The sequence below is a fragment of the Amblyomma americanum genome, chromosome 2, assembly GCF_052857255.1.
Source record: "Amblyomma americanum isolate KBUSLIRL-KWMA chromosome 2, ASM5285725v1, whole genome shotgun sequence".
In the NCBI taxonomy this organism is placed as follows: domain Eukaryota; kingdom Metazoa; phylum Arthropoda; class Arachnida; order Ixodida; family Ixodidae; genus Amblyomma; species Amblyomma americanum.
The window spans coordinates 9063515-9336720 of record NC_135498.1 but is presented as its reverse complement, the minus strand read 5'-3'; the positions used below and the strand labels follow the sequence as shown (position 1 = coordinate 9336720).

General features: G+C 46.7%; 8 protein-coding genes across 16 annotated transcripts; 4 read left to right on the top strand and 4 right to left on the bottom strand.

Moving 5' to 3' along the window:
* Positions 1-7994: 7994 nt before the first annotated feature.
* Positions 7995-11230, top strand: LOC144119521 (uncharacterized). The gene is made up of 2 exons (XM_077652109.1): positions 7995-8613; positions 10608-11230. The coding sequence occupies exons 1-2, from the start codon at positions 7995-7997 to the stop codon at positions 11228-11230; spliced, it is 1242 nt and encodes a 413-aa protein (XP_077508235.1).
* Positions 11231-35700: 24470 nt separating this feature from the next.
* Positions 35701-73498, bottom strand: LOC144120520 (uncharacterized). The gene is made up of 5 exons (XM_077652987.1): positions 73306-73498; positions 62019-62140; positions 60334-60469; positions 47105-47249; positions 35701-44815 (listed from the first exon to the last, which is right to left on the bottom strand). Exons 1-5 carry the CDS (start codon positions 73406-73408, stop codon positions 44554-44556), a joined length of 768 nt encoding a protein of 255 aa, XP_077509113.1. The 5' UTR covers positions 73409-73498; the 3' UTR covers positions 35701-44553.
* Positions 55397-138019, top strand: mTor (serine/threonine-protein kinase Tor). Of its 4 annotated transcripts, XM_077652986.1 has the most exons (56): positions 55397-55486; positions 58556-58783; positions 74307-74546; positions 75338-76245; positions 78379-78491; positions 79740-79919; positions 80961-81086; positions 81234-81397; positions 82533-82595; positions 84975-85093; positions 87597-87690; positions 90970-91175; positions 92819-92941; positions 93026-93109; positions 94528-94620; positions 94961-95095; positions 95884-96013; positions 97642-97832; positions 100697-100750; positions 100980-101066; positions 101155-101322; positions 101805-101917; positions 103508-103622; positions 104237-104377; positions 104875-105021; positions 106131-106273; positions 108232-108394; positions 110778-110911; positions 111241-111319; positions 111557-111696; positions 112706-112806; positions 113112-113227; positions 114399-114476; positions 114649-114756; positions 115459-115584; positions 116152-116283; positions 116386-116516; positions 116987-117104; positions 118991-119167; positions 119672-119769; positions 121209-121404; positions 122259-122381; positions 122717-122899; positions 124566-124700; positions 125091-125265; positions 126506-126641; positions 127505-127652; positions 129662-129784; positions 129874-129956; positions 130219-130366; positions 131682-131817; positions 132632-132697; positions 133380-133454; positions 134594-134668; positions 135218-135323; positions 137841-138019. In XM_077652986.1, exons 3-56 carry the CDS (start codon positions 74327-74329, stop codon positions 137854-137856), a joined length of 7542 nt encoding a protein of 2513 aa, XP_077509112.1. In that variant the 5' UTR covers positions 55397-55486; positions 58556-58783; positions 74307-74326; the 3' UTR covers positions 137857-138019. The 4 variants fall into 4 exon arrangements, with proteins under 4 accessions (XP_077509112.1, XP_077509109.1, XP_077509110.1 ...); XM_077652983.1 differs by lacking the exons at positions 55397-55486; positions 58556-58783 and adding an exon at positions 73698-73850; XM_077652984.1 differs by lacking the exons at positions 55397-55486; positions 58556-58783 and adding an exon at positions 73904-74088.
* Positions 138020-139687: 1668 nt separating this feature from the next.
* LOC144120521 (cytidine deaminase-like) lies at positions 139688-147299 on the bottom strand. Of its 3 annotated transcripts, none has more exons than XM_077652988.1 (5): positions 147128-147284; positions 146511-146633; positions 145256-145367; positions 144657-144711; positions 139688-139885 (listed from the first exon to the last, which is right to left on the bottom strand). In XM_077652988.1, exons 1-5 carry the CDS (start codon positions 147198-147200, stop codon positions 139772-139774), a joined length of 477 nt encoding a protein of 158 aa, XP_077509114.1. In that variant the 5' UTR covers positions 147201-147284; the 3' UTR covers positions 139688-139771. The 3 variants fall into 3 exon arrangements, with proteins under 3 accessions (XP_077509114.1, XP_077509116.1, XP_077509117.1); XM_077652990.1 differs by lacking the exon at positions 147128-147284 and adding an exon at positions 146719-146851; XM_077652991.1 differs by lacking the exon at positions 146511-146633 and having other exon boundaries at positions 147128-147299.
* A 2099-nt stretch (positions 147300-149398) lies between these two features.
* On the bottom strand, positions 149399-155348 carry Icmt (isoprenylcysteine carboxylmethyltransferase ste14). The gene is made up of 4 exons (XM_077652982.1): positions 155124-155348; positions 154326-154587; positions 151825-152042; positions 149399-151389 (listed from the first exon to the last, which is right to left on the bottom strand). The coding sequence occupies exons 1-4, from the start codon at positions 155325-155327 to the stop codon at positions 151207-151209; spliced, it is 867 nt and encodes a 288-aa protein (XP_077509108.1). The 5' UTR covers positions 155328-155348; the 3' UTR covers positions 149399-151206.
* Positions 155349-155598: 250 nt separating this feature from the next.
* On the top strand, positions 155599-240391 carry Ack-like (activated Cdc42 kinase-like). Of its 4 annotated transcripts, none has more exons than XM_077652979.1 (17): positions 155599-155804; positions 200792-201104; positions 218747-218962; positions 220119-220268; positions 220928-221119; positions 223260-223357; positions 223509-223635; positions 224882-225031; positions 225437-225561; positions 225916-226129; positions 227983-228091; positions 228478-228579; positions 229126-229334; positions 230287-231395; positions 234220-234384; positions 234823-234892; positions 235903-240391. In XM_077652979.1, the coding sequence occupies exons 2-17, from the start codon at positions 200820-200822 to the stop codon at positions 236131-236133; spliced, it is 3552 nt and encodes a 1183-aa protein (XP_077509105.1). In that variant the 5' UTR covers positions 155599-155804; positions 200792-200819; the 3' UTR covers positions 236134-240391. The 4 variants fall into 4 exon arrangements, with proteins under 4 accessions (XP_077509105.1, XP_077509106.1, XP_077509104.1 ...); XM_077652978.1 differs by lacking the exon at positions 155599-155804 and adding an exon at positions 158018-158079; XM_077652981.1 differs by lacking the exon at positions 155599-155804 and adding an exon at positions 159067-159217.
* Positions 240392-248088: 7697 nt separating this feature from the next.
* Septin1 (Septin 1) lies at positions 248089-256436 on the bottom strand. The gene is made up of 9 exons (XM_077652977.1): positions 256254-256436; positions 255819-255924; positions 255649-255735; positions 254127-254250; positions 253743-253995; positions 253486-253587; positions 252068-252213; positions 250555-250665; positions 248089-248674 (listed from the first exon to the last, which is right to left on the bottom strand). The coding sequence occupies exons 1-9, from the start codon at positions 256272-256274 to the stop codon at positions 248521-248523; spliced, it is 1104 nt and encodes a 367-aa protein (XP_077509103.1). The 5' UTR covers positions 256275-256436; the 3' UTR covers positions 248089-248520.
* A 28-nt stretch (positions 256437-256464) lies between these two features.
* LOC144120514 (uncharacterized) lies at positions 256465-265531 on the top strand. The gene is made up of 10 exons (XM_077652976.1): positions 256465-256577; positions 256719-256863; positions 256939-257121; positions 257182-257280; positions 258249-258352; positions 258431-258509; positions 258587-260758; positions 261217-261290; positions 262646-262841; positions 265378-265531. The coding sequence occupies exons 1-10, from the start codon at positions 256552-256554 to the stop codon at positions 265495-265497; spliced, it is 3198 nt and encodes a 1065-aa protein (XP_077509102.1). The 5' UTR covers positions 256465-256551; the 3' UTR covers positions 265498-265531.
* The last annotated feature ends 7675 nt before the right edge of the window (positions 265532-273206 follow it).

Here is a 273206-nt window from a genome sequence, read left to right as displayed (position 1 = left end):
GTTCTTGGGCTTCATAATTCAAAACATGGAGCCTGTTGTGAACCAATGCCTTTCTACCTGCTGAACACGAGTCATTTTACACCGGCAAAACTTCCAACTTTGCATCCTCAGTACCATACAACGAGTTTATTATGCACCGCTCTATACAGGTCGCAACTTGAAGCATGTTTCTGGAGCAATACGAAATTTAAAATTGATCCAGTTCACTTGAGTAAAACGGTTATACCCGCATGCTTGTTCTCCGACGACGCAGAAATTTAAGAAATATTCCATCCAAGATCAATGTTGAGGCTTCGCAAGTTGCTTCGTGTGTCCCTTCACGCGTTATAACATCGCATGTCTATTCTGCCTATTTTTGAGACCCATTACTGGTGATATCCAAGCAAGCTTCAACGCGAACAAATGGACTGAATCCCAATTAAAGATTTATGTTAGATGACACAAGAAAATAATGAGATCGCTATCTCGAGGTAAATACACAAACCTGGGCCTTAAACAATCCTTGTGGGTGGTATCAGGCGGTTGGGTAGTTACAACATGGAGTGCGTTGCTCCTGACCAAAAGTGTTTGAAAAGGCAAATACTGAAGAGAAAGCGAACAAACTGATTAAGACGTCTCGCTGACGTCTATAATTGAACGGCTCGGGGAAGAGCATGCACAGCGCTGAGGCAAACTTAATGCGAACGAAATACAGACTCACTTCAGCACCCGGTTTACGGTTAGAGTGGCACCGGCGTCTCCTGCGCGTTTCCACATTCAGTGGAGTGCACAATTCAATCAGTGGCAGCGCGATCCTTTTCTCGGCTGACTATTGCAAGCGCGGCGCGCTGCTCAGCGAGGTGAGACAAGAGAGTCGCATTAAACAACCGTCACCGGTGCGGGCGCGGGGTGAAGTGGCGGCCATTAGGGAAGCCCCTACGCCCGCGGGGAAAGCGAACCGCCGTTAATGAGCGATGCGTGGATTTGCGTACACCTGCTTGTCGTGGCGCAAAGGCAGAGACCATCTTAAGCGAGAGAGAGCACTGAACCCATCCGGCAGCTCTGCTTTGCACCGTGCCAATCCTGCCGCTCCATGTGTTTGCTTCAAAACCACCGGGTGCATCTTTCAATGCTTGCCTCTATCCTCTAGAGCAGAGTGTTTTAGCAATTAAGACGGCGCTGGCCGAAAGTGATGCCTCTCCTATGATTTTGCCAAATTTGCAATTATAATCGAGGGAATTACTCGCACGCAATGCGGAGGCGAATGCCCGAGGCGGGAGCTATTAATTCAGTTAACGTCTCTGCGAGCAAGCCGCGAAGCAGTGCTCGAATATTAAAGAAAAAAAGATACATTCATCAACTACGTGTGCTTTATCTCTCATATCGAGGTAAGCAATGTACACCGTAATGCACACGGAGCGCTGAACGGAGTCTGATGCGAAATAAAAGTTCATTTTCCTCTTCGCCAAATAAACGTGTGCTACTCCGCATGGCTTGCGCAGTATCGCAAGAGGCGCAAGTGGAGACAGCTACGAGCGTTGACAGCTGGTGTTTTTGGTGTTTTCACTTGCTTATTAATTCCCGAGTCAAAAGACGAGGCCACGATTGCAAGAGCCTTACTCGAATCTTCTATACAGCGTCTCCTTCTGAAACAAGGCGTTATATTCCGATCATTATTAACGGCGTATCTCATTTCAATAAAGGTCGACACATACTGATGAATTACAATACGGAATACACCACAATATATTTTACTTTGAACAAAGTGTGAGCCTCTCCAACTAGATAGAATATGAATGTTTTCGTCACAATTATTGTCTTTTCTTTTCTTTTCATCACAAAGGCCCAGAACGCCGCGAATAAAATGAAAGTATAATTCTTTATCAAGAACTTGCGCTCAGGTGCGCACATACCTTCTGAGGAACTAACCACGGGACAGAAAAGACTCCTGCGCGCAAATCTGCCGCCGAAGACCGACTGCAATTATCCGATCGCCGCGCGCGCTCCCTTTCGGCGGGTCGCGCTTCTTGCTCCGTTTAATTCTCATTACGGCACCGCGCCATCTGTACACGCAGCTGGCGAAGCGTTGTCGGACGAGGATTATTTTACTTTCGGCCAAATCGCCGCGCGCGCGTGCGAGCCGGACTGCAATCTCGCGCCCTCTATAATTGAGACCGATCGACTGAAAATGTTGCTAATAAGTCAATTAGACGCGACGATTTCCGGCGTTATCGCTATTCCAAAACTTTTCCTTCCCTAGTCCTCTCGCTGGGCTTCCAAACGGTGGCACAAAAAAAGATCGTTTCTCAAATCCGAGCTCGGAGGAACGGGGGAACTGTGCGACGTGTGCAATAAGCCGAGTGTGTGTATGCTCTGGGCGAGCACTTCTACGGGGGCCGGTCTTCCGTTTCGTTTTTCTTCCGTTGCACACGAACCGTGGCTCCTCCTACACCCATGGGCGGAGCACCTCTCTTACAAATGCTGGAAAACTTTGTCGCTGTTAATTACTGTTGTGCATGTGAAGAGGTTACGCCACGTACTAACTTCTTTTCGCGATGTAAAAGTGGACACATGACCAGCAGAGATTGCTAATAATAACGAACAAAAATGAAAAAAACGCAGAAAACAGACAGGCAACGCCACTCCTGTCTGAATCACGTCCACCAGTAGTGTAGAAACAAGGCTTCAATCATATGCCGGGTGCTCTTTTTGTTTCCGCTACTGCATCGCTCTCTGTCCCCGCGGTGTGGGCGCTCTACGTGAGGTTCACGCATGTTGCGAGCAATGTTGGAAAGTAGAGAAGTGGGAGCGTGATTATGTCGTCACTACGTGACCAACGCCCGGCACGGCACGCCTTGGATTGCAACAGCGTTTTGTGAGTCACTGATTAGTCTGCGTTCTGGCACCAGGGGACATGCATATCTTTTACAGCAGACATACTGTGTATTACGTCGACGCGGTGGCGCTGGCTGAGTCGGGTTCGCGTGATTAGGTCAGGCATACTTGTCTTGACCATTATCAGGACACTAAATTGCAGCTGTCGAAACAGAAGACTCGCTAAAAAGGAGCGGACAAGGAATAAATTAGATATTGACGTATATGTCTGGGACTTTTGTCTCCAGTTGTTTTTTATGTCCCCTTTAGAGAGAAACTGGTAAACGTTGTTTTCAAAGCGCGTACTAGTGGTAGAGAGTGGAGGCTTTTAGGGGGTTATTCTCAGACCCTTTTATCACTTTTTTTTATTTACTTTTTCGAATGTAAAGCACTTGGCCTTTATAGATTACAGAAAGAAAATACTCAGCAAGAATAAGGACGACCTGAAAGGTAAGCAAAGAAAAATTGTCAAGACTGTTACCACCGGCTAACGCGCGGTTCAGCAACAGGCGTTAAATTATTCGTACCTTACGATATGTTGTAAAGACCATGAGAACGACCTCACATCTGTATAGTTCTAGAGCTTTTTTTAGTTTTCCCCACACAGTCGGTTTTCATTTAGGTCTGCTGTGCCGTGTTCCAAGATTTTGGTACATAATAAAGAACCACCAAGCGGTCGAAACTAATCCAGAGACCTCCTCTATGACCTGCCTGCCATATAGGCCTAAAAATCGCTTCGGCATGTTCTAATTTATAAATAAATCTACTAACTTGGTCTTTCAGCACAAGGCAACTTAGTGGTATACTGTTCACCGAAGAGGCGGCAATATAGCCTTGCTCAGAAACTTGTCGAGTTCACTCGTGCCCGCAAGTTGCTCACGTCGATGAAGCCAACGCCAGTAAAAGTAGCATGCATAAAAGTCAATATTTTCTTTCATCTCGTGATGCAAAGGAAGATAGGGGAGGGGGGGCACAATGCAAAGACCCCTGCACTCGCGAAGGCAACCACCCAAAATAAGTGCCCGGTTACCACTCGATTTTGTCCTGGTTCGCTTCACTTGGCTGCTCAGGACTTGGTAAAAAAGAAAAAAAAAGAAAAGAAGAAGAAAGGAGGGGTTGAGGAGAAGGTCTTCTAGAGTGACGACAACGAGGCGAGCTACCGTGGTGGTAATTTCATTACGAGACACGGAGTAGTTCAACTCCGCCGGTCGTTTCAGTGGAGTGCTCACGGTCCTGTAACAAAAGACGTATACTTGTATGTGCGTAACGCCCGTGCGGGTCGCTGGAAGCAAACTATTGGCGACACCAGAGAGAGGCGTTTAATTGGCGATCGATAAGCGCTAACGCGGCCGAGCTCGAACCCACTTCAGCGCCCGGTTCTTCTTTTTGTCGCGCTCCGGCCCGGGCGTCTCTCTTTTCCTGTCGTCGGCATCGTCGCCAAACTGCGTACCAAAGCACCCCACGAAGCTCCATAGGCGTGCCCTTTTCGCCCATATCCTTCCCGTTGAGTGACGCCTTGTACAAATAAATTTAATAAGGAACCGATTGATTAGAAAGTATTGCAAGTGTTGTCAATGACTTTAGTCGGCCTCTCTACGTCCTTTATTTGTGAAATGCGCGATGAATATTAAACATCAACAGCGTTGACTCAGTGGCTATACCGAGCACGAAGCTGTAGGTTCCAACCCCGGCAGCCGAGATCGCGCTTCAATGGAGAGTGGGATACAAAGACACGCATCAAGAACCGCGGTTGATCGAAATTAACCATGAGCCCATCCGCTACGGCGCACACCATAGTCACAATGCAGTTCCGGCACTTACTAAAATCCATTAATAGCCGCCGCGGTGGCTGAGTGGTTATGGCGCTCGGCTGCTGGACCGAAAGATGCGAGTTCGATCCCGGCCGCGGCGGTCGAATTTCGATGGAGGCGAAATTCTAGAGGCCCGTGTACTGTGCGATGTCAGTGCACGTTAAAAAACCACAGATGGTCGAAATTTCCGGAGCCCTTCACTGCGGCGTCCCTCATAGCCTGAGTCGCTTTCGGACGTTAAACCTCCATAAACCATAAACCTAAACCAATCCATTAATCGTATACGAGGTATTAAAGTGGAGATGAAGTGCTCATTAAAGTTGACAACTAACACAAATTCCTAACCTAAAATAATAAGGGAGTAATTACTCATTGGAATCCACCCGAGCGCAACCATACGGCTACAAAAGAAAGCTGTACAGCTTTCTCAGAAACTTCGCAGTTGAAGAAAAATTCGTGCTGGTTCGGGGTTCGAATAAGGAACCACCTCTTCACCGGAGCAGTCGCTCTACCAACTGAGCTAACCGGGACGGCAAGCTTATGGTAGGGCGAGAGCGAATTGTTCAATAACTCGAAGTGGGAAGAGTGTTCGTCACTTTGACCCTCATAGACCAGGAACGCCTGCGTTCATCTCGAAATCAGGAGCGACATGAATGCATTAAGAAGACATGCGTTACCGCTGTACCACCATTCTTGATAAGACCGGTCCGTGGTCGAAACATCGAATGAATATATCCATTAAGTTTCGTTCTCTGTTGTGTTTTTCAATTTTCGGTGATTTCTCTTTTGATTTATGAATTTATGAATCAGCTTCCGAAGAACGAAAACACACACACACGCACACGAACACACGCACTAAAAGACATGCAACACGCCATTGAAGGAAAGTTTAGGCGTGTGCACTGTGTAAGGCACAGCGCTTGCCGCTACCAATTTGTCTAGACTGACTGATTATCGGGTCCCCTTTCCGACCTCAAGACCCTACCACTCGCTACGGTTATCGATCGTTACTAGAGACTCTCGTAAGATGCAAAGAGCACGCGTGCACGGAACCGAGCAAACAGGGTCGCCGTGGCAGTCATTAGGTGGGCAATAGGCCATGTCCGCACAAAACACGTGTCTTTCCCTCCGGGCAATTCATGCACCTGAACAAAGTCAACTCTGTACCATTGCTCGTACGTACGAGCAGTTCAAGGACTACGTCTGAACCGCAGAAGAGCGACTTCTATGTGTGTTCGGGAGGAGAGTGGGAGGAATAGGAAGGAGAAAGGGGCCTGTGTGGAAGTGTGGAAGTTCCGTGCAACGCTATGAATTTACACTCGTCCTTCGTTATTCCTTTCCGTCAATTTTTTTTCCGTCATCGTCCGGTTAAACACAGGACATTTGAAAAGTACGTTTTCAAAGCCCCTTCTCGGGAAATAAAGCGCTGGGAAGCTCACAGAAATATTAGTAACAGGCATTAAGCCGAACTGTGCAGTGATTTACTAGTTTCCTCGCTTCTGCTGCAATCCGTCCTTCTGCGGAGTCTAGGTCAATAAAGACCTGCTCCCGATTTGACATAAGATATTTACTATCGCCTCAGAAGAATAGATCTAGACACTCCCCCTTTTTCTTTCTTTGAGGTATTCTTTGCCTCTGTGAGAGGCAGCGCTAATGCTCAAGGCTGGCCGTCTTTGTTTAGATTTCGTTCAACCAGAACACGTCGATGTCGTGTCAGGACAAGCCGCTGTGGACGCGTCGGACAATTTGGATCGCAGCCACGTGACCACTGAGTGTAACCAATCAGAGAGAAGGTTCGGCCGTGTTGGTGCAATTGAGACGAGTGGACGGAGGACTATCCCACAAGCGACTCCTCTCGCTTCGTGCGATGACACGTTACGAGATCGTTTTGGGATAGCTCGTGATCCGGAGTCGAGACCGCAAAAGAGGTGAGACCAGAGGCTTCTAGATGTAAAGCGGGCGCAAGCATGAAGCAGGCACGGAAACTTGGGGTCTTCTCAGTTTTGTATCGTAAACGTTAAGAGAAATATTCGCAGTTTGTCGAGTACTCGTGGCACTCTACAACGCTAGTCACCTTCTGAATCGGTAGCTATTGATAACGATAAGTAACATTACGATGGAGAAATGCGAAATCCGGACCTGAGAAGCAAGGCGTTACTGCGCACGCGCACAACCATCTCTGAGTGTTCTGCGCCTGTGAACATAGCAACTAGCCTAAGTACCGATTTGGTGCGAGGTGGCCTTGTCATAACGATCACTCTGCCTGCAAAGCTGTTAGGCGTGGCACAACCAGTCGTGGCACAACCAGTCACAAAAATATATGTGCTATCCCGAGAGTGTGTGCTGAAGTAGCATGAGTGGGAACACCTATTTAGCATGCGGTCAGCAACTACTCTTCGTGATTGAGTGAGAACCGTGCCATTTGCTTGTTTGTATTTTAAAAATAGTTTTCCTTATGATGCGTAATCTGTTTAAAATGTTTTCAAGTTTGAAGTAGAAGTAAAAATAGTTTGGAATAGACTGCGAATATTTCTTTCTATATCACTCGTATCTGAGTGTTTCACCCTAGTTTCTTGAAACACAGTGGCGCACATGAGTATATTTAAGACAGCACTGAGCCAAGGATCGTCGTCTTATTGCGGCCTTAGGCGAAGCTTAAACGACACTTGGTGCTACGGACCTGTGGGTTGGAAGACGAGCTGCACTGCTGTAAGTAAGCTGTAGAAACAGCCGAATAGGCGCGTTACGTCTGCACCGATGGTTTGAATGAGTGATTAGGGAAAGAACCACTGCTAGCGCTGTCGAGCAGTTCGCATAAGAGCGAGACAAATTTCTGAAGCGCAACAGGCTATTGTGCTTTTCAGTGAACGGGGCCTAAGCTTGCAGCGTTAGTTGAAAATCAATGTAGCAGAAAGGTGAAGGAAATAGAGCTTATAAACTACCAAGTAAACACAAAAAATGCTGCGATTAATGAAATGATGATAACCTTTCCCATGGTGATTAAGCATAGCTAAAAGAAACCAGGCCTTGCTGGGCATTCATTGGTGAAAGGATCCTGCGCCTTCTTCTTTTAGTTAATTTAGCCTAAAGAGAAAACTTGCGCTTTAAAAAAGAAACGAAACAGAACAAAATCTCGACGCTTTATACCTGCGCAGAAACATCAGTTGCATATCGTCATCAACGAGGCGTCAGGCGTGCGGGGCTCACAAATCGGGATCGGCTGAAGAAGCGGAAGGCGCTTAAGAGCCCACAAGCAAGAGCGCCAAAAGAATTTGATAGAACCCACCAGACATTCACAGCGCTGCCAGCCGACGCTGATCAGCGCGTATCATGACTACCGACCTCTTCAAGCGCACCGCCGCCAACGGCATGAACCCGCCGGCGAGGCTGCGCAACACCAGCTCCGACCCATTCCGCGTGGCGACATTCTGCCTCACCGTGTTCGGAGTGCACATCGATGACACCAGCACCTTCACTGTCTCGCTCCCTACGAGGGTGCTGCACATTTCCCTCTCGGTGCTGACCGTGCTCATGACCAACCTGTTCCTCCTGGAACACCTGGTCAGCTACCTGCACGGCCTCTCGGGATGGGTCTACACCAAATGGCTGGTGGCTGCGGTCACCGCAGCGCTCACGGCGGTCACTGTCATCGCCAGGGGGTCCAGCGTCAGGCAGATTGCGGCCTTCTACCGCACCAACTTCATACCGTGGAGGACGCGCGCCAAGACTGTGGCCCGGATCAAGTCCACGCTGGTCATCGTGGTGATCTGGGCATTCATCCTCGCCAACGCCTTCGACTTTGCTGCCAACGGCATCGAGGAGGATGAGAAGATATACGCTTTCTTCTCCGGTTCGTCTTTCGTCAATGGGACGTTCACTCCGGATCAGGACCCTGTCAGGGCTGGGTTCCTGCGCCTGGACGCCTTCATTCGCTGGTTCTTCATGCTTGGTAAATATACACGATCACCTTGGCGTTATTACGAGCCTAGGTATTATTGAATGAAATGATCCTTACTTTGCGATTTTCTTTAGCTTGTCATTCATATGGCGCGGAAAAAAAATTAACTTGATACCAAACTACCTACTTGACAAACGCTGCAGATTCGCCCATATCGCTGGCCAGCACACAAGCGAACGCAATAATGGTCCCTCAGTATTGTGGCAGTAGTACGCATTCGTGATAAACGCATCATTCAGCTTGCAAGCTTAAAACTTTCGTTACTTATTAGCCGGCACGCGACTCTGTAGTAGTGTGGCAAAATAGTAGAACTAAGTGACCTGTTCTAAGACAAGATTCATGCTCAGAACAAAAACGATTTCAACGACTGCAGTTCCTGCGATATAGCCTAAGAGCCGGAAGCTGCTCTATAACGCGTAAATGCGCAAGACAGCGTCCATACCGTTCCGCCTGGACGCCCCACAAAGCGATGTCAGTATAACCCCGCATTCAATCTCCGCTAACCCGCTGACTAGTTTCTCTTTCAACCCTCCAGCCCAAGGTGCAGAACCCAATAGTCCGGTTCTTCTCATATGAGGACAATAGAGATTTCAAAGACCTTTGTGTGGTCGTTCTGCGTTGCACAAGCAGAAATATATCCCAGAAAGAAAAGTTCCATGTTTCGGATTCGAACCCGGGAGTCTCTAGCGGGAAGCGAGTACGCAAGCTCATAGCCACGACGAGCTTTTTATCTTTATTTGCTGTTGGCGTTAAAAAAATAGCTTACAGCAGTAGCAGAGCAAAATATTACTAAGAATTGATTAATATTCAAAGTGACAGCCGCAGTTGAGGCTACGCTGTGACTCAAAACGTTTGAAGTTTGCCAGATCACTCAACACTGGCATCAATTAAGGTTACTCGCTCTGAGCATTGTACAGTTTCTTTTGATAAGCCACACTTTCGATGAAATACTCCCTCACTGAGCGAGCATCCACATAATCGAGTTTTATAGTCATTCTCGTTTTCCACAGACAGAGGAGGCACAGCAACATGAATAAGCCGTATGGCACACCCCCTTCATTATCGGCAGGTAGAAACGTTATACCGTATGGCGGGAGTGGTAAGTCCTTTTTTTTTTAATCCGCTGTTTTAAAGATCATGGTCGGTTGACTGCTTAATATGCCGTAAAGCGGAAACCACAGATCTCATAGCCGCGACGAGCGCCCTGTTACTTGGTGGATAGAGGTCAACGCAGTCTGTGCGGCAAGGCAGCAGCAGTGGCGGAGGAACTCTATGACGTCATCCTAGGTGGTATGAACTACCAGAAGGTGGATGACGTATACAAACTGCGCCTCTGTTGACGTCATGGAAAGCTACCGCACGCTCCCCTGAAAAACCTCCGCACGTCGCCCAGTCGCATCGGCCTCGCGCCGAACATGGATCAGGCAAAATGGGCAACGCCTTGGCGTGTCTTAAACACGCCACTCCTGCGAATACATGCAAGAACGCATACGACGTGCAATTTCAGCCCAGTTTAAGAAAGTGTCGAAAAGGGTGCTTTCACGTCATTGCATCTTAAAGGTGCACTAAAGAGAAATCTGAACTCGTCTTTTTTTACCGCGGGAACTTTATCTACACCTTCCGAACATTCTTAGAAACTTCGAATTATTGTCCTGTGCGGCAGATTGCCCTAATTAAATTGGATTAAACGTCCCGACTCCGCCCTTTTTTTTTAACTCAATGCGGTAGGTAGGAGGAGTCGATCAACAATTAGGTTTACTCTAATAAGATTTGCCGGGATAGTTGCGTCATACTGATGAAGGCTGTAACTGTGCGAAAGAGTTAAAACAACATGAAGCAGCACACACGACACATTGAAGGGCGTCTAAGCGTTATGTTGTGTGTTCTTTTATGTTGTTGTAGCCCTTTCGCGCAGCTATACTCTTCATAAGCTTTGCTCCGCCTTGCGTATGTCCATCGCAACCTTACAGTGTTCCTCTTCGCAGGCCCCACGTGCTTTGGAATCTTCTTGTACACCTTCATGACGGAACTGGCGGCTGGAAACATGGACCACCTGAAGAACTACATCCTCACACTCAAGCACTCGGACCACGACGACCCTGCCGAGACGGTGCGTCAGATCCGGGACCTGTACTTCCACCAGGCCAGCACGGCGCACGAGCTGGACTCGGCGTTCAGCGGCCTCGTGCTGCTCTGGTACGCCATGTGCATCGCCTTCACGCTGGCCAACATCCGGGGCGCCTACCTGGGCGCTTTCCCGCCTCAGCCCTTCGGAGGCCGCGCCGTGTTCGCCATTCTGCTCGAGGCCTTCCCCCTGTACTGCGTATTCGTGGGGCTCACGATGGCAGCCTCCGACTTCCACGACGCCACCATGGAGGTTCTCACGCAGGTCGAGGCGTTCACGGCCATCCTGGGAAAGCGCTACCAACTGCAGCAGGCCACCTTCTTCCTGGCCAACATGTGCATCGCCTCGGTGGGCCTCAATCCTCCAAGGCTCACCGTCGGCCGCCTGTTCGCCATTCGCCGGCTGCTGCTCGCCGTACTCGTCGTCTTGTTCGTCGCCGCAGCGGTAATCTCCGCAAGGATGGCGCGCGACAGGGGAGACTAGACAGGCGCGCTACCCTCTTATAGAGCCCGCGACGTCGTCGTGAAAAGAGGCTAACGACTTAGTTTCTCATCATCGCTAGGCATCCGACAAAGACAACTTTCGAAACGCTGCGCAAAGCTTGCTTTGCTGAGTGTAAGGTGATGAGTGATTTGTTTTACCAGAGTCATTCAACTCTGTCTATACTTTCTGGCTTTTAAGAGTCCAGATACCCCGTATTGAAATATGCGCGCCAACGTTAAACACTGCGAGGAATCGGCAAGACTCATGGGGCCTGTGTTCAGAGCGGATGAAAGGCAGATGGTTTGAGAGGTGACTGTATACTACAGGAGACTTCCCGGTCGTTGTAGTTAATTACTGCAGTGTTTTCGATAGCTCAACGCGTGTGACTTCACTACTAGTTGGCCAAAATGCGGAAGGTCCCTACTAACGCAGCCTGAATGCAAATTAAGAGTTCTAGCTCTTATTAGCTCGTTCCTCAATTTCGCGCCGTCTTCGGCGTCCTCAGCGCCGCATGTCAGTTAGCATATCTACCACCTTCCTGGCTTGGAAAGTGGCCAAATGTAGAAAGGAAGATCCCTTCACTGCTTTTCGAGAAGAGAAAAGAGGGAGTGCGGATGGCAGGTTACGGGTGGCAAAGTGGGGAAAAAGAAATCCCCCTCTTAACTTATAGTAAAGATGAGGGAATGCGAGACGGGAGAGGGGGGAGGTGGCGGGTGGCCAGTTGGCTTGGGCGTCCGCCTCTGCTGCGGGACGCGGTTGGTTCGAAACTCACTAGAATCCGCCACCGAAACGCACAGCGGAGTACCACTGTTGTCCTGGGCAATTCTGGATTCATCTCCGGCTGTGTGACTTTGTCAGACAAAACGGAACATGTGTGTGAAAAATTCTTTCCTCGAACCCCACATCTTACTCTCAGACATTGCGTTACGCACTCATAACTGTCATGTAATTCTTCACATTTAAAACTGTACGCATTGTCCGCAGCGAAGTCTTTGTGCTGTACCTCTCTTCGCAATCTGTGATGCGCTAGGCTGCGCTCGTTTAAAGTAACTTCGCAGATCACACTAATCGTTTAAAATATCATTCTTTTGGAATCATACTGTCTGTAAATGCAAAAACTCAACACTATTAACGTCGCCACTAGAAGTCTGCATTTCGGTGGCAGTATTTTTTTCGCCATGCCTTTTCTTACACTTAGCAGTGTTTATTTTTTCTTGAATAGTGTATACGATTTCCGTCTTTACTGTTTTTTTTTATTTCATTGAGTGCGATGAGCAAAGAAATATGCTGGAAGAACACACCAACGAGCGGTCATCAAAGCGAAAATCGTGTTTTTTTTCTGCGCGATACGTGGGCGTTTTATATAAAAGAAACTCTTCCATGCATCTCTTCCGTGCCTTCGCACAGAAGTCAAAAAATATTTCCAGACCATCACTGCGATCACGCTGCGTTGCCTCGACAGGCGACTAAAACACTCTGCACGCAACAACTTCCGCTTCTTTTTTTTTTCCTTCGGCGTCGTGCACGCTCGCTAAAATAAAGTTGTTTCCTTCGGAACATGCAGTAATTGATTTGCCTCGGGAGAAGGCTTGCTCTGAGCTGCCTGGCCTCTTCACGATGTCATTGTTGGGCCCTTTTGCCAAATGGAGGTGCCACATTATTGATTTGCAAGCACACTTGGATAGGCCCCGCATTATCGCAGAACGATCGAAACAGCCTCCAGTGCGACAAATGCGTCGTTTTCCATCTTGCAGCGATGCACACAATAATTTCAGCTTTTGATGCAGGCCGCATAGCAGGCTAGCAGATGGCGCCTGTGCACAGTAATTATACAGTGCTGCAAAACGCGACGCAAATTTTCAAATCGTCGACATTGTTTTCATTCATATATCTGTGAAAACAAGTACTGCAGAATTATTCTCTATCATCCTGGCATTACGCTCTCCGAATGTGAAAAGGCCAGATGAATAAGAACAAAATAAAATTTAACAAGGGAGTAATTACTCATTGGCATCTACTCAAGCGCTGCCATGCAGTTACGAAGGAAAGCTATAAAGCTTCCACAGAAACTTCGTAGCTAAAGAAAAATTCGTGCAGGTCCGGAGTTCAAACTCGGGACCGCCGCTTCATTAGAGCTCGACCAGTTGAGCTAACCGAGATGGCTAGCATGGGGTAGGGCGACAGCGAATTGATAAATACTGTTGAAATCGAAAAACTTCAAAATGTCTCATTTCGCCCCCACTCTTGAGGCAAAATGTGAGAGTGCACATGGCAAATGAGACGGCCTTCCAAAATAACATATTACTCGTCCATGCAGTGATGGCTTGGCTTTATGGAGTTTGACGTCCCAAAGCGACTCAGGCTATGAGGGACGCTGTAGTGTTTCGACCACTTGGGGTTCTTTAGCGTGCACTGACATCGCACAATACATGGGCCTCTAGCATTTCGCCTCGCTCGAGAAGCGACCGCCGTGGCCGGGATCGAACCCGTCTTTTTCGGGTCAGCAGCCGAGCACCATAACCACTGATCCATCGCGGCGGCGTCCATGCAATGGATGCACGCGAATTTGGCTCCACCGAGATCTTGATATCTTTGCGAGGCTCCGCAAATAGCAACCACTGTACTCAGACCTAAACCGACACTGCTTTGTTTCTTGGCCTACTACAGCCTTTTCAGTTCAAACGCCGGGCTGAGCGCACAGGTTGACTACGCGATGTTTTTGGATTTCCTGCATTCATCATAACTCTTGTGTTTCAGCGTCAGAGTTGGTCCTCCTTCGCTCAGCCTCGTTGAATACGCATGCGTTTTGGCTCGATTAGTAGCTCGTGAAAACAAGGTCTTCAATGTGATAGTAGTCCGTATAGTCCAGAGCTTGCTCCATTGTCAGAATGTGCTGTCTAATAGCTGTTTCCTCCTACCAGACAGAGTATGACGCTGAGGCTCGTAAAGCTTTTTATACAGTTTCTACCTTCATAGTCTCTCATTTTCTTTACCGTTCTACTGTGGGCGCCTTTGATAAACAAAAAATGCTTGAATTTTTTTACGTTTCTGCATTAAAAATGACCATTCCTGGTGAAATCCTGGAAGATAACTCCTATTCGACCATTTCAATTCCCGGGAATCACACTTATTAGTTCTGCAAACTAAGCTCGCTAGTTTTTCATCTTTCTTGTATTGCATCTTTGAGCTATTCAGGAAACATGGACGAGAGTGTGGTGTATTAGTGTCCTGTGTTGTTTTGCCTCTAAACCCTCTCCCTGTTTCTTGAATAGCGCAAAGATGCAAGAAAACCGACCACAATTCCGATTGGAAGCGTGGCGTCACGACTCACCACACGCCTGTATTCCGCTTACGAAACTTGCAGCGTTTGAAAGACGCGAACAGTTTCGAAGTAGACAAAACGTGCGTGTCTTCTTTGTCTTTCAGGCGCTAGAAGTTTCGTCATGACGGACCAACTGGGCCGAACGTAACCTTCATAACCAATTTCTCCAAACTTAACCAGACATGTTGTGAACATGGAATACTGTTTTGAGTTGCGCAAGAGTGTGCGTGCATGTCGGGCGTTTGAACACCACCAACGGTCGGCTGCTGGATGCTGCGCGAGTGACGAGAGGATGAAGGTAGGGGGGAACGCTCTGCGCGCGGGAAGATATGTGCCAGGAACAGAGCTGCTAGCATCGCGAAGGTAACGAAACGCGACGAGGTCCTGCGGCTTTGTGCGACGCCGCAAATGGCTGCTCTCGTAAACGAAGAAACGACGACGGCGCCTCTTCTCGTCGCCCCTGCGAGGAGTTTTCAACTCGCCCGTGCCGTGCTTCTTTTTCGTCGCGCCCCCTATGCACTGCCACAATGCATCCCCGCACCACCCACCGCCTCCCTCGCAACGGTTCCCGGGGGACCCATAACAAAGATGCGTCAGAGAGAATTCCTCCCTTTGTGAGGCGCCCGCGCAGTATAAAAGTACGCCTCTGATATTCTCTGTGGCGCCTCTTGCCTCGCGTCGCATTTCGTCCGAGATATCTTTTCGTTCGTTCTCGCCTCTGCTCTTTGTTCATATTTTTTTTCTCTTCCAGATCGGGACGCGAGGCAATCAAACTCAAGCACGCTCAGCCACACACACACGCATGCTAAGGAACCTCGAAGCGATTGTGATTTGCCCTCTGTGTACGGCAAAGGGTCATAGAAGAGGGCGATATATATATACGGCCCGATTGTCTGAGTGTCTTTCCCGGGCTCGATTTTAGCCCGAGCGCCTTCTATCGGCGATGACTGTGCAGTGCTAGATCTCTCTCTGAACGAGGTCGAGCCCTCCTGGGGAACACGTTAGTGAATCGCAGTCTTTGCCCTGCTGCCGTTGCAGTAAAAATGAGTGCGACTGATCAAAACATCCGAGGTCCGATCATTTCGAGTCTTTGCTTCAGGTTCCACGGCACCTTTTTGCATGTAAGACTTTTTCTTATTTTTGGTCAAATAGGGCGACCACGCCGTCGAAGAGAAAAGTCATGTGTGTGCAGTGTATTACCCTTTAGATGCGTTTTTATGGAGGAAAAACGCTAAGGCGCCCGTGTGTTGTGCGATGTCAGTGCACGTTAAAGATCCCCAGGTGGTCGAAATTATTCCGGAGCCCTCCACTGCGGCACCTCTTTCTTCCTTTCTTATTTCATTCGCTCCTTTATTCCTTCATTTACGGCGCGGCTCAGATGTTCAACGATATATGAGAAAGATACTGCGCCATTTCCTTTCCCCGAAAACCAATTATTATTGTTATTAGAGACCTTGTAAGTAGAAAACCCGCACTCATACTGTAAGTCACGAGCGGGTACATCGAATTTTCATCTACTCGGCTCCACAACGAGAGCAGGGGCTAGATTACGCAACTGTCAATTAGGAAAATTGTCAAAAAGGTGTCAATAAGCCTCGCTCCTATTGGTCGGTCGTGGTCGGCGGCCATTTTGCTTTTTTGCGTCATGGGTGGCTGCAGATTACGTCACGGATGTAGCAGAAGTGGTGACGTGGCACACATAATTATGCAGCCGCTAATTGACAGTTTTTTGTGACAGTTTCGAGGCGGTCAATTTGACCGTTGCGTTTGTGACAGAAAATGGCGGCGGTGTACGCGGCCGTACGACTGAGGCGGCTGCGCTGGCGCGAGCAACGGCGAAGGAGGGCACACGAAGACGCGTTTGACTAGCTGGACGAGCTGTTTCGACGCCTTTTTCGACTGGAGAAGCAGACTGTGGAGTGGCTAAGCGAAGAACTCGCCGATGAACTGGGAGGTTTGCGTGCGATCGCGTTGTCGGTGCGGCGGCAAGTGCTTTGTGCACTGCGGTTATTTGCTACCGGCGGCTTTCAAGCTGCTGTTGGTAATGAGGCGTACGTCTGCATCGCATAACCGGCGGTGAGCAAATGCGTACAGCGGGTGTTGAAGGCAATTTGTAAAGTTAGTGCGCAGAAGGGGTGGGTGCCGTCGTCACCCCTGTGACACTCAGCGACATATAAATAAGACACGCTTATGCTGGCAAAGCACTTTATTTTTTTCAGCAAATGGCACTTCGTGGTCGTCTTCTGTTTCCCAAGGGGAAAGAAACAAACAACCACTCGTCACATACGGCAACACCTCACCATTAGGCATTTTTGTCATCGATCGAAAGAGCCGAACAACACAGACTTCAACAAGTTGTCTTCGTCGATTTAGTTCCGTACGCTCCTTGCAAGTTCGCTTGGTAGTCATGTAGCCTTCACTGCATTCGTTGAAATTTTTCTGCGCACTTAGGTCAACCGCACAGTAGCTTGATTTCAGACGCCGCGTAACAAACAATAACACGGCGTGGAATCGGCTGTTTTCGGGCAAAGCGGCTTGACGTTTTACCGCCGTCAGCGCATCCCCGCGACAGCAAAATTTACCCACCAGCCAATTTGTTAGCACAACTTCGAACGCTTTTTCTTTTGCTTAATATTTTCCAACTTTAAACACAACGTTTTGGCAAAATAAAATATTAGTTATTTTGATTGCAGCATATTTTTTAAGTCTTTTTAAAAAGTTTAGCAGACGGCCCCTCGCCGTGCAAATAAATGCTCTCGGGGCGCTGCCCTGCTGTAATTGGCTGATTCCTCGTTGCGTCAAGTGGTGACGTCTCATCGTTTCGTCGTTTTGACGTCACTGCCAATAACTTTTGACAAAATTTGTGACAGTTACGTAATCCGGTCCAAGAACTCCCATACTCTTAGCGAAGAAAGACAAGGACAATAGGAAACAAAGGAGACGATACACAGCACAACTGACAACTCAGATGTTAATGAAAAATCCACTTTCTTATATACAGGATTCTTTAAAAACAAAAAAATGCACAACAAAGGCATATCGTATGTCTCCTATGCTACCTCGTCTGGCTATGGACGAAGCAGCGTTACTTGAGATAATTAATTTCTTTTTTCGACACCAATAATGAGGGCGTGCAGACGTACGGACTGCCGGAATTCACAATTTCGAGTGCTTTAGTTATTTCCTTCTCAATCTGGGCTTTACATCTGCGCAGAACTGTGGTGTTTTCAAGGGCAGGACTGAAGTTCCGTCATTATCGAGTGTGTTCGATCATACAGCTACCCGCCATCTCTTCCACGTCTTTCTCGTGCTGCTCGCACCTTTCTGTCTGACCTATGCACCGTTTACCGCAGGCGAGAGGTATGGAATAAATCGCCTCCTAGGTGCAATCCCCGAAGCGCTTCTGGTGTCGCTTTGAACAAGCCATGGTCGTGGTCTCCTCGTTTACTTCCTTGCAGATCCTGGACACTTTTTCAGGTGTGGCAAAAACACTTCCACGCCAGCTCTGTTGCCGACTTTGTTCAAGTTTTGCGAGATTCCAGGAAAATACGGGATAACCGCCACTTTCTGCCTCTCTCTATTGTCCCGTTAATTCGGCTTACGCGCTGGGCTGTTCGCCTTTTTCAGCATATATACCTTCGTCGACTGATGCCAAAAGTGAGGCGGGTATCGTGCGCTTGAAAGGCGCAGCACCTGATCGGCAAAGAAGGATGTGGGCAGGATTTGTTAAGAATTCTGGTAGAGCACGATTGTCCAGTTTATCTTTTGACCGGCTTTAAGTGCAGAGTGCGGAAAGGTAGCAGGAGATTGTTGCATCTGGGTTCGAAAGCCCAGCAGACGTGTCCTGTTGAAAAATATAGTCCTAGACCCGAAACGCCTGATGAGTTGTATCTCATGTGGCAGTACGAACGTTCAGGTTCTCGGATCTATAGGGCTGCATTTTTCAGCAGGACACGTCTGCTGGGCCTTCGAGCCCAGAGGCAACAAACCCCTGCTCCCTTTCCGCACTCTGCACTTAAAGCCGACCAAAAGATAAACCGGACAATCATGCTCTACCAGAATTCTGAACAAATCCTGCCCTCATATGCTAGGATCCTTATTTGCCAATCAGGTGCTGCGCCTTTCAAGTGCACGATACCCGCCTTCACTGTTGGTGTCAGTTAAAAAAATTCACCCACCCTCTAACCTCCAGATGGTTCCACCCACCCACTCAGAAGCGGAACGAAAAGCGGCGCCGACATCAAATTCAAAGACACATTGGGAAGGCGACCATTGTAGAATAGAAATGTGAAGGCAAGAGTGGTAACGAAGATTTGTCGGATCAGTGTTATAAATGGACTGGGAGAAAGCACTGCCGCAATAATTTCCCGAGGCATACTCGAACATCGGTCGCAAGGCTGCTAGAGCGGATACTTAACACTTGGCGCGTATGCGTAGCTTTCACAGCAAGCGCTATCCGCCACAAAAAACAAGTGAGTCAACATTAATTATTTCCTCACTCCTGACACTCGCTATATTTTTCTTCCTCAATCCCTTCCCTAGCAGCGCGGCTAGGTGTCCACCCAGAGGTAACGAGTTGCTGCGCCTTTCCTTTCCTCATAAATCCTTCTCCTTCCTTCCTCCATCGGTGAGCCTCCACAACCCTTACTTGCTGCCTTTCGCTTTTTCGAACTTGCCGGGCGGCGCCTTAACCTCGACCCGGGAAAAGTGATTTAACCTTTCGAGTCCTTCAGCGCAACACAGTAGCCACAGCCCTTAGCAGCGCTAACAAGGCGTACGCTTAACTGCTCGACATCCGTGGGGGGTTCGTGTCCCACAAGGCTGCGTAAGTCTTTGTACGCAACAACTTCCCCTTGTCCCCCAAGAAGCGAGGCTTGAAAGTTCCCGCACTCTTAATCTTTCCAAAGCCTCGCCGCGTCTTCGGAAGCCACGCCTGCAGGCCGCGTAAATGTGTAATGCGCGGTGTTGGGAAGTTTGGAGCTGAGACGACGTCGGGGTCTGGCCTACCAGCCTAAACCCCAGTGACGTGTGCTCTCTTTGTCATTACCGCAAAGCGGTGGCCGCCGCATGAGGAGAAGTCACTTTAATGGTAATTACACGCCAGTGCCACCCATTAGTAAATCTAGAAACTTTACACGCAAAAAGAAAGTCGGTGTTTTTTAATTATTAGGGGCAAAAGTTAAAAGCGTTAACTAGCTACCCAATTTTTAACTCTGTGATAAACGGCACTGAAACTTCGTGCAGTTCACTTCAGCTGTGTGGCGCAGAAAAGAGCCTGAAAAGCTAACAAGCAGCTGCTGCTCTAAGCCAAGAAGATGCGTGCAGCGCATTGTGAGGTGAAAGTAACTGTTTTGTTTAGTCCGTCAAAACTGTTAAGAAAAATGCCCCGCCGTGCCCTAAAAAAATTATTCACCCTTTTCGTCTTGCTTTAATGCTTGTTGAGTTTCACAAAGTCGCAGCTCATGAGAAGCGCCAAAACTGAAGCCTGGAAAAGACACCTCCCTCTTGTTTGCTTTTTCAGCTTATTTTTCTTTTGACGCCTTTAACAAAGCAAAGAAACAAGGTGAATAATAATAATAATAATAATAATAATAATAATAATAATAATAATAATAATAATAATAAAAAGAGTTCCTCCAGCGCACGTGCATGGCTCAGAGCGCACGTAGCCGCTTAGCTTGAATATTTATAAACTTCCTCGCGTCCTAGCAGATACGTTGTAAGAAAAGCGACGGAGAGCGTATTTTACCTCCGCGCTGAAGGTGCGTGGAGTAGAGGCGACGGAGCTAGCGCACCGACTTGTGCTGAATTATGGCTGAATCTTTAGTCTTCGAAAGAACCAGGCTCTAATGAAAAAGTCAACAGACGTTCCCGAATCATTACTTTCTCCTCCATTGTTTATTGCTTCAATTGTTTATCGCTTTAAAAATACACGGCCAAAGTACGCAGACGACGGCCGAGCAAAGACGTGCGCAGCGATGCGGATTTGCTAATTTCGATGCCGACGACGTCTAGCGGTGGGAGGCAAGAGCGAGTGAGGGGGGGCAGGCAGGGCAGCGAAAACTGCCGGGGTGTTTCTCGATGTACGGTTTGTTCTCGATCCAAAGCAGCGCAGGGGAGCAGAAGGCATTTCAAAAAGCGACGGAAGAAGGAGGGGACGTAAAGGCGAGCTTGCGAGGTCGTTTTTGAACGTTTCAACTTTTTTCGCCGAGCTTCCTGCGTGCGCTCACGCGCAGCGGCGGCCCAGAGAAAATGATAAAGGAGGGTGAGGGTGAGTTAATTAATAACTCGCCAGACGACGGTTTTCTTGATTAGCGCTGCAAGTGACGTGCTAACGAGACCTCGGCTAAGAATAATGAGATATCGATGGCGATAATGTGGCGCGGACGTTGCGCCAGATCCCGCAATTTTTTTGGTTTGTGTATGTGCGTGTGCTTATGTGAGTACGTGTCTGGAGTTCAAAAAGAAGGAAGGATAAATCAACGGGGAACGGAAAGCGAATTTTTGAGAAAAAAAGAATATGAACGCGGAGTGCGAAGATCGCGCGGCTAATGACGGAACAATAGGATTTTAAAAGTAACGAGCGCCAGCACACAAGGCTCGCTGGGAAACGATGTCAGAGCGGGGTACCGCGAGAGCCCTATGTGTTCATTCGTTTGATTCGATTCCGCCGTCTTTCCACTGCGTTCAGCGATACGCGGGGAGAGAACTGGATTCACAATGCCGAACCAACCCGCCCCCCGCTGCTTTAGTCCGCTTATAGGGAGCGTATAAATATGCTACTTGCTCGTTTTTGTTTTTCGTTCTCTCCTTCCTCCGTTTCGTCACTAATGCCCATTTCTGAGGTTTGAATGTGTTTTTCTCGCCCAGGGTTCGAACTGAGCTGGATAACAAATTGTCTTCATTGTGGCGTGAAAAGCAAAGATAAGTTTTAACCACAATCTGCTGGAGATATCGGTTTTCTTTTCTCACCACGTTCTTTTTTTTTCTTTTGCGGAGACGCATTTGTAGAACAAAGGTCCCTGGGCTCGAAGGCTAACTGCGAGTTGTTCATTATGCAGCTGTATGGCTGTACGAAAACAGATGGTTGATGAGCCGTTCAACTAAAACGCTATCAGATAATTATGCTCTTGTGTTCCTGTTTTCAAGACAGGTCACTGCGATAATTCACGACTGAGTTTTTTCACTGATATAGGAGACTAGTGATGTGTGAACATTTGAAACTTTCGATTACCGAATCGAATGCCCTGCTATTGGATTCTCTGAGCTAATCAAATATTTTCATTTCAAAATTATTCTAAACGAATCTAATACGCTTTGAAAGTTTTCGAAAATTTTTCTTTCGCGACTGTTTCAAAAGCCAGGGTCCACTTCGACGCCATACAGCGTGCTGCCGCGATTGGCTCGAATGGGAAGGATGGTTCAGGGCCATGAAGCGGTCCCTCTGTGTGGCGGTATTCATAACGTTCTAAGTTTTGGATGCGCGGCAGTGCTCAGGCAATTTTACCAAATCGTATACTTGGATGTCCGGTCTAGGAATCCATGGCTCATACGCAGCTCTCGCCCGTTTAATCTACAGAGACATGGCGGTAGTTGATTCGCTGTCGTCCCGTGTACAAAAGGTAATTTTCTTACGCGTATGACATGACGGTCATAGACTTAAGCATAGCAGAGACGTATTAGCCTAGACGTATATCGAATTACCGGACGCCTGCGGAGCACGTGCAGTGGCAGAGGTGGGGCGTTCGATAAACCCGTATACTTATCCGCTAGTATGTCTCCACTGGCTCTACGCTACACTGTTTTTTTTTTCAATATACCAGCTTCGTACAATAACAGAGAATGATTCAGGGCTTGCGCGGGTAAAATTTAAAGGTAGGCATGAAAATTAGCATAAAACTAATGTAAAGCTCAATGTTACGGCCATGGGCAGCGAACCGTAGCTACACATGAGAGAGCACACCTTTCCGGACGGAATGGATACGGCAGAAGAGGGTAGCGCGAAATAAATCAGCAAGAGAATAGGCGGGCTGCTATGTGAGGAGGTTCTAGTGATAAACGGCAGGTTGCCAGCATCCGTCTAAAGAAAGAGCAGAGAAGTAATGCCACTTCGGGATGCCGACAAAAAAAATCTTGACGTGGCACTGAAGGCAGTACGGCGAGCGATGGAAGTGGAGATACGTGCAGTGTTACAAGACAGAAAAAGAGAAGTGCGAATCAGACAGCGCAGGCACATGTTTTATACGGAGGTTTTGCTGTCCGGAGCTACTAAGTGGACAACAAGGGATGAGATGCAGTCCAGGCGCCAAAGGCCAGGGTGGCGTGATGAGGTCAGCAGATGCGCCGGGAGAGGGTGAATGGGCTTGACATTCAGTGCTTTGCACAGCAGTGGTCTTGGCTGATAATGAAGATTGCGCTCACTAATTTGGAGAAAGAGCAGTATTGACAAAATGTAACTTCGTAGCCGAAGCACGGTATTTAAAAGTTTGATATGAGCTGTACGACACGCGTCAATTCTCGGGTGTTGAAAGAAATAATATCAGGAAGCAAAATTAATTTTTTCTACTGATTTTATATTTAACTTGGCTACGCTTTGAAATTTTCGCAAAGGCCGTTAAAAGCGCATAATTACTTTCCCCAAAACTATAAGTATCTAAAAAAGCTTGTCCTCGCACTGAAAAGATTCATCTCCAGCAACGATAAATCACCGCAGTTGTGTTCTTTACGATTAGCGGATACCGCGGTGTCAGCCCCAACGGCGTCGTCATACGGCAGAACGCGCTGATAATTTGCATACCACCCTTTTGCTCCACATCGACCGCAGTGGTCGGCTCAGTCGCGTAATTAGTCGGGCAGAACGGCCAATTCCCCGATGCGTTTTCCAAGGCAGACGTTCATTTCAAGAGTTTAATACTTTTATTAGAATTTTTTTTAGAAACTACAAAAGCAAGCATGAAAATTGTAGAAATGAAGATTGTAATAAATGCGTTCTGTATGTTGAACCCCAACTATAGGTCATCTGTTTGCTTACAATATGCAGGCCACCCCTCACAAGAGGTGGTTTGCAATTTTGATGAAGAAAAACCGTGGAACAAACTTGTAAATAAACAAGGGAACAAGGCCAGCTCATCCAGACTTAAAGGTGCACTAAAGAGGAATCTGAATTCGTTTTTTTTTTTACCGCGGGAGCTTTAGCTACACTTTCCGGGCCTGGGCGGTCGATTGCCCTAATTAAATCGGATTAAACGTCCTAGATCCCGCCTTTTTTTTTTTATCTCAACGCGGTAGGTAGCCGGAGTCAACCAACGCATGGATAGTGCCTTTCAGCCAGTCCCGTGGCGGCTTCACTTTCGCTTTTATTTTGTTTTTAGGTTTTTGTGAACAAACAGTTTACGTAACAGACAATATAGCAGCAAATTAGGCCCACGGAAATAAAAATAGACGTGGACTCTGATTTTCGCATCACTCCGCCGATGGCAGAGCGACAAGCCGCCACGGGGCTGGCTGACGCGTTGGTTGACTCGTCCCACCTACCGCGTTGAGTTAAAAAAAAAGGCGAGAGCCGGGACGTTTAATCCGATTTAATTATGGCAATCGGCCGCACAGGGCAATAATTCGAGGTTTCTAAGAATGCCCGGAACGTGTAGGTAGAGTCCCCGTGGTAAAAAGACGAGTTCAGATTCCTCTTTAGTGCACCATTAAGCATGCGAAACAAATTGTCTCGACGCAAGTCGACACAGCCTTCAAGCCCACGTTCACTACCTTTCTGTGCTTCAGACCCCCGGATTCCTTTCTGCTTAGCTGGCCGTTTTCTTTTGTCAGTTTTGCAGGCCAATCGGTTAATCCTCTTTAGCAGCCATCATGCCCTGACAAGATTCACCCTTCCCACCCTCCTCACTCTCACCAGGCCTTCCTCCTCGGAGTGAAGACCCCATTTAAACCTCGCCAATGATGAACGCTTTGCCCAGACGAAGACAGGACCTCTTGTCGAAACGTTGGCAAGCACCCTGAGGCTTCCCCCTCCCTTGTTCACGCTGTGATAATCAGGAAAGATGCCAGGCAGGGAAACATGATATCTCCAGTACTATTTACCGCGCGTGCTTGCAGGAGGTATTCTGAGAACCGGATTGAGAAGAGTTGAGGACAAATAGTTAAGGGCGAATACCTTTGTCACTCCCGATTTCTTGATAAAACTGACTCACTCAGGGCACGAACTACAAAGCGTGATAGAGGACCTGGAAAGGCGAAGCATAAAGGTGGGCACAGAAATTATTATGAAGAAATACACTGTTCAGAACATTTTACGATAAGCAGCGAAGCGTTAGAAGCAACAAAGGACTACGTCTACTTAGGGCAGATAGTAACCGCAAGCCCGCACCACGAGAGTGAAATAACGACGAGAATAAGAACAGGGGGAAGGAGGGGGGGGGGGACATTTTGCGGGTACTCTTAGGCAAAGAATAGAGCAGTCTACCAGTCTCGCTCAAGAGAAAAACATATGTATAACAGCTGTATCTTAGCGGTACCCGCCTACGGGGCAGAAACATAGAGGCTTACGAAAATGCTTGAAGTGGAAGACATCGTAGCGGGCTATGAAAAGGAAATAATGGCTGTGACAGACAAGAAGAGGGCAGATTAGGTCAGGGAATGAATGCGAGATAATCGTAAAGTCAAGGGTGGCGTCAACGACCTTTCTCGATTCGCATGACGAAAAAGGCACGTCATCTCTTCAATGTAGGAACTCACTCATTCTTTAGGGTGCTGGATTTGGGACTGGAGATAAAGCTCTGATCTTTCCTTGCGAAAGATACTCACGAGCGTCTTCAGCAGCTCGTTCATGAAAATATCCCACGTCGTCAGAGATGTCTCACGATTCGTACCGTGTACTATCGCGATGGAAAGAAACGCGGACAACGTGGCGAGTACGTCCTCCGCTGTTCGAATCTTTTTTTGATCGCGCTGTTACCTGGGTGATAAAAAAAGGCATTAGAGTCGTCCTAGAATGCATCACGGACGACTCCAGCATCCTCTTGCCACCAGTGAAGTAAAAACGTGATGAAAAGAAATGCGAACAGTGGAACGCCTAGGCTCCGCTCTGTTCGCGTTTCTTTCCATCGCCTCTATACATGCTGGTACTTCTAGCGAGAAGAGTTTCTTTTTTAACTTTGTAGTTTATTGTCTCCGGAATTTAGTAAGGCCACTCGCTTGAACAGGTCCAACCACTAAAGACGTCTTTGGGTGGTAAGCCTTGGAACGTTGGCGGGTCGCGAGGCAGGCGAAGCACAAATCTCGTTGACTGTGCCCCAGACTACATCTTCAGAGGTGGATCAGGTCTGCGCTAAAGCATCTCCGCCAAATATCACGTGATGGTGACAACGCCGTGAACAGAGGAGCAGACTGATTTAGCACTGAAATAAACTCTACTGGGCTGACTTGCGCCCAAAAAGAATCGAGCAGCTCGGCGGCAGCAACAGCAGCAAGTGCACTCGGCGGCCGTCGAACAACATGATCACCGCCTCTCTCCGCCGCGCTGACGAACAAGTTTCGAAATAGGGCGAGTAAAGCCCCTGCAATAATTTCGAACAACACTGAACCAACTGCGCGTGGCTGCAGACATTCCAGATCGATCTCGTCGGGTCTCTCGTCAAAAACAGATTCGTGCAGGCGGTTTTGAGCATGGACGAACAAACAAGCATAACAAACTTTGCGGCAGCATCCTAGTCGAAATAAAGAAATAAGAGGCATGGGCATGACATGTAATGCGAAGGCAATATAACTGATGACCTTTAAAGGTGTCAGAGTGGCAAGCGCTGCAGGAGGCGACAGAGTATCAGGTGAGCGGATGAGATTTGGAAGTTCGCAGTGTATGGTGGCCGCAGCTGGCACAGGGCAGGGTTTATAGGAGGGATATAGGAAAGTCATTGGTCCTGCAGTGAACGGGGTTATAAGGAAATGATGATGATACCAGTGCTTTAGTGTTCTCATATTTGATGATGATCAATTTTTATGGCGCAAGGGCATCTGTGACCAAAGAGCGCCATGGCACAAGGTATTTTTCACCCTCTCCTTGACCCCTTTCTTCACGGCGCAGTCACGGTGCCCATCATGAACGAGACGGGTATTACGATTTTCCTTTCATCACCCCCACTCTATTCCTTCGGAACATAGTTAACTCCACGTTCAAAGGCGTAAACCGTAACGCAGTAAATTCGCGCGTTCCTGGCAGCAGTTCTTATAAATACTTTACAGCAAGAAAAAGCGCTCTTTTTATAGGCGTTTAAATCGCCAGACGCATTCAAGAAAGTGCAAACTTTCCGTTAGCATATCTAGGTCTCCGATACTTTCTTTGTTGAGTTTTCATTCCTATGCAACGTTGTGAGCAGTGGCAGTAGCTCGTCGTGAAAGCTTCCGCGTCACTTTTTTTTCGCGACCACGCGGCACGTCCAATTCCAGGCACGTACGCGAACAAATGCGCTTTCCAGTGCTCCGGACGCTGCTCAAGTCCAGGTCGGGGCAGACAAAACAGACAGGTCCGAAGGCGGCGCCAGAAGAAAAACCTTGCTCGGCTCGCATTTTACAATAGCTGCGCGGAGCTTCTCTGGGAAATGCGTCGCGATCGCCTGCAATCCGCGCTCTGCCGTACGTGCGGCGAGTGCGGCAAGTGGGCTGCCCCGCACTACCCAGAGTGCTGGGGGAAAGGCTCTGAAATGTGACCGGCAAACGGACGAAGACTGGTCAAAACAAGAACGACCCGCCACTGAGTTATTTACACGGAGACGGCCACCAATGGAGAAGAGGGGGGGGGGGGGGGGAACAAAGGCAGATCAGAAGGGCCGTTTGTTTTATCACTGCACTGCGCTGTCCCATTGAGCACAACGCTACCAGACGTCACATCACGTGGACTTCTCGCTTCTATTCATTCGTTAAAAGAGTATAAAACACAAAGCGAACGCCCTGTCTTCATAGAATTCTGGATCAACTCTTCGTTGACAGATGTGCAGCCTCTGTCAGAAATATACAGCCTGCAGTGCTTGCTACTGTAACACACCTTGGAACTCCTACGGTCGGGAAGGGTGGGGACAATACTTCTCTCATCTCAGAGAGAATTGGGGCTCTGTCAAAGCAAAGACTAGGTGGCCTGCATATTTTTTACAGAGCACGTAGCTGCGCACTGGGCGTGACACAAGCACGTGGTGATAGCTACCAAATGCAAGTGATCCGCAGTTGACCAAGCCGTGTAAGGACTCTGGACACCTAAACAGTGGTAGAAGAAGCATAGCTGTTTAAAGGCCGACAGAACGTCCTTCACGGAAGATGCACGAGGCAGAAAAGAATAACGGCATATGTACACAGAAATGCGCTCGTTCAGTATGCGTCAAATTTAGCACCACCGGCGCCAGCTTCAAACAGTTCACCTGATCCTGTCGGCCACTGCTGCCAGCATGAATATTTGTACCACGCTGTTCGCCTCCGCGCTATACGTTCCTATCGTGTTATATTTTTATTTTTTGATTGTTTGCGCAGGGGGTCTCAGAAGGCGTCCGGGACGTATTCCAAACACGCCTTCAAGCCCTCCTTCGGCTCGCACTCAAGCCGCGCGCTTTGTTCCCCGCTTCCATCCGAAACTCGGCCTGAGCTCGGAGCGGAGCTGGTGCCGGCGTGGGCTGTGGCCGCGTGTGCAGGAAGGTGCGCACGCACGACGAGCGCGCAGCGAGCTAAGTCCGCCGCTTTCTCTCTTCCTTTATTTTTCTTTTCTCCTTTGTCTAGGCTCCCTCGTTCACCGCCGCCGAAGTCCGCCAGTTTGCATCGCTATGCGCGGCATGCTAATGCTTGCGCGCCCAACCATTTGCATGAAATTCGCGTCCTGTTTGTGCACAGCCTGCAAGAGCAAGGAGGCTATTTTCCTTTGTCGTGCTTTTATTTCCTGCCTCCTCTCCTATTCGCACATTGTTTGTTCCAGGGACCATCTCGAACTGTTCTACGGGGCAGAATTTTGTTGTATAGCCACGTGCGGCGCAGCAACGTACTGCTGTCATCCAGTGCGCAACTGTTTTGAAATTGAAGGGGACCCCAGGAGAAATTTGTTTCTAAATAACGCCGATGCACTTCATTCCAGCCTCTCCTTTTCAGCTCCGTTTTGCCTGAGAATCCATGAATGTGATCTGCAGTGGTTGTAGTGGCAGCTACCCGCACTCATGATAGTTTAGCCAGGCAGCCTTTATCCAGGATAAACGCAGTGCAAAAATATGCACTGGCGCGAAAGCAGATGCAAGATGGAGGTGGAGACGCCGTCAGGCGAGAGTAATAGCTGGCCGCGCGCATTTCCATCTCTGAGGAAATGCTCCCAAGAGCGGAATAATCAGCGAGTTCTTGCTTCCACTCGAAGTGTTACTCTCTTCAGTAACTGCTTTCGCCTCCATCTTTCAATGTTGTCTTCTTCGTAAATACACACATGCAAGCGCCAAGTGCTTCACTCACCTGGATGCCATAATGTACTCTGGGCACCTCACTTACCATGCGGAAGTGAATCTTTTTTTTTCTTTTCTGGACTTTCTACACGGAAACAGGCGGAGAAAGAAAGAAAAAGAGGAAAAAATATAGACGGGGGATGGCGGATCCCATTATGATGAAATATAAGTAACCACAGACGTTGCTTCTAACTTTCGAATAACCGCCTAGCGTTATCTTTACTTTGTTTACTTCTTAAAGTCATTTATGTCTCTACTTTAGAATAAAAGAGTTCTACGTACGCTTCACCAAGAACTAATGGAGATGTAATGACCCGGCAGTGCGGTTGAGTTCATGGTCACTTGGGTCAGAGTTTTCGTCAAGATGACGCCATTATGTGAAGTATTTTTGCTCTTGGCACATTAAGGCTAATTGTCTTTTTACTCCTTCAAGAATGTTTTGAAGAACAGTTTAAAAGAGGCCCGCTGCAGGATGTACCTTCAAAGGTGATCGAACCAGTAAAGATCGTGCCACAACAGTATCAATTTTTGCTTGACTGAAATCGGAAAACAGGTTTTATATCGATGCTCTGTTTTCCCCGACATTGTAGAGTACCTGTCTAAAGGTTCGCAGCGAGATTAACGCCATTGTTATTTACTATTAAGTCGAAAGTTCTTTATTGTGAGGCTTTCAGCGAAGGAGCAATGTGTGAAACGCGTCATCACGCGTTTAGCGGCGTCACCGAGAGATGGAGGTGTGTGCACTCACGTCGCAGTGTTCCTGTATATGCTCAGAAACACTATCACGTCAGAGGCGGACACACCCAGCAATTCTAGATAAAAGCATTTTTGAGCAGGAAACCGTTTATGAAAGCAGTGTTTTCCTATAGTGGAAGAATTCACTACAACAATCAATATATCCGCAGGTCACCTGACGGCACTCTTGCATAATAGAGAGAGACGGGCTAGTTAGTGACTATTGATAGAATGCATCTTGAAACCACGCAAAAAAGACAAGGGACAAGGAATAAACTAACAGGACAGAGCGCGGAACTTCAACTGGTTTAATACAACAGTGCGTCACATTTATACAGTCATCGTAGCCACGTTGTAGCATGACAAACGATCGTCACGTAACCATTGTGCACAGGCGTAAACCTGCCTGATAAAGAGTATTCATGGCTAGATTGCATGATGTCCCGTACACGCCTGCGCACAATGGCTACAGTTTAAACATTGCATGGCGGATGGAGTCAAGCGAGATAGTGAGGAGGAGGAGGTGTACACAGGAGAGGAGGTAATGCGCTTGTTTGTTGCCCGGACTGCATTGCAAACTGCGGTGGAGGGGGTGAGGTGGTAGGAACAGCGTATGCGCTAGCGCTGTGTCTACCACTAGCTGACTGTGCACTCAGGTCTCTACGTCATTCCGATGGCGTACCTTCAAGTGGGCAGCCGCTGCGGTGGCTCAATAGTTATGGCGCTCGGCTTCTGGCCCGAAAGACGCGGGGTCGATCCCGGCCGCGGCAGCCGAATTTCGATGAAGGCGAAATTCAAGAGGCCCGTGTACTGTGCCATGTCAGTGCACGTTAAGAACCCCAGGAGGTCTAAATTTCCGGAACCCTTCACTACGGAATCCCTCATAGCCTGAGTCGCTTTGGCAGGTTAAACCCCCCTAAACCAAACCAACCTTTAAGTGGAAACCGTGTGTACAAGCGCTAACGTACGCTACCTGAGCTAAGCAGTGCGGATATGGCAAAGTAGTGACGGCACAACACGGTTATGAGAAACGGTGTGAGTCATTGTAGACACCAGGGGAAGCAGCGAGCTAGCCCTTGTTCAATATAGCGATTTACAGAGCATAGCGTGACCTTCGCGTACTTTTTTTTACTGCTCCTATTACCATGACTTAGGTACAAGCGCTTCTAATTTCCTTGGCTGCCACCACGTGATGCATGAATTTGAGCAGTGAAAAATGGCGCGCTGACATCGTCCGTGACGTAGAAAGAGAATGACCGAGTGGCTACAGAACAGAACGGGATAAGCCGTTTGGCTTAGCAGCACTGGTTGGGCACTGTCCTGGATTCGTGGTGACGCGCTAAGCCCAGGCGAAGAGCCCCTGCGCTCCCTTCACCTCAGAACGACTTGGCAGACGTTGTACAGAATATCGAGCAGGACGACTTACCTTTGTGTTCCACTGGCAGCAGCATACGTGAGGCCATCCAGAGCACGCTGCATCGTTTCCCGTGCTGTGTAACTTTCTTCGCAAACGCGGGTACAGACAACTGTTCCCAGTCTTTTACAGCTAGACTAAGCTGCATTTGCTGGCCCTGCAACAACATTGTAGATATCGCTCGGGAGAGTAAAGGTATACTGCGTCGTTTTTTGTTGCGTCGTCTGAGCCCAGAAAAGATTGTTGGCAACTTTATAATTGGCTAAGCAAGTTATTCCTTTGTTATATTCTCTGTGTTCACTTCATTTAGTTCGTTTTTTGTGTGTTCTGCAGTCCGAACTCATATACAACTGCAAGTGCATAAATATTTTACGCCTTTCGAAGCCCTTATCCTTTGAACGCTTTTTTCCCTTGCTTAAAAAAGGAGCTGTGGGGACATTTTTTTAAATTCAAACACTTGTCATATGGCACAAGTTGGAGCGCCCGAGGTACTGTAGATAGTATGATACTGTTACTTGTACACAGCTGATGCACAACAGCAAGTAAACGAATGTTTTTCCTGAATTTTGTTTTTAGTTACGAAGCGTTTTATGCGAATCACATTTGTGAAGCCTTTTTTAACACAAAGAATGCCTACAGTGACAACGCAAATATCACCCCCAATGAGGGACAGCACACAGGGAGGAGACAAGACACAAGGCTGACTAACAGCTGGTCTCTATTTTGGCGCACAAGAGAATATATAGGAAAGAAGGGAGGAGGGAGTACGAACAACTGCGCAATCGCGATGAAACCGAGGTAGTCATCGTCACCGGATAAAAACGAAGTAACAAGCAGAAAACACGTGCGAAACCGGGAGGTGTAAAGCACCGACCCAGTAGGAAGATTAGAAGCGATAAAAAGCTAAATGTAATGCATGAAAACGTGACCAAAATCAGACGAAGATTACAAGGCCAATGTAAAAGCGGTTAAAATGACGAAACTAAATACCACCCTCAGTCATGTGGTGCGTGGAGCACTGAAACTTGTAAAACTGTCCAAGGTATGTTTTTTTCGTTTTTGGTTAGGGCCACGGATGCGGTACTGATGCAGGATTCCCTCATGTCGTTGATCACCGCAGCTTCCAGCACTTCCCGTGTTAGCGGCAGCAGCTGTGCACATCCGGTGGGCTTGCAGTGCTAGCAGTAGAAAGGTAAATGTCACCTAGAGGGGTTGTTGGCGAACCTTGCGTGCTCCATTGCGCGTTCATTGAAGCACCTACCCGTTTGTCCAATATTCGCTTTTCCACATGACTCAGGGAACTTGTACACAACGCTGACGTCACAAAACGTGTGTGGTTTCTGGTGACGCGTATCAAACTTTGACTCCTTTCTTGTGCTATTCACCTTCGCGCACACGAAATAGCTTTTTTAAACGCTGTGAGCAAAGCCGACTCCGCTCTTCTTGAGGCTATTACCTGGAGGTTGCGGGAGAGCTCGTGTGTGTAAGGGACGACCACAATAGGCTTGCGTGAGCTCACGCCCATGCTAGCGCTGTCACGTAGGCCGTTGGGACTGGCTTTGCACCTCCGCATCAGCGCTTCACAGATACCAGAGATGGTCGTTGGAGGGTGAACGTCTTCTTAAAGTCTGGTGATCTGTGTGGCGACACTTTGTCGCATTTGGTGCCCACATAAACGTTCCAGAGAAAGGCTCCTCTATTTTTTTAAGGGTAGCGGAAAGTTTTGATCCAGCAGCCACGCCCTGCGATAGGCCGGTTGGCGACACCTGACCTCTTCGGCTTCGCGCTCCGCCCAAAGGCTCCAGCACTGATCGCTCTACTGACGAAACACACGGAAGTATGCGTTTGCGAGCGGCAAGTGGGCCGATAAAGTAAACAAAAAGTACTTCACGTACCTTTATTGCATGTTGTTGTAAACTAGAAGTGTATTTGTACCTTATGCTTGAGCGGACGCAGGTATTATTTTTCGTAATTAAGCGTTTGTAACGTGACAAACTAGTACTATACCGGGCTGCTGTGCGTTCGGTTGCTGCTGCAGCACGAAAGACGGAAAAATTATTTTGAAGTTTTCGCTTTTAAGATAGCATGCAACGCCTGAAAATGTGAAGTGGGTGAATTTGCAATGTCTTAAACGTAAACACTGCGATAGGCCTAAGCTCAGGCAGCCTTTCGCCTGGCTAGCGTGCTTTCGTTCGTGCATATGGTGTTGCATCAGCAATATCTCGGAAGCAATATTATTGTTTCGGCATTTTTATAACGTGGAGCTTTAGGCAATAAGCATTGTGGTTTCGCACCCTGTATTTCTCACAAATAGCTTCGGATTCTAATACAATGCGTCTGTTTTAAATGCCTGCGACACGAGTTTTGGCTGCGATAAACAGCTGGTGTGTTGTCTGAGCATTGGATCATTAGAAAATGAGGAGGACTAGACAAGTAATTTAGAGATATTCTTGGCATTTAGCTAATTTTATCCGCCTGTTTAAAGCGGCGAAGCAGGTGAATAATTTATTTTGTACATAACGCGACCGTAATGCATCGGGCCGTGTTACACTACACGATTTCAACGTGTCGGTGAGGTTGAATACGTTTTAAAATGCGATAACATATATACGCGAACTTACTTCGCGTTTGTTGTGCCTACAAGATATCCAATATCATCTGCGCATACTCACAGACGTAAATATTATACCGAACGTGCCGAACACTATTATTATTGTATGCGTGGTATTATCGCCTTGCACATGCACCATACGCCAGGCGGCCATATAGTATGCAGCTGTTTTTGGGGCGGCTTCGAACTACAAGGAAAGGACCGCTTGAGATTAGTCTTTTTGCCACAGCTTCTCGTGTTCTGCCGCAGGGCTGTGCGCGAGGTCATGGTTTAATGTTTATGGGAATTTAACGTCCCAAAGCGACTCAGGCTATGAAGGAGGCCGTTCAAAGGTGTAAAACTGCTCAGAATGGAAAGCCTAACTCACTACACTAGCACGTCATACCCTTAAGGCGGAGCTTAAGTGTCCTCTCCAATTTAATCCGGAGACGATGGCTGTCTTGGTTTCCCCGCGTGCTGCCGCCCCTCGCCTCCCCCCCCCCCCCCCCCCTTTTCGCCCGTGTATTCTTCTCTGCGCCCAAATAAAGATCGGTTGTTAGCCAGCCATGTACCGTGTCTCCTTCCCGTGTGTTGTCCCTCACCGGCTGTTGTTTTATTTGCGCTATGAACCAACTAGCTCAGATCCAGATCATACTATGACTGAACTCCTGCTGCCCGACGTGACAACCGCGAGACGCCAACAGGTTCTTGTGAAAAACCCCTGATGCGCAGGCTTAATCTAAGAAGCACAATCCTTTACAACTGCAAGGACCACAACAGCTCCGTTAGGATCCTTACATTTCACGCTGACTGCCTCTTTGAAGCAACTGAACCGTTGCAGACTATCCGCTCTCGTTCTTCGCTCTTGATAACATACTACGGATATAAACAAACTCAACCGCGTGGTACATCTGGGTGGTGAATCACAGTAACCGTCACGAATGACTGCTTGCGGCAGAATTCACTGAATGTCTTATACGCATAGTTTTATAATATCGCATAGTGCCAAAACTTTTGTAGTCGTTTTACAAATGTGTTACGGCAGATTTCAAAAATTAGAAAGGTGACCTTCCCTTTGCATACCGATAATATACGTTTGTCTCGCAAATATTTTCTAATTTATTGAACCGGCATCTGCTCTAAGGTTCCCATGGCGCTGCCCAATAAGCAGTATTTCTAGATTTTAATTATTCGCTCAGTGTTTGGTGCGGGTCGCCTGGGTTTTGCGTGCAGTCATGCCTTCGTACTTTTCTTTCACTCCTACTCTCGCGAAACTTCCCATAGTAGAACGAATGGCCTACTTGCTTTTTGAAAACTGAGAGGCAATTAGTCAAATAAGTAACGCATCAGATCGAAAATTCTATGGGATATTAGATTCCCTGAAGTCGGGAAGTAGCAGCGTCAGGGCCGTATCACCATGGCTGAGGTCTTCATTTAAAGCGCGCGTGAATTACGGCCCTTGGGAATAGCGACATCGCAAGAGCATGAAAGGCATGAAACCTCAAAACTTGCCGTATAAAAATAGGCAGCCTTCACTAGGCTTTTAGCGCCCCTCTAAGCAACGCATCCACGTGCACTGGTGGCGAGTTGTTGGGCAGCGAAACTATCTAAACAAACATTGCGGCTAGGTGCTCATTACGTGTCGTGTAAAACGTTCTGCAGGGTGGTAATTTAAGACGTCAGTATTTCCTGACACAAAAAGAAATTAGTGTTCTTGTTTAAAAGTGTTCATGTTGCTCCCCCTTACTGGTTCAAACCCATATCAGACCACAAATACAGAAATGTACGAAAGCAATATATTCTTTTATTAGAATTTTCTCAAGGATATACTCGCCACCTTAGTGCATGGATCAAGCAGGATCAGCTTAAGACCAGAAGGGAAGCGTCTCCGCCACCTCCCACACTTGATATCAGACAAGCAAGACGCGAAATACACCAGCGAAAGTGGCAAAAGCGTTTTATTAACACCACCATCGACGGAGCTCGTTGGTGGCGAAGCCTTTGAAAACAAGCAACGTGTACAAACGTGTCATATAACAGAGGCGCTCAAAAACACCGCTCGAGCAGAGATTACAAACGCCCGGCATACAAACGGCTCTGTATACACAGCAGGACTTCGCAGCTTCAGTGACACCAACCTACAGCACGTTGCACAAGGATTAGAATGAAAAAAAAATAATAAACAGCGCGACAGCCGTTGCTTCATGAAAGCATCATAACAACAAAAACAACTTGTGACCTATACTGCGAACACACTTTCGATGCGCAGAGACTAGTTACCAGTGCTACAACCGGGTTTCCACAAAGGCAGATGACATCACCAACGCAAGCTTATGTTTCTAAAACTTACAGTGCGGAATCTGAGAGGCACGTCGCACATGGCACGCGCTCCCAGTATCTCAGTAGTGCATGTTGTTGTCGTTAGAGGTCGACGTGTCATTAGAAGCTCAGCGGTTGACTTAAGTCCGTCGTCTCCCCTGCGTTCTTGCGTGTGTACCCCGCCTGTAGCACTGGCCAAACAGCGCTCTGCTGCTGAATTTACCAACTTTCTGCTCTAAAGAACTTCACAAAAATTAAGGAGCAGAAAAAATTAGGAATTAGGAGAAAATTAGGAAGTGAACGAGGACGCCACCGCAGAAAACGAGCAGGCAAGACAAGCAGGCTGACACGTAATTTGCGAGTGTTTCTAATTAACATCGCTATGCATCAACCGGCACTGCGAGACCTCACTGCTGGCATTGCAATTCTTACGCTTGCTATATCTGACCGCAGTAGCGTCAGCACACAGACGTGAATGCAACGACATTTATGCAACATTGAAAGCATCACGTTGTTCGCGCGTTGTACATCCAGCGACCTTGCAATGCATTGACCCCTCACTGACGTCAGTCATTTAGGACCCACCGAGAAAACAGTTTACACCTTGAAATGAACTCCTCTTACATGTCGTTCACACTGCTTTCGGTTTTTTCCCCTAACGCTATGAAGGAGAGAGAGAGAGAGAGAGCAGTAAAACGGAAAGCTGAGCTAGTAAGTACTTTTAGCACCATTGAATACAAAAACAGAGCTGCGACAAGGAACGAAGGAAGGAAGAACAAGTGCAACAGACAGCTGAAAGTTTATTAGATAAGAGAGAGATTATATACTCTTGTAAATGATTATATAGGACAAACCCGGAAATGCCTAAATGCGCGACTACGCCAGCACAACACGTCTTTAAAAGGTGCTCGTTCTTCCAACCTGGCTTTGCATTACAGAGACTGTGGTCTCAACAGTTTCAGTTTCTCGAATAAAATGTATGCACTCCTCTTCTTAATAAAACAAACGTACTGTATAGCCGTAAAGGTCAGTTAAGAAGAGAAACATATGAGTTATATTCACCAGAACTGCGACACGTGCGTGAGCACTTCTGTTTTTATCTATGACTGAAATTATCTGGATTCCCATCAGTGACGCATTGTGTATCTCTTTGGGGAAGCGCATGCACTCCTGGTTGTAGATCGAGAGTGTATATTGCCGATTACAAATAAACATTCAGTTGTTAGTAGCGCTTAGTAATTAAAATTCAGAGCTGACGCTTCTGTAATCGAAGAGAGAAAGAGCACTTCAAAAAGCAAAGATTTCAGCCAACTCTTTTTTTAGCCGACACGGTACTTAGAGCAGGAAGCTAGGGTTAGGGGTAAAAAGGCAGAAGAATGCAGAAAATGGTAGGGGTAAAAGAGAAAAAGTAGAAGGAATGATAAACTGAGGTCCCACCATTTTTAAAGCCATTTCAAATTGTGGCACAAAAATTATCTCAAATTTTGTAAAATGCTCGTGTCTTCCATAAGGGTAAACAAGAAATTGTATGCACGACACTGCTACCGAGGACGTGGGGAAGAGTCTTACGTAATATCCGCTTCATTGTTAGTGGCATCGGGATAGGCGCCTCTATTTTAAAATGGTCCTACTTAACGCTATCAAAAGAAAACCGCATCGAGGAAGGATATTCATATATTTGTAGACTAATTTTGTATTAAGCAGGAAGGCTATTAATCCCAGGGCGTATCATGGCGTGACAACAAAGATGCACACCAGTGTGCAAGCGAAACGATTCAAGCGCACTGAGGCCACACACACAACACCCCGGGCAAGCGACACTACAGCGACAGAGTGTTAAGCGACATGTGTTCACATTTCAGCTACCTTGGAGAACCAGACCGAAAAAAAAATGAACCGCTAAAATTAGTCGATAATCGCTTAATCCGCCTGATTTGTTTGAACAAATTCAATGATTTCACAGTTGACGACGCTGCCTAATTCTGGGTTTTTTGACAAATCTGCGGTTCCAACCGAACACGCTCAACATTTCACATTTTTCTGGCACGCTCGACGCATTCCTTCGCTTGCATTTTCGTTCGCTCGTCCCAGTAATGAGAACTACGGTATCGCACCGTGTAGCATGCTTGCACACAACGTTGCCGAAGTATCTGCACCCACATCATGGCGACAAAATGCTTGATATCGGTCTAGAGGTCTGTTTATGTGAATATAATGAAGAAAAACAAAATGCAACACCGGAACCATGCAAGCCAAAAGATTTACATAGGAAAAGTCAGAAAGCGACGTTGTGCGCCGCGTGTTCGTACACGGAGCCTAGACAGAATTTGTGTAACGGACGAACGCTTTGTTCACAAACACTGAACACGTAAGAACTGTTAATCGAAACATCGGCGCCTCATCGCAGGCTGCCACGAAACGAGTATACTACAGGCTTAGTTCGTCCGTTATGGCACACTTTCCGCACGCACAACCAGCGAAGTGGTTATGTCAAAGCCCAAAATCACGAATTTCCCGAGAACCTGAAACATTCTGGTCCCCTCGGGGCAACTGGAGATTTGTGTGCATTCAGTTTTCACGGTGTTCCATTGTTTCCATCGTCAAAGGATCGACGGGGCCTAACAAGAGCGAAGATGGGTAATTGGCACCTATTCATTGTGGCGCTAAGGACGCAAGTATTTTAAGTTTATGGCTACTCAGTGCCCGGATACGAAGCAATGGGTATACCCCACAGATGACAAAAACGAACGGCACTCGATTACCAAAAATAAGCTGCTAACCCGCACGAACCATTTGTTTATCTCTGTTGTAGAACATGCCACAGACATGGTAATCTGTATGCAGGCGAAGAACGTTATATTTTTAAACCAAAACAAAGAGAAGGAAGAACCGAATAAACAGGCACGTTGAACACATGAAAACCAAAAATTATTCATGGTATATAAACGGGCCACGCTACAGTAAGTGTGACTATACTCGTGCGGAGAACATTTGTTCGGTGAGGACCACTGGCATTAGGGAAAAAGAGACGAAGAATGTTGAAAACAGTATGACATGAGGTGAACATTGCAATAAACTAGTGCCATCGAAAATGTGACGCGAATTCGTAAATGACGACGTTCTTGCATTTTATCAATGTAACTGCCGACGGTAAACAGATGCACTGCCCGACTGCCTCGGCCACCCATCCCAGCAGCCAATCGCGTCGTGAGATTACGCGTTGTACCGGTTTTCACGAGGATTAAAAAATAATAACAACAAACTGGTACATGTTTGAAGCATCATACAAACGCAACATTCCTGGCAGACGCCTATAGAGTTGACGGGAGAGCTTAATGCCTCATTTGGTGCCAATGCGCCGTAATCAACAAATGGGGTGAACCAGCAAGGGGCGAGATGCTTCTGCAGCGAACATTTTTTATGTCTTGCACTCGGCACCCAGCTACAGCATTCTTTCAGTATGACTTTAATTTCAATCATTGTCTTACGCTCACCGAACATCCCGCATTTTTTCGCTAGTCTCTCCCTCCACTGAGCTCCTGCTTTCTGAGAGGTTTGATGAGCTGTCTCCTAATCTTGGTCTCTCACAAGTATGCAAAGCTCGGCAAACTGGAAAGCATTCACTTCCACTCCGGACGGTATAATATCACGATTCCGTTCCGATCTTATTCCTTATTGTTGTCACCTTTTCCGTTCAGCCGCTTGCCCTTATCGTGAATGGAAGTAGGATAACCGGGTGGTGATACGATCCGCGGATGCGCCACGTGTCTACGCAGGGAGCCCCGCCAGCTTATCTGGCTGTTCATGGACGTCACATAGCGATGCCACAAGACCGTTAATCAAAAACACTCTCATCTGATTAAAACGGCGACCCTCAACGCAGCGCATATACACTAGATACACTTCTGTGAGACACGAGCAGCATCTAATTCAGCGCTGGTTCATTTCTGTGAGCTGATGCGATGTGCCATGCCAAGCAGAAAATAAACAGCCGGCTGGCCAATTTGTCGCTCGAGTTATTGTTGTTTCAAGCCCTTCGAGGTCCCGCTTTAATCAGGTAATGCTATGAGCAAACGCGGTTGAGGAAGCGTCAATCAAATACCGCCGAGTGTCTTACATTACAAAATTGTATTAGTGCCCATGCACTCACGCTTTAAATGTTTGTCTAAAGAAATTTTTATGAGGATCGAAAGTAAACATTCTAGAACGCAGGCGCAGTTTCGAGACGAGAACAGCACTTGCAGAGCAGGCGTACAAAGCTAACGAAAGTAACAAAAGAACAAAAACACGCGGTTCCTCAAACAAAGGCAATAAAAAAGAAACAGGATTGACGTGTGGGTGCTTGCTATCAGCTACTACACTATGGCACTTGCGTACAGATACTAAGCGGCTAGTGTAACGAGATGCTGATCAGTTGGGCAGAATAATGACAGTGTTTTGGTATCGGCAACTATAGCCCGTTCATTGTTCGCCTTCGAACAACTTAGCCCTCACTTTCTCCTTGTATGCGCTTCGTTCTTTGTGCTGATGCTCACTCAAGCTGCAGAGCTAGCTGCTGAAGAATACAGCAGCGCATTTAAACGTTCGACCGATGTTCAGTTGACAACGTATACAGGAAGTATCGAACGTGTCGAGGCCGATCACGTTTCGACAGACACGCAACCTCACACGGAATTTTCCCCTCGTTTCTATCGGCCATTTTTCAAAGACAGCTGCCGACAGAGGGGAGCCTCGTGCGATATATAAGCGGACAAGCCCAGCGCCTACGACAGAAATTTTTACAATACGTGCGACAGAAATTTTCTGTCATTCTGTTGTAACACAAGAACTTTTTTGCTGTATTGCTGACTCTTGTGTCGTCGCGACAGAACTGGCTTTTTTGTGTCAACAAGCGGCTGCTGAATACTACAAAAGTGTTGTTGTTACTATACAAACATCCCTTTTTTTAACGACAGATCATTATCTGTCGTGTTTTCATAGGGATAACAGAAAAGGTCAGACTGAACAGCTCTTAGTTTTGCTGTGTGTCGCTTAGCTGGAAAAAAAAAAACATTGACAGGGGGAAACCAAGTTTCAGGTACGCGCGTTACATGTTCTAGTTGTTACTCTTGTCATGTTTCAGCCACAACTCCCACATTTCATGAATGCTCTTCCAGTACTTTCATGGGACATCTGAAAAATAACTCCTGAAAGCAAGGATAAAAGTCACGTACACACATTAAAAAATATATAAAAACCTTGTAAGAGAAGAGCTTGTTCGCTTATGTCATTTTGTGACGAACACTGCACGAATCCGTGTGACCGCGTCTCGAGCATCGCGGGTAAAAAAAAAACGCGAAAAAAGTGCCCAGAACAATGGCTAGATAGTGGAGCGCAAAGTGAGGAACGATGACGTTATCCGAGTTCAAAGCTGACCACACGTTCATGTTGAAATGCCGCCATGAGATCGACCTAGTACAGCGGCCTTATCGAGTGTATGCTTCTAACATAGCCCCATCGAAGCGCCTGATGAAAACGGTTGTCACAAATCCCCCATATCGTAGGTGGACTTTTGCTGAAATGTAACGTGAAGAACAGACGCAGACACATTTCTAAGTATACGCAAGTCGCTGAAGGTTCTGTAATTTCGATGATATAACGACCGCCAAAGACGCCTGAGTTACACACAAACCATTCACTTAGGTAGACCAAAATAAAATGGTAGCAGCCAATGAGTTTCCCCTATCCGAGTTCAGTTCATAACGACTTGAAGCTGAATCAGCGTATGCATTACGCTCAGATGTTTCTGGATAAGTAAAGTGCAATGCTGAAAAAAAAAGGCACGGTGTCACAACCAAAGGCAGCGCGATGATCATTATCTTATCACAAACCATCAAACAAGGCATTTTAGACGTAGATTTAGTTCACATCTATTTCTCGATTTCAAAGAGAAACCAGATGACAGGGAAACATCTGGTGAAGAGGAGCAGTTATTGCGGTCTTTTCCGCGCAGACTACCAGCTCCTGACCAGATCTGTGCCTCTTTGTATCTGCAGCACTTCTGCAATCACACCGCTAGAAAATACGGATCAGCAGTCTCACCTGACCCAGCGATAAAGGTGACGTGCACAGCTATTGTTCTTACAAGTGATTAGCCAATCAGAATGCTGCGAAAACACTTGTAAAACGCCAGCTCATGACCTGAGCCGCAACCTCGGTAACACGTCATATACCTGAAACCGAGGTTATCTTTAACCGTGCACGCAAAGATAAAACAAAAGTTAAAAAAGGGGAGTTCTGCACAGGCCACGCGACAGCTGAGAGAGGTAGCCATTCGGAAGCCACGAGAGATTCGATGGATTGAAACTAACCTATGGCGTGTATATGAGAGAAAGAATGCATTAGACGTTGATGAGCACATCTGAGAACTTTCTATGGGCTTCCAACGAAGCTACGCAGATCCAGCAGAAGGATTATACGCGAGCGTTAATAAGAAAAAGTTGCACTCCGTCGAGAAAACTTTCCAGTGATCGAAAATGCCACGCGCTATACCGAGTGTTGTTCTATTTGTTCATTCTTAAGAACGGGCAGTGGTAATCGGGAAGCGGGAAACGGGCCAATCCGCACCCATTTATTGTGACTTGCATTCGAATTCGCCGAGTGGCAAACAACGAAACCCTCGCATAACGCGACCCTGTCCGGAACGAGGCAGCGTGAACGTGTTCGTTACCCGCGAAACAATGGCGACGCCTAATGGCCCCAACATCCCAGCAGGGCCTGACAAGCCGAGACGGAGCGACCAGCGACGACACTCATGACAGAGAGAGCGAGCGACGGGTCAAGGAGAGCCCTGTTGTCCCGCACGCATTATCGTCGCCCTGAACGAAGCACTCGATCACCTGAGGGCGAGAGCTGAAGAAACTGCGAACGAGTGCTCGGCCTCTCGTTGCCGTCTCCTCACAGAAAGGTCCTCGTCCGCTGTCAGCACGATAAAAAAAAACAGTGAAAAGAAGAGGATCGTGCGCGGCTGTCAGCAATCAGGAATTAAACGAAGTGAGTTGCGAGAGAGAGAGAGCATCGAACCTCACTTTGATTTGGCCGTTGTGTACTCGCCACATTCAAAAGAGCATATTCCATGTAACGAAGTGAAATGTCAGACACTCACAGCCGGTTTTCACTGCAACAACAAAACAGACTGGCAATGATTAACTGTAAAGTTTAGACTAACATAATAAAGACGTAGAAAAACCTAAGGACATGCACGTTTCGGCATGCGCGACAGGATCACTTTCCCGCCAAAATTCTGTCGCTGGGAGTTCGGACAACGACATTTTGAAAGCTTCCAGGCCACCAGTTATGTTGCCGGGCATTTCAGCGGAGCTCCATCAGCACCCTCGGAACTCCAACCATCTCAAAACGCCGGCAAGCAAGCTGTTTTCACAATGCCGAAATCAGGAGTACTGGTGACAGGGCCACGCAGCAAACCCGGTGGCCTGGGACTCATTCTTGGACAGGATGACACACCCCGTCTAGTCCAGCTGCTCCGCTGACTGGTTTCGCGATGGCTATGAATCGCCTCAGGGGACAAACCGACCGCTTAGACGCTGAAAACCGCCAAGAAACAATTACAAAGGTACCAGGACGAACTTTAAGCGGAGTACGGGATAAAGACAGCCAAGTAACAAATGCTCGTGCCCTGCTCGGAGCCATATTCCTGACGGGGCGACGCCTCCCTTTCGTGAAGCCCCGCCTCCAGTCATGCTCCGTTCTCTGGAAGTGCAGCCAAAATCTGGAACCACATGCTTAGCTGCCGCTTTCCGCGTGGTGCCCCAGTTTATAGAGGCAATGCACGTACAGGGCGCTCATTAACATAACCACCGCGGCGCGTTGCATTGTGGGTGAAACGGCTGGTGCCATAGTGGAGGGCAGGAAGGGTGCTCGAGCACAAAGAGAGCCAACCGATGCTTCGAACTGCCGTGGTGGTCTTAAATGGGCTCACCGCACAGCGTTCACACGAGCGAGACCAGCTCGACTTCAATGAGATCCACTTCCGAAAGACAGGCACATATTTCTTCGAACCACCTCCAACGCGACGCGAACCGAGTCGTTTCCTGTCGAGTTCGCGTGAACGCAGCCCCCCGTGAGATGTGTGACGCGTGCATAAGCGGGGCGTACACCGAAAGCGAAGGCGAGATTGGTCCTGAAAACAAGCCTCGATTTGACCACGTTTAAGTTGCCTCAACCGAAACGTCACTAAGTAAGGATTTCTTGGCCGGCACATACAACGTCGTAGCGTATGTTCCCGACTGCGCGTTCTGCCGTCAAACATGTATCGCTCCTTTGGCAGTACTAAGAAACAAAAAAAGTTGCTGTTGCTGCTGCTTTCGTTAACTTTTGTTAACGATTCGCGGTTAGAAAGGGAGGCCTCCTCCTCCCCTCTCGGGTGGTGCTTGGCAGGGCGGGTAGGTGGTGGGCGACCAGGGGCATGCCCGCTGTCTAAGAGCTGTCCCGCCGGAGGAGAACGAACAGGCCGAGCAGCACGAGGACGGAGTGAGGCTGCGAGGCCGAGGTGGGGGCCCCTCCCGTGGTGGACGAGGCGACCGGGCTGCATTCGGTGTGGTTGAGGTGCTTCTCGCACGAGCTGGTGAGCAGGCTGCTGCTCAGGTAGCCCGTGTATCGCTCGAACAGCGCGTACGCCTCGGACCCGCACTGCTTCTTCGTCTCACGACGGTAGCAGTTGTAGAAGGAGTAGAAGTAGCTGCGAAGCAAAGCAGTAATTGTTAAGTAAGATATATATATATATATATATATATATATATATATATATATATATATATATATATATATATATATATATATATATATATATATATATATATATATATATATATATATATATTTCGCTGAGCGAAACGAAAATGTTTTCCGCGAAGTAGTCACACAGAAGCGTGGACCATGTGTGAGCAAGTTGCGCCAATGTAAGCCCCGCTTCCTCTATCTGAAAATTAACACTTTTCGCGAAGCAATTAGTTTTACAACTGCAGTTTAAAAGACAAACACTACCACTGTTGTCATTTAAACGACCCTTTTTTTTTTTGGCTCACCATGGCTGCCTCGCAGCTTTAAAGTACAGTGAGCGCTGCCGTTAGGTGCAATTAAGTGAGAGACCATCGCGTGAAAGGCGTTCGAGCACGATGTACTAAAAGACAGGATAAAATAACTAAGCTGCAGAGAGGGTGCAGAGGTCGCCTGAAGCAACCCCTGGCCCTGTCTGCTACGCCTTTGGCCTGTTACTCAAAACTAGGGGAAATGTGAGGGCGAAATGACAGACACTGGGAGACAGTGGCGAGGGAAGCTGATCATGCCACAATACTTTTCGCGTCAGTTGCTAGTGCGGTTCTGTTTCGTCCTGCTCTATACTCTGTGTTTCACCTTTTTCTAGGAGCGCTGTTTCACGAAGAGTCATTACCAACTGGCCCAACGTTCGACGTTACTGAATAACACTATAAACTGCACACGTAGCGCACACTACTCAGTGCGGTGATTGAATTGAAAGAGGTCCCCTGCACGCAGCTTACACGCAGACAACACACAAACGTACACATGGTGCACAAACGTAGGATGGACGGGCGTCAAGGCCGGTTTCGCTGAGCGACAGGTTCGCCGATGTCCCCGCAGACGTTCAAGGCGACCCCTCAGAGACGGGGCGGGATTCGACGCTGTTCCCACGCACATAGGACGTGTCGAGCCGTCTACGAGGTCGTCTTTCTTAGCGCACAGCTGGCCACCATGCCACTGGCAAGGTCGCGAGAGACGGAGCACAGAGCAGGACGGATGGGAAAATGCCGGCTGTCTGCACGCGCCCGCCATCTTGGCCCCTCATACGGATGATGACGGAACCTTGCCAGCGTTCTGTTTTCAAGGGGTCGCGTGCCTCTCTCGATCAGTCAGACAGTTTCGTAACTGCGGACATCGGCGGCATATTGGGCGAACCAAATCTAAAATAAATAATGCCAGACGAGACAACTAAAAAAATTTTGCACAGCCAAAAAAAAAAACGAATGAACAAAATAGAAGAAAAAGGTGGAGTGTTATAGCGCAAGTTGCCAAGCGATGGCGAGACTCGTGGTCTGTACAGCGGAATGACACTCCGCCACTGAGGCACCCATGCGCGAGCCATCCGGGCGTATATAAACTCCTTGGGTGGCAGTCGGAAGGACGCTTCAGCGCTCGTCTCGGAAAGGGGGTCAGCGAGCCTCGTCTCGTATCGCGTAAGCGCAACCGCTGACAAGTATCTCCCGCGTATTCAGCGCGAGGAATCTCCGATCTGCCTCTGCCGCTTCGTGCGCGTATATTTAGAAGCCTGCAACGGCGCGACGACATTTTTAGTACGCTCTCCGCGGCACGTGCACCACCGGCGTGTTTATGCGGCGGCACCGCGGCCGGCGAGGCTATATGAGTCCCCCGCCAGCGGAGGTAAACCCACACCACGGCTCCTCGACGCCTGTAACGAGCCCGTATTACAAAGCTGCGGGTAGCAGTAAACTCAAGCCATCGACCCAGCAAGCCCTCTGAGCAGGCCACGCAGCGAAATGGTGTACCGAGATTTCGAAGTCCTGCAAGGAGCCACAGGTGGCCGAAATTAACCTGAAACACTTCACTACTTATCGCCTCACACTCCACACACTGACGATTTTGCACGTAAAATACAATTAATCGTAATCGTACTACAAGCGACTGCAAAAGCGGTCTTCTCTTTACGCCTCACAGCGGTCCCGCCGCTGCGCCTGCAGCTGTATCGCGGTGATAACTGTTCTTCTGTCAGCGGAAATCGCCCGCAATGGTTCGATGTATCTTGGAGTCACAAATCGTCGTCATTATTTAACTGTGCCGGAAATCCGTTAAACTACGGAATTTTCGGTTACACTTCACTCCAGGGTGGAGGACCCTCTCGCCTCACCAGTTCCCAACTATTGGGCCTCAACAGATGTCTTCGCCATCACCGTAAAACTCTCCGGCAGACATGCATTCTCGGCGGTGCACTCACCAGCATAACTGGGGCAGCGTGCTGTTCTGCTGGTGGGTGAGGTCCATGTCGGTCTTCATGAGCTCCTTCAGCTTATCGAACTTGCCACTGCACGGCCCGTTCTTATGCGACATGCGCCCGAGGCAGGGCGCGTGCTTCAGGTACTCTGCGCGGTCACCAAAAGGATCAATGTTAGCAAAGAACGCCACAGCGCGCGCTCGTCTCTGCAGCTCTGAGACTGCGCTCACGGAGAAAACGCGCAGCGGGGACAGCATTTTGTAAACATTCGTTTCTTTGGTCCTCTGCCTTAGGGTCATTGCTGCCGCTGTCGTAGGCTGCGGGAGACGACGCCGGTGAACGTCGGAACACGACGACGTGTTTCACGCCTGACGAGCTTAGGAGGAGGAGAAAAAAATTTATTGAATTGGGAAAGGGAGGTGGGGATGGTTGTTGCACTGGGTGACAGTCCCTATTCCGGGAAGCCATCGGCCGCCGCTGCTGCCCGTGCTCTCTGGACAAGGGCCCGCTGGGCCTCCAGGTCCGAGATGGACAAGGCCGCCTCCCAGCCCTCCCTAGTTGACTGACTTATAACGGCTACATGTGTATTGTGCTGGCAGGCCCACACCATGTGGTATAGGTCAGCATACTGCCCGCAGAGGCACCTGCCCATGAATGTAGAGTGCACGTGTTTTAGTACGGCGGGTTTTAAGAAATACCCGGTTTGGAGCCGTCTAAGGCGGCACTCCCCGGTTCTGTCGAGACCCTTGGCGGGTCCCGGGAGTACCCCGATCTTGCAGAGGCGTACATGGTTTGTAATATCCGCGTAATAGATTAGCGCGATTGGTATGACTGCCCCGGCAGAACCGGGGCATTGAGTGGAACCCGGGGGGAAGGAACGCTCGGGCAGCCGCGCGAGAGGCCTCGTCCGCCTCAACCCCCTGGTGACCGGGCACCCATACTATCTGTTTCAAAGCGAAAAGCTTCCCTGCGCTAGTCAACACCGCGCTTCGCGCGAGCCGGCGTATGTCGGAGCAAGAGTGACGTCACGCACGGCGCAGGTGGCCGCCGCCGACTCATTCTCTCTCTCTCTCTCGCTCCCTAGTCACTACTGCGCATGCGCCGCTAGTAGCACCGAGCCACAGGTGTTCCGCCGCTACTCAGCGCCGCGCCTTTCCTCAAAATCAAACTCAAGTTTCAGTTGTCTCTTTCTTCTGTCCCTCCCTCCTTTATCCCTTCCTTTACGGCGCGGCTAGGGTGTCGACCGAGATATGTAAGACAGTTACTGTGCCATTTCCTTACCTCAAAAGCCAAACAAAAAAAACAAGTCAGTCGACGGCGTTCATAGAATTCATTGGCGGTAACTGTACAAAGGTCTTTGATTTTCACGAAAGGAAACGCGCACAACCGGCTCCAAGGGTCAGTGGAGACCTCAATCTCGCTTTCATGTACGTGGCGTGGCTTTGGTGTCCAACTGCAAAAGCCTGCTTTGCGTTCTGCACACTGGATAGGCGGCGCGCCCTCCCTGCCACCCTGGGAGGTGGCATGCAGTTACTGGTTGATCGCGAGATTGATCACCAAATGAACGCTGCGGCCTAGCTATTGCAGCAGTGTGGCATGTCAGACAAAATGCTGTCAGCGCTAATACATTCACCAGTGGTTAGGCCGTTTGGCTACTGATCCGGAGCTCCCGGGTTCGAACCCGACCACGGCGGCTGCGTTTTTATGGAGGAAAAACGCTAAGGCGCCCGTGTGCTGTGCGATGTCAGTGCACGTTAAAGATCCCCAGGTGGTCGAAATTATTCAGGAGCCCTCCACTATGGCACCTCCTTCTTTTGTTCTTTCACTCCCTCCTTTATCCCTTCCAGCCGCCGCGGTGGCTGAGTGGTTATGGCGCTCAGCTACTGGCCCGAAAGACGCGGGTTCGATCCCGGCCGCGGCGGTCGAATTTCGATGGAGGCGAAATTCTAGAGGCCCGTGTGCTGTGCGATGTCAGTGCACGTTAAAGAACCCCAGGTAGTCGAAATTTCCGGAGCCCTTCACTAAGGCGTCCCTCATAGCCCGAGTCGCTTTGGGACGTTAAACCCCTATAAACCAAACCGAAACATTTATCCCTTCCCTCACGGCGCGGTTCAGGTGTCCAAAGATATACGAGACAGATACTGCGCCATTTCCTTTCCCCCAAAACCGATTTATTATTATTATTACTAATGCATTCAGGCCACATCTCTCTGTCACCACCGCCACATGTATCAAAGCACGAGACATATACTGCGCCATTTCCATTCCCAAAAACCAATTATTATTATTATTATTATTATTATTATTATTATTATTATTATTATTATTATTATTATTATTATTATTATTATTATTATTAATGCATTCAGGCCACATCTCTCTGTCACCACCGCCACATGTATCAAAGCACGAATGAGGCGTCCGCATATCCAGGGAGCCAGTTATGCGCCCTTCCTTTCCTCTAAACCATCGCCGTCTAGAACATTGTCAACGCCGACGCCAATGAACACAGTGAACGCCGGCATCTTACGCTTTGTATATCCTGTATTAGGTGTGCTAATCCACTTTAAATTTTTTTACTAATCGCCGAATCCGAATTGCTCTCAACTGCCAATAGTATTCTGCGGGCGAGTGGCGCTATCCTACCTCGCACGTAATTTCGGCAGGCCTGCTGCGAGTCCTACATTATGGTTTGGTTTATGGGGGTTTAACGTCCCAAAGCGACTCAGGCTATGAGACGCCGTAGTGAAGGGCTCCAGAAATTTCGACCACCTGGGGTTCTTTAACGTGCACTGACATCGCACAGCACACGGGCCTCTAGAATTTCGCCTCCATCGAAATTCGACCGCCGCGGCCGGGATCGAACCCGCGTCTTTCGGGCCGGCAGCCGAGCGCCATACCCACTCAGCCACCGCGGCGGCCCTAGAGTCCGACATTATGTACGCTGCGTCGAAATGGGTGGCGGTGCAATCGCCACTTCCTCCAACATTAGGTCCGAACAAATCAGAGCTCTTACACATTGGAAAGGATAGAAACCTAGGCGCGAGCATGCAAATTTACGTTAACGACACCGAGATACCGATGGTGGAGACGCTTCGGGCATTGGGATTACAAATTAATAACCGGGGTAACGACGCCATGGCCTTGGAAAAAAATAAAGTCCACCTGCGAACGAATCAGTAGGATTATTGGCAGGATACTCGGAAAGCACGGTGGTCTTCTCGCAAAAGAAACCGTTCGCCTGGTGCAGGCGTTCATCGTCAGTCGCGTGGTGTATGGGTGCCCTGCCTCAAGCTGAGGAAGAGCGACCGCGGAAACCTCGACGCGATGATTAGAAAGGCCCTAAAACTCCCGACCAAAGCGTCGACGGAGCGCCTGCTCCAACTGGGTGTCTACAACTCGGTGGAGGAGCTGACGAGCTTAATGTGCGCTACTCCCGTCTCGGCAGAGAATGACCGATCGATAATAATAATAATAATTGGTTTTTGGGGAAAGGAAATGGCGCAGTATCTGTCTCATATATCGTTGGACACCTGAACTGCGCCGTAAGGGAAGGGATAAAGAAGGGAGTGAAAGAAGAAAGGAAGAGAGAGGTGCCGTAGTGGAGGGCTCCGGAATAATTTCGACCACCTGGGGATCTTTAACGTGGACTGACATCGCACAGCACACGTGCGCCTTAGCGTTTCGCCTCCATCGAAACACAGCCGCCGTGACTGGATACGAACCCGGGAACTCCGGATCAGTGACCGAGCACCCTAACTAACCACTGAGCCACTGCGGCGTGTACTGATCGAGCTGCACAGTTGGTAATCCATAGCAACGTTAATAATTAATAACTGGTTTTTGGGGAAAGGAAATGGCGTAGTATCTGTCTCAAATATCGTTGGACACCTGAACCGTCCTGTAAGGGAAGGGACAAGGGAGGGAGTGAAAGAAGAAAGGAAGAAGGAGGTGACGTAGTGGAGGGCTCCGGAATAATTTCGACCACCTGGGGATCTTTAACGTGCACTGACATCGCACAGCACACGGGCGCCTTAGCGTTCTTCCTCCATAAAAACGCAGCCGCCGCGGTCGGGTTCGAGCCCGGGAACTCCGGATCAGTAGCCGAGCGCCCTAACCACTGAGTCACCGCGGCGGGTGACCGATCAAGCTGAAAATTGAAAATTGGTTGTTGGGGAAATAAATGGCGCAGTATCTGTCTCACATATCGACGGACACCAGAAACGCGCCGTAAGAGAAGGGATAAAGGAGGGGACTGAGAGAAGGAAGGACGAAAGAGGTGCCGTAGTGGAGGGCTCCGGAATAATTTCGACCACCTGGGGATCTTTAACGTGCACTGACATCGCACAGCACACGTGCGCCTTAGCGTTTTTCCTCCATAAAAACGCAGCCGCCGCGGTCGGGTTCGAACCCGGGAACTCCGGATCAGTAGCCGAGCACGCTAACCACTGAGCCACCGCGGCGGGTGACCGATCGAGCTGAAAATTGAAAATTGGTTGTTGGGGAAAGAAATGGCGCAGTATCTGTCTCACATATCGACGGACACCAGAAACGCGCCGTAAGAGAAGGGATAAAGGAGGGGACTGAGAGAAGGAAGGACGAAAGAGGTGCCGTAGTGGAGGGCTCCGGAATAATTTCGACCACCTGGGGATCTTTAACGTGCACTGACATCGCACAGCACACGTGCGCCTTAGCGTTTTTCCTCCATAAAAACGCAGCCGCCGCGGTCGGGTTCGAACCCGGGAACTCCGGATCAGTAGCCGAGCACGCTGACCACTGAGCCACCGCGGCGGGTGACCGATCGAGCTGAAAATTGAAAATTGGTTGTTGGGGAAAGAAATGGCGCAGTATCTGTCTCACATATCGACGGACACCAGAAACGCGCCGTAAGAGAAGGGATAAAGGAGGGGACTGAGAGAAGGAAGGACGAAAGAGGTGCCGTAGTGGAGGGCTCCGGAATAATTTCGACCACCTGGGGATCTTTAACGTGGACTGACATCGCACAGCACACGTGCGCCTTAGCGTTTCGCCTCCATCGAAACACAGCCGCCGTGACTGGATACGAACCCGGGAACTCCGGATCAGTGACCGAGCACCCTAACTAACCACTGAGCCACTGCGGCGTGTACTGATCGAGCTGCACAGTTGGTAATTCATAGCAACGTTAATAATTAATAACTGGTTTTTGGGGAAAGGAAATGGCGTAGTATCTGTCTCAAATATCGTTGGACACCTGAACCGTCCTGTAAGGGAAGGGACAAGGGAGGGAGTGAAAGAAGAAAGGAAGAAGGAGGTGACGTAGTGGAGGGCTCCGGAATAATTTCGACCACCTGGGGATCTTTAACGTGCACTGACATCGCACAGCACACGGGCGCCTTAGCGTTTTTCCTCCATAAAAACGCAGCCGTTTGAACGGCTGCGTTTTTATGCGCCTCATTTGTGCTTTGATTTTTATGCGCCTCATTCGTGCTTTGATAGCAACGTTTGAATGGAAAAATTCTGAGGGCTTCAAAGTCTGCTTACGTGTAAGAACGCGATAGCATGTGTTTGGGGAAAGGAAACGTTTGCGACGAAGGGAAAGTGCGCAGTACCTCTGACCTCGACATCTCAGTGGACACCTCAACTCTGAGAAAGCATGTGTTTTGAGGAAAGGAAAAGTTTTTGACGAAAGGAAAGGGTGCAGTAGCTCTCAGATTCTGAGCGCTCAGATCTCGACATCCTTTACATTTTGCTTCCACATCTTGCGAACGCCTTTTCAACGACATAGCCTAGTAATGCTTTTGCATTAAGAGACGGCGCGAAACTACCAAGTTTTTCCCATTCGAATGTAGTTCGGCAAAGAAACGTCGGTTGTGCGAAGACCTGTGGGAGCGCGGTCACTGACCCAGCCGGACTGACTGGGGTGGCAGCGGCGTGGCTATAGCGCCGGCGCCGCGAGCAGACTTGCTGTGTCTGTGATTGGTCGTTTGGTTCTCTGCATTGGTTCTGTCACAATTGATGTCACGGAGAAGCGAAAATAAATATTGACAGGCGATCGGTAGACCTGTACGGCGGAAATACGTAGCGTTAGACTGATTTCTCTATGCATGACACGGTACGTCACCCGCATTTTTGTACATCTTTGCACTCGGTCTTCTAAACATATGTCTGATCCGCGTTTTGATGGAGGCGAAACGCAAAAGGCGCCTGTGTGCTGTGCGATGTCAGCGCCCAGCTGGTCGAAATTATTTCGGAGCCCTCCACTACGGCCCCTCTTTCTTCCTTTCTTCTCTCACTCCCTCCTTTGTCACTCCCATTAAGGCGTGGTTCAGGTGTCCACCGATATATGTGAGAGTTACTTCGCCATTTCCTTTCCTCAAAAACCAAAAACTAACTACTCTTTTCTCCAGTGATGATGGTGATATTGGTGGCTAGTATTTCGCAGCGGGTGACGAAGAAACCCGGATCAAGGGCCGTAATCCGAGTTTGTGTCATTATAAAAAGCGTCATAATCTGCCGCAGCGGCCACACCTGATTGGTCAAAAAGCCGGCAACGGATGTCGGTCTGGTTGCGACTGTGAGCGGCGGCAGCATGTCACTGCGTTGCGGTTGCCGCAGCGAAACGCAACGGCCTCTACAGCCGTCGATCACCGATGGTAAATAAAAGGTAGCTGGCTTGTTTCCACAACACGCCGTTTTACATTTATCTTGAGGATAAAAGGGAACGGAGAGGAAAATTTGTAGCATGCACTCACTGGCCGCACAATGCGCGTTTTGTGCCAGGCTAAACCAAGACGCCGTGACGACTTGCCGTCTGCAACATCGCTGAATGTAAATTGGTGCTGTGATCGGACGGTTGTGCAGACGGTAATTTACGTTTTTTCATTCATTTTATGCAGGCACTAAAATAAATTAAAGGGATGAGCTAAAAAAACTTCTTACTGTGTTTCTCTTGATATATGCGTTGGGAGACTTCGCAGACGAAGTTTTCATAGGTTCGCCATGGTAGGGAGCACACGCATGCCCATTGACGCCTTAAAACTAACTTGCAAGCTAACTCGCGAGCTCAATGATGCAGAGCCACACCACCGCGGCTATCGAGAACCGTAAGGGACGCCAAAAAACCACCTCTGGCATGTCAAACTCTTCGGTGTAGCAGCGCGTCGCTGGCGACTGACCATCCGTGCACGTGAACGGTTTCACGCTGGCAGACATTACACACGATCATGATGCAGGACGCTTCAACAGCTAATAGAAAGCTCTAGAATAGGAAATGCACGTTTGTGCGCAGTAAACGCGAGTATTTTGTGGGTCATTCCGCTTTATGTAACATCATTCAACATACGCAGACGAGATAACTCGGTTAGAGTTCGGTGATAGTGGCGCCATCCACTTCGAATGAAGAGAACAATTTCTTCAACAAACCGGTGCTCGTTAGGCGTAGGAGCTACCGAATCGTCCAACGAAATAAAAAACAGGCCGAATTTACCGTCCATCCAATTTGTTATAGGCAAGACAAGACGAAGCGAAAGTCCCGTACCCAGTTTACAGCCAGTTCCCGGGCCGAAAAACGCAGTAACGTCGACGAGTTCACTTCGAAGCGAGAGGCTCCACTTCGGAGCACGCCGCCATGTTGGCTGTCGAGCTTCTGCTGCGTATGCTATGTGTGTGAGGTCACCGTCCGGTTTCTTCGACACTTTTCGCTGCATCCGAACCACCACATCCGCTTCCGGCGTTTCGACCAATCAGGTGTGCCCGTTGCGGCAGATTATGACGCTTTTTATTATGACACAAACTCGGAATAGGGACTCAAGCCAACAAAATTGAAATTATATCGAGAAAAAGATAACCGTAAAGCTAACTTCTGCAGCAAGGGTGGCGTAGAATTTAACGTTAATTGCCACTTCCTAGTCTTCCTATTTTTCCTTGCTTTCTTTCGCAAAGATTATTTGCAAACGCGCGTCTCACCGCCTTCACCACTGCGAGTCGATGACGACGAAGAGCGCCAAGTGAAGACACAAACAATTATTATTTTTTTTTTGAAATCCAAACTCTCATCCTTTTTCTGTTCATGAGGTAGAATCCACCGGTTTTGCGTTCCCGCGTGCTTTTCTTTTTTATTAACTGAGTACAGGTGAACAGCCACCCGATTCTTGGCCGATCCCCCAGTGTGGGTATGTGTCATCTTTTGATAGGCTAGCAACAACAACAACAACACAAACAATTCCCCACGCACGCGGCACCCCACGCGCACATAGACGCTGCTCCAGAACGTCAGAGGCGTCCACCATGGTCGCCGTCCTCTCATCGCGGAGCAAGCAGGGGCCGCAATTCCCCTGTCCCCCCTGAAGACGGGCCGGCGCTGTCCACGCTTGTCCGCCGGGGAGGCACCAGCGTTCGAGATCGGTAAGCGCTGCTTTTTCTGTGCCGAGACAGATGTTGCCACTAAACATAGAGCTCTAGCCGTAGCAGCGGCATTCGGCGGCGGCATTACACGCAACTTTTTCATTGTGACTTCCCAGGTAGGTACGTAAAAACTTCATTGATGAACCAAGTAAGGGAAGGCGTTAAGGGAGGTTTGGTTGACCTGGTTCTTGATTCCGGGTGGCGGCCATCAGTCCATGATTTCTGGCGTCCTTATCCGCCCATTCCACCAGCCTCTTCTGTGAGGCCGGTTCTGGGCTAGCGACCGCGATCTCCCAACCTTCTAGGCCTGTGAGGTTCCAACAAGATGGTGGCAGGAGTGATCGGAATATGAATAGTATGTGTTCGAAGTTTGCTTTCGGAACCCCAAAAAGAGCATTCTGGTTTGTATTGACCCGGGTGTATTAGTGCCAGACATGCCGGTGAAGGAAACGTTCTGTTCTGGAGTTGCCTCCAAATAGTCTGTGATTCCTTCGTGACGGTGTGGTGTGGCGGCGGATATGTGAGCCTTTCCTCTCCATAGTGTTGCAGGTGATTAGTCTGTTTCTCGCGCAATCCCTCTCGACTTTTGGCCTACTCGGTTGACGAACGCTCGAGCAATAAAGTGCGCCTTCTCGTTTTCGGTGTTGCCTGCGTGAGCTGGCATCCGAACTAGTTGAATTGGTCTATGGTCGTGGGGTCTTTATTGGAGAATTTTGACTCCCCACATGCCACATGTTCTGAGTAAGATTCCGAGAATGGCACATGACCTGAAGATCTGCACGCTCGTCGCGTCACCTGGTGCAAGAATAATCAACTTCTCAGGAGTACTCAATGGCTGCAGAGCCGCCGCGGTGGCTGAGTGGTTACAGCGCTCGGCTGCTGGCCCGAAAGACGCAGGTTCGATCCCCGCCGCGGAGGTCCAATTTCGATGGAGGCGAAATTCTAGAGGCCCGCGTAGTGTGCGATGTCAGTGCACGTTAAAGAACCCCTGGTAGTCGAAATCTCCGGAGCCTTTACTTTGTTGTCCCTCATAGCCTGAGTCGCTTTGGAACGTAACACCCCCATAAACCAAACCATCAATGGCTGCAGGGCGCCCTAACCGAAGCCAGAAGTCAAAAGGGGGGCATGGAGGAGGGGGCTGGAGGGAGGAGGGAGGGAGGGAGGGAGGGAGGGAGGGAGGGAGGGAGGGAGGGAGGGAGTGGGGGGTGCGATGCAAAATATCTGGAATCGTTTACAGCAGAGCTTTTCAACTGCTTCATTTACGAAACTGCGAATCAAAAGAAAGACATATCCTCCGTTTCCAGTGTTTGAAAATTAGCAGATGGTGACGCCGCCAGTGAGCCGCGTAGTCAGCTGGCGGTAGCTTCCCAGCATATTTCCTTCTCCGCGTCTTGAGCAGTCCTTTACGGTTGATTTGGTAGCCTCTAGCAGCCAGCTATAGTCTCCAAGTGTTGGCCCAAACAAGAGTGTCGCACTTCGATACGAGGGCCCTAAGGAGCCGCCCCGAGGCCCAACAGTGCAAGCCCCTCCAATAAAGCTTTATTTCTTACAGCAACAGCTGTTAACGCTATGTTCCCCGTTTGCACGTTGTCTTCGTTCTCTACATTGTAACACGAAGGATTGCGAGGTGGAGAGGGAAAAAGACAACAGCCGCACTGACAGGTCGGAAAGCTCTCGCCCACCAGTGACTTCATAAGGAGAGGGACAAACAGGTGCAGTGCGCCGTACTCATTGGTCCTCCGTTCTCTCTTCCTCATTGCGCCTGTCACCCCGGACGGCCGCCTTGTATGGACGGACGAGAGACCGTGCGTGACGCTCGCCTTAAATACGCCCTTATCGGCCCTACTCCATTCCACACCTCTACCCAGATAGCTGGCGAGAAACGCTCTGAACTGGCAGCAGCATTTCTCACCACCCCACTGAGGGTAACCATCTGATTAATTTTTTTTCCAGCCTGCCGCGGTGGCTCAGTGGTTATGGCGTCCGGCTGCTGACCCGAATAATAATAATAATAATAATAATAATAATAATAATAATAATAATAATAATAATAATAATAATAATAATAATAATAATAATTGTTTTTTGGGGAAAGGAAATGGTGCAGTATCTGCCTCATATATCGCTGGACACCTGAAACGCGCTGTAAGGGAAGGGATAAAGGAGGGAGTGAAAGAAAGGAAGAGGTGCCGTAGTGGAGGGCTCCGGAATAATTTCGACCACCTGGGGATCTTTAACGTGCACTGACATCGCACAGCACACGGGCGCCTTAGCGTTTTGCCTCCATCGAAACACGGCCTCCGTTTTTATGGAGGCAAAACGCTAAGGCGCCCGTGTGCTGTGAGATGTCAGTGCACGTTAAAGATCCCCAGGTGGTCGAAATTATTCCGGAGCCCTCCACTACGGCACATCTTTCTTCCCTTTCTTCTTTCACTCCCTCCTTTATTCCCTTCCCTTACAGCGCCGTATGACGCGGGGTTCGATCGCGTTTTTTTTTCAGGAATATCTCAGTGGACACCCGAACCACGCCGTAAGAGAAGGAAGGAAGGTGGGACTGAAAGAAATAGAGAAAGAGGTGCCGTAATGGAGGGTTCCTGAATAATTTCGACCACCTGGGGGATCTTTACCGTGCACTGGCATCGCACAGCACGCGGGCGCCTTTGCGTTTCGCCTCCATCGAAACGCGGGCCGCCGCGGTTGGGATCGAACCCGGGTGCTTAACCACTGAGCCACCGCGGCGGGTAATGATCCTGGCCACTGTGGTCGAATTTCGATGTAGGCGAAATTCTAGAGGCTCGTGTACTGTGCGATGTCAGCGTACGTTAAAGAACACCAGGTGGTAGAAATTTACGGAGCCTTCCACTACGGCGTTCCTCATAGTCTGAGTCGCTTTGGACGTTAAACCCCTATTAAACCAAAACCATACCAAACATTTTCCTTTCCTACCTTCCTGAATACTTCATGTTTCTTCGTTTTTTTTCCCCCTTCACTGCTTTCTTCTTTTCCTCCCTGTGTCCCCCTCTAGCGGTGGCTCGCAAACTGTGCGATCAAAGGCCTTGGATTGCGCAGGGCACAGTCCCAGGCCGAAGTTCGCGGCCAGAAGAGACACTGTTCCGCAGAGGCCCGCACGGCGTCCCACCGCACGCACGAGCGCGGGGAGAAGACGTGGCTACGGCGATGAGTGGCTCGAGTTGGAGAAGCTCCTGCAGCGCCTCAGCCGGCTTCGCCAGGGCTCCCTGGGGCGGAGGGTCGACAAGCTGCTCCTCGCGCCCATTCGCTTCACCACCGCCGATATAGGTGGGAGCACGCTGAGGCCTCTTCCTATTTACGAAACTCGGACTCGACTACTCCGCAACTTTTTTTTTTTTTTAGTGTGTGTGTGTGGAGGGGGGGGACTTCGAATTTGTGTTGTTATTTATTTATTCCAAGGTTTATTTACATATCAAATTTTCTACTTTTTGTTTATATCTTTCTCAATTTGCGCAATTCAAAGTCGTATTTGTCAATGCATATAAAGCTAATTGTAATGGGCAGCTTTATACAGCTCGGGCAGCTTGGGATATACTTGATCTAGGTAACTGAAACGAAATGCCTTACGTCTGGCTACGAAGCCAACTAGCAGAGCTCCACTGTGTTTTATATCAATAACGTCTCATATTTGAAGAGGTTTTTTAGTAATCTGATATGAGTGCGAACAGTTGGAGACTGGGGGAAGGGTGGGAGGCGCTGCTACCTCTGGTGAAAGGTTGGTGGGGGGGGTACCGCCTCCTTGCCTCCTGTTCCGGGCTCCCATGCACGGTCCCGACAATCTGCCACAACCAGTGGACCAGTGGTCGGTATCCGGAGATTAAAAATCTGGAGGCGCCGTTCATGAGCTGAGCAGTCATGTATCGGTGGCGCCTTGCAGTTTTAATGTCTGAGCAATCCTTATAAAAGCCGCAGGAGGCGTGACTAGCTTCCGAATTTTGGGCCAATCAAGGTGCCGATTTTGACACATCGTTTCTGGCGGCCCTTTAGATCTGGCGACGTTCGTTCAAGAAGCCAGGCGCTGGCAGAAAACGTAGATTATTAAGGGGCCCTGAGCCACCTTTAGTGCGCGGCGAGTTAACACGTTCAGCTGTCATACGCACGTATAGCCGTGAACACCTCAGCCAAGTTTCGAGGGCTTCGTAATTTTATCCTCAGGAACATTTGATACCAGTTCGAACATTCTGCGTCAAACGGGTGGCCCAATTTTATGCAAATGGTTGTCCCGGGGGGTCCCACTTCGATAGCCGCTATAATGGCACATATGTATATAACGGATCGAAAGGATAGGTACCAATTAAGGCGGTACACGCCCACTGTTGCTATGTGATACAGTGTGGTCAAGCGGTAACTGTTTTGGTCAATTTGACCTTGATTGCAGACAGACGCGTCCTTGACAAACGTAAGTAGCAAGAGCTACAGCTCTTAAAATGGAAGCATAGGGAGGAAAACCGGAAGCGCCAAGAGGTGCGGAGTTTCTGAGGCCGCTGCAACTTCGAGACTCCGAACCGAAATACAGGCACAGCCACGGAGGAATAGCAGACGGAGGCACTGTCTACAAGATGGGCGGTCAGCTAACTCATTGCGCCTCTTCACTATACCATGCTAGAGTTCAGTATAAACCATATAAATGTGTTGAGCAACCCTGTCCACTTGTTCACCTCAGTCCCACCAGTGTCGTGGAAGTCGGCTGCCCTCTGAGTTATTTAACGTGCACTGACATCGCAACCCACTCAGAGGTTTCTGCATTACGCCCTAATCGAAAGAGCAGTGAGGCCTGCTCTACAGAGTCGTAGTGGAAGTTGCAGCAGCGTACGTACCGTCCCTGGTCGTTCCGGGCGAGCAGAGGTCCTGGAAGGATGCAGTGACCGGCCGCAGGTAGTCGAGGTATATGCTGCGGATGTGCTCCTCGCAGAACGAAGTCTCGCGCAGCAGGCAGCTCTTGGCCTCCTCCATCTCCCCTGCATCGCACGGCCGAGGGCAACAGGGCTAGCACGTTCACCGAAATTTCACTGCACCCCTCAGGGCCACACTACCGAAAGAAAAACTGTCCTCTTTCCACTCCTCTCATCCCTTCGTCCGCGGCGCTATCCTGGTGTACACCAAGAGGTACACCAGGTGTACAGTTGAAAGTCAGCGCAGTGTGTGCCCTTTTCTTCTCTGTCCTGTGTCCGTAGCGCTGTTCTATGAGTAACTATGCAAAACCAACTCGCCCAATGTGCCGTTCTCATTCACCAAGAGTACGGCAGTTACTGTGCGTTCCTTCGTAACGTGCCTACCCCCCCCCCCCCCCCCACCACCGTTTTTATTTAAATAAATGCGCGCACACAGGACAAGATATGTAAAAGGCATAAATAGGCGCCAACTTCCAACCGCATTCTATTGTGATCCGAAGAAATATATATGCTTTCACAATAAGGATTATCATTCAGATATGACTAATAGAAACCTTCAGTGCCACACGTACCGAAAACCTTAATGCGACTCCGTCATATTTCCTCATCCAAGGGCTTCACTTATTTATCCAGCAAAGCTACTGACGGCGCACTCCCTCACCCGCCCGTGGTGGCTCAGTGGTTAGCGTTCTCGTCTACTGAGCCGGATTATCCGGGTTCGAATCCAACCGCGGCGGCCGCGTTTTGATGGAGGCGATACGCAAAAGGCGCCCGTGTGCTGTGCGATGTCAGTGCACTTAAGCTCCGCCTTAAGGTATATGACGCTAAAGCGTTAACCAATTAATGCCCATGTATGCGGAATTGGTCATTTGTCAACTTTACATTCATGTGTCCCAGGGAGTCCTCGTACCACTCCTTGCGCAATGGTGCAGCGTTAAAGGGATGAGCCACTGCTCTGCGATGACAGGTGCTGCCACCGATGGGTCTTGTGTGACCCAAGTTGCTCTTCCTGAGCAGCCTCTCGCGATCAACCATTAATGTAACTGCCACCTGCCAGTGTGGTTAGTTTTCTCACAATCCAGTGGGCATAGTTGTGGTGGCCCCAAAAGGTCACGTGACCTAGGTAGCTCACCTAGGCTGCTTCTCCGGGCTTGGCTGCCTGGGCCACCCTACGTCAACCTATTACCGCTCACAAACACCGACAACGCCGAATTTTCTGCGTAACGGGGCCTTTAACGCTACCGCGTTAATACCCTGTCCTCTGTGTGACCGGTTGTGATGCTTTTTCTCTCGCCCTACCGCTATGGTACACTGGTCAGGCGTCGTCTAAAGGCGGATTCACACTGGCGAGTCGCGGAGCGTTACGCTCCCGTCCCCGCTTTTTTTTTTTTTTGGGGGGGGGGGGGGGGCTTTGGAACCGTATTGAACCAACCAAAATCGGTCGCGCGAAGCCTGCGACTCGCCAGTGTGAATGCGCCTTAAGCACCACCGCTGCGCGTGACACGGCTGGCCACGAGCGTTTAAAAGTTCGTTGGCGTGGATCAGAGAGGCAGCCCCTTCAACGGAGGCTCGCGCAAGGTAATTGGCCGCGGTCCTTCCCGTTGCTGGACGCACCTGCACCTCTGCTCGAGTCCGGCGATGTCCTCGACCACTTCGAGGTCCTTCAGCGAGTTTCCGGACGTCATCTTGCGGACGTCCCCCACGCAGGCCGCCACGCGATTCGGGTCGCAAGCTGCAAAGGAGTATAGAGAGGCGTTCGCGAAAAAGAAAGGCGCGTGCAAAAAAGTGCTCATGTTTTCACGCATGCGTCAAGCAGTCGAAGGCACATCACTGAACTACCGCGGCGGGTAAAATAAACAAAAATGGATTGATTTGATTACAAACGTCTTTATTTCTTCAATGTTCTCCGAACATGTGGGTGGACCGCCTAGTCCGGTAGTCCACTGGCTGCTGCTGCTGCGCTGGCCCTCCCCACCAGCCAGTGCTGACGGTCAGGATCATCGCTGAGCAGAATAGCCTCCCACTGCTCCTCCGAGGGGTTGGGAATGGGGTCAACTAAGGGATTATATTGGCATGCCCACACCATATGGTAGAGGTTAGCTACCGCTCCACAATGTGGACACTGTGGAGAGTATAGTGTAGGGTACCACTGGTGTAATTTAGCTGGTGTTGGGTAGGTGTTGGTTTGTAGTCTCCTAAGGGTGTTCTCTTCTAACTTGTTGAGGGATTTGTGTGGTGTTGGGTACTCCTTTCTGGCTGTTCTGTATGGCGCAAGATTGTCAGCATACACTGCTAAGCCTATTAGGTCGCGGCACCCTTCATGGTCATCAGGGGAGACGTCCGGTATAGAAGAGCTCGGGCATGCCTGTGGGCGGCTTCGTTTCCTCCTGGTAGTTCCAGGTGACCGGGGAACCAGATTACTGAGACCTGGTTGGGTGGATGCTTAGTCAGCAATGACAACCCTGACTTGTGAATTAATCCGTTATTGAAGTTTCGACAGGCGTTCTGGGAATCAGTGAGCACAACGGCGTTGGGGTTAGATGCTACAGCTAATGCAATAGCTGCCTCCTCTGCGTGAGTGGGGTTAGATGTTTTCACCGAGGCGCAGTTCACCATCGACCCTGAAGGCGTTGAGACCACAATAGTCATGACTCCATTATTTGGTCCTGCTGCGTCCACGTAAAGGGTGTTAATTTGCTTGTCCCATTTCTTCTGCAGGGATTCACCTCTTGCTTTCCTCCTCTCGGTGTTATATGCGGGATGCATATTCCGCAGAATGGGGTGCACGTTTATGCGTCTTCTCACATCGCGTGGGACCTCTTCCCTTTGGTCAATTGTATAGGGCAGATTAACATGGATTTTATCGAGCAGTTCTCTGCCGGGTTTTGTGAGTGCGAGCCGATTCAGTTGTGAGAACCATTGTGCTTCCCACATCTCTTTGAGGGTATTATGTACTCCTAGAGCCATGAGCTTTGCTGTTGGCGTGGAGTTTGGTAGCCCCAGTGCCGTCTTGTAGGCTTTCCTGATGAGTACCTCCAACTTTTCAATTTCCGACCTGGAGAGGTTAAGGAATGCCGTCCCGTACATTATCCGAGAGATCACGAAAGCTTGCACTAAGCGGATGGTGTCCCTTTCCTTCATGCCATGGTGTTTATTTCGGATACGATGTATCATGCGGAGGATTTGCTCGGTGGATGTTGTAAGCTTCTTCATAGTGGTGGTGTTCTGTCGCCCCTGCGGGATATACTGCCCTAGTATCTTGATCTCCGTGGGTTTCTGTACTGGGTGGTTCTCTATATACACCGAGATGTTCTGCGCTAGGGGTGTCCTCGGGTTCTTCAGGATTAGGAACTCGGACTTTTCCGGCGCACACTGGAGACCTCTCTCCCTGGCGTACCGGTCCACCGTGTCGGCTGCTGCTTGAAGACGCTCCTCGATCTCGGCGTCACTCCCCGAGTTGCACCAGACAGTGATATCATCCGCATATAATGTGTGTTTGACGCCGGGGATTTCGGAAAGAAGGCCTGGTAGATCTTTCATAGCCAAATTGAACAAGAGGGGTGACAGTACCGCCCCTTGCGGAGTTCCCCTCGGGCCTAGAGTGATGGGATCTGATTTTATTCCACCGAAGTTTATAGTGGCTTGCCTGACTGATAAGAAGTTTTTGATATAGTTGTAGGTTCTTGCGCCACAGTTGGTATCGGCGAGGCTTTGCAGGATGTTTTTATGTAGAACGTTATCGAACGCTCCTTTCAAATCAAGTGCCAGGATGGCCCTTGTCTGTGACTTGGGAGGTGTCTCAAGGAGGTCTTTGTACAGGTACAAGAGGGCGTCCTGTGTCGATAGGTGAGGGCGAAAGCCGAATTGAGTATTAGGTAGGAGGTTGTTTTCTTCTAAGTATCTACTCAGTCTCGTGTTGATGACCCTCTCTATGAGCTTCCCCAAACACGAGGTCAGCGATATCGGTCGTAGATTATCCAGTTTAAGGGGTTTGTTCGCCTTCGGAATGAACCGAACCTCGGCTGTCTTCCAGGATATTGGTAACGTTCCTGTAGCCCAATGCTGCTCGTTGAAGCATTCCACCAGCGCGGTGATGGTGTCATCGCTGAGGTTAAATAAGAGCTTCGCTGTTATTTGATCTGGACCTGGAGCTGCATTTTTTCTCATGGCCGCGATTTCTGCTTTGATTTCTTCTTTCGTGAGTGGGAGGTCCAGCTTGGGATTTGGCAGTCCAGGATACTCCGGCTGTTCCACGACTTGGTCCGTGCACAGATACCTGGTCTTGAGCTTTTCGATCAACTCTGTGTCCGTACCCGGGGTGGTGTGTACGATCTTCGTGAGCCTGTCTTTAGTGGCCGACTTGCTGCTGCTGGGGTCGATTAGGACACGTAGGAGCTTCCAAGTCTTTGACACACCTAGCTTCCCCTGAATACCATCGCAGAGCGAATGCCAGTTCTGTCTGGTTAAGGATATGGCATAGGATTCTGCCTTTTTGTTTATCTCCTCTATTTTTTTTCTTGAGTTTGCGGTTAAGCCGTTGTCTGCGCCATCTCTTTGTCAATGAGTGCCTCGCTTCCCATAAATGTAGAAGGTGCGGATCGACCGCTGGGCAATCTTCTGTCGTGCAGACCTCTTTTGTAAAGGCTTTCAAATAGTGCACCTCATCTTTAACCCATTCCTCTAGGTCGGTAATAGTATTTGCAGTAGATGCCTGGGCCTTTCTCCACCTGTCCCAGTTCGTAACTCTTGCGATACCTATTTTGCGCTTGCACGCGTTTGTGCTTATCTCCAGAGAGAGTATGAAGTGATCGCTTCCCAGGTGCTGTTCGGTATTCTTCCAAATGGCGTTTTGTATGTTCTTGGTGAACGTCAGGTCAGGACATGTATCTCTACTGACACTGTTTCCCAGCCTCGTAGGGTAAGTGGGATCGGTGAGGATCGATAACCCCTCTTGCGCCACTACTTCTTCTAGTTTTCTGCCTTTCGGTGTCGCCGCCGGGTAGCCCCATGAAGGGTGTGGTGCGTTGAAGTCGCCTCCAATCACGCAGGGGGCATGGCCCGCTAAGGTCAGAAATTTCTTTATGAGGGAACCCAATTTTGCGTTCCTGTCTTTTGGAGGGCTGTATACATTCAATACGTGCGTGCTTGCCGCTCCTCTCTGGAGAGGAAGAATAGTTATATAGCAGTGCGCAACATCCGGCTCGAAAGTGTCGTGCAATATGGCAGTGTATAATTTGTGCACTAACGTGGCAGTTAACTGGTCGTGCTGATAAGTCACATAGTCTTGGAGCTTCATAGGCATTAGGTGGGGTTCTTGAATTAGGATAGCTGCTGGTGGGTCAGATTCCTGAGATAGAAGGAGATTAAGAGCAGCCTGCTTTCTCCTGTATCCCCGGCAGTTCCACTACCAGATCTTTACTCTAGGTTTGGCTGGCATGTTGAATCCGTATCGGATGGTTCGTCCACGTGCATTGTACGAGCGAATTTCGACTTATGCCTTTTATACGCAGGTTCCTTCCGAAGTCCAGAAATTGCCGTCTCCGTGTATCGTCGGTTGTTTGCAATCTGATTTCGAATGTCTTGGAATTGAGCGTTCACATAAATTGGAAAAGCTTGAAACTCCTCCTTGAAGGACCTCAGTTCTTGGATGATTTGTTGGTAGACCTCGCCTAAGGCAGGCTGGGAGCTAGGTACTGCGTGCTGTTTTTGGTTTTCAGGAGTCGGCTGAGCTACCGGCGTTATTGCGTTAGTAGTTGCTCGCTTAAGCTCTTGGTTTTGGATTGTTAAAGCGGTCACTTGTTTTTTCAGACTTTCTATCTCGTTTTTGAGTGCTGCTAACTCCGTGTTATTCTGAGGGGAGGAGGAGGGAAGGGGAGGCCATTCTGCAAAGCTCACCTTCGAATCTGAAAGCTGGCCCGAGGACGTCTTCTTCAGCGCCCCGATGGGCTTGTTGAAGTTCACCTGCCCTTGTTCTTTACCCGCCTCCACTTGACTGGCGTTCTGGTTGGAGCCTGTTGCCCGGCGTCTTGAGCTCGAACGGCCGCGAGAGGCGGAACGAGAGTGGGAGACTGATGACGACACTCCTCGCCGTCGCGATGTAGGCTGCCTCTTCTGCCTCGTCCTGCTCCTGCCTTCTTGATCTTCAAGTTTTGTTGTTGATGACGCGTTTGATGACGCGGTACTAGTGTTCTTGTTCAGCGGTCTCTGGAATTTCTCCTTGCAGTCTTTTGCGTAAGTCTTGTGTGGACCCTTGCACAGCGCGCAAACGGGTGTACACTCGTGCGTCTCATCTGGACTCGGCGTTCCACAGGTTTGGCAAGCAGCCCCCTTGGGTTTCGGGCAAACGTCTGCTCGGTGACCTGGCGTTCCACAGTTGATACAAGCAGCCCTCGTTTTACGGTAGATGTAGCAGCGGCGCTCTGACCACCCGTAGTTGACCGTGAAGGGAACCTTCTGCCCGGCGAAGACGATGACTGCCGACGTAGTCTTGCCCAGTCGGCGCGCTCCCAGGATTGTATGGCTGGGTGAGGAGACGTCTTGGAAGATAGAGTCATTACTCACTTCAGGCTTGATATTATGTATTACACCCCTGCAAACATCCTCTGGCAAGGCAACGTAGGCGGTGATCGTTATACTCTTGCCGTCGAGGTACAGACAATTAAGCTTGGCGAGACGGAACGCGTCTTCCTCACAGTGAGTACACACCATTATAATGTTCTGCTGGCTAACAACGCGCAGCGTTGGCTTTTCTTGTAGAGGGGTGTTGAGGGCTGCTTGGATCCCTAATTCGAGATCGTAGGAGCGTGGAGCCACAGATTGCAGATCCACCGTGGTTTTAGGTCGGATGATGACTTTGTATGGAAAATTCTTGAGACTCGGTAGACGCGGAGGTCTCGGTGCAGGAGGCTCTCGGCGTTCTTTCTTCTCCTGCTCTTCCTTGGGAGGTGTGGATTTAGCTTGCGCCGCTCTGTCGTTGTTGCGCCGGGACCATATGTTCCAGCCATGGCTGTTGTCGTCCTTCGGGAGATCCTGCGGGGGCATCAGCTGCTGCTGGGATGTTGGTACATGACTGAAGTCCATCTCCGTCGGGTCGTAGCCTCTTAGAGAATTCATCGTGGTCGTGGCAGTCCTGGATGAAGCGGGAGCACTCACTGGCGAGCGTCGTTAGACCCGCGTTGCGCGAACGCTATGCCGCGCATCCGCGGGCGCACCGGCGTCTCCGCGGCGATAAGGCACCCCAACCCCTTGGCCGTTAGGGTTAGCGCTCCTCACGGGGTGACGAGAAGTAGACAGGCTGTAGCGCCGAAAATGTGGCACTCACAGGCTCACTGGTGGTACCAGGCCGTGTCAGGCGTTGAAGGCAACTCGTGGATGATAAATATATGGTGATCCAATATTCTAATCCGCCACAATCGAAGATTGTCAACGGAGCCCATGAATCGCACGTCCGCTCGTGACGAACGCTTGCAGCGCCCCCAAACAAAAATGGAAGGCTTGCCTAACCACACTTGGTGGTGGTAGTGGTGAAAACATTTATTTACCATTAACTGGTTGCAGAGAGGTGATTGGGTTGGGACCCTATCAACTAACAGCAATAATGCAGGCCCCCTCCCCTCACAGTACTAGGTGGGTCCCCTATTCCGGGGCCCCACTCAAGCAACACCGACCGCGTCCGTTGAAACAGGGCATTTTGGGTCTTTAGGTCTTGACAGCCGAGGGGTTTGGGGGGGGGGGGGGGGGGTGTCAGATAGGTTTGATTGGCACGCCCTAACCGCGCTGGGCAGCCGCTAGATTGAAGAAACGGATCATATACTCTGGCCTGTTACATATGGCGCGCCACTTAGTTGCTCAACGTGGGCCAGGGGGCGCTGCTAGCGCAACGCCACATTCCCCCTTGCGGCATCAAAGTGCAAGGGGGGGGGGGGGGGCACGCGCGGCCGTACGGAAGGACAAAAATCGGCGAATGATGAGAGGCGAAAATGCAGCCGTTAAATATATTCCAGCATTTAAAAAAAAAAACTCCACCCTTGGTGCTTTTGGAGGGCGGAGGAAGCTATAGTTCGAACCCAGCCACGCAGACCCTCGACCTCGTGCTTCGCAGCCGGGCGCCATAATCCTTGAGCCACAACGGCGGTTATTCAATAGATACGCGCGCTTCTATGGAAGCTCCAATAGGGTTAATAAAAGAGCGGATGAAGAGCGTGGTCACTGCCGTGCGAAGGTTTCCGCGCCTCTTGTCAGTGGGTCACGCTTGGCGGAGCAGCAGGAAGCTGCGGTGAGATGAAAAGGACAATCACGCACATGGCTGCAAAACGCGTTCAAGAGGGGCGCACATGTAGGCAGTCGTCAGCACACAGCTAATTTGCGAGTATAAGGCGGGTCATTCCCCACAGCGACTTTCAAGGACTACCTACGGCTGTCGATAATGTGCAAGTCTAATTTTGCGCTGGAAACAAAAATACATTCGACATTACCGACGTTTGCGTAAATGTTATGCGCATGTGGCGCTGCCTCTTCCAGACGGGTTCTGCTTTTACGGCCAACGTGTGTCGACAGAATCCTTTTTTATTTTAGCAGCCTGTTTTTAGGGCAGCATCCGCGTTCCCGAAGTGTCGTCATTATCGCCTCTGATTATTTTTGGCGCCAAACAGGCTTACGAGCGCAGTTGTTATCCACGCACGGCGCAGTGAAAGACGATACGCGGCGTAGCACGGCGAGGCGCAGCGAAACACGCACCGGCGAATTGAGTGAAGGCGCGCGCGAAGCTCAGTTGGCGGACTTATCCGAGAAATGTATAATGGGGAAAGCCACATTAAGCGCCATTTTTTTTTGGCGTCAAAAAAACAGCAGCTTGTTAAATACCCTTCGTATTCCCCAGAATGATGTCCAATCAAACGTTCAGACGATGACACTGGTGGGACCGCCTACGGCGGTCCTGATGTTCTCTCGCAGTTCGGTCGATGGAAGGGGAACAGGACACGGTAACCTTGTCCTCAACACAGCCTCCAGGTGGGCGCGCACGTGAGTCCGGAATGCACCCATGTGACCCAGCAATGCGCGTGCGTGGCACAGGAATGTCAGGCTGTCTCCCAGCAGGGGGTGAAAGATCTTACACTTGGTCGTCTAATGACCGGAACGCGGAACCTCTGTCGGAGGGGCAGCTGTCCGTCAATTTTCAGCCCCAGCGTGACTAATGACAACGCTCGGTACGTCGACCCCATGGCATGCTCGACCACATGGGGACGCCATTGTCATCGCTGCCTCTGCCATTCATTCCGCGAACGCCAGCCTTTGCAGTCACGTCTCTTTGATTTTCTGGAAATCCTGGTCGGGGAGTCCGCGTCTTCATTAACTTGAGCTGGAAGGCACGCCAGGCCTCCCGCACACCCTCTCTTCGAGGAGCCCGCCATCGCCTGACCTTCCTGCAGCTGCGGTTTTGTTCAACCGCACGCAACCTCTGAGCTGCTGTTCTTGGAGTCTCGTGGTGGCTCCAAGAACCGGCCTGTGTTGGTGCCTGATTCACGAGGGATGTTCGCGAAGGACAAAGGAGGAAGGAAGCCACCAGCGACAGCCTTGGAGCCATTCAGCTTCAGCGTCACTACCCAAGGGCAGTGCCTACGAAGAGCCCTGCTCAGTGGCGGAAAAGGGCGGGAACTGGAGGCGAAAGCGCGACTGCTCCGTCCGTCGTATTCCCCTCAACGTTTTTTGCCCTGTACCGCCTTTCTCATTGCTCCAAGGTACAAATAATGTGAATATATCTGTCTCCTCGCCATTTCTTCCGCGGGGCAACATCTGCGGATACCCGAGCCACGGCAACTCTTCAGCAGCGCGGTGGGATAGAAGTCGGCTTACAACAGTGGTGAGCATGCAATGTCTTCGTGTCTTAAAGCAACGCATTTCCCTCCTGCGTGTACATCGAGATACTCTTCAGTATCGCTACTGATGTGATCACGAGGAAAGGTGAAGAAATGCCGAAGCAAAGGCGGAAAAGCAACGGCAGTCCGCAGGTGAAATTACCGAAGCATGTATTGCATCAAGCTAAAGCCGCTCTAGTTCCCCCTCGTTTGTGTATATTTGTGCTTCGCGAATAAAAGATGGATGAAAAATAACAAAATAATAAGGATTATTCTTCCGTAACTGTCCACTTGCTTTTGGTGGGCTGTGATTGATCACTGAAATTAGTTACATTTCAGACGAAGTAATTGCAGTTGTTTGAACGAAAACACCTTCGGATGTGCCATGACTAGACATGTCGCCTTTTGAACAGGTTTGGCTCCACGGCCAAGACGCCCACCTCCTCGAAGGCTATCCGGTGGTCGGCGCGCTCGCAGTGTTCGGCGAAGGGGTTGGATTCTGAATTCATTAGGCGGATGTCATTTTTGTGTTACCTTATTCTTTGGTGGAGGTTTTTGTTTCGCCGATGTATGAAGAGGGGCACTCTGAGCATGGGATTTTGTAGACGACACCCGGTTGTTTCTCTCTGGGGACAGCGGTCTTTAGGTCGTGGTAAGAAGCGGCTGATTGTCGAAACAAGTTTGTGAGCCACGTATACATTTCATGTTTTCTCAGAATGCGTGCAAGTGCCTCGCTAGTTGCCCTGAACGCGCGCGCGTTGTGCTCCCATGCGCGAGAGAAGGAACCGAGTTGGTCCCGAAACATTGGGCAAAAATAAAATATTGGTTGGCGTCAGTTTTCTCTCCACTAATTGCAGCTGTAATCGGTTATTTTTTGTGTAACGTTTACAAGACTACTGAGAAGTAGCCGCAGCCAAAACTCATGCCACTCACTCGAACAGTTACGTCATCGCGAAGGAGGGATCGAGGGTACGACGACCTCTTCGCAAAAAGCGAAACGCACAAAGTACACTGTCCTGACAAGACACCCGAGAAAGACCTTCTGCTCCACGTCGTGGTTTCCGAAGCTTCGTGTAAATATACAAGCTTTGCTCGAGGCAGCCGCTGATCATGTCGCGCATGCCACACACAGGTTCTGCACGAAGCCCAGAATTTCAAAACCGCGTGCAGCACGCAGTCTCTTGCCTAACGCTACCCTAATGGCATCCCTTCCGCCCAAGCCTGCGTCGGCGGCTGCTTATAATAATGACCCCTTCAGGACCACGTGCGCGCACCGTTTAGCTCGCCTTCACGTGGTGCTAATAATTATTTTTCAGAACTTTAATTTTCATGTTTTTGTTTGTAGGAGTAACGAGCGGCGAACCCCAAAGTACAGTTAAGAATTCATTCTAAATCCCCAGACAAAGAAAATGCAAGAAACAAAACAGGTATCAACTAGAATTTTATTGATAGTTTGCTTGCCGCTTGCCTCGGACACTGCTTACTCGAAACGAAAATTGCTAAAGAGGCGCAGTACATTGCCACTTAAACGCGACGTTAAGCAACCATGTCCCGAAAAAGTCCTCAATGCGCGTGCATTATCCCGCTCTGAACCCCCCCCCCCCCCCCCCCCCCTTCTTTTGTTCTGGCTGCAGTGGGGATTTAGGGGTGTCCTGCAGTCTTCCTTATCTGTGCTTGCGCTCCTACGTTACATCGAATTCCAGTAAAAAAAGAAAAATAAAGCCATTTGGAGGTTCCGAAAGTATAAATGGAACTAAATGGAATCTGAATAGTGGTTTCCAACTGGTTTGTGGTCGAAAGTTCCGGTTGGTCCTTTTTGACTAGAATTTTCATAAGGCTCGCGCGAGCGCCTGCGTTCCGACGCTAGGGACCATGATGCGGAATTTTTCATTTTTCGACGCCATTAAATAAGGGTCATTTAATAATTACGCCCAATATTCACGCTGTGAGCATCGTGTCTCTTAATGCGCTGCGCAGACATATCGTGTAATTGAATTACGCGCGCCGCCTAGCAGGTCCGCGTGACCTTCACGACCAAACGGCTCGCGGCAGGGGCGTTTACCCGCACTCATACCAGCCGCGCCAGACGAGTTGCTGCACTGTTTTCGCAAGACAGTCAAGTGCGCTGTGCAACGCCAGATAGATGCGGAATCCTGGTGCACTGACCTCACTGGGCGCCCTATATGTTTCGTTTCTTGTTTTCACCCGCTTACTCCATTAATCATTGCCTTCGCTACCGGTAATGCGCGCGAGCGCGCTCTTAATTGCCTTCGTTATTAAAGCGTAATTGACTGATTTGACGATATAGGGAGACGAACCCGACGGAAGCAAGAGTTTTGCCCGATATGCGACGGCCGGGAGAACGAGCGAAGACAAAAGTGACTTTCACTCGCCGCCCCTCGCGTACTGCTTTTACTTGTTGCGGTTACGTCGTCTACCGCAATTTTTGCTTCTCCTAACCGCGCATATAAAAGCTGTGGATTGACAGCGCACGTGTTAATACAAAATTTTGCTCAGTTTTACTGATTACTGCTTTTTTCCCTTTCTATTTTGAATAACGGCGCAGTGCCCCCTTCCATGCCTTCTGCGGTATTTGGCGCGCGCTGCTTTCGATCGTTGACCCACATTTTCGTGAAGCGTTTTTTTCTCCCGCTCGGTTATCTGTCCGTTATGGATTTCTCCAGCTCTTTTTTTTCCTCTTATTTCGTACAATGCTTTGCAGCGCACAGCCGGAAGTGAAGCTTTAATTAAACATTACTGTTTATTAACCGCTGTAATTGTGGTAGCAGCCATGTTTCGTGAATTACGCCCTCAATGCAGCCTTGCTCATGATAAAACGGAGTTGCCCAGTGGAAGAAGCGGGTTGTATTCGGCGAAGATCACAAACAAAACACTGCACACTTAAGTCTTACATTCGTAGGGGAGATTATGTTCTGTACATATAGAGAGTAACGATGTAGCAGCTTGTTTACAAGCCAGAGGCTGTGCTGAGCGGTGAAGCTAATCACAGTGACGCCAAGGACGCAAGGCGGGAATCACTTACCTGTGATTTGTTCTGCGGGTGAAGCGTAGCCCACCAAAAGCATGAAAACAAAGGAATGCACAAAAATTATCTTAAACACTTGGACGAAAAATTGGACAGCCATGATGAACGAATACGCCGTCGTCCTGTATCGATTATCCAGCAGTCGGGACGGGCCGCCTGAGTGTCTCGTCTGCTACAAGCATATCTACTGTACCAGCGCCACAAGGCGTGTTTTCCGACTAAAATACATAACTTAAAAATTTCAGTGTCGAATACTAAAATTTAAGTCTACTTTTTTAGTGTAAGGTTTTAAAAAATAATAGTAAGAATTTTTGTTGCTTATTTTGGACGCATGCATAAACAGCAAGAACCGCGTTGACTGGTTGACGCTTCACTGGCCTCACAACAATGCCACGCTAGTCGGGTCACACCGGGGTTGCTAGTAAAGACAGCGGAAGTTTGGTGTAATATAAAGTTTTAGAAAGAACTTTGAACACAATGTGAGCGCTTTGTACAAGTGTATCTGCTTCATGCGTTGGTGTTGTTTTCTTCTTACTCTCACGGTAAGCGTTGCTGGGTGCATCGGCGAAGTTGCTGTCGAAGCACGGCTCTTGCTGGCCAGTGCGTCGCGTGTTGAAAGCGAAACTGCGCTTGTTTATTTAGTCTTGGGAGCTGCAGGCCTTGACTTGAGGCTCGCTTAACAATTGCCACACAAGCTCAGTTGTCATAGCTGTATCAGGTGGTGTTTCTTTGCGTGCACATAGTGGGACTGCAAGCAGCACACTATCGGATGCTACAAAGGTGGTGCTACACAACGTACCACTACCATTTGAACGTTGATTTTCTGCCTTGCGGGTGATCTTTTGTTGTGAGGATCGCCATTGTCCGACTGATAATTATTGAGTGTGGTGGCACTGCGTGCTGTGTCGTTTTGGCTGCATTGTGTTTTGAGCCTTCTGTCCTACGCGTGCTGTACGCTGGCTTCAGTGTTTGATTTTTTTTTTTCGTCCCGTTTGCAGATGAGCTGGTAAAATCCATCATGATAGCCAACGTGAACCAGTTCGTGGTGGGGCTGAAAAGCCGCAGCGAAGATGTGCGGTTCAAGACCGCCAACGAGCTGCACCACTATGTCACCACCGAACTTCGGGAGATGGGAACCGAGGACGTCTCGGCATTCATGGAGGAGTTTCACCACCACATCTTTGAAATGGTGTCCAGCTCCGACGTCAACGAGAAGAAAGGCGGCATCCTGGCCATTGGTACTACATTTGACTGCTCATGTTACTGTATTCTATCGAAGAGCCCAGTTCTCTAAAATTAAATGTAAAACTGTCCAGTGGTTCCCCAGAACTTGTTCAGTGCACGTGTATATATATTATATATATATTATTGCCATTATCTGCCAGCCCAACCATGGGAAGAGTAATTTTACTCTGGCAAGTGATCAGTTGCTGTGTGCTAAGAAATAGATAGTAGGCTAGCCACAGAGCTTTATGTGCTTTTACCTCCGATAGGACCCACTTGGCCGGTTGTGCTCACTCTTCTGCATACATATATTTATTGTTTGTTGTTTTCAGTTGTACCAGTGCCAGATGCATTAATTTCTTAGCCAAACAAAAGAATTTCTCTGTGGAATTTAAGCATACAAGAGCCAGCAGTATTTGAAGAAAAGTTTTTAAAGTCTGGGAAAATATTGTTACGGCCGTAGACGTGAACCACATGCTTCGCTCGTGCGTGCAACGTGAAGAGAACAAAGTGCGTTGGTGGTGCAGGGCCCAGCTTCCCCGGTTGTTCGGCTGTACCGAGCTGTGTTGTTTTAACTGTAAATATATTCCATTTGTGTTAGACGCCTCCACGTTACATTATGCAAATTACTGTATGCTGGCTAAAATGCTTATATTATACAACAGTTCATAGATGGTCTTCTTATGGCCTTTCTTTTCTGCATATATATTTTTTATTTGCTGACATGACTAATTGGACCCACTATTTTACTCGCATATCCCAAAGCATACAACCATTATTGCGTTTTTTTTTCTCTTTGCAACAGTGAACCTTCTGGAGGTAGATTTTGGCAATACTGGATCAAGGATAAGTCGTTTCGCAAACTACCTTCGCAATCTGCTGCCATCAAATGACACAACAGTTACAGAGCTTGCAGCATATGCCATTGGTCGTCTGACGACCGTTGGCAGCAGTTTCACGGCCGAGTACGATGACTTTGTCATAAAGCGTGCCATCGAGTGGCTTTGTGAAGAGCGCCACGAGGGCAAGCGGCATGCCGCCGTGCTCATTCTTCAGGAACTAGCCATCTCCACACCCACCTTTTTCTTTCAAAACATCCAACCCATATTCGACTGCATCTTCAACGGTGTGCGTGACCCCAAGCCCATGATTCGGGAGGGTGCAGTGCTGGCTCTCAGGGCAGCTCTGATGGTGACAGCGCAACGCGAGACAAAAGACACTCAGAATCCCCCCTGGTACTCCAAGTGTTATGAAGAAGCTGAAAGTGGCTTTGAAGAGCCACTGGGAGGAGCGCGTGAGAAAGGTGTGAACCGAGAGGACCGTGTTCACGGATCCCTGCTGGTCATCAACGAGCTGCTGAAGTGCAGCAACATTGAAGGCGAAAGGGTCAGGCAGGAGCTAGAGGAGGTGACCTCCCAGCAGGCAAGACACGAAGCACACCGAACACAGAGCTCTGGCCCTGGCAGTTCGCTAACACGCTCACTCAGGGCACTGCAGCAGATGCAAGAGCACCGGCCAAGAGGTGGCGCACGAGCTGCGCTGCTGAGGTATCATCGAGCGCAGGGCTACCAGCCAGCGACCATTGTGCCCCTTCACCAGGGTCCCTCGTACCAGCTACACGGGAGCCACCGGCTTCATCACCACAGCCATCACTTGGTGCCAACCCATGAGAGCAACACCTGCAAGCGCTTGCTTGACGAGAAGTTCGACCAGGTATCTGCCTCTGCCCTTGGTATTTGTGTGGTGATGGATGCTGTGTGAATGCGAGTGGATAAAACTGCAAAGGTCAATAACTAGTTTATATTTTGGGTGAGGAGTTCTTCTGCATTCATTAAAGGAAAGTGCACTTCATGTATCTGCATGGAGTCTGAATCTAAGACAGGGAACCACAGCATTGAAAATGCACATTATGCCCTGTATGACTTGAGGTAAGGCTTTAAAACTTCACACCTTTGGCAGGAATAGAATTGAAGCGGTGGTTGCTTCATCGCAGTTCGGCTATTATTTACTGGCTACTAATTAGATAAGATGAAGGAACTAGCTTTTAAGTAATGGAGGTGCATAAAATTGTCATAGCCGGAAATTGTAGTGTCACTGGAAATTTCAAATGGCTGAAAAAGATAGCGGTACAGATTGACTATGAGGATAGCTTAGGAGCCTCAAAACTTACTCAGTTTTTCATGGTTTTCTCTAAGCATGTCTGAGTTTTACAGTTAAACTATGGTTGGGGAAAATGTCTTGCTAGGATTTTTTAACCCTTTATCATTTTTCTTGTGACACTGCATAGCGTTTTGCAAACATAGTGGATGACTTTTGTGGAAGATTCTAAGCTCGACAGTTCAGGACCGCTTGTTCAGTCCCTCATGGGTTAACATACAAAATAAATTCTGGTTATCGCAAACATTTCAAGTTGTCCATTCCGTTTAACGTGAACTCTTGCAATGGCCCAAGAGCATGGTTGAATTAATCTGTTAGTGTGTATTCTTCCAGCCTTGCAAGATTAGTAATGAACTGCAGGTGGCTTTGGGTACGATACATTGCTGGGCACATTCTGCTGTTTAACACAACACTTTTCAGACCATGAGGCTTGTGAGCAGTCTTTAGCAGACATTGAACAGATGTCCCTTTTTGTGACAAAAGAGCAGTTACGGCAGCAAAGCCTGAACCTAGAAAAAACTGAACGGTTCACTGGAGGTGCTTTTGAGGATTTCAGCAATAATTTTTTTAAAGTATATTTGTTAAATGTTTCCTTTTGAGAACCTCTGCATTCCTATGTTTATGAACGCGTTCCCATGCACATCGTGACAATTATATCTGGGAATTCTTCGAACACGCCAGATCGTGAAGACCGCTTGATGCATTGCAGTGCCATGATATTTAATATTTGTATTTATATTTATTTTTGTCGCCTCTGTGTGTTTAACAAACTTGTAGAAAATATTTTGGGTTTCCTAAAGCACTGTTAACAGGTTGTAAACAAGTACATACGATGTGCGTGTCAACATTTTAGAGTGGTGTCTACATGCATGTACATTATACGACAACGGCCTGCGCAGCCGCAGAAGCATTAAATCTTGCCGTTTTAGATAATAAGAATGAAAAACATTTTCAGCAATGCTTTCAGCAGAAACAAACGCAATGATATAGGCGATTCATTCGTTGGTTTGAAGAGGCTGAGAGCTAAACGGCTCTCCACAACATGAAGCTCGATTATGTTTTCATGACTCTAAGGTTCTCACATGACCTTTGAAGCATTGGCCAAACCCTTATGTTGTCTTCCCACTCCTTCACAACCATATCAGCGGAAACACTGGTTGTTGGAACCGAACTATCAGACGCAGCAGCTGTCGCGATGCGGCACGCACCAAGCAGTGTGGAGGCATGTAATGCCGGCGTGATTACATGATCAAAAATGGCAGCCCCCATGATACGACGCTGTAAATCATCTATATTATGGGCTGTGGGGTTTGAAAAGAGGTACCTCCTCTACAACAGTATTGCTTTTAGTTACTGAGGTGAGAAACCTCATTTTCTAGCTTTTATTGAGACATTGTAACAGTCGAGACCACTTCATGGCAAGACCACTTCACAAATATATTTTATGCAAAAATTCTTTCTTGCAGTTAACTTTTATGTGGTAGAGGAGCAGGAACACTTTTCAGGGCACATGGGCGAAAGTGTCCATTTAGTTTATTACTACCTTGGGGCATATCATGTTCATTAAACCGGGTTCTTCTGACTAATCTTTTCTGCGTACTTTGACAAATGTTGTGTGCTTTTGGGGTTGCATTTCAACTTCTTTGTCACTGTTGTCACTCATGATGGTGTCTTATTTTTTTTCTAAAGATATGCGAGCGAGTTTTGAGGCAACGTGCTCTCCGAAACCCGTACATCCAGCATGCTCTGCACATGGTTCTGCCCAGGCTTGCTGCTTTTCAGACACAAAGATTCGTAAAGAGGTGAGAGGCGGGCTTAATGTTCTCTTGCATCTGGTTGCTCTCTTTGATGTTTGTGTTGCACTATGTGTAAAAAGATTTTTGCACGTAGAACTGAGCACAGCTTTAGAAGCATTGGCAAACCACAAGGAATAGTGAACAATATAGAAAAGTGTTGAGGTCATCAACGCCATTGTGGTCAGTTCAGTAACGTTACTGCAGGACAAAGGTCTCTCCTATTAATCTGCCACCGCGGTGGCATAGTGGTTATGGCACTCGGCTGCTGACCCAAAAGACATGGGTTTGAACCCGGCCGCTGCAGTCCATTTCGATGGAGGCAAAATGCTAGAGGCCTGGGAACTGTGCAATGTCAGTGCACATTAGAGAACCCCAGGTGGTCGAAATTATCGGAGCCCTCTACTGTGGCATACCTCATAGCCTGAGTCGTTTTGGGATGTTAAACCAGATAAAACCTAAATCGCTCATAGAGATATCTCCCTTAAGTGCTGTCCTGTGTGAGCTGTGGCCACCCAATTTCCACAAATTTTCTGATCTCACATCCTCACCTGACTCACTTTTGTCACCTGTTGTGTTTATCTTTTCTTGGAATCTACTCTGTTACCATTTGCTGCCGTTGGTTATTTGTTTTCTGCATCATATGCATTTCTTGATTTCAACAGAGACATTATCAACTTGTGTTCCCTAACACATGCTGCTGTCGCTTGTTAATTTTATCCCAGTCATTTTCATTTCCATAGCGGAGTGCATTGTCCTGAATTTAATTTAATTTAATTCAGTCAGTTACCATTAAGATAGTATGATACAAATCCAAATTCATAAAATCAGCATGAGAATTCGGAACTTTGGAAGTGAACAATGCACACGGAGCTCTTAAGGGCTGTGTTTAAGTAACTGCATGCCGTCCTATCATCTGTCATTCTTATGGCTCTCTGTTGTTGCCATCACTCTTAGTTTTGCAGCATAGGTGCATTTTCTCTGGGCACCTGCTTGGTTTTGTGTGTACTGTAGAAGGTAGAGCCCAAGAGGTCTGCATGTAAGCTGTGTGGTGAGGCTGTGGTCGCATCCGTGGAAGACGTAAGCGGCAGTAGGGGAACAGGGGTTCCTTAAGAGTTTTTGAATGTCGCTGATGCAACACCAGCTACAGTGGGTGCCCGAGAAACAAACCTGGGGGGCTATATATTTTTGACAAAGGCTGTACACCTGCCGCCTTGGTTGTGTGACATGTTGGGCATGTTCACTGACCCCTCCCAGGTATCTGGCTGACACCATGGACTACTTGCTTGGCTGCTTGAGGAGAGACAGGGAGCGCAGCTGGGCTTTTCTCTCTATTGGCCTCCTTGCTGTTGCTGTGGGTGAACACCTATTACACTACCTGCCTAGGATCATGGAAGTCATCCGTGTGTCCCTGCCCAGCAACAGCACCCCGTCCAAGTAAGCTGTTGCATGTGTTGACACTGGGGAATATCAGTGAAGCTCTTGCCTCTTATTGGGGCTCTGAATGGGCACACCATCGGAGAGGGCAGGAAGTGAGAGCAGCCACAACTGTGGTAAGCAGATGTAGTGATAGCTCAGGCCAGTTCTAAGCTTTTATGGTGCAGCTGTTGGGTGCCCATTCCTGGCTTGAGCAGCGTTCTGCGTCCCCTGTAAGTGGGTGAGGAGAAAAGAGTGCTGAGGACGGTAGTGGAGGTGAGTGTAGGAGAGAAGGAAATTTGTCAGATTGGAGGCCATATGGAAAGGAGGATAATGGAGAGGCATAGGAGAGAGGAAAAGTGGTCAGATCGGAGGCCTGGCGCAGTAATATACAGCTCACTGTTTGTCCCGCTCATGCGACAACAGCTCCCATCCTTCTCACTCATAATTTTCGCCTCTGCTGTTATGACTTCTCATGATGCCTGCACTGGTCTCGTCTTTGAATGTCTACCAATCATAAATAGTTTTGAGTACGTATTGTACCACTTCGCAGACCACAAAGGTACATTCACCACCATAAACTAGACAAGAACTTGCAGTCACATATGAGGAAAATAAATGACAGCACATCTCTGCAAACAATGTCACTCTCAATTTCTTGACCTCAGTAAAATCACAAATTCAAAGTGCAAAAAAATATTCCAAAACCAAAACAACGAACGGCTGTACTGTACATTCATGTGCAACAACAAGCATAATCGGCCAGTGAAATATTTACGTGGGACTCCTCTTTGTCATGGCAACAGCGGTCATACCTTGTTAAAACTATTACATGTGTAGCTTCAAACTTTTCTATGCAGAGACAGCAGAGGTAAGTGCTTTTCAATGTTGTACTTTTTAATATAACTTGTGCAGCTTAGCTAGTGCAGTGCGGCGTCATCTAGGATCTAGGATTTGTGCCGGTGCTCACATTTTGTGAGCTGGCTTCATGTATATGCGAGCATGGAAGTTGTCATTGCCATTGCTCATACTTTTGCAACATTTCAATTTGCATTTTCTCAGGAAAAAGGGCCCCATCTTGGATCCTGCTGTATTCACATGTATCAGCCTGCTGGCGAGAGCCAACAAGAGCAGCATTGCACCTGATCTTAAGGAGCTTTTGGACCCCATGCTCAACACTGGCCTCAGGTGAGGTTTCTTTTCTACCTTTTATGTGTCGGGTTCTATTTTGTTACAAATAAACAATAATAAAAGTAGCTTTTATAGATTTACAATTCGTTTGTTCTTGTGGTCAGTCTGAGAAGTGTGACTCGGGTTACAATGTCCTGCTTGCAGTCCGGCGTTGACGGCAGCCCTGCAGGAAGTGTCCCTGAGGATTCCCCAGTTAAAGCGTGACATTCAGGATGGCCTGCTCAAGATGCTTTCATGCATATTGATGCAGCGCCCACTCAAGCATCCTGGTGTGCCCAAGCACATGCATGCACCTCAGCCCAGTCCAGGTCTGTCTACATTTTTCTGCCATGAAACGCACTATTCTTTCATACAAGCAGAGGGGGGGGGGGGGGGGGGGGGGGGGGGGGGGATTTTTTATAGTGTTTTCTTCTTGATTAGCCTGACATCAAATATGAAGTGCACCGAAAAAATTTGTATGTTATCTAAATACCTTTACCTGATGACATTGTGATAGCATTGAGTCTCTTTAACTAAAATTCACTGCTTCTAATCTCTCACCGTTTCGTGTGACTTAATGCATGCTTGTCTGACGGCGCTTCCACGCTCATGCTCATGGATGGAAGATGATGAAGATGCTGGCTTCAAAACCACAGCACAAGAGACTGGCAGTCTAAAATGGGTGAACATGGGCAGTTGACAAAAACAGACATTCCAAGCACAGCGCGAGAGACTGGCAGTGTAACATGCGGAATATTGAGCTGCAGGGATGACGTAGGGGTCTTAAGGACCAGCTGGCAGAGCTGATCTGTTTGCGCCACCACGTGTTTGAATCTCACTCCCCCGGTTATGAAATTTTTGTATTTATTTAGTTTCTTCCGCAGGTGTGACACCGGTCACACCGAATGCCGCTAGCTTTCTGCTGTGATGAGGCTCTTATGCTGTCACATAATAATGCTGTTTGCACACTCTTTGTGATGATGCCTACAGGCAATGGCGCTGTCTCGTTTTCACTTTGTCACGGCAACAACTTTTGCAGGGATGTGCTTACGGGCAACTCTTAGGAAGGGTTACTGGTGGGTGGCTACATTTGCATGGCGTATTTTGCACTGAAAAAAATAGAAGCCAGCATGGTTTTCATGTTGAAATTTTCATGCTTGGCGGTGGGGTAGATGGCCCTCTCCACTTAAATTTTGCCATAAACTTCTGTGGCTGCAAGGCTTTCTAAACCGGTAAGGTCTAATATGGAAATTGCTGCAATGCCTCCAGGAAACTTTTATGATGCTGTCATCGTTGCAAAAGTGCAAAAAAAAAAATAAGTGGATGTAGTAAAGTGACTTTTGATTTTATTGACTGCTGTTGATTATGACCCAAAAACCAGATGTTGCCTAAAACTGCACTGTCTGTATTTCTGTGCTGTTTTTGTGCATTGTAACATTGTATTTTTGCATGGTCATTTTGCAGAAACTACTGACGTTGCAACCATTTCGCTTGCTTTGAAAACCTTGGGCAGCTTTGACTTTCAAGGTGAGTATGGAAACAATATATAAGAGATTAGATGTTTATTAAGATAAGTACAAGTGTCTCAAGGTGAGTATGGAAACAATATATAAGAGATTAGATGTTTATTAAGATAAGTACAAGTGTCTGGGAGATTGACGAAAAGCCAGTGAAATGCCTGACAAAGCACCATCCACCATCCCACCCCCCCAAAGAATTTGATTCTTACTAAAAATGGATGGAAAAGAAGAAACAGCTTCAATGCAGCACACAAAGCACAGTTCAACAAACACCTTCAGCATGTCACTTCAAAGAGCACATATTGCGAGCATGAGGTACTGTGAATAGAAGACAAACAAATATTCACAAGAGAATTTAAATCATTAATATAACACGACAATCTTTATATATTTTCAGCGGCAGTAAATAATGAAAAATTTTGCTCTTAGAACATGGTAGATGTACTTTGTCCAGTAATTGTCTGACATAAGGATGTTTGTTGAAAAACTCTGGTATTCGATAAGATAGTCTTTGGGTGCAGTTTTTCTTTCCTACGTGTATTATTTCGCAATCCATGAGTGAAGCTTTTATCAACATATTTCTTCACGAAGGCTGCAGGGTTGATTTTCATTTCTTTATGGATTGTGAATGCTACTTTTCCATGCAAGATGTTGCAATTGGTTAGGAGCTGATGTTTCCTAATAAGCAGTGCTGTATGACAAACCCAGGACATTCCTTCTATAAGCCTCAGTGCCCTTTTCTGTAGCCTATGGATACTGTCTAAGTTGTTTTTTGTCGTCCTGCATCCAAACAAGAAGTATTGAATATGCGATTGTACTAATGAGTTACGAGTAGTAAAGCTGCTTTTTAGCCGATCTCATTAATTGCCCTAATTTACAAATCATGCCACTCGAACACAACATTTTACTCTGGACATGGTTTTTATGAATAAACCAATCAGTGCTTTTATGGAAATGAACTCTCAGATATTTGAGATATAACCCGATCACTGACTTCTCTCAACGTGGTTAGGTTTTTCATCTATAATTTGTTACGAGGCCGAAAAAAAAAATAATACACTTTGTTTTATTTGCATTTAATTGTGATTTGTTTACTCTTGGTTGGTGAGATAGACTTTCCAGCCATATTTTCACGCAATGTTGAAAATGTCATTCAGTTCCTGAGAGAAAAAAACATTCGTGTCGTCAGCGTACAAGGTTATATTTGGTGTGAGTGGTATGCTTTTTATGTCGTTAATGTAGGTCAAAAGAAGAAGCGGTCCAAGTAGGCAGCCTTGCGGGCACCTTGCATGATTTCAGATGTGTTTGTCCTGCAGTTGTTAATGTTAGTATACTGAAGGTGATTTTTCAAGTAACTTTTTATTAGATGCCATGGTACTCCCCTTATTCCATATGAGTTTGAAGTAGATCTAGTGTTCAACGGAATCAAAAGCTTTGTGAAGTCTATAAAGACACCTATTCAAATCAGTATGTGATTGAAGTTCTCAAGCATTTTGTCTTCAATATTCAGCATTGCCATTTCCGTGGGCTTATGCTTTTTAAAGCCGTACTCTTATTATAACATCGTATGTTATGGAAGCGTGGCTTATTATCTAATCCTTTATAATACATATTGTTCTAGCAAAAGTTACACCCTCGCTTCTGACATGGTTGGGATGCGTATCACTTACATATATAAAATATCAAATTTTAGCTTTTGAGGTGCCATAGTTTCCATTTAAAAAAAAATGGACTGTTGATTTGGCAGATCTCAGTGAGGCTAGTGGTTATCTTAGGCAGTGGAACATACGTGTTCTACTGACCACTGGAACAAGGTTCTTCTGCAAAAATTTCTACTTGTTCAGCATGAATCAACTTGCTTTAGTAATGGACTAACGAAGTGCTATATGATAACTTATGATTAGTGAAAGTCACAACCATAGTATGCCAAGTAGCACTTTATGGGGCCTTCCAACCCTCGTGTTTTTTCTGTATTCCAACCTCAGCCATTCTGCTGCACCTTCTGACCTCATTTGCTCTGGTAGAGCACTGTCTGTGTCTTCTGTAAAAATCATCTCCTCTTCAGTGAAAGCGATGCTCTTGTGTTTTTGCCTTGCTTTTGAACTTTTCTGGAGGCCAAAATAACTGGAAGTAAGAATACCTTACCAGAAAGCTTAAAATAACTTCTTTAAATTGCATGTGAGAAATTGAAGTTTCTTGTTGAAGAATAACTTAAAAGCATGCAAACACAGCCCTCTAGTTACATGGTAACTGCAAGTTCGTTCCAAGTAATTGATTAAATTCAGTTACTGAAATGTGTAGGCTTAAACCTTTTGCCTTTGCATTTTTTAAATGTGTGATGTGGTGGTGTTATCACTAAGAACTAACATTGCTGGTGATATTCTAGGCCGGACGCTGACAAGCTTTGTCAAACATTGTGCCAACACCTACCTCACAAGCGAGCACAAAGAGATACGCTTGGAAGCGGTTCGAACGTGCTGCTGCCTTCTTTCACCAGCTTTACAGGTGACTATCTTTAAACATTTTGTCTGGTTCACATGTATTAATTGGACCTTGTTGGAACATGCAAAATCAGTTTGAGCTATCTGAAGCTGTGTCAAACGATGCGTGTGAAATTCTCAGCAGATAGAAAGTCGTTATGAAGAGTTTTGTGACAACATGTATTCGGACTTGACAGCCGATATTTGCCATTGTTACTGCCTTTTGATGGCCTTGTAGTGTCACTGAGGCTAGGGTTTCTATCAGCTGATCAGAGGAGCCCACAAAGCTGTTTTCTCATAAGAACAGTGTCAACTGGTCAACTGGTCAGGATTAGTGTGCTGGCCAGCCCTCAGTCACATACCATTTCATATGCAAAAGAGGCTTGGATATGTAGCTGCTGACCATTTGGGGATAGGTTTAGCTCCCACGGTGCTGTATGGTTTTGTTGATGGACAATACAAAATATGTGCTTTATTAGTGCGAAAGCACTAGCATTACAATGTGTAAACCCCGATCAAGATCTTGCGATGGTTGTCATTGTGGGCCAAGTATCTTGCGATGTTTGTGGGTTTGTGCCAAGAGAAATAAATAAATAAATAAAAATAAATCAAGCAAATATTGCCTCGACTGGGAGTCGAACCCACTGTGGCACAAACAGATCAGCTTCGCTTGCACTAGACTATCGCCGTAGCCGAGCACATCCCGTGGTAATCTGCAACACAATCTTGTTCTATGCATTGCACATCGTCGTCTTCATCAACTTCGATCTGCGCCGCGAAGACACAGACAGAGAATTCTGTTCTCTTCATCATCATTGTTATCATTCATGCCATTCTGCTTTCACGCGTTAAACTAGGCAAAAATTCTCTGTCATTTTTTTCCTCCTCAGGTCTCCAAAATTTTCTGCACTCCAACGGAGCAGAAATTAAAATTATTCACATTTTTGTGCTGTGTATCATATATGCAACATCAAGTTTTAATGGGCAAAGCAGTTTAAGTTAAACTGAAATTGACTTAACATTAATGAAATTAAACATTTATGAACAAACCAATCTGAAGTTAACTGAAATCAACTATCTTTTTCATTCTTTCTATCCTTGGCTTTATTTATGGCTCCAAGAGCAGCACTTTGTGACCATTGCTAAAGCATGACATGACTATTAACATGGTAAAGAGAAAGAAAAATTATTGCAGGAGCCTTAACTCTTAAATCAGTCTGGGAGAGTTAAAAATAAGGATCAGTGGTCTTCTAGGTTCAGTGTAGACATTCATAGAGCATACTGAAATGTATTAAACAAAACCTTCTGTAAGGAGAAGCTGTATGCAAAAAAGTCTGACAGATACGGTGTTGTCAAAAGGAATATGTTGCGTTCTTCATAAGTTCAAGCTGTTATAATTACAACTTATTGTAAGATACAGTTGAACCCAGGTATACTGAACTCGAAAGGATCACGAAACTGTTCGATATATCGATAGTTTGATATTTAAAAAAGATAGCTAACCTGCTTTGCATTGGAAGCGCAGTGGACGATGCTTTGGAAGTAACCACTGCCTATCATAACTTCATAAGAGGCCTAATCCTGTTGCCAGTATGCTATAAACAGACTAATTTCATTAAAATTAGGGTATAGTTAGTATCTGCAATGCTTATGGCATCAAAGTGTTGCTAAGCACGCCAGGCGAGTGCAGCCGCTAGGCTTTAGTTAGGTTGGCATTACTGCGTGGAATTTATTTATTATGGAAAACCAGCAGAAGGGACCGAAGGCCACCCTCAAGCACATCCTATGTTCACCTCGTCACACAGTATCACAGTGCTGGTGCTGCTAGCAGGGGCCTAAGGCCGTGCAGCTGACCTGTCTTTGTGCTCGAAAAGTGAAGAAAAGTGCAGTTAACAGAAGCGCCACTTGCACGGTTGCAGTGTGCCATTCACATGGTTACAGTGCTTCATTCGATGTATTGAATGTTTTGCTGAACGTGAGTTAACAAACGTGAATAGTTATATACCTTTGCATGTAGTTTTCATGGGGATGTTCTAACTGTTCAATATAAAGAATAATTCATTATATCTGTGTTTGATATATCCTGGCTTTATTGTAGAAGCATGATCATGTATTTACTGGCATTTGTATTGGCCTGTTGCAGTAATTGCTGACCTGGCTGAAAGCCTTGTCAGTTTTTGTTGTAAAACATTCAGCTAAGGATAAAAAAGCTGCAGTTTCAACAAGCTTTCGGATGTGTACCGCCTTTGCCAAAAGTAAGGAGCCGAAGGAGTTTGCTTCTAAGCCATGCAATAGAAATGTCTATTATAGGTTTTGCAGTGTTGGGGGCGAGAGTTCTGATTTTCAAAAGTTTTGTAGCGTTGGCTTTGTATAAATAGCCACGCAGCAAGGCCCAGAAGACAAACTCCTTGGGCTTTAAATATTTGCAAAGGTTGCATATGTAGGTTGCGTCACATTGACTGTGTGGGTTTCTGCAGTGCCGGTGCCTTTTACTTAGCACAGCACTCTCTGTTTCTATCTGATTACAGAATATGAAAACCACCGGGAAATACAGTGTATCCCTAATGGACGATGTTCAGAAGGTGCTTGGCAAGCTGTTACTGGCTGGTGTGACTGACACCGGTAATCCCAAATTCACTGTTGCCTTTTTGTGTCATAGCTGGGGTAGCACGATGGGTGGAGTTAGAATAATTTTGTTGATTTACTTGGCTGAGCCCATTGTGTTAACTTTCACTTTATCACTCTAGCGTGTGAACAGCTATTTCCAGCAAGCATGTTTTTGCATTAATGTAGTATTTGAAGGTATATAATAGAGTATTGGTGTTATGAACACGGCTAGTACTAATTTCGGTAGGATACAAATTCGTAAAATTCTCTTCCCAAAGTGCATTGCGTACAATGTGCAAAGTTTTGCATCTTCCGGTGTAGATGGGGCACAGCTGTAAATAAATCAGATCAGGCATAAAAAGAATTGCATGAATTCATTTCCTGTGTTGCAGCTTATGGACTTTGTTGGTTTTATGATGGTAGAAATTTCATGTGATAAGAATATTTTTGCACGATCCATTGGTATTTGTATCAGCAAGATTCAGCTGTAATTTCTCACTTTGCTCTTTTGCCCATTTATCTGACTATTTACTTTTACCCAGATCATTTCACTGGTGGCTGTTCAAAGAATAAGAAAGGCACTTTAGAGTGCCTCAGGAAACACACTGTTTAGCTGTAATTTTAGTGCCACTTTATTCAGGCAAGAAATCAAAGTTAGTTTTTTCTTTCCAATAGTTGGGGTGTGGTATAATACTTTAGATATGTTTAATTTAAAATATGAGTCTACATGCGCTTGAAAGAAACCAAAATAGCCACAGCTTCGATGATAGCAACCTTTAAAGTGCAAAATGTGGAAATTGAAGTATCTGACAAGTATCGACTGCAAGATTGGGGGGGAAATGAAAGGACACTGATGCGCTGTGCATTGTCAGTAAAGAACCCCAGGTGGTTGAAAATAGTCTGGAGACCTCCACTATGGCATCTTTTAGCTAGGGGTTGGACTTTGGTTTTCGAAATTTGGTTTTAACCGAAAAAGGTCAATATTCCTTAATATAGACCCCGCAACTGGCTGGCTATCGATGGCCATTACACTCAGACAGAGGATAAATTAACAGATTAAATAGTACATTTGTGCATTTTGAGGTTTTACTATGCTACTTTACACGCCTCTGTGAACCAGGAGGCTCCAGCAGTCAAGTTGCTGGCTGTTGTGCAGAGTTCATAAAACAGCCAACATCTGGACACTGTTAGATCAGTGCTTTCTTTAGTTATTTTTTTAGGGCTGGCTATGCAGCCCACTTCCTCCCCTCCCCCGCTCTTCACACCTGGAGCTGTTCGAATGGGTTTGTTCGAAAACAGGTGCTGTAAACTGCAGGAATGGCGGTTAGCCGACTGCGAAAAGTCAAGGCCTTGGAAGGTTGTTTCTCTCCTTTGGGTTTGAAGAGGGATGTGAAATGTGGCAGTTCAGCAGCACGCCATGTGATGAGAACCAGATGATGAGATGGACAGCAAAGAAGCAAGCGCATACAGAGCGATGCACGCAGTCTCAGCCGCGTGTTGGCTCTCGTTAGGTTGCCGCTATCGTTTTGAGTGTGTGGTTTGCGTTGTAGCTGTGCATGAACGACTTCGTGGAATGCACGCTGTGCGCGCTAGTAAACAAACGTGCTACTAGTAAGGTGGCCTTTTGGCACCAAGGAGAGAGACTTGACTCTGCTCTTGGTGGAGTGACTGAGCGAGCGGACAGGGCCAACCTTGGTGCTGGAACTGGTACAAAGAACAAGAAACAGGGATGCTAGTTAGGTCAGTCAGGGTGATAGGGTTTTGTCAGGAGTGAGCGTTTGCCCAACGTTCTTGATCTCTGCATGATAGTGACCTCCTTGGTCGATTTGTAAATAAGTTGCAAATAAAATGTACATTGTCCTTGTTAACTGCCATCACACACTTAAGGCATTTGTTTAGTTAATTAGGCTCCTTATTTTCCCATAAGGACACCAATGCGAAGCCATGCACAAGTGCCATGAAAAAATATCATGTTCTTCTACCTTGACAGTTAAGTGGTAGTTCAGTCGCTGTCGTCAACATGCAGACCATTCGAGGCTTGAGCCCCCGCTCCACCATTGTGTGTTGCATAACAACCTAGCTTTTAAAAGTCAACTTCCACTTGTGTTTTTGTCTTATCGTTCCTTCTATTCATTTATTAATGGCAATGGCATTTCTTCCTGCATGCAAAGTACAAACATTTTTGTGCGGATTACTGGTAAATCGATTGATTGGGCTGACAAAAAGATCAAGAGAAATCATAGGTGACTTTTAACCACACACAAGGGCCGCATTTTATTGCCAAAAAAAAAAAATGGTGCAGTAAAACCTCGATAATTCGAAGTCATCGGGACCGCAAAAAATATTCGAATTAATTAATAAATGCATAATGATGTGATCACAAGGACAAGAGTCTGAAACCAGTATAGTGACTAAGAACGAAAAAAACGGCTCTTCACCCTACTTTCCATACTCGCGTGTGGCCCAACTGACTTACAGCAAAAGTGAACTCCAAATGGTCCTGTAGTTTCGGAATCCAGCACGACGCACGCATAGGAAATTATTGAAAGAACCTGAAGTTTGCTCTCGCACTACATACTGCTTGACCGACGAAGCGGCCACCACCAAGAAATGGTGCTGGCCGGCGCTGCATGCAGTCAACTCATCGCAGATACTGAGTGAAAATGGTAGCTTAGCTGGACAAGTGCAGGCACGTATTTCAGAGGTCCGCAAGCCGTACCATAGACTAGTTTTTGTGCTGAGAATACTGGGGTGCTTCGCATATCAGTCATTGGTATCGCACTCTGTGGCACCACCTTGTGGTTCCAAGGGGCCATTGTTTCACTGGTTTATGGCGTAATCGCGTTTCGATATTTCTGCGCAGCACCCAAGGTTTTTTTAATTAACCTGGCTGGTGCAGGCTGCTGCTTCAAATTGTCAGGTCAAATTTGCATTAGAAATTACAGGACCTCAGTAACTTTGGAATTATCCGTGATTTAGAGTGAACTGTGTTCTAGTTATTGAGGTTTTACTGCAATTTGTGCATAAATAATATTTAGCAAAAAAAAAACGAAAACTGTGTTGTGAAATAAACACTGAAAATCTGAGCATAATTTTAGAAAATAAAAACTGAAAAGTCCAATCCCTTCTTATACTAGTCCATATGCAGTTTCAGCATGGTAAACTCGAGGTATTGAAGAAACAAGAAGTAGGAAGCAATATGAAAAGCTAGACTATGCCCTCCCCTCTAACGTCACACTTATCGGTTATTTCCATATGAGTGATTGAAGTTCATTCTTTTGTTTGTGTTGACAGACTCGGATGTGCGTTACTGTGTACTTGCATCCTTGGACGAGAAGTTTGATGGCCACCTGGCTCAAGCCGAGAACCTCAGTGCTTTGTTCATCTCACTTAACGACGAGGTCTTTGAGATTCGGGAGCTTGCCCTGTGCATCATTGGCCGGCTAAGTAGCTTGAACCCTGCCTACATCATGCCTCCGCTCAGGAAGGTCTTGATACAGGTACAGTATTGCTTTATTTTGTGCAGATATCAAATAGTCCTCCATATACTCAGAGGCTACACATTCTTGTCCACAATAATTGAAAAGAAAGAGATGACTCTTCAGCCTGACTGCTGCAGGCAGTGCTGCTGCAGTGCCAGGTGGCACAGTGGTGGCAACAGGAAGCATGCCTAGCTATGCTACATTTGCTACATTTGATAGACCTACGTGGCAGTATTTGTGACTCATGTCTGTAGTATTCAAGGATTCAGGGGAGGTGACAGATGTCATATGTAGCACTGAGAGCCAGCTTCACTTCATCTGCAGGAGTTTGCTGCAGAGATCTTGAAGTAGGCATTGTACAGTAAGAGCTCGTTAATTCGAACTCTGTTAATTTGAACTTACATTTAATTCGAACTAACGCCCGGGTCCCGGCACAGCCTGTGTATTTCAATGGGGGAAAATTCACGATAATTCGAACAAGTCAGCATCCGCTACGGTTAGTTCGAACTAGGAGCCACTGGCTGACACCGCTCCTCGTAGATAGAAGTTGACCCATAGCAAGCAAAACACGGTCCAAATTTACCAGAGATGTAAAATAATGGAAAAAAAAAAAAAGCTGTGTGCACAAGGCTCACGGAGCCCACGTTCCGGTGCATGCTGTAGCAAGTTTTCGCTGCCGGAGCACTCGCCCTCGCCTGTGACGCTTAGGCGCTAGCCATTCCAGGTTTTCATTGTGCTCCGGTCGCTGGGTCGCAATCGCGTGGTGTAAACAACGTAGTATGGCGGTTCGGGCGATGACTGCTTTTGTTGCTGCCGCGAGCGCGAGCTACGTGGACAGCAGCATGGAGATATTGGAGCCCTTGAGTGACGCTGATATAATTGAGGCTGCATGCTCCCAGCAGACATCGCAGGGCTCGCATGCAGTGAGAACAGCCAACAGTGATAAGTCAGACAGCGGCGACGAGACTGTGCCGCCGTCAAGTGCACATAAAGTAGTGTCGGCGCTCGTCGTTGCAGCACGCCGCTTCTCTGTCAGTGAGTACTCTCACGTTGCACAAGAGCGTTGGAAAAGCTGCAGATGATGTTGATGGAGTCTCGGCAGAAGAAACGCAAGCAAATACACTTCGCCGATTACTTTTAATTTTGACACCCCTTTCCTGCAAATAAACATGTTTTGGAGCATAAATAGCATCCTATATTCCAGCACTAAAGCTAGCTGACCACGCGAATGCATTCCAGTACTTGTTTCTGGCGCATAACTGGCCAATCAGTTTGTCTCATTTGCCACTAGTACTGGATGAATTTAATTCTTAGAATATGTCCGCCACAAACGTGTAGTAGTGCCTAGCTCGCGATAACTAGTCTAGATGCGACTGCTCCGGATTCTGCCCGCGCAGTGGGCTGCTATAATCGCTCATTCTAGCGGCCATTCAATAATTCGAACTTCGCTTAATTCGAACAATTTTCCAGTCCCCTTCGAGTTCGAATTAACGAGCTTTTACTGTATTGGTTTTTTTAGTTCCCACAGACTGTTGCAAAGTTGTTCCCAGACTTTTCACACAGCATCACACAGATCACAGCAGGAGGAGGAGCTTCTTTTTAGGCTCATTTTCACTGGCCTTACAATGCATTATTTTTGTTGCTGTTGTTTTGCATCAAAGAATTTGACCGAATTGGAGCACTCTGGAGTGGTTCGCAACAAAGAGCAAGCTGCCAAAATGCTGGGTCACCTGTTGTCCAATGCCCCGGGACTCATACGCCCCTACATGGAGCCTATCCTGGCCGTAAGTTCTCGTTCGGCACTGAGTAATGAAGCGTTGTTAAAAAGTTGTCTTGGCATACTTTTGACGTGATATAATTGTTTGCAGGTGTTAATCCCAAAACTCAAGGCACCAGACCCAAACCCTGGAGTTGTGATATGTGTCCTGGCAGCGGTTGGAGAGCAAGCGCAGGTAGGCATGCATTCATTGGAATTGACCTCTGTTCTTTTCTTGCAGTGGAAGTAGTGAAAGAGGCTGATGTAGTCTATTATAAGCAGCGTGCTCAATCATACCAATAGCATGTTCTCACTCATCCTGTGTCATGGCATCCACCATTTTGAAATACACCTCCTAAAATCCGTCATTAGTCCAGAAGTGTACAGGGATGTCTTATTAACGAAAACTTGCTTACCGAAACCTTCACTTATTTAAAGCTGATTCACATGTTCTGTCACGTGTATTTCATTGGGCTCTTCTCTTGAAAATTCTTTGGCATGCGAAGGGTAATGTAACTGAAACTATAGTCAAGTGCAACTCAAAAGCAAAGCAGCAAATGCCCCTCAAACAAGGCCCACCATCCAATGGTGTCAACTGATCGTCATGAAGTCACGGTTAGTTCCATTTGACGCAGGCGCCTGCCAGCCACCTGCACTGTCACGCTAGGGGATTAGCTGCGACCTCATGACAAACAGTCGACGCTAGTGGTTGGAGGGCCTCCTTTGAGGGGTGTTTGCCGCTTCGTTCTTCACTTGTATCTGACTATAGCTGCTAGCGGATGACTGCTTCCTATACCATTTTGTGGAAAAGTGTAGTCTGATGCTGTGCTATTCACCATAATTTTATAATCTTGGTCACCAACAAAATTTACTGAATAGAGGACAGAGAATCGCAGAACAGCATGCCTGATCTGAGTGCTTCACTGCCTTGTAAAAGGTGTATTGCCTTTGGAAATTGGTCATAGGCATCAGCTGACTTAGAGTGTCCAGAATTGAACCATGGGTGGATTTAGAATTGGGGACTTCCTGCCCCCCCCCCCCCCCCCCCCACTCGCCCAAAGTTTGCTTGTAAATCCACCTCTCAGCTGAAGACAGACCGCTTGTATCATGCAGCTAAGAGAAAATGAAGCAACAAGAAAACGTTATCTCAACCAGTTGTGGGTTCGGGCTCTAGTTGGCTGCTATAAATATCTTGAGAGGATAATGGGCCCTGCTTCAGAGAGATGCATCTCGTTTCTGTCACCATTGACAAGGCATAGATATTCTCTTACTTCTCAACTTTTCCTTTGCACTTCTAAACCAAGTGGTTCATTTGAAATCAATGACACAACTGTAGCTCTCCAGATGATGCATTATTCATAAGCATCCAGGAAGGCCTTATGACCGTGTGTCTTTGGGAAAATTATCTTGCTAACGCTGACCTGTGCACTGCGTAGAGATTCCCATTTCACGGAACCTGTATATTTGAACAATGTCCTTCTGCTAGAAGTCTTGCATTCTTTTTGAGGCCTGATGGATCATGGCACTGCATACAAACTTAGTCATTAAAGCTGAACAAGGTTTTCACGGCAGCTGCTAATGTATGATTTTCTTGTTTTGTCAACATTTTTTCAGGTCAGTGGAACGGAAATGCGGAAATGGATGGGCGAACTGCTGCCAATTATCATCGACATGCTGCAGGATTCATCTTCATTACCTAAAAGAGAGGTACGTGATAATGTCCCTCTCAGCATGCATTCTTGATCTTTCACACAGCTGCCTTTTGTTTTTCATCTGTTTTTTGCTCAGTGAAGACATGGGGCCTGTTGTAAATGCGAGATTAATTTTTCATGCGGCTTCTATATTGCTTCGGTTGGAAGATTCTTAAATTATTAAAATAAAAACAAAGATGGTCGAAGTTGGTGCTGCCGTGCATATTTGGTTTCGCGGGGCGTGCCTACTGAAGCAAGTACTAAAGAGCGTCTAGCTGTGTTGTTGATGCTAAAATATAGAAAAGCAATTAGTGTAGGGGGGTTTCATTCAAACTTATAATTTGCTCTGTTTGTAGATCAGTCTGTGGACACTGGGCCAACTGGTTGAGAGCACTGGCTATGTAGTGGAGCCTTACCACAAGTACCCAACTCTGCTTGACGTTCTGCTGAACTTTCTGAAGACGGAGCAGTCCAGTAGCATCCGAAGAGAGGTGGGTATTCCTTCTATGTTGTCCATCTTACTCAGTTTTTGTTGTATAGTTATGACAGCACTTTACCTGTTAAAAATTACTGCATCCTGTGCGCATGTCTGCTGCACTAGCTTCATCGCAGAATAGGCCCAGGAACAAAAGATGACGTTGTCGAACATCAGTGTGACCATATGCATGTGGATTTAGAAATGCACCTTTGATGCACAAATGGCTGGACCTGTTGTCGTCAGGGATGATTTCATTGGTGCGGGTGATGACGCTGTTATGGCAGAGCCATGAACCGACCAAGCCGCACGAGCACTCCCCGACTGCCCAGGAGTCTGACGAAGACTGACGAGGAAGCAGACCTGCCACCTGTTGCCTTGAACGCTTCAACGCCGCTAGACAGTTTTTCGTCAGCAAGGATCTCGGCATAGAGCACACTGCTCTGGATACCTTGGAAAGTGCCGTGATAGGGTCTGATTTATAGAAGCAGACAGGCATATCAAATTTCAAACCAAAATAAGTGCCACTTTCATGCGAGTTAGCATTTTTGCCTGTAATATAGAAGGTCCACTTATTACGAACTTCGGATACAATGATCGCAATCGGTGGGACTCTCCTCATGTTCATTATAAGTGGGCGCAACTGTATAATTGGAACTCTGGGTATACCAGCTTAAAAGAGTTGAGACATCAAAGTGTTTATTACGTATTTTCTTGCATGAAATCACAGGTTAGGCATTTTCTGGCTTATCTGTGCTGCTTTTCATGCCTGTATTGTTTGTGATTTTACCTGAACTTTTGCAGGCTATACGGGTGCTGGGACTGCTGGGCGCATTGGACCCTTTCAAGCACAAGCTGAACATGGGCATGATTGACGACTTTAGTGATTCGGGGGCAGTTGTCAGCATCAGCGTGGTTCCACCTGAAAGCCAAGGTCTGTGATTTTTAGCTTGACTACAGATATAAGTGTACAGTAAAACCTTAATTTGAAGTGCATTGGACTGCGTAAAATGTTCAAATTAACTCTCTCTTGCGTGGGGAAAAGGATTGACTTCTAGGTTTCAGTTTTTTTTCCTGTAAAAACTGTTGCATTTAAATTTTATGCAGTGTGTAAAAACAAAGCTAAATAAATGCACATCTTAGGCACATCGGTTTGAATAACAAATTGTGCATTTCAACACAAAATTTTATTTGGCAGAAAAAAAATTTACAAAAAAATCGTGTGAAGGTACACTTTTATCTACTATATATATGTGCATAAAAATGTAAAAAAAATTGTTTTCATGTATGTGTGTTTTTTTTTTAATATTCCGCAGCAATAGCCCATTATCTATAAACCATATAAACATGATCTTGGTCATTTCAATAGGCATGCTTGTGTAGAACTCTTACGGAAGCTCTGGCACACTCCTTGAGATACAGACCATCCAGGTAGACAACGAAAGCATTACGTGCTCCAAGTTTGACAAATTTCAGAAAAAAGGCTGATCTCTTTAAAACGGACAAAAATAACAATGCTTGGACTAAAGTGTCCAAAGCTTGATTCTAAAAAATTTCAGGTACCTATTGCTATTATTGTTTAGTTTATTCATAACCAAAGTTGGACAAAACACATAATTGTGGCACTCAACCTCTTTGTGATCAAAAATTTTTTGTGCTTTAAAAAGGTTTGGAGGGAAAACCAATTGCAGAACTCTTTTGTTGTAATCATCAGGCAAGGACATATAAAAATATCAAGGAAATTCAACAGGTTGACCAGCCACCCTTTGGTTGATCTTGGCTGTGACCACCCACTATCAGTAACTTCGATGGAGGGCATGATGATATCAGGTGCTTGCAGTTTCAAGTGCTGCTGCCAAGCTGCGGACGGTACAAAGTGCAAACGCTCCGACAGAAAAAAAAAATAAAATACATAAAGGTTCATGCCTGTACTACTAGGTGCAGCAAACTTACAGACACTATTTTTTTTTTTTTTTCCCTTCTATTGTATTGCATCTGTAATGTCTCGTGAGCCTCACCACAAAACCTGCCGACATGCAGTTTGCAATGGGATTATTTTGTGATGGGATTTTGGTTTCCGAAACTGTCTGATTTAGTGCAGTTTGTGTCAAAAGACGTCTAGGTATCCTGTGAATATGTACTGATTGCAGCCTTGCAGGGCAGTGAGGTGCAGCCTTTCTTCAAGACTGTGTAATCTGTAGCAGCTGTGTGATCCCTGATTTATGGTGTCATGCTGGGGACCTGCCATATTGAAACAGAGACTTCTCAGCAGGAAAGGGTAGAAAACAAACATGTAGCGTCTGCGGGAATTTCACATTGTATATAAAAGTTCATGAATTTTACTTTGTGTATAACGTCTGCAGGAACAGTGCATTGTGTTTAATTATCAGCAATGATGTTTTTCTACTAGTGTTAGGAGAAGGACAAAGAATAATGGAAACATTGGTGTCAATATCGCTTTTAGAAGCATGAGCACATCAGTCAAATGCCACTTGCATTCTTCCTGAGTGCACAGTCCATGTGTGAACGAACAGCTCCTCCCTTTGCTTGTGCTGTATGCAGAGCTCAGTGCGAGTGAGATGCTGGTGAGCATGGGTGGCAGCCTGGAGGAGTTCTACCCGGCCATGGTGGTGTCAACGCTCATGCGCATAATGCGAGACCCTACCTTGAGTCAACACCACACCAACGTTGTCCAGGCCGTGGTGTTCATCTTCCAGAGCCTTGGTCTGCGCTGCGTTCCTTACGTGCCACAGGTTGGTGGGCGCGTTGTGCATTGTTGCGCATGTCATTCTCATTCCACAAGAGCTCTCGTGTTGTGCTACACCAGGTCAGAAAGAGGGAGGGGTGTTGCGTTGTGTCTGCTCCGTTAGCGGACCCAACGGGTAGCGAAGAGCCGATCGTCAGAAGTCGGGCAGCAAGCACTCGGGCATCGCGTTTGACGACGATGCAGAGACGAGTCGAGCAATAGAGAAAACTAACAGAGATTTATTTACATGGTGATCGAAGCGATTTCGGTCCCACAATGAGCACTACGGCTCGTTTTAAAGGGTCCCGTGTCCCCAGGTCCCTAGTTGGGGAACTTGGTTTAATCAAAAGCGTCCAATCACTACCCTTTTGGGTCACGTGCACTTTCTTCGGGAACCACCCACCGTGACGTCCCCGACACACCCTCGCCACTTCCGGCGCCTGGCCGTTCCTGCAGCAGCGATGACAAACACGAAAGGCGACCCAGGTGGAAGGAGTGAAAACAAGGCACAAGTCGAAGCAGCACTTGCGAACAGAGTTCCGCACAATGGAAGAGGAGGCGTCTTCAGAACGGCTGGTACACAGGTGGTGGGGCTCGCTGTAAACAACAGCAGCCGCGTCCGCCGCCGGGCACGGGCCACCCAACAGGACACCCAGACACACTCTCGCCGCCTCCGGCAACTGGTTGTAATGGGCTTTGCCACTTAGCGCACGACCCTCCCGGCGCCGCTCTCCCGATGCACACAATTGAAAACATACGCGCGCCGGGAACCCGAGGAAGCAGCTTGGAGCAGTTTGGCCAGACCAGCGGATGTCCGTCCGAAACCCACTGTCCCGAGGCTCGGGATATTTCGAAACGTAACAGGGGTTTCATTGGGGCCACTGCTTTGCTTAGGATGCCCTGCCATGACCAAAGTGCTTCTCTCTTTACAGGCATGTTTGTTAGTTTGTTTACCATAATCATAGGCAGTAATGCAGATTAATGGATATTGTTCCGTCTTAGTCGACTCCGACTAGAAGTCGATCCCATAACTCTTTAACTTGCAGCCCTTTCTAAGTAAAAAAAAAACTGCCTGTCATAGTGTGCACAGCTTAAAGCAAAAAACACATAACGGTGCTTTTGCAAGGCCAGCTGTTGGAATCAAATGGGGATCAAAGGCGATAAAACTGCACCGCATCCTTTCTTCCATACTTTCGTGCAGCCGGCTGACTAGCAGCAAGTCGAACTGAAAACAGTCTTGTAGTTAAGAATTCCAGCGCAGTGTGCATTCCGAAGGTTGACACATGGAGCTGCATGCATCCTGCCAGGGACAGGCACCAGCACAAGGTGCGGGCTGCCCACTGCTCGGCCGGAGCTGCAGAAAACCTCGATAATTTGAACTCTGTTCGAAATCTGAGATAATTCGAAGAATTTCCGCAGCTCCGTAATTTTTAATGCAAATTTAACTGGCTAATTTGAAGTGACGGCCTGTGCCAGCCCGGTTAATTTGAAGATCTGGGGTGCTCAGTGAATATGCCCGATCCTGATTTCAGCGCAGACCAGTGCTTAACGTTGTTTAACGGCCCCTTGGAGCTGTGAGGCGGCACTGCAAAGTGATGCTGATTAAATGCCGATGCTTCACATGCGGAGCATGCCTGTGCCCGTCCCGCAACGGGTTGACAGCGTGCAGTGCCGGCCTGCGCAGTTCTTTTCAGCAGTGTACCATGGTCAGAGGGTTAGGATAATGGCATCTCAAATACCATCGCGTATTAGTCGACCTTTGTTCAGAAAAATGGCCAGCCTAAATTGGGGGATCGACCTATACACAGAGCAGGCGTATTTGCGAGGTCTAAGGTAGTTTTGGACGAGTAGCGGGTAATACATGCTCTATGCCAGCGCCCATTCCAGGCAGGTTGTGTGGGGCTCCGGTGTCAAAAAAAAAAGATACGTTTATTCGTGTGCAAATCGGTTGTGCTAAAGAAAATTAAAACTTCATGCCGTTTACCCAGCTCGTCCCCGCTGGTGGTTGCTTCCTTGGACGAGCGGTAGGTAGCGCGAGAGCGAACTCCAATAATCTCAGAGGCGTGCGTTGCAATGGAATTCGAGACTGGAGGACCGTGTGCAGTTCAGTTTGCTGTTAGTCAGTCAGGCCTCGCGCGATTGTGAAACGTAAAGTGAATTGTCGTTTGTTCACTTCTGATCTCCAGTGGCATCAGACTCTGTCCTTCCTTGTGATCGCATCATTGCGCGATTATTCTTTTGAGTCGCACATGACGTGATGGCATCGTACGGGGAACTACAAAACAAAGTGGTGTGGCAGGCTGACACGAGGGACAGAGGGGAAGGGGGAAGAGGGGTGTATGCGTTGACTTGAGCAAGGGCTGTAAGGGCAGCATGTGGTGATCACAAAGTTCGCGCAGTAAAGGTAGTGCGTTCCTGAAATGAAATCTTTCGGCTCGGTCTCATTTTTTTGCTGTACTTGGTTAATTCGAAATTCCAGTTAATTCAAATACTTTTCGCATTGCTGATGACTTCGAATTAACGAGGTTTTACTGTACCTTAGACCCTGCAGATAGGTTGACTCCACATATAGGTCGGCCCCCTAATTTAATATGGTTGTTATTGGAAAACAATGTCGACTTACATGAGGCAGTACATGGGAGTTATTGGCCAGGAACATGTGGAAATCAGTATACAAGTAGCAACACTGGCTGAGAAGCAGAGCAGCGCAATAAATACGGACGTAGCAGGTGCCATCTCAATCATGTACAAGACAGCCCACATATTAATATGGTGGTACCAAGTATAGAACACAGTTGGTGTAAGAAGAAGTTTAGTATATGTTTTATGAGCTAGCCGCTTCTTCAAAGTACTTTTTTTACTTGTTCTCAGGTGTTGCCAGCGCTGCTCAATGTGGTGCGCTCTGTGGATGCCACGGTTAGGGAGGTAAGTTTCCACGACTTGCAAGCTGGCTTTTGGCTTCAGCCTGCTCCTCTCAGAGCTGTTGTTTGGCATTAGCTAGGGCAATTTTAGTGAGCGAAAATGTTATGTTCACTTTTTTTTTTACTTGATTTTCATCTCTTGCCAATGTGTGTGAGTTTTGATGGAAGGTATAAGAATTGAACTGCCAGCTTGGTTGCTGTATCTTCTCGTGACCCTCGTGAATTCCTTTCAGTTCCACTTCCGTCAGCTTGGCCAGCTGATTGCTATTGTGAAACAGCACATCCGCAATTACTTGGATGACATCTTTGCCCTTATAAAGGTGAGTTGTTAGTTAGCGGGAATTTTTATTTATTCGTCATCCTCATTGAACATGGTGCACATGCAATGCGCTGTGCTTGTATGTGCAGGAGTTCTGGGCAGTGAACAGCCCAATGCAGCTGACCATCATCATGCTGGTGGAGCAGATTGTCACTTCTCTAGGCTCAGACTTCAAGGTGTACCTGCCCAAGCTGGTGCCCCATACCCTCAAGGTCTTCATGCACGACATGAGCGCAGACAGGGCTGTCACTGCAAAGGTGCCGCCACTCACTTGCTCTTCGTCTTGCATTAAAGGCAGCTTTGCAGCGTTGGTCTTGTATAGCCATGTAATGACATAACAAACATCCAGTTATTCGATCTGACTTTTTGTCCCCATCAAAATCAGAGGCTCATTTGAATTCGAACTCACATGATTCAAACAAATTTTCAGCCCCCTTCGAGTTCTAGAAGCAGTTGCACCTGTGTGCACAGTTCACTTGTGCTTTTCACTGATAGCTCTCCGCACTGTTCGCACATGTATGCCGAACCTTGCAGTGTTGCTGTGGGCCACATTTGCAGTGCTTTAGTTTATAGGTGGCTTAAATCAAATGCTGTTTTTCAACTCCCACCTAACCTTCTATTTATTTATTTTTCCATTTTTTATTTATTTTTGTTATTATATATATATATTTTTTCACTTGTTCCAGGCAAGTGTCCGAAGCAACTCATAGGTTTTTTTGTGCGTGTCTTTTCTGTACAGCTGCTGACAGCGCTGCAGAAATTTGGTTGCAACCTTGACGACTACCTGCACCTCATACTGCCTCCCATCGTCAAGTTGTTTGACTCGCCAGACGTCCCCAAGAATGTCAGAGCGTAAGTCTCCCTGTGCATTGTCTGTTGCACTGGCAGAGCGTACTGTGGACAGGCATACAGATAACGATGAAAAATTTTAAAAAGGCACCACGAGCTTTATACGGATTGTTTCCTGTGTGCCGGGTAATGTTGAAGCATAAGAGCCTGGATGACATTCAGGGATGCCATTAACACTGATTTTATAAAAAAAAGAAAGGCAAATCATGTGTGAACGGACCCGCCATACTGCTGGCATGTAAAAAAATTGTTTCTAAGTGCAGCCACCCTGTGTTGGCATTTCTCTGAGTGACGGCATGAAGAAAGTTGTTTATGTACATGCCTCGGTGGTAATAAAGGAACAGACGAAAATAGCTTTCATGGTGCCTTTTGCTACCTCTGTCTTCCTCTTTGTGCATTTGTTCATGAATGCAGCAATAATTAGCTTAACTGTCTGTGCTCATGTCTAACCCACACAGAGCCACCAGTCCTGCACTGACATATGTGTCATTTGCATCACAATTTTTCCTGGACTTGATAAGAGGAGAGACCTTTATTGGAAGTAAATGATTTGTGTGTTTGCATGGTTTTCATCCAGCAGGTTCAAATAGTGCACCCAGAGATTGTTAGCACTGACAAGATGTGTTTTGTTTTGTTTTGTTAAGAACAAAAGATCTTTCATATGAAGTTTCTGAAAAGGTGGCTAGCAGTGAATGAGGAGGATTCTTCTCGTGGTTGTTTCCCATCTTCGCTTTCATGTCCTTTTGTGCAGTCCTGCAGGATTAATGTTTGTGTACGCACCAAACTCTTTCTCCTCATTTAGTCGTGAAGTGATGGACGAGTCACAACAAAAGTAAAGGGAGTAGATCTGAGGTCAGCATTACTCTGATGCGCAACCTTGTGGAGTTTAGCTGGTTTGCTATGCCGTTGTATGAGTGTGTCAGTGCCACATTTATGTACCAGCATTCTACACCTTCGAATTTCCTATGACCCAGAAATTGCAGCATTTGGACTGTGGAATTTGTTTTGTTTAGTGTTGGCATTGCTCTTAGAAAACAAAAATAAATGGAGCACTGATCTGAGGTCAATATTACTCTGATGTGCAACCTTGTGGAGTTTTGGCTGGTTCGCTATGCCGTTGTACGAGCATGTCAGTGCCACATTTATGTACCAACATTGTACACCTTAGAATTTCCTAAGGCCCAGAAGTTAGAGCATTTGGACTGTGGAATTTGTTTTGTTTAGTGCTGACACTGCTTTTAGAAAAACTGTGCTATACATGCATTGGGTTTCCACACGCTGTTACTAATCACAGAGTTTTGGAGTTTGTAGCTGTTTGGTTTTTCCACATGATTCTTTTCAGTATGATTCCTCTTATGCGGTTTATTCAAAACAGCATGTTTCAAGGGGCTGAAGTTGAGTGGGACGGTTCTCACTTTAAAATAATTTTTGCTTATAAATTGCTTTTTTTTTTTAAGGCACTCACTGTGTATATTTTGCTGCTCATACAGTGAGAAGTGAACCAGCATGCCTGCTTGGTACTGACTGCTGATGAAGTAAACCGAGAATTGACTGCACATGTTTTGTTCAACACAAGGTGTTCTATCTCTGCAGCACTGCCCTTGAGACCATCGACATTCTCTCGGAGTCTCTCGACTTTTCGGAGTTTGCAGCCCGTATCATTCACCCCCTAGTCCGGACCCTTGACACCACCCCTGAGTTGCGCTCGGTGAGTGGTTTCCTCTTGATGGGACTTGCAATGCATAAAGAGAGTTGGGTACTTTCACACTTTGGCACGGAAGGGGAGAATTGCTTTCACCTTTCCTTGTGGACTGGTGCGGGGTTTGATAGTGGGTTTGAAGGTTTGATAGTGGGTTTGAAATTAATGGAGTCTCTTTAATAGCAAGAAAAGTCTGTTTCAGTGTAAAATATGGTGTTATGTGTGTGGTGCGCTGTGTCATGCACTCCACTACCATGGCTGCATGATTCCGCAGATTAATCTTAGGTCACAGAACTCAATGCAGGCTATTCAGATATATCTAGTTTGTGCTTGGTAAATGTAACACTGCTAGGGAGATGTGATGAGTTCACGGCTGCCTCTCTGTGGCAAAATCCATAAAAGCCCTGTCCTGTTTTATACCGTCTCTGCGAATAAACAAATTTATATTGTCCATTTGTTGGGATACCACCCTACTACATCTTTCGGAGCCGCCTGCATTTTGGAGTTAGTGGGGTTATGTAAGCAGAATGTTTCCATCCTTTGTGTTGGGAATGCTGTGCGTTGTGAATTTTGCTAGCCTGTTACAAGTACCGATTTGTGTGTTTCAATACTTGTTTATGCAGCAAGCTATGGACACCTTGTGTGCTATGGTTGTTCAGCTGGGCAAAAAGTACAAGGTCTTTCTGCCGCTGGTTACCAAAGTTATTGACAACCACAAGATCATGCACCAGCGGTACAATACTCTTGTGACCAAAATCATTCGAGTAAGTGAACAAAAAGTATGTCTTTCATTTGTTGAAATATTTCTACATTTAGGCAGGATAAGCCCTGACAGCAATTATATGCAGTGATGCTGTACATAAAAAGTAAGAGCAAATTGTTCCAGCTCCTTCAGAGGAGCCTTTTTTCTGTTATTTTGTTACTGTCACCTTAATTGATCATGGTCTGATAAAGCTGCTTCATCCAGAGGTTACTGTGCATGTCAAAATTGTGCGCATGCCTGGCAAAATCAGTAGGTGTGTGTGTTGCTGCAATAAGTGAGCTTTCTCACTTTCCCCCACCTTATCTCTGGGGCCATCATTTTTATCTCGGCTCTTTACATCAGTAATGTTTTGGTTTGTTTTCCATAGCAGCTAGTTAAGGTTATAGTCATTTTGTATCTCTTCAGTATTTTATCTGCCTTCTAGTCATAAACGGTGTGCATTTCTCTGAAATTTGTATGAGAATGTTCAGTTGCTGAGTTGGTGATGTTCTCATCCAGTGCACTAGCCTCATGGACGACGACGAACCATTTGCCATGGACAAGCGGCAACCCCGAAGCAGACAGCAGTCAGAGGACCAGCCTGCACCAAATACAGAGATCACGACTGTCAAGAAGCAGAAGGTCTGCTCAGCCAACTTGGAACGGGTGAGCAGCTCACATTCACCACAGATTCAGTAGTTATGAGCAGCAAGATGGACCTGTTCTAGGGAGTGTTGCCGGTTTGCTGGCATGTTGTTCAACATCAGCTGGATAGCTGTCCTGTGGTAAAAGCTTTGTCTGGTACTCAAGAGGCTTGCTATGTACTTTGTGCTTTGGCTCTTTGGGTGCGGCTGTGTGATGCATAACTTGTGATACAGTAAGCAAATGGGACAGGGTCAAAAGCGCTGCCCATATACTGCTAACAGGAGCTAGTCAAATTTTAAGGTGAAAGCCTTTAATGGCTCATGCTCACGTCCGTTCGTCCGTCCGTTACGCTCTTCAACTCTATAAGAAAAAAAATCGTTGTGCACAATGGGATTCCAACCACCATCTTTCTGTTCCACAGCGGAGCGTGCTAACGACTACGCTACTTCCTGCCAACACATATGTAGTTATCCTTGTCTAGGACGCTGGAGAGTGTTTGCAGAGAGGCGTCGAATCAGACGGATGCCTCCCAAACACCCTCCAGTGTCTCCAGCATTTAAGATTCACAAGCAATTGTGTTCCTAATCAACATTTTAACCACACATCAGTGACACGAGCAGCAACACCGCGCTAAAGGCTTTTGCCTCACCGTACTTTAGGTCAGCAAAATGCCCCCGGGAATTTTTGAGTTCAAAAGAGTGTCTTTGTGTAACAAAAGATAAAAAACGGCTAATTTTGACACAAACCACACAAAAAGACCAGACAGGACGGGCGCCGCCCGTCCTGTCTGGTCTTTCTGTGTAGTTTGTGTCAAAATTAGCGCTGTTTTTTATCTTTTGTTACACAATGTTACGCCAACTAGTCCAGTAAGAGGTACTGTTAAAAGGGTGTCTTCTTTCCTTTTCTTTTTCCCTGAATAATTGCCATTTTGTTCACCTATTCTTTCCCTGTGCCATGTTGTTCTCCGTGCAGTGAATCCATGGCAGCTTTCCCAGTTCTGCCTCTCCTTACAACAATGAGTTGCATTCTAAATATATACAGGAGTCACAGGAAGCAGCTTTCATATTCTAGCAGGAAATGTAAAAGTTTCTTTAGTGCAGTGCAACACACTTGCGGTTCTTTGGATGCAGCTATGGACGCCTTGCAAGCGTGTTTCCAAGGATGACTGGCTGGAGTGGCTTAGGAGGCTAAGCATTGAGCTTCTGAAAGCATCTCCATCGCCTGCCCTTCGCTCCTGCTGGTCCCTGGCCCACAGCTACAACCAGCTGCCAAAGTGAGCATACCTTTAGCATGCTGTTTGCTGACTTGCCGGTGTTAGCTGTCACTCAGGTGAACTGGTTTGGAGTGCACAGGCAGCAGGAATGTTTGCGGAACAACATGTGAAAATTCCTTGCCCAGTTGCCCAAGGAGAAGAGGAAGTTAGTCTAGTCAGGATGGCGGAATGTTTTTCCTAGAATGTGCATTTTTGCATGTGTGTGTTGGCTGAAAAAGGAGGAGGGCCGGGGGTTACGTGCAAAAGTGTAGCAGGGCTTGTTGTCAGGCTGGTTAGCATACCGGAGCCATGGAAAAAATTTTCAGCGCAAAGAATATATTCAGATTTCAGAAAGACAATGCAGGAACACAGAATTCATGGTTTTGAGTTTTTCATGTGAACTTATTTGTTCCATGCTTGATGTAGTGAATGATCACAACAATGCACTTGTGAGCATACATAATGCACCTCTCAGCATAACTGCTGCAACTTGATTCCACTCTTATGTGGTCACATATCATTCAGGGGGATAATGCACATAAAATGACTTCATAACTATGGTATCTTGGAAGTCAAGGTATACCCCATGGCACGAGTACACTTTAAGACCTTCCATTACAGCAGCTGGCCTTGCCCAGGCAGAAATGGTATAGTTTAGTACATGATCATTTAATTCACAAAATTATGGCTGTCTCCAACTTGCCGCTTCTTGTTTTCTTTCTTTAATGACTAATACAGCAGAACCGCATGTTATGTTTTTTACAAGGCCGCAGAAAAAAAAAGACATACCAGCCTGGAAATGTAGTATATCTTGAAGCGCAGCAGCCAAATGCAGCGTGTAAAAAAATTGTACTTTATTCTCCCCTGCTTTCTTTTTTATTTTGCAAATGCAGCGTGCTGCGTCTTTGGAGTTTGCCAGCCTTTGTCTCTCTCGCAGTCGTTAGCAGAACATCCGAAATGCCCTGTGTTGGCTCCCTGTCTGCCTGAGCAGCTATCTTGGGGGGGGCAATGAAAAGTAGAAAGGGCAGTTAAAAAAGAACTAAAAAGAAAATTGCCCGGCCCACCATGGGAGGCAACAGTGAAAAGGGAGAGCACACGAAGCGGGAGAATTGCAACACATATGTGCCTCTGTGCTGTTTCCGTGGCAGCCACTGAAATCCTACACAGTCCTGATCTAATGGAGCCTAGAAATTGCTTTTTTTTGAGCTACAGGGGTCAAGAAAAAAATAGGGTGACAGAAACGGAACCCTCGTGAGTAAGCCTGCGCGACCCCATTTTAAATGCCGCTGCTCCTGCACCGAGCGTACCGTGTAATCTTGTGTAAGGGCTGCACCTGTGTACGGGCCGCACCCCCCGTTTTTGGACTAGATAATTGAGAAGAAATGTGGCTATACTTTTTTTTTTTTAATTCATGTATAGGCAGCAACTGCAAAATTCACACCCGAGTTAAAAAAAAGAAAAGAAGTGTGGCCCTTGTACGTGTTTATGCGGTAGTTCCGTTTTGCACTTTTGGTCATCCGCACTCATGCCGCAGTTGTGATGAAGCTGCACCAGTGGCTGCAACAAGTGCAACAAGTGCCCGTAAATGTTTGTGGTATCAGCACAGTGCATCAGAAGGCACCAAACATGATGGTAGTCAAGCGCCAGTGGAGTGTGGGGCTTTGGCTACCATGCTGTACCCATTGTGCATGCTAAATGTAGACTGTCAAAATGGTGGCACAGGGTAAACCACAACTGCGAATTGACATTCACGACGTACCTTATAGGAAAGCCAAGTTTGCATTGCATTAGTTGTAGACAGGAAACGCCTCACAAAAACGTAGCAGCCGGGAATATAACAGCGGGGTTCTACTACTACTTTTATTATTTTCTTTATTACTAACTCGCATGCTTTTTATTTTGCTGTGAACAGGAAAGATTTCTTTCATTTTGAATTTTATGTCTGTCTTTTTGGGTTTCCTTTTACTGTCTTTTTGTAGGGACCTGTTCAATGCTGCATTCCTGTCTTGTTGGGTCTGTCTGGGTGATAATGACCAGAAGGAGATCATAGAGAACTTCCAGAAGGCTCTGATGGACCAGGATATCCCCGAGATCACCCAAACTCTGCTCAACCTGGCCGAGTTTATGGAGCACTGCGAGAAGGTGGGGAACCAGTGGCATCTCGCACATGAATCTTGAGGCCTAGTGGTACAGCAGAACCCTTTTGTAGTAAAGTTACTGGGACCAGCAATAATCCTTACTCCATCAGTTGTTGGTGACGCCATGGCTCTGAGGATGCTGTCTGATAATTAATTGGCTTATTGTTGGTTCATAAAATAAATGTTCAGGGATACCGTTTATTCTGCTCTTATCTTCTATTTATATGACAATTATTTACTTTCAGTTTTCACATTTCATGTTGGCATTGCGATTTCATCTAAGTCTCATGGAAGTACCGCATTTACACGTATACTACACAGTTGCAAATATAACATGCTTGACCCAATATGAAAACCAAAGCTTTGAGTGAACACGGTGCTGTCTTCAGTGGCCTCAGTGTCATTTAAGAGGCGATAGCTAAGAAACGCACGCTACACAATCGAGTGTGGCACAACCCCCCCATGCAGTGCCGCTGCACCCCCGTTACTTGCCACTGCTGCCTTTATGCTTCTCGCTGTCTAGTGCAGCGAGCATTTTCCCTTTTCTTCCCTTCCCTGCTCATCACTGCACTTTTGCTGGATTTCGCTTCTCAGCAGCACCGCCTTATTTCTACGCTGCTAGCCATCTTACCTTCTTTTAACGCGAGAGCATTAAGGAGCTCGTGTCGCAGAAAATCTGGCATTGCCGTCGGCGCCATTAGCGTTAGTGTCGTCGCCGTTGCTGGCGTCATTGACCACGAGCAAAAATTTCATGAAAAATTCTTAGAGGGGCAACCTAGGAAGCAGGTGGGCCACGTAGGTCGCGTAACTTTGTGGCGTCATTACAACCTGCCCACCAGATTGTGAGCAAACTGCGCACCGTAGCAGGTGGCAGTTAAATTAATGATTGGTCGAGAGAAGATGCTCGGCAAGAGGCAAGAGCAACCTTGGTCGCATAAGCCCCACTGGTGGCAGCGCCTGCCATTGCAGGGCAGTGGCGCATCGCTTAACCGCTGCACCAGGAATGGTATGAGGACTCCCGCGGTCTAGGAGCATCAAGTAGAGAATGACCAATCCTGCATGTATGGGCGTTAACTCATTAATGCTGTCGCGTCATGCCATTAAGGCGAAGCTTGTGTGTCCCTTCCAATTTTTTTTTTTCTGTGCGCGCTTTGTCTCATGACTTCATGGCCCTCGAAAAGTTGGCTTCTGCTCTCAGCTCACAAGTCTGGTGGTTAAGCCATCTCAAAGAGCACTGTTTTATTGTCCTCGGTATGCCTCCGAATGTTGGCCTCACAATTACGCCGTCATGCACTTGTTGCTCTTAAATGTCTATGACTGCGCCCGTGCGGTGATGTCATCATGCCATGGGAGGTACATTGCCATGGCCAAATGCTGTTTACTGTAACTGATTATTCAGATGTCTCTACTATAAATGAAAAAAAAGAATGTACAGTCGTCTCTGCAATGCAAAATGGGACTGCAGTCTCCCTTTACTGTATATGAGTTAGTACTTTATCCAAGTTTACTATAGCGATTTTCTACTGTACCAGAAAAGCTTTATGAATGGAACCAAGTTTGCTGGACCCCTTGGTTGTGCTCACTATTTTGAACACTCATGCAAGAAGGCAAGAAGATGGAGACTAATAAGAACTAAAGACAAACATTGGTAATGTGTGTTGCACAGCCATCAACTTAACAGTGTAATGGAGACAGGTCCCGTTATTAAAGCATTGGCACATAACGAATACACACTACTCCTATGCATTTACAATTTCTGTTTTATAACCAGAAATGCTAATAGGAGGACAGGACATCCTGCTGGTGCTGGTAGTATGACATGTGTCTGTTCTTTTGGCTCTCTACTGTATTGGTAGCTAGCATGTATTGCTGACTGAATAAAAAATGGTGTATACCTTCTAAATGTAGTGCATTATTAGTTGCCCTGCTTTAGCTTAATGTGATGGTATTCAAAGGGCTATTTTGAGTGGCTCCTGTATATAAGCCTTAGGTTCTTTGTGTTTGTACCTTCAAGTCTGCTTTTTGTCGAAAGGTCAGTGACTGTTGAGGGAAATGACTGAATAGTGCTAGCAGACAGGACGGAAGAGAAGAACACAGACACATGAGCTGACTAGCAATTGCTTACTAGCAATCTAGACATGCGCATTTGTCTGCGTTCTTCACTTCTGGCCAGTCTGTTAGCGATGTTCAGTCGTTTCCATCAACATGCACCAACCAGCCTGACTAAGCCCTCTTCAGTGACTGTATGTTAACTGATGCCGCCGCATCTATTTTTGAGCCAGGCTACCTCTAAATTTGCTGTGATGGTTTTTGTTACCTGATATTTATTTATCCTTTCTTTTGAACCTGGGCCGCCTGATATTTATTTATCCTTTCTTTTGAACCAGGGCCCCCTTCCTCTTGATCAGAGGTTACTTGGTGAGCGTGCAATGAAGTGCAGGGCATATGCGAAGGCACTGCACTACAAGGAAGATGAATTTCACAAGGGTGTTACTACCGAAGTATTGGAAGCACTGATTAGGTATGTGGAAAAACTTCACATGCAATGCACTAATGACTTGGGAATCTAACTGGTATGGTAACGTAAGATATTCCGTTGTCCAGCACTTTTAGTTAACTCTGACAGGAGAGGTAACCTTGAGTGGTGTTGACCATGACAAAGGCAGCGTGTGAATTTGGCAAGTTTCTTCATTAAATTGTTGAAATGTCTTTCCCATTTGTATCAGATATGCTTTTGCAAGGTTCCTCAAAATCTGTGGAGGGTGTCTTTATAGGGGTGCTAGAAAAATGTTGTTCCAGCTGTTGTTCTTGTGCACTATATGTATGTTTTCCTTTTATCTCATTGGGCAGCATCAACAACAAGTTGCAGCAGCCTGAAGCAGCTGCAGGTGTCTTGGAGTATGCAACCAAGTGTCATGCAACAGACCTGGTCAGTTGGTCTCTATTGTAGGCATTTTTTTTTCATTGCAGGCATTACCAATTTGTATGACTTGTACCATCTGTGCTTGGTCATTACACTGCAGCTTCATTGGGAATGTTAAAGCATTAATGAAAAATTTTTACATAAATGACTATTAGTGTAATGCAGTTGCACGGTGTTGATTATCTTCTTAGAGCTTGAGTGGCAGCTGCCCACCTTGACTGAGATTTGTGCCGATATCTGCAGAAAGTGAAAGAGCGCTGGTATGAAAAGCTTCATGACTGGGAGAATGCACTGACGGTCTACGGAAGGGCGCGTGAGCAGAAGCCAGACGATGTGGAGCTTATCCTGGGCCAGATGAGGTGTCTTGAAGTGCTCGGAGAATGGTACGTGGCATTTGTCCAAGTTGCACATTACACTTTTGATTTGTAGTGCACATGTTTTGGAAAGAAAAGGCGGATTTGATCACATTTGGCAGGTACCCTCGTGTCGTGAATAGCAGTTTATCAATATCTCTTATGAGGAAAGTATATTGTAGTTGTATCTTGCCATTACTCCTGTGGGGTAGATGCGTGAAGTGTAGTGAAAGAGCTTGAGATTAAATTGAGGGCTGCCTAGCAAACTATGGAAAGAAAAATGTCTGGGAGAAGAGCAGGACTTGTTCAGGGAACAGACACAAGTTAATGATATTCTAGCTGAAATTAAAAAGAAGAAATGAACATGGGCAGGATATGTAATCTGGGGAGCAGATAAACAGTGGTTTCTTAGGGTAGTAAATTGGAAATGTTCTACTGCATCTATTTCGACAAAACTGGCATTGATAAAGATCTGTATGTTCTCCTGCCACATTGTATGTCTGCATATTGCGATCACTTCTAAGGGACAAGAAATCAGATGTTGAACTAAAGCTTACCAGTACTCCTTCTTTTCACATGTCACCTATGTGGAACAAACTGCCTTAATAACATGGTTGACTGCACATTTGTGGAAGCGTTTCATGCACTTATTCATAAACTGATTTTATCCTAAGATTGCATAATTCAATGTATGCGAGTGTGTGCATGTTTTTGTTGTGTGTATGGCTGTTTCATGTGGTGTTCGAAGAGTCCCATCGTCTGACTATGGCACTTGTAATGCTTGATTTTTTTGCACGTCCCCCCGTGCAATAATGCCTTCGGGTGCTGCTGAAATCCATGAAAGGATAAAAAATTAAAAGGCAAATTCATTTAGGGAAGGTAAATAGAGTTAGGTGGGAGAGTAAGATTAGGAAGGTTGCGTAGTGGGCCGCAGCTGGTGCAGGACAGAGTTACTTGGAGATTGGTGGGAGGGGCCTTTGTTCTTGAACATGCACAGCCGTGCTGATGATGATGGCTTGTTGTTTAACTCACGGTGCAGGGAGCAGCTGTACCAGCTGGCGAGTGAAAACTGGAGTGGCAGTGCGTATGTCAACCAACAGAAGATGGCTCGTATGGCGTCAGCAGCTGCATGGGGCCTTGGTGAGACAAGAAGGCAGCCCTCTTTTTTTGCGTGTTTCTGTGTGTTTGTGTACCTAAATGTACTTCAATGCTGTGAGAGTTATGTACGCTGGCTTTCATTTTAGTACTTGTTTTTGCTTAATCTTCAGATTTCCCACTGTTCCATTGGTTTTGATCACAACAGTCACTGCATGGCTCATTACCTATTTCTCGAACCACACCTCAAGGGAAAAATTAGAACAAAGAAAATGGCTTAAACTAAGAGCTTGATGCTTTTGGTGCTATTGTATTGTGCGACATTGAGTCTTTCCGTTTGCTCTTTGCAGAAAAGTGGGACACCATGGAGGAGTATGTGCAGGTGATCCCTCGCGACACCACCGACAGTGCCTTTCACCAAGCAGTGCTTGCTGTTCACAAGGAGAACTTCCAGTTGGCTCAGCAGGTAAGAGGGGTGGGAACAGCAGTCCTGAGAAGCGTGCTGCTGCATGCCTATTTGGAGTCACTGGGCAAGCACGCTTCAGGCTTGTGTGCACATTTTAGCCTTTCATTGGGCAGGGTACACTTAGGCTATTGCAGTTTAGGTTTCTAACGCAACTGTCACGGCTGAAAATTGAACCCCGATGTTCTCAGCTGTAATGCGCATCTACTTTTGTTCCACTACTGCTTGTGACTTGTGACATCCTGTATTGCACTTGTCTTTTCCTTTAGTATTTAAAAAAAAAGTTTGATCTTAATGGGTTCTTCATATATGTTGTGCTTTTTATTCTGCATTAGGCAAAAAAAAAAAGTTCATCTTCTCAAAACACATTGCCACATGAAAAAGCTAACCATTACATGTATTTGGGAACGCAATGCTGTATGTATGCACGTTCAAGTGACATGCAGTGCTGTGCTGGCAGACATATCTGACACGTATTGGTCTAGCAAAGTGACAGCTGACGTTTGTGGCAATGCTGTTGGATTGGTAGGATGGCCAGAATTGTGGTGAAACCAGTGATGATTTTTGTATCCCCAGGCAGCATTTTACATAGTCTTCCGCATGTTCCTTCTAAATTGCTTGGGCCAAAATGATGGTGGCATTGGATTTAGGCAGTGAAGTGAACACAGCACTTTCTCTAAGTATATGCGTGTGTGTTGGGCCATTCCAAGTAGCTTTTTAAATCCTTGGTATGTAGATGTAGCCAGGCTTTTTGCTGTAATTGGCAAGGCTATAGGCTCATAGTGGCATCTGTGGCATAAGTACATTCTTATTTTGTCCGAATGAAAGATTTTGCGTTGGTAAATTTTAGCAAAACTGCCGTGATAAACACAGAACTGATTGCAACCTACGTACCTACAGCCTTAGTGTATAGAGGCATGCATCCACTTGTACTACTTCTATACTTTACACTGTGCCCTCCAATTTGTCATAGCACATCAGTTTTGATGATGCTTCAGGACCACTGCAGCTTGAACCTAACCCTGGTGAAAATCTTCCCAGTTGAAATTCCCAGTTGTTTCAGTTAGAACCTATGGCTCCAACTGGGCTGTGGTAACCCAAACTACGCCTGTGTTTCTTCTCAACAGTGTCTCCATAATTAATGTCTCCCTTCTTCTTTTATCGTCTGTTTCAGTTTATTGACAAAGCAAGAGACCTGATTGACACAGACCTTACTGCCATGGTTGGAGAAAGCTATAGCCGAGCCTATGGGGTGGGTATAACTGGCAGAGATACTGATATTTTTCTTCTTTTTTTTTCGTATATAAATGCATTGACGTTGTGGTTAAACCCCTGCAAACTATTTTTTTTGTAACACTGTAATGATATCCATACTTACTGCTACTTCAAGGTTAACCTTTGCATGTCGATTCCTTTCGAAACAGGCGATGGTGCAAGTGCAGATGTTGGCAGAATTGGAGGAAGTCATCCAATATAAGCTTGTACCTGAGCGGAGGGAAGCCATCAAGCAAAAGTGGTGGGACAGGCTGCAGGTGAGGGCTTACTAGTGGTCTCCAAGTGCTCACTGTGCAGATTCTGCCCTTCTGGTCTGCCTCTCCGCTATGCATTTATTTTGTTTGGAAAGCTTGATTGCAGGTACACTAGACTCGCGTTAAGAGGAACTCAGTTGAGATGAATTCTCCAATGAGATGAACAATGCGAGGCCATTTGGTTTTGTTTTCTAAACGTGACACACGTCTCAATAAGCCACTGCAGTGGCTGAGTGGTTATGGCGCTCGGCTGCCGGCCCAAAAAACGCGGGTTCGATCCCGGCCGCGCCGGTCGAATTTCGATGGAGGCGAAATTCCGAAGGCCCGTGTGCTGTGCGATGTCAGTGCACATAAAAGAACCCCAGGTGGTCGAAATTTCCGGAGCCCTTCACTACGGCGTCCCTCATAGCCTGAGTCGCTTTGGGACGTTGAACCCTCATAAACCATAAACAGGTCTCAATTGAATTTTTGCAGCAAGAAACATCAGATAGCCAAGAGTCTAACCCAAGAAACACACCAGTGAGTGGGTGGGTGAGTGAGAATGGGTGGGTGGATGGGTGGAGTTTTCAGTCGCTTTTACAAATAAATGCACACTCAAGTGATGTGCATTTCTAATTTTCACATCTTAAGTGACTTGTAGACGACACTGCAGTGGCACATTGTGCAGTACCTGTGGGTGGGTTCTGCCTTCACTTTACCTCGCAGGGTTGCCAGAGGATTGTGGAGGACTGGCAGAGGATACTTCAGCTCCACTCCTTGGTGGTGAAGCCCAAGGATGACATGCGCAGCTGGCTCAAGTTCAGCAGCCTGTGCAGGCGCAATGAGCGGCTGGTGAGAAATTGTTCACCAGGGAATCACTGATGGCCTAAATCTGCTGCAGTAGCTGTATGAACTCTCTTTGGGGCAGGCAAGCACCATCGTGGTATGTCATGAGTAAAAGCACTCATATTAACCTGTTGCCCAGTGGCAATATTGGACAGGTGAGCGTGAGTCACTGGGGACATGCAGGCTGGATGTCTGCACACTCAGGAATGTGCGCCAACTGTGGTCATATGGTTCACACAGACCTGGGAATGAGTGCACTCGTGGGAGCAGAGAAAGGGGTATAATACAACTAATTGCTGCACTTTTTCACATCTTTGGAGAGCGAAAATTGTGAGAATGTTCCTTTTTTTCTCCCTTTTCTGCAAGTTTCTATGCTGCAGCTACAATGCCTAGTTAAATATTTGTACTCTTTCCACTACCACCATCTATCTCATCATGATAGAAGCAACTGGGAGCAGTCAGAATAAGTTCGTATAGTCTCGAGAACACTGGCACTGTGTAGTATGGCTTGTGCTGTGTACATTTTATGTGACATTACTCGCAGCCCCACTGAAGACAGTGCGATCTTTGCAGGCCCAGTCTCACAGAACACTAGTAACACTCCTGGGTAGCGACCCTTCACTAGTGCCAAACCAACCTCTGCCCACAGCCTACCCCGCTGTAACGTTTGGCTACATCAAACACATGTGGCAGAGCAACCAAAAGGTAAGGTTGCATTGCTTAGACTCCGCAGAGTGCATCATGGAGTGTATGCTTCTCATGAGCGCACATTTTGTTTATGCTGTCTTTAATTTATTCCCCATGTAGGAGAATGCCTTGAGGCAGCTGCACCATTTTGTTCAAACAGAGCTTCCAGCTAACAGTACACTGAACCACCTGTGTTTGCCCATTCCCAATGAGAATGCCCAGCGGAGCGAGCATCAGAAGCTGCTCGCCAGGTAACACCTCCTGCCTTTTCATCTTGTCATCATTGCCTACTGCAGGTCAGATCTTGTTTTTGTTGCGAGCCCCACTATTGTGCAGAGATTCAAAAGGCCTGCATGATTCAGTGCTGCAGAACAGTTTAACACTATTACAAAGCAAGTCATGCCTCTCCTGTTAACCTTTGCAGTGTAACTCATTCAGTACCAAAAAGCAAGCTTCGTCTTGGACCTGTAGTGTGAACGTAAAAATGCTTTTATTAAGGCCACTCAAAATGTGGTACATCAGCTACATCATTGCTATCAAAAAGAGAAGCAGCTGCATCAACTACACTACACAGCAGGCTTGGTTATAATTGCCCGTGATCACATTTCGCAGTGTGTTCAAGTAATGTAGGTTGGATTCCACTTAATGCAACCACACTGCTGCATGTAAACATTGTTAACTTCTTGATAACTTCTTGTTAAATGTTTTCTCCTCCATGCAGGTGCTACCTCAAGCTTGGCCAGTGGGAGGAATGCATGCAAGGCATCAATGAGAGCTCCATCCCCATGATTCTGCGCTACTACCAGCTGGCCACAGAGCACGACAGTGATTGGTACAAGGTCAGTCTGAGATCAGCTGCTCCCCCTGGCCCTTTCATTAGAAAGTTCAGTCGACGTGTTTATGTGTCAATGCTGCACCTGAGTACGTGATGCAATGTAATAGAGGGCTCAGGAATAATTTGGCCCACCTTGGGCTTGTTATCGACATGCACTAAAATCTTAGTGCTACATTGGGGCCTTTTTTTTTTTCATTTTGCCTCCATTGAAGTGCAGTGACAGTGGCTGAGAATCAAGCCCACAACCCTATGCATCACAAGCTGCTGAGCTTGCTGGTTCCTAGTTCATTGGTTCTTGTTTCTTGTGTAGCTTTGTGACCTCAGCTTAAGGGGGGGCTTTCAGCAAAATTTTTTGTATTTCTTGAGGTTTTACATGAAGTTTCTTGAGCATATGAGAAATAATGTTTTGAAAATTTTTGCATGGTCTACGAAGAACATCGTTTTCTTACTTGTTTGTTCCCTGAGTCTTGTTAAGAGCCTGTAGAGCTAGCAAAATGCAGCAGAAGGCTGGTTCATTATTCATTTCGTTTCTACAGGCATGCTAGAGATCAAGAGAACTTCTTGCTGGGCTAGTTGGTTATTGGTCATTGTAGTTTAAAGGCGTCAAAAACCAAGCACTCGCGCACACGCACACATAGGACAGAGCCCCACTTTCGGAGTGGCGCTCTGTCTCATTTTCTTCTCTCGTGTGTGTGTGTGTGTGGTTTTTGACGCCTTTAAACTACAATGTACGGATCAAGGCATGCTTAGAATTTTTTTTTTTTTTTTGCAAAATGCTAAAAAATAAAAGTGCGCTCGCAAAAGGAAAGCACTGCACTGCATATCATTCGTACTTCTCAGAGGCTTGATGATGATTTTGATGAAAATGGAGCGGTATAAAACTACATGTTCATCATTGCAAATCTTGGACAAAGCAGTCAGGCGTCCGCTTATTGAACCCTGTGATTTTAATTTTCATTGACGGTGAACTACTTTTTGGGCGCAGATAAAGTGTGAATGAATAGATGTGCCAGCCATGTATCACTCTGCCTCGCGTCATTCTTAGTCCTTGAGGTCTGTGATTTGCAGAACGAAAACATGGTAAGAGGTAAAAGAAGTGATTCTCTCAGTCACGGTACTTGAGCTTTGTTACAGTGAAACATGCTCGTATGTACTTCGGATGTATGACTATATATTTCTCAGGCACGGATGTAGCGCACTTGAACAGTCATGCTAGCTGTGGTAGCATTGAATGCTTTGTATGAAACAGAGTATATGTGCTTATATTAGGACATGTTCTGCAGGAAGGCTTTGTAAGTGAACAAGTCTGTATATGTATTTGGTGGAAGCAGGCTTCCATTTCATTCTTCCCTTCCCAAATACATTTTTAAACCGCTCCCACAGCTCGGTTTTCTTTTGATCTAACAGCGTGGTGTGCTCTCCGTTAAGTACCTAGTGAGTTCAGTCCACAAACAGGCGCTTATTGATATGTTTTGTTCAAAGCTTTATTCTCCAGTGCTTGTATAAGCACATTATCAGCTGCAAGAGGAAATTCATTTGCAAAGGTATGGCAGAAAAATAAACTAGCTTTGACTCTGCATAGTTCGAGCTCGGAGGAGACCAAATTTTGTTCGAATCAAGAGAATCCTTTCTAATCCACTTGATGTTGACAGGATCAAAGCCTCGGGCCACCTGGTGTGATTTCGAATTAATGAGAACCCATTCTACGTAATTGGAGGATTCTTCGGAGCTTTCAAGCATCTCAAATATGTGGATGTGCAAAGAGAAGAGAAAGTTCTCTGTTGAATCACAGATATTTTTGATGTCATGTTACTTAAAACCGGGCAAGCTATTATAACATGCAGCCTTCCAACGCTTCCTTCAGCGCATAAACTTACTTCATTTCTGTAGGCTTGGCATGCATGGGCCTACATGAACTTTGAGGCTGTCCTGTTCTTCAAACACCAAACTCAGCAAGGCAACAGTGCCAGTGCACAGCCCTCACAGCAGCAGCAGCCACAACAACCTCATCTGCATCAGGGTGGAGCTGGTGAAACCACGAACTGTGACTCCGCACGAACTGGATTGGTGAGTCGCCATAACACTTTCAGCTTTCACTGTTGAGCATGACGAAACATAGTGGACTCAAGAACAACTTTCTCTTTTATGCCATGATTGCTGTCTTTGTGTGTCTAAAAATAGTAGCTTTTCTGAGGGTTTTAGAATTTTTTCTGTCTTTAATGTAGCTTAGTTTGTGTGAGGCAGTGTGATTTTCGCCTGTGAATAAACTGGAAGCCACGTTTTTATGGCTGCACATGTTGACTGTGATGCTTTCTGCTTTTATTTGCCTGAGTGCTGTTATGATGGTGAGCACCTATTTTCAGCAATAAGCGGTTTTGATCTCTTGGATTGTAAGCAACTAGTACTGTATTTTAACTCGTGGCATATTGCCAAGTGCCTTGAGTATGAGGCATAAAGCTATTGCTCTGAGTAGCGACAGCAGCGGTCTATGCATTATGTACATTATGTATAGCATGATGGTGATTATGGTTTGAACTCAAGGTGATTTGGTTTTGCATGTTGTTCTTACAGACATCACAGCACGTTAAGGATTACACAGTGCCTGCTGTGAAGGGTTTCTTCCGCTCAATAGCCCTTTCTCATGGAAGCACCCTACAAGACACGCTAAGGTGGGCTATCCAAGCAAGTGTGTTTGTTTTGGTCCCAAATGCATAGAACATGTGCGTGCTTGTGGTGTATTGCCATAACCAGCAGCAGCCATGTTATGTTCACTGCAGGAGAAAGGCCTGTCCAATTGATCCGTGCCAGCAGTGGCCATTTTCTATTATATGTTCGGAGATCTCTTTGAGGGTTGCCATTTTAAAATCATATTCCCTCTAGTAACTGGCATTTGAACAGCACAGGAGGTTGCAGCTGCTGCTTGGTTGGCAAGTCACAAATTTATTTGTGTACAAAAGCATGATGGTGTAAGCACTATTTATGAACACCGTAAGCTTGCAAAGTGCTCTGCTTTCTTTTTACTTGTACTCTCTCAATTTGTAATTCTCAGGTTTCAGCTACTGCTTTATCTAGTTTGCTGCCTTCTTCTGCCTTAGCAAGAAATCTTTAGTGCACACATGTGATGTGTAGTACTCGCAGTTCGAAAGGCTCAAGAAAATGCTAAAAAGGATCACTAATAAAGCCTCTATAAACTTAGGACAACATTTAATACCTACAGGTTGCACTTCTGAGGGAAGATTTCTCATAAAGTCTCTGTTGGTGCTTAAATGAAGTGATGCCTACAGGCTGCACATAGACATTGTACATATTATGGCTTTTTACTGCTGTGTCTGAATGATGCAGGACATTGAGGTTATGATGTAGTCTCTAAACAACATTCACAGCACTTTGGCATTCCCAAACACACAGGCAGCACGCAGTGCGCGGATGTTTTTTGAATGCTTGACAGCTTGACAGTAGTCTTTTTTTTTTTTTGCTGCAGTTCATTTTTGCAGTGCGGAGAAGCCAGCCTCTCTGGCAGCTGACTGCCATTGCGTTTTTGCTTATGTCGCGTGCACCCAGTTTCGGCACGATCATGTATTAGCTAAATTTATCAAATTACCATAATTTGACAAAATTATAGCATACCTTCTGGGAAATTATATTATCCGGGAATGTATTGTAACCAGGTGAATACATCTAACTCAACCTTTTGTGTGCTGACCTTTTTCTCCTTGAGGTTTACATGCTGTTCTATTTTGAACCAGCAATCTACCGATATTGCGGTGCACACTTCTCACGGGCCCTTTTTTTTTTTTCTTACTATGCTTATGCTTCTTACTATGCCTATGCCGCATTCAGTTCAACTGAGAGAAAACTGTGGTGCCACTGCACTGCTTTCTCGGTAATGAAAGAGTAATTGCTCATTAGCATCCACACAGGCGCAGCCATATGGTAAGTGCTGTATAGTGTGTGCTCAGTCTTGTGCATAGGCTTTCAAGCATAGTGCACAGTCTTTCAGGTATATGAGGCACGTTGTTTTGGTTTTCCACAGGGTGCTGCCAGCTGCTAGCTTTGCGCAAAAGTCAACCTTTGCGTAAATCCTGTGTGATGTGCTTGTTTCGTTCAGGCTGCTTACACTGTGGTTTGACTATGGCCACTGGCCTGAGGTGAACGAGGCCCTGGCTGAGCGAGTGAACAAGGCACCCATGGAGACCTGGCTGCAGGTCATCCCACAGCTGATTGCACGGCTAGACACCCCTCGGCCCCTGGTGGCAGGTCTTGTGCATGAGCTGCTGGGGGAGGTGGGACGCAAACATCCACAGGTAGGCCCCCTAGTTCCCCCCCTCCTCGCTTGCACTTGGTTCGTATTCCTGTGCTTGCTTATAGTCACACACTTATCGTTAGTCACGGCTTAGTTAGTCACGGCTAGTTAAGCATACAGCATTTTGATAGTTCCACAGGGATTGAGCCTCTGCGTCATAGCCAGCCTAGTGCTTGCGGTATAAAGGACTTCAAGGATGCTAACACGTTAGCTGCATCGTGGGCCACTGGTGGGTTGCGTCTTTTTTTTTTTTTTTGTATGCTGTGTGGTCTGGAATACTGGGTCCCATGATGAAGCCATCTGTGAGTGAATGTCATAGTATCTTGTTTCGATGGTCATAGCTATTGACCTGTGTGAATGAAGGCAATAACAACTATTTTATTTTAACTGTGTGTTGTCATGTTGTTTTGCTACTCCAGGAATAGTGGCTTCAGTTATGGTTTTGTTATCAAAGTGATTGCTTTTTTAAGACTCCGTGGTGGCTCAGCGGTTATGGTGCTCGGCTGCTGACCCAAAAGTTGCGGGTTCGATCCTGGCCGCGACGGTCGAATTTCGATGGAGGCGAAATTCTAGAGGCCCGTGTACTGTGCGATGTCAGTGCACATTAAAGAAACCCAGGTGGTCGAAATTTCCAGAGACCTTCACTACGGAGTCTCTCATAGCTGGAGTCACTTTGGGACGTTAAACCCCCATAAACCATTAAACCATGATTGCTTTTATTCCAAAAAGGTGTCATTTCCGCAGATGCAACACCCAGATCATTCAAAGTTGTTGGCAGGCTTTTACGCTCAGTACTGATAAACGAAACATTTTTTTGCATTTTTATTCACTGTGTCTGGCTTTTGGCTTCTCCAGGCACTCATCTACCCTTTAACTGTGGCATCAAAGTCAGCCCTTCCAGCTCGAAGTCGGGCAGCACTGCGTGCTCTGGGTGTGATGCGGGAACACAGTGCTCGGCTAGTCAACCAAGCCATCACAGTAAGTGGTCTTAGGCTCTCTGCTGATAGGGCTTGCCATCTCCTAGTGTCCCCCCTCCCCCTCTAACTGAAAATTGTGGAAGTGCATCAGAGAGAATACATGCGCACAAATCCAGGCATTCCTTAATGTTAGGTATTTCGGCACTTGTGTTTAGTTCACCTGTGCTGACAAAAAGGTGCAGCTGCTCAAATAAAGACTGGCACTAGCAGAGAAAATAAGACATTGTTGGACATGGCAGCCTCTCTGACTGTTTCTTTATGGGCTGTTTTACTGCATCATGTCTTCTTACAGCAAGACTGATACTGATACCATGCTCACCTTGCATTTCCCTGCAGGTGAGTGAGGAGCTGATACGGGTGGCCATTCTGTGGCATGAGCTGTGGCACGAGGGCCTCGAGGAGGCCTCGCGGCTCTATTTTGGCGAACGCAATGTCAAGGGGATGTTTGCCACCCTGGAGCCCCTGCATGCCATGATGGAGCGTGGGCCCCAGACGCTTCGGGAGACATCTTTCCATCAGGTGTGCCTACTTCCCAGCTCATGGACCCAACAAATCTGAACTGACTTAATCGCTACCTGTGGTGGTGGCAGTTAGAATGTCACTGTGGTTTCTGTTGTGTGGCGGCCATCACCACTACATCCTATAGCACGCAAAACAGTCCCGGTTAATGTGCAGGGCGCATTAACATAAAGAGTTCTTTATTAAGTGTTAACACAGCTTCCTCGCACAGAGTTAAAAGTAAAACATAGTGATGGCTGCTTGGCCTGTATATTCAAAATTATTTTATATGCCTGTGTTGAAGTGTGGCAGGACCATCACATGTCAGTGTAATCAACTTTGCTATTTTGAGAAAGGCACTAACCTTTCAGTGTCTCTTGGGTGCATGGTGCTGTCGAACCTTGATGCAACGAACTCAAGAATGAAGCTGCAATTGCCCCTCGAAGGAAGCTCTCCATCCAGTGGTGTCTACTGAATCTCATGACATCGTGGTTGATCCTCTTAGGCCTGTTAGCGTGAAATTGCAGGGAGTGGCAGATGATGGGGATTAACCACAGCATCGTGAAAATTGCTAGACGCCTTTGGCTGGAGGGCCTCCTTTGAGGGGCATCTGCCACTTCATTCTTGAATTGTATATGACTAAGATATTTTTTACAAATACATGCAGTTTTTATTTTATACGCATTCAACGGAAAATAAATTATATAAATCCCCAGCGTGAGTGGTGCCCCTCGGCAGGCAGCAGGCATCACCACACTACGCAAAAGACTGGTGGTGATGCAGCAGGCATTCGCACCAAGGTTCACCCTTTTATCTCGCACTATTGTACTTACCTCCCACTCGCCACAGCACCACGGATAAAAACAGTGGTATGTAGAGCTGGTAGCCAGGCTTTTGGCACGTGCGTAAGCCTCGCATCTGTCAACAGCGCCCCGGAAGCAGTGGCTTGAATGGTTGTAGCCTCGCAGCAAATATCTTGTGCTAAAGTCTGCTGTCACGGAGGCGGTGAAAACAGCGACAGCTTTCACTCCAACATAATTTCCGCGTGACACGGCTGTGATTCGGGAGCAGCCACCCTAGTTAGCACTTGGCCTGCCGCCGTTGTCTGCTGGTGGTACATTGCGGAAAAGCCAGCCTAACAGGTCCTCGTTTTTTTGTGGCCTCTGGAATCCCCACAGGCGCCTTCAAAACAGTGCTAAAACTTTGGAAAAGGCCTTCCTATTTCTCTAGTTATAATTGGCCGAGTTTCCATTTGTTCACTGACTAAATTTCATTTCTCTTGCATACGTTATTGATGAAATTTCATATTACAAACTGCGTCTAAATGAGACCGCTTTACAATTTTTTACTTGTTCACTGTAATGAAGTTTGAGTGTATACTGTATTAATTGTGTGCTGCTTACTGTTCACAGTCTTTAACAACATGAAAGGAAGAATGCCTGCAAGCCATTCTTTATTTTTTTTCTTGAACATTCCTTTTGATTGGAAGCTGCAGTAGTGTTTGTTACTCGTAAAAAGGGAAAAGCATCAAATTGATGCAGTTGCAGATTGTACCTGCTTTTTGCACGCTTGCTCGCAGTGAAAGCAGTGTCGATATAAGGTGCCTGTTTTGGTGCAGCCTCCACTGTGTTTCCCTATTGGGGCTGCTATGGGGTTCTTAACAAGCATCCATTTCTTGTTGGCGCAGGCTTATGGCAGAGACTTGGCAGAAGCACTGGAGTGGTGCAAGAAGTACCAGCGCTCATTGAACGTTAAAGACCTGACTCAGGCTTGGGACCTCTACTACCACGTATTCCGGCGCATCTCCAAGCAGCTGCCTCAGGTGGGTTTGTAAGACACTGAACACCAGAGATGCACATGTGCTCTTGTGAACTCCCGTGGCACACTCAGATATTTTAGTTGTATAGTAGTAGATGTCAAAGAGGCACAAATTTCGTACACAGTAATGCTGCCTACATCTTTGTCTCGGTAATTCTTCAAGTGGCATGGGTTGTGCTTGGAACTTTCGAACCACACGTCTTCCACCTGATAAACATCGATACTGAGCTGCAGTAATGAACACAGCAGCAGTGACACCAAATTAGTTTTGATCGCCTGAGAGAAAGAAATATCTGAATGCTTTTGAAGAGACTCTGTTCGTGTTTCTCCTTTCACCCAATTCTCGAGAACTAACAGTGTTCTCAGACACTAGCTGCTACCCTTTGCCTTCCAGCTCACATCCCTGGAGCTGCAGTACGTGTCGCCAAAACTGCTCATGTGCCGAGACTTTGAACTGGCTGTGCCTGGCAGCTACAACCCGAACCAGCCTGTCATCCGCATTGCTCGCATTGAGAGCTCACTCCAGGTCATCACCAGCAAACAGAGGCCCAGGAAGCTGTGCATCAAAGGCAAGTCGGTTTCATTTGCTGCAAGAGTGGTGGCCAAGCCACACTCGTTGCACTGGGTCATAGTTGGGTCCTGTATTTCAAGCAAACGTTGTGAGACAGTTCATACTTTCTTACTAAACTGGTATGCATGTCACCACGCGAAGGGTAGCTTGCCTGACTTGATTGAGTTCCAGTTTATTTATTGATTCTGTCAGCTTTACAGGGCTGCAACAGCAGAAATTAGCATCAGTTTCGGTAATAATGTTGCAAAACGATGCAAAAATTCCCGAAATTGAGAAGAGACATGCAGTGACATGCATTACATTAGGACAGGGATGTTCCTAACATGTAAGAAAGTAATTAGGAAAGGCCACATTTAATGTACTGTCCAATAGGAAGTTCTAAGTCATGCCTTAAGGGGGGACGCAGGAACCAAATCACACAAATCTAGAAAAAATTGAATTTGAAAACATCAGATTAGGTGTCTATAAGGTGTTTTTATACATATCCCAAAAAATGTTCTCCAAAAACAACCCATAATTAGTGTTTTTGTGACTGTAGGTAGCAAAGAGTGGGTGAACTGCGTGAAAATACCAGTTCTCAAAAATGTTTTTCTTTTTTGATTTCCCTGCTTGCAGAAAGCATAGCATGATAATGGCTTCAGGGATTTTCATGTGGTTTGGTGTATTGTGCTCCTTGATAAATTATTTTGGCAGTGACTTTCCTATATTTCCAAATTACTTTCTCGTTTTTTTACTCAGTCACTAATTTGACATAACAATAACTAGTGCATTATGTAAGTGTGGATATAACTTTCTATGTAGAAAAAAATCGGTCTGCTGAAAATATTTGGAGAATGTCACTGCATCAACCATTCGTTTAGGTAAAACTTGATGTGACTGCAGGCTCATACCTTGCTTTGTTGTCATGCCAGGCTTTCTGCAAGTTTTGTACAGCAATGAAACATGTCAAAATTTATAATGTGAAAACTTCTTAAGATATTTCAGTGAAATTTTGTATTTAAGCATTCAGTGGACTTTCCAATAAACTTGCCAGATTTCATTGTTCTACACCAAAAATAAAATAATTCACCTCCGACCCCTCAATCCCCCCCTTAAGTGGTTATAAGTGCTTTGTTATCTTGATTAATTGAGGTAATGATATACACAGCAGCGCTGATGAAAAGGCACCATTCCAGATGAGCTTGTTGGGCCTTCTTTGTATTTGCATGCGAGAGGTTGTGTGTTGTGCTGCATTGCAGGTAGCAATGGTAAGGACTACATGTTCTTGCTGAAAGGGCACGAGGATCTGAGACAAGACGAAAGAGTCATGCAGCTGTTTGGCTTGGTAAACACTCTGCTTGTCAACGACCCTGAAACATCGCGAAGAAATTTGACGTAAGTTTGTGCTATATCCCTGCGCTGATTGCCACTGGGCATTATTGCTGTTGCATGCATTTCTTCTTGCTTAAAAGAAAGAAGTGTGATCAGGTACAGCTCTTTTGTAAAAAATACTAGACAAGGTGCATGTTATGTTAGATCCTGATTCGGTTGTGGTTTTCATTGTTTTTGCCCCTGGTTGGTGGTGGTCACTAGCCTACCGTATATATCTTTTATATGAAATATATTTATTTGTTGACACAGCCAAAGTAAGGAAGACTGTCCATTGAAATGTTTGTCTAAGAGGCTTTACAGCTTAATTACACAGCCAATAATGCATAGGAAAATCTCAATGAAGTTTGTTAAGGGACACTAAGGACAGCTCCATCCAATTCTCGTCCAAAGAAAAAATCGATTCTATGGCTCTTGCTGTCTCTTGATTCTTTTTTTTTTTTTTTCGGCAGCAAAAGACTGATTTGTTGCTGGGAAAATTGCATTTTAGCATTTTCCCTCCGCCTGATTCAAAGCTGTGACATCTACGCCGAAAACAACTCTTTGATCACTGTTTTGAAGTGAATAGTCGATTAGCCTAGCCGTGGGATATGCACCCAAAAAATTGCATTGATGTGAAATCGGAAGGTGATGGTGATGACAGTATTTAATTTTCTTTGCCTATTCTAGTCCACAAAATCCCCTCTCTCACTGAAACTAATGTCGTTGTTATTAGAATGTGGTAATCTATCGGTACAGGCCTACTTCAATTTGTTTTCCGCATGCCTTTAAGCTTTTTTTTTATTGTTCTGGAGCCCTTTATTTAACCATTATGTCATCATAACTTCATTTGGAAATTCTATATCTTGTTTTTACTCTTTCTTTTTCAGGATTCAGCGTTACTCTGTCATTCCACTGTCCACAAACAGTGGTCTCATTGGCTGGGTGCCCCATTGTGACACATTGCATACTCTCATTCGAGATTACAGGGACAAGAAGAAGATTTTGCTCAACATTGAACACAGGATCATGCTGAGGGTAACAAATGAAACTTTCACTACAGCCGGCTTTCTTTGATTCGAGAGAACTCAATTCACATCATCATTTAATTCAGTGTGCTCAGAAGTCCCAACAACTACACATGATTTTGCATGGGCCTAGAGTGTCAGATTTCTTGTAATTCACGCTTGAAAGAATCATAGATGTAGACACAGTCTATTTTAACAGTGCATATTCCAGGCTTTTGCATGTGGCACAGATTTCAAGTGCTGCTTTTAGCTGCCACGATGGCTCAGTGGTTATGGTGCTCAGCTGCTGACCCGAAAGACGCGGGTTTGATCCTGGCAGCGGTTGTCACATTTCGATAGGGGCAAAATGCTAGAGGCCTGTGTACTGTGCGATATCAGTGAACGTAAAGAACCCCAGGTGGTCAGAATATCCGGATCCCTCCGCTATAGCATCCCTCATAGCATTAGTCGCTCTGGGATGTTAAACTTGATAAACCAACCAACAAATCAAGTTCTGCTTTTGAGTCAAAGTTCATATACCGTAGACTCCCTTTAAAGTGAGCTTGAAGGGACCATGAAGATTAATCAGAGTGGCTTGTTGGGTGCGCTGATCATGCATTGTTTAAAACCAGCACTGGAAGACACAGGCAGATAGGAAGTTCGTCTTAACAGAAATACCCTTACACAGGATATGTGAGGCATGCTAGGTGTGTCCAAATATGTGTTACATAAAAACATCTAGAATGGCCTTGCAGTGGGAGGATAATTGCAAATAAAAGATTTATTGTACTCTTCGTGAATTAAGCCAAAGCCTGGAGGCATGAAACCACCTCACATTATCCTTCTTGAATATGGCATTCGCCTAGGTTTCCTTTTTGCTGACTTCCACAGCAACCGCTAGTTGTATGCTTTCCCTCCGGCTTTGAGCACCCTGATGGGCCACCGCAGGCAGTGCACACACCGGCGGCACCGATATCTGGCCATCTCTGTGCCTCCTTTTTCTTGTCCTGCATCTGTTTCGTTGGTTCCACCATTGCGCACTTGTGTGTAGGTGCAATATGTGCCTACTAAATTTCACAGGGTCACATATATAGCTTCAGGCATTGAAAAGAAAGACGCACTCACTGTTTGTATTAGTCACTGATACAGTGAAGCCTCGTTATAGCGAATAGGTAAAAAATCTTTAAAAAATAGTTCGATATAGCCGAAGTTCTTAATGTAAAACTTAAGCGCAAGCAATAGCGGAGAAATTTTGTCGGTGAAGGAACGGCAATTCATACGATCCTTACTAGAGAAACGGAGAGATGTTCTCCCAGATTTCAACGCTGTTTTGAAGGAGCTTGTGGCTGTTTCAAAGGCTGCAAAAAAAAAAAAAGAGTGCGTTAGGTTGTCTTTTCCGCACAGCCTTGAAAGTGCAGGTCAAGCGCAGTTACGATGGCTTCCCCACATCACGGCCGTGTCGCGTGGAAAGCGGCACGTCAGAGTGAAAGCTGCTGCCGTTTTCACCTCCTTTGTGACGGCCGACGTGAGCGCAGGATTGTTACTGCAAGCTAGCAACCACCTGCGCTGCTGCTTCCAATGCGCTGTCTGTGGATGCCAGAAGCGTGAACGCGTGCTGACTTCCGGAATACCCTAAACGCCGCTGTTAGCGAGTGTGAGGTAAAAATGCAAACATTGGTGCGAACACTTGCCGCATCACCACTAGTCACTTCTGTAGTGCGGCGAAGCGTGCCATCCAAGTGGGCACCGTTAGGTGCCAGGGAGTTCAATATAATATCCGTTCCATGGCCGGCCACGTTCGATATATAAATTATAAATTGAATGTGTTTGTCAAAAATATTTACGGAGAGCTCGCTCGACACAGCCAATAATTCGTAATTTACGTTTTCGTTATATCGATGTTTGACTGTTAAAACTTTAGCCAAAACTTTAATGAAACATTTTTGGCTGGGCAAAGTGTGTGCTTGCTGTTGAATGTTTTCATTCGTAACATTTCCATGAGATTTCCAGATTAATGACGTGTGAAACTTTGTTCATCAGATGGCTCCAGACTATGATCACCTGACCCTGATGCAAAAAGTGGAGGTCTTTGAGCATGCCCTTGAGCACACCAATGGTGATGACCTGGCCAAGTTGCTGTGGTTGAAGAGTCCCAGCTCAGAGGTTTGCACTCGGATTTTCATGTTCAAATTTACACACGTTGAATCAGCCTGCAATGTTGACCACATTTTCAATGCATCTATTATGTGCAGGTGTGGTTTGATCGGCGCACCAACTACACAAGGTCTCTGGCTGTTATGTCCATGGTTGGCTACGTGCTTGGCCTGGGTGACAGGTCAGTAGCAGCTGCACTGTGAAGTACTTTTAGTCATTTTCATTCTTGGAGTTAGATTTAATTATGTGTTGTTTAGTTGCATAGCGACTGTAGACAGAATTATTTCGTGAGCAGTTTTATTTCGTGAATTCTTTTAATCTCTGGAATTCAAATCACTGTTTCTGTGTGAAGTTGAATTCACTCTCAAAATTTATATTATATGCTAAGTTTGGCCTCTTGTTGCTTGTATTGATCCTGAATTTATATTGTGTGTCATATCAAGGCACCCTTCCAACCTGATGCTGGATCGACTGAGTGGGAAGATTCTGCACATTGACTTTGGAGACTGCTTTGAAGTGGCCATGACCCGCGAGAAGTTTCCCGAGAAGATTCCTTTCCGTCTCACTCGCATGCTTATAAATGCCATGGAGGTAAGGCGTGCTGCCCTAGTATTGCAAGGGGTTTTGCTGGTGCTGTTTTTAATAACTTGCACGCGTTGCCAAATTTTACCAGTGGTACGCTGAGGCTACAAATGTGCAATCCAATTCTGAAGCTTTCTGTTTGTCTTACTGGATGCTTATAAATCTTGTAATTACATAGCATCAAAGTGCACTACAGAGGCTCATCATTCCCTGGCTCATAATTTTATCTCATGTCACTGATCTCATTCTTTTAAAGTGTGCAGGAATGGCGTGAAACCTTCGTAATATAATGCACTCTGTGATGAAAACAAGCCAGAAGCATGAACAATAAATACCAGCATCAAGATGCACAGTGTTGTGGTAAAGTTAAAGACAGCTGAGCATGCTTGGGTTGGTTATGCGTCAGGGTTGCATAAGCAGTTGAGTGTGAAAAACTAGATGAACAACCAGTGTTATGTCTAGATCACATGTGCGGCCTCGTCTCTTATCATTGAGCTGTGTGGCATATAAAGACTCCATGCCTTCAGACAGCATGTTTCTTCGTTTGCATAAGCAGCATATTTTTGGTCACAACAAGCTGCAGGGTGTTTATGCTACATAGTAACATTTCATCACCACGTTCACGGAACCACATCGGTCAGCAACTGTTGCGGTCAGATGAAGCATGGCCCGAGAGCCTTTCAGAAGCACTTTAAATCATTACACAGTATGTGCATGAACGGGCTATAATGGTCATTATTTACTCTTATTCTACACTGCAGCATTTCAGACCACCATTTTTCTGAAGTGTGAAGCAAAAAAAAACAAAAGCAGTTTGTTTTTTCCCCGAAGTTAGTTTTCATGTGCCATGTGGGATGGGCTTTTGGTGCATGCAGTGTTTCAGGATTGGATAAGCTTTGAAAATAATTCAGCAGTACATGCAACCATGGTCTTGCACCTTTGTGCTTTTCAGAGAAACTTGGTCAAAATTAAGAGTATAATGGCAAAGGGCATTGATTGTGCATCTGTGCCCTGTGCAATTTTACCCTTATTTACGTCGAAGTGTCTTTGAAAAGTGCAAAACCACAATACCATGCAAATAACCAACTAGCCCAGTTTGAAACATGTGAACGTGCAGTTTTTGCTGTGTCATCTTTCAGTCAGCAAAGAGAGAACTAGATAACACTTGGACCAAGTATACAAAATGATGCCATCAAATTTTTTTTTTTAATTTGTGCGTCACATGTTAGTGTTATGTCACATGACATTAGCTGGGCACTGCGCTTTGGGACATTAGCAGGCAGGAGTTTTTTAATCGTCCTGAGGATTTCTTTTGTGTGTGTAGGTGACTGGCATTGAAGGCACATACAGAATGACATGTGCCAAGGTCATGAAAGTGCTGCGTGGGAACAAAGACAGCCTTATGGCTGTCCTTGAGGCCTTCGTATACGACCCATTGCTCAACTGGAGGCTGATGGATGGTAAGCGCGCATGAGGAACCAGCTGCATTGTGGAAGTTATCAAGGACTTGCCCCCTAGTCTCAAGGGTCCAGTATAATTTTTGTTTGTCACAAGGCCAGATATATTATGTTCATGAAGAGCTAACATGACCTGTGAGGTGAAGGCAGTAAGAGAGCATGATGTAACATTATAAGAAGGAAAAGGAAAAAAAATTCATTGCAAAAATAAACAAGGTAAAGCTGTTTTTTCTGGACTGCATAGTCACAAACTAGTTGTGATGATGTATGATGCATTATGTGTGGAAAAAGTACACTCCCGTCTGTTTTTGTTCATCTGTATGATCATGCTTAAAGTACAAGAACACCTTTGTACGTATGAATTAAATTTTTTGTCCATATAAAGTCGGGCTTCAAGCTCTGAGCTTAAGTCGACTTGTGCATGCTGGTGAGTGTGCCGTTTGCGTAGCATCTGTTGAGTATAGAGGGAAGGCAGCTAATTTAGATGACCCAGTTATATGTGGGTGGCTGGTTCCAGCATGACTACATGCCCCACTACACATGTATATCACGTGTGATTCGTATTATGCTGGTCAGGACCAGCACTTTGAGTGTGCTAATGTCCATGTAGCACTGCATGATTAGAGGCATACATTATGCTTTTGTGTGCTTTGCGGACCACCATTGCCTGATATGCACAGTTGTAGTAGTACTAGTAATATAATTGTGCTAATTAGAAAATAAATTTTTTGCATTGAACAAATTGTTGAAGCTTTTTGTCAAGAAGCTTTGGTAGTCCAGTGAACTGCCATGCTTTCTTTCTTCTTTTTTTTTTCAGCACAACCAAAAGTAAAGCATTCTAAAACAAGAGGTGGATCTGCCCCCTGTAGTCATGACCAAGGAGGTAAATTTAGATCAACATTTCCAGACTCTCCAGTGGCGAAAATAAGAAAGGTTAATTCGCCACGTACTATTATATACATGGTTTTCTCTGGTGCCAGTTACCTTATGTGATGTCATATAAAGCTCACTGAAGGTACGATGTTTTTAAAGTATCCAAATGTACAGCTGTTGTGTTTTCTTTGTCTTTTTCACTTGAGAAATATTAATTGCATCATTGTGTTACAACTAAGGCATTGCCAGGACTAAGGCTTTTTAAGCACTTGAAGCTATTTGTCAACAAAGAATCGGTGTATTAAAGCTAAAATGTAGCCTTGTATGACAGAGAACATCTAGTTTGTGTTCAGGATACAAAACTGCGCCTAGTTCTGTCGAACGTAAGTACCACGAAACTTATTCTTGAAAGTGCAATAAAGAACAGCAATAAAGTGACCTTCGAATCAGTACTGAAGAAAACATTGGTTGAATACTCATTAGATGCTCACTGTTATTCGCAGTGCACTGTACATGGGCCTGACAGCACTGATGATAGTTATGTACCAGCTTTACTATGTTGAATAACAGCCATGTCTCGCCTGTATTTCTCAAAATAGCTCATGCTGTTTCTGTTATTCTACATTTGCATTCTAGGTACCCTATAGCATTCTGCCTGCTGTGTGGTACTAGTGTTTTATGCATTGTTCCAGATATCCTGGAAGCAGTTGACATTGGCTCCCAACCAACTGCCAAAAAAGCCGTTGACACCGTCTCTGGTATTGGGGGTAAGGCTGCAAACCACCACTGACCAGTTAAAGATTGTCAACAATAGCAAGAAAAATACAGAAAGACATTTATCTGATAAATTCCCCAACTTAACAAAGGCAAAGCTGAGTTAAATAATTCTGCAGGGTATATTTGGTTCCTAAATGTTATTTTAGTTTTTTTTGGTGGGGGGGGGGGGGGGGGGAGAACTTATGGGAAATTTTTACTCCATTAGCATTTGCCACTAGTATGTTTGTCTTTGGTGCTGTGCAGTTTGGTTGTTTACGCATTGCTCATTCACAAGTGTGCCAGGTAGCCAGATCTACTTGCATACCATTTTAATGCAATAGCATTTAGGCTGTCGTCTCACAAAAGTTTATGGCTTCTCAGTTATGAAATTCTTTGATCCATCTATTCCCTGGTGACATCATCAGAGTCATGTGACCTCAGTTGACCAGTCAGACAGCACCACAAAATTTGAAATTTCCGACGAAATTTTCTGTTAGGTCAAGAGAGGTCACGCGACTTTGTGATGCCGTCACAACCTGCCCACCGTTGTCAAATTCAATGCAGTTGTCACCTGCCCATTGTGGCGCTGTGCATGAGTATTACGGCAGCTCGGAAAGAGCAACCTGGGTCCCACAAGCCCCACCAGTGATTATCTTTGAAGCAGCCACGTGCAGGGGCAGTGGCGGATTGCTTAATGGCTGGCACCACTGCACCAGTAGGGGCGAGGACTCGATGCAATCTATGAATGCAGTTGAGAACATTGTAATGTCGTCAACACCGCGTGACCACCAGTGGACCGCAAAGTGGACCAAGGGCACCGCAAAGTTGAAAATTTGAGGACCGCCAAAATTTGGAAGGAGTCTTGCATACCATATAAGGGCAGTGGAACCAGTTCCTAGCAGAGCTTTGGCGGGAAAATTGCAAGAACAGCATTCGACATTCATTGTAGACACCACAGCAAGTGACCTAAATGCTATCGCATTTTCTTCTTTATGCATGTTTGGTTTGATTTATGGGTGTTTAACGTCCCAAAGCTACTCGGGCTATGAGGGACGCTGTGGTTCATGAGGCTCCCAAGTTATTGTAATGTATGTCCAGCTTGTGTTGCACTCTTCATATGTCTGTGTCATGTTCTTATTTGATTCCATAGATGGGGAAGCCCAACCAGAGGCTCTGAACAAGAAAGCTCTTGCCATCATCAACAGGGTGCGAGACAAGCTCACAGGTGTGTGAAGTGCCAAACATTGTCATTAACCATAGCTTTGCTTTCACCATAGGTGACAAGTGGTGATGATTGGCATGTATATTATGTGTGAAATGCATTGCATGCCAGCATGCAGTGGGGGGACACTGCGGTAAAGCACCAAAGCAAATGCTTTTTGCAGAGCACTGCTGTGATAATGGCATTGCATATTTCTGTAGTACTGCAGTTACTTTTGTAATGCTTTGCACGCAATGCATACTCATTGCGAGCATATCAGACACAAGAGGTGCTTGTGGTCTGTGTGCTATGTTTGGGGCCTTGTTGCTGGGATCTCGAGTATGTATCCAACAGTGCTACCTCTTAGGTTCACCCCATCTTTTAGTACTCTGCCTGTATTATTCACACAAATATTGTTGCTTCGCTTGCTTGCGAAACGTGACTTCTAGCCATGTGGTAGCTATGAAGTGCCAGTAACAGAGGATGGTGAACAAGGATTCGTTATTGTGCTGTGTGCAGCTTGTAACGTAGTGTTCATTTCACTTCATGGCTCTTGTCTTTTGGTCATTTCAGGAAGAGATTTTGCCCCTGATGAGACGCTAGATGTTCCTGAACAAGTGGAACTCTTGATAAAGCAGGCCACATCACATGAAAATCTATGCCAGTGCTACATTGGATGGTGAGGAGTGCATCTTTCATTCTAACAGTTTTATGGCCCTCCTATTTCGCTTAGTAGTGCACATTGCCATCTGGCATTCCTATCCATGCCAAAACCTGCACATATTTACTGACATAACTGGCAAACGAAGTGGATGAGACACTACTTTGCTTACATTAACACTACAGTGGACCTGCATTCCATATGCACCATTTTTTTATTATTTTTTTTGTCGGAATGGATTGAACCTGCATCCTAGGTTGACATGGCTACACTACTAGCAATAGAGAACACAGAAAAATGGAGAGCACAGAATTTTCTGGGCACAAGGTCAACATTTTCCAGTCAAGTGGCAGTTGACCCGATGTTCAGAGTTAACAGACTTGATTGGAAAAATACTGTGTGTGGGGTTTGTTGATGAAGCACCGATTTTCTGCATCGGTGGTACTGAAGCAAGACGATGAGTTGATCGAGTTTTACGCTATTAATCTCAAAAAGGCAGTGCAAACCAGGTGACCACAAAAGGAACGAAGACGACGACACAAGTGTTAGGAACGTGGTAAGACGATGCTACGTGGATACAGTATTGTCTGCTCCAGAAAATGCAGTCTCGTTAGCAGAACAGCTAGACAACATGGCTCTAGTTGTAAAGGATGCAACATCAAGCACCAGTTTTGGTACCTGCCTTGCAAAACTGAAGTTATGATGTTCCTTTTAACTCGCTGGACACTATTGATGCATGCTAGAGGCGAAAATGGGTGCTGACTGCCTTGCTACCAGCTATTCTCACTGCTATATCTTTTGCGGCGCTGTTGGAAAATGCGTGATGAAGCGTGAACAGTGGTGCGAACACTTGCCACACCACCACCAGTCACCTGTGTAACGAAGCAAACACCTGCCATCCAAGTGAGCACAGCTTGGTGCTTAGTGTGTCGATATATCCATCTTATGGCAAACTGCATTCGGTATATAAAGAAAGAAATGCATGGGTTTGTTGAGAATAGTTTGTAACGGTTTGATACAGCCAATGATTCGTAATATCTATGTTTGTTGCAACGAGGTTTGACTGTATTTGAGGTGAAATAGTGTGTTTACGTTAGCGCACTTCAACAAGGTCTTGTTGCAGTCATTTTTATTCAAAATTCCATGCGAGCAGCAGGCAAGCAGAATGAGCAAGAAATATAATTCATGCTTCTTGGGCCGGAAATGTGAGGAAAAAAGCTGCCTCTGTGTAAAAAGTCATTCAGTCATATGTTTGACGCTGTGGTAATGTGAGTATCATATAAAGTAGAACCCCACTATAGTAAACTGTTATAGTAAAAACTCAAACGTAGTAAAATTAAGCTGCGGACCCACCTTCCACAGACGACTACATTTTTTTTCCGGGGTTATAGTAAAGATTTTTTTCGAAGAAACAGCAATAGTAAAGAACTTCTGGCCGTGGCGATGTACTTCCCACGGAATGACGACATCGCTGCTCGCGCTAAGTTTAGGATTGCGAGGCAAATAGATACCAAATGCGTTTTTTTTTTTTTTTTTGAGATGGCTTCATCACCAAGCTCGAAAGCTGCGAGGAGAAGCCAGCTATGCGAAGACCTTGATGCCGTGATAAAGTAAAGCTGGCTATGAACGTAGAATGAAGGCAGCGTGGGTCGCTGAGAAAGGAAAGCCAGTAAAAGTGCAGTGAGGAGTAGAAAAGGGAAGAAAAGGGCGTGCATTCGTAGCAGTGGTAAGAAGTGGAAGCATGGCGGAACTGCGTAGGCAGTTTTGACGCGCTTCATTTGGTAGCGCGTTAACTACTGCTTCTTAAATGACGCTGAAGCCACAGAGGACGACGTCGTGATCATGGAAAGCTTTGGTTTTCACATGGAATCAAACGCTCTTTATATTTGTAGCCACATTGTATTCGTGTAAATGCAGTACTTCATTAAGACGTAATTGATGTTGAAAATGTGATAACTGATAATAAATAATTATTAAATAAAAGGACAATAAGAGCAGGATGTAAGCTATTGCTGATTGTTTTATATACCAGCATGTCGTGCTTAGTAAGCATCCAAAGAGCATAGTCAGAACCATGCCATCACCAACAACTGATTTAGTAAATCTAATAAACACCCTGATATAGCAAAGATTATGATGGTCCGAGCTACTTGACTATAGAGGGGTTCTACTGTATATGCAGGTAAGGGCAGTACTTTCTTTATGGCAATTTTGGCGGGTTTAGGCCATTACATGAAAGCGGAATCTTACAGCTACTATTTCAATTTTCAAGCTATAGTCTGGGGAAACTACTTTTTTATCCCATACAGTCTGACACAATATCTGACGTCTAGGTGCCCATCTGGCACCTACACTAGTGCGGCCCTTACCCGTAATTATAAAGTAGCATTTTGCTCAATTCTAATGTGGAACTCATGCATTTTATTTAAACACAAGTTCTTCTCTATCCTTACTAACAGTAAACCTGGTTGTGATGACCCTTTTTCAGCAGAAAACATGCGTTACGCTCATTCCGTCATTGAATTCTCATTGCAGGTGCCCATTTTGGTAGAAAGAAGATGCATCTACCAGTGTTAGGAACAGAAGGGAAACATTTTGTTTGGGAAGGAGGTGCCATTGTACATCTTTGTGCAGGATCACGTAAACTGCTTTTTTTTTTGCTGGACCTTTAGATATGCAGGTAAAGTTGCATATAAAGCGTACATTGTTATCAACCTTTGTGCGAGTGTTGGTTTATGCCTTCATTTTTGCGTAGCAGTACACTAGCAGGTCTAACATGCCGAGTTGCTGTTTTGAAGGGGAAAGTTTCAAGGGTTATGGGTTGCAAATGCTTTTAATTTTTGGCTTTTCATTTCCAGTTATGTACCCCTGTGAATATAATTAGATTAGCATTCAGTTCTTCAGACATCTTTTCACAGCAATGGTTTCAACAAAGCTGAAAAGTGGAAAATGCAGATAAATCATCAAAGAAAGACCTTGTTGAGCATGTATAGTAGTCGACATCGCCAACAATTTTGTGCCATTAACATTAAGCATGTAGTACTATCAGCAACAAATGAAACGCGAACAAGAAAACTGAGGTGGCAATACCAAGACGCCAGCATGTTAGCTCCTGGAGAGGAAATACAAGCGAGGTTGATTAGCACTTCTGGAGAAGAGTCTTCGCGCCTTCGAAGTTCAAATAACCTGAGCTACTATTGAGCTTGCCCTAGCTAAGAGCTTCTTATTTTGCTGTCCATGGCTCAATTGTCTTGTTCTTGCTTCATTCATTGCTGATAGTACATATGTGACTGGGTTATTTATACAGTTGACTCACGATAACTCAAGCTCTGATAATTCATACTATTGGTTCACTAAATTTTGGTTGGCCAGCTATATTTCCAGTGCATTTTAAACCCACTAAATTCATACCTGGATTGTACTGCTGCTTTTGGTTATTTCAGTTTTCTTGTCTTTCTACAACACGCCCAGCGTGCAAAAGAGCAGCGGCCAAAGTCTGATACATCAGGTTAGCGGCGCAGCGTCAGCTTAAAATTTGCCAGTCGTATCTCAAGTCGGCTAGTGATCATTCCAAAATCTCTCCACAAGCCTGAATTTTTGTCCATTCAAGCTCTGGCGTACACACTGCAGCAGGTGTGCTGATGCTCGGAATGCCCCCATCGCCGTCTAGTTTCACGTTCTCATTTCTGCTACCAGCCTGCGGTAATAGTCAATACATCAGCCGCGCATCAGTCAGCTAAGCCCGGTTGCGCGCCGTTGCGGGCGCTAATTGGCGCGTAGTCGCAAATTTTTTAGAGCACAGCTCTAAGTGCTTGTTCCTGGAATTGAGCGGCAGCCTCAGTGAAACCGGCAGAGTGAAGGAGGAGCACAGCGGAGGATGAAAGTATGGTGAGAGTGAAGAGCGCAAGGAGGAAAGCCAAGTGGGTGAGAGTGCAAAGAGCAAATGCGAAGGAGGAGGGCATGGCAAAAGGGGTGGAATCTGTCGTGCTGTACGGTGTCTGCTGCGAAACGCTACTGCCGAGCAGAAGTGCACCACCGAAACCAAGTTCTGCTGGCAGTTGGCACTGCATATTTCATGTGCCATCACTTGTGGTTCAAATACCTGAACAGCTGCAATCAAATTTCGCATTAACGAGTATCATAATCGTCGTCATTTTTTTTTTTAATGCACTAGCACTAGATTTGTCATTAGCGGAAAAGCCGTGGCTCATCATGTTGAAGCCTCAGATAAAGTGGGAGGCAACAGGTGGGTAAGAATCAAGAGGGTGTGTGTCACAGTGATTGCTGGATTAAATCGAGATAGTGGACCCGGGGTACAGTGTGTCGCATGCTGCAAAATGTTGTTGTCAAGAAAAGCGGCTTTCAGGTGCACAGGTGAGGAATTCAGAGGAAATACTGTTTATTTTTGGTCATCAGCAATGACATGGCTTAAAAAATGTCAGTTGTCACTAAGTGGACTGGTCTCATCACTTAGGAGGCAAATCAGTGGCACCAAACGAAAAGGGCAGCAGCTCGTCAATCCTTTTCGTCAACACCCGTCCATCAGCAGCAACAGCATGCACCACTAAGTTCTTGCCAAACTGGAAGTAATGTGACAAAGATGAAAAAAAAATAAACGGTTAGCATCTGCTGTAGTAAACAAAAGTTAGCCACCGCACACTGCATGGCGTGTAGCTCTCACGAGCAAGATGTTTGGCTGCTAATTGGGCTGTTTGGCAAGAAGTGCCAAGTGCAGTTGTGCCTCTTTAATATGGACGACGAATTATGAACAGTTTTTCTAAGGTCCAAACTTCTTCAAAGTAGTTATGCCTCATTAATACGGAACCTCGCTGTCTGGACAATGGACAAGGTGAAAATGCAAGAGCCTTTTGGGGCCCGTGTGTTTTTGTCGCTTAACATGGGCAACGGTGAGAGCAAAATCTTGACTACCTCAGCCAGATCTTTCCTTTCCTGCATTCTGAGTGCAGGACACAAGCGGAACGCAGTGGGAATCTGCAAATGCCTGAGTGATGGCTTTTTTTTTCTTGTGGTTTCAAGCTTTACAGTTTCAAGGTGCCTGCTCTTGTGCCTTGCCATTTGCTGCACTGTGTGAATATTTGTGAAGAAAACCCTCTCTAAAGCTTGTGCTACGTTAAAAGCCGTATTTAGCACCTGTCTATTGACTGAACGTATATGTGCTACCGGGGCGGATGTGAACAGTGGGATTAGGAGATATGTCATCATGCGTCTCATAAAATACGAGGCACTCAAAACTGCACTAACTTGTTTTAAAGATAATGTCGACTAGGGTAATGTACTTGAAGCTTCCAAGGTTTTTGTCTTAATTGCCACAGCAGTGCCCACCACTATGCACATAACCAGACCTTGCTGAACCATAAATATTTTCCCTGGGAATTTTTTTATTCGCAACTTGTTACTATGGACAGCTTGCTTCGTGGACAGTATTGCGCGGGGACCAAAGTGTCCATATCAACGAGGCAAGACTGTATAAGCTTCTGCTGTTTGTGCTTCCTTTAGGCGCGACATTCCTCCAGAAAAAATCATTCACTACTCTGTTTCGCCAGGTAAGTTATCTGAATGGTTCTCATTATCATAATGACAACAACACCGTTTTCTTGTGGTGTCTTGGACTAGACAGTTGTTCCATATACTCAAGCTCTGCAACAACCAGCCAGCCCTCTCTATCTGTCATATGCTTTCGCTGGTTTCCAGCAAGAGAAAAAGGTAAGCCCTTCAGCCGACCAGGATGCTGTTGTGGCTGCAAACCAAGACTTAAGCTGGCCAGAATCATGGGGAAGTGAATTATATGCTCTCAAGTGCTGGCTAGCACAACTCATGCCATGCAGATGCCACTGCACTGACAAGCAGCCTTGCTGCTACACTAAGACTACTGTGGCAGTTATCAGTGATATTTTCAGAACCTTGAAACAGCAGCATGCTGCAAAGACTCTGAAAGCAAACTCTACACTTACATTCCCAAAGTGTTGATTTTTTTAACTTTAGAATATTGGGGTACACAGACAGAACAAGTATGCTGTCGTCGTAAACCTGACATGGCAATGTGACCTATACTTCGTTTCATAATCGGGTGCAACACTGTCAAAGCTAGCGCTTTTGTTTGTGCTGCCTACATCCGCGATCAAAAAAAGTAGTCCATTCCTTGTGGTCAGGTGTGGCGGTCCTGTCTGCAACTCGCAAGTTACTGAGGCTGATATTCAACACTTGTTGTGGGTTTGCCCTGTGCTGGTTGTGGGTTTGCCCTGTGCTGAAGCCAACGAGAATTCGGCACCTGGCAGGAGCGGGTCTCCCGCCGAGCAACCTGTCCTCATATATTGCTTGCACACAGAGGCCGCATCACTAAGCCCTCCTCGCCTTCATTAGATTGGCCCACCTTTTCTCATTCATTTAAAACCCTTTCTTTTTTTTTTCTTTCTACCTTCTTAACTCCCTTTATGCCCTGAGGTAATAAATGTTATAAAAAAAATATGCTTTGTCTGCAAGCTTATTAAATGATACCTTTGTCATGAGCTTGATTAAATCGGTTCTTAATGCTGACAACAAGTTTCTACTTTCTTATGCCTTTACACCACTCGGCCGCAAAACAAGCACGGAGTAACACGTCTCCCTTTATTTCGTCATGCGAACTGCTTTCATACCTTTCGTAGCATTGCAGCTGATGTATGAAACAGCGTATAGTCTCCGCTAAGTTCATATTTTTCAAACATTAAAAGGAACACAAGACTACAAGTGTGCAGTGTGGCAAAGTTCATTTTAAACACAGCTTGCAAAGAACAGACAACTGGAATTCTATTAAAGGCCATTATGTAAACACGTGCCAACTGACTGCGCACATATATTTGTGTTTAGATATTTATGGTGCCGCCAGAGACATTACGGACAGGTTTTATCAATGACTAACACATATATCACTAAGATGCAAAGCCATTCATCATGTTTGTTGCCTCATGACAGCATTTAGGATTCCATTTCAACTCTCAAGGTGTTGTATTTTCCATAACTGTGGTCAATACTGCTCACAACAGAAGACAACCATAATATCTTGTTCCTGAAATGTGGTAGCATTTGAAAATTGTCAAAGAATACCCGATTCTCAAAGGACACCACTTGTTGCAGTAAAAAACAATGCCTAATTTTTAATGGCGATCCCACTTAAAATTTTGTGCATCGGGTCATCGGCATTCGTTTCCATCTTCAGAATGTGCCATCCAATGCCCCAATCACCTGAGGCCCAATATTTTTATAAATGGCTAAAACGAAATTAGTGCGATTCCCAAAAGCAGTTATGTTACTGTCAGGCAACCAACTCCAATGACACTACTGAAATCACTTTTGACTTTTCCTTCATCTGACTAGGCCGTCACTTCACCTAATTGTGTCCCATAGTAATCAAACAATACTGTAGACCATAAATTTTGCCAGTTGAACAGCTCACCATTGCGGACTATTCATCCCTGCTGTTTAATATGGCCTCCTGTGTGCTGTGAAAAAGCTACCTGAGGCCACCCAGTGTTAAGTGAACTATTAACTTGTTGACAGATCACTGTGAAAGCGAAATTTGCTTGCAGTGATAACTTGAGCACGTCCTTGACTGAGTTAGTGGTCACAGTTTATTTTAGCAACTAACCATTAGCTCTGGCAAGTGTGGGCTAATGACATATAACTAAGAGTGACAAAATTATGCACTTCAAAAGAGTTGTTTGAAGACTGAGTCTTCCTAACCACATTTGAGCTTCTGCTTGACACTAAGCCTTTTGTGGAACATTCGTACTGATAAACAAATTTCCAAAGATATTACGCACTGTACTAGGTGTCTCCAACATGTCTTTCAGTGGAGCTTCAGTTGCTCAAAAGCTTCAGTATCTAACATTGCCTATTTGACCACCACACCAAGATGAATCCTCTCAAAGCCCTTCAAAACTGTGCAGCTAACTTCACTGCCAACGACAAAAGCCAACATTCAAATATGACTAGCATTCCATTATCACTCTCCCTTAGTCACACAGAGACATTATATCGCTTAGTTACACCCATATTACACATCAGTCTCTCTTATTACACCTCTACAGATGGGCCATGGCATTAAATTTACAAACTCTGCCTCGTGTTATAGCATGCTGAGACATGTTTTTCTTGTTATTTGTTATCCGGAAGTAAACTGCATTAACGTCACGACATGGCTGCCAAAGTACCATTTTCTTTTTTCTGTCAGCCTGTTCTTTTGTGTATTTCTGCTGGCTTGACAATAAGACACTTTGTTGATAATTGGAGCTTTGCTTGCATTTTCTGTCTTTAATGGCAATGTTTTGCTTTAGGCTTCAGCATATTTGCAAACAATGCTTTTTGAATAAAGGAGAATATTAGTAGAAGTTTAACAGTGCAAAAGCGACTAAGGCTATGATGCGCCAAGCAGCACATATAAAGGAAACTATATTTGGGTTGGAAATTGCATTATGAAAAGCAAAAACAAATCTAGAACAACTTTCATGAGGTATGTCTGAAAGGGGCCATGTCGTTTTACCACCTGCAGTTTACCTACCCTATACAGGGCATTTTTCCTAACGATGTTGGCAATTTTTAAAAATATAGTTATTGTGCTAGATGAGCCCTTTCTTCGGCACAGCAACCTCAGCGGTAGTGTGCATCAGAATACAGCTAAGACGTGTTAATAGCATGTTCGTCAATTAATATAAAATAGATAATGTTTTAGCTATTACAATTAGGCTCATCATTTATTGAGAGGTTCGTAGCCCGCCGTAAGTAATATCAAGATCAGCTTTTAGATTTTTGGATTTGTGTACCTTCCCAGTCTGCAGAGGTGTGCAAGGTAGTGAAGCACTACCTAAAAGCACACAACTGTCCTACCTCATCCAACAGTACGCTGTTTTACTATGTCCCTAGCATACACACTTAGTTAATTTTCCCCTTTGACTGAGCGTAATGCCTACTCAATAGCCAGCTAGATGCGGTGTGCCTTTCAAGGATACTGATGTTTTTGGTTAGAACCGAATTTCAAAAATTGAATTTGGCGTGCTGTTATCAGTTGTTTTCGCTTTAAGTCAAACAGTCCAAACCGTAACTGAATGATATCTACCTACTTATGTGCAGTCCACTTATTTTTCAAGCCAACAGATCCTTAATAAGTTAATGCAAATATGTTCTTGTGCTTTTGCTTAATGTCCCATGACTTTATAACTTTTCACGCACTCAGCCACAAAGTGCAAGGAAACGGTAAATAAGAAAAAAAAAACATTTAAAACGGGTAAACAAGCAGCCATGGACTAAGCATTTGATGTTTTAAATGTGCATAATTATTTTGCCGCAAAGACTTACCTCAATCATAAATTGCCGGCATGCTCCACAAGGCATCGTAAAGTCATTCATGTTCCTAGACCGAAAAGCATCATGAAGCACAAGCAAAGGACTTCACATTACAAAAAAAAAGTTTCTTCATTTCAAAGATTTGTCATAGCAATATGTGAGAAAGCTAGGTTTCAGTTGCACAAGTTGCTTGAGTAATCTGCATTTTATTCTGCTCGTTGAATAACAGCAAGACTGTAGTGGTCATTTCATAACATTATAGACACACTAGTTCTTAGCTTACAGTTAAGAGCTCAGACATGAGATTTTGTTTTATTTGTCAGCCAAGATCTTCAAATTCTTGGCATGCAACACTATAAAACACACTGGCAACAGCAGTTAACGCACGGCCAATGGAATCTGTGACAGGATAATTCAGCCAAACTACAGTATGATTATGATACTTTCAAGCTGCTCTGCACACGAGCATAAATAAAGCTACCACCACAAGACCAGTGTTCATGGGCGATAATGGCGCAATAATAGCAAAACAGTGTGCCTCAATATCTAGTGGACATGCAAGGCTGAGGTAGCACACTAGGCTGTGATGGGGCCAAGTGAAGTGCACTTACGATGCAACAGCAATTGCTTTGAAGGACCTGTGACCTTCGGACACTGCTTTCACTACTGCTGTTCTTTCTGCACATATGGACAGCCCATAACTTGCATTCTCCACGTTGCATCCTACATGCAACAAGAGAAACAGCGTATTTATTTGCGCTGGACCACTTTGTTCATCCTCTGAACAACACATTCATAGAGCCCTTTATTTTTTTTCAACCCAAATTTTTCACCCTGAGCAGATAGCAAAAATCAGCTTAAACCTGATATCCACCCCAAAGGACGCTTCAGAGAAAATTTAGCTTGCCAGTGCAAAAAATCTTGCCGCATTGCACGGAAACTAGTGGAACTTGAACCCATTTTAGGTAGTGATTTCAGGCAATTGCAGATTATTTTAAGCCTCCTTAAATGCCTATCAACTAAGGCATGGTTTCACCTCATGATAAGTTTAAAAAGTACCTGTTAGAAGCAAGTAGTCAGATGAGAATACTGGCCTGACACCTTAACATCGAGTTACCCACACAAACGATGTCCTGTTCCAAAGCTGTTCCAAGGCCTTTGTGTTCGCAGCTGTGTATACACAAAAGCCGGCATGTCCTGCCAGACATGATGCGATGCATGGAAATTGCAATATATGACAAAATAATTGCCACAAATTAGAAAGGAATCATTTGATTTGGTAGAACTTTCTTTTTGTGTAACCTAGTTATAGATTCCTTGTGAAATAATAACATTAATAAGACTTCATGAAGCAGCTTATAATCTTCAGCAAAAAAAATGCTAATTGATTGTTTTCACTGCAAAAATAACCCGGAAAAACAATATGTATAGAATGATTTTTAAAAACCAAATTTATGCCCAATTTTGACCTCAAGAAGTATAACCAGATTCTCAGCTGCCTTGAATTATGAACAAAATAAAACCTGATAATGAAATGCCTGACATATACCTTATGTTTTCATCAGCACAGTGTAATATACACTGCTGACAGGAATTAAAATTAGGGCCACGTACTTGTGTGTGTCACTGAAGGAAACTGCACTAACATCATCAGTCTAGCTGACGTAACAAAATTTTCTGGCCAAGACGTGTTTCCCTGGACAACCTGATTAAAATTCTATCAGTATCAAACATACCTGACGCTTGTGGTGAACAGTTACAAGCAGTTTTATGCGAGTAAACAGTAACTGCACACGATTCTTTTCATGACGACTTGGCAGAGCTTGCATGGCACATTAGTACACAAACTGTCTTTTCCGCGCTTACCAGTGACGATTGTTCCATCTTCACAAAGGAGGGCCGCCCCAACAGTAACCTTGCTGTAGTTGCAGTACGCTTTGGCACACATACTCTGGGCTATTCTTACGAGTTTCTCTTTTTCCTTGTCGGCTGGAAGTAAGAATAATGCGGCAGGTTGTTTTGAGCCGTGCATTGCAAGGTGCTCTGCAATAACTGTCAAAGCTTTAAAACGTACCCATAGTCAAATGTTTAAAAAACACGCTCAGTGTGCTGCACAGTCTATCGCGCGACGTGAGGGTATGACGACCAGGTCAGCGCTAAGCAGCTCTGGTTGATTCGTCCTTGGCCTCACCAACAGCGGACAGATATATGAGCGCGCGTGAGCGTACGTCCTTTTATTCCATCGGCTAATTGCAGCGGACACCGAAACACAGATGTGCGGGTGCTCAAGTAAAATAAAATGAAGAGAAGGAAAAAAAACGCAAACATCGCAAACCGTTGTCCGGTTTGTTTCGCTTTGCGTTTCGCGCCTGTGGTGCGCGTGCAATCCCTCCTCGCCGTCGCCGATTTCGAACGCCCGTGTACTGCAGCGGCGGTAACCGACATTTTTTGTTATTTTTTGTTGCTATTATTTCGGTACTCACCATCGCGTGCACCCATGCTCTGTAGTCGTGAAATTGCGGTTCCAGTAACGGAACAAAGGTCGTGTTTTTGCATGCGTTCTTTCTATCGCCGTGCGACCGAGGCAATCTCCCGCCATATTCCGTTACCCGTTATCTCTGTTATCGCTACAGGTGCTATCTATGACAGAGCAGCGCCTTCTTTAAGGAGGCGCTGAACCGAGCTATGTAGTGATTAGCACAACTGTAAAATTGGTCGCGTCCGGTCAAATTACCACTTCGCTTATCGCAACGCAACATGTGGAGAGATAAACGGTACACACGGTACTCAAGCGGTATTAAGTTTGTCTTTACCGGTCCATGCAGATATTGACCACTGGCGCCCTTTCACCGTACTGCCCGCGTTTTATGCCTCAGCAAATGGCCATTAACTTGGTCGCTGAAACGATTAAATTAAACGGCGCCAAATAATTTCGGATGTTGAACCAGCTGAACCCACAGACGCAACAAGTAACACGTGGCATATGACGTAACACTTGCTGTGGCCAGCCAACCAGGGAACGACGAATGGAAGTTTTGGCTAGAGATTATATATTTTATTTTCTTGTTTGTTGTTCTATGTTAGAAGGCTCTGCTGTCATTTTCGTTAAAATACAATTCTTCACAAATTCTACAGCCAGTTCGTGGGCGCGCAGGTTACTCATGCGCGAGCACTTGACTGCCCGCTGCTGTAGGCTGTTTCAACAAAAACTATGGCTGTTTTATTTTGCATTTTACGTGGTGCTTTACAAACTGCCCATTATGTATGATTTACATCACATATTCTCACTTTACTCTCACTAGAGCAGTTACTTTACTGTTATTTCTTATTTTGGTCTCCTTGTGACATTCAAATGCTCCTCAAAGTACTTCTAATTGGTCGGACTTTCCGAAAAAGAAATTGACTGGACGGTTTATAACCTGATGCGAGAAAGCTGCGATAGCAGTTGGATTCACCCTTGTTGATTACTTTGATGCTTTAACTCCAAGTGAAGGCTTCAGACACACGACAGAATTTTTCTGGAGGGTGGGCAGTCCCTATAGCTAGGGGAGCGGGGTGGCGAAGTGGTTGGCACTTGGTGCATCTAAAGGGCAGCTGGCCTCTGCTGCATCTTTGAATTTGATTTCGCTGTCGCTTTTTTGTTCTGCTACTGCATGGGCTTCTAATGGTCACGTGAAGGCTTTGTGGAGGCTAAAGGTAGGTGGGCTGGTGGTGGGTGACTCTTCTGGAGGGTGGAGGCTTCACCTAAACAACACTGACATTTTTGGCAAGCACCACTAATCCACTAATACTGCTATCGTAGTAAAAGCTACAGTACTAGTGGTGACCAGACCAGTCATACTAACAGATGCTACCTGAGCAGTAAAATTAGTGGGACATGCAGCATTTAGCTAAATGTCATTGCACCCCATCATTTCCCAGTGCTCCTATACTGAACCCTCAGTCAAACATTCCATCTCACACTCATGCGGGCGACTTTCAAACAGCATCTGCGTTATGGCTATTTTCTTTATGTGGTGCGAGAAGAAATGCTCATTATCAAGATGGGAAGCCACGCAAAATGTGCCGCTGATCGGGCAATTTTTCATGCTGTACTCGGCTTCTTTCCATTTGCAACTAATTTTATCCAAACTGGCGCAATAGTTGCTTTATCAGAAGACTGATGCATTCCTCACATATTGCGATAATGCTATCTAAAGCTTCCTTTAGGGGTAGCTGGTTGCAAGCACGTGACAAGTCAATATTTATTGGCACCTTGGTTAAACAAATGTAGCGCCAAAGAAGAAGAGATGATTTATTCACAAAGAAAGGCACAGAGATAGTCCTGAGGCACTGTTCTCTGGCCTCCTATGCATTGGGAGTGGGATAAAGGGCTATGATGGGCGATGATGTGGACACTGAAGAGGTGCAGATATGTACAGTGATGGACAAAAGTTTGCGGGATGCGGATTCACGGAAAAAATTAGATTTCTGCGTTGCCTCGCTAGTCACTCAACTGATATTTTTCTATGAATGGAGCAAGCATGTACCCTCATGATTCAGTACTTTTCATTGACTTACTTTGCTCGGCCACACAGAAATAAATTTTTTTCCAGAAACCAACATCTCGCAAACTTTTATCCATGATTGTGAAGCCATAAGACGAGAGAGTCTATACACAGCCAAAAGCTGTAACCTGTGCTGCATATAACAAGCTAAATGATACTAAAACAACCTGGAAGGGCTGCGGCTAGGGTACAGATACAGTAACAATGTCCAACTCATTTGTTTATTGGGGCTCGGAGTAATAACACTGAACAATGTGTGTGAGCATTTAAACTCAGTGCAATAATAGTTGAAAAGCATGGAAAGCACTTTTGACACAGCAGAATACTGCTCAAGCAATGACACCAGGCTGTTTCAGGAAACTTAGATAAGGCTATAACAAATGATAACGGGTGCATAGAAAAGCAAACCATAATTTAAGAAATTTAGTGATTTCCACTTACAAAGTTTGGGTATTTCAGACATGGAAAGCACTGTGATGTTGTGATAGTTGCAGTACGTAAAACATACGTAAAGACTGTTACTCCATTAACTATATTCCAGTAACACTTGTAGTTTCACTCCTCATAAATATGAATATTTACACGTATTGATGACAGCATGCACTTTAACCTACATTCTCTAGTCAAAGAGATCCCTCCTGAAGTATTGTAGAATGTTCACATCTAAAAATTGCACGCAAACATTGATAGCTTTAGCACTGTGCACATTTTTGTTTGCTAGCATCTGAGAACAAGACAGCACATTAACACGACAAAACACCAGCTGTTAAAATAAATGGCGAGGAGAGGGGAGCACATAATGAGCTAAAATTGCACGTGGTCACTGAGAGATTTAGCTATTGTAAGTGGCCAGAACTATCTTCCGTTCCAAAACTTTTGCTATTATTCTGATTTAGATCTTTCCAAATAGTTCTTGCTTCACCTTAAAAATGAAACATGTTTTAATGGCATTAGTGAAGAGCAGAAAGAGGAATGCAAATAACTAATTTATAGACTTCTGTGATCATTTCCTTGACTGCCTGAAACATCCCATTACAATGTGCACCCAGCGAGAAAAACTATGAGCACTAGAATCAACCAATTACTTCGGTTCTGCCATGCACGTAATTGGCCAGTGCGAAAAAAACTGCCGGCTGACTACCACTTCTACTCTTTGGTCACTCAAGCAGCAACAAGTGTTTTTACAGCTTACCAAAGCACATGTAAAAGACAACTGCAGCCTGCCGCTAGGCAAACCCAAGCTTGAACATATTTTCAGAACTCTACTAAGCGTAAAAACTGCCCAAAGTGTTCATATATTACTACCAGTCCGTATTGGCCTCACAATGCTGAGAAGCACGCAGAAAGGGCACATTTTGCTCAAGGGAATGATTTTGCTATGGCTAGACCAGTGTGTAGGTTTTGTTTACTGTCCATTCATTCGCAGCACTAACCTGCACACACGTCTATTACCATCACCATTCAACCGAAGCACAGAATGCCTCCTCCAGGGTGACACTGGCTATCGCTGCAATGTACTGCAGGGAAAAGCACGTTGGCACATTCAATGAAACCTTTACCCGCACCATGAAGTAACAAGTACAACAAGGTTTGTGCAGCACACGATCCTTCCTTGTGAAAATACTCATCGAGTTTCTTCCCATGAACACCAACTGACTTTCAAGTAAGTACTAGTACGATGTAAAACAAATGAAGCATCATTAGCACAACACCAAGATTGTCACACCATACCACCTACATTGTACCAGTGTGCCGCTTGACCTTTGAGCAAGAAGGTAAAGCGAAAATTTGCAACGCTGAAAACAGCAAGTGAAAACAAAACTTCCATGAGCAACATAAACTAAAAAGTACTGAGCACATGAGCAACAAAATGGAGGTTTGCTGCACAGAAGCAACAAGCTGAAACACACAAGTCAGCTCACGCGCAGAAGACAGTGTTGAGAAACAAAATGTCCTCACAACACTTAGAGTAAGCTTGCACAATTTCGCAGCACAATCACGAATCCCAAGGAACTTCAAACTTCAGCACGAAATCCATAGATGAAAGGTAGGCCAGTGCAAGTCCGCTTCTGGTATTGCACATAATCTTCTCCAAAGAAGGTTAGCAATGTGATTTCTTCTTCTTCAACCCTCGTCCTGAAGAACTTCCATGAAGCTACAGCATAGGCGATGATACAGATTGGGTTGACCAGGACAACCTGTTGTACCAAAAAAAGAAGAGGCTAAATGTTGCAGCCGCAAAGGTCTGTCAGTCTAGTCAAGCATTACAAGAGCAGTCATGCAACCAAAGTGACCTTTACACGAAAAGGTGCGTAGAGGAAATGGCACCCCCCCCAAAAAATAAAAAGAAACCAACCTTAACTCAAACGTTACTGAAATGATGTGAACCATACCCAGGCTAGATGGTAACATCACGCGAGTTGCACGTCAGCCAATATATACCAGGTTCTACACAAGCACTGACAGCAAGCCATCTAAAAACCACATTAATTCACAGGCTCTCTGTGTGTCCAACAACCACCTCATCGCCTAGGTGGAGAACCCGCCACTCCAGGGGTCCAACAGCAAAGCAATGCACTCAGGTGCAACATGTTTTAAGAGACAAATAAATATGAAAGGAGAAAAGGACAGACCTGCGTGCCGACGGACCACAGGAACCATCCAACGTAAGATGGGTGCCGGCAGAAGGCGTAAACACCGTGAGTGACCAGCACGTGCCCCTGCTCTCGGTGGTTCTGAATGATGTGGTTGAAATTGGTGCCTGCGGTGAGCATGGCCGCCTTACGCAGTCCTTCACCAGCCACGCACATCAGGAGACCCAAACAGCTGACCCACCACACCTGCTTCAGACCTGGTACAGTTGCAATCAACACAAAGAAACAGTTTTGCCAATTCACTACCATAAAAAATGCCTAAAGTGAGTATATGAAATGGTGCAAATGTGTAGGAACTGAATCTGCACTGGTTGTTGTTAAGTTTCTCAGTGCAAATTATAATAGAAGACATAGGAACACATGGGCAATGCACACTGGCAAACTTAACAAAGAAGGGCAAAGTGCCAGCTCCTCAATCACAATCAGGCCAGAAGCTGACTATGAGCCTAACTTGTACATATCACACTCATTCTTTTTGAAATGCCCAAAGCCAGATAGGGACACTGGTGTGCCGGACCAGCGCAGTACGACAGCACTGTACACAGAGCCAGCACAGAGAGTTTCTCTCCTCTCTGCAGCGGCACAGGTATGTCCTTGTTTTCCAGTGATTAAAACCGAGAACTTTGCTCTTGAAACTTAATTAAACCTCCAATTACCCAAGAGAATTCTATCCTTATTTATGCAGCAAACACATGCAGCCACATGTCATCATATCCAATAATTCATGACTCAGAACTTTATGCCTTAAGGATCTGACTGCAGTGTGCCTGAATACACAAGCACTCAAAGCAACTAACGCAACTAGCCAGCCATTACATATTAAGCAACTAATACAAGCATAATTTTACTCTATTGAAATTGGCAAAACCGCCAAAATGTACCGTAATTGTAATTGTTGCAGCCCTGAAAGGACTCCTTTGCTGGAAAACCTAAACAAAAAAATCCCACTCTTATTTACACTTGACATGGCTTGGTTTAGTTTATGGGGGTTTAACGTCCCAAAGCGACAGGCTATGAGGGATGCTGTAGTGAAGGGCTCCAGAAATTTTGATCACCTGGGGCTCTTCAACATGAACTGACATCGCACAGTACAAGGGCCTCTAGAATTTCGCCTCCAAAGAAATTCGACCCGTGGCTGGGATCACATTCGCGCCTTTCGGGTCAGCAGCCGAGTGCCATAACAACTGAGCTATCGTGGTGGCTGCTTGACATGGTTTGGTAGTGCCCATGGGCTATCGGCAATAACAAAGCAATAGAATCACACGTAATGTGAGAAGGTATATCAATGCTATAACAATAAATGCAGCTGTAAAAGATTAATTTTCATGCAGATGTTTTGCAATGCTTGGGCTTAATACTTTTAAATTTAGAGCAGTAAAAAATTTCTCAATTTCTATATAACTTCTATATGTCCTCTTCTATGTCAGCTCCAGTTTTTATTCAGCCTCTTTATGTAAGCCTAGTTTCACTTGATTCTGTGCAGTGGCTGTCATCATCATTATCATCATCAGCCTGACTACACCCACTGCAGGGCAAAGCTGACGGGTGAGCATAATATTCAGTAACAAAGTTTTTATATGTGTAGTGGATGAATCTCTATCGAGCACTCAAGGAATGCTGCCTGGCTTTTCACTCCATGCAAGCAGCATTGCCACTGCCTCAATGAGTGTTAAATTTCCCATTGAAAAACTCACTGTCCCCGATTTTTCTGATGAAAAAAGTTCAAGAAATGCAACAGGCAAAAAGGACGGCCCACAACTCTGCTAGCAAGGCAGGAACAGGGGCTAGTTGGTTGTTCATTATGCAGAAAAGCCATGCCAGACTGGTTAGATGAAGACAGACACAAAAGAATGACTAGACAGATGGAATGCACTGTAAGCCACATGCTTTGTCTTAGTAGTCATTCTTTTGTGCCTGTCTTCCATTTTTTCATAATATGACTGACGTAATTTTTCCTGCACAACCCTACTCCTGGCAGAGTAACAGTTTTAACACACATGTTCACTACCAACCTACTTGCTTTTGCTGATATGCAGATAATGGTTTACAGAGAGGCAGACTAGCTAAATGCCGACTTCCTTCGAAATGTAACATAGGCAAGTCAGCTTGAGTCCCTTAGGTCTGACGCATGGCATTTCAATGCTTAATTAAGCAAGACATCTCATGCCTATACATAGCACCTACAATAAAGCATGAGTGCCTAGATTTTTTGACGTGGTATAGTAAGCTCTAGCAATAATGGGAAACTGACTTCATGACGTTGACAGTACCCTTTCCTGCAACGTGTCGAATGAAACCTGTTTTAGAAACCTTTCTAACTTGTTAACAAAAATGAAAAACATGGCCTTTTGGAGAAATTCGCACTTGAGATTTACATGCGCCACCTTGCTTGACAAAGCATGTACGGCAATCTGTGACAAACAGTAAATGCTCTGGGGAAACTATACACCTGAAGCATGACAAAGATTGCATGAACCTACCAGGAACAAGACTTCTTTCAATGAAGAATTCCAACCAGCTGCAGGCTGCTGCCACGCCATATTCCCGACTGTGGTTTAGCAGGAACGAGTCCAGCGTCAATGACTTGGGGTTTGTGACAGCTGTCACGAAGTACTCGGAAAAGTGGAAGACGCTGAGCAACGCTAGGTACCAGCCGAACACCAGCCACGAGTCGGGTCCATGAAGTATAGTGAGGATGCCAAGACCGGTTCCTGTGCCAAGCAATGCAGCCCGCCACACGACCTTTCAAAGAGGAGTAAAAACGGTGTAAGAAACCAGGCACTGATTCAGTTATATCCCAAAGCCTGCTAATGAAAAAAAAAAAATTCTACTAACAGGTCACACGTTGAAAGGTTTGCTGATCAAAGGAACCTGCGTTATAACTTAAGGAGTCAAGCAGAACTGCATAATACTTATATGAAGAACATCTCTGTGCCCAACTTTGCAGCGAAGCCCCCTTTTTTTTCGTGGTTTGTCAGCAGCAGCCACGAAAGAACGTACAGAGTACACATTGTAAGTTGACAAGCTACTGTTTTACTGCCTCAATAATTAAAATCACTCTCCCCAATGACTACCAGTGAAATGTACTGTTTCAGTTTTTGCAGCTGCGAGCCAGTGGGATCGGCCTCGCAGGTTGACGCAAACTTTATTTTCAGAGCTCAGCTGGCTGCAACAGTCACAACACCGATACAATGTATGAAAAAAAAAAAAAGCCAGTAAAGTCACGCTGCGCCAGACTATTGATCGAGAAATAAGTAGTACGCTGGCACCCAACATACCTTGTACGCGTTTCCACGCGGTTTGTAAAATATGAAAAGGACACCATGAATGCAAATTGAGTACACCGTCGCCAGCAAAAGCCAGTAGTCTTCGACGACATAATAAAGCAGCTGACCAAACGATCCAATGAAGGAAATAAGTATGACGCTGGCCGCTAAGCAAAAGCAGTAAAGGCTGATCCTTCCATTCGTGCTAAGCGCCATGATTGATGCGTCGAGGCAGCTGCTTGCGCCTCTAAGCCCCAACAAGTCGCTATCGAGAAACAACCTGAGCGCATTTAGCTGAATTTTAGATAAAAATAAAAACTAATAGTTATTCAAGAAAGATAAAGTGGTACAATACTTATATAAAATAAATGTAATAAACTTTTTGCTTTTTTGCGAAACCGAAAGCGAAACTTTTTTTGGTTAACGTTTTGGCTTGGCTACACTGTGTGTACGTCACGAGAGCGGAAGTTCTCAAACGCAACTTCCTGTATTTGGCATGAAGCTTGTGCGGTTGAGCGAGCGGCGGGTGCTTGCACTTATGTTTTTTGTCGCGGCGGCTGTTGTGCGTACACATACAAAGAGTACTTAGAGGCATGACTCACAGTTAGGAGACCTTTTAGCGACACTTTGCACGTTACTGCGCCCTTCCTTGTTCTTCCTACATGGATATCCGGCCTGCGTGACACTTGCAAAGTAAGTTCTCCCAAACTGTCTGTCCGCGGTCCGTCTGCCTTTCTTTTTGCTGTGTGCTCGCGCTAGTGAGTTTGTCCGGTCCGAAAGACATACCATCGCCGCGACAGTCACGTTTTAGTTGTGTTTCGACGCTTTCTTATTCTAGCAAGCGCATTGGTTGGTAATTTAATCTAAAATTTTTCGTTGTATTCTTTTGTTTTGGTGATGGTATGTGCCCTTGTTGTGCTTGGCAAACGAACAAGTTACCGTCGGGAAGCAGTTCTTCGAGTTCGCGGGGCATATGAGACACATCCGCGAGCTGTGTGACCAGTTTGGTCTCTCAACAAGAACTGGTAGCTTCGAGCCTTGGCTTATTAGTGCTTCCTCTCACATATGTAGTAAAATTATATTTTTTCTGTCTGACAGGGTGGTTAGCACTACCTCTCCGCTCCACTCTGTTATTACAGCATGAAAGAAGGCTGTGAAAAGCGCATATTGCTGTTCCTTCGCGAGTGGTATCGCGCAAAACTCGTCAGCGCTCTTTTTCAACTTCATTTCCTTCAACTCCGATTTTGTGTTTGCCGCAGCTTAGCGATGTTTTGCCGCTCCTTAAACTTCCGTGAGATGTGACGAGCATTTCAAGGGAGAGAATCCTGCGCCTAGGCTCAAATAAAAAAATTTCGCGACTGCCTCCTCGCTTTTTGCAGGCGGCAAAATTCGCTGCATTGAGAATGCCGCCGAACTTGCTGCTTGTAAACAAGCAAAAATCTGCCACCGTTCGGGAGAAACTTTCCTTTGAAGTGATTTGCTCCTTTGCTAAAGGTGGGGAATTAATTTTCTTGATTTTTCTCGCGTCCCGTCGCATGTGTGCGAACTGTTTTGGGAGTGATGCGAGGGGCCGATGCCGACGGGCGCGTGTGTTTTTGCCATCCCGTCGGGGCGTTACTCGACGCCTCATCCTCGTCGCATCGGAGCCTTTGCTGTCGGGGCGAACACCATCCGATCGGTCGGGGAGAGGGCGACCGCCTTTTGTGTCGCCGTTCATTTCGCTTTCGCGTCGGCTTACCGCACTTTCCGGTCTGCTCCTCGAAGGTGTCGCATTCTTGTGGCATGTCGGATGAAACCGGCGCCTGTACCACGACTCGATAATGTAGGACGTAGAACTGGTAGAACCTTTGCAGGACTCTGCTTTTATATCGGAACAACTCAGCACATTATCCCAGGAACGCAGCTGTATGGCTAAGTCAGATATGATCAACATTTCTTCTACTGGTGAAATAAGAAGGAGGCAAGCCAGAAAGCGTGAAGCTTGCATACTAAAACTGACTTCGCTAAGTGTAGCTGCCATGACAAAAACTTGTGAATACAGCTCAGCCATGGTAGGGTGGCTAGACTGGGCACCTTAGCCATGGCCTTACCCCTCCATAGGCACACAGCACTAACGCAGCGCGTATAGCAGTTGCAGAGAACATCGAAAAACGAAGAGTACCGCGCATTATAAGCGAAAGTCATAAAGCTTCTCGCGAGCCAGCTAATTTTGTTATATAACTTATATAATATATGGAGGAAGCCAACAGTCACCGAAACCAAGGAGCACAAGGGATGTTTCTATTTTTAAAAGTGGTGTTCATCAGTGTGAAATTAATTAAGGCCATTTATTAGAAAGCAGAAGAAAAAATAACCACATGCCGCCGGCGGGAACCAAACCCACGACCTCCAAATTTCGTGTCCGGTGCTCTACCGACTGAGCTGCGGCGACGGCTGCCCAATAATCTGCTTTCGGGGGTATCTATGTGTAGTATAAACAAGGTTTTGAAGAAGCAAAATCGTTAGCAAGTACTAGGAAAAAAGAATGAAAACTGGCTTCGACATTACGCTAAATTTTAATGTCATGTGTATCAGTCCACGAGGAAGGAGAAAAAAATATTAAAAGATTGAATCGAATTTGCCATACGAGCAGCACGAAGCCTTTGATGACATTTGTGGAATTTGCGGCGATTTCTTGCTGTTCCGACGGGAAAATGTGTTCGACAGCTACTCGAGTAGCGCTCGGGAAGTCGCATAACGAAATCTGTAGTGCGCTATCATTCAGTGGACTTTGTCCACTAAGGCTCGTTCAGTGGCCTGTCAGTTTCCGATTCGAAACGCTCCCGCGATTGGATTGATGGGCTGCACCGATCCGTATATGGACTCCCGAGTTCTCACCCACCTCCTTGGCTTGGCGGGTCCATGTTCCGCTCTTGGGCACGATGTCGCACGCTGCGTTTCTGGCCTCAGCGGCTTCATTTCTGTGGAGGTGAGATGTTGTGACACCGGTGCTTCTGTCTGTACTTCTTTTTCGTTTCTCCTTTCCGTATATTGGTGCACCCTCCTCCCGTCGCCGCATGGCCGGAATTAGTCCGAAGCCGCGCTGCTCTGTAGCATTTCTGACGGAATTGGAAAATAGTTTTTTTGGGGAAAGGAAATAAATGGCGCAGTATCTCTCACATATCGGCGGACACCTGAACCGCGCCGTAAGGGAAGGGATAAAGGAGGGAGCGAAAGAAGACAGGAAGAAAGAGGGGCCGTAGTGGAGGGATCCGGTTTAATTTCGACTACCTGGGGATCTTTAACGTGCACTGAGATCGCGCAGCACGCAGTTCACATGAAGCTTTGAGACAGGAGAGAAAGACGGGTGTAGTGGCCTTGCTTCACTTCGTTCGTGACGAATTCGTTGCTCATAATTTGCACGTAACTTCACGTAGGAGAAGGGTTCTGTTGGTTTTATCTCCTGGATTGTGTCTTTTTTACAAAGTGCTGAAATTCGAAACATGTAGCTTTCAAGTGATCGTTTCTAGCGTGCCCCTGCCCTATCCTAAGAGTGGAGCCATTGCAGTGTTTCATTATTTGTACGTGGCGTCTCTCGGTTACAGCGCTTGCCAATGTTGCAGCGCTTGCCAATGTTGCAGCTTAGGAAAGAAAATTGCATTCGCTCTGGTATATTTCGGTAGAAAAACGCACAGGGTGTAGAAGCAGACGAATGCCAGGAGGAGTTCCTTCGTCCCGTCGCCCTCTGTCCTTTCGCTGGCGGTTCTGCGGAATCGCCAAGTGCGCCCGGCGCGCATACGAGGCCCTTTGTGTCCGCCGAAGGACACTCGTGCTGGGCGCGTGAATTACAGCCCGGGATTACTTTTTGCGGCGAACCGCTAATCGGCTAATGCGACGGCCGGGCTCCGCATGTAGGGCGAGCTCGCTGGCCGCAGAAACGCCCCGAGAGCGATAGCGGCGCAGTCCCCCCACCGCTCCCGCCAGACAGACAGCGAGCAGCGGGCTCCGTACACTGGTCGCGAATGCTTCTGGCCCGGATATCGTCCGGTCGCGTTTCGTGTTTCTGCCACTCTCGAGAACCGGTGGCCGAAGAAGCTCGTCGTGACTCGTATGGCTTTGTTCCTGAGGTGAGTCAGGCCCGGGCTGCCGTGTGCGAGTGCAAGTATACAGCCTCCGTTCAGAACAACGGCGCGATGTCGTTGAGTCAGGCTTCTTGAGCAGCCCGCCTTTACTACTGCATGGCACAGCAACGCAATGCGCCTGAGTCAGGCCGGGAGAGAGAAAGCTTTGATGTGAGGAAGGGTGGAGACGTCGGCCGGAACCTAACGTCTCTGGCGTGCTGCTCTTAAGACTAGGGGAGGTTGACGGGGAACGACAGAAGTGGGGAGAAGGTGGGCGTGGCATAAGATGCATGGAAGCCGGCATGTGCAATACATTTTTGTTGAGGGCAACGTAGTATGGCTGGAACGCCGCTGTGATCATCGGCCCAGTCACGTCCACAGCAGGGCGACTGCATTTTCCATTATCTCCAATGTTAACCCTGTCCTGCGACAAATTCAGCCACCCTGTCTTCGCTAACTCCCCTTCTCATCTACAGGCCTTGCTCTCTTTCCTTGCAATGCACTGCGTTACCCTAAAAGCACCATAAAAAATGCTAGTTATTTGAAAGCTATACCCCGTCGCGTTCCTGCAGGCTGCAGTGCGAATAGTAAGAAGAGTGGAGAGCTGAGCTTGTTGGTTTACGATCGTGTTAGGAACAGCACTAACACAGGACGGAGCGAGAACACAACACAGGCGCTGACTAGCAGCTGTAGCGTGCTACGCTCTCCGCTCCGCGCTCTCCGCAATCCTTCTCTGTGTACCACGATGCTTGTGTCGGCCTTGTACCGTGCTCGGCTCTTCACGAATAGTAAGCACCCTGAAAATAATTTTTGATGGGCTGGTATCAGCGCCGTGATGAGTTCCGGTTGCTGTTAGGCCTGGACTTTTGCTTGGCCGCCGCACTTCGATCGGAAGCCAACAAAGTCCTCGCCGCGCTGAGCAATGCCCCGTCGGTCCGGTCTGATGCGGAGCCCACTTGCAGAGTTTCCGTTCCTGAGTTGGAAAAATTGGAATGAATTTGTTTCTCAACAAGCGCCCGCGCTCACCGTTTTCCCGCTTCTTACCCATCGTGCAAAGATGGTAAGAAAAGGAGCAGAAGCTCAACCCAAGCGTATACATGCAAAAAAAAAAAAAGATTCTGATTCGTGATTACAGGAGCAAGTTGCGCAATAGTTTCATCCAATTTGTTTTCGTGAAACGCGTCCAATTAGGTCTTTGCGGGAAAACGAAAAGGAGTCCTTTTGTAGCGTGTCCCGTTTTGCTGTTTCTGGGGGCCCCGCGACGCATTTTAGCACAGCGGGTGCGTACTAAAGCCGGGCTGTACTGCGCTTGCGTAGCGCCAGGTGCGCGTCCCCACCTGGCCCCTCTGGCCAGCTGGTTGGCAACGAGTTGCCGAGCGTAAGCGTCCGGTTGTGCTAAAACTTCGTAAAGGAAAAACAAAAAAGCATCATATCCTGCTTTCTCCAGCCAGCTGCGCGGTCGCTTGCAGCTGAATCTACGCCTGTAGTTTATTTTTTTTTTGCCGAGACAATCCTGGCTTTTACGTACTTTAGTTTTAACTGATAATGAAGGCGCGTTATCAGTTTAGAAAATGCTTGCAGTTGCTGATTTTCCGCGCCCTCGCCCCCGGACCCTCCGTTATAGAATTCGTACGAGGGTGCTACAATATGGAGTTGGCTTTGATTTCTGAAAGTGTTCCGAAATGACGCTGCGTATTGGTTGCAGCTTTCAGCGCGGGCAAGCTTGCATTACAGTGCTGGTTCCCTCCAACTTGAAGTGGGACTGCAGGGGTAGCCACCATTGCAGGAGTGCAGCTTTCCCCGTCTTATGAACTTGCAGACTGCTGGTTATGTGTGCAGGCATATCGGTATGGAAGAACGTTGAAATCAAGTTTAAAGAAAATTCACCGTCCTTAGCAGCAAGGAAGTCAGCGTGACGCTGTAACCTCACCTGTATAAACACTTGCCTCTACTTTGGCTTTCCAAAGCAACGAGTGTGAGGTGTTTTGTGTGCGTGCTTGCATGTGTGACAACAGCATGCGCCTCTGTGCCGGAACTGAAGTGTCGCCATTCCAGGAAGTAAAACTGACTAATGACGTATCCCATTTGGCGATCCGGAGCAGCTACCCGAATCCGCTAAGGAGCAAGATGTCCGTCGCCTTCCAATCAGAACCCAGCATTTGAAACCAAATCGCCCATTGAAACACGGGAAAAAGCTTGCTCCGGACCACCAATTTGAATACGCCATTAATTACATTCTTCGCTCTTAGAGAAGGAGTGGAACGTCGTGATTTGCGTCCTCAAATGTCAGTACATATCCGCATCTCTAATGCAATACCTGCCGCGATCGACAGATTATAGTCTCTCGAGATGGCAAAATATCATTTTTACCGACAACAGAGCTTTTATGAGCCGCAAGATTACGCAAAAGTGAAAGACAAGTAGCGACGACGACGCCCAAGGCAAAATCCGCTAACTATAGCCGGTCACGTGTTGATTGCTTTCTCCCGTGTTTCGGCGAGCTTGTACTGTTGAAATTAGGACGCTACCAGTGCGACGAGTGATGATCCACCGCACTGTCGCGTACTGTGCACGAGACGGGTTTTGCGCTTTTGTGTCCGCGGCGACGGAGGCCGTTCCGTATTTTTCGAACTGAACTGTGTTTCGCACGTTTCTCGATTTCTTGGGGTCTGCTACCGCCTCCCTTCGGCGTAAAATTTTCTGTCCGAGGAATTCAAGATGGCGGCCCCCATAGTAAATCGATATATCGATATAGCAACCCAGTTGGTGATTTATTGGTGAGGTCATTGGTATATCGAATTGGTGATTGGTGACGTCACTTATAAATCCAAGATGTTGGCCAGTAATGGTAATAATTGATGACATCAGTAATTAATACAAGATGGCGGCAGCGAACGCTCGTTACTTCGACGTCTTCCAGACGGTGGCGGCCGCTATATTTTTTTCTCGCATATCGCAGCCCCGCAGCGTTCTTTTCCTCTTCTCCAGAGCGCGCTCTCGTGCAACGAACTTTGCAGCCGGGTCACGCGTTCAGTGCGTCGCGTGCGCGGATCTTCTCTCCAGAAACGAAACGACGACAAAGAAATCCCGCCACTTCTGGGCCTTGTGCGACGTGTTTACACTTGAAACGGGGGAACGGCGCGAAAAGCCAAGGAGACGAGGGAAAGGGGGAAAGGAGTGCGGCGGCGCCGTCGCTAGCCGCTCTAGTGCTGGCGCGAGCATTGGTTTGTTGTTGCACGTGGTTTCGCCCTCGCCTAGACGAGAAGAAAGCGTTGGTTCGACTGTCTGCTTTTCTTGCACCTCTCTGTCGACCTCGAGCTGTGTCTCGTTGGCCCGTCTTCACTGATCAACGGGTAAAGAAGAAGGGGTGCGTGTGAGGGAAGGTTGATACACCGCTGACGTTTGTTTGATATACGGCTGCCCCCCAACCCTGCTCACACATTCCTGCTTTCTTTCATCTAGCACTTTCGCTCGCTTTCGTCCTTACTTATTGCACACGCTACGTTTCTTAGCGTGAGCCATTTGGTATCTCGGCTGTTTTCTTTCTTTCCCATTAGAGGACGTAGAGTAGCAGGCTTAATTAAAAAAACAAAACAAAGAAAACATGTACGGAAATTTGATAGGAAGCCCGCACCACCAAGCTATATAGCAAGCTTAATTTAAGCCAGTTAAAAAAAAAAAAAGATGCCGCCACCGTCTGGAAGACGTTGAAGTAACGAGCGTTAGCTGTTTTTTGACGTCATCATTGGAAACCGAATTTGGCCGCCATCTTGGATTGTGGCGTCGTAGTCACGTGGCGGCCTAAAGCGGCCGCGATCTTGGATTAATTAATGGCGTCATCAACTAATTACCATTATTGGCCGGATTCTTGGATTTTAAAGTGACATCACCAATAAATCACCAATTGGATATACCAGTGACCTCACTAATCAATCACCAATTTTATATACTAATGACGTCACCAATTGGGTTGCTATATCGATTTACGTGGGGGCCGCCATCTTGAATTCCTCGAACTTCGAAAATTTCAGGCCGAAGGGAGGCGGTAGCAGACCCCAAGGAATCGAGAAACGTGATGGCTAAGAGCTCACGCTCATAAAATCGAGTAGTGGTCCTAGGTTGCTCTCCCCGAGCAACCTGTTGCGACCAGTCATTCACCTCCCGATTCACTTGGTTGGGCTAAATGCGACTTAGCTGGGCTGGCATGCGCGCCCTTGTTTAGGGGCGGTCAGTTGGATTGACGCGGGAGAAATGCGATAGCATTCGCTTTGGCGTCTACAGCCGCACCTCATTGGTTCTCTTCAGCAATTTCAGGCGCATTAAATTTTCTCGAGCCATTATTCTGAATCATTTCCATGTTTTCATTCTTAGTCCAGAGAGAGAGGGAAATTCCCCTAAACACCACCTCCCACGGTTGGCAGGTGGAGGATTCATCCGGACATGACGGTTTTTGGTGCGCTAGCACTAAAGCCCCCAATCTCAGATTTACGCGATGTTTGTCTGTCCGAAGCCTCTGGCAGGTGACAACCTTGCCACCTGCAGGTTGTGGGCAACCTGACAGCAGGCTTCATGACCAGCTGTGCAAAACATTCTATGGCCGCGAGTGGGTTTCGAGCCCGCGGCGGCGTGAGCATCAGATCAGCTTCGCCGGCCACTGCATCAGACCACTACGTCATCGCCGCAGCCGAACATCCCGCGTGTGTAACTGCCAGTCTCTCGTGCTGTGCGCTGGATGTCGTCGCCTCTGTCAACGGATGGGGACGCTTCTTGGGATTTTACGGTAATTCACATTTAGCCTATCAATACTCCTGCTATACGGGCATTTCGAGTGCCTTCCAACCGAATGTCATTCGACTCGACCGCCGAACTTTTGTTGCTACACGAAGTATTTGAACGGCATTCGGTTGAGGTGATGTTCGAGTCGACGGAGCTCAGCGGTGACATTCGAGATTTACAATGCTTCGAAACGCGACCACAGCCCGCACCGTGCGACGGCTTCCGCTGTGTTGATCTGCCGATCGCTTGTTTCTGCTGCTTGTTTAGAAAATAGCTCGTGTATTCTCTAAACGAGTGCTCGAAGGTAATAGTACACCACTAAGCATTTACCGCGTGAGCGCGAAATTTTCCCGGAATTGCGTTGACGAGGACGGCACTCCAGTCTGCGCTTTACTTGTTTTAAATCATCACTTCTCCTTTGTACACCGGTTGTACCCTTTGCTTGTTTACGCAGTGAGGCAACTACGTAGGAGGCGCCGACGCGATCGCCCGCCTGCTAAGCACTTGATAGCCGGTTCGCTGACGTCGCGTATATGACCGGCGCTTCTCTCCAATTGTCCCTGCTTTCTCCGATGTGACCAGTACTTCTTTCAACTCACTTTAACCAGAAGTATATCCGGTGATCGTTCGCGTTATTTTAAACGGCCTAAATTTTTTATCCACGCGCTAGCGATGGCTACGACTGCTGCAGGCCGCCTAAAGCATTGCTCGGCAGCTTGGGTCACACAGGCGCTTCCCGTTCGTTGCATGCGCGCCCTGCGATGTAAACAATAGTCGATTTTCTCCCCCCCCAAAAAACAATATTCAATTTTCATTGTGTATTCGAAGTAAGCCAAGCAGTGTGACGGACGGACGGTGCACGCCACTTGGGCGGGCACGATGCCGGGGAGAAGTCAGCGGCGTGGTCGTCCGCTGCCGGCGCGCGGTCGGGCCTGTTCAGTTATGCAACCGCGCGCGCTCGTCGGGATGAGCGCGTACGCGCCGCGCGTTTACAAGTGGCGTCGCGGTCCATCGTGCTGCGTCATGTAATATGCGCAACCTTCAGCGGGCGCGAGGAGCTGCTCTTGTCTCGCGCCTCCTCGGCATGTAGAGGCTTTCGCGAGACGGATTCATCTGTCGTGGCACGTGTGGTATTTACTATGTACAGGGCGTTTCCTTGTAATCATTTTTTTTTTTTGCAAAAATGCCGTAGTAGCTACAAACTGCTGAGTTTGTGGGCCAAATCAAATGGATACATCGTTCAGTAGGAAGAACGAACGTAGGATGTTAATGTTCTTGTTAATACTTTCTAATTTGTCCTAATTTATCGCTACTGAATCAAAGCGCCCAGTATGTATACCACAACTCCGCTGCCATTTGGAAGGTGGCAGCTAATGTGTGGCGAGAGTCGAGACGCTCGCGCGTTGAAGTGCGAATGGAGGTCGAGAAAATGGTTCGAGAAGACGTAGCTCTGTTGTGTGCGTGACCCAAACAGTGGCTTGCCATTTCTGTGACAACGCTGGCCGCTTGCAGCGCGCACCGACGTATAGCGAGTCGGCAACTTCGTTGCGTTGCGGTGCCAGTCGGCGTTTGGCTATTTCGGCAGGCATCCAAACGCAGCCATATTTCCCGCGCCCACCAGATGCAGCTCCGTACAGCATCCCGTGGGTGGCTTGCGTGCGCGTCTTGGTGTGCTCGCCTCGCGTCAGCTTTGATTCTCCCGTCTCGTTTCGCGCGTTTCGTTTTTTTTTTTTTCTCCTTGTTGGAAGCGCGCCGCGCTTGCCCGCGGTTCGTTGGAAAAGAGTACTGGTCGCTGTGCGTCGTTTGCGTAAGCGCCCACCTCGTGACCAGTGAACGATGGTATATTGGATCTCTCTGGCACGTCTCTGTTGTGGCTGTCTCCTTCTGCCTCCTCGCCCCCTTCTCTCTCTTTCTCTCTCCTTACTCTGTGTTCCGCTTGTTTAGCGTGGTGCGAGAACAGAAAGGGGACGCCCCGTGATAAACAACCGCGGTCGCCCCACTCTGCTTCTCAAGTATCCGAGGTGCTGAAATGTTGCTTGACTTTAGCTTATCAGCGTGCCTGTTTTCCTGGCGCGACCGAGCGGATGGATCGGTTTCGGTGACCGCGCGCCCTTTACACTTGGTGCGCAGCCACCGCAGGCTAAAGGGTTTGGTTTTGTTGAAAGCCTCTCGTTTCGCGTGAGCGGCAGTCTGATCACCGCCAGCGTTTTAAACTTGCCGTATGCCGTTGTGCGCGGCGCTGTGGCTCCTCGGTTGGTACTCGAGAACGCCGATTTGGCTTTTGTACGTAATGCGTACAAGCGCTCTTTACTGGTAAATTAACAATGGCATGACGCCGAACAATTTGTGAAAACAGGCTTTCGAGTGAAATGAGCCCCCAAATTAACAAGAGATACTCTTGGCAGCAGCTGTTGACACGACCTGAAAGCACGAGCTGTAACAACGCGGTTGTATTTAATATATGTAGCCCCACAACGCACACATAGTGAAGTGCAGCCAGCTGGTGACGTCATTTCATTGCGCCTGCCTTCACGTCGTGGCACTGAGTGTTCTTTCACTCCCCCCTTCACTCTTCCCTCACGACTCGGTTAAAAGAGGCGGGGGGGGGGGGGGGGGGGGTAAGGCAGTTACTGTGTTTTCTCTTTACTCGTACCCAATTTTTGCGTTCGCGTAGGGTCGCATGCCACCCTATCAATACAAAATCATTTGCAGTCAATTATTCCCGACCGCAGCGGTGGTCAATGGTTGAGCATCCACCTCCCATGCGGGAGGTGCGCGGTTTGAGCCCCTGTGCCGCCGGGCACCCATCGGTGGTATACAATGGGTACAAGCTTTGCCCTGGCTTGGTACTCGGGTTATGAGGGGTGAAATGCTTGGAAAATGGGTCTTTGACTCCACCTTGAGTAATCGAAAATACCTTGTGCTATGGCGCTCTTTGAGTACTACGGAGTGAACTGCGCGGGAACGCGGACGTGCTCTGCATGGGCTCCGTGAATCGTCAGTGTTTTTGACCGGAAAACCCGAGTTTAATGCAAAGTGTTTATTGGATGTGTTCCGTGAAGTTACGAGGACCATCTGAACACCAATTTTATCTCTGTGAGTAGAATCTATTTCCACTTACGGGACATTGAAATCTTGAGGCGGCGAGAGTCACGCTAACCCTAACGCCGACGTAGCGTCGGCCGTGGCCGAAGCAGGAGACGCATGGGCTTCGCTGGCCCTACCGGGGCTGAGCAGCCTCGACGGCGGCATGGCATCAGCATCGACTGCGGCACACATTACGGCCCCGGTTATTGAAAATAGCCCGGGTACGGACCAGCCCCAAGCCATGGAGCTTGCAAGCATCAGCAACGCCGGAGGTACGAGGGGACCGCAAGAACAACCAAGAGTCTACCCAGTCAACGAGACCCCGTGGCGAGTGATGAAGGAATTAGTGGAGCGCAGAGCCCAGAAGGATAGGAAAGCTACCGGTCAAGCAAGTACACCTTCCGAGGCAAACAAGACTCCAGTGAGTACGAGCGATCCGCAGCAGCAGAAACCTGGGACGCTGGGACCGAACGCCATGGTCCCGAACGCGCCACCGGCGTCCGCTGTAAACAAACAACTGAAGACGCTCGCTGGTAACAGGCGAGATTTCGTACAGCTCCCGAAAGGAGGATACAAAATCGTATTCCGACCGAAGAGCCACAACCTAAGAGTGGGAGATTTCAAGCCCAGCGATTACATACAAGCCCTGGTGAAGGAATGCAACCTGGTCTACATCGGCGACATGCTTGTCGCGGTGAAAGCCATCTCAAACATAATAATAGTCCGGACGCCAGATGGTGCGAAGGCAGAAGCTCTGCAAAAGACGAGGAAGTTGTGCCTCGGAGACAAAGAATTCGAGTTCAATGCCTACTGCTCCACAGCGGAGGGAACTGTCCGGGGTGTGGTGCACGGAGTGATGGCCGGCACCACGCAAGAAATCCTAATGAACCACATCCATGTAGCAACGCCGGGAATTCGTGCAGTCTACGCCAGAATGCTCGGGAAGTCAGAGTCAGCGCTCATCGCGTTCGATGGACCGAGGTTGCCCAAGACAGTCGCAGTGATGGGAGGACTGTACAGAGTTTACCCTTACCAACCTACGAAGCAGGTGTGCTTCAGATGCCACCTGCAGGGGCACCGATCAGACGTCTGCCCGGAACCACAACCCATTCCGCAGTGTCCTAGATGCAAACGTGCCAACGTCGTCGGACACGAGTGTGGGGAGCCCAGGTGTGAGTGGTGCGGCGACGCTCACGCCACGGGCGATATAGGATGCAAGAGACGCCTCAAGCAGAAAGGCCAGCAGAACAAGCAAGGCAAGAAAAAAGAAAGTAATTACCACGGTGGCCACAGGCCGCGGTGGTTCGACAGCGAGGAAGCCGAAACGAGAGGAAAGAACGGATCTTCGAGATCTGCGTCTCGGAACAGGCGCGGCGGCAGCAGAAGCCGAACGCCGTTCTTCAAAGATGGAGACTTTCCGGGGCTAGCAGACGCGAGATCCACCGACCACGGTGGCGGCAACGCCTGGGTTCCAGGGAACGCTCATGACGCTTCCGCAACCAAACAGAAGACCAAGAAGTCCAAGAAGGTGAGTCAGTCTAGGAGCGAGTCTCCAGTCTATCCCACTGCTCTAGACTATTCCATACAGGCTCGATTCGAAGCTCTAGAAAAAACAAACAGGGAACTTAGAGAGGAAAACGAACGACTAAAAAGGAGGCTTTCGTTTATAGAACAGCGACAACAAAGAGAACAAACAAACCAAGGAAAAGTACACGGAGTACAATCGCCCTCGACGACAACAAGCACGCAGGGGCCAGCAGCCGTACAACCGCAAGTAACGGAAGCAATAGATGCTACTAAACCACTACACCAAATACAGGAACAACAGAAAACAGTCTTGACGACGCTGGAACAAATCATGACCAGACTGAACGCGACCGATCAGAGACTGGCAGAACTGTTCAGGAGACAAAACAAGAGAGCACCAGAACAGGTCGACCTAAACGAAAGCGCGAAGATCTTCGCGGCGCAGCAGTAGTGTCACATCATGGCTAACGCAGAAGAAAAATTTACAATATGGCAATGGAACTGTAGAGGATTTAGAAACAAAAACGATTTCAACGTACATGTAATGCAGCATAAACACCCACCTACTGTAATAGCGCTGCAAGAAACTAACACTTCGCCGAAGATAGTCGGCTACGACACCATAGTAGATGAAAGATATAAAAAAGTGGCCATTTTATGTCAGAAGGGGGTCACTACGCACAAGCACACGACGCCAGAAGAAGATATAGAACACCTTTTAATAGAGGTAATACCTAAGAAGCGCGGGGAGAAGAGCCTGTTCGTACTTAACATTTATTCCCCACCGCGCAAGAGGAGACATGACTTCAGAGAAATCATTAGAGCGGTGATCGGCCTGGTAAAACAAAACCACCTTGTGATTGTAGGAGATTTCAATGCTCCGCACAAAGAGTGGGGCTACAAGATGAATACAAAGAAAGGAAAAACCATCCTAGATGGAGTGGACACGCACGGGCTGGAAATCGTTACCGATAGCAGATACCCTACTAGGGTCGGAAACAGCGTTTCAAGAGACACTAGCCCTGATTTGACCATCATAGGAAATATCCTAGACTACGAATGGTCTAACACCGGGGAGCAGTTCGGAAGCGACCACTACGTAATTCAAACGCAAATTAAACTTACAAGGTTCAGCACAATCCAGAGGAAGACAAAAATCACAGATTGGAAAAAATTCCGACAACAGTTGGAGAATGAAGGCGGAAGAAATGCGATAACGGACATCGAAAAGTGGACCAAACGACTACGGGAGGTCCACAGAGACAATACTATGACGCTAGAGGTTACCGATGAATTTCCACGTGCGGATAAACGATTGCTACATCTTTGGGAGGCTCGTAGGGGGCTGACGAAAAGATGGAAGAAACAAAAACATAACAGAAAATTGAGACTCAGAATAGCTCAAATCAATAAGGAGATAGAAGACCACACCGCAAACTTACTTAGAGATAATTGGCACCAAATTTGCGATGAACTAAACGGCAACTTGGGTAGCGCTAAAACATGGGCGCTGCTCAGGCACCTCATAGACCCGACAAAATCGAAGAGAGAAAACAGCAAAACGATAGAACGTATCACGCACAATTTTCAGGGCACGGACGCCCAGATTACAGATTTTCTTTGGTCCAGGTACGTCGGAAGCACGCAGGTGCCACCCTGCACCATGGTATATTCAGGGACAAGGAACTCGAAGCTGGATGACCCGATAAAAGAATACGAGGTATACGCGGCTGCCAGGTCATTCACGAGGAACACAACACCGGGAAAAGATCAAGTAACCAATGCAATGATCAGAAACCTCAGTGATGACCAAATGGAAAGCCTGACCGGACTAATCAACGAGCACTGGGAAAGGGGCACGGTCCCGGCGGAGTGGAAACACGCTGAGATTATCGTGATACCTAAACCAGGGAAAACACCCAGTTTAGAGAACCTTAGGCCGATATCGCTAACTTCATGCCTTGGTAAACTATACGAGAAAGTGGTCAAGACTAGACTGAGCAACTACATGGAGGACAACGGTCTGTTTCCGGATACTATGTTCGGGTTCAGAACGGGACTCTCCACGCAAGACGTGATGCTCCAGTTAAGAGACATGGTACTAAAACAAATATCGGGGACTCGAGAAGGCGTTATCTTGGCTGTAGACCTCAAGGGGGCCTTCGACAACATCAGCCACAACGCCATTCTCGCAGAACTCTCGACAACAAACTGTGGGGAGAGGATCTTCGCATACGTAAAGGCCTTCCTGTCTAACAGAACAGCAACGATCGGCATCAACAACATTAGGTCAGAAAAGAAGACGACGCCAAACAGAGGGACACCACAAGGATCCATCATCTCACCTTTGCTCTTTAACATAGCAATGATTGGATTAACTAGGAGACTGAAAAACATCAAAGATGTAGAACATTCAATTTATGCGGACGACATAACAGTGTGGACGACAAAAGGATCGACAGGACACAAGCAAGAAATACTGCAAAGAGCGGCGGATGAGATCGGTCAATTTGCTTTATTTAGCGGGATGCAGTGCTCTCCAGAAAAATCAGAATTTATTAGACTTCACAAAAATAAAGAGGACAGGGGATCGATAGAGTTAGAGATCGATGGACAACCCGTAAGAAGGACACATAAGCTTCGCATCTTGGGAATGTGGCTGCAGGAGAAAGGCAAACGAGACCATACCATCCAGCTCTTGGAACACTCCACGAAACAGATATGCAGGATGTTAAGCCGGATTACGAACAAGAGAAAAGGGGTGAAGGAGCGAGATGCGTTACGGATCACTTCTGCGCTCATCATACCGAGGATGACGTACGCGCTTCCGTACCTACAACCTAATAAAGGGGAAAAGAACAAAATGGAAACATGCATCAGAAAGGCGTATAAGCAAGCCTTAGGCGTCATGACCTGCGCCTCGACAGAAAAGTTAATGAACATGGGTGTGTACGGCACCTATGAGGAGCACAGTGAAACTATGCTCAGATTTCAACTCGAAAGACTTAAAAGAACAGCCACTGGCCGCGCACTACTGCTAAAGCTAGGATACCCGGCAGAAGGCGAGGGCGAAGACAAGACAGACATTTACAGCCAAATTAGGAGCACTTTCTTGGTTAAACCAGTGCCCAGAAACATGGACCCGAAGAACCACGAAGGAAGACGGGCGGCGAGATCATTGGAGTTGGACAGGTTCCTAAAGAAGAAACAGATGGTTCTGTATGTTGACGCGTCCAAGTACAGAACGAAGGAAAACGCTAGGGCGGTAGCAGTAGTGAACGCCAATGGGAAGATAATTACTGGTGCATCAGTGCGCACAAGGACAACTCAAGCAGCGGAAGAGATCGCCATAGCTCTAGCCCTGACTGAAGCCCATCGGCAGGGACTGAGTTACTGGATAGCGACGGATTCTCAGGCTGCAGCGAGGGCATACAGAGATGGCAGGATCGGCCAAAAAGCCGCGAGGATTCTCTTCGCACAAAACCAACACAGACATGGATCAAACAACACACACATTCAACACACCATCATTTGGGTCCCTGACACTGGGGTTGAGGGAAATCTCATGGCAGACACCGTTGTCCGAGGGTTCACGAACCGGAGGGCGGGTTTGCCGGTCGAACCCTTCAGCACGCCAGAATCGTACGGGGAGGCAATGAAGGCGTTGTTGGGAGCGCGCAAGAAGTACTCGGCTCCGGCGGATATCCTCAACAGAGAGCAGGCCACCACGCTCAGAAGACTACAAACAGACACCTACCCAAGCAGAGCCATGTATCATAAAATGTGGCCGAACAGATATGCGAAAGAGTGCGTGTGGTGTGGGGGCTACGCCACAACGTACCACGCCACCTGGGGCTGTGAAAAAAGCCCTTTACTACCAAAGATAAATAGCCCTAGTCTAGAGCAGTGGGAGGCCCTCCTGGCTGACTCCGACCCGAGCACACAGCTTATGCTGGTGACGAGGGCCAAGGCAGCGGCGGAGGCCAACGGGATCCTGGACTAGGGAATACCGACCACTGCAGCTCCACTTCTATCTATCCCCAACACCCTACTCCCTTACTCTTCCTTCTGTGAAAATAAATGTTTTTACTACTACTACTACATGGCGCTCTTTGGTCATATTGCCCTTGCGCAAAAAAAAAAAATCCATAATCATAATTATTCCCGGGGCCCTGTGCTTTTGAATGGTGCAACTTGCACCTAGGTTCGATCACGCCAACAGGCTGCAAAACATGCGGACTGGTTTTGCGCGGTACGGACAGAGAAATCGTGGATGCCGCCGCTTGCATTCCGTGAAGCGCGGGCGATAGCTTCAGAAGCATGTTGGGCGAACTGCGGATTCTTTTTCTCATCTGTGCATAATCTTCGGCATTCGACAGGTAGCCGGGCGGGGTATCGCCGTTGGTGGAGAACCACTCAAGCGGACGTCGTAAACGGGTGTTATACACAGCAGTGCTTATTCCTGTCCTTCCACCTTACGTGAGCCGGATTTACTTGCGGGTGGGATTCTCACTTGTACGGGGTCGCATGAGCCTCGCATCCTCGCGTGAGACAGCCCGCTGCGTGCGTGCTCTTTTTGGTGCGGATGAAACCGGCCGTTTATTTATGCGTACACCGCTTCCTCCTTTCACTGAACGGTGTAAAGGAAAGTGCCCTTCCGCTCGCCGCGTGTCGGTTCGCGGCTTGTTCGACCGGGGAGCAGAGTGCGTCTCTGCCATTCCTGCGTGCATGGGCGAAACCACCTGTGCCGTGCTGTAGCCCACTACACTTGCCGAACGTGTGTGTGTGTATACAACACGCCGAACGCAGCTGCACGTCACGTGCGCGTTGTCGTTCGCGACCCAGATCCGAAGGGGAAAAAAAGTTTCTATGCCGGCGGCGGCGCATTTGTCGCGTAATAGACGGATGGATGGCTTGCGCCGCTGCTGGTGCTTCGGCGGCCTCCGTTTCCGCGTTCACTTCGGAACGGCAGCACAGACAACAATGGAGAGAGTCTGTATATACGTATCGTTGCAGAGATGGGGCCCCATCAAAATGCGAGCCGTTGGGAGAGGCCTGCGAGGAGCGAGCGTGGGCGACCATTTTGTGCGCTTGTTGTACACATGCGCGTGAATGCGTCGACGCCGTATTAAGCATTCCCCTTTCACCCCCCCCCCCCCCTTCCCACTCTGTGCTCGCGTTTCAAACAATGCACGCCGTGGCAACTCCGCTGTGGCCGCCCACGTTGGGGCTGACCCCGCTGATGAGTTTCGGTTCTTCCTCTGTTCGCCATTCGGGCGGCGACTTGCTATAGGGCGGTCGGTCGTTCGCGTTATGGAGTGATGTCGTCACCGGCGGTGTATGGTGGGGAACCGCCGTTAATAATAACAATAAATAATAACGTCGTTCGGAAAGGACGGACGAGTGGAAAGATTCGATATCTTGATGATGGTGGGTTGACCGAAATGTCAAGTGTTACGCCCCAAAGCGGCCCGCGAGGTCCGGTTATGAATAAATAAAAGGTACGGTGGCTGTCCCTCTTAGGGTGGACAGCGCGATTGCTTTTCTTTCTTCAACGGCACTACGTAGTGATAGCGGAATGACGTCACGACCCTGCAGACCTGTGGGGGATTGTGGTGTGACGTCATCACTGTGGCACTGCGTGATTAGGGCCCTTCGTTTTCGGGTTTTATTTTTTGCAGAATTCGGGGAGTAGAAGTAGGGCGGTATTTTTTTTTTACTTCAATTTGGGTGCAAATGGGTTGTTCAGCAAAAATTTCAATAATTCGTTTTTTTTTTCAGTACTTTTTTGTGGGCACTCGGTTTGGTGCGGGACACAAAATGCCCTCTTTTTTGCTGAGAATTTCACGAACATGAAAGTGACAGTTGTGCAAAAAAAAAACTGGTCACCAAGTTATATATATTTTTCTCATCTATTACAGTTATTTCGTCGCGTAAACTGCCAATCTCCTGCGCAGCACTTCGCGTGCATGCATGACCTGCCTGCCTTGTACATTGCAAAAACAGTCATGATACACATGAGGCTGTTTTAAACCGGCAAGAGGCCTAGAGCAGGACGTCGTTAGCGCGGATAGCGCTTGATACATGATGGCGCCAAATAAATGCCCGGTCAGTACCCGTGTTTTGGCCTTTCGCTTCTCAAAGTTGCTTTTCGAACATATCCTCAAACTAAGCCACGTCATGAATAACAAGCGTTAAAAAGGGTTTATGGTATCACCAGTCGAACGCTGCTGATCTGGAGTACAGCTGGAGTAAGCACAGGATATCCGCTAATTTTCATGCGGTGTCTGCAGCTTTGTTCAGGAAGGCGTACGCCTTCTCTATGCCCTTTCATGTATACGTGTATCTCAACGAGCAACTCATTCCCTTGCCCTTTTGCGTTCAGACGGGGCGTTTTCGGGGAGAAATCAGGTTTAATCCCATGTTTAAGAAATGAATTCGGGGTGAATTAATCGGGCAAAATCGGGTACTGCACGAAAGGCTGTGTGTGATACGCGCGTGGGCATGTTATAGTGACGTCACGACTGTCTCGAACAACGGGGAATTATCGTCCCAGAGACATCGGGTTGCGTATCGAACGGGAAGTCTAATGCTGCTAATAATTTCGATCGCGCCGCTGGAGTCACTACTCCACATCGCACAGCACACGGGCGCCTTTTGCGTTTTGCCTCCATCGAGCCGGAGGAGCTGTTTTGTGTGTGTGTGTGTGTGTGTGTGAGGGGGGGGGGACGAAATGGAGCAGTAACTCTCTCACATCCCATTGGACACCGAGTAATAATTAATAATAATTGGTTTTTGGGGAAAGTAAATGACCCAGTATCTGTCTCATATATCGTTGGACACCTGAACCGCGCCGTAAGGGAAGGGATAAAGGAGGGAGTGAAAGAAGAAAGGTGCCGTAGTGTAAGGCTCCGGAATAATTTCGACCACCCGGGGATCTTTAATGCTCACTGAGATCGCACAGCACACGGGCGCCTTAGCGTTTTACCTCCATCGAAACGCGGTCGCCGCGGTCGGGTTCGAACCCGGGAACTCCGGATCAGCACCGTTGGACACCTAAACCGTGCCTTAAGAAGGGAGGAAGGTGGGAGTGAAAGAGAGAAAGGAGGTGCCGTAGTGGGGGGCTCCAGAATAATTTTGACTTGACTGCCTGAGGATCTCTAACGTGCACTCACAGCGCACGGTAAGGTCCCGCCCTTATAACCGCCCTTTGAGTCAAGGGTGGGACTGAGAGGAGGCATCGAGAAAGTGAGGAGGCGTTGTGGAGGGTTCTGGATTAATTCGGCCACGTGGGAACATTTGCACGTATTGGCGTTGCATAGCACACGGTTCTTTTCGCATTTCGCCTCCATCTAAATGCGGCCGTGATTCGAACCCGTCACCTTGGTCTCAGCAGCCAAACGCCGTGTCCATCGAGCCACAGCGGCGGGCCACGACGAAGGTGGGACCAATGCTCGCGCGCGCGCGGGTGTGGTGTGCTGACTCCTGCTTGTGGTTCTGCGCACTGTCCGACCAGTAAATGCGCTTCCCCCCTTCCGGACCGGGCCCACCCGCGCGCGCTGGTGCGTCTCCGGACGTCGGTGCCGGCTCTCATTTCCGACCGGTCGCCGCCGCCGCGGGCGGGTCTGACTGACGTTCGATCAAAGCGCGCGCAGCGGCAACAGCGTTTTTTTCCCGCGGAAACTGGGTCGATGATGCGCATATGGCGCAAATGTAACGCGCTGCTGCGATGGGGCGGCGGCTGTCGCGCGATCGGGTCTTTCGTGGGGATGGCTTTGGGTGGGACTGTCTCTGTGATTGCCGCGGTATATTGTAACTGACAACTTCCGCGTCAACGTTGTCGTGCTGGGCTTGGGGGTAAGCTCTGTGCAGGGTCGGTCATACATAGCGGGAACACAAGAACGCGTGGATTGGCAGCTCGCACAGTACCAGCCGCGGGCGCATCGCGCAGCCAGCGCAATGGCGCGTTATAGAATTTTAGCATGGCGCCTGCCACATTCGGCGCACCGCCGGTGCGCACGCGCTGATTGGTCCTTACGCTGCTGGCGTGCGCGCAGCGAGCCGGCACCTGGCGCCCTACCAAATGTTGTCACTTGGCCGAGCTGGGTCCCCCATGTAGCCCTTGCAGCGAACACTCTCAGCTGGGCGAGGACGCGGCCCAGGGTAGCTACATCGCTGTCATTTCTTCTGAGAACTTGAGAATTAAAAAACTTTACAGTGGGCACGTTTGCCGGTTGCGCGGCTTCGTTGGCGTCACACCGCGCCACGATGATAATCAGCATCCAGTGACCTCACGCATGCCGTTGCTCCAGCGCGCCGCGCAGAATCGTTCGAGCACAGTGGCGTCACGAGTGGCAGCAGGGTGACGTCACCCGCACTCTGCTATAGAAGACAAATACTAGCAAGTAAACCGTGTTATATTCACAGCAGCAAACATCTGTCGCCGAATCTCGTTACTAAGTGGTGACTCTCCTGTGGTTCCTTCTCTTACCTCTCGCTGATGGTGAAACGACGCGGAGGGGTCTGTAACGAGCCCTGTTAGGTAAGCCGATGAGACGAAGAACGTCACAGGAAGCAGGCATTCGGGGTACAAGATGGCGGCTGGCCACACGTCAGCCACTACAAAATCGGCTTCGAACCCGTAACGATGTGAGCGGATGTTTGCAGTGCACTGCTCTTGGCTCGCCACCGCACTTCCCCGATGACGTGCTCAAGGCTATAGCTCTGTGCGGATGTCACTCATTCCGCTTTGTGAGCGCGAAATAATTTTTCCCCGTTCATCGCGGTGTCATTCGAGCGCTCAAAAGGACGGATATGAATATATAAGAGAAGTAAGCAAACGACCTAGGCGGTTGCGGACTCGCCGTGGCACTGCTACCAAGGCAGAGACGTAGGCATCTGTTGTCAAACAGTGGATCTGGTTACTGAGACCCTTGCGGCCCTCATGACGGCAGCTCTTCAGCACTGACGTTTCAACGCGAACTCATGGCGTATGTACATACACACCTAGCTTGAACACGATATGTGTGGTTCCGCTCTTCGGACGGCCAGTGCATCTGACACGGCCATGTATCGAAGCACAGTGGCGCAACCGTAGAAGGACCCATAGAGTTGGTGCCTTTCGTCGTCTGCCAATTCGCTTAGATGCACACTGCATGCAACGGACACACTGATGCTGTGAATAGCGCAGCGCCGCACCGCTCGACTGTTCGAGCTAGACGTGCACGGTCCTGTATCTTGTGTTCCTGGCCTCCGTCTTCGCCTTTTTCGGGCCCAAGTTCTTCCCGTTTAAGCAATGTATCGGCGTGTAGGCTAACGAAAAACCCTGAAATTAGATTGAGGACCGCATAGTTGGAGGAGGAGAGGAACTTTAATGGGACAGGAGAGGTCTGCCTGGTTGTCGGCCTGGCATGCTTGAAATAGGTAAGCGATGGCCATAACATTTGAGAGACTAAATAAGAACAACGTGTAAGCGAAGAAAAATGGACGTGGGAGTGCAAATAACTATCCATAAAATTGTAGTTTATGTGAAGCAAAAAAGGTTGACATCTTATACCGGCCGATGGTGGGCATGAGTGAGCCGACTAGGACAGGAAGCATCTTCCTTCTCGTCGATGCTTGACGTGATGTGCGCTTGGCGGTGCAATTGCTCGCCGGACGCACCGCTTCCTTTTTCCAAACCTATCGCGCTTTTCCTGCGCTTTCGCCGCTATACGCGACTCAAGTTGTGTGCGCTCCTTATGCGCGTCCTGTTCCGCCTGCACCAGGCTAACGATATACCGGGTGTTTCAGCGAACACTTTCAAAAATTGTAAAAAGGAAGTCTTTTTGGAGTAAAAATATGGATTTTGCTTCATAGTACTCCCAGAGTTGGCGGACACCAGACAATCGGTGAATCGTCTTAAGTAGTAATCTAGTTAATTAATTTTTAATAACTAACTTTTAACTAGTAGAGTTAGGCGTCTAGTTGCAATTAGAGATTTGTAGCCGGCCGCTAGTAATAGCCATATCAGTTTCTAGAATTTCGAGAACGCTATTACCCTTGGCTCTATGGCTCGACACATTTGGGCTTTTTCGACTAGTTAAGTGCACTGGAGGGGTTGCTTTGCCTGCACGCTTACGAAAGGGCATGTATTTTCGCAAGATGCAGCCAGATTTTGTCGAGCCACAGCAGCGAGGGTAATCGCGTTTTCGAAAAAATGTGACATGACTATTGCAAACTACCGGCTAAAAATCTCTAATTGCAACTGGGAATGACTATACTAGTTAAAAAGTAAATTATTAAAAATTAGTTAACCAGCTTACTAATTCAGACGATTCACCGGCTTTCTGGTGTCCGCCAACACTTGTAATACTTTCCCGCAAAAGTCATATTTTTACCCCCAAAAAAACCTATTTTTGCAAATTTTTGAAAGTGTTCGCTGAAACAACCGCTACATTAGCAGTCGAGTTTATTCGCAGAGTTCCCAGCAGATGACAGTGAGATGATATAGAGAGACGTTAAGTAGGGGGAAATTAGGGAAACGTTGGTAATTTAGGAAAATGTTCTGAAGTTCAATCCGAATCATGCGGCATCCTTTTCGATTATGGACACCCCACGCGCCCGACCTGTACATATGGAAATAGAGCACCTGTATATAGTAGCTCTCTTCCCCCCTATCCTTTCTTTCTGGCTGTCCCCTCACCTCTTTCATTTCATTGATCCAGTCTGCCTGCTATCCCTTTATTTCCGCTGCCCCAACTCGGGTGCTTCCCGTAACTATGGCAGATGCCGGGGCTAGCAAAAATGTTTTCCTTCCTTTTTTTATTATTTTCAATAAATCACTACCACTAACCATGCGGCAGAGTTAGCATTAGTGTTCTCCCGTACGGCGCAAGGCAGGCGGAATTCGCCCTGCTGTGAACCTAAAGGTGCTGTTAATCTATAGAGTTCATCTAGATTGACGGGCTGTTGATTTCAAGAATGTCGGATGTGGAGATTTCATGAAGGGGAAAAAAATCATGAATGGCGTAAGCGCTGGCCAACCACTCGTGGAACTCATCACAGGCCTATGCATTTGTGCACTTCGACGGATGGCGATTTTGTGAGTGGTATAAGTTGTGACAGATAACGTTTACTGCGTGATAAAAGCGATGTATTTCGTAGATTGCAGCGCTGTTTTTAAATCCAGAATGCGAGCAGCCGCGTGAAATCGATAAAAAAGGATCATCCCCCGTGTGTGTGTGTCGCCACGCGTTGTCTGCTTAATCATGTCGCGCCAATGCGCGATACGTCACGCTTGACGTCACATACGTCATTGAGCGGGGACTTAAATCGACGAGGGAACGCAGGTTAATTGGCGCCGTGAATGTAGGCAAGATGTAAAGAAATGACGTATGGGTTTACGTGCTCTCGTGAGTTCAGTGTTCTCTAACCTTTTCAGCGTCTTCGTGTGTCTCGTCTCGTCCTCTGCGTGTGTTTTTAGTGCTGATTCTTAATGCGATGGATCACAACCAACTCGCCCAATCCTCAGTTCTTCTCTAACCCGAACGATGACGACGAGTCCACGTTGATGTTCGGAATAGAACACTTCTCCATAACAGTGCCCGCCTTGTTGGATGCTCCAGGGAGGAAAGTGTACACGCCGTTTATTTGCGGGGAGGCTGCATTTTGGGCTTCGGCCCACGGTTGTAGCCTCTTGCTGCGTGCATCGCCCTTGATCGAGGGGCGTTGACTCCGAACTCTGCGTGTATATTTACGGAAACGTCAAAAAGTATCACGCATCGCTTGGTAGAAAAACAATAGTAAAGGAAGGAAGGAAGGAGATGCTTCTTTTTTTCTTTGTGTGTATAGAAAACAAACTTTCTTATTTGTTTATATTTGATAGAGAGGGTGCGCCCTTCGCCGAAAGTGCCGCCTCTGCCATAAGTAACCAAGGAAAGGGGTTTGTTTCTTGTAGCGGAGCACTTGTGGCACCCCTTCAGTTGTAAGCCTGTGTAACATACGGAGAAGCGTTGTCCGCACCTTTCGAGTCCTTTTAATTTTGCCAAAGAATTTACATGCCGGACACCTGAATGGTACGTGGTGGCTGAAGGCAAGAGGGGTTAATTGTCACGGCTCCGGTGAAGTGCGAGGCACCTTTCCGAATCGATATAAAGGGAGAAGAAGTTTGATGCCCAGTGTTAGCCGGCTTATGTTCAGCGTTGCGAGTGAGTCATAGCCACGGTGGAGGTCAAGACCAACAGCAAATGTATTCTGGAGAATATATTCCAGGAAGGTCATGCCAAGTACGGCATACGCGTATTTACATTCGGTCGGAGTGCATACACATCTAACGTAACCTAACACTTGGAAATGAGTACACAGTGATCGGGGGCGCAGCGACAGTCCATTCACCACGACACGGAGCGGTTCTCGAAGGCGATGGTCCCCTAGGAAAAAAAAAATCGTGGGTGTGTCTTGCCAGTTGACACTGCCGTCGCGCGGACTGTCGCCGATTATTCATGGGAATGTTGGAAGCGGACGTCCGTACTGCGGCTAAGGCGAATGCCTCCAATTCTTGCGGGTGGTTCAGTGCTGAGGGCGTCGGAGGAAGCTGCCGTATAGATAAGCGGCTTCCTGGCTGGCGAGCTGGCATTTCGACGATGCGTGAGCAAATAAAGACGGCAGGTGTGCGGGGGTGTACAGCTATTAAAGTCACCGCAGAACTAGAGTCGTTGCGAGCTTTCTTTCTGTGTGTAGCGCTTTGTGTTGCACGCACGCGCGCTTTTTGATGACGCGATATATGCCCGCAATTCAGCCCACAGACCAGAGATTTGGTTTGGTTTCGTTTATGGGGGTTTAACGTGCCAAAGCGACTCAGGCTATGAGGGACGCCGTAGCGAAGACTGGGCAGGATTGCGTCATCACAGATGGGACATTCTCATTGGCCTATATGAACCGGGCGATCTCACTGATCAGAAAACGATCTTGTGACTCCGTTTAGTTTTCTAGTGCGACGTACTGTTACTATAAATAGATTGGCTATACGTAGGCGTGACGAATAGTACACTTTTTCAAATCTGAATCGAGTACTCTAGCTTTGGTAGCGATTCGAATACGAATGAAATATTTTTATGAATATTCGGTATTGCAACAATATTCGTACGGAATAAATGGATTAAAGTCTAGAGTCTGACGGAAACCCGTCTGGTCGGGATGGTACATGGCGAAACAAGGCTCCCGTGGGGGAGCCGAAACGTCATCCCGTCTTTTCTTTTGGTCGGCGCCTTCTTCTTTCGCCAATAAATGGATTATCGTGCTACATTGTTAAGCGCTTGCAGCGGTGCTGCGGCACGGCTCTATGACTATATTCGTTAGAAGACGCAACACAAAGTCAGTATATTAGACGCTTTTAGCATATCGGAGACGTATACCGTTGCCCTGCCTGGATAGTACACTATAGCCTGGCCCCGCACATGTCACTGCGCGCTCGCAGGTGGCGTAACGTCTATTAACTCTATGACCATCATGTCGTACGCATGAGAAAGTCACCTTTTGCTACAGGTGGCGATAGCGAATAAATTATAATCGAACTCATATTTTCTAGCGCTTAGTGAACACAAGGGACAAGAACACAAATACACAGGACGTACGCTAGTCCTGTGTATTTGTGTTCTTGTCCCTTGTGTTCACTAAGCGCTAGAAAATAAGAGTTCAAACAATATCCAACTAGCCCAAGTTTCTGCCTTACTAAATTATAATCGGATACAACTCAAGAACTAAGCGGCTAATTCCGCTCAAAGGAGCCCCTCTAGCCAATGGCGTCGACCGATTCTCTCTTTCTCCCCCTTGACCAATCCCCTTGGCAGATTAGTGTGGAAGGACCACGGCTTAATCGTATTAACTGCCGCTTAATGAAAATTGATTGACACCATTGGCTGGAGGGCCTTATTTGAGCGCCACATGTCTGTATATGAGGGATGAAAGAGCCACGTTTGAGTCATGGATTTCGAGATCGGGCATCACTGCAGGGTTTGCTAAACCCATTTCTGTCCTACCACATCGCCGCCGCATGAATGGACCGCGCCGTGGCGCTGAGGAATGTTTGAACCTATTTGAACCGGCTCTTATCTGAACCTAGGGAATTAATCCTCCTTCCAGCAGACCGATCGCAGCAACGTGCTGTGAGGCGTCGGTGTCGGCTCTGTTTTTCAGTACGATGGCATGTAGGCAATTGTCGTCTTAAAAAAAAAAAACTACCGTGTTTCTCCGTAACGAAATTTCCCGATTGGTCGATAGGGTTGACGCCATCAGCATCGCCAACTTTGAAAACCTGAGGGTCAGAATACTCGAGTACCGTCCAGTGGATAATGAAACGGGATATACTAATCCCATACTACTCCAGTCTTCATCCATCCGCACTAATCCACCACTCATCTGCCGCAATCCATTTTCTGGGGTGGGCGTATACTTCTGAAATTTGGGCGGTCCTTTGGAATATTTTGCTGCGGTCTACCTTCCAAGTGCTATCGCATTTTCTTTGAGACTGTTCTTAAGAAGGCCCCAAGGATTTTTGAAAGAGGGGAGAAAGAGCTGCCGAAGTAGAGAGCTTGGGGTAAATTTCGACCACATGGGGTTCTTTCATGTGCATTGACGTAGGGCGCCTCGATTTAGCGGTTTTTTGAGGGAAGGAAACGGTGCAGCAACTGTCTCGCATCTCCGTGGACACCTCAACAGCGCCGTGAGGTAGGGGAGAAGAAAGATGGGAGTGATAGAGGAACGGGATAAAGAAGGGCCGTAGTGGATGTCTCAGGTATAGTCTGGTCAAACATAATTGCGCTTTTAGAACTAGCCCAATTTGAAACCCTCTTAGTCTCCGGTATAATTTCAACCACCCGGGGCTCTTTAACGCGCACTTACATCGCTCAACACACGGGCGCCTTTTGCGTTTCGCCTCCACCGAAACGTGGCCGCCGCGGCCACGATTTGAACCTGCGTCCTCGTGCTCTGAGCCGAACGACCTCACCGCTGAGCCACCTCGGCAGGCTTACTACTACTACTACTACTACTACTACTACTACTACTACTACTACTACTACTACTACTACTACTAGTCCGGCCACTGTGATTCTGTCATGTCGTCAACCCCGCTAAGGCCTTCCGGATGCGGCTATCATAAATAGAAGAGAGTGAGCTGGGAAGCAGGCTCGGTCGGCTCTCATCCGCGCGCGTGTGCCCAAGAAGCGACGCGCTGTCGCGCGCTCTTCCCCGAGGAGGGGCTATTTTCGTGGGTCGCGCCCCTCGGCTGAAAGCCGGTGGCGGAGAGCAGCCGCGGCTTGTGCGTGGGCTCTGAGGTGCGGGGGCGTTGCGGTGTCCCCTTCTGTCACTCCCTGCTCGGGCGCTCCCCTTCTCTCTCGCGCCGGGTTCCTTTTTGTTGCTCGTTTTCTTGCTCGCTTACAACTTTCTGCGACGTGCGGGTGCTTGTCGCGGCTCCTGGACGCAAGAGAGCACGCGTGTCTGGGCGACAGCGCCCGAGGGGCTAAGGCGCCGCACTCGGCGAGGGGTTCCCGTCGGGGAGTGATTGGCGCCGACCCGAACAGCGCCATGCGTGCCCTGGCCAAGGCGGCGGTGGCATAAATCAGTTGGTTATCGGAAAGGAAAAACGCGGTATATGTATGTCTTACCCCCTGAACCGTACACGCCTTGGAAAATGGGTGAAGGCAGTGAAAGAACGGAGAGACAGGCGGGGGGGGGGGGCGTAGTGGAGGGCTCCGGATTAATTTCGACCAGCTGGGATTTTAAAGCGAAAGCTTTACTGGCCGCGAACTTGCGATGACGTCACAACGCGCGCCTCGCCGCGGATATTTCTCTCTCTCTCCTCCCTAGTCATTACTGCGCATGCGCCACTAGTAGCACCGAGCCACAGGTGCACCGCCTCTGCGCGGCGCCTTTCCTCAAAATCTAATTTTCAAGTTCCTCTTTCTTCTTTCCCTCCCTCCTTTATCCCTTCACTTTCGGTGCAGATCGGGTGTCCACCGAGATATGTGAGACTGTTACTGTGCCATTTCCTTTCCTCAAAAACCAAACAAAACAAGTGAGCCGACGGCGTTCATAGAGTTCATTGGCGTTGACAACTTTGCAAAGGCCGTTCATTTTCACGAAAGGAAAGGCGCACAACCGGCTCCGCGGGTCAGTGCAGACCTCAATCTCGCTTTCATGTACGTGGCGTTGGTGTCCAACTGCAAAAGCCTGCTTTGATTGCGTTTCGCACACTGGATAGGCAGCGCGCCCTCCCTGCCACCCTGGGAGGTGGCATGCAGTTAATGGTTGATCACGAGAGATTGATCACCAAATGAACGCTGCGGCCTAGGTATTGCTGCAGTGCCGCATGTCAGCCAGAACGCTCTCAGCGCTAATGCATTCACGCCACATCTTTCTCTCACCGCCGCCACATGTATCAAAGCACGAATGAGGCGTCCGCATATCCAGGGAGCCAGTTATGCGCCCTTACTTTCCTGAAAGCCATCGCCGTCTAGGACATTGCCAACGCCAATGAGCACAGTGAACGCCGACATCTTTCGCTTTTTATATCCTGGATTAGCTGAGCTAATCCACATGCTAATTCACATTAATTTTTTATGTGCGCTGTCATCGCATAGCACACGGGCGCTTTTGTGTGTCGCCGGCATCGAAATGCGGCCGCCGCGGCCGGGATTCGAACCTGTGTTCTTAGGCTCGATCAGCAGCCGAGCGCCGTGACCACTGAGCCACAGCGGCGGTGCGACTGCGAGTTGCCCAGGACCGTCGCTAGGGCCACGTCTAAAACGAGAACAAAAAATGGTGGGGGTTTAAACCGAGCTGACGTACGAAAGCAGGTGTTCGCTCCTCAGTTGGAGGGCGCACTTAAGCTCCGCCTAGAGGGTATGACACGATATCTTTAGTGGGTTAATGCCCGTATATGCAGAGTTGGTCATTGTCTACTTAACATTCATAGATGGCGGCGAGTCGTCATACCGCTACCAGCGCAGTGGCGATGCGACACTGCTCTATTTCTGCCCGTTTCTATCACAGCCACCGGTAGGGATTGTGCGACCCATGTTGCTTCTCCGAACTTACCTGAGTAACTCAGGCAAGCTCGGGTAGTAACTCGGGTAGCTAGACTACGACACAAGGTCGTACGTAGGTACCGACGTGCATGCGGTGAACGTACTACGTACGGTGACAAGATTCTTGGTCGTTGTTGGTGAGCGTATACGTGCTCGTGCTCTCGGGAAGCAGCTGTGACACTTGTGATAGCCTATTTCACCAGGACGGGTGCTGACATCATTAGTGGGCCGCGTTTCTGCCACGCGTCCCAGCCACGGCTTTCCCATGACGGCGGGGTTTTCGCACAACGAACCAAGTAATTGTCTCGCATCAAAATGGATTCTGTTGTCCTTGCCGGCTTTATGCTGATTTTTGTCCGACAGCCAAGTAGCCATTTATTTCTGAGGAAATAGCATCTAAAAAATTTTCCCGCCACTCGATTCGAACTCGTGACGTCTACAATGAAACGACTCCATGATCACCGTTTTGAAGTGAGGGGCGGTTTAACCTAGCCTCTGAGATTCGTGTTGAAAACTGTCGACGCACCGCAATTTACTTGCAAAATCGGCCGGTGATGGCGACACCTGCATTTCACCTTTGAGCTTTGCTACAGCTCATAAAAGCTGTGTTTTCAGTGAAGCCTTTGTCCAATAATTTTCACTATCCTTTTAACAACGCTAAGGTTTAGTCGCGTCCATCGCCGGGAAGGAAAAACGCCCTCCGAAAGGCGATAGTTTCCTGTGCCGTATAGCGTTTCACATTAACGGGCACAGTCTAGCGCCGCTCGTTAGATAACCGCAATATATTAATGAGAAACGAACTGCTTATATATCTCTAGTTAGCGTGTGTATCGAACGTCCTTGTGGCCTCATATCCATAGTTGGTTTTCCTTCTCTTTTCCTCCGTGCACGCGGACCTTGCGTGTCGGGCCAAGACGCATGCCGGGCGGAAGTGCGGAGCGGCCTTCTTTGCGCTTGGAGCGCAGGCTGTTAGCACTGACTGCGCCCCTGAGCGATTTGCGGCCGCGAGCGCTCATTGACGCACTGAAGCGAGACGACGGACTTGGCTCTGGCTGCGTTTCACAGGTCGCCTGGCTGCTTGAGCACAGCGTGAGATTGGCAATTACGCGCTCCGCCAGTGCGCTCTCTGCCGGAAATATGCGGCCCACTTTGCGGCTGGTCCCTGTACGGTTTCCGGGGCCTTGCTAATAGACACCGTTACCATACCGTGTTACCGGTACCGGAGCACCGGGAGCCCGCGCGCAGCCATTGCGCATGCGCAAATAGCCTTGACAGCGCCAGGTGCCCCGTAGCTGCGGAATAGGGCACCGTGGAATTACAATAGGTATGAAGTGGTAAGGGGGATCTGGAAAGGGGTGATGGTTCCTAGCCTGACTATCGGCAGTGCGGTCCTGTGCATGAGACCAGATGTTCAAGCAAGGTTAGAAATCAAAAAACGCGGCGTAGGGAGGCTAGCTTTGGGACCACATGGCAGTACACCAAATCAGGGGGTACAGGGTGATATGGGATGGGTGTCGTTCGAGAGCAGAAAGGCTAGCAGTAAGATAGCATTTGAGGAGCGATTGAGAAAGATTTGGGAAAAGCAGTGGGCTAGGAAGGTTTTCAGATACCTGTACGTAAGGAATGTTGACGCGAAATTGAAAAAGCGAACTAGAAAATTGACAAGCAAATATCTGGACAGCAGTAGGGGGGGGGGGGCAAATCAGCAATTACCGGTTAAGAAAAAGGTTAAAGAAGCAGAGAGAGCCCTGTGGAAAACAAGGATGCTGACGAAATCGGCACTGGGAACATACAGGATCTTTAAGCAGGAAATTGCCAAAGAAAATATCCATGATAATCGTAGGGGAAGCTCTTTGTTGTTTGAGGTCAGGACGGGAGTTATGCGGACTAAGACATAGAGTCAGGTACCACGAGATACACACGTTGTGCGTTGCGTGCGGAAGGGAGGAGGAAACGGCTGAGCACTTGAAACTTTTCTGTAAAGGGCTTCACCCTACAGAGGGAAGCAGCGGGGCTGATTTACCCAAGGCATTGGGGTTTAAGGATAGTAAAGGGAAAGTAGATTTTAAGCGGGTAGAAGTAACCAAGCGAAGCTTATCTGATTGGGGGCTAAAATCAAGACGAGTAAAATTTCACAAGTCATGGCTAGGTGGCTTGAACCACCGCCCGATTTAAAGCGGTCAGCCTTATCCAACCACCCATCCATGCTCGCGCGCGTGCAGCATCGGGACCAATCAGCGCGTGCGGACCGCTGGTGGGCGGGTTACCAGTACTCCGGTAAGGCTTACTGTAACACGGTACACGATATGCTAAAGGTGGCTAATTAGACTCCTGCGGCGATATAGGGCTGCTCCGAGCTAGCACGAAGAAACGAGCGCCGTTGCTATGTGTTTTTAAACTGCTAACGACGTCGTAGACGTCCAGGAGAAGGCTCACCTTCGCAAGCCAATCGCGAAGTGTGCTGCGCGGCGATGAATTTGAAGGTTCTGGTCAGCCCGGGAGTCTCGTGTTGACTTCGCGATTTCTCTTGTGGCCGAAAGATTTTGTGTAGCTGACTCCTTCGTATCGACCGCATGCTCAGAGGAGACATTGCGCGACGGACTGGTCACGTTGGTAATACTTTTTTTTAGCTTTGTGAACGGTGGTACTGGTTGGTGTGTGTTTGTGTGCTTACGTACAGCAGAAGGAATAAAGAACAGAACTATATGTGCACTTCGCAGGACAGATGCATGTGGCGGGCGCAGATAGCTTTCTGAGATCATATTAAGAACGTCGTTTTTTGCAGCTTATATACTTCTGCACCGTGAGAGAGAGTGGTGTGTGTGTGTGTGTGTGTGTGTGTGTGTGTGTGTGTGTGTGTGTGTGTGTGTGTGTGTGTGTGTGTGTGTGTGTGTGTGTGTGTGTGTGTGTGTGTGTGTGTGTGTGTGTGTGTGTGTGTGTGTGTGTGTGTGTGTGTGTGTGTGTGTAGAGAGAGAGAGAGATGCGGCAGAGTGCCGGGCAATCCCAGTGGGCGCTTTGCATAATAGCTTACTCGCATATCGACAATTTCTCTCAGCACGCGAAAAGCGTGTTGCTGCATATGTTCCAGTAAGCACAATGTCACTTTGGTTTTTTGTTGTCCTCTCTTGTGGTACGGTATGGTATAAGGGGTTTAAAGTCCCAAAGCGACGCGTGAGGAATGCGGGACGCCGTAGTGGAGGGCTTCGGATTAATTTAGACCATCGCGGGGTTCTGTGCGTGCACGGCCATCCTACAGTAAACGTATTTTGTTTCACGCTTCAACGAACCCTTCTGCCGGATGCGGTGTCTGAAAAGCGTTCTGTCTCCGTGCACTGAAACATACGAGCACATCGAATCGGATTGCTGTCGGTGTCGCTTCGGCGCACGTGTATGACCGCATTCCTTGCTTATCTGTCAGGGAGAAGCTCATTTGGAATGCTTGATTGCCTCCTCATTAAGTGCCGGTTCGTGCGAGTCGACCAGCCTGTGTGAGGCGCTAACTCGTTTGCCTCTGGCCGCGGACACATCTTTTGACCTGTGTGCTCTCGCCTGCACGTTTTCAGGTTGACCCGTTCTCTGCACCATCCCTCGCGGTTGCAGGCCATAGTCGACCTTCGGCCGCTTGCTGCCCCCACACGCGGGACATTTTAGGGAAGCCAAGCTTAGTGGGTTTGGCTCTTCCGTGCGAGTGAACGTGAGGTCGGACATCTGTTTGAACGCTGGCGTAAAGGGAACGAAAGAAAAAAAATGCGTTAAAGCACACCCGAACGTCACGTCCATGGGCATTGGCAGCCGTCAAAAAGGTTGGCGTTGGAGCACGGGCACGCACAGCCGCTTCCACTGCGCGGCCAACTGCCTCGCATGCGGGAGGTGCGGGGTTCGATTCCCAGTGCCGCCGGATGCCAACCGGTGATACAATGGGTACAAGCTTCCCCCTGCCTGGTGCTCGGCTCCTTTGGGGCGAAATGCTTGGGAAGTGGGTCTTTGACCCCACCTTGTGCAATGAAAACTCCTTGTGTCATGGCGCTGTTTGGCCAAAGCTGCCCTTGCGCCACAAAAATTAATCATCATCATCATCCACTGCGCGGCAGGAATAACATGGGGCGCCGATAATGAAAACTTGAAGTAATAACGATTATATGTTGTCTGCCACGAGAATAAACAACGCTAACAGGCTGTGTCTTAAAAGGAGTGACAGAACAGAACACAGTAAGCTTGGCCTGGCGCATTCGCAGATGCGAATAGCGTGGCGGATCGGCACGCTACGAAAACGCTGCCTTCGCGGTCCCTCTCTGCTTGGCGTCTTCTCGAGTGGCCCATTGACCCGAACCCGGGGCCTCTTTCCGGCCTTTTCCCCGCCGGTCTGATTCGACCGCTTGTCATCAGCGTGGGTCGTGTGCGGAGGGTGTGGGCAGCAGCAGCCCCTTTCTCTGAAGCCGCGCCTGTTGCCCCCGGTCTCTCGGGTCGCCCATTGTTGCGGGCGGCGCCGCCCCCGAGATTGATCGCTCGCGATGCCGCCTCGGGGCCGCGCAGCCTTCCATTTGGAACCGGAGCGGGCGCTGCCAGTGCGGGCAGCGGCTGAGCTGTCTCCTTCCTGGAAACCGCCGGGTCATCCGAATCTCGCCTTCATTTCGCGTTCGCCACAACAGCAGACGCCAACGACACTTGTATTCCCTTTGATTGGTTCTAGGATTTCCCACTGGTGTAGTTTGGTGAATTTGGTTTCGCGGAACCCGAAAGATCTGCGCTTGTGTTTTATCTATGCTTCTTTTGTTTCGTTTTAGTTTTGTCCACGTTAGCGTCTGGCCCCGTTTGAGGCATTGTTTTTACGGCGTTCCGGGTAAGCGGAGAGGGCAACGCTCGCGAAGCGGTGACGTATGCGATTTCCGCGATCTCATTGGATCCCTGTCCAGAAAAGTTGTCAGGCCGATACGTAGCGCCACCCTTCTCCAGCGATTTCTGACGCGGACTCGCCCAGGTCAGTTGCATCCGGGGCGAAGACAGCCCAGAACCCGACCGGGTTGTGCTGGCCGGAACCACCCATCCATGTTATGGCCCGTGCGTGGCGCCTGTCTGTGCGAATTTTTTGTGTGTATTTCCTTTCTGTTCTCACGGCGAAGTGGAGAGAGGGACGAAAAGAGAGCCGGCGTGATTACGTTTAATTGAGGGGGGGGGGGGGGGGGCTATGGCTTCAATGCAGAAATAAACTCTAGAAGCGGATACTGTGGAAGCTTGGGCAAGTTGGTGTGAAATGGTTTTTTTCAGCAGCGCAGGGGACAAAGGACGTGACAAGTGCCGTGTCTGTGCACTTGTCACGTCCTTTGTCCCCTGCGCTGCTGAAAAAAAACCCAAAATCTAGAAGCGGAGGGACAGGAAAAAAACAGAGAAAATGTTTGGATGTGGTGCTCACGAAAATTTGAAGTAAGCATTGTGATGTAGAGCTGTCCAGTGCGCCAGGGAATGCCTTTACTTTTCAAGAGCCCAATTCGAGAGAGAGATCAGTCTGAATCGGTGGTGAGAACGCAAGAAGCTGCTGCGTATTGGTCGATGCAAGCGGCAAAGTCCTAGAGAGTCGGCGAGAGTGGCGAGACGCGGTGCGCGATACTATAGCTGTCCAGGTGCACAAAATTCTTAGTAAAGCAGTGCAAACGACGTGAAGGTAATAATTACTGTTTAGGTCGGTTCAATTAAGAAACAAACTGTGTCTTTATTAGGCGCTCGGAAAAAAATAGTACTACTGCACTCTTTTCCAACAATCTAAAGGAAACGACAAAGAATTTGGAATATCGTCAAGGACGTTGTTGGCAATCCACCTGCACACCCTTCTCTACCTTCGACCATAGAGCCGCGCACAGTATACATGACTTTAATATTGCATTCGTTGTCCAACTCTTCTGTCAACGTACGACATTGATCTTAAATTTCATTGTGCAGTTTGAAATATTATTCCAGTAAATAAAGCCAGCTGACTGGGTGGTATTACGCCTGATTTAATAAAAGGTAATAGTGATATCTGGTGACCTTAGAGCATTAGGTCACGTGTTTAACCGCTCATATTACTCACTTTAACATAACCGTGCTGTTTAAAGCTTGCCAGGGTTGTGCCAGTGTATAAGGATGGTTACCTGGGATATCATTTTAGTTATATACTGGTCTCTGTTTTTAAGTGTCGTAAGCAACCTCTTTGAAAAAAAAAATGCTGCGAAACGAGTCTATAAATTCCTGGAAAAATTTAATGTTATTCGTCCCAAACAACATAGGTCCCGACTGCGTTATTCGACCCCAACTACATCGCTTACATTATCACAGAAGATCATTTCAGCACTAAACAACAATAAACTCTTAGCAGTAGTCTTTCTTCATTAAAAAAATTAATTTGATACCGTTGATTTGGGTATTTTATTAGAATTGTAACAGGTATGGCTTCCGTGACAGGGCTTCTGAATTTTTTCAGATTACGTTCATGGACGCCAGTAAACTAGTAATCAAATACATTTCAGCTTCCTTCTAAACTTACGAACAGGCGGTCCACGGGATCCGTTCTTTTGCCGTTATTCTTTACCTCATGCGTAAACGACCTACAAAATGCACTTAACACTGCCTAATTACCAGTGTATGCTGATGATACAGCAATTTTAATTACGGCAAATAATGTACAATAACTAGAATTTACAACAAATTAGGAGTTAAAAAATTGGAGGACGCTTATGATTCGTCTTTAAGAGTGAGACGCGACAGCGTGTCGCAGCGTTGCAGAGGAGTACACGGAATGCCATCGCCCGTTCGGCGCGACGCGTGGCCCGTTGGACAATTTAAGGAAAGGACGCCTGTCTCACAAATCTCGGCAGACACCCGAACCGGGCCGTAAGGGAAGGAAAGGAAATGACGCCTGGCTCACATTTCTCGCTGGACACACGGATCACGCCGTAAGGGATGAAAAAATCGATCAACCAATCAATCAATCAATGAATGATCGATCAATCGATCGATCAGTCAATCCTTAACGCTGTCGCGTTAAAATCCCTTCCCTTACGGCGCGGTTCAGGTGTCCACCGAGATGCGCCATTTTTCGCTCACGGCCAAAGACGCCGAAGACACCGGCTTTTCTGCGACACGAGCTCCTTAACGCTGTCGCGTTAAAATATTGTTACGTGGCGGCCAGGCGAAGAATGAGACGTGATGACCGATGGCAGTGCGATGATTTTTAATGGCCGCCAGCCCAGCGCGAGCACTCCGTCCCGCGCCTGCCAGCCGCGTCTACCGAATGGTTCTTAGCTGACAAACGAGCTTTTAATGTGAGGAAAAATAAATATCTTATTTTATTCACGTGCCACGCCTATTAATGCAGTCTCTTATAGTAGTAGCAGTAGTCTCTTATAATAACCATGAACAAATGTTTGTTCGAACACACGCTTGTTTTTAAATATCTTTGAATAAATTTTGACAGCCATTTACACTGTCAAGAACTGTGTGCGTATTTAGAATGTGCGGTAATATTCGCGTTTGCTCGTCCCTCGTTTGTTTTGTTCATTATTTTCCAATTCATTATTATGCATTGGGGTTCTTGTGTATAATTTCAGCGCTGGAAAAAAAAAACGATTGCTGGGACATCATGCTAGCGATATTTATTGCTGCAGGGCATAAAATGCATGGATACGTAATTATGGTTGAAATAAAAGGATGAGTAAGTGAATGAAAAGCGGTTGGCCAATCTAATAAGTCGAGGAATAAGCGGCGATGTGCGGTCCCTGCGTCCAAGCGGTATAGGACGGAGGATTGGTCGGCGAGAGACCCGCTGCCGCCAGGTGCCGCGGATTGTCGTCGGCTTCAGCGCCACAATCTGAGACCCACGACTATAGCTTTAAGTATGGCTCTAAAGAGCGCTGTGAAAATGTGTGCAAAACATGAACACGTACCCAATGGAAAAAGAAAGGAGAGAAAATAATGCACAGGTCGCACGGGGAGGGCGTCTTCTCTCCTTGGAGTGTTTGCGCCTGCCGCACACCGGCTCAAGGCGCTGAGGAGTGGAAACGTTGTCTGAAGCAATGATAAGGTGTCTGCTGGTATCTACGACTCTGCACGCGATGTATAGCCTTGTATTTTGTGTGTCCCGGTGGTGCAGTTCTGCGAATGGAAGGCTTGCGTGCAGACGCGGCTGTCGTTATCTCTTCCGCGTCAATTGGAGCGGGCCTGTACAAGGCAGTTTATTAGGGTTACGTGCCCGCACGTAGGCATGCTGCAGCCCTTGAGTGATGCGTCTTATCGGTACGTATCACCGCGGCTGATTGCGCTCGAGTCCTTGCCCCCCATGCACTTCGCGGCTGTTTCCGAAGCGAACGCCGTTTTCCGAGCATTTTTGGCGCTGAAAATGTTACCCGCCGCGGTGTTTCAGGGGTTAAGGCGCTCGGCTACTGAGCGGGAGCACCCGGGTTCGAACCCGACCGCGGCGGCTGTGTTTCGATGGAAGCGAAACGCAAAGGCGCCCGTGTGCTTTGCGATGTCAGTGCACGTTAAAGATCGCCAGGTGGTCTAAATTATTCCGGAGCCCTCCACTACGGCACCTCTCTCTTCCTTTCTTCTTTCACTCCCTCCTTTACCCCTTCCCGTACGGCGCAGTTCAGGTGTCCTCCGATATGTGAGACAGATACTGCGCTATTTCCTTTCCCCAACAGCCAGTTCAATTCAATTCAAGCTCGCAGACACGTCACCGGTAGCTCACTGGGTGACTCGTTGGCGGCGCCACCATTTGCCCCAAGCCGCCGCGTTGGCTCAGTGGTTATGGTGCTCGGCTACTGGCCCGGAAGACGCGGGTTCGATCCCGGCTGCGGTGGTCGAATTTCGATGCAGGTGAAATTTTAGACGCCCGTGTACTGTGCGACGTCAGTGCACGTTGAAGAACCCCAGGTGGTCGAAATTTCCGGAGGCCTTCAATACGGCGTCCCTCGTAGCGTGAGTCGCATTGGGACGTTAAACCCCCATAAACTAAACAAAACTAAATAGCTCTGGACACAGACAAGGGAAAGCCTCTTGTATGTACTATACAACGCAGCGTGGCGCCTCTCTCGCGCCTTGCCGCTGGCGACCCGGAATTGCTCGTCCTCCTCGTCGCCTGCGTGCGCGTGGGTTCTCCCGTGTACAGTCTGGTCGCTTATCCGCGGGCGGGTCCAGATGGACGCAGCTGAGCCCACACGACTTGCACTTCTGCCCTTTTCGCCTCTCCGCTCTATTTCGGTGCCCGCGAAACAGGGCGTCCCGTTGTTCACCCGGGAGGTGGAGCGCCGCCCGTCGAGGAGGGGACGGCGACCAAGAGACGTTCTCCTTTGACGCCGTTTTGGAAGCGCGCGCGGCCCTTGTCCCTCAATCCGAGAGTCGGTGGAACACAAGCGCGCGCGCGCGCGCACTCATTCGGATGGCTGAAGAACGGTCAACGCGCCCGCCGTCTTGTGGCGGCCGCAAGCGTGCGGATGTCGCCCCGTGTGGGCTGTTCTTTCTCTTCTTTAATTTGCAATATCTTATGGCGTATTCCAGCAGGCGATCCAGAGCAGCTGTCCGAACTCGAAGGGAGCAAGATGTTTAGGGAGTCCAAGGACCATGCCGTCGCGGTACAATCAGAACTCGGGATCTGAATTCAAACCTACCTTTGAAACGCGTTTTGGTTTCGCGGAGCAAGATAACTTGCTCCGAATCGCCGATTCGAATGCGCCATTAGGCGCACAGTCGGGCATTATTTTAGTTTCGCGTACGCAGAGGCTTCACGTACGTAGAGCTCTTACGGGTGAGCAGTGCGCATGCGCAGAACGCAAAGGGTATGCGCGAGTCTCACGTACGTACGTGAGATTCGGATTTTTACGTTGCGGTCTTTGCGTGCTTGCGTACGCAGCGTTGTCAAACATGGCGGCGCCCTGCCCCCCGCTTCACAGCGATAACAGCTTCGTCGCTAATCCATCGACGCGATATCGTGTTCTAAGCTGTTGTATTCGCCTTCGATTTGCCCATTCTTACCCTCGCATAAGGTTTCAAGCGACAAATAGCTTTTGTTTTTCAGACAGAAGGGCGATTTTCAGCTGTTAAGCCTGACGAAGTAGCGTTAGTCGTCGTCATAGCAACCGTCTCGCTATGAATGGCTTGGCTTAAAGACTTGTCTTGGATGATTTAGGCTACAACCAGTGTCTGTTTCTTAGTAGATGGCGCTAGGCGTAACGCGCAGCGTGCTTCGCGTACGTGCAACTATAAGGGTTTCAAACGACCTACGTGCAAGCTACGTAGATTTCTCACGTTTGCGTGCGTGAACCCTCTACGTACGTGAAACTAAAACTCTCTATTGTCTTTCCGCGATAGCCAAGGCCACGCGTTTGAATAATTTTATGTTGATCGCGTGGTTTTTACCTTTTCCGCACAAAGTTTTCGTTCTTGCGTAAACTTCCGAATGAGAACGCACCGTTTCTTCCCACACACGTTGTGAACGTGCAGAGAAAAGCAAGATCTCGGGGTTGCAGGGTTACGCGTCGGGCGCTGCTTATAACTGACGTGTTTTGGTCAGGAAGACGATGTGTGCCAATATATGCGGCTACAGACGGGTTCGTGCGCCGAATAACCGGCACCGTTTATCTGTCTAATCTTTATTTCTTGGTTTTATTGTGGGTACAGTCAGTTCAGGACACGTAAATAGCGCTCTGCTAAGTCCACATACAGGTGCCATACTTCTGAGTGGGCTTTTCGTGGCCTATTCTCTGTGGTAGATTCCTTTTCAGGGTGATGTTATATGACCGCGTTGGTTTAGTCAGGATTTCAGGGGGTGGCACTCGTTGGGATGCTGCTGAGTAGGCGACTAGAAGAACGCGGAGGTTCAGTCTTGACTTTACCAGTTACGAAACTTCGAATCAGAATCCGGGCATAATTCGAGGCGATTTTTCGGAAGCTAACAGATATAGTAGTAGTCTCACGTGTACTATAGCTGGGAAATCAGCCATTGATGGTGTACTTCGACTTCATTTTCTCCCCGATATATCCGTGTTTTGAGCGGCGATGGGCAGTTAATCTAAATGTCGCACATGACATGATAGTCAGCTGGCTTGCTATTGGTCGGACGAATCAGAGTGCCAGATTTTCAAATTCTGTGATAAGTTTCTCAATTTTTGTGATAATGGAGCTCTTGCGTTCTTGCAGATTTCTTTGAACAAACATGCCAGTCGGAAAACTCGGCTTCAAAACTAGTTCCAATGGCCATTTCGTGGAGGGTTGCAGATTGTCGCGCCTCCTATGAGCTAAGCTTTCACCTATCGGTGACGTCCTGCGTTCGTGTTTAGAGCCCTGCTGGGAGCGGTTCCTCTGAACTCCGACTGTGGCGTGACAGTCTGATAACCTGTTGAGAAAAATGGGAGAAAATCAGTGGGCTAGGAAATTTTTCAGATACCTGCATATAAGGAATGTTGATACGAAATGGAGAAAGCGAACTAGAAAATTGACAAGCAAATATCTGGACAGCAGTAGGGGGCAAATCAGCAATTATAGGTTAAGAAAAAGGTTAAAGAAACAGAGAGAGCTCTGTGGAAAACAGGGATGCTGACGAAATCTATCTATATCTATATCTATGATAATTGTTGGGGAAGCTCTTTGTTGTTTGAGGCCAGAACGGGAGTTTTGCGGACTAAGACATATAGAGTCAGGTACCACGAGATAGACACGTTGTGTGTTGCGTGCGGAGAGGAGGAGGAAACGGCTGAACACTTGATACTTTTCTGTAAAGGGCTTCACCCTACAGTGGAAAGCAGCGGGGCTGATTTACCCAAGGCATTGGGGTTTAAGGACAGTGAAGGGAAAGTAGATTTTAAGCGGGTAGAAATAACCAAGCCAAGGTTATCTGATTGGGGGCTAAAATCAAGACAAGAGTCAAATTCATAAGCCATGGCTAGGTGGCTTCAGCCACCGCCCGATTTACAGGGTTCGGCCGTATCCATCCATCCATCCTACGCGTTTTAGCCTACTTAGACCGCTGTATTTCAATACCTGAATCCTTTGGGGAGTTTCATAACTGGCATGATCAAAGAGCTCCGTATTCTTGTAAAACGTGTGACATAAGCAGTGGCCCCGAAGTAATGGTTGTACTTTCGTCCAGCCCGTGTGTCGTTTCGACTTGTGGTGAACGTCGGCTTAATCACGCCTTGGCTCCGGCCGCCGTTCGATTGTTTCCCAACTGCGCTAGGCACCCGGACGCGCGTTCATTGTTCCGCCGAAGCAGGGCCCGGGCCAGGGGGCGCCTCCATTGGCGGCGCACACGTGACGTGCATCCGTGTTTGTATCTATAAACGAGCGTGCGAACGCCGGATGTTTTGCGATCGGCACGTGGCGTCACGCCTGATCGCTTTATGTACGCGCTCATCGCGTGGCTCTGTGTACCCGCTTCGGCAGCGATGAAGGTTACGTGCACCCCTTGGCGTTGACCTGTACAGCGTACGGTTGGCCACATTACGGAGTATGCGCATGGGTTTCTTACGCACTTACGGCAGTGCGTAAGTGAACGTGCCCGCAGCGAAGTGCCTTCTATCGTACGAAACACTCGCCTGGAAGCGTCGAAACACAATATTTAATCTGATTTAAGAGACGTCTTAATTTTCGTATACCCGCACCCGTGCTGGTGGTATTGGGGCGACATGGCAGATAGGAAGAACATTGTACCTGTTCCAGTCAACTCCGCAGCTGCCGGCCTACGTAGACGCTTACGTAGACGCGGCCTACGTAGCTCTCGCCAGTAGCCGGAACTCGATGATGTTTGGATGCCGAGCTTGAGTTCGCGGCTTCGGTTTTCCACACACCCTCCCGCATCACGTATTGACTCCTAAGGTTGAAGACAGGCGCACCGTGGCCTATGGCGCGGGCACTGCTTTTCCAGCTGCGTTGACACGCATGTGTGTGTGTGCCGTTTTAGTATATAGAGCCTCATTCTTCCATCGGTTTATAGGCATCCGCAGTGAGTTCGTATGGAGCGGATGAGCCGCGGTCGTCGTGGCTGGCCGACCGAGCTTGTTGTCGTTCGCCCCGTGTGTCGGTGTGTCGTGCCTTCGGTCCCCTCGAGGGGGCCGGTCAAGGTCCGCGCACCCGTTGCGGGCCCGCTCTGACTCACGGCTGCAGCTAGCGCGCCTATTCTCGGACCCCTCCGAGAGGGGGCGACCTTTTGGCGGTGCACCCTCCCCTTTTCCTCCACCGGCACGGGGTCCTCCTAAAACAGGACGCTTGATTTACTCGGGCGGCGCCGCGGAGTTTGACCTTGTCTAGACAAACGCGAACATGACGGACTGCGTGAGGCCCGACTTCTTCTGTGCTTTGGAGAGCGTGAAATACGGTTTTGTTGAAGGAACGAGCGAGGCTCATTGCCGCCCTGCACTCCATTCGCGAAAGCCGTTGCGGAACGCTTTTTCAAGTTCTTCCGTCAGAGAGCCGCATTCGGCCAAGCAGCGTTGGACTACTGCTGCCTGTAGAACTAGTAAAAATGAGTTGAAAATTGATAGCCGTTTTAAGGAAAGGAGCATCCGTTTGTAATTGGAGTCCACAGCGGGCGTGTACCTTCGGGCGGGGGTGGCAACGAGAGTGCGCTGACTTCCCACTCCTTCCTATAAGCCATCCTGCCAGTGCTCTCGTTGGCAATGCATCGCCCAGCACCCCCCCCCCCCCCCCTCTCTCTCTCTCTCTCTTTCTCCGGGGAAAAAAATCTGCCTACATACCTGGCTTATCGTCTCGGATTACACTGTAGTTTAAAAACGAATGCGGACGTGGGTTCCTTCAGGCTTTCAATTGTTCCTTCTTAGCACGGATCCTTTTTTTCTTTTTCGCAGCCTTAATAGATTGGAGGTCGTTGGAGAGGGCTTTGTCCCGCAGCGGATTCAACTGGGCTGATTTTGATAGACGAGCCGAATATTGCCTCGCCCAGGGTTGAAAGCGTTAGCGGTTGAGTCAGTGAATGAGTCATCTTATGAACTGGGAGAGAGTGATTGTGTTTGCGGTGTGCCTCCGCGGCAAGTGTAACGTTGGATAAGGCCCCGCAAATGTCAGGCTGCGGAGCGTCCGCCAAGAATCGGGATTGCTTTGTTGAGGGAAGGCAGAATGCAGCCTGTGAACTGTGCACCTTGGCCAGCGTCGGGAAAGGCAGTCGCTTCTCCAAGGTTGGGGACATTTCATGCGCGATGACGGAATCGGAAGGGTGTGCCTCGTTCTATTCTCCCCTGCCAACGTTACTCAACAAGTGTGTATGATATACAGTATAATGCAGTTTGAAGGTGACCACGTAAGGCTTAACCTCATTGGATTAAACTGCTCCAACACGTTTTGTTCTCTCAAAAAAGCTGCAACGGATGCATGAGCTTAGCTAGCCGAAATAGTCCTATCCTGCACCGTAATGTTTGCATGGGTATAATGTAGGGTGTATGTGTTCGTCCGTAGCTACTGCTTCTTCCCGCGCGAGCTTCTTGTGTGGTCGGGTGTAGAGTCGCCAGTTTAGCTTGAGGTGCCTAAGGATTTCACAATGCGCCGCCGCGGTGGCTGAGTGGTTAAGGCGCTCGGTTGCTGGCCCGAAAGACGCGGGTTTGATCCCTGCCGCGGCGGTCGAATTTCGATGGAGGTGAAATTCTAGGGGCCCGTGTACTGTGCGATGTCAGTGCACGTTAAAGTACCCCAGGTGGTCGAAATTTCCGGAGCCCTTCACTACGGCGTCCCTCATAGCCTCAGTCGCTTTGGGACGTTAAACATCTATAAACCCATTAACCGATTTCACAGTGTACTTCTGTGGGATCGGCTCCGGGGCCGCTCAGTATCCTTGCGGAGTCCGGTTAGTGAAAGCTCGGGCTACGTCGTGCGCGCGCTGATTGCCGCTTGGAGACTCGTGGCCTGGCGTCCAAATGAGTGCAGTTTCAGGTAGTTGGCGGCGCTTTCGCATTCATTGTCGAGGTGCGGTGTGCGTTTGCTAATTTGTGACCATTTGCGTAATTCCTACATGCCTCATGGGAGTCTATAGATGTCGTGGATTTTGTCATCCGCGCAGCTGGTGGCCAAAATCGCTTCGGGACCATTAGTCCAAAGGAAAAAAAAATTCCGAAGTCTCAGTCGGTCCCCTGACAGTCGTTGTCTCGCGCAGGCGGCGGCGGGCGGCCGCAGGCGGAGCCATGCCGTTCCCGTCGGCGGCGTCCACCTTCAGCCTGGGCTCGTCCTCCGGCGGGGCGGCGGCGGCGGGGTGCGGCCCCAGCCTCTACGAGTTCCTGCTCGAGGCCGAGCTCTCCTCCTACTACGACGCGTTGCGCAACGACCTCAAGGTCTCCTCGGTGGGCCAGCTCAAGTACGTCGAGGAGGACGACCTGTCGCACCTGGGCATGAGCCGGCCCGAGCAGAGGCGCCTCCGAAAGTACTTCCACAAGTACTTCCCGCAAACCTACCTGCGCAAGATCAAGCAGGTGAGCGCGCCCCGAGGTTTCGCCCTGTGCCTGTAGTGACTCATCCAGGGGTTCGCCAGCGCTTGCTTGGCATCAAATGACCTCCTGTGCACTGGGAGGCTCCGCGTACTAAGTGATATAATTCGCTTTCAGCCCAGATTTTCTCGGGGGCGTCACCACCTCACTACAAGAGCGTGGTGTGTTGAACTGTTTTGCGCGGCTTCTCGACAATGTATTTTGCTCACTGACCGTTTTACTATGTCGGAAGACGCTTGTATGTTTCGCTGGGTATAAAATAAGAGGGGGGAGGGGGAGAGAAAACCCAGACAATGAGCCGCGATGCTTAGATAGGCGACCTGGAAAAATCATTGTTTGTTCAACTCGGGATCAGTGTCGATAAGCGGCCGCAGTGACGGTGTTGTCGGGCGATCCGTAAGTCAGTGGGAGAGTCGTGTGTGCCGATGTTTTCTGCGACAGTTTTTATTGATTTCCTCTTTTAGTTTCTGTAATTTTCTTCTCTCGTATTGGGCATCCCCGGGACTGGCTAGCCGGCCTGGCGATTCATGAGAATCGATTAGAATTGAATGGGGAAAAAATCGCTGCACTTTATTTGTGTCCAACTGTTACGCGTTTTGATTGGAAATTAGCTCTCTTCTTGAGTTCGCGAGACGGGTACAAGAGTTGTCATTGTAAGGGACGACCGGCCATCACGTATACAATGGAAGAGCTGTATCTAGAGAGTACAGTGCCCTATCTGTATGCTGCGATTCAGGTCAGTTCAGATTCATATCTCTCGAGCGCTTAAGCAGATTCGCGCCAGAGGTCACTCGGACAGAGCAACAGTAATCAGTCCGCAAGAGACAAGAACGGGAACAAGTATCACAAATACTACAGCTCGAAGTTGTGTCACTTGGCGCTGTGTGTGTGCGAATTCTTGTCTCTTCGGAGTCCTGGTCGATTGCCGGGTGGGTACTGTTACAATGAAGGATAAGCTTGCGTGCTTCTATCTCACGGTCTTTTAATACTTTCTGGTCGTAGAACTTCTGCTTGATGCTATGGGGGAGCTTAGCGGAGCGTTGTACGCTGCCCGTAGTGACCGTGCCTCGTCGCCACTTCGAGTGTAGAGCAGTGGAGCGAGATAAGCAGCACTCAGTATACGCTTGTTGCCTACAAAGAAGAAATCGCCGACTTTTCGTGGCTGTTGCAAAGCAGTTGCAAGAACGTATAATTTGTGTATACATTACTTCATTAATCTGTGCAAAAAAACCAAGACGCTACACTATAGCTACCTACGGCTTAGTTAAAACATTCGGCGAGAGCCGTGATGTCCCTCCAATTTTCTGCCACTCTTCTTTTCTGTCTCTCTTCTTCTTATTCTCATCCTTTTTTGCTTCTTCTCCCTCCTTTCTTTCCTGTTCTTATCTCTCTTGGCTTGGCTTGCGGATTTATACAACTACAGTTACACGACCTTTCTTTCATTCTTCTATGTTCCCTTCTTCTTCTCTTGTGTCTTCTCTTTTTTTTTTTTGACCGGAGTTCACCGCCTCAGGAGATAGACGGGTAATATGAAACAAAGGAGGTGGCTATATAGATCATATAAATGAAACGAGTTTGGCTAATCGAATCAAGTCTGGGAGTGACTAGTGGCGCGGTTTTCAGTAATCTCTCGATGCAGACGCACTTCATGATTTCGGCCCCCGAGTCTCTTTCAAAAACTCCACATACCACACGGGCGCGTGTGCATCAATCCATCCCGGGGCCGCGGTGGCAGGCCTCAGAGCGCATGCGTGGTCAGCCCAGCGCGGGTGCAGTAGTCGCGCGGCCTTGAGCGCGGCCGCCTGGCCGAGATTGATCAACCCGAGGAGCGCGCATGCACGTGCTTCGCGGCGGCGAGATGGCGCGCAGCCAGGGGACGGACAACGGGGGCCCCTGTGGTGCCGCGGAGCGCATGTCGCGCACGCAGCCTCATATATGCGACAGTCGCGAAGCTATGCGCGAGCCGTACAGTTTTGTGCAAACAACACCGCGGCCGCTCTGTGCTGTACTCTGCGTGGCATGTCTTGGCCTTGTGACGGGAGGCAGCGTTTCGGCCTATATACCCTGCCGCGAATGAGATCGCGTATCCCGTGTTCGTTTGCGGTCCAGCGCTGACCTTTTCGCGCGCATGCGTTTATGCCCGTCGCTCTTAGGCTTCTTGTCTAGATTTGTCGAGCGGTCTTGGCAGGCCGACAGCTATATATTCCCTCCATTAAAACTTTTTGTGCGAGTTAGTGCGTGCACACTGTTAGCGCTTGTGTGTGTGTACACGTGCTTTTCGCGGTCTGTGTCTGTCTGCGCTAAACATTTTACAAGACATATACGTATCCCCTAATGAGAGCAGCAGTTGGTGTGTCTTGTGCAAGTACTTAAACGGAACTCTGACGCAATTTCTTTGGTCATTGCGAGATAGTGGCTGCTGTACCGCCCATGGTGGCCGGGAGTGAACGAAAGTGGCTTCACTGCCGGGTCCCACGTTTCGAGCGCGTTTCTCCAACGGAGGGACGAAAACGGCGCTGACGCAAGCGGGCGTCACGTTCCGTGCAGCCGCGCAGTGTCAGAGTCGGACACTTTCGCTGCGGGATGCTGGACCGTTGTCAGCAGGAGCCGCATCGGCATGGCCATGAAGATCAAAAAGAACAATAGGTGCTGCCCTTGTACGGTACGCGGATGAACCGCGGGCCCAAAGTGGAGTTTCACGGACACATTAACGCGCGCAGAGCCACTTGCCAGGTAGTGGTAATGCATATACCCGCGCTGTAGGGCTCGTGCTTCGGAGAGTAAGGGGAATGGCTCTGATCCTGGCTCTTCAGAGTGTCAGGAGCGTCCGTGGACGAAGGGCGTATACAGCGTGCATTGATAGAAGCAACTCTGTCCAAGGCGCTTAGACGCGTCGAGTTCTGTCTCCCACGGGATTCACTTCAGGGGCGAATTTATGAGAGGAGGTGGAGGAGGCGGTGGTAGGCTCCCCAGGCGAGAAATCTGAGAATTGTAAATGGCACCGCCCCCTCCCCTCTCCTCCTCCCCGACCGCTCCATAAATCCGCCAATGAGTTTCTCGATCGGAGCTCTTGAATGTTTCTCCGATCAGGGCAGTCTCACTAGTGGAGTGAAATGGCACTTGTAGCGGACGAGCATTGCTCGTGCGTCCGCAGCGATTTGCGCGACACGCCGCTTGTCTTCAAGCATGGGGGGACCCACGTGTCGCGTGCTGTGTAGAGAGGCCCCCCTCGCTCTGCCCCGGTCTTTCCGGGCTTCTTTTCTCATTTCGCACCACTCGGGAGCTGGCCGTCCCGCTTGCCGTTGGTCGCCGCACCGAGGAGTGATTTTGTTTCCCACAGCCCCGCAAATCGCTGGCACGCGTGCCCAGAGGAGGTAGGGGCTCCCGCCTGGACACCCGCCGAATTCAGAGCGAGGCTGCTACAAGCGGCCTCGCAGTGGATGGTGGATGGTGGGGGGGAGAGAACTTCTTGCTTGCTTCCTCCATGGCTCTACTCTGCCCCTGTCGGGAGGCGTGTCGCAAGATGAGGCTGTCATCTGAGAGGAGCGTGCGTCCCCCGCCCTGTCTCAGGGTCGCATACGCGCTGCCGCGTTATTACTCGCTCTCCCTCTCTGTTTCTTCGCCGCTTGTGTATTCTTGGTGCTGCTGTAACGGCTTGCTGCGTCCCACGTGTTTGCCCCGACTGTGCCTTCCCCGTCGCCCACTCATTTGCACCGCCTGCTGTGGCGCTGCGACCCGCCGAAGTTATCGCTTGTCTTGCGACGACGCGCCAGCTGGTGTTGGGCATACGGCAGCGAGCAGTCTTCTGCATTGGGCGGAAGTGACGTATGCTCGGATGCCCGCCTTTCCCTAGTTGCGTGCCGTTGTGTGGCCTGATTAAACAGTCAACGCTAATTAAAGCTAATAGTTTCGGTGGAGCCATCGCGCTGCGCGCGCAGTATTTAGGGCACGCCGCTATGCCTCGGCGCCATACATGTTTGGCGCCGTCTGCTGCGCGGCCGGCGACGCGTCCGTCCGCCGCTGTGCGTCGCGCTCGTCGCCGGACCGGGTTAACGGTCCGTCCGGAAATGCTTCCCGGCAGCTCTATTTATAGCGTACGGGGTGCAGCATCCGCGACCTTTGCACCGATGCGCGCTAGGGTGCGCTGTGCCGCGTCTGCATCATTGACATCGTCGAACGGGACAGTGCGTGCGGACCTCGCAAGTGTTAGCAACAACGCGCGAGCACGTGGCCTTTTCCCGCCACGCCCGCCACCGTGCTGCTTGTGGCCAGGGTTACCTTTGGGGACATTGTAAAGAAGCGAGAACTCGATACAAAAGTTGCCAAAGTAGCCACGTCAAATCATCTTAGCGCCAAATTAGAAGCCAAATAGAACACAAGCGATATTATGAATGCTGTTATTATTAAAGAACAATAATTAATAGCATTTTGAATAACAGAGTAAAGAGCAGAAAATTTTTGGCCTTTGCTTGGTCTTCAAGCCGCAGGTTCGTTGCAAATAAAAAACGTTTGAGATCACTGCGGCTCCGCATTGGAGGAATCCGAAAGTATTGACGCCTCCTAACCTTTGTCATCTCACTTTGCCCCTCTTTGATTCCATTGACGTTTACTTCTAATTAACTAATTAATCTATGGCAATCAAACTTTTTGTTCGTATAATTATAACTTAAACACATTTCAATCCATTTCAATTTTTTTTTACTTCTTTGCCTATTTTGCCGCTATTTTCCCGTCCACGGCTGTTTTCCCGTCCATTCATTATATCGACGTACGCACTGTTTCGACTTTTTTATATTATTGGCTCTAATTAATTAACTAATCACCCTATTGACATCAAATCTTTCGTACATCATCCTCACATCATCATCTATCGATTACAACCATTTGTCTGAAGCTACCTCTTCTGAGAATGTCACAATCACTGCGGACACGGGTGACACGCTTTGGTAACACGACACCGTCGACATAGCCTAGAAGTGCTTTCGTATTAATAAATGAATTACTAATGCTGAATGCGTGTAGATGGTGATATTGCGAGAGCAGTGTCACATTCTAGCCAACAACCTGGTAGGACTTTAAAGCTTGTTTTCCCTCGAAGCCGTAGTCCGAACGTGATACGTGGAATCGTCATTAGGCTGTCCAGCTTCATTTTGGTGCGCATCTGTTTTTTGTCAAGTTCACAAAGGAGAACACGCGCTCATTATCAGCGAAGCTGAGATCGAAAGTTTTAACGCGATAGGAGATCGTGCCACCGAAAATCCGGCGTCGTTGACCGTGAGCGACAAATCCACGAAAAATAAATTCCCTGAGAATGAACCTAGGAGGCATGTGGGTCGCGTGACCTTGTGGCGTCATCACAACCTGCCTACCGGTTCGCGCGCAAACTGCGCAATGGCAGGCGAGAGTTAAATCAATGATTGGTCACTCGGGAAGAGCACCCTCGGTCGCACAATTAAGCCCCACCGATGGTAGTACCTGTCATCGCGGGGCAGTGGCGCATCGCTTAGCCGCTGCGCTACTGCCCCAGGGGTGGTGGTATGAGGACTCCTGTGAATGTTAAGTAGAGAATGACCATTTTTGTGGAGAATGAGCAGTTGTGTGGAAAGGGGCATAGGCCGCAAGTGTCTGTGCGATCCCACTGCGTGCCATAAAGGCGAACATGGTGTGTGATAAAGTTCACGCTAATTCAGAATAACGGCCCGAGGGGCAAGTTGGTGCGTGATGAAATGAACAAATGCACATTTGTTCATTGAATGTTTAAATATGCAACTTTTCCGTGTAATAAACAGCTGGTAGTGCGCGCATGTGGCGTCCCTTTCTTGTTATGGGCCTGTCACACTAGGCCAACAGTCGGCCGACTCGGTCTGCCAAAACCATGTCGTCGTGATGTCTGGCTCTATGTCACACTGCGCCGACGAAAACAGTCGGCCGACTGTCGGCGTCGGCGCCATGTCTCCCACAAGACGGCAGTTGGCCGATGGTCCGCCAACTCCCATGTCACACTAGCGAGACAGCGTGCGAGACCTCCCGCCGACTTGACCCTTTCTCGTTCTCACTCTTTTGTCATTTCCTGCTATGCGAAATTCATGGGCCGGGACGCTTCATTTTTAACTCTTTATTTAAATCCCACCATAGTAAAACACTCTTTAACAATCGTGATTATGAACCTAGGCTGGGGGCAGCCCAGTACTGAGCGGCACTTATTTCTGAGTCAGAAAGGTATGGCTCGAAAAAAAAAATCCAGTCGCTCGCGGGTAAACAGGACGGGGGAGATTATTTAAGGCTAAAATAATAAAAAGAAAAAAAAGAAATTCTCGTTGACGCGGATTCGAACTAGGAACCTCTGGAATGCGAAGCTACTGCCATACCCACGACGCCATGGAGAACAGAGCCGCGATGCACCGGTCGCTGCTTGCGCATTGCAGCCCCACTGCAAGCAGGGACACACGGAGCAGAAAGCATCGTTGCGCCGCTCGACTCAAGCACTCGAGCTCAAAGGGTACACACTAAACAATTTCTCACCCTTTAGGGTGTAAATCACCTGTCCCCAGACGAGCACCCTTTTCCAATTGTTCGGTGCTAAAAAAGGGTGCAGAAATAAGCACCCTTAAGGAAGGGTGCACTTAATGATACTTTAGATGATGTAATGGTTGCACCCTCATTAAAGGGTACTATTTTTCCATAACACCTCTACGAATGCATGTTGGAAGGGTGCTCCACGTTGATATACCCACGAAGCAAAAGCTTTGGACTGATGCACGCCCTCTGAACTTTCATGCTGCGCACCCTTCCTGAAGGGTGCTGATCTCTGCACCCTTTTTAGCACCCAAAAGGGTGTTCGTCTGGGGACAGCTGATTTGCACCCTTAAGGGTGAGAATTTGTTTAGTGTGTACGCTTTGCCACCCGCAGCGGTCTGATTACTGCGTGTTGAAGTTCGCACCAGGAAAGACAAAATAGCCATATTATCAGAAAGACCGCCTGCTATACACGAGCAGCGACAAAGCATGTTTGCGCTAGTAGCGAGCTTTCGGCAACGGCACCGCCCGCGGTCCCGCCAGGCGACGAACTGTGCTGCTGCCTGGCGCAGCGGACGCCGCTTCTCAAGTAGCCTGCGCTATATCTCTTAATATCGCTTGGCTGTTAACAGTATAATCGCACCATGAACTAAAATTATGGTCAATTTCCGCGACACCTTCGGCTGCGGAGCTAGCGGACCGCTGCGGGCGACAGGCGAGCCGGACCACAACGGCGGGCCAGCGGCAGCTTGCGGGGCGATTCTGGCGAGAAATTTTGCTCTTATCAAAGTTGTTGCTTTTACCAGCAACTCGGTGTTGATCAACGATCCTCAGAAATGATACATTTGTCACATTTTTCAGTCTCAGCGTTTATTGCTTACGTCAAAAACCATCTTAAGCTGATTTTTATAACGGCGGCGGACGGGATCCATGCTGGCCTGCCGGCGAGCAGGCTCGGTTTACTTCACGTTCGCACAAGAAAAAAAAAACGAAACAGCCATACTATCAGAAAGGCCGCATGCTATATTCGAGCAACGACACCATGCCTGCGCAACAGCCGCGCTTTCGGCAACGACGACGCCTGCGGGAGCGCCAGGGCGACGAACTGCGCTGCTTCCCGGCTGCCGTACTCTTCGCTAAGCCTAGCTGGTTTCGCATCGATGCCGCAGCTCAGGGAGCTTTGGAACTAGCCAGCGCAGTAATAAAGGAACTCCGCTAGTCACACCAACCTGTCCCATAATAAAATAAAGTTATGCTCGATTTCCGCGACGGCTTCAGCCGCGGATCTAGCAGACGTCAGGCGAGCCGCACACGCAGCAGCAGCAGCAGCAGCTATGGGCTCCGTGCGCTGGTATGGTGGCGCCAGCAGCGACCACATCGCCAGCGCCGCCTCGCGGCACTCGCCGCGTTAACCGGACGCTCAGTCACGGCCGGTCTCTCGAAGGGAGAGCGCGCGCGCCCCCTCGAGACTGGCCGTGGTGGCCCTGCGCCGCGTAGCAGACGCGCACTGACCGCGATGCCATTCTAAGTCAACGCCTTCTTCTCTGCGGATTTGAACGCATTGAAAGCCTTGATGCCACCACTGCTGCATTTAGTTTCAATTGCTTTCAGGTTGGGCTGATCACCGATTCCGAGCAACCATGATTGTGTTGCAGTCCCGGCGGAACTGCAATATCTGGCAGCGCAGTTGAGCTTATTGAGATTAATTAAGTACCTTTACAGTTTGAGAAGGAAGCCTCTGACCCAAATAATGAAATCAGCTATGTAATTTACATCCACTGTGACATCGACTATGTGAATGGTCGGCTAGAAATGCGAAAAACGCAAACTTACTGCACATATATATCAGATGATAGTCCTCTATATCCTGCAGGATCGACACTTGTTTACTTTGTGTATTCCTCTAAGAGAAGCCTAGCTCTAAGCATACAAAAAGACGTTGGGTTTCTTGCTAAGTATCTTCCACAGGACTTTTATTTCAGGAATTTCATGATGACACCAATTACATGAATTATTTTGGTCGTATTTCTCTTTTGGTAAATACTTAACTATAGAAAGGCCGCCGCGGTGGCTCAGTGGTTATGGTGCTCAGCTGCTGACCCAAATGACTCGTGTTCGATCCTGGTGGCGGTGGTCGCATTTCGGTGAAGGCAAAATTCTAGAGGCCCGCATACTGCGCGATGTCAGTGAATGTTAAAGAACTCCAAGTGGTTGCAATTATCTGGAACCTCCTACTATGGCGCCCCTTATAGTCTTGGTTGCATTTGGACGATAAACTTGATTAAAATCAAAAGATTAATTCCCGAAATTAAGGGTTTAGTGATGTTGTGAAATCCAAGAAATATATATATATATATATATATATATATATATATATATATATATATATATATATATATATATATATATTATATATATATATATATATATATATATATATATATATATATATATATATATATATATATAGAAATTTGAACCACTCTCTATTTTTCTTTTTATTCGTCTAGAACAGGATTTGAGATCTCATAACTGCAACAAATAAATATACAAAATTTTGAACCACTCAAGGAAATAAAATGATGCAAATAAATACACAAAAGCTTAGGTGAAACAATGTGAAAAACGACATAAGCACTCTCAGAAGTACGACGTCGCTCCCACTGCATACACACACGCACGAAAAAAAACTAGGAACAAAATTGACACGCTGAACAACAGATGAGCATAACAAACGAAGACAAACTTCAGATGCCAGCTCCAAGAACTTCACCGTAGACCATTTCTTGTGACTGACTGAACGCATTCCTTCGCTCTACATATAGACAAAGCAGCTCCTACCAATGATGTCACGTTCGAAACACCCCAGTCAATGTAAACCCTTTCCCAGTTCACTCTCATGAATTTAATTCCACAGTGCACTCATTTCCAGCATACCCTCTGTGCATGAGCGAGCATGCACGATGTCCAAGAAAAGCGTTTAAATATATTCGGTACTTTGACTGCAGTGTTTTTATAGCTGTTATGACATTGAGTAAACACAGCAGTAGGTAGAGCACCCATAATTATCCAAGTTTGTCTTCGCCTTCGGACGAAACACCTCACCGCTCGCCTCGCTCACTGGAAACTGAACAAGAGAGCTGCGTTGGCTGCGTCCGCCTTTCGCCACCGCTGTTAACCAGGTGGCGCCACTCGCGCGCGCCAAACTGCAGCGCACGGAGCCCATAGGATGAAATTTGCTTGTATCGTAGTTATCACTTCAACCAGCACCTTGGCATTGGCCAACGATCCTCAGTAATGATACCTTTTTGGACATTCATCTATCCCAGAGCTTGTTATGAACATAAACAAACAGTACTATAGCGAAATCGTGTTCGTGTCTCGTGAATGTGTTTGCTCGGCGACCGATCCCGTGACGACACGGTCGGCAGACCGGTTTTGTCGGCGTCGCGGGCGTCAAAGCATGTCACACTACGAAGACATCTGGTCGTCGGACGAGTTGGTGTCGTTGTCGGCCTAGTGTGACAGCTTGGTCTGCCACAGACAAGGTCGGCCGACAGGGTTGGCCGATCTTTGGTGTCTTTGTCGGGTCGGCGGCGTGTCGGGCTAGTGTGACAGGGCCCTTAGTGTCCTTGTTGCGCCGCCATTCATTTCTTCACGCTAGTTGTTTGCACCTGCCATTTTTCCGACCTGCTCGATGGAGGAACATAAAAAAAAAATGCAGCGGCAGCTTCGGTATGGCTTCTGTGTCATCAGGATTGATGGCACGATTGGTGGCGGCATTCGGGGGCCGTCGTAGCAGTTGCATATCGCCATTTGTCTCAATAACTGGAAGCAACGCTCTCTCACAGCCCCTTGGTGAAATGAAATGTTCTCTCGAAAGAAATCACCTCCTCGTGCTCATGTCTCGACGCGCATCATTCCCGCCGGTGGGAATGGTGCGGTTAAAAAAAATATGGGTGCCAGCATATTATTCAGCAGCTGTTAAGTTAGAAGCCCACGGCGCCGATGGGTCGTCCCCCCCCCCCCCCCCCCTTTTTTTTTTTTTCTGGGAACGGTCGTCTCCGTGGAAACCGGAGGGAAGTTTACTGAGAGGCGCGACGACCGCGCTTGGGGTGCCTCGATGCCAGCAACCCGCGCTAATCCTTTCGGCTCTGGCGCCGACTCGTCCCCTGCTGACGGGCCGTGCACGAGGGGTGGAACAGTGACAGTGCATCGCGCGTTTCGGACGCTGCCCAAAGCCGTGGACCCCGAACTGCCTTGTCAGAGTCGCAGGGGGTCAACGACCTTTTCCCGCTGAAGAAATTCCTTTTGCTGTCAGCGGAGACGGCAAAGCCGACGCGTGAGCGCCTCGATAGGTCGCACCTGCAGCGAGCTGCGTACGCGAAACTGCGTGCCCTGCACGTTCCAGGAGGCGCGTGGTCCTCTGGCGAGCCCTGGGCTCCGCCCACTAGCATGTACGGTGCCATCGCACTGCTATTATTTCGAATTGGGCGAGAGCTGGTTTAGTAAAGCTCCGCCCAATTATCGAAGGGTTTAAAACCCGCTGCAAACAAGGACTTTGGAGGAGCGCGCCGAGTCTCGGCCGTTTTTAAACTGCCTTGTTCTCACCTGCCTTGTATTCCAATGCCGTCTTTAATAAATAGTTTTTGTCTTAAGAAATTGGAATTGCTGCCCCAACCAGCAACGTGCGAGCGGCGCATGACGTCATAGTTTCTGCGGCAACGAGCGATGCATAAGCAATATTTTTGCTCGGCTATCTTATTATTATTATTATTATTATTATTATTATTATTATTATTATTGGTAGTAGCAGTATAGTAGTTTCGCACTATAGTAGGATACAACTTAAAAAAAACAGCAGTTGTCAACACTGTGCCACGGTCCGCGGCGTCTTGTATTACTCCGCTAGCCAATCACAACAGTAAACGAAATCAGCTTTTTAATGTTTGACTTTAATAAACGAGCCAGCTATCAAAGTTTTAGAACTTATAATTTTTTTCTTGTGATTTGCTTCTTGTTTGGTAACAAGAAAAGATTTAACAACGGACTACTTTTTTGTCGTGGAGGAATTCTGTGCAGCGGCCCTGAATGTGGGCGGAGCTTCACGGCAGACTTAAGTTGTATCCCACTATAATAATCTTCATTTCGCCACCATGCAATGCATGATGGCAGGGTGCCCATAGCAAAAAGCTTTCTTCTGGCAGCTTGATTACGCCATAGGCACCCGACCTTAACATTTGGCGTCATACTGTGGCTTACAACGTAAGGTAATATAGTGAGTACAGGCACAGTAGACAATTATACGGTGTTGTGGCACAATTATAAATATCAGATAGAAAAGGAACAAATGGGAAACGAAATCATTACTCATTGTTATACAGTTCGCAGTGAAAAAACAAAAATAGAGCGAGAGCCAAAGTTAGTCAAGAGAAAGAAAATGCTGCTTTAGTTTGGGATACTTGATGAATTCTAGAACAATATTATTTTCATACAGGTTATTAAGCAGTTGTGGTAATTTGTTTTCAAGTGTTTCATAACTGTGATTATTCCTGTATGTTTTAATGTCCCATTGGCCAATACGTCTTCTGTTGTACACTTGCTTGCGTTTCTGTATGTTAGACAATTCCTGGAGAAAACATGTTGTGTTAGTAAATTCATGTTTCATCGCATGACATAAGCGAAAATCGTATATTTTGGTTTCCGGGAGATTTCTGTATTTTATGTTATCACGCACCCGCCGCGGTGGCTCAGTGGTTATAGGGCGCTCGACTACTGATCCGGAGTTCCCGGGTTCGAACCCGACCGCGGCGGCTGCGTTTTTATGGAGGAAAAACGCTAAGGCGCCCGTGTGCTGTGCGATGTCAGTGCACGTTAAAGATCCCCAGGTGGTCGAAATTATTCCGGAGCCCTGCACTACGGCACCTCCTTCTTCCTTTCTTCTTTCACTCCCTCCCTTATCCCTTCCCTAACGGCGCGGTTCTGGTGTCCAACGATATATGAGACAGATACTGCGCCATTTCCTTTCCCCAAAAAAAAAACAATTATTATTATCATCACGCAATTTCAATAATCCTCAGAAAATTCTTCTGCAAGAGATACGTGTATCGACGATGGCTTCCCAGACCTGGGTGAACCGCCTGCGTAATCCCTCAAAGCTAATTAAAGTTTTCTGCCGCCGCAATGACTCAGTGCTTATGGCGCTCGGCTGCTGGCCCGAAAGACGCGGGTTCGATCCCGGCCGCGGTGGTCGAATTTCGATGGAGACGAAATTCCAGAGGCCCGTGTACTGTGCGATGTCAGTGTGCGTTAAAGAACTCCGGGTGGTCGAAATTTCCGGAGCCCTTCACGAAGGCGTCCCTCGTAGCCTGAGTCGCTTTGGGACGTTAAAACTGCATAAACCATAAAATTTTACTCTCTCTGTCCCGTCCCGATTCCGCCCCGCCCCCCTCTTTTCGGCGCAGTACCAAATGACACGGCCAACCTCGTCTGCTTTTGCATATCTAGTCACCGAGAGACACGTGATAATAGTAGCTAAGTTCACAAAACTGCGTGGCCCCGCGAGGTGCACAGATTTTGAGCTGGCGCATTTTCAAAGACTGGCGTGATTGTAAAAGACGGCCTCTCTCGCTGGCACGTTGCTCGCGGGCCCCGCCTTCGACGAGTGGCAGACATGCGAAGGACGCGGTAGAATCGCAAGAAATCAAGACCGCGGGGAGGCCAATTCTAAAGCGGCGTGGTGTTGCCCCGCTGCTACTTCCCGCGGTAGCGCGTGGGCTCATTACACGGATCGGCGGATACGGTTGCGCTCGGCTGGAATGCGTCGCCGTGCGTAGCGCGCGCTTTCCAGCGGACGGGGGAAGGGGAGTGGGCCACGGGGACGGAAGGAGACGCTGCCTGGGGATTAAGCCCTCCGCGCTACGCGTGTGCGCCGTTCCCGCTTGCGTGGTGGTCGGCTGCTAGATGTGCTAGCCAAGGAGTGTGGCATTCGATGCCCGTCTGGGAATTTGTGACCCGGCCCAGCGCAACCAACGTCAGTTATTGCAAGGGACAGAAACTGGTGGTAGCCCCATATGTTGTCGCGTGTCAGGAATACATGGGAAGTGCACGTTCTGTTGACTCAATATCCAGTAAAAAAAAAATTGGCAGTGGCTTAATAGCTCGGCTATGTCAGGATATACGTAGCGAAAGCTAAGGCATAGCTTGGTTAGCCTTGGTTAATCTTGATTGCAAGTCAAGGTTAGTCTGGTTGTCTGGCTAGTTGTTGGTCACGTGACCAGTCACGCGGTTGGTCACGTAACCAGTCACGTGGTTGGTCACGTGGTGCGGTGCGACCATGGTGGGAATGCGAGCACCGCGAAACTGCGAGTTCGTGACCAATGTAGCTCTCGCTATAAAAACCAGTGGGTCCAGTTGGAACCAGTTGGACCCAACTGGTCAGCCAATTGGGCTCATGAATCCAACTAGGTAGTCCATTTGGTTTCCCTAGTTCCTGCTGGGCATTCCAATTGGTTCTGCATTTCCAATCGAATTACCCAACTGGTTCGGGAGGTTCCATTTGGTTTTGGCATTCCCAGTTGGATCACCCAGCTGGAACCATTTGAAACGAATTGGAGCTCCCAGTTGGAGCCCAGAAAACCAATTGGAAGCTGATCTCCCAACTGGAAGCTCCAGTTGGTTCCAATTGGGCCATCCAATTGGAAAATCTAATTAGGTTCTTGTAAATGAAATATTAGCAGCTTAATCTCTTGAATTATTGTTTTCATCTTTGCCAACATCACCGCGGGATTTCTTAAATTAGATAACTTCGCTTAATGGTCAACTGCCACTGACTCCAGCTAGAGGGTCTCATGAGTGGAGTATATAAGTGACTGCAAAAGTGTGTTCTGTGGATATATGTTCAGACCTTATGTTGGTATACAGTGTCTGACTATATGCTCCGTGTGCTGCAGTTTGGAGCGCGCGAGTGGCGCCACCTTGTTAACTGTGGTGGCAAAAGGTGGACGCAGCCAACGCAGCTCTCTGGTTCAGTTCGCAGTGAGCGAGGCGAGCGGTGAGGTGTTTCGTCTGAAGGCGAAAACAAACTGAAATAATTATGGGTGCTCGACCTACTGCTGTGTTTACCAATGTCATAACAGCTATAAAAACACTGCAGTCAAGGTACCGAATATATTTTTAAAGCGTTCCTTGGACATCGTGCATGCTCGCTCATGCACAGAGGGTCTGCTGGAAATGAATGCGCTGTGGAATTAAATTCATGGGTGTGAAAGGGTTTACACTGACTGGTGTGTTTTGGATGTGCCATCATTGGTAGGAGTTGCTTTATGTCTTTATGTAGAGGGAAAGAATGCGCTCACTCAGTCGCAGGAAAGGTTCTACGGTGAAGTTCTTGGAGCTAGCATCAGAAGTTTAAGTCTTCATTTGCTATGTGCATCTGTGGTTCAGCGTGTCAATTTTGTTTCTAGTTTTTTTTTTTTTTCGTGCGTGTGTGTATGCTATGAGAGCGACGTCGTACTTCTGAGAGTGCTTATGTCGTTTTTAACATTGTTTCACCTAAGCTGTGTATTTATTTGCATCATTTTATTTCCTACAGTGGTTTAAAACTTTGTATCTTTATTTGTTGCATTTCTGAAATATCAAATCCTTTTCTGGGCGAATAAAAAGAAAAATAGAGTGGTTGAAATTTCCCTATATATATATTCCTTGGATTTCCCAACATCGCTATACTTTTAATTTCTGGAATTAATCTTTTGATTTTAATAGGGTTTATCGTCCCAATGCAACTCATACTCTAAGGGGCGCCATAGTAGAAGGCTATAGATAATCTCGATCGCCTGGGGTTCTTTAACGTGCACTGACATCGCGCAGTACGCGGGCCTCTAGCATTTCGCCTCCATCAAAATGCGACCGCCACAACAAGGATCGAACCCGAGTCATTTGGGTCAGCAGCTGAGCACCATGACCACTGAGCCACCGCGACGGCCTTTCTAGAGTTAAGTATTTACCAAAAAAATACGACCAAAATAATTCATGTAATTGGTGCCTTCATGAAATTTCTGAAATGAAAGTCCTCTAACTGTGGAAGATAATCAGCAAGAAACCCATCGTATTTTTGTATGCTTCTCTGAGGGGAATACACAAAGTAAAGCAGTGTCGATCCTAGAGGATGTAAAGCGCTATCATCTGATGTGTAGTAAGTTTTCGTTTTTCGCCATTCTAGCCGACCATTCACGTAGTGGATGTCACAGTGGATGTAAATTACATAGCTGATTTCATTATCTCAGTCAATCAGAGACTTGTTTCTCAAACTGTAAAGGTACTTAATTAATCTCAATAAGCTCAACTGAGCTGCCGGATATTGCAGTGCCCTCGGGACTGCAACACAATCATATGAGGTTGCTCGGAATCGGTGATCAGCCCAACCTGAAAGCAAATGAAATGAAATGTAGCAGCGGTGGCGTCAAGGCTTTTAATGCGTGGTAATCCGCAGAGAAGCAGGCGTTGACTTAGAATGGCATCGCGGTCAGTGTGAGTCAGCATAGATGCGGCCGGGCTGACGCGAACGCATTGGGCATGGAGGAAGGCGCAGGGCCACCATGGCCAGTCACGAGGGGGGGCGCGTGCTCTCCCCTCGAGAGCACTGTGTCAATGTGTCTGCATAGGATCCATGCTAAGGACACGTGTCACTGTGTCCTTCCCGCTTATGTGACGCTGTTGCAATTCACCGGGGGCATCACGCATGATGTCATGACAACGTTAGACACTGATTGGCCAGAATCAGTGTCGTCACGTATGACATCATAACTTGCCACGCTGATTCACCAGAATAACAGTCTGAACACAGTGACGTCGAAGCATCGTAAGCTCCCGCTCGTCCTACCCCTCTTCCTTGCTGCGTCTGGCGGACGGACAGACGGAAGGGTGCCGTGCCGGCACATTTTTCGTTTTTATACATGACCACATAATAAATGCTGCACACATGGTTTCATGGTCAGGAGGGTGGATTATCCATGTCATCCATTTGTGCTTGGAAGAAAAAGTAGTAAAAAAGGAAGAAGACGAATATAGCCTTGCTAGAATACATTGGCTTCTGTGGGAACCCACTTCACCGAGGTAACAAAATGCTCTCGGGGATTGTTGCTTTGCCTTATGCTTTCTGTGCAGTGTTGTATGGTTTGTTTCTCTAATTTTATTTTATTTTGGATTTCATGCAGATTTATTCTTATTAATATACTCTGACCCATCTTAGGGCTTTTACTATGTTATGCAGAAACAGTTAAGTGTATGACTGAAACTATTTGGAATAGCTAAAAAAAATGTTTCTTGCTTACCAGATTCTAATAGTAGTTTTAACGTGACAGCTGTAAGGGTTCCATTCAGTGGAAAGGGCAGCATTGGCATTGCATCGAGAAACCCACATCATATCCTCTTTGCTTGATGTGGCGTAGTGGCGCTGGCATGCGGCGTCCACCGGAGAACCCTCCTTGATCTGATGTATGCCGCTGCCCTAACAGATGGTGCGCGAGCACTATAAAGTTTTCTTTGTGCAGAACCTGCATCTGGGCGGAATGCTTCTTTGTGGCCGTATGATTGTGTGCGCAGTGCAGTGTATACTAATCATTGTGTGTGCATATAGAAGCAACATTATGAGTGCAAACTGCAGTGTGGAAACCGTTCTATGATAATTGTGATAAATGCCTGAATGTGAACAAAGAACAGTGACTGTGTGTGAACAGAAACTGCTGAAGGCAGCCATTAATGCCATAGCTTCATTCCCTTAAAGGTGGAGCTTAAGCATCCCCCTAATTCTTTTTGTGCCTTCAGTAGGTTTGGAATGTGTGTACAGAAAGAAACGTAAATTGTAAATTTTGGTATTTAACAACCAAAACCGACACAAGGGCTATGAGGGATGCTGTAGCGAAGGGCTGAAAATTAGTTTAGGCCACCTGGGGTTCTTTCATGTGTGCTGACATTGCACAACACACTGGTGTATTTGTATTTCGTCTCCATTAAAAAACATTCGCCGCAGCCACGGCCGGGATTAAACCCATGACTTGGGATCAGCAGCCATAAACGAATAATAGAGTGCTATTGCTTCCTTGCATGTGCAGATGATCCTACCAAAGGCCAAAGATGACACAGACCAGTCATCCGTGCTGCTGCTGGACACAAGTGCGGAGAAGGGCGGGGCATCTTCATCCTCCCAGGTGCGGGTGCCCAGCAAGCACATCATACCCGCTGACAGTATCGTCATCAACAAGGAGCTCGGTGTGGGGGAGTTTGGCGTTGTCCAGCAAGGAGTGTGGACCAACGAAGATGGGGACAGGGTGAGCTTGCCTGACTAATGCCTAATCTGCCACGCATTTTTATTTCTTTTGTGTTGCCATCTGTGGACTCTGTAAACTTATTCATAAACTCCAATACTGTAAATCTTTTGCAGAGGCCAGCATCAAAGTGCCTCAGTGCACGGTGGAAATTACAGGAATGATAAGATTGCTTTTATTACCTTTTACATTTTGTGCAGCCACTTTCATTGAACTCTTTATTGTTTTTGAATGAATAGTGACAATCATAGCCGTGTTAACTGTCCCCCCATCCTGTGACAGTAATTTTATTTGTTTATAAAGTATGACTGTTTCTTCACAAAAGTTTCCCGTTTTCACTGAATACATAAAGATGTTAGTGCAGCCCACAGAGGTCTGGGCTCCTAACTCTGGCATACAGCGGGGTAAGCACTAAAGCGAGGCAACTTGATGTTGCAAGCACATGAAATGTGGCAAATAACTGCAGTAATGTGATTTACAGTTTTATGGCAATTCTGTCGTGCAGCATTTGAGGGTAGCATTTAAAGTTCTCACAAAAACATTATCTTATGGAGTGCTAGCTGCAACCTCTTTCCTGTTCCTTATCGCTCTGTTTTTTTTTTTTAGTGTTACTTCAAATGCACATTTTGTTCCAAGCCATTCTTTATTACTTTTTGTGTTTCTTTTTTAAAAATTTTTGCTCATTACGGTTGTCTGGTGTATTTTATTTTATTTTTGTACTGGACCGTTTCACTAGCCGCACGGCTATCGGTACAAATATTTTTTTTGTAATGCCTTGCACTTTCGAAATAACGAATGCTTTGACTTCTGACTTTAAACCTTGCACTAGCCAGCTTTAGTGAAGCCATTGTTATCATTTCAGCCAGAGAACCTGTCTTGCACTGTTGGCACACCCACCTTTTAAGCTGCTTGTGGTGTTACTTGAAAACACACCTTTCTGCGTTGGAAGATACTTCAAAGCTAGTTTTACCTGTTTCAATTGCATATAGTGGAACTTGATGGAGTAACATGATTAATTTTCTACCTTTAAAAATCTTGCATTTTGCTGTGTGCACCATTGTGCTTGCGTGTGAACTGGCCATGCATCAGCGAGTCTTTCCAAGTTTTGGCTCAGTTGTAGCCGCGCACTGATGGCATACCACACTGCACTTTTGTGCAGATTCAGGTGGCCATCAAGTGCCTCAGCAAGGACCAGATGCAGAACAACCCCATGGAGTTCCTGAAGGAGGCTGTTATCATGCACACCATAGACCATGAGCACATTGTCAGGCTCTACGGAGTTGTTTTGGACACGGTGTCTCTGATGCTGGTAAGTGAACCACAGGCATGCTTTTTTGGGCCGTTTGACTTCAAACCCACTTGGCAAGGGCATATTCTGAGTATTAATGTGATAGCATTAAGGAGCTCGTGTCGCAAAAAATCCGGTATCGCCGTCGTCATTGACCGTGGGCAAAAAGTCGATGAAAAATCCTCAGAGAAGCAACCTACGAGTCATGTGGGCCACCTAGGTCGCGTGACCTTGTGGTGTCATCACAACCTGCCCCCCGGATTGCGAGAAAACCCCACCGGTGGCAGCACCATCGCAGGGCAGTGGCTTACAACCACTACACCACTGCACCAGAAGTAGTACAAGGGCTCCCAGGGATCTATGAATGTGAAGCAGAGAATGACCAATTCTGCGTACATGGGAATTAACCTATTTACCCTATCGCGCCACACCCTTAATGGCGGAGCCTAAGTGTCCCCTCCAATGAGTATTCATGCCAGTTCTCAAATGCCTTGATTTTATTTTTGTTCAGAGTTCATTTATTGTTGCCAGAAAAGTTTTTGATGCTCTTTCAATTCTGCATTTATTCAAATGTAGGTCAACATTTTTTTTCCACAGTTACTCAAAACAAGGGGTGTTGGCCTGTATGTGATTGCAGAAAACAACCTGTGGTTGTGACCAGTTGATGATGCACAACGCAGGTGACCGAGCTGGCACCCCTGCGGTCCCTGCTGGAATGCCTGAAGGAGGCTGCCCTGCGGCCCAGCTTCCCCGTGATGGCACTGTGTGACTTCGCCATGCAGATCTGTGATGGCATGCAGTACCTGGAGAGCAAGCGCCTCATCCACAGGGACCTGGCTGCACGCAACATCCTCGTCTTTGCCAAGAACAAGGTGGAGCCGTCTCTTGTTCACTCTTTCTTCACTGCGCCTGTGCATCTTGTAAAAAAAAAATCATGTATTGAATACAGTGGGCTTTCATTGCCACTTCATTTGCGTCTTCATTTTGCTAAAAATTTTCAGTATATCATACAATAGTTAGAGTTTTATACAAGATTGTTTTAGTAAACTGGAAGTACATTCTGGCTAGCATGAAGCATAAGCTAGCAAAAACTCATGGAGGGGCAGCGGTAGTCATCCTCCGTTTTCCTTCTTTTTATGTATGCCAATGTATGCCAGGGAGAATTCACTGTAAAGTTCATAGCATTGTTCTTTGCCAGCTTCATCAGCTGGCAGAAAAAAAAACGTTATCGCAGGTGGTAATGAAGGATGGAAGCAGCGGTAAGAGAGTGTTTAATTCCACTGCTACCTGCTGTTGGGCATCAGCTGGATTCTATCTTGGCTGGGTCAGTCTGAAGGAAAAAAAACATGCTGAAGGAAGCACAAGTATAGATAGGACTTTGGAGAAGCTAGAGTTTCAGATTGGGCTTGTTTGTCTGTTTGCATAGCGAGAGGAGGCAGCATAAAAAGATTGAGGACAAACACGAAAGGCACACAGGACTGGTGCTGTGTGCCTTCTGTGTTCATTTTAGTCTTTTGCAGGGAGAGCTGGAAGCAAACAATGGGGGCTTAAAGGGACACTGAGGATGAATTTAAATTGGCCTGTATTGATATATTACGATGTTCCAGTGATCATGGGCGACTTCATTTGAAAACATAGTTTTTGTAAGCTGCGAAAAGCGAAAAATTGAAATGTAGGTGTTGCCATCATCACCTGTTTTCACAAGCACACTGTGATGCATTGAGAGTTTTTCTGGTGCGGATCACTGAAGCTAGGCTACATTGCCGTGCAATTCCAGATGGCAATCATGGAGACCTTTCTCGTATTGACATCATGAGTGTGAATCTCGTTGCGGCAAAATTTTCAAATTCAGTTTTCTCGGCAATAAATGTATCTTTTGCTGTTGGACAGACATCAGCATAGCCAAGAACCAAGAAATTGGTTTTTACTAAGAAAATAAATTGGACAAAGTTGTCCTCTGGGTCCCCTCGAGGGCAGTTTGCAAACTGAAAGCAGTGTAAACTACTGCCCTCTGCTCGTGCTTGTAATACAATCTGCCGGGGTGCATTAGGTAAAATACCAGAGTTGTTTGCGGCCTCTCCTTTCCTATTGAAGCACTTGTAATGAACCTTCTTTATCATCCTAGTGCCTTCAGTATAATAAGCCTTTGCTCTTTTTGACGTGCATGATGTTTAACGCATGACACAGTGCTTGTGTGTATGTCTCTTTCTTATTTTCCCATCTGTCACGCTGTGATTAATGTGTCCTGAACCAACTGGCTCAGCTAGTTCCACTCCTGGATGATGTTTAAATTACTAATTATAGTTACCAGTTATAGAATCTGAAGCTAAGTTTGTGTTCATCTTTTAGTAAGGCAGAGCTGCAGTATATTGCCACCATGAGATGCAGTACTTCTTTAATTAAATAGCAACTATTTATTTTTTTTACCTCTTCCAGTTGTGTGCGACTCTTACCTCTTGTGAACTTTTCTGTGAGGTCAATAATTTTTATTTTTATTATCTGAAAGGGTGCAATGCCTAGGAAATGAGTCTTTGACCCCACCTTGTGTACATGAAAAATGCCTTGTGCCATGATGCTCTTTGGCCTAAGCTGCCCTTGTGCCATAAAATTTCATCATGATCATCACAAAGGGAGCTCTGCTTTGAGAGCTAAGCTTTTCATTAATAAACACTTTGCCACATTTTACCTCATGCATAGCATGTAATAGGAAGAAGCAGCAGGCAAGATCATTTGTTGTGGACCTGTGCTTTGTTCAACTATTGCTCATGGCAAAGAAATACCCAAGCGTGCACTGGCAAAGGGTTGCCATGCACCTTTGTGGGGGAAAAATACTCATGTACCAGGTTCGTGAAGCAGCTCAGGCCGCTGGAGTTCTGGTACGGGAACCCCATTCATCTGATTGTCAAGCAGCTCTCAAGACCAGTTTCTCAATAAAGTTTATCCTCTCTCTTATTTCTGGCAGTGGTGCAATACATATGTGCATCAAAAATTTTTGTGTGTGTTTCATTTCAGGTGAAAATCAGCGATTTTGGCCTGTCTCGAGCACTGGGTGTTGGGAAAGACTACTACCAGACAAACTTCAACGTGAATCTCAAGCTTCCTATCGCATGGTAAGTTGCAGAACTCTTCTGAAAGGTTGGGGTATTCAGGACCTTAGGTATTTGATTTTACGTAGTTCCAGCCTAATGAGCAGTACAAAACATTCTGCTTTCATCAGGCCTTTTTGTTTTCTCTGTGACTTTTCTGTAAATTTCTCAACAGGTGTGCTCCTGAGTGCATCAACTTTCTGCGGTTCACGTCTGCTTCTGACGTGTGGGCGTACGGCGTCACACTGTGGGAGATGTTCAGTTACGGCTTCCAGCCTTGGGCTGCATTGACAGGGCAGCAGGCAAGTGATCCGTCATTTCAACAGTTGGGCTGTGCAACCTGACAGAATTCTGCTGGTCGGTAGTGTGTGATGTTGCCAGTACTTTTGTATTTTTTTATCATGCTTCAGATTCTCTTGGTTATCATCATGATGCATAAATATTTGAGACGTCAAGAATGAAGTAGATATTTCCTGTTCCTATATAGTGCATATATAATTTGAGAATTTTATATTTGGTACTTTCAAAAATTTGCTTCTGGATATTTATCGCTGCATCATAGGATTGATGTTCCTGAGTTTTGCTGTCGGTTCTTTCTTTTTTTCTTTATCTGTGTCTGCATCACAAGCATGATTCCCAGTGCTTTGTAAGTCAATTTAATCTTTAGTTTTGGTGTCAATAAGCCAGTTTTACTTCTACATCAGTCCTTGATGAATAGGGCTTTCCACGTATGTCTAATAGTACATCCCATATTTCCTCGCATAATGAACCCACTTTCAACAAAGTGCACAGTTGACAAGTTGCGTCCGCACACCATCCGCATTCGTGTCACCGGTGTTGAACATCGTTCGCTTCAAAAGAAGTTGTATAACGGCACAATCCGACAATTTTTTAATAGTCAACGGCGTCAGCCATTCGTGGCGAGATTGGCTGATGCTGTTGCTGCTGGACATTGGTCCAACAAGCTGCACACATGCTGGACACCGGCCCTGAAGGTCAGGTGGGCATTTTTTACGTAAGGTTAAAAAAAAAGTAAATTTTTAATGACAAAAGTGGAAAGTGGGTTCATTATTCAAGTGGGTTTGTTGCGTAGTAAACACAGCAGTCACTTTGTAACATTGTTGGTCTTGTCACAGTGACAAAAATCGTAATGACTTTACGCTTATTGCACATTGCTCATTTCAATATGTAAGCAGTATGACATATTTTAAAGGATGTAAATCAAATTTGTTTACACTCTTTCCTTCTGTCACCATTTGCACAACTTAAAAGCAGAAAATACGCAGTATTTCAAGCACTTTCTCACTTATTTATGGCATATCTTTAGCTGGCATACAACTTCAGATGTGGTAACTTGATGCAGTGTTTCATATTTGCTTCTTCTGCTCTTGTTTTATGTTTCACTTGCTTTTCTTCTCAGCTGGTTTTGAGATTTGAGGGTGGTAAGGTTTAAGGGCCCTGTAATTGTTATCATTAAAGGCTTTCGTCTGCTCAGGCCTTTGTCAGAATCACAAACTCTTTACCCCTGCCTTCCCTGCATGCCCACAGATACTGGAGGCAATAGACGAGCCCAACCTGCAGAGGCTAGAGCAGCCCGATTGCTGCCCCAAAGATTATTACACGCTCATGCTCAAGTGCTGGCAGCATGACCCAAACAAGCGGCCAAAGTTCGCCGAGATACTCCTGATGCTGCCTGATGTAAGTGCAGCACTGGCACAGTGTGAAAAATGGAGCGCAGTGAACAACCTTTCCTTTCCACAGTTCCCATTTTCATCTTTTGTTGCTTTTTGACAATGATCTTTCTTTACTGTCTCTCTAACGGATGCGGTCATCAGCATGAACGTATGAAGAATCCTTTTCTTTCTTAAAAGTTCTTTCTATGAGTTGTCTGTTCAGCATTGGGAATACTATGATTATATATTTTTTCTTTTCCTAAGTATTCTTGAGACTGAATTTTGTGCTTAAATTTGTTAGGCATTAGTCATTGCTAATAGCTGCATGTGCGTGCTCAAGCTGTTCCAGTTTTTTGCTTTTTATCGGAGTTATTTAAAAAAAATGGAGAGCTACACTGTCATTAATTTGCCATTCATCTTTGCCCTCCAGTGTAAGCCAGAGCAGGTGCAAGCCATCACGGATTGCCCAGACACTTCCATGGGAGGCTCGGTCAAGCTGAAGAAAGATTCCTTACACTACCGCACTGGTGATGTCATCACAGTGCTAGATAAAAGGTGCGCAGTCCTTGCTGTCACAGATGGTTGTGAAAGATCTATGAGTAACCAGTTTAAACCATTTGGACTTAATTGACCTGCGTTCTTTGTGATCTGTAAGGAAGCAAGTTAATAAACTCCTCCTCTGCCTTGGGATCAGTTCTAATGTTCTAGCTCATACACTTCTATCTCTAGTCAAATGCTGCGTGACAGCCTTTGATCAGAGCTGCATTGTACTCTGGAATATTTTCTTTCTCTTTGTACACACCCTGTTTACACATTTTTTCATTGTCATTTTTTTTCCCCGCATTTAACATTATAAACACATCCATGTGCACTGATGGCTTCATTGAGCAGCTTTTGTGCGGTGCGCAGGCCTGATACATGGTCTCTGTGGAAAGGTGTCACGGCTTCTGGAAAGACTGGGCTTTTCAACCCAGCTGCCACCATCGCCTACCTTGGCCACAATCTGCCTTCAAGTAGAGCCAGCGGCAGTTTCACGCGGTGGGATCCCAGGTCGGGGACCGGTGTGGCCTACGCCAGCGGTAGGCGAAGTCGGCTGCGACCAGAGATGATTTCAGGTCCCCAGGTTCGTTCCCCTGCTTGCTTTAGAGGTGTACCACCCAAATTGATGCTCATCATTTGGTGATTTGGTGCCCTGGTAATGAGCATGTGCAGGTGACATCATTGCCTCAAATTCATTTGTGCTGTTTAACTGCCTGTGCACTGTGTTGTCAAAGGTGGCCTTTCTTGCAGCTGTGCTTCTACTTCCACCATGTAGTACTCTTTTTCATGTGCCCGAATCGCGGGGCTTGGGTCTGGTGAGCTGTGCTGCTGATCCCAACTTTGCCATGTATAACACGCACTGTTATGCATTCAGAAACTCATTGATGCAGTGCTGAATGACCCAGTAACACTTGCCTTTGGGGCTAGTTGGTTCGTTATGGCTCTCAGAAGCAGGTGACAGCAGCGACATGAGAAATCACGACAGGACAAGAGCTCATTTAATCCTCTTTCTTGTGTTGTCACTGCTGCACTGGCTGTTCCTGAAAGCTCACCGATTCAGTTTTTCACCTGAATGTATAACAGATGCCGACTACTCCCTGCTGTGTCACTATTGCTGTTGTGTGAATGGATCTTAGGATCATTGCTAAACTTCACTTGATTGCAGGCAGCACCAGCAGATCAGGGCACCCCTTGTTATCATGTCACCCAAAATTTAAGCTTCTCCCTCACACTTATGCGCTCCATATATTAACGCAGTAGCGCTAGAAAGCCCCGTTGTCCAGAAAATCTGGCGTTGGTGTTGTCAGTGTTGTGAGTGAAAAATTACGAGCATGACCTTGGCATGTGGTGCCCAGAGAACAACCTAGGAAGCAGGTGGGCCACCTAGGTCACGTGCCCTTGTGGTGTCATCACAACCTGCCCAGCGGATAGCAAGCAAACTGTCCATCTTGGCAGGTGACAGTCAAATTAATGATTGGTTGCTAAGGAAGAGCAACCTGGGCTGCTTAAGGCCCACCGCTGGGAGCACCTGCCATTACAGGGCAGTGGCGCATCACTTAACAGCTGCACCACTGCGCCAGGAGAGGTATAAGGTCGCCAGGGATCTATGAATGTGAAGTCGAGAATGACCATTTCTGCATATATGGGAATTCACCCATTACGCTATTGCATCACACCCTAAGGCCCCTAGTTTCCAACAAATTTAATTGTCTGCATTTTCTTTAGATGTAGAACCTGGTAACAAACAAAGTTCTGCCTTGACATGCTTACTCTCCTCCCGCTCAAGCAAGCTGCAATGTCAAGCGCTGCGGTTCTGGTAGCAATGCACCTACACGCTTCTATGGGATGAGTCACGATACTGGCAACTGTTGAAAGCACTATTACTATATATTTGCTCAAATATAACGGCAGTTTTTTTTTTAATCATATGCTTCAGAAAGTATATAACATTAAATTTGAAACCAAATTAGAATATAGCATGAATTATTTGCTGTTCTTTGGAACGACCACAACAGGCTCACACACCAGGCTTGTGAGACTCGAAAAAAAGCCAACTTCTTGATCACCCTGGCTATCGAGGAAAAGTGTGCAGCCACTTTTTTGCGAAAGGAAGCATACGCTAACACGCGGGCGGCTTCTTGCAAAAGATAGCAGATTCTTTGTTCACTATTCTTAAAATTTCAAATTATCCCCTGCAGAAGGTGCTTTACTCATGCTTTACATAGTATTGTTGCAAATGGATCTGCTAAGCAAATATGTCTAAAATAAAACTAAGACTTATGCTTAAAGTAAACTTTTAACTCCTGTTCTCCTCTATTGCTCTTGGTGAGCTCTGGCAACATTCGTTAGGCGCTGTGTGTAGGTAACCCCCGAGTTCTGAATGCATATATTGTGGCAGTAGTGCTCAATGAAAATTTTTGTATTTCTTCTTTGCAGGGTGACTTAAAGCATACTGGCCATGTGGGACTTGATGGAGCATTTTTTGGAGACGTTGGCTTCCTTGGTGACAAATATGGGCAGCTGCCGAAGCAAGTCGTGAATCCCTGTTAGTGCATTTATTCCTGCTGTAATATGTGTGATGCTGGGAGCAAATTTTTAATTATTTTGTCGTTTTGCTGGTCTGACTTAGTATAAATCAGCATTGTGAAATTGTTCATACAGGTGAAAGAGAGAGTACTTTTATAAGAGTGTACTTCAAGTAAATAAAGTTTTTTTTTATATATTACTCAAAGTTTTGACCAAAACTTTGAATTCGTACTCTTAATAATTTGACCTCGTTTACATACTCAAACTAGGTCTGATTAATAAGAATAAATTACGAGCATTAAGAAAGCGAAGTGTGGCATGCTGTTCCATACATGTCATTTGTAGAAACGGCCAAGAAGCCAAAGAGAAGCAGGCACACTGAAAGCTCCTTTTCTGGCTTTTCAGATAAGCCCCAAGAAGATAAGGACTCTTCAGACTCTTCAGATATGACCCCACTTCTAAACGGCTCCAGCTCCACAGTGGACGGCAAGAGTGGCCCTGCCTTGGGTGCGTCACTTTGTTTTCATCTTGAAATCTGAATACCTTGATGTGTTTACAACTGTGAAATTAGGCATGGCATCAAAAAATTGCACAAACTTAGATAGTTGTTGCCTTTATTGCAGAGTCTTAATAATGGCTGTTTGTGTGGCACACTGAAGTCTTTTAATATTGCCGTATACCGTCACCCCTGTATGCAGCCTGAAGATAACTGAATGCAATTTTGGTTGTGGGACTTGCACGAGGGTCTTTGTGCAAGTCTGACACCAGCCAGTCTTGGGACAAATGTTCTCGAAGTGATGTTAAACTAGGATGTGGGAGATCTCTTGTATAATAAGCTCTTGCAACAAAATATGCTTTCTGAAGCATTTTCTTCTCATCTAGTTAGAGGCCAATATCAGTTGTCATGTTGAATAAAGAAAAAAGGGATTCACAAATGGTTCATCATTTGCATATTTTTTCATAGTCATTTATTCTTCTTTGCTTTGTTTTTGTGGTCTCGCAAATGCTGCCTTGTGTGCTTCTCAAGTAATGAACTGATCTCACATTTTGCAGAAACTTGGTCTGATACTAGCAGTGAGAAAGATCTCACAAAGGAGTACATTCTTGAGAAGGATTCCTGTGGCAAGCCACAGGATCTGAAACTTTCCAAACCACTGGACCTGAAGAGCACCACAGCAAAGGATGGGCAGAAATCTGATCACGAATACCACGAGATAAGCGATGAGGAACAGATGGATGCCACCGAGAGTCCTAAATTCGAGGTAATATCTGTTCTTAAAAGAACTGGACAGGTTCCGGCAACAAGCCTGTATTAGGTGAACTTAGAGTGCTTATTATACAGCCGGTACAGTTGACTGCACAACTGTATGGAAGTCGAGAACTGCAAAAAGAATATTCTTTTAAACTAGCCATTAGCTTAGAATCAGTGGTGTAACCTGCAGTTGTGTGTGTCAAATACAGTGCATATCTCAGCAACAAGGTAGGTACGTACCAAGGGTTTGAGAGATTTCAGTTTTGTCACGGCCATAGTGTTCTGTAAACTTATTCTGTTGGCTGTACACTGTTGTTCCCAGTTTCTGCATGGGTATACTAGTGATTGTTCAGCAGGTGTGAGAAATCACCACCCTCAGGGATTGCCTCTGCAGTGTCTTGAAGTTTTAAAGCACTAGTTATCTATTTCTTAAATGCACATTGTTACCTTTGAAATTAACTTTACAGTGTTTTGGGTGGTTTCTTTTCTGATATGCGTAGACACCAGCTTTGATAACTTTAGTTTTATATTACTTGTGTGGCTGTGTGCAGCAAAGTGCTATAAAGGTCATAGTAAAAATTTTGTGTTGCTACTATAGGCTCCAGAAAATTGTTGTAATGAAGCATTGCGTATGTTTGTGCTGAAATTGTTTCAGTTCTAATTCACCTCTTTTCCACTAGTCGGTGTCGAACTGAAAGTAAATGCAGTTCCACTGCCATTCCAGTTGACTAACCAAATCTGCATGTGCTCACCTACATTTATCATAACGACATGGCTGTATAACTGCTACCTGAAGCTTGGTGATGAAATTCACAATTATAAAATTCTAACGGGCTGCACCCTGGCACCAAAGGTTCTACATGGCTGAAAGCTAAGTGACTTGAATGTGTGTATGCATGAATATGCATTGGGGGTGTTCTAATTAGACTTGTTTTACTCTCTTCCTCCCTCATTGCTCATAGACTCTGGACTTTGGCCCCTCATTGATGGACGAAGTGTTTCGGGCCTTGGAGACGACTCAGCTCAACTTTGATTTTGACAGCATGCCCAAAGACAATTGTGTTCCTGCTAAAAGTGAGCCTCAGAAGGAGACTCTGACACAAAAGCCGTCCTCCGCCAGCAACACGTTTAAGAAGAAGCAGCTTGCCACAGTCAAGCCCATCTCGGCTGCCGAGGAACAGAGGCTTGAGACTGCCATTGCATTGGCCAAAGAGGCCGCTGCACAGAGTATGCAGGAAATAGATGGTCGGTCAGAGTCGGATGCCCCACAGGACAGCCCTCACACGCCCAGTTCTCCAAACAAGCGTAAGTTTTCTTTCAAGTTCAAGTCAAGTCCCAAATTGGGAAGGCGCACATTCTCCGAAGAAGCGGAGGCGATACCCGATATACAGGACTCGCTTACAGAAGAAGCTAAAGAGGCATACAACAGTCTGGTTGACAAAGGGCCAGAAAAGGCGGCAGCGGTCGAGCCAGCTCCACCTGCAGCACCACTAGTGACAACAGCGGTGAGCAGTGATCCATCGGATGTGGATTCTGGTGCGGACATGAATCCACTGCGACGGATTAGAAGTGGAATTCAAATTCAGCCTCGCATTAGGGGCAATCGCCACGGCATTCCTAGCAGCTGTAGGCCCACAACGCCGCACACTGCTGCATTGGCAAGGTTGGCAGCTAATGCTGTTGGCTCGGGTGGCACAACCGTGCAGCGAAACGGGCTTGGCACACCACCCCCTCCGCCACCTTTGCAGTCAGCAGAATCATCAAGTGTGGAAACAAATCCTTTGCCATTACCACCTAGGGACCGAACAAAGCCGGTGCAAGTGCTGAAGCATCACCAGCGGAAACACCCACTGCTGCTGCTTCCTGGCACCACAGCAGCTGACGCGGTAGACAACAAGACCAGCAAAGACTGTGCCAGTGAGTCGCCTGCTGCGCAAGAGCCAGCCGCAGTGCCAACTATAAGGCATACTTCTATCAGTGAGCGGATAGCAGCTGTGGAGGCAAGGACAGCTAGGAGTAAAGTGGAAGGCGAGTCACGGCTTCATCCACCGAAGCCAGTGCGAACATGCAGGTGTGTTTGTGCTTCTTCTAAGGGAAATTTTTGCTGTCTGTAATTGCTGGTACCTTGCAGGTGGAAGTTAACGTTTTGAAGCCACACACATGGTGAAGTGTATGAGCAGAATGAGGTGCTTTAGCCATGTCCTTTATATTGAATTTAATGGGAAAGTATGTCTGCCAAGCCGTTTCTTTCCTTTATCCGTGGTGGTGTTTTTGCTGTCACAGTGTCATTTTGTGTTCTAGTACTTCTACACAATGTTTTTGAAGTCTTGTACAGTAGCTTGTAGTGTAAAGTAGGTGTAAACAGTTGTAGTCTAAAGGGTATACGTATATGGACACATGACAAGGAAGTTATTAGTTTTTATAGTTTGATTTTGTATGCATTTGTTGCTTACGGGGCAGTAAGATATGGCTGCAAGTTATGATACATTGCCAAGAACGATAAGGTGTGTTTTGTCTGTTTCCACAGCTCTATTAGTAGCATGCTTACAAATGTTGTATCGATTTACCTGTAAGTGAGCAAATTATCACCACAGTGGCACATGCATTATTTCAAGCCTACTGCTCAACCATAACAGTGTCATTAAGCATCTACTAACAAGTATTCCCCATAAAAAGACCTCCTTTAATGTGCTACGCATATATCCCATGTGAAAATTTTATCATGTCAGTTGATCACAACTAAGTAGATAGGTTGCTGTGACCCTACATCCAAAAAGGAATGAGAAGGGAGGGGGGTAATAGTTTAGGCTTAGAATAGCATGTTTAGGCTTAGAATAGCATGGTGGTGAAGTGCATGCCACTGCAAAAGGGGCATGTGTGCGGCCATGCACGAAGCAGATTCGAGGACATTGAAAACTAGAGGTGTGCGAATATTGGAACATTCAAGTATCGAAACGAATATCCAATATCTATCCAGTAAGAAAAAAAAATTTACAGAAAAAGATAAACTGGCAAATGTTATTCCCCCCCCCCCCCCTTTTTTTTTTCAAAATTAGTGTATGGTCTTTGGAACTGAAATAAACAAAGCTAGACTGACTCAGCATCACATAAAAAACATGATGTGCACAGAAACATATACTACTTGATTAGACAGTATAACAGTATGCAACCTGCTGTGTGGCTAGCAAAATGAAATCAATGAATTGACATGACTGGCAACTAAAAATAACATGATGGGTAGTAAAACCTTATTAATTTAGATTGCAAGGGACCGCAGGTTATGCTCAGATTATTCGAAGGTCGATTTATAGAATTCCCCGCGTCCCTGAAATAAAAAAAAATGCCGAAAATGCAAAATGCCGTGAAGCCCTATGACAAGGCTTTATCGCACAAACACCCAAAAGCCAATGACAAGCGCGCAGTTTTGGCGAGATGGGAGAACAGTACGGACGTAAGCGTGGGGACACACATTGGCGTCGGAATGGTTAGGCTGTTTTAAAAAGGAAAAAGAAATGACCAGCGACCTGCCAGTCAGCGTCTGAAAGCGGCATGGAGCTGGGTTCAAACAACTGCCGAATGTGTGGGCCGACAGCTGCCATCACTGCGGGCTGCAGTAAAGCTCAGAAACCCAAACTACACAGGATCCATACTAGTAGCGCTCTAAGGACGAGGCACAAGAACAAGGAGTACGATGGGACGAGGCGCTCCATCCCATCGTACACCTTGTTCTTCCCATCGTACTCCTTGTTCTTGTGCCTCGTCCTTAGTGCGCTGCTAACATGGATCCTAACCAACTAGCCCAACAACAAGTATTGCTCAAGTACAAACTACACAGCCAAGCAATTTTGTGGCCTATCAACAAGGGCCCTCCGATTGTTGTCACGCCTTTCATTGGCACACTTAAGATGTGCGCGGGTTGCAATGCACCTTGCAATAGCTGGGATCTTTACATGATCAGTTGCCCTGCTGCGACATCTTGACTCGCTCCTTCTGGAGCCCCATGCAAAATTTCGAAAGCGGGTTTTCCTGCATATCATAGTTGACCAAAACGAGATGGCGGACCTCACGCTAAGAGAGTTATGAAGTCGACGGGACGAATGCCACGAGTGTGGGCATTAAGTATATAACACATCAAGGAAGGATCAAAAAGAAAACAGTGCGCTTTCTTGTTGTGATTGTTCTAAGCGAGTGTTCGGCCATCTTGTTCACATCAGGTGTCATGTGTGGGAAAACCCTTTTGCGGTCCACGAGATGAATGCTGGAAAAGAAAGTGAAAAGCATCCATTTGTATATTTTTCCTGGCACTTTAAACTCGATCGTCGGATAATTTGCCCAGATATTGTGTTATTGTGGTATTGCCAAGGCCGAATTTATGAAAGTCAGCGTGGTATATGATCACTGCCAAATATTCGAAAATTTTCTAACATTTTTAAATTCTCAAATATCAGTTTCTCGAATACGAATATGAATCAAATATCAAACATCCAATATATCAAACAACTAGGCAGAGAGAGTGTGTGTGTGTATGCACGTGCGTGCGTGCGCCCGCTCGCTCGTGTGCCTGCATGCATAGGCTTTGGCTTGTCATGTGATTCACCCTCATATAGTGTTTAAACCAATTCTGGAAAAAAATGCAAAAAGTGACGAGCAGCTGAGGAGGGAAACATATTGCTGTACGAACAAGTGCTTGCAACATTTGTGGAGTTACTTCTCTCACTCAGTCCTGTTGATTTTTGTTCAAGTAGTGCCAGTTTGTCACTTGTCACTGTTGCTTGGTCTACAAAATTATTGACTTGAGTTCAGGTTTCAGTGCTGCGCTTGTGCTAAGAGTTCTGCAGTGAAAACTTTTGGCACCTGCACGATGTCAAACTGAGCTGTGAATGCTTTTCTTTCAGTAACATGGATGATTCATTTGAGAGCCAGATTCAGGAAGAAATAGACAGCCTGGACCACCTTGCTACTGCTGATACTCCTTCACAACCCACAATATACAAGAACAGTGACCACGTCAGTTGTGAAGACCTCCTCGAGTTTGCCATGGACCGGCCTAATGCAAAAAGGTTGAACTGCTCGAAAAATCATTCTACTGCTTCTGCAAAACCAGGCATCTTTTGAAACACCTGAAGTGCACATTCTTATCTACATAAATAGGCTGCATTTTTAGTGGTGTGCGATCCGAATAGTAGTCACCATGGGTGTTATTTTCATTGGCTTGAAACATCTCGTTAGGCATTATGTTTTGTTTTGCCCATTTTTTTACTTTTCATTGCATAGTACATTCATTGCTACATCAGTTCCTCACATTACTTTTCTGAAGGGCATCTTGTTCTAGCCTGAATTTATCTTAGTTTATTCAGGCTAACACTGCATGAGGTTCAGATACAATTTGGTCCCAACGACGTCTGGACACAGACAGAAGCGACCTGTATAAGCTGCTCACTTTGTTGTTCTCGGGCATTATAGTGGCAGTGTTCAGTAATCTTGTGGTTTTCTGACAGGACTCAAGGCCCTTCCCGAGGGATCGACTCAGATGAGGTGCGAATCATGCAGAAGGTTCTTGCAAAGGAGGTAAGCATTCTCATTCATTGTCTATTTTTACATGCTAGCAGAATACTAAAAATATTGTTTTTGTTTCATGGTTCTCGTGAATAATTTTTATACTGTATTCGGAGCTTGATTCCAGTGCTGCCTAGCAGCAAATGGAGCAGTTTTATGAGAACAGATAAGAGCACAATTAAATGTGCTCATTCCCATCCTTTTGACTTGAAAGACGCGAGTTCGATCCCGGCCGCGGCGGTTGAATTTCGATGGAAGCGAAATTCTAGAGGCCCATGTACTGTGCAATGTCAGTGCATGTTAAAAAAACACCAGGTGGTCGAAATTGCCGGAGACCTTCACTACGGCGTCCCACATAGCCTGAGTCACTTTGGGACTTTAAACCCCCAGAAACAATCATTCCCATCATTTGTGCTGCCCATTGAATAAACCGAGTTTTTGAAAGTGTGAAACATTAGCTCAAATCCTCTTGGTGAAAATACATTTTTTCTCGTCTTTGTCTAAAACCAGTTAGCATCATGTCATTTACCATTTTATCATTTAGGTTAGATTGTGAGGAGCTATTAATCTTTTAGGTTAGATTGTGAGGTGCTATTGAGCCAACTTGCCGTTTAAAAAGCTGCAAGACAAGCTGGGAGGTGAAATCGGAAGGTGGGGTCCTGTACCATTGACAGAACGAAATTACATGCAGTACTCATAGCCACTAAACAGGGGCCACTTCCATTACGTTTTATAGGGCTCACCTTTTAGAATAAATATTTACAGTTTGGTTTATTTAATTATGAAAAAACCAGGCGCTAACAAACAACGACACAGAAGGGACACAGCGCTGTGTCTCTTTTGTGTCGTTGTTTGTTAGCGCCTGGTTTTTTCATAATGAACGTACACCAACTAGCTCAGTTTTCTGCCCTGTTGCAAGGCTTATTTAACCATTCCTTCAAACATTCCTCGCTCATTTCTCAACCTGAGGCTTATCACTTTCCTTGATTGCGTTTCTTGACTGCGACTACCTCCACGCACAGCGTGTTGGTGCAGAGGAGTGCCTGGTGGCCCTAAACGAGGTGGACTGGGATGTGCACAAGGGCATCAAGTGGCTGCGGCTTCAGCAGCAGCTGCAGCAGCGTCATGGCTTGGCCTTCCCAGCCGACGCCTGCTCCCACGCCCTGGAGCAGAGCGGTTGGAATGTGCTGCAGGCTACGAACTTTCTCAGGGCTACACACGCCAGTACGCTGGACGAAACAACAGAGGTCTGATTGGCGCAGACCTCCGGTTGTTGACCTGTTCGCCCTGAAGTGTTGGTGGGAGCGTGGTGAAAGAGTCAGCGAGCTAATTCAAGGCTTGCCCCAGCACGGGGTAGCACGGAGTAGCAGTGAGTCCTCCTAGCTGCAGTCAGAAACTGTGCGTCTCATTTTACGTAGCACACTTTGGACACCGCAGTTCAGAGCTCTGCTCAAGCACTGTCTGGCCTGAGCAGTTAACTGAATAAATTTGCACTACCTTTAGTTTCCAGAGTAATAAGAAGGGCGTAGAGACCGCTCCAAGAGCAGCACCTGCGCAAGCATGGTATACTTGGTTCCGAGAAAAATCTTCAAATTTTGTATCGGCTTGTGGAGGAGCTAAGCGTAGTGGATGAAAGTAAACAAGTAGCTAGATTTTTTTACATTTTGAGTAAATTGGTCTTCTGTTTGGCTGTTGCAACATTATTCACTTTAACTCAGCAGTACAGAACTATGTCTCTAATTTTGCATTTTGGTGGGTCCTCTGCTTGGAGAGACTGCAGTTTGGAAGTGTGCTTAACAGCTGCTTTGAGCTTCCAAAAGTGTGCTGCCATTAGAACATGTGCTCTCTCTATGTGGAAGAGACATTAACATTTGTTAGCTTGTGAACCACAGGCTACCCATTTATGCTGCCTACCAGTGACATGTGTGTCAAATGCAATGAGCCACAGCAGCAGAAGAGAGTACATTCTGTGCATCAAGTTCCACGTTGCAGAAAAAAAAAGTCATCAAGTCATGCAGCTTCCCACCCTGTTCTTATTTTAGGTGGGGTAGTGTGCTGCTTTTTATACTAGTTTTCATTCGGAAGCAATCACATGGTCATGTTATGCTGGCAGCGGTTTGGTGCAAGATGGCCCCCAGAACCTGTGCGAGGTGTTGGAACGAAAGGTGAACTGGTTTTGTGCTATATCTGTGAAGCCAGATTCACAGCAGTGGGTGCCTTCTGCTTTTTCACAGTGTGAATGGGTTCTTGAAAGTTACTCGGACAATGCTCAGGCGCATTGTTCGGACATTCTGGCACAGACATTTTGTAGTGTTCAGTTTTGTTGCTTACTGCTTGAAACCTGTTAGCAGCAGCTGTAGTGCAATGGCTGGTAGATTGAAAAGTGCCCTAGTGTTATTTTTTCTATATGCACGCAGTGAAATCTCTTGTGGATGACTTTCATTTCTTTTTGGACATTATAATTGGCCACTCTGCACCTCAGAGAGGAAATGTAAAAGTAGGGGATGGTGTTCCGCATCTCTTTTCAATTTTATGTGTGACTGTAGTCACAGCTGTCACAGGGGTAGGAGTGATCTATTTTCTCTGCTCACATCTCAAGATTCACTCAGCTGTGCATCCAGTCGCAGTTGGTTACCCTGAAAAGAGGAGAGGCATCGGAAATTTCGCTGGTGTGGTCTCTCATTGACGATTGTAATGCAGATTCTGTCAGCTTGCAATAATTTAATAGCAGCTTTTTTTGCCATGGTGTTACTAATTGCTCCAGCCTCGTAACACCCAACTGGAATTCGAATGCATCATGACGTCACAGTGCTGATGTTTGCACGCATCGTGTCACTTTCACTTTTCAGTGACTATGACCCCATTGGTGTGCCCTCCAGACTGCCTTCCTGTGGCCATAGTTAGTCGGAGTTCCCTAGGAAGCCAGAAGGAGGCATCGTGGTCATAGTGTGTTACACTTAAATTGAGTGATAATCTTGGCAACTAGCACTGCTTCTCAGTGAGTGAAGGCAGTGTGCATTGAGACACTGTTTTCTGAGACTTGATGAGTAACAACATAGGTGCTGTCCCTATCGGTGCTCCTTGGCCTGCTTTGATGTCGAGCTTTTTGTTCGAGTTCCTGTGAAGCCAAACCACTCAGCAAAAAAAATCAATCTTAACATGTAGAGATTACTCGGTTATGCATTATGTCCCATGATTAGTGCTCATGAATTTCTAAGAGGAGGGGAAAAAAAATCACCCAACTCTCAGGACTGCTAACATTTCATTGTGCTAACGAAAATAAAACGATTTGTTGTGAGTAAACGAAATCTGAACGATCAAAAGTCGCAGCGCAGCATATGCAGGTCAATTCGGTATCCAAGTGCCCTTGGGCAGGCTTCCGTGAAATTTAGACAGGCCTTTACAGTTGTCGAGCACTGTTTTAATGGTTTGACGTGAACTATAAACAAAAGCAGATTCTCTATCAAGTTCTTTTCTTCCCATAGCAGCTTCTGAGATGCTTGTGAGCATTTGCTACATAGGAGTATCACTTGCATTGTGGACTTATCTCAAAAAAAGTTCCACAACATTGAGACAGCTGTGCTACATGAGAAATGCTTTCACTGCCATCGTAATGGATAGTATTTGGTAGTGTTTTTGTTTTGTGACCATAAAATTTGTTTCCCTTCAAGCTGTGTGCTGTTACGATGCTCTGCTTTTTCTGTCAGTCATGCCGTGCAGTTCTGCGTTGTGCCTGTAAGCTTGCTTTTATTTCTGTCTATACCAGTCCCTATGGAGGTTTCAGTGCCTCATACAAATACCATTTTGTTTGTGCCAAGTGCACCTTGTGTTCACTTTCCAGAACGTATTTCATGCGTATGTGCCTATATATGCCATGCAACTTATCAAGTGCTACATGCTAATGGCCAGAACAATTAGTCAGTATTTCAAGTGACAAGCAGTATCAACTCATTATGTGTGTTCTTCACAGAGTAGGTGCCTTGCAGAATTTCAAGAACATCCCAGTGAAACATGTGCCATTTTTTGATCATGCGATAATTGGGTGTCATTTTATCTTAGTATACACAGGAGTCTTACGTTCTGTTTTTATTTTTAAAAAGCAGCAATGCTTAAAATACTCCTTTTGATGTACATACATACTTAATCGAGCTTTTATATACCAAGATACTATGAGGAGACAGTGCAAAATTAATAATTCCACCCAGGAATGTGGTGTCTACGCATTGGTTTATACAAGAAATGGTCTTTTTGTTTGTTCCCTTTCGTTTACGTTAGAAATGGATTTCCCTTTTGTGGTCCCGATGAGAAAGCTCTTCCTTGCCGGCTACCCTCGCCCACCTTGCAGTGCCCGAATTATTTGACATAAATTTATGACTTGAGCTCATTTGGAGCATTCAGAGCTGCGCAGCTGTCACTGTCCTTTCTCCATCAGTGCTGCTAAGAAAGAGCCCGTTAGTGTAAATATATTTATGAATAGGCTTTTTTTAGTGTTTGGTTTAGCTTGCGCAAGTCTGCATTTGTTTGATGTGTGTTTGAACCTGCTCACTTAGTAAGGTAGCACTGCAGTAAAGCTGTCCCTCCAGAGGGCGATTGGCAACAATATGATGAAATCTGATGAAAGCCTTGTAAATGACATCACAGTGTTGGAGTTGTCTCCATGCTGTGTTGTAACAGAAAAGGCAGCTGCTGACTAGTGAAAACCCTGCCATTGCACCTCTCCCAGAGGGACAGGGAGCTTCAACAGATGGACTGGTCACTAGCGCAATGGCAAGGGCTTCTGTGAGCATTGTTTTCACTACTTAGTTTTGTAGATACGAGAAGCCATGGTTTTATACATTAGTTTTTGACTCTGAGAACCAAAAACCCATCTATTGAAGCTGACGTCCTGTTTCATACACTAGTTTTGCTGGCTCAAGGAATTTCAGCTGCTGTTTCTTCTGTTTGCCTGCTTGCATAGTGTCGAGTGTGCTCTTTCTGGCATGGAGTGAGTTGCCATACAAAAATGCTCAGTCATATGGGCATGTTTGCTCGTTCTGTTTAGCTGCTCTGTTCAAACACCAGCTTGCCATGCAGATGCACACGATTGCAAGTAGCCCTCAGAAGAAAGTGAGGTTTTTTAATGTGCTCTCGTAAGGTTCTTAAAAGAATCTCATATTGGTGCAGGGTTTTTTTTTTCCCGCTGTTACTTTGCAGTGTAATCGTATCATTCCTGCACTCTTATTTCCAAACTTAAAACCACTGTGGTTAATTAGCAGCACATCTTGCTCTTTGAAGTAAGAGGTACCTGTTCATTTTGAACTTGTTTTATTGCCAATGTTTGATATTTGCAGTTTAACACTAACTTAACGTTGCAGTCAAAAACCTTGAGAGAGACAAAACAGGGTTGTTTTTTACGTAATTTGTAATGTACGAGTGACTGGAATAACCTGAATGTCATTTTGCAGCTGTATACGGTTCCACATTAGTTCTACTTAGTACTGCATTGTGTCAATAAAAGCTTTGATCAACACAGACTGCCATGTCATTGCTACAGGTTCCCAGTGCCTAACTGGGTTCCATGGGCTCTGCGGCTGTGCAGTCTTAAGAGGTACTGACATGTAATGTTAATTAAGAAAGGTGCTGTTAACAGCACCAGGGACGCGTTGCCCGCAGAATTCCATGGATGGATCTTTGCCTGCAGTTTAGTGCATGCACTTGTGGGAGGTGGGTGTGTAGGAGCAATTGCACATGTCACATCGTCAAAGGCACACCAGCCATAGATTTTGTCGTGTATGACAGACGATTCTGTTTTAGCGCGCTGGCTCTTAAGGTGAATGTTCTCAGCCTCTGCTTAGTAGTAGTGGCCGTCTACATTGAGCAATTGCAATCGTGGAGCGTGTGGTCTCAACAACACTATGCCAAATGCCTTGAAACGCTGCTCAAATAACATCCAGAAATGGCAACATGGTGCGGCCAGGGTTTTAAAATATACTTAGTTTCCAAACCGCTGCTGTGGAGCTGGGCACGACTTGTCCCCAGGCGGTGAGAGGGCGCTGCAGTCGAAGCTTGCACCACTTTTGCAGCGTGGGCAATTCCGCTTCTCCTCGTCCTGTGCGTGCATTTTTTTCTTTGTGCAGTGCGTGATAATCTTTTTCAGTGTTTGTGCATTGGGGCATCTGCCAGAGGAGTGGTTGAGACGCTGGGACGAGGACTAATTCATCATATAGTGCTATGCGCTGACGTCCATCCAGCATGCCAACTTGCTTTGTTCCCGGTTGTACCAGTGGGCACAGGACAAACAAAGAAAAGCGGCACTTTTTTGCCCCCCCCCCCCCCCCCCTCACACACACACACACACACTTCAAACATGGACTAGAGCCATTCCCTGGGCAGACATGCTGCTTGGGAAGACGTACAGTGTGTGATGTTCACTTTCAGCCTTCGGATATTGTGAAAACATACAGGCACATTATCAATGGCAACGTCGTAGAGACAGAGTGGGAATCATGGGCACTCAAACCAGATGCAGTGCCAATGCACTTTCCAAGCTTGCCCAGCTACCTGTCTGCTGTGCGCAAAAAACAGAAATCGCTGAAGAAGAGGTACACAGCTGTCAGCCTTTCGGTTCCAGAGCCCTGCGATCCCCCCGAAATGAACGGTGGAGGAGGTTGCATCTAGCGTAGACACCATTAGCTTTGCTAATATTATTGAGAAGAGCGCGTCACTGCGGCTGCCATAAAACTGAACTGCGGTGATCTTAGAACAGGAACCCCATGTGCACCATCAGGTCGTGTTTTGTAATGCAGGTCGGTGTTTACTCTGTCCTCAAGAGTGTAGTGATACATGAGGACTTGACGTACATTGTTTCCGGCAACGGAAAGCTTTTGCAGAAATGACCGGTTGATATCTCAATCTGCTCACTTGGAGATTTAGAAGCAGTTCTACAAATTGTCCACAACATGCCATTTTGCCTTAGTTTCATGCAGCACATTGACACTGGCGGTTCCACCAGAACTGAAGGAAGTGGCAGCCCTTTGTACTACAAGAACTGCTCAGTTCTAACCAGTGCAGACTGAGGAGTATGTTCTATGTGTGTTAGTCTGACAAAGACTCTAAAAAAGAAAGCTGTGTCAAAAGGGAGAAAGAAGGCTCTAGGGTGCTCAGGAAAAGGCTAATTCGTATTACAGCCGCCCGAGAGCGCAAATAGGCTGAAGTAGATTGCCTAAGCGTGAAGCTAAAGAATGCTTTCACAACAGCTCTTGACAACATTCTGAAAGACCTGCTTGAGGCCCAGAAGATGGCAATTCGCACGGCTGTTATGCAGCAAGCAGCGAATTCGCCTCGTGGGCGTAGACATGCAAGTGATTTGCTTGTGGTATGCTTATTGCTCAGGCTGACAAGCCCGAAATGCTACAAGACCTTGTCAGAAATGAAAATTCTTCCTTTGCCAACTGCAACTCGTCTTGTGCGGTTGCTGAGTGGTCTGCCTTGCCAGTATGGCATGAACAGATTTGCTCTGGAGAGCATCAAGTTGCACATGTCAGGCAAGCCACAAATTCACACCTATGGGACAATTGTAATTGACGAGATAAAGCTGAGGGAAGGAATTGATTTTAACAAGGCAACTTGCAAGTTCAACAGATTTGTGGATTACGGGGATGTTGTCAATGTAAAAAATAGCGATCTGGCTGACCACGAATTAGTGGTGATGTTCAACCCTTTGTTGTCGTGAGTACAGCCCGTTGCTACATATGCGACAAAAGGAGCACCACCTGGATGGGTACTGGCCAAAATAGTAACGACTTCAGTGCTGCAGCTGCATCAGTGTGGTGGTGCTACAGCATTGGCAGTGATCTGCGATGGAGCAGGAAATAAGTCTGTGTGGACACATCTGGGAATTAGTGTGAAGCTGGACAACCCTCAGTGCAAAATAGAACATCCAAGCATTAAAGATGCATTCCCTCACTTTATATGCGATGTGCCACACATCATGAAATGCATAAGGAATAACCTGATGACACGAGTACGGGCAGGTAAGATTCAGTACATTTACTGTTAACGACTAGTGACAAAAAAATTTGTGTTGTTTATTCGTTTCGTGATTATAAGTCGCCTTTTCTGGTAACCTGCTGTGTGACATCATTGCAGATAGGGCCCTACCAGGTGAACTACCACCACTATGAGCGGCTATTTGAAGCTTAAAAGGACAACCAGATAAGTCGTTCCAAAACTGACAGAATATCACATCAAACCACAGCCCTTCCAGAATATGGATGTTAGTCTTGCGACCCAGGCACTGTTTTCCAAGTGTCCTAGTTTATTATAACTTCAAAAGAGCACCGAATGCTAAAATAAATATTTGTAGCTTTTCAGCCGAAGCGTTGGTGTTGGCCTCGAAATTTACAGAACACTGAAAGTATGTGGGTTCAGCGACAGTGAGGGAACTGAGTCCTTTACCATGCTACTCGATGATCTTTTCGATGTTCTGAATTCCAAAGTTGCTGCAACTGGAATACGGCAAGGCAGTCCCAAGATTAAGGTAAGCTGCATACTACTCAGTATACATGCTATTGCTTTTAAAAAGTGCTAGAGTGCAAAAGGCACCCATTGTCCACATATTCTGGCAATGTGTGGGTGTTTGCCTTTTTTAATTGCTTGTTGCATTGCAGCTTTGTATACTGCAGGTTCTCCAGGACTTTCTTGAGATGATGATGAACAAGCCGGAAGTGAAAAAAAATTTGAAGCTCTTCACTTCAAGCCAAACCATGGAATCTTTGCACGTCACTTCGATGTCGGTTTTATCATTGATTCACTATCTACAGAGCCAAGGTGTCAGCTATGTTTTAACAGCAAGTCTGAACTAGGGTCCTTTAGAGGTAAATGATATGCATGACTGGCTTTCTAACCCATGCTTACCTTAGACCTTTTTCTTACAAAGGTTTTTCGGACTCATCAGATCATTTGGAGGCGATGAAGACCATGTGATGGTGACAAACTGTGGGCAGCTGTTCTGGCTGCTATCTCTTTACACTCGTGTAAAACTAGCTGTAAAAGGGAACTGCGAAAAGGGCGATGGCCACGTTTTGCTCAGTGCTTTTGACAGCCTCCGTGAACAGCGTCGTGAAGTACTTGCAAAGAAAAGGGCATTAAAGGAACAAATTTGGGATAAGCTAAAAGCTATCCCATTCAAGGCACTGTACAGCTCACCTTATGACCACGGATACAGTGCTCCACTGCCTGAAAAAACGGCGCTATACTACCTGGCTGGGTATGTAGCCTTCAAGATAACCAAAGGCACTCATTGTATGGAATGCAAAAAGGATGCTCTAGGTGCTCAGGATGCTCATCCTGCTGAAAGCGTCCTCATAATTGAGCATTCATACCTGACAGGCTCCCTTGTGCGTCCTTCAAAAAAACTGTTTGTGTGAGTAGTGTAAAAGAGATTGAGAGTAAAGACTGCAAAAAAATTCTATTTGGCCACGTTTTCTGGAAAGTGTTGGATACTCTAAGCTTGGAACCAGTGCTGTCAGCTGTCCGCAGCACTACGAGCAGTTCACTGCTCGCATTATTCATTTTTACTTGATGACGAGAATGCACTTTTTTGCTCGACAAAAAACAGGTTAGAATGTGCAGGTTAGAATGATTGTGCAGTGCGGGCGCAGCAAAAAATAAAAAAAAGCTAAACTTGTTTAAGAGAATGTGATTGCTTGTAAATATGTTAATAAAGTGCATCGGTTGTTCTGAAATCGCAAAAAGACTGGAGTCTTGTTCCATGTGTTTCATACCGGCGTGCATTCCCAATGTCAACGCATCCGCCTTGCTACCTTTGGCGAGGTAACGGCGAGGTTTTGTAGCAGTGAACCGTAAATCAGAACGAAATGGATACAGGTAAATATTCGCGCTTACACACACGGGCGCAGATGAGACAGCTGCGACAAGAAACGTGCAAGTTTTCAGAACTGCATCCCACTACCTCGGTGAAAGCTACGATGTATGAATGTGCACATGCACTGATTGCTCTAAGAGCGGTGTTGAAACAGTTCAATCAATTATAAACAGTCAACCAGATATCCAGCAAAAAGAAAAGCAAATGCGCTATGCTTGCTGGACCTCGCTGAGCAAGCGCAACCTGCAGCCCGCTATCAGACGCCGTCGGCTGCATCACTCGATCATCGATCGCAGCACCGCAGTGGTAGGAATCGCAGCAAGCCGTCTGTTCGCCATGGGCGCAGCGTGAAGTTTATAAACTAAGGTTATTTAAAAACATTGGGTGCGGCATCCTGCATGCCTGCACAGTAGCTGTCGCAGCAGTTGTGGTAAAGCCACCAGCATCGCCGTGGCACACCAGTGTGTGTTGCGGGAGGGCTGTGGATGTAGCAGCGGCAGTGTATTGCGCTCTGAACGCTGCAAGCATGCAAAAGGCAAGGGCCACAAACCTGCCACAGGTTGAACATAGGGTGAACGCTCTCAGGATACTCTCCACAAATATTCTGCATGACGAGATGCTCAAGCCTGTGACATGTTGCACACAGCAAAAAGCGTAGTTGTAATCCTGCCAACCCGAATAGTTGCCCACTCATGCTTGACAGCAGCACTGAAACCAAATGCAACCATTGGAAACCTGGAAGATGGACCAGCTTCGCACTCGTAATCTGCATTTCTGCCAGGTGTAATCGCCAGTAATTTTTTCTTTCTTTCTGCTTCAGTGAATGGTAGTGACAGCTCAGAACGTCATTATTTTTTGGCATGCGCCCCAATACAACCAGGCCATGATTGCAGAGGATGAGCTCTTTACTCACGATGCTAGTAAACATATATCAGACAATGGTGATGTCACAGTCGCGTGTGCATATTGCATTGCATGTAAGCAATATAATGATTCAATACAAGGGCTGCACACAATACTGGCACCCGATACCCACAAAAATAGTATTTCCAATACAGATAATCATTACTGTATCATTGGTACTTCGATACACCACTGTAATCTCCAATAATAATAAAACTGGTAATACGATTTGCTAAGTAAAAAATTAAATTTCTTTGTGGTTTCGGGCATATTTATTTAGTGCATATGATGTAGCGCACCGTATTTGAAAGGGTTGAAACGAATCAAGCCGCACGGATTTCTTCAAATTCCACTCTTGGCACAGCTGGTGGTGTTAAAACTTTAGCATTGGAGTGAAGCCATCGGGACATTGAAACGATTACTGCCATAAGTAGACTGACAAAATCTTTTTAAATCATGCTATTCTTGCAAACAGGTCTCTGAACATTTGTCAACATGAATAAACTTGAAACTGTTTCTCATGCTCTTCATCTGTTATTGCAGTATTAACCGTTTGGCTCGGTCTTTGCCCTGTGCTAAAAAGTGCAAGCCCCATTCGCTTGGGAAAGCCGAACTCTTTATTTCTCCAGCACTATGCTTAATAGACGTTTGAAATTGAACATTCTTCATTAAAAGGTAGAAGGAAAACAACAATGGATAAAAGCCTTTATTAGGCAAAACATGCTTACTCTATCTGTTATTTAGATGCTTTTTAAGCAATAGCAGCAAGTAACAACATTCCTTTATACCGTCAGTCCAATAGAGCCCCATGATGCGGCCATGCTTTGAGAGAGGAAAATGAAAAAAAGCCTTTCTACAGGAGCACACGAGCATGCAGACATGTATTTTATGAAGGTGCATTTTATCAAGAGATATGAAGGAAGCATAGCCATTTCAATTCTGAGGATCTTTCAGCGATAAGCTAAGAAATTCAAATTTTACTAGCACCTCTTGAGAACTACGGCTTGTTGTAGTTTGCGCCTCCAAACAAACGGAAAGTGTTTGCCGATGCATTTGACTCTGCCGGCGCTGATGACCCCATTGACCAGGGTGTGAAAAAGCGCGAGATCTTTATCGAGCTTACACTGTAAATAAATTTTCTGCAAGTTTCTGAGCATGAAGGGGAAACAAACTTCGGAAGAAAGAAGACTGACTGGGCCAGTGGCATTTGCAGTCTCTTCCTAATTCTTCCCTTTTTACAGTGCATTAGCAGCTGAGTGAGCACTGCTGGCCCAAAGTTTTACAGCAGCCTCAAAATTGGTGGCAACATTTTTTTGGTATTGGATATTGTTAAAATGCACGATATGGCATCATCATCTTCAGCCTGACTACGCCCACTGCAGGGCAAAGGCCTCTCCCATGTCTCTCCAATTAACCCTGTCCTTTGCCAGCTGCGCCCACCCTATGCCCGCAAACTTCTTGATCTCATTCGCCCAAACAACTTTCTGCTGACACCTGCTATGCTTGCCTTTGCATTACATGCCCTGTTCAAACCCATTTCTTGCTCTTGATTGTCCTTAAGCTGAACCCTTTTCATTAGCCTCCACATTTCTGCCCCATAGGCGAGTGCCGGTAAAACACAGCTGTTGTGTACTTTTCTCTTGAGGGATATTGGTAAACTACCATTCATTATCTGAGAGGACCTGCCATACGTGCTCCACCCCATTCTTATTCTTACAAGATACACTGAAAATGCATGTTTAATACCAATACTTAGTTATTTTTGGCAAGCGATAACTAATACACATACATAAATATTATCAAAGATGCATGTATCCTCAATACTGCCCATTACTTTTCAATAGTACTTTAACATGCATCCATTAATCAATAATTTCACCATTCGTCATGACCAGTTTGAATTTCAGTTTCAAAGAGCACTTACTATGCTGCGATGTCAAGTGGTTCCATAACTGTTTGACAGCTTAGGCCTGCAAACTTCTTTATGTTCCAGCTGTGCTCCGGCACCCCAGGTGTACTGCTTTGAGCAAGTTTTTCCCTGAACACCAAAGTGCTCAAGGATATCGCATTGTGTGTCAAGTAAATCATTTAGTCACCCTGATAATGAGGAGTCACATTTCTTTAATCGTTTGCATAACCCTAAAGATGAATTAAACGTATGTCCCAAGCTACATTCGCAGTTTGTACTTTGTAGACGTTAGCAATCCACTTTAATGAAGCTTATGGACATGCCAATATGAAAACACAATAACCTGCCATAGAATACTATTATCGGCGGTCTCATAATACTGTTGCACATAAAGCCCCTGAAAAAAAAAAAAAAGCAAAGTAGCGACACCTCAGCCTTCCTCCTTTGCTGCAGAGAGCCATTTTGCACCTCCGATGGAAAAAGGCGGTTGTATGCATAGAACAATGACCACTTCAGAGAAGCATAGAAGAGTGAAGGTTAAGACACTGTTTATTCATACAAAAATCTCATTTTTCAAGCTTTAGCAAATGACTGTAAAAGGTTTATAAAATGCAAAATAGTACAAAATAGATGGCGTATCTCCTGGTTGGCAACACAAAGGCACTCTTGTATATTATGGTGATCTGAGAGGCATTCGTTTTCTCTCTCCATTGACACACAAGTGGTTTCACTAAATGACAACGCTAAGCGGCAGAATAGCAATGCCAAGGAAAGGGGGTGCACAATTCTTACTTTGGCACTATTAAACATATACAAGACAAACAAAGGCTTCGATAAAAGGGCAGTAAAAACGTGCCAAGACTGATTCAGCCAAATGGGCTGTCCTGGCCAAGGGCCAAACAATAATACCTCGGCATGCAATTGTGTGGGGATGCAACAAAGGCACGTAGTGACAGTCACTGTTCAGACTTTGGTCTGGTGTTCTGTCCCGTTTGGTGTTCCTTGCTGCATTTGTTCCTGCATTTTTTTCAGGATCTCCTGCATCCTCTTGAGCTCTGCTTCTTTCTCCTGCAGAATGCGATCTTTCTCCGAGAGCTTCTCGTCCGGTGCGGCGAGCCTGGGTGCAGCAGTAGTGTACTTTCAGTAAATCCCTCCACTTTGATGTTTTTCACAATGATTTTGCAAGTAACATTCCACCTCAGGCTTTGCTCTGCAGATAAACTCAGCGCACAGACTTAAAGGAATATAAACACCTAATATTGATTCCATGTTATTTTCTCTACATGAATCACTGTATCATTGGATACTCAGATACTTACATGTGCCCTCCACGGAAATTCTACTGTTTCTTAACACGACCATGCTTCCAACACCAGCAGGAGTGCAGGGATTTTAAGTATGTCGCATAAAGTGAGCCCATTGTATACGGACTTAACCAAGTGCGCCTGTGCGTGTAATGAATACATAAATGTGCTTGTGTTATTTTATGCAGTGCTGAGGGAACAAAGTGGAGACCAGCGAAGTGGTCTTGGCAAAATGTCAAAAGTTTGTTGCAAACACCACCTTTGGTGTGGCGCGCACTAATGGTTTGAAAAACGCGTTTGGGAAGTAAAAAATTAGCGCAGATGCAGAAGACTAGGTGAATTTCTCCAGTTCCGAAACCTGCTTACCAGACAGAAAACACAGACGCATCACGCGTACGGCCTGAACGCGATCAAAACCTACGCAATCTGAAAAGTGTGCGTGGCTGACCTGTCTTGTACACACAAGCTGAAGTCCCTGTCTGTCGTTTCGTTAAAGCGCTAAACACAAGTAATGTCTCTTGTGAACGGTAGTTTATCACACTATAGAATACAAAAAAATAATATATATATATATATATATATATATATATATATATATATATATATATAAAGCCTGAATTATGACTGCGTGCACCTCTTGGTTTACACCGACTTACTGCAAGCATCGTGCCTTCCTCTCGCTTTGCTCTGCGCCCACACCGCACTTTGTTGGCTAACGTCAAAAACGTGGCTACTTTTGAATAATTTTCATACTTCGCTCTCGTTAGACTCCCTCCAATCGGTGGCAGCATCCAAAGCATGAAAGCCTGCTCGATTTATGATGATTGAAGATATGCTTCATGCAACCACACAACAATGCCAAGCAAAGTCTGGGCATGAGCCACATGTCGGGTGTGAATGCCGCGGCTACGGTGGCGCTTTCACAATAACATGCTGTGCCAAGTCACGTTCCCTATACATAACCTCTCTCCCCATTGTTTTCTGCTTTCATTCTCTGTTCATAAATACAACCCTGGGCCTTGCGTAAACTGAATTATTGTGAATCTTAGTAACGAGCGCTGCAGTCATAAACGCTGCTATTCCTGAATGACACATCAACAACACAAATAAAAAAATAAAAAATAACCACCACTTCTCCTTTACCCTCAGCACCCCCTAAATTTCACACCCAAATTTCTATTCCTAGAGAAACACCTGTGCAGGAGCAGCTGCCGACAGTGCACTACTGATGAAAGCGCAGCCTTATACAAACCAATAAGAGCCTCTCGGTAATGAAAAGTAACCTCGGTTGGAAATTGGTGCGCAATACTAAAATTTTGCGGACACTGGTTTGGTTTTATGGGGTTTAACGTCTCAAAGCGACTCGGGCTATAAGGGACACTCCGGATAATTTCGACCACCTGGGGTTCTTTAACATGCACTGACATCACACAGTACACATGCCTCCAGCATTCTGTCTCCATGAGACTGCCACGGCCGGGATCAAACCCGTGTCTTTCGGGTCAGCAGCAGAACGCCATACCCGCTGAGCCATCACAGTAGCCTTTTGTCGACATTAGGTTCACTGACAGTTGTGGACAACCATTCCAAATGTCATTTTGTTTCCCCACAAGGCATTGTACTACCAGAGAGAGACTAAATATGCCAGTGTGGCAGGCATAAAAAGGATGTGCACGTCAAATGGAAAACATACACTGTAGGCTTCTTTGCTGTTGCTGGGGGAGCCTTTCCAGCCAATCGTTCCGAACGGTAGTTCTCGTAGTGCAGCTCCTGTGTGACTTCCTGCAGGTCTTGCATGTGTGTTCTATTTAAAAGAGAAATTAAGCAGTTTGCACACACGGGATTACCGAAGAAGATTTGCACAAGATCAGAGCACACCACTAACAGTTGCCACACATTGTAATACAAACAATTTGATGACCAAGAACACACATTCTTCATGTTTCTATGTTCAGCAAGAAGGCAAGCGATACTCCTTTTTATGATATGCGATACTCCTTTTTATGATTTCCGCGACACCTAGTTGCGGAAATAAACCTTCAAACCTTCAAAGAGATGATCACACTTAGCACACAATAAGCAAAGTGATGCCCATAGATTTTATATCAAGTTCATGTAGTGTAGTTTTGGGGCTTATAGTCCGCAGGCTATAAATGTTTAAAAGTTGATATTTCACGTGGTACGGTCTATCTACAAGTAGCTTATACACGGTTTACTTTTTTAGGGGTTTTTTTTTCCACAGCTGTAGAAACCTGGCGTGGCTTTCGAAGTAAAAAATAAAGAGGGGGGACCCAACTGCAGCTACGACATTTGGTTGGACTAAATGACACAGTGAAATCAGCTTCGATACGCAAGTGCTGCAGGCGACACATAAGAGTGGCTGCTTTTCACTGCTTAGATTTGTGAGCACATCCGAAAAATCTCGATGAATAATGCCAGAGGCGTCGCAGTGCTTCTTGAAGAACAGTTGCGGTGGCTACGAAAGCATGAAGAGACTTCTCAGCAGCATTCGAGCTAAGTATAGCAGAGCGTGAGCAGCGGTGAGAAGCGAAAAAAGTGCACTGATGTGGGCTGCGTCTCTGAAAGATCTGAAAGAAATCTAGGCTGCTTCCCTGAAACAGCAGCGGACAGCCTAAAAAGCTTTTTATTTTAGGCCAAAATTAGCCCCTTAGGCTTATACACCACATGCAAACTAGGTGTAATCTGGTTTTACTCATTTGCGTGTCAATGCATGCTTGTAGGGTACTTTCCATTTAGATATGAAGACTTGTCAAGTAACAAGCCCAATTCAAGGAAGTAAAAAAAGGAGACACTGTTGGGCTTGCCAGACAGCACTGAACTTTTCAAAATAACTTTGAGATTAGGCTATTGCAGTGTAGCACTCATTTAAAGCAGTACCAAACTTACTTCCTCTCAAACAACTGGCATATGGAAGTTTATCTCAATGCACATCTTCTGTAAATTGACTACGCAAAAGCTATTCAAGATTCTTAGCAATAAAATGAAAGTTGCATTTCTATACTGCAATACAGAATCGGTTTATAAATAGGCTGAGAAATAATGTTCTCTGATGAATGCTGATGTACCGTATGTTACTCTAATGCTTATGCGCTCAAAAATCCATACACGGAAAGTATAAAGGTGCACCTTAGCTGAAACAAGAACAGAGAAATATAAAAGAAAATATACAAAGTGTCACAACGCACATAAGCATAGTCCTGAGTTTGATGAAGTCTCCATGCTCTGGGTTCTCCACCTCTACAACACCCCAAGGGTATAGACGTCCTCTGACTTTTCTGCCTTTGACTTCTATCAACTGCACTGAGGAACTGACCGCAAAAGGCACAGACTCCTGAAAACAGAAGAAACAACATTACAAGTTTGTTACAAGGAACAAGTTGCAAGCATCTTTGGATATTGCACTTTGGCAGACTATTCTCGCACAAAGCCAGTCACTTTCAGTCACTTATTGGGTGAAGCAACACTTATTGAAATAGCAAAACCACTGAATTTCTGACCTAAAGATGTTTCTATTTTTGTAGCAATTGTAGTACACAAGGATTAAAATGCACCTGCCACAGCCTCGATCAAATCTACAGCCTCAAGCTTGGCACCAGGCTTGCCATAGCTACTATGCCACCGAAGCAAATGCATCTGGAAAACTACGTTTGACGGCAAAGACAGCATAAAATACAACGAGGTCACTTACTTTTTCCAGCTTGCACTAGCAAACAGAGCAACTTAAGAAGTATTCTGAACAGATTTTGCAATCTCCATTGAAGCAGAGGGTCTTGTTGGGCATGCTGGTTATGCAGTTTTTAAAACCAGTGCCAGAAGATGCAGACTGATAGGCCAAACTATCAGCTCGTGTCTTCCAGTACTAGTTTTAAACAAAGCTACTCCAAGAGAAACAGATGCCCTAATAAACAAACTAGCTTGCATATCATTCAAACCCTCTTATTACAACTCGAATTTTAAAATGTGGTCATCAAACACGTATTTGTGCAAATACAACAGTAACAAAAGCAGGGAATGCTGATAAGATCTCTATTCTAAGGTGCGAGAAGACCAGGTACTATGTCTTTAGGCTTTATAATATTCGAAATAAGAGAGAAAACCTGCTAGTTGGGTAGAACTTGGTGCTGGGGTAGTTGGTCATTCGTTACTCAAAGATTGGATGTAGCGCTATTAGGCAGACCACAGAGAGAGGACAACACAACAAAGAAGAAGCATTCTTCTTCTACTTTAAACCTGTTAACACTAACAAATCACGTTGACACAATGTACAGTCTTGGTCAAAAGTATTAAGGCCAAAGGCTTTTCGCTTCTACCGCATAACAGAGCCATTATGGCATTATTAAAGTCCGAATGACCTTTAAATGCTAGCAGAATTCTTCTTGAAGTAGAGAAGCTTCCTGTTTGACTTCTGTTTTGAATGATCCGCTACACAGAGCATTCTGGGAACATTCATTTCGTTGCAGCTGAATGCCATGGCCTTAAGACTTTTGACCAAGACTGTACATTGAAAATGTGGCCACTTTGACTAGCTGCACTTGCAGTCCCAAATGTGCACAACACACATTTGACTGAAAAATAATAAAGCCTCACAAGCATTTCACCTTACTTTGAGTTGCTTGACTTGCTCCTTGTATTCCTCATCTTCGTCGGAGTCGCAGTCCGGAAGTGGGTACAGTCGGATGCCATTTTCATGAATTTCATGCATGATCTAGATGACAAGCACAAATAGTCGTGTTATGATAAAAAGTACCCTAAAATCAAATGACGAGCAGCCTAATCCTGTGAACCCACTCTTGCGCATTAAGCAGTGCTGCAATTCACTACCCCATCCATATTGAAGCACAGCAGAAAAAGCACCCTTACCCTTCTTTTAAGGTTCATGACTTCCTTCTTGGTCAGTGCATCTGCTTTGGCAATTACAGGAACAATGTTGACCTTATTATGAAGCATCTTCATGAACTGAATGTCCAATGGCTTTAAGCCATGCCCAAAGGGAGAAATGAAGTAGAAGCAACAATGAACACGGTTGTCAGTGATGTTACGCCTGTTGAGGCCACTCTCGTCGCACAGGAACCGTTCAAACTGGTCTTCAATGTACTGAATGATGGACTTGAAACTGGAAACAGAACCACAAAAAGCTCAAACATACTGAGATTCACGCAAAAAGCAAGTTTTAAATTTAGAGAAGTGCAACCACAAGCCAATGTCAGAAGAGCCACTGGAATTTTGTTACTGGAAGGTGCTCACCAGTCTGTGTTGTCAATTGCATCTCCAAATCCGGGTGTGTCCACCACTGTGAGCCGCAATTTGACACCACGTTCTTCGATTTCAACAGTTGATGCATCAAGAGACACTGTTTGCTTCACTTTTGCTGCAGTTAGACGGTAGCGCAAAAGTGACAGCATTAGCAAACGTCACTTGAGTTGTTTTTTTTTTTCTAAATGTGCCACAAATAAAATTTTGCTGTAATGAAAAGCTCATCCCTAGGTCATACTTTTGCAAAAGCTGTAAGAAAGGTGCACAGTAATGCTAGAAAACCTTCGTGCAAATCATATGTCAAATCAAAAACTATCTAGATCCTGCTCATGTGAAGATCAAAATGAGCTAAATCCACTCGTAAGAGCCTTCTTGTCAGCTTGAGCCTCATAGTCGGACTGTTTCGGGCGTGGTTTCGTTTATTTCTTCCCAAGCACTACTTTCTCATCTACTGTGAAGGATATGAAGAGATTGGCAGAAGATCAGAACCCAGAAGACTACGATAAGGGATAATTAGCCAGTCTCCAATGGAGAAAGAATGCACCTCTGCTGCAGTGAACATTAAAGCTCTTAGTTGGGCTAGCTAGCAGTGGCGTTCTCAATTCATTATTACAAGCCAAATAGCACAGGAAACCAGGAAACGACTATACTAGCTGCCGTCCTGTAATTTTGCATCTTGTACATGTCTACTATTTTGCTACTACTCATGAATTTAGAATGCTACACAGAAGTAGAATATATTCTAAATCCCATACATTCTATCTACTTTACTTTTCTGCTGCCACAGTGTGAACACTATAAAAGAAGGCTGTCATGTCAGTGTTTGCGATAGAAGCCTGCTATTTGGATTTACTTGCTTGTGTTGAAGTGCAGCGATGCCCCCGATTGCACACATTGAATGTTCTGTTTTTCAGCTGTATTCAGAGCATAATCATTTTTAAGCATCATTTTGATAAACAGAGCTTAAAAAAAGTGTAGAGAACGTTTTCTGTACAAAACTGGGTCAAATGCAGATTCTCACATCGAAAAGACTGAAATCCAAAGTTTACAAGCTGATATGGACTAAATTTTACATCATGGTATAAAGTTGCTTCGATTAACGCGTAAGGCGTATCATATAAGACTGTATAGCGCTACGGTCTGTGCGGATAACAAACTTTCGCGTTTTTCTCGGTTTGCGTTTAGGGGGATCTGGCTCATTACGAAAAAAACAAAGAACTCACTTTAATACAGATCCATTGAGGGACTAAGTGCTGCAGAGTGCAGCAATGATATGAGGAAACAATACGTTACGGTGCATAGTTATGCATTACAGCGACACCCAACTTTCAAACTCACGGACCCAGCGAATTACGGTAGTCGTGTGCAGTGAGCATATGATGAGGGCTGGTGTGGAACTGGCCCATAATTAATTCACTCGTCTGTTTCAATCTTTCCCATTCCTTTGCTCTGACATCACGAATGATGATCCACAATCTCGTCTGCACGACCAGCGCATCATTGCGAAACTCACCACTGGCATCGGGAACATTCCGTTCGGGGTAGAGATCCGTTAGGAAGAGGCTGTTGACTAGAGTTGATTTGCCGAGACCGGACTCTCCTACAAAAGCATCGTGAGCTTACTACTCACGGCGAGGCCAAGAAAGGTAGGCAAACGACAAACAACCATCTAAAACAGCTTACCGACGACCATAAGAGTGAACTCAAATCCCTTTTTAACAGACTTCCGGTGAACTTGATTGGGAAGGTTTGCAAAGCCGACGTAACCAGGCGTTTCGGGATTGGAGAACTAAAGAAAAAACGAAACTTGTAAACCGTGTTGTTCACGAAGTAACGACCGCTGGTGACCAATAACTATCGAATAAGTGCCGATTCTGTGTCAACAGCACAAGATAGCTAAGGCAAGCTTGCGAGGACAGAAAAAGAATGCTAGTTTCGCAACAATGCAATCAACTGTTTCAATGCAGAACTGTTAAGCGTGCACAAAGCACAAACAAATCCATTCAAGTTACTGTGAATTACAGGGCGAACTGTTTAGAAATCTCCGGGCTCGAGAAACAATGATGAGTCGACCCGAGTCGTCATCATTTCAAGGTGAACGAGGCATTCGCTACGTACCGTTTTCGTGTCCGAAGACATGCTTGTAGTTTAGTTGAGCAAATAATCTCACTATTGATACAAATGCTGTGAAAGTTAATGCCACTTATCGGAGAAAAACCCTGAATCTCGGTAAGTCTGCTCAGACCAACCGGAAGGCGTTCGTAGAGAGCGCCATGACAGATGGGTGGAGGCTGGCAGCGCATCTCGGCAGCCTCCGCGAGCTCACGCTGCGCGCGCTGCGATCGCCACAGCCAGGCGGCAAGTGTGATTGTTAAATCGGTTTCGCAAAATTCACAGTTTCATTTACGACATTATCATGCACCGCAGGCCAAAGTCATGCAGGTGAGAGAATTATCGTGCATTTAGTCTTGCGTTACATGTTTCTAGGCCGGAGCGAGCTATATTATTTTGAATTTGTGCGTCATGAAGTAGCTGAATGTTATGCATTTCAAAGCGGGTGCATCGTGCCTCTCACTTTTTCAGAAAAGTGCCTGAACGTACGATGACTAGGAGTGACATATTTAAACTTGTACAAGGAATGAAAACTAGAAAACAGAGAGAAACGGTACCTTCAGATGTATCCTCTGACAAGTCAGAAGAATCGCGATCTCAGGATCTCTCCAGTGAGGTTTGTAACATTCTGTACTGTACAGGCAGCCTGTGTTGTGGCGGTTGGTTAACATCGCTGTCATTTGCTTTTCAGGATCTAGCAGGCAGGGAGGCCAGCAGCGGCGTAAATGTATGCATATTCCCATGCAACAATCCCATTGAGCATGTCATTGCAGAATGTTACAGACATGCGAAACACGGCCGAGGTTCGGCAACTGAAAATTCGCACTCCGGTGGGAGCGAGGAACTCAGCTTGTCTACGTGCGAAAATCTCTTGGTAGGCTTATTTTTTAAATTTCGTGCGTCCCTTGCCATAATGTTTTGCTTTTTTTTCTAGAGCCAAATATCTAAGAAGATCGAAGAACTTCAGGCAGAAATGAAACTGTATCAAACTCAAAATGAACATCTGAAGAACATGCAACAGCAATATCATCAGGTATTTATCTCCTTACAGAACACTGAAAGTTGTTAATTACTGGCCACCTATTGGGCAACAGATATATAAATAGCTAACCTTACATTTAATATCTGTCATCATTGGTTGTACCGACAGAGATGAACTTCAACTCTGAGGCCTCTGAAAATAAGCAGCTGAGATGCAAATGGAGTGTGAGAGGACATGTGTACTTCATGCACAGCACTGCTAACTGAAGCTGTTTGTTAATTGACAAGGGTGAAATTTTTATCTGTCCATGTTTCCTTTTTCTGTTGCATTTAATCAAGCTATTTTAAAGAACGTGGCACATTATACAGACAAGAAGAAGAATGATGTTCTTACTTCTGAAATTAAATTATCACTTTCAAACAGTGGCAGTGCTGTTGGTAGTGCTCATGCAGACGTGCAAAGAAATTGAGGGCATTTGTCGAACTTGATAATTGGCAAACTTTCAAAAGTGTGTTGATCTTCATAAGTGCTAGAGTTGCTGTGGGATCCATTCCTGACATACAGTACCAGTGCCCAACTGCTGCTACTGTTTTGTTGATGCCGTTAACATTTCCATCATTCGACATCTCTCTCCAAACCATGATCTTGTTGCATATTTTTTTCTTCTGTTGCATGCCATTAAGCTGTTTTCTAGCAAAATTTCTCGTATATCTAAGTCACTCGGCAAATCAAATCATAGCACATTTAATGTAAATATGTGTGTTTTCCTTGGTGTGTTGTCACGTACGAAGGATGGAACAGTGCATTTAATCATAGTTTCAGGGCAGACTGTTTATGCAGTATAAGGCTCCACCTCCCATTCTCTTTTAAATGCGCCAGTCTTAAAGGGGTGCTTGAAATCAACGAGTGCTCAAACTTGCAGTCAGTGCTCCCTCATACTGCAACTCAGGCATGACCTTGTCCACACCTGCATACATAAATTATCTCATTGTTCTCTTTTTGTGTTAAACTTGACGCAGATGTTGAATAAGCTTCAGAAAGACAGAGATGACTTTGAGGCACACAAGGAAAAAGAAAACAACAAGCTCAGAAGTGAGATCGAGGAAGAAAAGCGAAAGATCAGGTGAGGTGTTTTATGACAACTTCTTTTGCAATAAAAGAAATAAAATAGCTACAGAAGACTTACCTGCTCCATGTACAGGATAGAGAAGCGCAGGCAGAATCTCACTAAGGCTACCAAGGTGGAAACAAAACCGTCTGCTGCCACTGCTAAAGATAAGGTATGGCACTGCATGTTTTTCTGTCCAACGTTGGAAGCATATACATGCATGTTATCATGCACTATTTTTGTTTTCAGAATTCAAATAAAGAGGCACAGGGCCAGTTACAACGAAAAGTCAACCTGTTGACGAGTGAGAACGGACGCCTCAAAGATAAGCTACAGCTTGCAGAGCAGGAGAAAGACTCCCTTAAGGCGATGGTGAAGGAACTGGAAGGGCAGCGGATTTCTCTGCTTGAGAAGCTGGAAAAGATGACTGAGCTGAAGCGCTCTGTAAGCCTAAATGAGCTGGCGTTGTCACCAGTGTCGCGTCTGATTATGCCAATGCTGGTACCTCCGCCTAGCTCTCCTTTCCAAACCGACGGTGTTCAGCTACCATTGGAAAGTGCACATGGAGACAGTTTCTGTTTGGAGGCCAGAAACTGCAAAGAGCCACCATTCGACCTTGCTAGCAAATTGCACCCACGCGACATCCTTGCAAAGACGAGAGAACAGGCATCTGAGCCATCGGTCGTGGTTTCGGCTACTGTTGTTACACGCCTCTCCCTAGACAGCTGCTTAGGCAGCAGGAGTCCGATGGCAGCAAGTCCTGTGGGTGCTTGCAACAAGGAAGATTATAGCCCTGCATTGTGGTGTTCTGATGGGACTCAGAAGTTTGAACAAAAGACCATTTGTCCTGAAGAATATCCGGCCAGTCGACCGGCTCTTTGCCAAGCAGCAGGCCAAGCCTCTAAAATAGTAAGGTTTGCCACCCACATTCAGAGCAGCCAGAGTGACAGCACCGTGTTAAGCAGCCTCGGCAAAGCAGCTGCAGTTAAGAACTTGCTGGGTGATTTGAAGAGTGACACTGTTCACGATGTACAGCACGTTTCGAATGAAGCATCTGGGCAAGCTGCACCTCGGACAGACCTGTACGTTAGCTACAAAGGGAGCTCCTCAACACAGAAGGTGTGTGAACTGCCCTTGAAAGAAATGTTAACGGAAAATGGCGGTTCTTCTGGGTGTTCATCTAAGGTGGCACAAGTGGGACTGATCACTAAGGAAATACTAACCAACACATCATTTAAAAGGCCTACAACTGAACTTCAACATTTCCGTGTAGCTGTGCCTAACCTTGCACCACCAGGGTGTGCAAATATGCAGACACAAATTCTAAGCGCTGCCCGCATACCAACCGAAGTCCCAGAGAAGGTGCTTCCAGGCGTTGTGTCTACTTCATCCAAAGTCTCAAAGATGAATTTGTGCCTCAAAGAGTCAAGCTTACTAAATATTGCCAGTAATGCAGCATGTGAAAACGGTAAAAAAAGCACTAATGAAGGGGAGCCCTCACTTCCCGATTTGAGCAGTGAATTTACAAAGACAGCAGGGTCAAGTGAAGGATTTGAACAAGATCAATGCACGAGTGCTGATATTCAGGTTGCAAGGAATGGCCAAGCAGACAGGGAGGCTTGTTATCAAGCTGAGCAGGCGCAATATGCCAGCAGTGAGCAAGTGGCTAAGGAAGCTGACCAGCCATGTTGGGAGCAAAATGAAGACCCTCATAATGACAGGCATACATGTAGTGACACTAATGTCTCTAAAAGTGGGGACCACTCAGAGTACGAGTCTTACGAAGAGCCAGAGCAGAGTCCACTTGTTTGTGGAAGTGAATGTGCAAAAGATGCCGCGTCCTCACAGCTAAACCTTTCACAAGACCAGCTTTGTAACAAACGTAAGAGTGCGCATGAGGTCAGGGAAGGTTCTGTTGATCTTGATGACAGAAGTCAGAGTGGAGAATCTGAGGAAACCCAAAATAGTCTTCGCGAGATTCTTCAAAATCTTGGAAGCCATTTCCCCTTGCAAGCACCACAAGCCATGTTGCGTGGTTTTCTTCAGGACCGCCTGGCATCTATCGGTACAAGCCGTTTCAAAAAGCCAGCTGATTTACCATCAGTGCCCAGCCTACCGGCTGATAGAAAGGTTAGTTCGCTCATCAAAAAGTACTCACAAGTGAACACCTCAAACGAAGACTCCAAAAACACACAGGGAACTATGAAAGCCCGTAAATCCCAGTCTGCTCAGATTCAGTCATCCAGTCACATGCGAGAGCGAAGCCCTGGTAAGAATGACAGTCGCACTTGGGCATTGGATTCTAAAGGCCAGAAGATGCTGCTCACTGTGGTATCTAAAGAGATTGACCCATTTACTCAAGTCATCATCTACAAATTCCAGAACGGGGACAGAAAAGACATGCATCCTGATGGAAAAGTGGTAAGGTTCTTCATAGTTCCTGTGTACTCCTGTGTTGTAAACACCTGCAAAGAAATGGCATATTTAAAGCAAATTCTATCTAAGCCAGTGCAATTTCATTGTTTTAAATCCATAATAGAATGTATATCAGAACGAGAGCAAAAATATTAAAATGCTCTATCTCGAAACTGGTGGATCGAGGATAATACAGTGGACTACACATAAAGGTCTAATGAAGCACATATATCTGAATATTACCAATGCATGTTGAACTGTTTGTCAGCTGTCTAGTATATATCATTCGTGGTCAAGCTTCGACATCCTTTTTAAATGCAGCTTTTTCAGTAATCAGTTGTCTCCATTAGTCGGCTACAGCATATTTGCTTCTGGTGAGCGTTCTGCATAGTACACTGAAAAGTTAGTCTTGAAACAAAATGTGATTTAATTTTTGCTCAGTGCTTTCTTCATTTTCTGTTTAGGTTTACCATTATGGAAAGAGTCAAACCATTCACACAGTTTACCCCTGTGGCAAGAAAGAAATCAAATTTGCCAAGTAAGCCAAATATTTTGTCATAGTTTGTCTCTTGTTTTTCTGGAAGACATGCCAAACAGTGAAAACTCGGCCTTTCATTCAAAAGGACCCAGAAATACCCTTTTGTCAATTGCAAGAAATACCATCAAAGTGATAAAGTGCCTTATAAGCAGAAGTGTTGTCTCAAAAGAATTTTTCTGGAGTTCATAAGTACAGAGAAATTAAAGGTTCAATGAATATTTAGCTTTTGCAGTTTCCTTGGATTCAGATTTTTTCTTTTATTTTCTTTTGTCCTATATCTCCATAACTTGCACCATGGTCGCCATTGTTCAATGTAACTCTGCTGTTGTTGCATGGCACTGACAACTGCATGGAAGGGTGTCACAAAGGTGACTGTTCAATGAGCACATAAATTAGAAAGGAAAGCTTCTGTGAAAGATATAGGAGATTTTAATTAGAGCTTCAGTTGTAAGTGCCATATGCCATTTGTGACTGTGTAAATAGGCTGATATGTTCGGGAGGGCATATAATACTTGCTAAGTAGTATATGTGAAGATAAGATGTGGTTGGAGCCCTTCAACCCTTCATCCACCAACCCCGAGCTGTACTCGTGGGCGATCGCAGCAATATCACCAATGACGAGTTACACTCGTCCGGCCCGGTTTTGCGCTGCTCCCAGTGCCAAAGCTGTACTGCCGGCGGTTTCTTAGTTTGCAATTTTAAACGCTAGGAGGCAGTAGTTTTCCATGAAAAAATGTGTTTCGTGCCTGTAGTGCGTTTTTAAGGCTGACAACAGTCATTTCATAATGGCGCCACACATGAAGAATGTCGGTGGCACCAATGTCCTGACAAAAAGAACTACTTCTTGGAGCAGTTCTGACAGCTACATTGCTGACGATCTAGAATTTGTTTTCTACCGTGACTCTGACTTTGTTCGCGAGCTGGAGACTTCTTCAGATGATGAGAGCGACAATGACAACGGTGACGCGCTGGGTAGTGCACGTTAACTACTAATGATAAAACCTTGTTTTTTGTTGGGACGAAGAAACATCTGTGTACATTGCAATGTGTTACAGTGTATCAGATCAAATAAGTGTGGCGCATTTCTGCACATTGTAACCCATTACTATGTCATGCACTGAAGGAAAGCTGCCTTCAAAACAACTTTTCTTTTAAATTTTTGTGTTAATTGTAACCGTAAACTAATGAAGTAATATATTTTCAGAATCAGAATTGCTTGGAAATAATTTAGCTATTTTGGTACGTTTTTCAGAAATTAATTTGGTGGTTAAAGGGTTAAGTAATCGCACTGAGAACATATCTGAAACTTGTCGTAGATGGCTAGCTACACCTTTTTTGATGTCCTACAAATCCAGTGGTCAAGTGGAAACTCACAGCAAGGATGGTGATATTGAAGTGAACTACCCGGACGGCACAACACGTCGCATCTTCTGCACTGGAGAAGAAGAGCAGCAGACACCAGATGGCACGGTGGCCCGGAGACTGAGGGATGGCACAGAAACCATTGACTACCCAAACGGCCAGAAAGAGGTTCGCAGTGAATTGTACCGGGTGAGGAGCCTCCGCTTTCTTTTATTGCTTTTAGAGTAAAAGCTCTACTCTCCACATGCTCAAGGTCAAAACTGCTTGACAATGACCTTCAACCAGGAGGTAGGGTGGAGGTGTGGCGGTGACGTCAGATCACGCCCCTTGTTCGGCACTGCACCGCAGCTGCACTCGCTCCTCGCCGCTGCCTCCCTCACCTTGAGTAACACCTGTGCCACCGCTCGCCGAATCGCATGCTCAGAGAGGAGAGAGACAAAATAAAAAGTGGCTGTCTGGCAAAGCCTAGCTAGATAACATCATGGCTCAACAGTGTGCCGTGCCCTCACGGCAAACGATTTGCAATCGAAGGCAAGCAGAGTCGTATCATTTCATTTTAATACCTTAAAGACCCACGAGGGGTATTACATAAGGGGTGGGCACAAATATTTTGGTAAGCAAGTGTTAACACAACGAAACATGATTGGTAACATTATTGGCAAAGTTGGATGAGCATGTGATGGCTGCGATGTCGTTGGGCAGGTCGTTCCAGTCTGCTGCAGGACGGGAAAAAAATGATGCGGCAAATGTGGTAGTTTGGGCACGGGGTCGGGAAACTTGAAAAGGATGATGAGTGCGATGAGATATGCGGGCTGGAGGGACGATATAGGGTGCGCGGCATCCGGCTCATATAGCTCAGAGACGAGCTGCATTACAGTGAAAACATGTGGCATACGATACAGAGACTGATAAAGAATGAGAGCAGAGACTGGAAAAAAGTCTAATCTTGCCTAACCAGGCGTAGCTGAGCTTATTGCTCGTCTTTTACTAGGTTCAGCTGGGTTGAACCACAGACAATTTTTTTAATTTCCAAACATTTTTTTCACAAATCTGTGTTGGCAGTGCCTCCCCATGCAGCACAAAAAGCTTCAAAAAGAGCATAGGTGCGGTGTAAACGAAGTTCCACAAATAGCCTGCTATCGGAAGTATGCGGAAACATGACGAATATGATGGTTTGTAGGTTTTTTTTTCTTGGAATACTTGTGTAATGATGTGCCATCTGGCTGGATTTAATTGTGGCAACAAAAATACAGTGGTCCTTCCTGCTGGCAGTAAAAGCTCACTGTATATATAAGGTGTGGTACAGAATTGTGAATTTCAATTGTTTGTCAGAATGTTTAGCGATAATTTGCTCTTTACAGACTGCCTGGCTTTTCTGGTTTTTCTTAACCATTTGAGTGAAAATTCTCTCACTCAAGAACCTTCAAAATCTGGCCACTTGTCTGCGTAAAATATGCAGGTGCTACTACGGATAAATAACTTGTCATTCTGTGAAATCTGCTCTGAACCCTGATGGGCTTTCAATGTTTTAGAGGATTTTTTTAATTATATGAGAAACAAAAGCCAGTGCTTTTTTATTTTATTGCAACACCTCCATGTGCCAGTTTTAGGCTCTTGAGAATCATCTACTTTCCGAGTTAACAGAACTGCTATTAACTGTGTGCCTTTTTGTAGTTCCACATGAGCAGTTTGATTACATGATGATGATAGCAAATTCCCCACACAACACCTCTGTGTTCATAGCTGAATAGCCAACAAGTTTGTAGGCCTTGTGGACTGCTGCTGTTGCCTTATAAAAATGTCCCAGTTTTTGTGGTCACTGAACCCCATTTAGTTATTGTCACAGTTTTTTCTGTCACAAAAGTCCTTGGTGAACAAGATTTATATTTTTATTTTTTTATTTGGTAACAGATTTGCAGCACTTGCAGTCTCCTCTAGCTTTTATGCTTTTGTGTTTTGTCCTTAATCTTCCCAAAGCATTGCCTGCTGCATTACAGCACACAATTGCTGCTAGATTCATTCACAGTTCTTTCGATCCACTGCATTGTAAGACAGAATTAGAGTTAATAGTTTCAGTGGCATAACAGATAACTGCTGGTATATTAGAGTGATAAAACGCTGCAACAAGTTAAAGAATCTTAGAGAAACAGAGGATCAGGCAGATTGACGAAAGTTAACTTCCAGACGCGGAATGGCCATAGCTAGCTAACAGAGAACAAGGGTAACTCAGGGTCACCAGGTGAGGCATTTATCTTGCAGTGGATGGTGATCTTGATAAGCTTATCTTAGCATACCCACCCTTATGCCTATGATTAGAGAATAATAAAGAAGATGAAAGATTAGTTGATGATGAAATAGGGGAGCCTAGTTCATAAGGCACTGGGTGTGACAAAGAGAGGGCTGAGGTGGGATGGTTGGTTCATGTTGAATGGTACAATGAAACAGAGCTGATGGACAGGGCGGAAGAGGAGAAATGTGTCTGTCTCTTCTTCCATCCCGTCCGTCAGCGCTGTTTCGTTGTAGCATGTGACAAGTAGAGGTTGTGGGTTGAACTCTGACCAGCTACGTGCTGTTTTTCTTTTACTTCATAAAATCACTATATTCTACTTAAAATGATTGCTCTTTCATGTTCCCTCTTATCTCTATCTAAGCTTTCCTTTGTTTCAATGACTGTTGGCTTTTTCATACTCATGCTTATGATGTCTGTTTAATTTTGTCGTTTCAGAGTCGATACTACCCGAATGGCACAGTGAAAACTGTTTATGTGGATGGCAAGCAAGTTACAAGATATCCCAATGGAAGGGTTCGAGTCAAAGAAGCTGATGGCACTATCAGTACGAGCTAATAGTAAAACTTCTTATTCTCCCTTTTCCTCTTGACAGTCGCACATTTTTCACCTTATTTAAATATTGTGAGCTGCACTATGCTACAAAATAGGTGCACTGGCAGTACTTATATAGCATTGTTTTTTGATCTAGTTGAAGCTTATAGTCTTTGAGCCAGTTGTTGTTTCAGAGTTACAGCAGATGAATGTACAAGACTCACTAAGTGTTAACACTGGGAGGTGCGCAATGAAAGTTGGGGATTTTTTGCAAGCATAAGAGCTGCACACAACCGTTAACTATTAATAGCATATGAAAGCCTCTATGCTTTCGAAAAAGCAAATGAGAAGTGAAAAAGCAAGTCATGTGGTTTTTTTCAGGAAAACCTAAACCAATGTTGAACTGTGTGAAGAGAAAGAGTGGCTTTATTGTGAATTTGATAAGCGTGTACTCTAGCTTTGCAAGAAGTAGTTCATACTGCTGGATGCAAGTGTTTGCCTGTGATATGCATAGCTTTATATGGTAAACAAAACTGTTTTAGACAATGGGGTTGACACCACTTGCTTTTTTATTGTCAAATAAAATGGCCACAGAGATGTGTAGTTTTTACAGGAGAATACATTAGATTTAGTCTTTGCTGTTCATGCCTCGTGCACTCAGCTTTTCATGATCATTTTGCTTTATATTGTAAATGTTGTGAATAGCAAGATAAAACAAGTACTGGAGCTTTTTTGCACAACCGTACATTTTAAGGGATAAGTGATAACTCGTCTTGTGCAGTGTGATTTGTTCCGTGTAAAAGGACCTTCTAGTACTTCGATAACAACGGTTCGAGAACTGCTGAAATGACTTCAACATACTAGTATATGCTATAAAAGGCCTTCACGTCTTGCAGTTCAGTCCTCGATTTGAGACAAATTTGAATTTACTGAGACACAAGCTTGTCATTCTCTTCATAAAAAACTTGTAGTTCTTTGCCGGTTCTCACACTTCATTGCGACTACCTGCTGGTTGTAAGGTCCAAGATTGTTTGTCACATGCTGTCCTCTCGATGCTACACTTCCATGCAGATGCACACAGACACAGTTTTTTGGGGCATGCAGGACAAGTATCGTAGTCATTGTTACTGGCACGGTGGTGCCAGTGGGAGGAGGACAATAATGGCATGTGATAAAGAGCATTTTTGTGCTGAATAAGAAGTTGTGGCTTCAAGAGTGCATTTGCACTGCGGCATTTTGATGCTTACAAATTGTAATTGACATGTTTGGCTTCTAATTGTAGAAAAAGCCATTGTGTGCACAACTTTTTGCATGTCACCTTCAGGCGCAAATTTTTATCCATTTTTTACCCGATGGGGGGGGACTTTCAGGTTTTACGATTATTGTGAGGAGCATGCCAAGAAATCGCAGAAAAAAATTACCGCCTCCTTCGGTGATTAATTATGCAATTTCTGCCAGGTACTCCTGATATATGAACTTACGTGAGCAACTCACATTTTGGCTACTTTAAAGCACTCATGCTTGCAAATCAAGAAAATTAAAACTCACGCTCACTGGAGCCATATTAGAGAGCTACCATAAAACAAAAAGGTGTCAATTTGAAAAACCATTCTTCGAATTCATTTCGAATGCCTGGCTTGATGCACCTCGATATAACGAACACAGATATTACGAATTATTGGCTATATCAAACTCTTCGTATGCATGCGTTTGACAAACGCATGGAATTTCTAGTTTATACAGGGTGTCCCAGCTAACTAGAGCCAAGGGTTAAAAAATCACTTATTAGAGGCAGGCGAGTGAAACCAGTTGCATATTGGTGGCAGCCATCTTGTGCACCACAGGCAATTTTTTGTTTTGCAAATAATTAATAATTTAATTAAGTTTAATTATACAAATTAATGAATATTGACTTTAGATGGCAAATTGCATTTGAAGAGTTGTCGAGCACCTCCCGAAACCCCCATTCCACCATTTACGATAAGGAAATCCTCGCATGCATCTTTTCTTCCCAGCTCCAAAGAAAGCCCGCGAAATACAAAATAAGCCACGTGACTGATGCACTTGCGTGCCACAATCGTGCTGCTCACAAGCGTGGTTTGAGCGAACGAAATCGCTGCAGCCTTGACTCGACGGCCGCGCAGCAGCGGCAGGCCGATATGTTGGCGGCGGCAACTCGCACCGTCATGTGTGCCACTGGCTGACTCAGACAAGAAACCACCGCCAACATATCGGCCTGCCGCTGCTTCAGGGCCGTCAAGTAAAGGCTGCAGGCGATTTCGTTTGCTCAAACCACGCTTGAGAGCAGCACGATCGTGGCGTGCAAGTGCGTTAGTCACGTGGTTTCTTTTGTATTTCGCGGGCTTTCTTTGGAGCTGGGAAAAAAAGACGCACATGAGGGTTTCCTTATTGTAAGTGATGGAATGGGTGTTTCGGAAGGTGCTCGACAACTCTTCAAATGCAATTTGTCAGCTAAAGTCAGTATTTATTAATTTAGATCATTAAACTTAATTAAATTATTAATTATTTGCAAAAAAAAATTGCCTGTGGTGCGCAAGATGGCTGCCTCCAATATGCAACTGGTTTCACTCGCCTGCCTCTAATAAGTGATATTTTAACCCTTGGCTCTAGTTAGCTGGGACACCCGGTATATCGAACATGGTTGCCCATGAAACGGTTATATCGAACTCCACAGCGCCAAACTGTGCCCGTTCGGATGACAGACGGCACGCTTCGCTGCACTGCACAAGTGACTGGTGGTGATGCGGCAAGTGTTCGCGCCAAGGTTTGCACTTTTATCTGGCACTCTCCAAAAGCGGCGTGTATACGGTTACAGTCCGGCAGCCAGCAGGCGTTCACGCCTCTGGTATCCGTCGGCAGCACCCTGGAAGGAGCAACGCTGGTGGTTGTAAGCTTGCAGTAGCAATCCTGCTCTCATGTCGGCTGTCGCTGAGGTAGTGAAAACAGCGATAGCTTTCGCCCTGACGTACCGCTTTCCACGCGACATGACTGTGATGCGGGGAAGCCACCGGCAATCAACCTGGCTTGCGGTGCTCTGCGGGGAAGCCAATCAAACTGGCTCTCGGTTTTTACGTTCTTCGGAATAGCCGCGAGCGCCTTCTAAACGCCGCTAAAACCTGGGAAAGCGTCACTCTATTTCTCTAGTAAGGATAGCCAGAACTTCTGTCCTTTTAGTGACTAAATTGCGCCGCCGTTGCGCGCGTTTCTGATGAAATTTTATATTACGAATTTCGGCTATAGCGAACTATTTTAAGATTGTTTACTTGTTTGCTATAACGAGGTATCACATGGTTTTTCAGTTATCTGCATATTTTACTGCACCCACATTAACAAATATTGCGCCTTGAATACCGGGAATTTGAGTGTTCACGTTGCATCCACAAATGTTGACGCAGCAACTAAAGGGGATATTTACACCATATGAAAATGCCAAGGGAACCATGATTATGCTTCAATAAAAAGTATAGACCGCAAACAAATCAACCTAGCTGTGTCGTGTTAGGTCAAATGTCAAGCTCACTACTGTAGAAATATAATTTTCCTGTTTTACTGTTTAAGCAATCCATTATTTTTGCATTTTTACCATGTTACCTTTTGCAGGTTTCATTGCAGGGAAGTGTGACTGCTTTAGTAGGTATTTGGAAGCTCCTGTTGCGTGGCAATGTCGAAATGTTGCTGCACTGGCATTTGCCATGACCATTGAAAACTTTGCACTTCGTTGCAGCATCAACCATGCAGTTACAGGCTACCACTCATGAAAGTATTGCTGAATGAGCAAGGGATGTTGTCTTTAAGGCTTTGGAAAAATCTGCAAGTCTCAGAACTGTGACTGCCATTCATCTGCCATTAGTTCAAGTCGCTTATTGCCAGCTGTGTTTTCGCTAGCTGCCCTAGTTGCGGTATGCACATTGTCCTGTCTCTGCCATGGCAAGTTGCAATGGCTTTCATGGCTACAGTGATCTAGAAGGAGTTACGATGTTCAACACTGCGCTCCAGTCTCCCCCGAATTTTCGTTGCTATGGGCATGTCACTATGGTGAATTGGCTTTGTTTGGCAGCAGCAGGGAAATGATGGCCGAGTGGCAATAGCGAAACTGAAACGATTCACGTTCTCTTTTGCAGTGCAGTTAATGCCATGTCCCTTGGTTGCGGTGGTGATGGCGATGTAACCGTAAGAGTGAAAGGAGGAAAGCAGGGGAAATTCGAGATGGTGAGTGGATCCGATTGGACAACAAAAGCTCGTGGGATCCAGACCTAACACAACCACATCTTACTACAATATTGCTTATATACCCTTCCATACTGACACATCTGCAGAGTGACTGCGCAGAACTAAGACAAGAAGCGCGACCACCATAGTTGACAGGGGCACTTAGGTGCATTGCCAGTTATTGCTTGTTGGTGGAGATCTTTTGACCTATAAACAAGCAGTGCTGAAAAGCAGTGGCCAGCACTGCAAAATCAGCACCAGCAGCCTGACTATTCCCACTGCAGGATATAGGTGTCTCCCTCTCCCACATCTCTCTAATCAACCCTGTCCTGGCCAGATGTGGCCACCTTATCTTTGCAAACTGCTTAATATAATCCTCCACATAGCCATATTTACACAATTGTAAGTCGACCTATTTTAAAAATTTTGAAAATCCGAAGTGGGGGGGAGGGGTGACCTAAAATTGAAACCAAAGCATCGCACCATAAATAAACGCGAGACAAATGAGATATCAGGCATGCTATAGCCTGGTTGAATTTTTGCTGCGCTGCTCCGTCGCATCGCTCTTGGCGCTGGCCTGCTATGTCAGCGCTCAAACCTGACTTCCCCACCGCGCGCGAGGCCGCCGCTGGTGGCTGTCGATAAGCAGCAAACCGGCACCAGCTAACTCCCCACACGTGGCCGCATATTGCATCTGCTGATAAGTGGCGGCGGCCCGATAACGCATTCGCGTTCTACTCTTATATAGGCATCGTCCAAGTTTTTTTTTTTTTTACTTTCAAACGCGCACTCGGCGCTCAAGGGAGCGTCGATAGTTGATGGAAGGTCCGCTGTTCCAATCGCGGCAGCACCGCCACTCGGAACCGTGGACGCGCCGGGGAGTGTCGATAGCCGGCGGAAGAGCCGACGCCGCTCACGCGTAGCCGCATAGTTTCTCTTTGGCTCTGACGCATTTGACTGCTGCCGGCAGCGTTTCACAAGTTTTTAAAGTAGTGCTTCGTCAGTCGTCATTTGTGCTTGGGCTCCGGTAAGCGACTGGCGCTCGTTCACCGCTACATTCAAGAAGGCCGCCATTCTTTACACTGAAGAAACGAACCACGCGCTGTTTGCAAGTTCGACGTTCGCAACGGGTGAGGCAAAATTTTCAGCTGTTCCACGTGATGTAGTGATGTGGCTGTTTGCGAAGTGCGGGATTTCGCTGCACGATGAGCTGTGGGACCGCAGCAGCGATCACGTCGGCAGCCCTAGCGAGGACGATAACGCAAGTGTGGACGAATAGTCCAGTGACTAATACATTTTCGTTTTGGAATGTGCCCACGGGCGCTCCTGTGCACGGCAGCTGATAGCGGCTGGTGATAAGCGGAGGCCGCAAGATAGTGCTATCGCATTCTAGTATTAAAAGCCAAGCGTAAACAAGTTTTTTTTTTCAGAAATGTGATTGGGGGGGGGGGGTGTAGACTATGCTATGCTTGCCTTCTCTTGGAATCCAGTCAATTACCGTTAACGACCATCGGTTATCTTGCTTTCGCATTACATGTACTGCCCAAGCCCATTTCTCCTTGGTTTCCACTAGGATGTCTTTAATGCTCGTTTGTTCCCGGACCGACTCTGCCCTCTTCCAGACTCTTAACGTTACACCTACCATTTCCTTTTCATAGCTTGCTGCTTTGTCCTTATTTTAAGCTGAACCCATATTAGTAGTCACCACGTTTGTACCCCGTAACTGTGTACCAGCAAGGTACTGCTGTTGTACGCTTTTCTCTTGAGGGATATTGGTAAACTGCCATTCATGATCTGAGATCCTGCCAAATGCGCTCCACCCCATTCTTATTCTTCTAGTTATTTCACACTCGTGCTCTCACTCTGCGGTCACTGCCTGCCCTAAGTAGACGACATATTCCCTTCATCTCGTTACCAACTGTGAACTTCTGTTCCCTTGCGAGACAGTTGAACATTGCATTTTGGTTTTCTGCATGTTAATTTTTAGACTTACCGCTCTGCTCTGCCTGTCTAACTCATTGGTCATGCTTTGCAGTTCATCTCCTGAGTGAGTTAAGAAGGCAATCCCATCAGCGAATCGAAGGTTACTTAGGTATTCTCCATTAACTGTTATCCCCAACTGTTCCCAGTCCAGGCCTCGGAATACCTCTTGTAAACAGGCGGTGAATAGCATAGGCGAGATCATGTCTCTTTGCCTGACACCCTTCCTATTGGAATTTTACTGCTGACTTTATGGAGGACTAGGTAGCTGTGCAGTCATTATAGATATCTTCCAGTATTTTCACATAAGATGAGATACACCCTGATTTCGCAATGCCTGCTTGACTGCTGAGGTTTCCACCGAGTCAAATGCTTTCTTGTAATCAATGAAGGCTTTATATAGGGGTTGGTTGTATCCTTTGCATTTCTCTATCACCTGATTGATAGTGTGAATATGGTCTATTGTTGAGGATCCTTTATGAAAGTCTGCCTGATCATTTGGTTGATTGAAGTCTAGTAAGGTTGTCCTTACTCTGTTAGCGATTACCTTAGTAAATACTTTGTAGGCAACGGACAGTAAGCTGATAGGTATAATTTTTCAAGTCCTTGACGTCTCCTTTCTTATGAATCAAGACAATGTTAGCATTCTTCCAAGCTTCCGGTATGCTCAATGTCATAAGGCATTACGTATACAGGGTGGCTAATTTTTCTAGAACCATCTCCCCTCCATCCTTCAACAGATAACCTGTTACCTGATCTTTACCAGCTGCTTTCCCCCTTAGCATTACTCCTGAGGCTTCCTTTACTTCCTCTTTCGTTACTGGCAGGATGTTCCATTGCTGTGCTCCATTGCCTCTCTCATTAACGTTCTGATTACATTGGCTACTGTACAGATTTGGGTAGAACTCTTCGGCTACTTTAACTATCTTGTCCACATTGCTAATGACGTTGCCCTTTTTGTCTCTTAACGCATACATCTGGTTTTTTCCTATGCTTAGTTTCCTCTTCACTTTTAGGCTACCTCCGTTCTTTAGAGCATGCTCAAGTCTCTCTATATTAAACTTCCTTGTGTCGGCTATTTTGTGCTTATTTATTAACTTTGATAGGTCTGCCAATTTTATTCTGTCTGTAGGGTTAGACGCTTTTATGCTTTGGTGTTTCTTAATCAGATTTTTCATCTCCTGAGATAACTTGCCGGTATCCTTTTGAATCATCCTACTGCCTACTTCTACTGTGCACTCTGTAATGATAGCTGTGTGATTATCGTTCATTGTTTCAACATTAAGATCGTCTTCCTCAGTTAAAGCCGAATATCTGTTCTGCAGCAATATCCAGAATCCTCTGCTTTCCCTCTTACTGCTAACTCGTTCATGAGCTTCCGCTTCACTAGTTTCTTCCATTCCCTCATCAAGTCTAAGCTAATTCGAGAACTTACCATTCTGTGGTCACTACAACACACTTTTCCGAGGATATCCACATCCTGCACGATGCCAGGGTGAATGCATAGTATGAAGTCTGTTTCA

Bases quoted from the DNA above. Each gene is read 5' to 3' on its own strand.
- mTor (XM_077652986.1), top strand. From the start codon at position 74,327: ATGATAGCCAACGTGAACCAGTTCGTGGTGGGGCTGAAAAGCCGCAGC. The intron at 76,246-78,378 runs GTATCTGCCTCT...TTTTTTCTAAAG, and splicing joins TTGACGAGAAGTTCGACCAG to ATATGCGAGCGAGTTTTGAG. The intron at 119,168-119,671 runs GTGAGTCGCCAT...TTGTTCTTACAG, and splicing joins ACTCCGCACGAACTGGATTG to ACATCACAGCACGTTAAGGA.
- Septin1 (XM_077652977.1), bottom strand. From the start codon at position 256,274: ATGTCTTCGGACACGAAAACG. The intron at 252,214-253,485 runs GTAAGGTGAAAT...TTCTGTTTTCAG, and splicing joins AGCAAGTCAAGCAACTCAAA to GAGTCTGTGCCTTTTGCGGT. The intron at 250,666-252,067 runs GTGCGTTGTGAC...TCTTTTAAATAG, and splicing joins AAACTCAGGACTATGCTTAT to AACACACATGCAAGACCTGC.
- LOC144119521 (XM_077652109.1), top strand. From the start codon at position 7,995: ATGACTACCGACCTCTTCAAGCGCACCGCCGCCAACGGCATGAACCCG. The intron at 8,614-10,607 runs GTAAATATACAC...TCCTCTTCGCAG, and splicing joins TCGCTGGTTCTTCATGCTTG to GCCCCACGTGCTTTGGAATC.
- Ack-like (XM_077652978.1), top strand. From the start codon at position 158,033: ATGTCGCACGCTGCGTTTCTGGCCTCAGCGGCTTCATTTCTGTGGAG. The intron at 223,358-223,508 runs GTAAGTTGCAGA...ATTTCTCAACAG, and splicing joins CTCAAGCTTCCTATCGCATG to GTGTGCTCCTGAGTGCATCA. The intron at 225,562-225,915 runs GTGCGCAGTCCT...TGCGGTGCGCAG, and splicing joins ATCACAGTGCTAGATAAAAG to GCCTGATACATGGTCTCTGT.
- Icmt (XM_077652982.1), bottom strand. From the start codon at position 155,327: ATGGCGCTTAGCACGAATGGAAGGATCAGCCTTTACTGCTTTTGCTTA. The intron at 154,588-155,123 runs GTATGTTGGGTG...CCTCTTTGAAAG, and splicing joins CGCGTGGAAACGCGTACAAG to GTCGTGTGGCGGGCTGCATT. The intron at 151,390-151,824 runs GTCTGTCCTTTT...TTGGTACAACAG, and splicing joins TGTGGTCCGTCGGCACGCAG to GTTGTCCTGGTCAACCCAAT.
- LOC144120514 (XM_077652976.1), top strand. From the start codon at position 256,552: ATGCACCGCAGGCCAAAGTCATGCAG. The intron at 257,122-257,181 runs GTAGGCTTATTT...TTTTTTTTCTAG, and splicing joins CTACGTGCGAAAATCTCTTG to AGCCAAATATCTAAGAAGAT. The intron at 262,842-265,377 runs GTGAGGAGCCTC...TTGTCGTTTCAG, and splicing joins TTCGCAGTGAATTGTACCGG to AGTCGATACTACCCGAATGG.
- LOC144120520 (XM_077652987.1), bottom strand. From the start codon at position 73,408: ATGGCTGTCCAATTTTTCGTCCAAGTGTTTAAGATAATTTTTGTGCAT. The intron at 47,250-60,333 runs GTACGTACGCTG...GTGACCGCGCAG, and splicing joins GCCCGGAACGACCAGGGACG to AGTACCTGAAGCACGCGCCC. The intron at 44,816-47,104 runs GTGAGTGCACCG...TTTGCTTCGCAG, and splicing joins ACGCTGCCCCAGTTATGCTG to CTACTTCTACTCCTTCTACA.
- LOC144120521 (XM_077652988.1), bottom strand. From the start codon at position 147,200: ATGCAAAAACACGACCTTTGTTCCGTTACTGGAACCGCAATTTCACGA. The intron at 144,712-145,255 runs GTAAGTGCACTT...TTTTCGGTCTAG, and splicing joins AAAGCAATTGCTGTTGCATC to GAACATGAATGACTTTACGA. The intron at 139,886-144,656 runs GTAAGTCTTTGC...CATTACTTCCAG, and splicing joins GCCGGCAATTTATGATTGAG to TTTGGCAAGAACTTAGTGGT.